General features: G+C 42.8%; 1 protein-coding gene and 1 long non-coding RNA gene across 5 annotated transcripts; one reads left to right on the top strand and one right to left on the bottom strand.

The window, feature by feature from the left end:
• Positions 1-129,804: 129,804 nt before the first annotated feature.
• Positions 129,805-286,478, bottom strand: SV2B (synaptic vesicle glycoprotein 2B). 4 transcript variants are annotated; one of them, XM_032468927.1, is made up of 13 exons: positions 285,782-286,478; positions 188,817-189,670; positions 164,459-164,639; positions 163,975-164,126; positions 160,125-160,258; positions 159,409-159,498; positions 154,087-154,197; positions 152,950-153,038; positions 150,248-150,412; positions 141,686-141,819; positions 139,348-139,548; positions 135,087-135,246; positions 132,665-132,848 (listed from the first exon to the last, which is right to left on the bottom strand). In XM_032468927.1, exons 2-13 carry the CDS (start codon positions 189,265-189,267, stop codon positions 132,665-132,667), a joined length of 2,052 nt encoding a protein of 683 aa, XP_032324818.1. In that variant the 5' UTR covers positions 189,268-189,670; positions 285,782-286,478. The 4 variants fall into 4 exon arrangements, with proteins under 4 accessions (XP_032324819.1, XP_032324818.1, XP_032324816.1 ...); XM_032468925.1 differs by having other exon boundaries at positions 285,807-286,478; XM_032468926.1 differs by lacking the exon at positions 285,782-286,478 and adding an exon at positions 285,072-285,273.
• LOC116660187 lies at positions 165,698-185,896 on the top strand. Its single transcript, XR_004315558.1, has 3 exons — positions 165,698-165,868; positions 178,276-178,279; positions 185,885-185,896. It is a non-coding gene; the product is annotated as an uncharacterized LOC116660187 (long non-coding RNA).
• Positions 286,479-288,358: the final 1,880 nt, after the last annotated feature.

Below are 288,358 nucleotides of genomic sequence, written 5' to 3'. Positions count from 1 at the left end.
TCCAACAGCATCATAATTAGGGGTGCTATAATAAATTGGCTGAGAATCCCTTGATTTTAGCCAAATCAAAGGACTCAAAGAAATGATTCATTGCTCTTAGGAGACTGGAGGGAAAGGCAGGTTTTCTACCGCTAAACCCAGAAAGTGGAAATCAGGGCACTCAAAACTCTTTGAGAAGAATCTGCAAGATGAGATGACAAGCCTCACTGTGAGCAGGGCAGAGTGGAGCAGTGTCTCAGAGTTTAGAAGACTGCAGTCATGATGCCCCAGACTGAGTAGCCAAGTAGCCGAGTAGCCCACGGCACAGGACTTAAACTGAGACAGGTGACCTTGGAGTGAGCTAATCCAGCACTGAATGTCTTTGGACAATGTCAAGAATCAAAGAAAGAAGAGTCCTTGTTCTAGCGGAATTACAGCCAATACAGAGGAAGGCCCTTAATTCAGAGTGATTTGCAGACCAAAGAGTAGCAATTATTACAGAAAAAGGCACCAGGTTTTGTGGGAGAATGTGCCCCTTTCACACTGGTCATGCAGACCAGACAACTGCATTGCAGCAGTGACATCATAAGACTGCAACTGTCCCAATGGCAGTGGGAGAGTGGAGCACATGAGGCACTGATCAGCTTCCCTGAATTTCTTTCTACAAAGTAATTGTATTTAGGATTGATGCACTGGACTGTGGGGGCCCTGGGAGCCTTGGGATTCACAGAAGGAAAGGGAACATTAGAGTTTGAAAAAATGGTATTTTCATCAAAGCGATACAGGGCTCAAGTCATTTAATTAAAAGAATAAAAAAATGTTTCCTTATTTTGAAGCCCAAACTGTTGAGGTGGAATAAATCAATTACAGAATTACTTAGGTGTTTATTGGTCTCTTCAACTGGAATTTGAGTTGTTAGACAGGAAGAATCATGTTTCTTCATCACTGTGTATTCTGGAATATATAACAACTCTTTACAAAAGAGATCAATAAAAATTTTTCTATAAATGGCCAGATAGTAAATATTTTAGTTTTTATGGGATATATGATCTCTGTCACAACTCCTCAACTCTCACTGTAGTGCAAAAAAGCCACAGACAACTCATAAATAAGTATGGCCATGTTCCAAGAAAACTTTATTTGAAAAACGAGTGGCGGGCCACGGGCCAATAGTTTGCTGACCCTGCTTTACACCATAGGGTGGTGGAAAGACCATGAATTTTAAGGCAAGGAAATCCTTATTTCATATTCTAGCTCTGCCTCTCAGTTTTCCTTTTTGAAAAATGGGATGTGATAATATATCATACCTGTAAGTGAAAATGACATGCATGAGAGAGCTTGAGAATGTTTGGAACGTAAGAAAATATTCAGTAGATGTGTTTCCCTAATAGGTACAACTATAAATGCTACGGTTGCTGAATTTAAATTTGAAGATGTTTTATTTTTAAAAGTCACTGGACCAACTTTCCTAGAGAGCTCTTTACATCTCTTCTGGAGGTCATGTTTGTCAGTGATTTCAGCAGAAAGCTCATGCAGTCGGAAAGCTCAAATGGAATTCGGGTTGTAATTCCAACTGATATATGTTGATTTAAACCTCGAAGGCCAATGTAATAACTCGTAAAGTTGAAAGGAATAAGGGAAATGGAGGCTTCAGACTCACTATGTGATTAACCTTCCACACAGAGAGAGAAAGAGCATAATAAATGTGCCGCATTTGCTACACACTTTTGATGGTGAAATTTTTTAAAAAAATAAGGAGAGTCTGTCGACATCAGGGATTGTTCAGGAGACTCTGCTGAGCTGGATTAACTTCTCAACAAATCATCCTCTGATAAATTCCATAACGACAGTATTTATCGACCTGTATACTGGAGAAGAACGTTGTACATGAAGAATTCGCCATAACATTCGTGTTTAACAGAAAGGACAAAGCTAATGTTTGGAATACGTTTTTGTTTGTTAGGGGTGGAAGCGAAGTGTTTTATTTCTCCATCCCCTCAGCGGAGCTCTGCTTTAAGCATTATGCTATAACAGAAGTAATTACATATGTAGGGGCATAATGTTGTGCTTGTTTCCAGTGACAATGGCCAGAATTACGAGCTCTGTCATTCCCATCATTCCATTAAGCACTGCGGACCTGGAAGGATGGTCTTTGCAGTGGGAAGACGCGCCTGTGGTAACCAGGTGGAGCATTTCTCTTCTCTGATGTTTACCGTGTGCTGGACTGAGTGTTTCATGAATTGCTCCTTTCTCCAGGAGTCTCGGCATTTCCAGTCTCTCTCTAAGAATGATAACATTTGCAAATTTATTTTAAAAATAATATTGAAAGAAGTGGGTCCAAAAAATCTTGACAGAGATGTTACTGAGGGGAGACACCATGACAGGGCAATAGAGTGTGGCTTTGGTGAACTGCGACTATGAATGACTGGCAGAGGGGCATAGCATAGGTTATCCAGCTGCCTGACTTCTCAGAGTCTCTCTTCATTTAGAAAATAAGAGAATAATAACTACTCTTTGGGCAGTAGGAATTAAATGATAATGACTGTAAAGCACAGAGCATAACATCAGATACATAGGATCAATATCTAACTATTTATACTTACGTTATTTTTTTAAGTTACCCAAGTCAATGACTTATACTTTTCTGGATGAGTGAGTTAGCTGAGGAAGTGAAATTGCTAAGACTAGAATCACTAAGAGGAATTTCAATAAATAGAGGTTTGTATCAAAGTGCCTAACAGAGTGTTGTTATTCTATAAATATTGGTTAATTTGACTTGACACAAACATTCTTATGCTCTGCAGATTCCAAATTAGGCCGTGGACATTTTCACCACGATTTTAATCAGAATCAGACGGAAGAAGAAACAGAGGCAATGCATGTAAGTATCTAGTTTACATTCATCCCCAGAGGATGGGCAGAAGCAATAATAAGCCTTTTGAATCTTTATTTTCAGTGATGACTCAACAGGAGCAAAGTGGCCAGGACAAATGGGGCTGCTCTGCCTCCCTGGGTGCAGGATCATTCAATACAAACAACCTTCCCCAACGACAGAAGTTAGGGCTGTGACTCAGCGTACCAGGCAGGCAACAGACTAAAAAAAGTCCCTGTGTGCTCTTCTAGACTTCGGATTGAAAGCTGCCTGCTTTATCTGCACTCCTCCTTATCATGTTACTCCACAGTTGCAATCGGTGTCTTGTTACAGCCTTGGCTCACCCCTACCAAAGCTACAACCACATTTGCCATGTGCACACAAGAATATCAATGTCAAGACTGTGGCAGGTGGATGGAGTACTTTGCTGAGCGCGGTTCTTTTTTCATGTGCTCCATAGCATGTGCAGTATGCACTTGCCAAGCATAACTTTGTACGTAGGGGTTGGGGGCTGGGGAGGAGCAGCCTTTGTGAGCCTCTTCGGTGCTCCGGCGAGGGATTCAGCCTCTTCACTGTGTATCTTCCACGTACAGGTGGAGGAGGTCACTGGTCTTACAGATCCTTTTAAATTAAGCGTTTATTTTCCTAGCTGGAGTCAGATTTACAGAATAAAGCAAAGTGAAAAAAGAAATTCCAAACCACACAGGATACTGGAAGACCACCTATGACCAAAGGCTGTGTCAGTTTCCAACAAGAACTATTTGGGAAAGCATGTTGTGTGACCCGCAGCCCATTACACACGGTTGTTCTACTGCAGTGACGCTGTTAACACACCCTCTCTAGTGAGCAAGGCAGAGCTGAGAGGGGCACCGCACCTGCAGAAAACATTTGGGACTTGACCTCTCCTTTGAACCCACGGCGAGCTCTGAGTTCAAAGATATCAGCAAGGGTGAGGGAAAGCCACGTCCAGATCACCTACAGGTTTTCTGGAAGCTACTGGTTTTAGTTTAGTTGCATTTTATCCTTTACTGACTTTACCATATTCATTTTTCCTTTTATATGATAATTTGTTATTGCAGAAACGGTTTAATAAAAAACACAAAACATAAAAGCATGGAAGATGTGATCAGTGAGTATTGTGTTGGTAAACTGGCTTTCTGGAGGGGGGATATAAAGCTGTAATTTACAGTCTCTGTCAATTTTCATGTTGTAAAGACATCCATCGTGGCCATTTTAAAGCCACCAGTAGGTTAACAACCAGCTCTCAGAACTCCTGAATATTTAACAATAGACTCTTACTAGCCAGCTCTAGCAAACTACTGCCTAACCCCACCACCAAGAGGCAACCCCTGTTAAGAATATGGTTTATTTATTCCCAGGCCTCTTGCTGAATTTTTCACACAAGTATGTCTGTATTATAAATAAAATATTATATTCTGCTTTTTCATGGCGCTTGCTTTTTGAACTCATTCCATGACGATGTTTTATTCATTTTTCACAGAATGCTTATATATATATATGAATGCTTTTATATATGTGTGTGTGTGTTTGTGTGTGTGTGTGTATGTGTGTGTGTATGTATATGAAATTGCACAGGTCTTGGAGGCAAGAAGAGCTAGGTTCAGATCATGGTGTCACATCTCATGGGTGGTGTAATTATGTGAACATTACTGAGCCTCGTTGAACCTCATTTCCTCCCCTTCAAGGTAGAGATAACAAATAATACCTAACTCACAGGGTAAAAATAGTTGGTTTTTATTAAGCAATCATAAAATCCTGGATCCATCCTTCCCACTTCCAACACTTGCTTAGCAGCTGATTTGTTGTTACGGCACATGTCCGTCTTACCAGTGTGGAAGGTCCTCCCTGGTTCCCCCCTCAGGAGACAGGAGGAACAGAAAAGGATTATTCTGTAAAGTGGCCTCTATATACAGGTGACCGTAATTCCTTAGAGATTCAGACTCCATGACCTTAAGTTTTTGTACTTTTTCAAGTGACTCACTAAGCAGAGTGACCACATTCAGAGTCGGACAGTCAACAGGACTAAGGACTCTCGAGGCATCCTAGAGGTCGTTTGGCTGCCTGGATTCAGGGAAGGTTACTGCTGGAAAAGACCTTATAGAACCAGTCCCAATCTTTCTTTGTTCTTGTGAAGAACCAAAACCTCAAATAAGAGTGGAAAATACAGGGGTGGTGGGTATAGCTCAGTGACAGAGCACATGCAAGGTCTTGGGTTCAATCCCTCATACTTCCATTAAAAAAGTAAAAGAGTGGAAAACACTCACGTTGTGTGTACCTCTAAGTACATATGATATCAATGTTGGCAATACTTAATGCATTCGGTGCAATGCTGACAAATTCTATTTGTTGTTGCTGGAATGCACACTTACTTAGAACCCTGGTTAAATTAAAACAGAGAAGCAAAAGCATTTGAGTTACTGTGGCCAGTTTTGGTGTTTCTACCTTTCCTTCCATTGGGAGAGACAACATAGCGTGACATTTTATAACTGGGGCCTCGGAGGAAGATGCGACAGAGAACCCACACACAGCACAGATGGCCAGCTGTGCTCCGGCCCTCCCTCACACACAGAACCTCCAGCGGCAGGAAGCCTGGGTCCCCGCAGCCAGTCCCAGCTCTGCACTGCGTGTCCTGGGAATTATTCTACACGGGAGAAAAAATAGCCCACGGAGAAAAAAATGTGACAATGAATATATATATTCATGTATAACTGAAAAACTGTGCTCTACACTGGAATTTGATACAACATTGTAAAGTGATTACAAATAAAAAAAAAAAGCTAAAAATAAAAACTTCTATCTTGTTTTAAGCTACTATTATTTGGGGTATCTGTCACATGCCATCAAACCTAATCCTGTCTGATACCCCACAAAATCCAAATCTGGGTGACCTGATCCCTGAATATGTGATTTGAATTGAATTGAAAGAGTGAGGAGCCCCATCAACTGAACCAAATTGCATGCGATTGCTTATAACAGACATAAAACCCGCCAGTCAGTGGTCTCCTACTAGGCGCCAGGCGTTGTTTTGAGTTTTAAAATACACTAAGTGATTTAACCTTGGGAAGTGGGAACTGCAGTCCTCATTTTGTACAGAAGGGTAAAAGAATGGGCCTGAGGTTATTTTAGACAATTTACGGTGAAGCCAGGATTCAACTGTAAGCTTATCTGACTCCAAATCTCACAATCCAACTCTCTTTATCCGTTGTTTCAAAGAAATTTTAAAAATCTGAAAGCATTCACTTACAGTCTTTCAAAAAACCACAGGCCTTCAGCACAGCTTTTACGTACCTGTCAGATCCCCAGTCATTTCTGCAACATGAGTGAAACAGGTGAAGAGCAATTTAAATATTAATTTTGAATTAATATTGAAGTGATTCTTTAAACCATATCATCCAAAGAGTCCCAGTTGTTACCTAAAAAGCAAGTGAAATGCATAGAGAAAGTCACAGTTCCATACTCTGCATAGCATTTAGCATTTATTTTTCCTGTCTGGCTGTCGGTTTTTGCAGGACAATAGATAATTGTTCTTTCACAATAGTTCACCTTCTCCTGATTCCAATTTTTCACTTGAATTCATACTCCTCTGGTTGGAAGAGAATTCTTATTCCTATGGCAACAAGGGTTTCGTTCCCTGCCCCCTCCCTTTAAAAAAATCCAAGCAGATGCCCTTTACCCCAGAATTGGAATAAACAGTGGCAACAGGTGACTCTATTTTCAAAATATTTTTTCCTCTACACATGGTTTCTTACCATCAAGTTAGAAGAAATATTCTTCAAAATGACCTCTCCCCTTGCCTTCTGTTTTCTTCTGAAGTATTTGCTGTTGAGAAAATTACAACTTGAGCCAATGCTTTGTCAGGGGGGCCTGGGTTTAAGGCTGTCCAGTTACTGGTCCGTGCTTTCCTCTGGGATAGGGTGGAATAGTCCTTCAAGGTTGGCTGGCTCCTTTGATAGGTGCTCTGGAATAGATCACAGATGCCCATGGTTGACAGAGAGCTATCTCATACATTTTAATAAGAGCCAGCCAAAGCCAGGAGCGTTTGTCTAAGTAGAACTAGCCCTTTAACATCTGCCATTTATTCCAACAGCATGGAGACCTTAAGCTCTGGCATTTCCAAGCATCAGAACACAAAGAAGTATTCTCTGCGGCTGCATTGGCCACCAAGTGCCAGCAGAATAGGGCCCAGCTGGTGGGAACTTCAAGTCACAGTGGACACAGTTGCAAAGATCTGCATGGGTCCAAGGGAGAGGAGACAGACCCCAGCCCTCAATAGGAGTGCCCAGGTCATATTTGAAGAAGAGCACATCAGATGGGAAATTCTGTTGCCACTATCTTTGGAAAATACAGTCTTTCCCAAAAGCAGTGCCTGGACTAGAAGTGGTCTGGACCTACTGGTGGGACCACCCTGGCTTGTTGTTGCCTTGCCGTTGAGCTAAACCCTCAGTCCTTGTGAGTCCTCGTGACTGCAAACTGGTTAAGACCCTAGAGTCATACACCTTATATTCAAAAGCCAGCTCTGCCATGTGACTTGGAGCAAATAAGTAACTGGCTTCTGTCCTTACCTTTAAAATAGGAATCGCAATAGCGCATATCACACAGGGCTGTTATGCTTCTTTTAGTGGCAAGAAAATCATCCTAGTTCTTGGTAAAATTGCAGCAGCTTTTCCAAGGGAAAGCTGGAAGATGATCAGAAGGAAGCAGGGACCATGCCACGTGTCCCCAGCTCTTTTTGTGGTAGAATAGAAAAGAAAATGGATAGTGGAGTCAGACACACTGGTATATCTCCTGGCTCTACATTTTACCAGCGTTGTGACTTTGGGGAAGTGCCCATCATCCCGAACCTCATCTATATGAGGGGCTGAATGTTATTACGAGCACTGAATTAAATAGTGTGCATGATTGAGTGTGCCGTACTGCTCCGATGAGAAATATTTACTGGAGTAGAAAAATCCATCAAAGTTAACAAACAGCAGTGGTATGAGTCACAGTGCATTCATGAAAGAGCATCCAGGTTCGTGAGAATCTGTGGGACAGGGGAGAGACGGAAGACTTACAAAATGTTTTGAAATTCTAAATGGCCAGAAGTAAATTGTCTAAAAGCATATTTGGAGCTGACCAAGGGGGACCATTTTTTGTTTGTTTGTTTGTTTGTTTGTTTGATGGGGTAAACTGGGTGTGCACCTTGGCACTGGAACCTTCCCTCATGATAAGGGTGCAATGAGGAAACCCACATGAAAAGGAGGTCAATGCAACTGGAGGCAGAGAAACTCACGGTGGAGCCGGCTCACCACTGCGGGGAGACCTGGGAAGGAGTTTGCACGACAGATCAAAGATGGATTCATAAGAGACTGGGTTGTGTGAAAAATCATTTTACCAAATCGTCATGCTCGGGTACCACAGTGTGTTGGAAGGAACAGCTTCACTTCGTGGGAGTCTCCCCTCCTACTTTACCGTCTAACCGAAACTCTCACCTTGATTTGGGGGAGGGGAGGGGAGAACACTCTGTGTTAGGGAATCTGGGCTTTGAATGTCGAATGTGACACCACTGGGAACTGCAGCAGCAATGGCGATCCTTTGGTTATTAAAAAGCCAACACCCTTCCGAACACATACCACCAACCATGTCTCACCCGATGCTTAAATTGTAACGTGGCCCTACGGCAGAGAATAAACTGAAACCAAAGGGGCTCTCGGAACAGCTGCTTTCCCTAGCTGCATCACAGACAAAGCAAAGGCAGTTTCTTTCTCAGAAGTATGGTGCGATTTAATTACTTGTGTTGTCTCTGTGGTGTTTTCTACTATGTTTCATCATGAGCATATGGTGTTCCTCCCAATTATGGGCAAAAGTGTCCTTTGTGGGTTATCCTAGGAACTAACCACCATATGACATTGTTTCCACAGGTAAATCCTTTCCAAGTTCTCAACAACTGAATTGGAAACAAACTTTCGGATCCAATGAATCTCTTCTAGATTAGAATTGCTTATATCACGCAGTGTATTTAACAGGTGAGATAGTCACGGTTGCTTACTTTTCCAAGTTTTTGTGGAAAATGTCTAGCATCCACATCTTGCTCCAACATGTCTCAACATTATGTGCATCTTGTTTCTTCCTCCATCACCACACAGTCTCCTTTCCCTACTGGAAAATGACCTTAATAAGCACTGTTGGTGCTTCACCCAGATGCTCTCAGATCCTTTGCCATCACTGTGTACCCCTCTTTAGTGCACTTTTATCTCCAATGACCTGCACATGGGATTCTTCTTGCAATGCCCGTCCTTGGGCTTCGGAGCTCCTTTGCTTGGGAGTACTGGGGGGTTACGTCTTCCCGAGTGATCCTTAGCCAAAAACAGATGGATGGGAAGTGTGACCGCCAGCTCACTTGTTTCAGGACAAGGCAGCTCTGAGGCATAACTTACACTGCAGAGTTCCCCAGAGAGTTGAAGCTTCCTTCCACGAGCCTTCACTTAAAATCACACCCTTGTTGACTCCTCCTTCTCTCTCCTGCTCCCTCACCCACCCCCACTACCAGCCTCTCCCAGGTGCACTTCCCAACTGCATCTCCTGCGCACGTAGCCTCACCTCAGGGTCTGCTTCTGAGGACCTGGGCCAAGACATGGAATATTTTCAGGAAAATCTCAGGCATCATATTTCACCATTCTTTTTTTCCCCCAGTGTGTATAATTAACAAAGACTGACTTTTTTCTTTTTTTATGTATTAGGACTATATTATTATTATTACTTATAAAAATTCATTATAAATCCTTAAAAGCATCTAATAGAGCCTTAGCTATGTCTTTTCATGCCTAGATTCTGAAAAACCAGAGTCCATAGACTGCATACCTTACATGAAGTTGGTGAGTATCTTTTAAGGATCCTCTTCTCTTTTTAGTGCCAAGAACTTGTTGAAGAAATCATATTATTCATCTTAAAGAGTTCTCTGTTTTATGATTCGGACCATTTGCATCTTTTTGGTTTCATGTAACGCTTATCATTTATCATTCCTGTAAAATGGTAGTTAGAAGTTTGATGAAATTCAGCTTTTTCTTTTTCTTTGCAAAACCACCTCATAGTTGGCGATCTGAACTTCTTACTGCCTTCTATCAGGACGTCCGTAATGTCTGGGTCTGGTTTTGCCAGCCTAATCCATCGGTTATGAAATTCACTATTGATTTTTCATCTCGAGGCTTTAGCAGCCAGTGATGAGTGTTAACTACAAATACTGTTTTATTATGAGTTGCAAAATAATGAATTCTAATTCTATTATTCCCTCTGCATTTATTAGCTGGAATTCACCTATAAAGGATATTCTCTCACCAACTATTTCATTACTCTGAAATATAATTTGTACAAGAAGGCAAGATAAATACTTGATTTCTTACTTTTATTTGCTGACTTTTAGAACAATGACTTGGTATCCTAGCAACATCCAGAGGTAACCAATTAAGGGAGTATTTTTATGAATTCTTACATAATTGATACATTTTAATCCACTGAGGTCATTATTCTTTTGATGCTTAATTTGTGCCCCTTTTGGCCATTGGGACCCCATTCAAGTTGGCTCTTGTGGCTTTCTGCTATAATCTCACTAGTTTCTGTTGCATAAGGAAGTATACCTGGCTCTTGTAAAATTTCTTCCCCAGACAGGAAATGAGCCATTTTTCCAAGAGACCTTGACTCCTTTTGGTGAAAAATAGCATTTGGGCAACAGTCTGGATGGTAATGTCCCAATTGCTACTGAGTTGTTATTACTGCTAGATCTTCCATCATAAGTATACCCAGGAAACACATGTTTTTATAGAAAGAGAAAAAATCCTGAGTTCATATTGATACTTCCAGTTAAATAAAAAATTATAGCATTTACTTAACTTTTTAAATTCTGCATGTCTTTTGCCTTACTCTGACTCTTTCCCCCTAACTGCATTAATTACCTATTTTATTCTTAAATATCTATCTAATATTTCCAAAATGCTAATACCAATATTATTACCAAAGGTAGTTTAAGATTTCTTAGTGGTTTCTTTTGTTCTTAGGATTGTTTTATTAGAGCTGTATAATCGAATTACTCAAATGACCGTGTTTAGAAACCATCAGTACTAATTTTTCTGTGTTGTTACGCTGTCAACTTCATATACAATTATGTTTATGTGTTTAATTTTGCTTCATAATTCCAGAGATTGTGACTATTCTTCCTCTTTTTATGTATAGCAATGTAGAACATCTTAATGGTTTCAAAGTCAAAACCATAAAACACAAGCATTCATTTCTGTTGCTATCCACCCAGGAGTAGGGTTGCTGGGTCATAAAGGAGGCATGTGTTTATCTTCGCTAAATGCCAGGAGACAGTTTTATAAAGTGGTTGTACCAGTTGAACACTCCCACTGGTAGTGTGAGGGTTCTAGTTGTTTTACATCCTCACCGAACTGAATATCAATTTTTAAAAATTAGCCTATTTAGTTGGGGTGTGGCAGCATCACATTGAAGTTTTAATTTCCACTTTTTTCTAATCACAGATAATTTGGGGTGGGCATTTGGATATTCTATTTTGTGAAACGCTGTTCGAGTATTTTACCCATTTGTAGAGTCTTTATAAATTTGATTTATGGAAGTTTTTAAAAAATATTCTGGATATCGGTCCTATTTTGGATTCATGTGTTATAATATTTCCTCTTGGTGATTGCCATTTCACTCCATTAGTGGTGTCTTCTGAAAATAAAGTCTGGTTCATAAATATTTTCTTTTATGATTGGGACATTTGGTGTCCTGTGTAAAAAAAATCTTTGCCTCTGCCCATATCATGAAAATATTTTCCACTATTTGCTTCTACAAGCTTAATTGCTTTAGGTCACAATCTATGCTCCATCTCAAAGAACTGTGTTGTATGGTGAAAGGTGGAGATAAAGATTCACTTTTTAAACAGATGTCCCGTTGACCTGACACAAATCATTGAACAAATTATACATTTCTCATTAAGTTCATTAGGATAAGCCATTTAGCTCAAAATATTTTTAGTTTTATTTTCACATATCTATGCTTTATCATGAACAGATTTTGAATTTTATAAAGTACGTTTTCTTTGTGTATTGGAATAATCATGTGGTTTTCTTTGTGTTCAGTTATAGCATATTACATTTATTGATTTTTCAAATAGCAAAACAAACTTTAATCTTAGGATAATTTCAACTTAGTCATAAAATATTAATCTAGTTATATATTGCTAGATTTGGTTTATTAATACTTCATTTAGGGATTTTGCAAACATATCCATGATGATATTGGCCTATGATTTTCCTTTATCAAACTGACCTTTTTTATTTTTAGAATTAAAGTTATTCTAGCTTTATAATATGAATTGGAGAGTCCACACTCTTTCTCATTTCTCTGGAAGGACTTATATATGATTGGCACTATGTATTCCTTAAACATTTTAATATAGCACATGAGTGATACTATCTTGGAATCGGAGTGTTTTGATCCTCAAGGATATGCGGTAATTGTGTATTGATTATGGAATCTCAAGAAATGAAAGAGATGATGCTTGACATATATAGGTGGAAAATTTTGACGTCTGGTGAAAAGAAACGTAACATGTCACGTTGGTAGGGATTCATGGCTTTTTACCAGTTTCTTCCCAGATGAACCCACGGCCATTTAACAGAATTACTGTGAACAGAGAAAGGGAAATATAAAGCCTTCCAGAGATTATTAAAAAATTGGTCCTGAACTTGTGCTCATCCTCAGAGACATGAATGATATGGTGGTCTACCATTCAGGGTAAGGGTTCATAGACACCAACTGTTAGATGAAGTCTTGGTTCAATCCTATTGGAACTGGAGGCTCAGAATGAATAATGGAAATAGATTACTCAGTAACTGATACACTGTCCCTGCTGGTTTTCTGACCTGTAGGGTGAGGGCCAGTATAGTAGGAAGGACCAAATGGAGACTCCTGGGTCTGCCTCTTCTGCAAAGATAGCAAACCAAAAGCGGAAATTCATCCCTGGGGGAAAGGCAGAGATTAAGAGATTAGTGCAGCCATTGAAGACCTGAGAGATTTAAAAAGTGCTGATTCTTACCGTAAATCTTTTGATTTGTCCATATCACTGGTGCAAAAGCAAGATGCATTGGTTGTGGAGACGACAGCAGATTATTACAAGCTTATTCTGGTAATAAGTCCAATCAAAGCAATAGTTTCAGATGCGGTCTCTTGACGAGAACAAATTCATACAGCTACATGGTGTGCAGTTAACGATCTGGCAAATGCTTTATTCCCCCACCAGACAAAAAGAGTTTGTATTTATATAGCAGAGGCAACAATTTAGCTTTTTGGTATTATTTCTTGGTGGTGTAAAACTTTTCTGTATCATCTCATGGCTTGTCTAAATTCTCTCATTCTCTTCCTTAGTATGACCCAGAGGAAACTTTTTCATTCCAGTATATCACAAAGCATCATGGTGGTTTGTTATATAGATCAGATGACGCTACCTGGATCTGGTGAGCAAAAAGTGTCAAGCACTCTAGATGCCTTGGTAAAACATACAAACGTAAAAAGTAGGAGATAAACTTCAGGAAATTTTAGGACCCTGCCATGGTGATAAAGTTTCTAGAAAACTTTTGTTCTATGATATGTTGGAATTCCTCTCTGCTGAAACCTGAGCCACTACTATAAAGAAAGAGACACAGTGTAGATTTTGGAGGTCACACACGCTGTATTTTGGGATATTTTCCTGACACATTCACCAGATATTCCTTAAAACCATACCAGTACCATTTGTGGGTTGGCATAACCAGTTACTCATTGCCATAGGTGATCATACAACATTGCCTCCACCAGGAGAACATATTTTACAGCAAAAGAAGTGCAGTGATGGAAAACAGGCTACACCGTCTTCTTACGTGCACTAGCATTCAGAAGCAGCTTACTCAATAGGATAGTGGAATGCCCTGCTGAGGGCTCTGTTCTAGTGCTAACTGGAAGACAACAGCTTTCAAAGTTTGGGATGCTGTCCTACAGGATGTGGTAGGTGTCTTACATAAATGGCCCAAACGTGGTACTATCTCCTCCATGGCCAGGATGCATGGGTCTGAGAATCAACAGGTGGAAGTGACCCTCTCACTTTTACACCTAACAACTAACAAATATTTTTTTTTTCTCTCCGTTCCTGAGAACTTAGGCTTCGTAGGTTGGAGATTCTGGTGGCCAAGGAAAGAATGCTTCCTCCAGGAAATGCAGGCATGGTGGCAATTAATTAGAAGCTGACCATCTGAGCTTCTCGTGATCAGAGAAGAGCAAGACTGCACCGTTCAGTTTGTAAATTATACTTGTTACCAGGAAAACTGAGCCACTGCCACTCATCAGGGGTGAGGAATTCTGTGTCCACATCCAGGAGATGCACTGCAGTGCCTCTTAGGATTCCCTTGCCCAATAGGTCTCTTTAGTGGAATACTGTGACAACAAAATAAGAGGAAAAGAAACATAAAGAGATGCTAAAGAGATTGAGGTTTGAGTCACCTCAAGTAGAGAATTCCACTCAACTGGCACGAGTAAGGAGAAAAGGCGGTAGAAGACGACACATATAGGATTCCCAAACTGGACCACAAAACAACTAGCAAACTAGGGGCTGCATTTGTTACTTATTTTGATTCCCCCATTTCCCTCTAGTATCTTACATTAGAACGCTTACAGTGGCCAATGTTTTAGGTTTCAGGTGGAAGTGCAGCTGAATTTACTGCATCCCTTGATGATATGGTAGCAGACAGGACTTCACTTGTCCCTCCTGATCAATATGAAATCTCTTCATCCAGGTGAAGGCAAGAGGGAATGTTAAAAGGAAGTGGTTTGGGTAGTGACAGATGAATTCCATTTGCTCTTTGGATTCCTGCCTCACCCTTTTCCGCCCTGCAACCTGCTGACCTATATAAACAACTGACCTGCACAAGCAACAACAGGCTCCCTTGCCCTTCGGTTTCGGACCTGTTTTGGCCATAGGGAGCCCCAGCAAGAGCGAGGCGGGAGAAGAGGGGGTGAAGTGGGGCCATTTACCTTCCTGGCTCCCTCCCCTCATGGCTTCCTAAGGCTAGTTTGTCCCTCCACCATGGTCACTGCCTTTGTCCAGATCTCTCTACACTGCCCTCTCCTTCCTGCTCTGCAACCACTTCCCCCGCCTTCATTCCTCTGGGCCAGTTGGCAACAGAGCTCTGCTGTTAATAGACTCAGGGTACGTCCCTCTTCCTGTTGGCTTCCCCTCTCCTAATTTGAGAGCATCATCTCGTTCCTGCTGGGGCCTTGATTGATACAGCTTGTTTGTTTGTATTACCCTTCTACCCGCATTTCTGCAGGACTATCCCTCAAACGGAGCTAAGTTACTCCTTCCTCCTTTCTTTTCGGAACACATAGCAAAGAATCATTTCGTTCAGCTTGAGCTTTTACAAAAGACAGAGGTGCTCTTGCCCATACCCTCTTTGCCCAGCAGTCATCCCACAGGCGAAGAATTAGAAAGAATTTTGCCTATCCGTGTAGAAGAAGTGGGGAGAAAAGGAGGGATAAATACAAATTAATATCTTTAAAAATGTATTCTGTTATAAGGTTCCCTGGCGGGCAACGAGCCTGCTTTCATCCTGGACATGGATGCTCTACCCCAACCAGTGGCTTCACCCATAGCCACTTGGCAGGAAAAACCTAATCAAAGAAGGGCAGATGCATTTCATTTCCAGTGTCAACCCTAATTGACGGGCTCCTGGAGCACGGTATTGGGAGAGATTCCGAGGCCTCCTCCCAGCTCAGCGGGAAAGGGTGCTGTAATCAATTAGGGGTGCCCATCAGAGGTGTAACAGCCAAGAGTGGCATGTTTATTATCCCTCGTTTAACCTCTCCCTCTGCCGAAGCAGCAACCCTTTTCCTGGCTAGTTAACCCTCAGATGTTCAAAAGACAAAGGGCCAACTCTCTCCCGGGGAGGACCAAGTTGTGGGCTGGGGCAAGGACTGTGGGCTTCCAGTTCCGATACCCATTTACACAGAAGAGTGCTCGCTCAGTGCAGGTTCCGCTAACACAGGCTGAGGACACACTGGTGAGCTAGTCAGATGTTTTCATATTCTTGTATTCTTGCAATAACATGTTTGCCGAGATTTCCACCTTGAGTCTACTGAAAAATAATACAATTTGCAGACTTCGTGCTAACTAAACAGAAGAGCTGCAGTGGCAAATGATGAATTACTTTGATCTAATTGAAGGATGAGATCAAGAAGTCTCCACCTCCTTTCATCCGCATGGGGAGTCCCAGCGCCTGCCGGATCGCCCTGCGTCTATTTCCCCACGTCCTCAAAGTCAGCTTCAAGGACGCCTCCTGTCTTTTGGCTGTATTCAGCTCCGGTTCTGGCCCCATTCTTGAGTTAGAGAAGGCGCCAACAGCCTCAGCCTGCTAATCACTGAAATTCAGCATTTCTGGTGGTCCTGGCATTAACCACTGAGCTGCCTCGTTGCTTTCCTGAAAGACCCAGGGTTCTACGTTTTGGTTGTTGTGAGCCTCCGTTCTCAGCACTGGGTTTCTGCTTCACTCCTTCTACCCTCCCAGGGAAATGAGGCCCTGAACCCGTTTCTTGCAGGAAAGTTCCTTGCTACTCCTTAAAAACCCTCTCAGATGATTCCTCAGCACAATTCCCCTTCTCAGCATCTTCCTTACCTGCTGGAGCCCCGCCACATCATTTTTGCTGCCCCTCCTCTTGACGGATGACCAGTGATGTGCCTTAGATTTTTGTCTTACCTACATTGCTGCCACTTCGAGTAATGTCCCCGGCCTCTGTCCAAATCTGGGTGGGCAAGTCCCATTCTGTTCTCTGCCCCTCACCTCCATCTTGCTGTGGGCAGTCATGAAGATTTGCACAATGAAAAGCTTCAGAGCAAGAGATGCCTCTAGGTACCAAGCAGGCCACATAAATGAGTGACACTTATCAGGTGGAAACCATGCAAATTGGAGAATACGTGTCCCGTGAAAAAGGGACAGATATAACTCAACCTTTGCCGCTTGAAGCCAGAAATCTAGGTTATGTAATGCCTCTCAAGTCCTTGATGTTGTCAACTAATTGAGAAGTTTCCAGTCCACACGTCACTGGTGTGTGATTTTAAAGTGACAAGGTGAAAGGTGATCTTATAGATCAGATATAACAGATCTCCTGTCTACATTCCAGCGAAGCAATTCTTTCAAAATGACTTGAGAAGTTTGCATATAGTGGAAAGCTGATCATGAATTTCTCTGTGAACAAAAGGGAACACATTTGAAAAACGAAAAAAACACTCTTGGCTGGGTAGCACTGAACACTAATTTAAAACAAAACTTTATTTCAAGCTACATTTAGTCCCCAAGAAATGAAATGAAAAGAGACCAGATGAATCCGACTGACAAGTCTAGCTCTTTAATCACTGTCCTCACTCCTGCTAACTGAATCTTCAGTGCACGTTGGCTTTGCTCCCCGAGGTGCACTGAAACAAATACATAACACGTGTCTCCTTAAGATTAAAGATTTCACATGTTTGGAATTAAAAGTACCCATAAATTGCAGTGGAAGCAGGGAATGACATCTAAGTAGGAAACTGAAGCCTTATAGGAGAGAAAATCAACATTATTCAGTGATCACTGGGGCTCAGAGCCAGAAGGGTCCTTATTACTGCAGGTTTTCCAATGAAACTTCGGAAGTCTGTTTGTCAGTGTTCTTAAGCATATAACGGAAGTAAACCTGAAGCCACCCGGTGACAGCTCTGCGTTATCTTGAACCAGGCTTTTGTTACTGTTTCTATTGCATCGGATTTGTGATACTAATTGGGTTGTATCAGAGTTAGCTGGTTTGGTCACTATGATCATCAAAATAATTAGATGTTCTCATTAATTACTTAGCAATTGATCTGAATTTCTTATGACGTAGTTGATTTATCTGTGCATTTTGATTTGGTTTCCAAGGGAGAGAGGGTGACAGTGAGTTAAAATATCCAACATTTTTGGAAAACTAGTCTTTCCCTCACCTTGTGCTGCCTGTACACGGCTCACAATCTTTCTGAAACATAATTGCGATCAATTATCAATATTATTATTATTATCAGTTGGACACAGAGGAGGAAGTATGGAAATTTCTTTATTTTTGTCAGTTCAAGAAAAGCGGAATTAATGCATGCTTTAGATTGCCCATATATGAGAGTCGGTTGCCATCCCTGTTTTGCAAAAATGGATACCATCAAGTTGTCAAGACAACAGAAGAAACATCTCAGGAATGTAACGGCTTAGAAAACACACTCATATACTTGGCCTGGAAAACAAATTGACTTCAGGGCACAGTCCATCCGACTGGAAGAATTAATCCAAATTACAAGCACAGAAATAGGGCAGTCTGGTGGGAAAGACCTGGTATCAAGTTAAAATACCTTTAATTTATATGATTAAAAATATGACTACAAGATACAGCCAGCAAAAATATTCATGAAAGATAAAATATATGCTACAAACATTATCATTTAATCATGATTATCTGGCTCTCAAATTCAAAAATGGCCTCCAATGAAAATTCTAATCATCTAAAGAAACTGGAGGCTAGCTAGCCCTTTCTTCCTGGGCCCATGGCTTCAAGATATTTCTCAGCTCTTCAAGGCACACAGCAGTGTTTGACCAATAAAATGGATGCAGATATATACCCCACTTCCAGGCCTGGCCCATAAAGAAAACCCTGCGACTCTCTCTCGTTCTCTCTCTCCCTCCATCCCTCCCTCCTCCTCTCTCTCTCTTTGTCTCTCTCTCTCTCTCTCTCCTCTCTCCTCCTCCCCAGGCTGGAAGGGAATACCCAAGCAGCTTGGAAAGTAAAAGGTGAAAATGACAGTGCCCTCATCAGTCTGGATTCCTACGTGACTTCAGGAAGCAGAAACTACTCCACTCAACCTCACCCCATCTCATCTTCATTCCCCATCGCTGGGTGAAATTTACAAGTGAAACCAAAAACTTCTCTTTGTGGTAAGCCACTGAGACATTGGATTTTATTTATTACAGCAGGTAGATTGACCTTAGCTAAGATGATATTCTATTCAAAATCTGGGAAAATAAGTCTCTTTGTCAAGAACATCACTACACTGGGGGAATTTCTAGGAATAGTTCTGATCCGTGAACCACCAGGATTTATGATCAGCTCTTCTGCAACCTCACAAAGGTCAAACTAATATCACAACCCGTAACTATCTTCTCTCTCTCTCTCTCTTTTTTTTTTTTGTCCTCTGTATTATTTCATTGGCTCTGGGGGGTTGGAGGTGGGGAGGAAAAGCAAGAATCATATCTGTATAATAAAGGGAAAAAAGCAATTTATCAACTCCTCCCTAAAAAATAATATTGGACATGTCTACATGGAAATTGAATCCACAGAGGAGTGATAAAGAGGAGACAGAACATGATTTAATTTATTCTCCGCTAACAGGAAACTGAAGTCCATATGGCTTTCATCTCTCCTGCACACAAGATAGGTTGGAATGCCACATCTGTGAGAAATATGCTTTATGTCAAACTGATTAGGAAAGTCAATATTAGACATAACCTCTTTCTCTTAAGAGTAGGCACACTTGATCATCCCTTTATTACTCTGCTGGGGCTTAAAGGGAGGCCTTAATCAACTTGCCTTATAACCTGAAGACATTTGGAAGAAAAATCTATATTTGTTTCCTTAGTCAGATTGCTGAAGCATGAAATGGGATGTCTTGTCCTGCTGCCTTGGGTGGAAATGCCATATATTCTGTTTATTTATCTGAATGGGGGAAGCAAGAGAATTGTTGAAAAGTTTTATGTATTTCCCACCAACTTTGAGCGATCTGGTTCAGATTGTTAGAGAAAGACAGGCAGACGCTTTCAACCAGAGACTTCTATAAGTAGTCATTGCATTGGCATCAAGCCAAGAATAACAAGAAAAATTATTAAATTACTACTTTCTTTTCACCCAATTTCTTTAGGTTCCTTGATTGGCATTATTACAGACATAAATTCCAAACAGCATCTGAAAATGATCTTGTGGTTGAATCAACAAAGGGAAATGCAGGCTGGTGGAGGAGCAGTACAAGGACCCTGATCTCCAGACCAGAGGTCTGTTGAAGGAAATGTGATGGAAAGAAAAAAGGAAAGTGCTTCCTCTTGGCTTAGGTCCTAGACTTAGGCTGGAGAAATGCACAGACTGCTCATGGGAGAGGGGTTCTTCCCAACTGCATCCCATGCCTAGGGAGGTGCCTTTTCTCTGTGTTCTGTCTAGAGCTCACAAACTGCCAAGAAGGCAAGAGAACCATTCAGCATCATCCTCAAAGTCCAAGCCAGTGTGAAAAGGCAAGAATAAGAAATGGAATACAGATTAGAGAGGAAGATATAAAAGTCTGACTATTCACAGAAGACATGACTGTCCTCCCAAAGAATCTACCAAAACGCTCCTAGAACTAATAACTTAGTTTAACAAGGTTGAATAATTACAAAAGTCAACCATGCCTCTAGATAACAGACACTAACAATTGGATCTTGAAATTTAAAAGGCAATCCCATTCATAATAACATACTCTCCCCAGATGAAATACTTAGATTTAAATCTAACGAAATATGCTCAGGAGCTAAATAATAAAAACCACAAAACACTGATGAAATAAACGAAGGAAGATAGAAAATAATGTGTTCATGTATTGGAAGACTCAACATGTCAGGACACATAGATCAGTGGAAAAGAACTGCCCAAAAATAGGGCCATGCAAGTATAGACAATTGATGTCAATTTTTATCTCTTTTTTATTAACATTTTTAGTGGTGTCTGTAGGGTTTACAGTGTACAATATACAGTTTTCAATGATCTAAATTCACCTTCAAATAACACAGTGCTGCTTCATATGTAGTAGAAGATTTTATAACATTGTATCTCCAATTCCTCACTCCCATTCCTTGTACCCCTGTTGTCATTCATTTTACTTTTACATATGCTATAAACATATAATACATTTTATTCTTATTTCTTTAAACAGTTATTTTTGTATCAATTAAGATACAATAAAATATCTTCTTTTATGTCATTTATGCAGATCCAAGTTTCTGATCTGTAGCAATTTCTTTCTGCTTGAATTACTGCCTTTAATGTTTCCCGGAGAGTAGGTATGCTGACATTCAATCCCCATAATTTTCTTTTTTGTTCAAGGAAGTACTTATTCCTTCTATATATTTGAAGGATATTTCTGCTGGATGTAGAATTCTGTGTGACAGTTGTTTTATTTCAAACCTTTAAAGATATCCCTCCATTGCCTCTGGCTTGCATGGTCTCTAATGAGAAGTCTGCTGTAATTCTCACCTGTTTGGTGTTCTCTGAGATTCCCGGATCTCTGGTTTGGTGTTTGCCACTAACTTTGGAAAATTCTTAGACATTATTTCTCCAAATATTTCTTCTGCCCATTCTTTTTTTTTTCCCCCTTCTGACATTTCAAATATATGTATGTTAGAAAGTTTGGTGTTGTTCTGCAACTCCTTAATGCTTTTTCCTTTTCTTTTTTCTACTTTTTCTCTTGGCATTTCAGTTGGAGTAGTTTCTAGTGATCTGTTTAATTCACTGATTCTTTCTTAAGCTGTAAATTACTTCTGTTACTGTGGTTTTTATTTCTAGCATTTAATTGATTTTTCCTTGAAGCTTTAATATCACCACAGAAATTACCCATCTGATCTTGCATAATGTCTATCTCTCTATTAAAGCCTTTAACATATTAATTATAGTTATTTTAAATTTCCTGTTTATTAATTCCCTTATCTGCATTATACCTGAGTCTCATTCTAATGACGATTTCCCTTGTTAGACTGCATTTTTTTCTTGCCCTTTGGTATGCTTCGTAAATTTTTGTTGAAAGCCGGATATATTATATATGACAATAGATACCAAGATAAGTGCTTTTTATGACTGGAGATAAGCACGCATTTCCTCCTGCCAAGCTTTTAATATGGGGAGTGTATTATTCTAGTTGGGAGTTGAACTGTGTTTGAAGTTTGAAGTTTGTTGCTGCTATGGTTACCAGAGAGGGAGTTTTGCTGATAATGAGCACCAGAGACTTGCAATTCTTCCAATGATATTTTATTTTTGTCTCTCTGATTGGCTCTGAGTCTTTTTTTGTACTGCTCCCCAAAGATAATTGCAACTGTACAGATGAATTCCCTTGTTATGTTTCACATGAGGCTGGGTAGCATGGCAGCCATGCAGAGTGAGGGGTAAGTATTGACTTGGGGAGGTGCTGAGAATCTAGTTCTCAGAGGTGTGGTCTCCACAAGAGTTTCTGCCCTTCCTCCAGGGGAAGAGCTTTGTTTTGCCCCTTGTTCCTCTTCTCAACTGCAGTTGGTATCCATCAGTAACCTCACACTACAGTTTTAACACCCTGCCCCTACCCACTGCCGATTAGGGCTTTTTCTCTGAATGGGGGTAGAGAAATGGGTCTGGGAAGAGTTTTGGTGACTGCTTCTATCTTGCCACACCCCACACTGCAATGAGATTCCACCAGAGCCCTGGTTACAAGTCTCAGTAAATTTACTGTGCAGATTAAGCCTTTTGTTCTATAGGGGAGGTGAAGGAATGGGTCTGGGCGGATTTCACAGTGAGCACTGCTGTTTCTCTCCTCTAGCAAGCACCACTGTTGGGGAGGTGATGGGGAGCTTCCACTGGAGTCAGTCTTATAATTCCCCATGAGTTCCTGGAGGAAAGGTCTGCAGAAGGGTGCAAACTCTTCTATATCTGTTGCCCCCAAGGGCTACATACGCTTACTCTAGCCCACACAGTCCTTAGCAGTTTGTTAAAATTATCTAGTTTAATCTCCCTATCAGTTTATGTAGCATCTGGCTTAATGTTCCCCAGATAACCTTTGCTCAGGTCCTGTATCTCTCTGCAGGCACCTGTATCTCCCCAGAATTCAATTTATTTGCCTACTTTGCAATCTCAAGGTGTATGGCTTCTTGACAATTTCAAGAAAAATTGCTAATTTTCAGTTTCCCCAGCTTTTTCTTACTGTAGGATTGGAGAAATGTTCTTTTTAGCTATCCTTCCATTTCTGTCCTATCTGACCTGACACCAGAGACCTTGTCAACTGATTTTTGACAAAAGTACAAAAGGCAATTCAGTGGAGAAAGGATAGTTTTTTTTTAATAAATGAGGCAAGGGCAAGTGGACATTTGTGTGCAAAATATGAACTTTGGCTCCTCACACTTTTACAGAAATTAACTCAAAATAAATCAAAGACTGTATGATATCACTTACATGTGAAATCTGAAAAAATAAAACAAATGAATGCATACAGCAAAACAGAAACAGACTCAGATACAGAAAAGAAACTTGTGGTTACCAGCGAGGAGAGGGACGTGGGGAGGAGCTAGATAAGGATATGTGATTAAGAGATACAAGCTACCATGTATGAAGCAGATAAGCAACAAGGATATTTTGTATAGCACACTGCCTGATACCCATTATCTTGTAATAACTTTTAATGGCATATAATCTGTAAAAATACTGAATCACCGCTATGCTGTACATCTGATACTGACATAATACTGTAAATCAACTATACTTCAATAAAAATAAATTCAAAGCAAATCAACCCCAGACAGAGCATAGATCAAATTCCAAAAACATGATTATAAAACTTCCAGAAATTTTCATGGCCTTGTGGTGGGAAAAGATTTCTTAAATAAAGTAATAAAAGCAATAGGGAAAAAAAAATCTGTAAGCACAGAGAAAACTTGAACAGCAAGAACTGCATGGACGTTTGTGAAACATGGCTCCCAACAAATACAGAATACATGTAATTTCCAAGCACACTTGGAACATTAACCTGAGGTCATTGAATTAAGAAGTTCACAGCATTCAGTGTTATAAATGTTCATCCCGGTGCTCTAGTCCTTGCTTCCCACAAAGTTTATTATGTTATGTTTTCATTTTCATTTGGTTATTTTCTAAATTCCCTTTTGATCTCTTCTTTGGTATATGAGCAGCTAAGAAGTGTGCTATTCCGGATATATTTCTGTCATTATTCCATTGTTGCCAGAGAGTATACTTTGTATGAGTTAGAGTCCCTTTAAATTTATTAGAACCTGTTTATGGCCCAAAATACTGTTCATCTTGGTAAGTCTTCTATGGGTACTTGGAAAAGAATGTGTACTCTGCTCCTGTTGGGCGCAGTGCACTGTAAAAGTCAGTTAGTTCAATTTGGTTGGTATGATAATGCCTTTTACATCCTCACTAACTTTCTTCCTAAATTTTCTATCAGTTACTACTAGGGTGATGTTTAGATCACTCTTACATGATTTAAACTGTATTTGATTTAAAATCACATAATTACTCTTTATACATGATTATAGTAATAGATTTATAACTGTAGAAATTGTCTACTTCTCCTTAAAGTACTGTCAGATTTTACTTCACATATTTTGAAGTTCTGTTATTGGGTGCTTAAAGGCTTCGGATTGCTATGTACTCTCAATAAATTCACTTTTTTTTAAATCATTATGTAGGTACTTTTTGTTGCTAGCATTGCTCTGATACCTTCTTTGTCTTCCTTAATATCGCCACGGTACATTGTATACCATGGTAAATCTTTTCCCATCCTTTTGCTTTTTAAGCATGCTATCTCTTTACTTAAAGTGACTTTCTTAGAAGTGGCCTATAGTTGGGTCTTGCTTTTTATTCAGAAAGACAATCTCTGCCTTTTAATTGGAGGGTTGCGACCACTTACATTTGATATGAATAATGATATGGATAAGCTCAAATATACAATTGTGGTATTTTGTTCTACTGGTTCCATCTGTTCTTTTTACCCTTTCTCCCTTTTGTTCTATTTTTATTGAGTATTTTTATAATTTATTTTACCTCCAATGATGAATTATTAATTATAACTATTATGTTATTTTAGAGGCTGCTTTGGGGTTTGTAGAATGAAAACTGACTCACAATCTACCTTCAAATAATATTATATCACTTTATCCATCATATTCCAACCTTATGACAGTATATTTCCATTTCTCCCCATCCAGTAATTTTACTGCTGTTTTCATACAGTTTACTTTTACTTATATTATCAAATGCACAATATGTTGTTATTAAAAGTCAAAAGATGAAGAAGTAGTAGAAGAAGATGTAACCAAGCATCCTGCCCTAACAGAGCAAGAGTTGCTTGATTTTCAGCCTTGGCTGCTGTCACTGTCAATTAATGGTTGTCTGGAAACAGGTAATCCAGCCACTTCCAAGCCATTCTTGTCCTCTGATTAACAGTCTAAGTTGCGCTTCTCAATGTGCAGGCAGTCCCCTGACCAGCAGCATCACCGCTTCCTGGAACCTAGCTCAGAATGCAAATTCCCAGACCGCACCCTAGACCTAATGAGTCAGAATCTCCCCCCGTGGAGCCCAGCAATCTGTATCTCATCCAGCCCTCCAGGTGACACTGCTGCACCGAAAGTCTAAGAACTACTCATCTCTGGTGACCGGGCCCAGGCACATGCAGAACGTTGAGGGCCCAGAAGCAGGTACAGTGCAATCCTTAACCACTGAAGGTAAAGTCGTCAGTGATGAGGACCTCCTCTGCATTGCTGGTCTGCCACTGCATTCTCTGGTTGTGGGAATAAAAGAGAAAATTGCACTCTCCTTCAAAGTCAAGTTCAACTATGGTAGCTCCATGTCAAGGTAGATTTGCACTTTCTGTTGGGTGGCTCTTTTGTTACACACACACACACACACACACACACACACACACACACACACACACAGAGTAATTTCCCCCCAAAGGATATGTCCATGGAGCCAGGGTCATATGATCCAGAGAGGTTCTTGTTTTATTTTATTTTATTGGGGGGGGGGGTGGAGAATTAGGTATTTATTTATCTATTTATTTTAATGGAGGTACTGGAGATTGAACCCAGGACCTCATGCATGCTAAGCATGCACTCTACCACTGAGCTATACCCTCCCCCAAAGGGTTACTAGTTTTAAAAAAAAACTGTGCCTAAAAATCTTCTCTCTCAACCTCATCATTCCAGGTCTCATCATCCAAGAATGGAAGCTGCAGCCCAGTCTAAGTTCCAAGGCCCACTCCGATTTTCACTCCTAGACAAGAGACACCTAGGCTGAGAATTCTCATTTGCAAATATATTTTTTCATACCTTTTCTTACAACTAAGAAAAATATCAATAAGAATATTGGCACTGCTTTCTGGCCATGAAAATGTCGCTATCTGGTGATGTTTGAGAAGGTGCAACATGGAGACAGCTTTGCGATTTCATCCTGAAATTCTGAAATGAGAGTGCAGCCCCTGTCATGAAGCCAGATGGGCTGCCTGCAAACCGTGGGATCATCGCTCACCACTCATCATCGCTCAGCAGTCAAGGCAAAACGATTTGCCACAGCAGGTGTCAGCTTTTTGTGGCAAAAAGCTATGGGGCGCCTCCCCTACACCACATGTTCTGGGTAGATTGAGTGCGCTGCAGGGGATGGTGGGGAAAGAATGGAAACTGGAGGGGAACAGTCCTTCCTTTCAGGGGGCTTCCCTGGCCAGCTCCTGAGAGCCTGCCTTCTTGCTAGTTTAGAACTGCGGCCATTCCTCGGCAGCTTCAGAACAAATTCCTCCATTCTTCTGGAATTTCAAGGAGGTGGGCAGTCCTGTGCCAGCAGCCTTTCAGCTCACTGTATCCCTTTGTATTGTGAATGCCATGCTGATCCACCAGGGCAGGGATCACGTCTGTCCGGTTCATCCTTGTATCCCAGCATCTTGCGCAGTGACCAGCACACATCAGGTTATAATTTGAATGGAAGGTTTAGTGAGCCTCAGCCCCAGCCCTCTCTTGTTTCGAGTGAGCCAAATGTAATAGCATCTTGCATAGCTCAGCACATTAAGACTTCACACATCCCTGTGCTACCTCCCATCCACAGGACTGAGAGCCTGTGTTCAGCACTGAGCTCTTCTACGTGGGATCCCTTACTCAAATCATTCAGCCTCTCTCACTCAGTTTCCTCATTAAACAAGAGTGGTGATACCTATGTGGCCAGGCCACGGTCAGGATAAATGAATAATGCATCAGGATGCCTTTTGGGAGCAGGGAGTCAACGGAGATGTAAAAATTGATTATAACTCTTCAAAAAGCAAGTAGCCTGCTGGCTGAGTCCCGTCTTACCCAGATGCTCATTGATTGGGGTGTTCAGAGGCTCCAAACCCCATCTTGTTCATATCCATCGGAGACCCTCTCACGATCTGGCCTTCTGGGAGGCTGTTGCTTGTATTTGAAAGATCTGTGCTAAAATTGGTTCACTGATTCTTATTCTAGAATTGGTTGCAGTCACCTGACTCGCTTCAGTCTCCTAGCACATTCGTTTTCACTTCACCTGCAGCCCAGAATTCCTAGCAGTGTTCCTTTTAATTAATTATTTTCCTCCGCTGCCCAGTTGCTTACACTCTCCGTGTCCCAGGGCACCAGCCTCCAGCCCTGCACCGGTCAGTGTTTAACTGGAAGCTGGGGCAGAGCTGCTGGTCTGTTACCTGCTAGCCACGCCTCTCTGTTGATCATTCACTGGGGGATTGTCGACCAGAAGATGACAGCAAAGGAGCTTAAACTTCCTCTCCTTACTGTTCTAACTCTGTCACCTTCTCCGAACTGTTCTTAGCTATCTGAAACCTATAGAAAGCCAAGGAACAGAAGAGAGGATTAAATACTTAGAATTATAACTTCTAATCTCCACCTGTCGGTTAAATCCCTCTGTGTCTCCTGGGCCACTGACTTGGCCTCTCTGTGCTTCAGTCTCCAAAGCTGTGATTAAAAGTGACGTCACCAGCAGATGTTCTGGGGACTTTGTCAGACGGCGCTCATAAAATGCATGATCCTGGAGAATGCCATTCTAAGTGAAGTCAGCCAGAAAGAGAAAGAAAAATACCATATGAGATCGCTCATATGTGGAATCTAAAGAAAAAAAAACGTAAATACAAAACAGAAACAGACTCATAGACATAGAATACAAACTTGTGGTTGCCAAGGGAGGAGGGGGTGGTAAGGGATAGACTGGGATTTCAAAATTGTAAAATAGATAAACAAGATTATACTGTATAGCACAGGGAAATATATACAAGATCTTATGGTAGCTCACAGCGAAAAAATATGTGACAATGAATATATTTATGTTCATGTATAACTGAAAAATTGTGCTCTACGCTGGAATTTGACACAACATTGTAAAATGACTATAACTCAATAAAAAAATATGTTTTTCAGATGTCATGGTTCTTAGGAGAATTGTAGAAGTTAGGTCTGCAGAAATGGGCTTTTTAAGCATTTCACTTGCACAACAACAACAAAAATAAAACCAAAACATTTTCCATCTTAATCAGATCAAAATCTTAATATTTCTTTCTTTAATTTTTCTCACAACATTTGATTTGTAGGGTAGATAAGGCAATATTTACTTGAACACTTATGTAAGTGAGATCATATCTACTTGAAGATGTGTAAGGAGCTTTGAGGTCATATTTACGTAAATATTCAAATATTATTTGGGCAATATCTCAGCATAGACGCTTAGGGTTCCGAGATGAGTGGGAAACATCCATGGCATATAAAGCATTGGCGGGATAGCAGTGGAAACAAGTTGTTATGGACTGAATTGAAGCCCTAAGCCCCAAAATGGTGGTATTTGAAGGTGGGGACTTTGGGAGGTAACTAGGTTGAGATGAGGTTATGGTTATGAAGGTGGAGAGATTAGTGTCTTTATAAGACATGCTTTCTAAGAAAAGGAAGAGTGATCAGAGCTGTCTTCCTCTCCACCATGTGAGGACAGACACCATCTATAAGCCAGGAAGAGTTTCCTCACCAGAATCCAGCCATGCATCGTGATCTTGGACTTCCTGCCTCCAGAATTGGGAGAAATAAACGTCTGCTCATTAAGCCACCTAGTCTATGGCATTTTGTTCTTGCAGCTCAAGCAGACTAACACTCAGGTCTGTAAAATCCTGTGTGTTATGGTGTCAGTGCTGTATCGCAGATCCAGCAGGTGCAGTGGGAACACAGCAGAAGGAGGAGCTTGCTTGCCTGGGGGAGGTCACAGGTAGCTTCACCACGGAGGGAATATTTAAACTCAGTCTTGAATTTAGGTATTGGTTGACTATTTATTACTTCCGTATTTATGGAGAGTGAAGACAGACTGTGCTCAGTTACACCAGGAATAGGCTGCCTCTGGTCCCCTGCAGGATCAGCCATCTGAGGGCGATGCTGAAGTACAAGGCAGTTGGGCAAGAAAGGGCCAGTCTGGGGGAGTTTTTATTTAAGGCCCATTTCAGTTTATTCTGTTAACTATAAATATGCAAAACTTGGACTTGCTGGTTGGTGTTTAGGTTTTAAACTCTTTAGTTATGGCTATGAGAACTCCTTTCTTACTGACATACCTTCGGGGAAAGTAATTTCTATTTGAAAGTCTGAAACTCTCTGCCAACTTCTTTTTTTTTCCCACCAAAATCCTTGTTAGAAATGTTACAGCTGTGGAGTTTATTAGGAGTGGAACCACCATCATAGGATAAACAGGATAAACTGTACTATGTACATTAATCGATTTATTTTAGGACTGAGTAAGCTGAGCTGCCTGCGTGTCGTTACATGCTCATTTCCCTACCAGATTGTGCGCCTGAGAGCAGAGATTGTATCGCCAGTTTATCATTGTATTCCAGGCATGGACCCTGATGCCTAGCACATGGCAGATGCTCAACAATTAGCCTGTCGTCCTAGGGGGGTTGACATTTCTGTTGGAAGTGATAACTACTCACTTCAACATAGCTGCTTAATTGTATTAATTTTAAAGATACTGTACACCAAAGGGGTTCTATAAATCTTTTAAGACAACCATTCTATTTTCAAGAGAATTGCATCAAAACAAAAACTTTTGATCACAGCAGGATTTATTCATTTCACACACGCCGTCTCTCCTCGGCTTACACGGAAATCTGTCCATTAAAACTACAGGGCTCCCAGTGGGAAACTGTATGCTGACAACCAAGATTTTAGAATCCAATAAAAAATAGATAAAACTGAATCTCAGATAATACAAACTAAACAACTGTATAAACTAAAGCACACATTTAAGAAGAAGTTTGTACTGTACATTTGTAACGGGGGCCCGTGCAAGCTCAGTCCTAGCCTAGGGTCCCTTTTGCAGAAACATAGACCAGCCATAAAAAATAATGAAGACACTGCCAGACATTTCCTCCATCTTTGGAAAAATCTGAAAGGAGACCCAATGAATAAGCACAGCAATGCTACTCACTCTCCAGCTGCCCCTTGCCTCCTTCTTCGCATCTTTGCCTCTTCTATCATTAACTCCAAACTTTCTCCACCTCTTTTCCCAAGCTCCCTGAAGACCCCTCCTCCCAGCGCACATGTTTCTCTATTCCTCTCCACCCTGCCCCCTCAGCTTTCCTCCCACATTTATTCTTTTTGTTTTCCCACAAGTAATTTTCCGTTCCTTCCAAAGCCACTCCCACCTTAACATTTCCAGCTTTGTGTTTATTTCTCCATTGCTCTGATTAAGCCCAAGCAAAGCCCAAGGACCAGGCTGCAAGGCTCACCATCCCTCCAGGCAGACACAGATGGACAGGAGCTCTGGGGCCAAAGCAGGAGTCTCTCCATTGCCCAGAGAAGAGGTAAAGATGTAAACCATTGTCAGGAAAAAAATTTTCCTTTATTCTTATCACATAGGCAGAGTTGCTTTACTTGTTGAAACTGTTTCAATATCTATAAGTAAAAAGGAGGAAAAATACAGAAAGATCTCTTTAAAAAGTTGTCAGTCTGTAAAAGATCTCCCCCCTGCCCCAAGTAAGGCATAACTGAAATGGAATCCAGAAACCAAAACTGGGATGAGAGCAAATGAACACAGAGGCTGAGGATGTTCTGGGTTTGGAATAGGGAAGACAAGGAAAAGGAAACAGGTGGTTAAAAACAAGACCCTGGGGTCAGGGAGACCCAGGTTCAAATCCTGCGCTCAGAAATTAACAATGACTGGAGTTTGGGCAGGTTATTGAATTCTTCCAAAGCTCTGTTTCCTTACTAGAAAAATAATAAGGTTTATTTTAAGCTGTTAAAGGCATAAAAGAGGAAGTGGTTAGCACAGAGCACAAAGTAAATGCTCCTTAAATGTCTGGTATTATGATAATCATTTTTATTACTATCAGACCTCACCTCCAGGCCTGTTTATTTCCAGGACATGTCAGATTTTGTATGGATTAACCTCATAGAGTGTTTTTTTTTAATTGAAGTACCGTCAGTTACAACGTGTCAGTTTCTGGTGTACAGCACCATGTCCCAGTCATGCATATACATACATATATTCATTTTCATATTCTTTTCCATTAAAGGCTATTACAATATATTGACTATAGTTCCTTTTGCTATAGAAATTTGTTTTATAGAAGAAGAAACTTGTTTTGTAGAGTGTTTCACATTTTTTGTGAGGTCCTCAGTTCTTAATATAAAATGCTTTATTTTCCCCCATTGTTTTATGCCTAAGATATCATCCATTATTCCACAATGCATCCATGGGGCTTTCAATAAGCCTTAAAACACCTTCGAGAATTTCAAGTTGCAGGTCTGATGGAATATCACAGATGAAGTTGCTGTTCTATGAACACACACACACATATACCTATACACACATTTAGATACATACTTGTGTGTGTGCATATGTGTGGGTGCGTGTTTTTTCACCTTACCTTGCATTATCATTGTAAGTAGCCAACCGCCAGCCAGTTCTCTAATAGAGTCAGCAGGACAGGCAGGCTTGGCCCAGGGCTTCCTACATGTGTGCTGAAGGTTTTAATATACATATTCCCATTTATCAAGACAGGAGTGAAATAATAAGCTATACTTCAGGCAGCCTGGGAGGGGGGCTTACAAAACGGTCACGATTTGTTTTTGAGGTAGAGTCCAAATTTTAATAAGGGTGAAAGGAAGACTTAAAGAGTTCTTTGGGTTTGGTTTTGTTTTGTTTTGTTTTTAAACCACAGCCATCTGCAAGCACTTCCTCACCGCGTCTTATCACTGCGGAGCAGGCACAGGCTTTATCATGGGTGGCAGGGGCTGAGGCGCAGACACACACAAAAATAACGGTGATGCACTTATTTTTAAGGACACTACACTGTTGGCTGCTCTTGCAGGCATCTAACCCCAGATGGGGTTCCCTCTGTGCTTAGATGTGGGGTGCTATTTTTGCAGCATGGCTCCTTACTCTGTTCTCTAAGAATCCTGGCCATTGCATTTAAAGTGTGGTCCTCTTTCTGGAGCATAGATTTGGCTAATTGGAGGTGGGGGGGAGCAGAGTTGTAAAATAGCATGTTTTTGTTTCAAAAATTCAAATGGGAACTAAAGAGGATTTAGGAGAATTTAGCTTCTGTTGCAGTTTCTCCAGCTACTTAGCCATTGGCTGCAACCAATATAAAAGCCGTGTAAATGGAATGTCGAATGATAAGAAGTTGATTTAAAAATATTAGGGCACACCCGAAGGAATGCTTGCCATGCAATCTTAAAAAGTGATTTTGGAGAAGAATGTATATTACTATGGAAATAGGTTTATGGCACATTACGTGAAAAGAAAAAAAGCCACAGTGCATGACGTGATCTAACTTTGCTTAAAATGCAAGTAAATAGAAGTTACACTGAAATGTTAGCATTATAGGTCATTTTTACTTTCTTCTTTTTCCTTATCTGCAGTATTTCTCATATTATCCAAAATGAATAGATATCAATTTTTAATTAATAAAAATTATCTTTAAAATGTAAGCTATGGTCTGGTTGTAGAGAAGGAGTGAAACACCCCAACCCTTCTCTCCCACTGAACGTAACTATAAATATTGGCTAGAATGCAAAGGGGGAGGGTTCTAAGGATTCTAACCCTGGGTAGTAGCAGGTGGATCAGGAAAGGAGATCAGACTTTGAACTCCCACTGACCAGTGGTGAGTTTATCATTTTCTTCCCTCCAATATCATCCAGCCAGGAATCAAAGGTAGCCTAAAGCCCAGAAATACACATCAGATGTGGACAGAAAGATCATCAAGAGAAGACCTCCTTTTCTTGTCTGGGGAGCAGAAAAGAGCCAGAGCGATTGAAGACAATACACTGGGTTTTTTTTTTTTCTTTTTTTCTCTTCTCTAACTGTTCTCTATTCTGGTTGTGGTGGTCGTTACATGAATCTATACTTGTGTTGAAACTCAGAGAATTCAACATACAAAAAAGGTCAATTTCCTGTATGATAATTTTAAAAAAATTTTTAAACGTAAGCTATATAGATTTCCAAAAGGCAAGATTTGGTAGCAGTTTATTTATTTCATCAACTGCTCATAACAGGAAACACTGTCACAACTTTTTGATTGATAATCAGTTATTATCTTTTTTTTTCTGAAATATTCAAAGCCATCTTTTAGTATCAGATATTTAGATACGGATATTATATATCTCTTGAGAAGTACTTACTGAAGCAGCAGAAACATAAAAGCGAGATGGGGGGGGGTTGGGCATGGAGGCTAGAGACATCATGAGCTAGAAGTCTAACCTTAGAAGTTGCTTTCCCATAGGAGACGCAGTAACATGCTCCATATCTTGATAGACCAAACTTTTCAAGGAAACAAAGTTATCGACTTTTCCACAGTCACAGTTTTGTATAGCAACAGGCCATTAGTATTTTATCAAGAAGTCAATATGTCTAGGTGAAGAGCATTTCAAGCAGAGGGAAGACTTAAGGTAGGAGGGAGGAAGGCTCCTTGAGGAATTGAAGGCGGTCAGTGGCTGGAGCACAGAGGTGGAGGAGTATGGTGGGGAAGAGGATATTGGAGACTTGGGCAGAGGTCAGATCACATAAGCCCTGGTCAATTCACTTATAATTCTTTGATGGTTTCTTAAATAATATGATTGGATTTGTTTTCTCCCACAAACCCTTATATGTTCTTTTTAAATTTTTGGAATATATATATATATATACATATACACACACACATACATACATATACACATGTATATATATTATATTTTATATATAAATGGCAATTTTTTACCATTTTTGTGTGTGGAGTTCAGTGGCATTAAGTGCATTCACATTGTTTTGCAAACATCACCACCATCTGTCTCCAAAACTTTTTCATCTTCCTAAACTGAAATTCCATACCCATTAAACAATAACTCCCCATTCTCCTCTTCCTCAAGCTTGCAGTCAATTATTGTTCTGCTTTTGTCTCCATGAATTTGACTACTCTAGGTACCTCATGTAAGTGGAATACTGTGTTTTTCTTTACAATTGATTTATTTCACTTCGTGTAATGTCTTCAAGGCTTATCCTTGTAGCTTGTGTCAGAATTTCACTTTTAAAGCCGAATAATATTCCACTGTAGGTATATAACGTATCATTTATCTATTCCTCCATCAGTGGACACTTGGGTTGCTTCCACTTTTTGGCTCTTGTGAATCATGCTGCTATGAACATGGGTATACAAATACCTGCCTCATTCCTGCTTTCATCTGTTTTGGATATGTACTCAGAAGTGGAATTTCTGGATCATATAGTCAGTCTATGTTTAACTTTTTGAGGAATTAGTTTGACAACATACGGATGGGTCTAGAACGTTTATAAGGAGATCAGTTAGGAGGTGATCACAGGAGCCCAGGTGAGAGATGGCAGTGGCTTAACTAGTGTGTTGATGATAGAAAGAGAGGTAGATAAACAGGAGAGATATTCAGGTAAAATTAATAGGACTTGGGGAAGGATGCATATTGACTGCCTAGGGATAAGGATGCAGGGTTCTGCCTTATGGAGATACCATGAGCCATGTACCTTCATTCTTGGGTCAAAGAGTGATGGTCAGTTACCATGTGGGTAGGCACAAACTTGGCACTGGGAGAGTCCTGGGTTGCTGAGTGACTATCCAGTCTATGGTTGGCTGCCGGGGGTGTACCACACACAGAGATCCTATCTGTGGGAGATTACCATCTAGTTCAAAAGAACAGAAAATATTCATTGCAAAAGAGCTATAATATGAGTGAAAGGCAAAACAGGAAGGAATGGACTTTTCTTGGAAACCTACAAACAGGTTTTACTTAGCCTTCCATTACTGCAACCACCCTGTGTCACAAGATGCAGCTGGCCCTGTCGCTGTCCATAGCTCCTCTCTGCTTCAGGGACCTCAGACCACACACCACAGAGCATTTCTCAGAAAGAGGCCCCAAGCACAAAGAAAGATAATTCTCAGAACAGTGCTAGAATACACAAGTTACTGATAAAATGGGCTGGGCTGTGAAAGTTGCCCAGTTCTACATTTTTGTTCCCCATTTGAATGTGTAAGAACATTGCCATCTCGCTGCAGCAAGGATGGGAAAAACGGGCCCCCCCACTTGCTTTCCCACATGCAAACGCTTGATAAGAAGAGAAGCCCCAGAAGCAGTCAGTAGCCACACAAGGCCAGGAAATGTGCTGCCGGCTTTGCATGTACTCGCTTATTTAATCTTCACAATGACCATGTGGCATTATTCAGATAGCCTCATCTCCATCTTCATGCAGATGAGAGGAGTCCAAGTCCAGAGACATCAAGTTATTGCCCCAAGTCACAACCCTGGTAGGCACAGAACCAGGTCCTCTCTCTGCAAGATTAACAATAATGAGAACAAATGCTTAAAAGGTAAATATACACCCAATCGCCCCCATCTACAGTGTTCTGGGATATAGCAGAAGTGGGACTTGGGTGGCATCTTGCAGGGAAGGGTTTTCATGAGTAGAGTGGAGGAATTGTAGAAACGGAAGGAATGACTGGAGAAGAACTGGTGTCTGAGGGAAGTGAGTAGAGAGAGGATGCCTAGAAGCCATTTCCGATTAGGTGAGGGAACTGAGACAGCTCTGTCAGCAGTGGGGAGCCTCTGAAGGATTTTGAGCAGGGGAGTGAAATGAACCAAATACTTATAAGCCTTTAAAAATATAGCAAGGGTTAGAGTCTCTGTTTCAGCTGAGGTCTGATATTATTTATAATTTTTTTTGATTGAAGTATAGTCAGTTTACAATGTGTCAATTTCTGGTGTACAGCATAATTCTCTAGTCATATATATATATTTGTTTTCATATTCTTTTTCATTATAGGTTACTACAAGATATTGAATATTGTTCCCTGTGCTCTACAGTACAAACTTGTTGTTCATCTATTTTATATATAGTAGTTAGTATCTGCAAATCTCAACTTCCCAATTTATCCCTTCCCACCCCCTTCCCCCCTCTCCCCATAACCATAAGTTTGTTTTCTATGTCTGTGAGTCTATTTCTGTTTTGTAAATAAGTTCATTTGTCTTTTTTTTTTTTAGATTCTACACATAAGTGATATTATATAGTATTTTTCTTTCTCTTTCTGGCTTACTTCACTTAGAATGACAATCTCCAGGTCCATCCATATTGCTGCAAATGGCATTATTTTATTATTTTTTATGGCTGAGTAATATTCCATTGTATCAATATACCACAGCTTCTTTATCCAGTCATTCGTTGATAGACATTTAGGTTGTTTCCATGTCTTGGGTATTGTATATAGTGCTGCTTTGGACATTGGGGTGCCTGTGTTTTTTTTGAATTAAAGTTCCCTCTGGATACGTGGCCAGGAGTAGGATTGCTGGATCATAGGGTAAGTTTATTTTCAGTCTTTTGAGGAATCTCCATACTGTTTTCCGTACTGGCGGCATGAGGTCTGATATTAGATGCCATAATCCAAAGTGAGGTGTAAGAGCACTTCTTTTTTTAATCTCTATGCCTTTTCTTCCAGCTTCACTGAGATATAATTGACATATAACATAGTGTACATTTAAAGTATACAGCATGATGATTTAACACATGTATATACTGCAAAATGGTTACAATAATAAGGTTACTTAACACTTTCATCACCTTATGTAATTATCATTTGTGTGTGTGTGTGTGTGTGTGGTGAGAACATTTAAGATCTACCCTCTTCACAATTTTCAAGTATATTACACAGTATTGCTGACTATAGTCATGATGCTGTACTTTAGATCCCCAGAACTTATTTATCTTGTAACTGGAAGTTTGTACCCTCTGACCAACATCTCCCCATTTCCCCCACCCCCTCAGCCCCTGGCAACCACTATTCTACTGAAAGCACCACTTTGACTTACAAAGATAATGGCCAAAACTAAGTTTGTAACTCAGTGCCCCACCCCTGTGGTCATAATGGGGTCAGGAGGGAGAAGAAGATTGTTTTTAGAAGATAGCTGTCAGCTGAGGTTATTGGGACAATGATGTGTGTGCTGCCTGTGGGCTAGATGTGGGCCACAGAGAGAGACATCTGGCTGGGTCCTCTTAATCCCACACAAGAAAGCTGACTTCAGCATAGGAACAGCTCCCTGAACTCAGATGCTCAGGGGCCGAGGAAGGAATCATGACCCATCATGACTGGAAGCTCAGGAGCTGGGGGCTACATCAGGGAATTACATGTAAGACACCATCATCTTCTCGAAAGATCACAAGAAATCAGCAGCCAGTTTTAACCACATGCCAAGTCCAGAAATGTTAGTCAAGAAAGCAGTTTTGCCCCTTGTCTCCCCTCCTTCCTCATACTAAGTCAGCGGAAGCCTGGGGTGTCAGGGAGAAGGTTCAACAGCTCAACCTCTTCCGAATGCAGGCGAACAGCCTGCAGGTTTTTGGAGAGAGGGAAGTTTCTGTTATTGTGATGGTTAACTTCATGTGTCAACTTGGTTGGGTCATAGTACCCAGATACTTGGTCAGACACCAGTTCTAAATGTTGCTGTGAAGGTATTTTTAAGAGGAGATTAACATTTAAATCAGTAGACTTTCAGTAAAGCAGATTACACTCCATAGTGTGGGTGGGTCTCATTCCATCAGTTGAAGACCTTAAGAGAATAAGACTGAAGTCCCTCAAGAGAGAGAGAATCTGACCTCAAGACTGCCCTCAGATTCTAGCTGCAACACTGACTTCTCCCTGGGTCTTCATCCTACTGACCTGAGCCACAGATTTTGAATTTGCTAACCTCCAGTCACAGGATCTCTCTCTCTCCGTATATATAAATGAAATTGATGCTCCAGTTATTAGACTGAATATTAATTACAGAACCGAGACCAATTGTGACAAAAGTGACCAGGAGGTTTTGTTTTTTAATTATCTAAGTACATGGCAATACGTTGTGAGATCTTCCTGAGATTTCACCTAAAGGGTGGAGGAAAATTAACCCTGTAGAGTAGATTTGAATGGATAGGAGGAAACAGGCCTTTCTCAATCCCAACAATTTAGTGCATCAGTTGTATAAACAATGTAAAACCTAATAAAATTCACAGGAAGATAGGAGGCAGGGATCCAATTTAGGAAGCTGCTATGATAGTTACATACAAGGCCATAGAGATTTTAACTTCAGAGGTGACAACAGGAATGTAAAAGTAGTTACGTGGAAGAAACATTGGGAAGAATATTTAAGAGGATGTGATGAGTTAGATAAGAGCCATGCAGTAAAGAAGTTGAGGAAAGAGAGGGGAGTGGTGATGCTAAAAAAGTAAACTGGGAAGCTACAGTCTTTAATAAGCCAAGGAAGCGAGAAGTTGACTGGAGAGAAGATGACCAGGAGGCGATATCCCACTGGTACCCGTAAGCCGAAAAAGAATGGTCTGAAAAAGAGCAGGCTTCAGAATCATGAGGAAGGTGTTACAATTGGAGAGACACAAAGTGTTGAAGAAATCAGAAGGGAAGGACTAGAGATGGATCCACGGCTCATGGGACTTTACATTTTTAAGAAAAAGAAAATACCAAAAAAAAAAAAAAATAGCATAACATTTTTGGGATGAATTCTTCTGATATATCTTTCTGTAATATCTTTCTCCTGTAATTTTGGCTACACACTCTTAGCTTACCTTTTCATGGGACCACAGTTTTGTAATAATAATCATGTTCTGTTGATAGAATAGAAAGATAATTCAGTTTTGTAGCATGGCTGGTGAAAACTTGTTTAGCTATTGATAGTTTAGAAGGGTTTCCCTCAGCTTCATCACTAGTCATGGTTCTGGAAAGGTCAAGTTCAGACATTGACACGCACAAAGCCACAACTTTTCCCACAGGGGTCACCACTAGTGGCAGTACCACTCTGGGGGTACACCCTACAAATACAGGAATTCTGGGAAATTCTCTTTTGCTCAATTCTCAAGAAAAAAAAATAGTATGATAGTGTATATTATATTTTAAGCATACCTCTGATAGCAAGAATATCTGTTTGACTAATGTTGCACATATCTAATGGTTAGAAGGGTTTTTCACAGGTGAGCTTTTGATATTAAATTACAAACTCTGCTTCTTCTTCCGTAACCATACATTTATGATATCAGGGGCCTTGGGACACATTCGCATCATCGTAGAATGTGTGGTCCTGCAATTTTGTGGCATAAGATGAGTCAGAGTGGGCAGAAGGGGTTGCCTTTCCCATACCAGGTTGGCCAATCATTGCTTAACTGCACACAGAACTGACTGTAAACCATATGAATAGACTGGATTACATTCAAATTACCCTATTTCTAACTCAACTCTATTTTCCTTAGCTGAATCCCAGAAGTGCCCATGCTCACTCTACCACCATCCAACAAGTGAGGAAATGGAGGGGAAGAGATCTGCATTTGGCACATATTACAATATTCTATGCCCAGTGTGAGCATGCTTCCAGGCCCCTCCTAGTGTCTGGAAAAGAGAGTGTCTTATGAGGGGCCCTAAAAATTAAGCTCTGTTAGTTTCATGGTAAATCTGCATCTCATTAGGACAAAACCTGGAGGGGCAACTACACTTAGGAAATGAGAGACAGAAAAATTACCACAATTAAATTCCAATTTAGGATAATTGTTTCTTTCATGTGGGTTTAGAAGGCAGATTTTCCTTTTGTTTGCATATGAGCTATTCATTGACCCTTGCTAGGCACTGAGGTTATGTAAGTAACTATGACTCTTGGATGCCTTTAAGACTAGCTGCATAAACAAATACACTGCAGTCTGTTCAGTGCTGGGAACCCCAAGGAGACGGCATGCAGCTTTCTGAGGCTGGGGGTGTTGTGCAGACCTAAGGAAGGCTTCCTAAGGCTGCTGCCTCCTTTGAGTATTGAAGGGGCCACACCAGTTTGCCTGGTAGACAAGGAAGTCAGACACTTTTTAAATGGAGAGAGAAGGGTGCAAATGAACCAAGGTGAGAAGCAGCAGAGTGAGCTCAGAGGAGGGTAACCGGTGACCAGTTGCTAAGGCCAGATTCCAGGGTGCACGGTTGGGCTCGGCGGGAAAGGAGCCTGGGGCAGAGAGGAGGGCATGGCAGAAAGATCCGGCGTGAGGGCAGCTGGAGACGTGAGCGCATAGGCAAGAGGTCTGGGGAAGACAAGAGCTGCCTGATCTGAAGGGGTGGCAATGATATTTTAATGGCTGTGTTAGGCTTTGGTGATACTGAACTGAATATTGGATTTGAGGAAGCTATAGGAGTTCTAGTATGAAGGCTTAGACTTCCTGCAGCTATAACTGTAATAGTATCATTTTACTAGAAACATTTTTAAATAGAAAGGAAAAGTAAGAGGACCTTCAAGTGCCCATTACTCCGCTTCAAAAACAATCAACATTTTGCCAATCTTGTACAAATATCATTCAAAAGATTAATTGATAAAACTTACTGTAAAACTCAAATAATTACAAAAATATAGTTATAATGGATGAATTGATACACTTTTGGTGGTATCTTAGGCAGTTGACGAGAAAGGACTATTTAGTAAATAGTGTGGGGAAACTAGTTAAATTAACTATGTGGGAAATAATAAGTTAGATTCATACCTCAGAGTATATTTAAAAGACACAATGGAGGAAAAGGTTTAAAATGCTATATAAGTAGAATAAAATACATCAATATTTATCTAACTTTAGGTTGAAAAAAAACTTCTGAAGAATAAACTAAATAGGAAAATAATTACAAAAGAAAAGATGCATGGTTTTAACCAAATAGTTTCTGGAAATCCTTCTTCAAGTCAATAATGTTGAAAAAATGAAAGAAAATGATAAACTCAAAAAATACATTACAAAGTGTCTATTTATTTACATTATGAAGTATCCTTACAACTTAACAAGACAAAGATAAATGCCAATAGAAAAACTAACAAAGAACATGAACAAACTTAACAGAAAAAAATTTAATACGTCACAGAGCCCCATAGAAGGAAAACTAAATTTTGCTGATGAAAGAAATTATAATAAAACTGAAAGTCCACCTTGACTTATCAAAAGTGACAAAATTAATTTTTAAAAACCTATTAGAATTGATGGAAATACTGGAAATTGGCACTTATGTACCAATTATGGGAATGTAAACTGTTACAATCTTTCTGGAGGGTAATTTGGCACAATTCCTACCAAGAGGTTTACAGATTAAATGCACTGACACTTTAATTCCATGCTTTGCAATTATCTTAAGAAAATAATAAAAGATGTATACAAAGATATTTGTACAAGGGTGTTGGTCATAGTGGTAATTACAAGAGTGAAATGTTGGCAACACTGTAAATAGTCAACGGGCAAATGTTGAAATTTATTGTGATTGTGGTAAATTCATGCATGGAATATGGCACAGCTATTTTAAAAATCATTTTTTCAAATTCTTTGATGATACAGGGCATTGCTCAAAATGTGTTATACATTGTGAAAAGTACATGTCCAATTTTAATTTAAAAAAGGAATATGTGTATGTATATAATCCACATATGGCTATACATAGTTTAAAAAAAAAAAGACTGTCATTAAATACACTAAAATCTTAACCATGATTCTCTCTTAGAGATGGAATCTGGGTGACTGTTTTTATTCTATGTGCTTCCCTGTACTTTCTACCAATGATTATGCATTACATTTATAATCATAAAAAGAATGTTATTTTGCTTATGGAAGTTCATTTGTTTATATTCTGTTCCTAAAATGATTTCAATATTGAAAAAGGAATAGACTCATTACTTCACAAATATGAAGGGTAACATCAAAGTCCATAATGTGAATATTTGTTTGCCTGGGGGCAAACTTTCCAAATCAGAAACTGCTCAGCTGAATAAAGGATGCCGCAGACATGAAGCCTGGCAGTGCACTTGGAGTTCACGCACATGTTCAGACATGTATCGTTATCCCTGTGTAGCTATACACCTCAGTGTCCAGTCTCGTGAAACAGTCTGTTTTTCTGATTTATGTCTGGCCATGCACATGTGTCAAAGGACAGCTGTCCCCTCAAAGGAAGAAAAAAAAATCCACTGAACTGGGAACCTTACAAAATTTTTTGCATATTTGTATATTTGTATAAAATATTTACAAATATTTTTTCTATCCTGCGATGGTCACTGCAAGAGGTAGGGAGGTTATTTCCTTCCTAGGTAGGTAAAATTTTTTGGTTTTAAGTAAGTGTGCAAGAGGGAGCTTTCATGTTTAGGGCAAATCTGATTGCCTAAAAATTCCTCTCCTTGATGTTGGTGCTACCTTTTCAATCCTGGAGGTGAGCTTTTCTGTCTACTCCCAGCTTCATTTTCTCCATTTTGGACATCCTTGGCTCCTCAAGCTTTTCCTGTGTGATTTCTAGAACCCTCTCCTCTGCTGGAATGGTTATATTGCCAGGTATCCATTGTCTTGAAGTGCAGCATCACAGAGGCACAGTCTGCAGTTGAGGTTTGACCTGTTCAGCGTGTCCTCTCCCTGGAGGGGGACAAAGACCAGCAGGGCAGACCCATGCACTGAATGCGGGCCAACAAAACAAAACGAAACGAATGAAAAAACCTTCCCCGATGCTTTTCACATAAGGCTTTTGTATCAGTCTCCTTGGGCTGCCGTAGTCAAATACCGCAGACTAGCTGGCTTAAACAACAGAAATTCATTTTCTCACCGTACTGAAGACTGGAAGTCCAAGATTAAGATGCCAGCCAATTCCGTTTCCGGTGAGGACCCTCCTCCTGGTTTCAGACAGTGGCTTCCCTGCTGGGTCCTCACTTGTGTGTGTGAAAAGAGAAAGTAAGCACTCTCTCTCCCTTTTGTTATAAGAATCCTAATCCTATTAGATTAGGACCTCACCCTTATGACCTCATTTAACCTCGGTTACCTCCTTAAAGGCCCCGTCTCCAAATACAGCCCCGCTGGGGGTTAAGGCTTCAGCTGTTTTAATGCAGCGATGTGTATCACTGCCGGAAACTAGAGTTCACATTTATTTGTTTACAGTCTATCTTACCCACACGTTTTCTTTTTCATCTTGTTTACCCCTGTACCCCCAAAGCCCACGAGAGTGTCTGCAACATAAAGAGGTGCTTGACAATGGTTTGAATAAATGCATTATGAAGAATTTTGAAATTTTCCCCTCCTAAGTATAAGATTTTACTTTGGTGTAGTTTTTACTCCTAATTGTTCATTTTCCTGCTCATCATTCTGCTTAGCAATATGGTCTGAATGTGATTCTGTCATTCATCATATTAGATATTTCTCTCAGCTGTTGATCATGCAGAATATTAGTAATTCTTCTACGACTCCCTATAGTTGTACCAAAAATTCAAAACATACAAGCACCTTATAAGCTGCAAGATACTATGCAAACACAAGGTACGATGTTTATGTTACTTGTGTGATACATGTGGTTATTACATATTATGCATGATGGTGCAATTATTTATAATATGAATGATAGATGATTATTATGCATTATAAATAAATGATTAAATGACATAATTAATATAAAGCAGTTACATAGTGACCGGCCCATGTGAAGTCTTAAAAAAATGTTAATTATTGTTATCATTCTTAATATCAAGGGAAGATCGATAAAACATAGTTTTAAACTTTTACATCAGTCCCTTGCTATGGGAGCCACAAGATAGCTGCACCTAATCCTACCTTAGAGGTACTGCCAAGAAGCCAAGTGGACCTTCAGGAGGCCAACATGAGTTGCAGAAGGAAATTGGAACTTGTAATTCTAAGATGCTAGACTTATTTAAGAATGTCTTGTGCATTCAATTTTCAATGAAAGGAAGAGCAGCTTGAACATTTGGGTAGGGTTAAGAACAGAGCATGGATTTTCCAGCTCTATGTGTTTTGGAGTACAAGCTGCTACTTGTCAGTATTGGAAACGAAGATTCACTTTGGCAAGGATGAGACTGTCTTCCTTTCAGATTTTTCAGAATTTAATATGCTGGATGCTAATCTGCTCAGTTCTCTATGCAAAAGAACTAGAAGTGGCATCTCATGGATCTCCGCATCCTTTCAAAGTGACCCATCTGCCCTTCCTCCCTAGGCCTAACTCTCTTCTAGGACAGACTCTAAGGGGAATTTTTCTGCATTTCCAAGGATTTGAGTTTCTCTAGTTTTGAATACCAGCGCTGAGAGCTCAAAATAAAACTGATGATGTAATGGGAAGAGTACCTGGCACATGCAAATGCAGAACCACTTTTTAGCAACATTTCCTCAAATAAGATTGGATTCAATTACAACAGAGTTAACAATCCCCACTGAAAGTGAGTAATAATGAAACATTAGAAACCGCAGAAGGAGACCAGCCACTAGGAAGAATGTAGGTATGATACCATAAAAATCAGTGAGAGGGCCGTGAACTTGAAGACAGATTTTTATATTTCTGTCAAAAAAAAAAAAAAAAGCTATTGGAAATTTAATAGAGACTGCATTGAATCAGCAATCACTGTGGGTAGTATGGGCATTTTAACAATATTAATTCCTCTGATTCACAAACACAGGATATCTTTCCATTTATTTGTGTCTTCTTTGGCTTCTTTTATTAATATCATAATTGTCAGTGCACTCATTTTTATCACAGGTAAGTTTATTCCTAGCCTTTGTTTTGTTTTGTTTTGTTTTTAATGCTATTGTAAATAGGACTGTTTTCTTCCTTTTATTTTCAGATAGTTCATTGTTAGTGTGTAAAACACAGCTGCTTTCTGTATATTGATTTTGTATCCTGCAGCTATAGCTGAATTTGTTGATTAGTTCTAACAGGTTTTTAGTGGAGTCTTCAGGGTTTTCCATAAATAAGATCTTATTGTCTGCAAACTGAGACAATTTTGCTTCTTCCTCTCTGATTTCAGTGCCTTCTTCCCTTGCCTAATAACCCTGGCTAGGACTTCCAGTACTGTGTTGAACAGAAATATTGTGAGTGAGCATCTCTGCTTTGTTCCTGATCTTAGAGGAAAAGCTTTTAATCTTTCACCATTGAGAAAATGCTAGCTTTGGGCCTGTCATATTACAATTGTTACATCTTTTTGATGAATTGATCCCTTTTCACTATATAATGACCTTCTTTGTCTTTTATTACAGTCTTTGACTTAAAATCTATTTTCTCTGTATAAGTATGTCACTGCTTTTGTTTGGTTTCCGTTTGCATGGAATATCTTTTTCCATCCCTTCACTTTAATCCTATGTGTGTCTTTAAAGCTGAGGTGAGTCTCTTATAGGCAGCATATAGTTTGGTCTTGTCTATTAATTCATTCAGCCATTCTATGTCTTTTGGTTAAATGAAAAATCAAAATAATTTTTATTATTTTAATCATAGAAATTAATCCATTTACATTTAAAGTAAATATTGATAGCGTAAAATTTTATTAATGTCATATTATTAATTTTAATCTAATTTTTCATTCTAGGTATACTTTTAAATTCTATAACTTTAATTTGGTTCATTAATTAGTTTTAGTTTTCTGCTGAAAGTAATAGCAAAACTATTTCAAACAGACTCTTTCCAGGAAAGGGAGGAGGCAAGATAAATCCCTTAAATTTCCCCTTCAGATCTCATTTCTAAAGATTGACTCAATGTAGGAAGAAAGAACTTAGGAGTTAGAAAATATACTCTGAGAATTAGATCAATTTTCTATCCACAAACAGACTCTTTGAGTGCTTACTATGTGACAGTGCCGTACCACCTATGCTTAAATATCTCTTTAATATATAAAACCTGCTTGAGGAAATACAGAGCGATAGAAAGAGCATGGGCTTTGGATACGACAGACGTAGGTTCGAGTCAGCTAAGCCAGCAGATCGTAATTACAGGTGCCCACCCCCTCCCGTTTCAAAAGTTTACTTTACATCAGTTCACTTTTACAAAAGACCTACAATAGTACCTGTTTTCACCAATGGAAAGAAATCTGAAGAGAATTTGCCCTTTTATGAAAGGAAGCGAAAAAAAAAAAACGAACATGGGTTCAGCGTGTATTTGGTAGGTGTGGATGCAGTTTTGCGTCGTAGCTGCAGCTCAGTTCGCACCCAGAGTACCGAGAATGGCGCCGCCAGTTCCCTTCCCAGGGAACTGCATCCAGCATCTCAGCATCAAGCCGCCACAACTTTGAACTGCGTCTGTGAGCATCTGTGCTTCATCTCGAGTTATTTTGTGCATCCGTTAGCAAGATGTGCTCCAAGGTAATTGCTTCTTCACTCCTCGCCATTTCAGCTTATGAAAGGTTTCTTAGAAACGCTCTACCTTCAGACAGCAGGGGAAACCTGTATTAACTACCTGACTTTGAGCAATCTAGGTAATCTCTACCCCTCCATTTCCTTCATCTCTAAATAGGTCTAACAAAAACGACTTGGTATGTTTCTGTGGAGGCTAAATACAAAGGAGATAAATAAAGCAAAAAAGGGACTAGAAAATTTTAGCTATTTTAAGTCATTAAGTCAGAGCCTGTTTCTTTATGCGATACCAACAATTTTATTTTCTTTCTGAGGCTTTAAAAAATAAAATCCATATATTTGATTTATTTGTACTCTGGAGAGAATAATACAGAATGGGAACCAAAAAGGGTAAATCTTCTTCTGGCTCCTTTGCAATTACAAAACCAGGACAAATGCATTAAAATATAGATTTCAATAAATACTCAAGAAAAGGCTTTGATAGCAATTTTTTTGCATTATTTACCAAGCACTTAATGGTGGGGTTTCACATAATCCTCATTCTGCTCCTCCCTCCTCCCCTGCTTTTCGTCTTGCTATGTTCTCTCCTTTTTCCATTCATCCCGCCCAAAAGTCATCTGAAGGCAAATTAGACAGAATAGTCACCATAAAGATTTGAGAAGTTTGCCACAAAAGTCCCTTCCCTAGATCTTTAACAAATTGATCATGTTACACTAGCCCAAGTTTAAGAGAAAAATTTCATGTATCTCGCTAAGAAGGAAAAAACTGTGTTTTTCAGTACATTCAAAGAAAGTAAGTGGAAAGAAAGAGGATGCAAAAGGACAAAGACAAATTGTTAAGAGTGAACGCTCCAGCCTTATTAGAGCTGGAACCAACACACTCATGTTAGCACATGTTTTTTAGGACATGCAGTGGATAACGGGAGAGTAAAGGGCAAAAGAATGAGGCTACTCATTCAATCAAGGCCCACTGATCTTTAAATGACTAGCATATTGTGAATCATAAATCTTACTGAGAAAATCAGGCCCCCACCAAAAAATTATGACTAATATTGTTAATGTATTCATTGGTCCTGCTTCTCTCCTTGGCCTACATCTTCCTAATGTGACAGACAAGCCCTTGACTAACTGGCTTCTAAGTATATCTCCAGTCCTGTCTGAAACTGATCATTTTAAAGCCCCTACGCTTCACCAACGGTGCCTCTTTAGAGCCTTCCCTGAATCCTCCAGACAGAAGGCATTGCTGGATTGGTTTGCCTCTGCATATTGCCAAAGCCCTCCGTAACTGCACTGGACAGGTGCATGGTAATGATGCCTGTCTGTCTATCTACTGCTATGCAATGAGCAACTTAAGGAGAAAGTTTATTATGTAATTGTTTTTTAAATGATATGATTGTGATATACTTAACATGCAATAACCTGCACATATGTAAAGTGTGCAATCGATAAGTTTTGATGCACACAAAACTATCACTAATATCAAGATAATTAAAAAGTTCAGTATCCACCAAAGTTTCCTCCTGCCCCTTTGTGACCGCTTCCTCCCACCTCTTCCTGCTGTCCCTAATCCTCATGCAACCACGGATCTGCTATCACTACAGATTTGTTTGTATTTTCTAGTATTTTCTATGAATGGAATCACATAATATGTACTCTTTTTTGTCTGCCTCTCTTCACTCAGCAGAATTACTTTGCGATTCATCCATGTTGTTGTGTGTCTCCATAGTTTATTTCCTTTTTATTACTGAATGGTGTTTCATTGTTCAGATAGACCACAATTTGTTTATCTATTCATTTTTGATGTGCACTGGGTTATTTTCCAGTTTGTGGCTGTTACAAATAAAGTGGCTATGAACATTACCGTACGCATCTTTGTATAGACAAATGCTTTCAAGGTAAGTGCAATACACATCACCCCCAGATTGTGCACCAGGTTAAATTCTTCACCCGTTGCCAGCTAGGAATTTAGCTTCTGGAGCTAAGGCATTCAGAGATTAGTGAAGGTTGAAGTTGAGATGGATCTACCTTCCTAACACAGAATCACGCACTCAGAAAAAGGAGGATACAATACACATTTAATTCATTCTCTTTCCTCAGGAGTCCAGTGAGAACTGTTCTTTTCAGTTCTCCACCTCAGCTCTGCAACCAGCTTCATATATACCTGCTCATCGATTTGGATGGTTACCTGGAGCTTCAGGATTTGTTAACAGCAAGACAGTGCATTGGCTACTAATTGGGTAATGATAAGGATTGTTTTAACTGTAGCTTTTTTGCAGCAATTTCATTGAAAAGTGCGTGCTCAGGGGCTCAATTTCTATCAGTACACCCCTGATTAAACACAGCCAGCCCACGGCATGCCAGGTTATGGCTAGATCATAAAGGCAGTCAACATGCCCCAACCAGTCCTTACGCTAGACCTACTACCATTTTTCTCAAGTCATCATTTCCATTCCTCTGATTTTGATACTTGTTCATTCCGTTTTGGAGACCGGTCAGACCTTGTTTTACTTTTTAGGAAAGACTGCATTCTAGTTCCAACTCTACCACTATTCAGTTGAGTGCCCTTTTGAAAGTCACTTTACCAACCTCTATGTCCTGCAGTTCTCAACACAGAATGAGTGTTAGAAGTACCAGTGCATTGACCCTCCCCCAGAAATTCGAGTTCAATTGGGCCACAGTTTTAACATCATCCTTAGGTGATTATAATGGGCAGTCCAGGTTAAGAACCACAAAACTAAAGGTTCCTAACCACCCTGGAGATGGTTGAAATGCAAATTTCTAACCTCCCCACCCCTGTGCATTCAGAGAGTCTGATTTAGGAGACTCGATTAAAGACAGCAGATTTTCTATTTTAATGATGCTAAAACTGGTAGCTTAGGGAGAAATCTCTGGGAGACACTGATTAAAAAGAGGCAAGGGTTACATCATAGGACCTCCGGGGTCTATCTCAGGGTTAGTGTTCTATAATTCGGAGTTGCTGCCCTGCAAGAAGAGTGAATGATCCCAACACTTAGTTCCTATGATGTGTTAAGAATGCTGGGGTTTCTTTACCTTGAGATAAAGAACCTGTCTGTTCCTTCTCAGCTTGTCTTCCTTTCCCCATAACTGGGCAATTGATCCCAGGATGTGAGCTCAGCCTCTCCTGTTACTTTCCTACTTCCCACTCCCACACCCTCTTCTACCCTCAATGTATTGAAACCAGTCCTGTTGACCATAGGATTTTGGAAGCACTGATCATTATGGACTAATGCACCAGCTCTAATTATTGGATTTCCACCACAACCACACAAGATTAAACCCTCCCACTTTGGACCTTGATGCTGTAACGAACTCCTACATTGCTGTTTGTGCCTGAATCACTGTCTTGAAAAGAGCTGAAAGCCAAACCACCTTGCTGCCTCCCCTGTATGTGCCGCCAGCCATGTGCCGTGGAGAGGACCTCTCCCAGATCTGGCCTAGTGCCAGAGATCTTTGACTTCTCACACATGTGCGTTGCACTTACTGGGAATGCCCTGACACTGAATGCTTGCCCAGAATGCCTCCTACTGTGTAAGTCCTTGTTAACCCCTGGTGAATGTCACTTCGCCCCTGCCACTCACCACACTGCTCGCATTTTGTTCCAGACCCCAGTGCCTCCTAAGTCGCCATATTGCTGACTTAAGCACTTATTATTTACCTAGCACTATGCCAAGAAAATTGCATTCAGTATCACATTTAATCCTCGCAAAAGGCGAATGAGATATACATTAATTTTATCCACATTTTACAAATGAGGAAATAAAGGGAGCTTAAAGTTATTAAGATCATATAGCCTGACAACCAAATCCTCAGGACACGGCAAGCACGAGACCCACAGCTAACAATACTGTGTTGTACTTGGAATTTGCTAAGAGGATAGACCTTATTTTAAATGTTCTTTCCACACATTGCCATCACCGTCATCATAGGGGATGGAAAGAATTTGGGGAGGAGATGCACGTGCTTATGATGTTGACGGTGGTAATGATTTCATGAGTACACACTTATTCCTGAACTCATTATGAAATATGTACATTAAATATGTGATGCTTTGTATATGTCAATCATTAACTCAATAAATGGGTTTAAAAACAAAAACAGTTGAGTATAGTGTTACTGTTTCAGTTAAATGCTTTGTATTCTGGAGGAACCAAAGGGGTTATTATATGATTTTTTCCACCTAGCTCTAACCAGAGTCCTGAGACTGTTTTCCTTGCTCAAGAAGTAGCAGACACCCTGTTAAATGTTTTCAATCCACAATCTATCAGTTTCTCTGGATTTCCCATTTGTGAGATGAGGGCATTGTGCTGGGTGATCTTGGCAGCTCCCCTCAGCTCATAAAGTCCATGACACTGTGATTCCCTGACTATCCAGTTGGCTCTGTGTTTTAGATGCATGTTCTTAGGTCTTAGTGGCAGTTTGTTGTGTTGTTATTTAATTCTTTAGAATTAATGCCAAATGAAATCCTTGACTTGTCTTTTTCACATAAAGATGCTGTGAATTGTTCATAAACTTTTCACCTTCTAGCAGAGCAGGAAATACTGTAGTCACAGTGATTAAGCCAAAAAGAATCTTAAGATAAATTCTCAGTTTTTAATTTCTAGTTAAGATACTGAGGCCAACGTCACTGTTTTGTCACTGTTAGGCAAGCAGCTCCCAAATCAGCCTCTTAAGACATTCTCTCAGTGAACAGTGTAAGACAGGAGTCTTTACTTCTCTATTCCTAAGCGCTTCTATTTGACCCACACATTTATAACAGCTGCCGGTCTATTTTTCATCCATATGAACTTTACAATGGAAAGAAAATTAAAGTACCTAACTTGTAAATTCTATCTTGCAAATTAGCCCCTTTTCAGATGCCAACAGTGATATATGCTGATGCGAAATTAAGCCTGGAGGGAAGGAATTATTTTTGTCCCATCTTTAGCTTTCCTTTGGGGCAAAATAACAGCTGAAACCTTTGGCAAAATTAAATCCTGAAAGTTATCTGCCAGGAAGTTCAATCTAGAAAGGAGAGGACACTTTCATCCTATGAACTCCTAAAGTACTTCTGCATGGTTTTCTTTTTATTTAAGCATATCTTGGTCCATCAATTGGCGGGAACCACACTATGTACTCGTTTTTGCAGTTTGTGTTTTCCAAGACCACACCAAAGGGAAATGAAGGACATGGAATTTTAAAAAGCAGAAGTGTACGCATTTAAAAAAGAAGAAAACAGTATTTCTCTACTTCTGCATTTCTCTCATTTTGAAGAAATAAAACTTTCTTCCAAATAATTCGGGAACTCCTGGAGGGGGTCTTGCTTGAGCTCCCACTATATCCACATCATGTTTCTCCTCTCCTTCTCTGTCTCTGATGCCTTGCAGTTGAGAGCTGTCATCTCCTGCATATCTCTGTCTCTTTCTGTCTCTCTCTTTCCTCTCTCCTTCTCTCTCTCTCTCTCTCTCTCTCTCTCTCTCTCTCTCTCTCTCTCTCGCTGTCCTTAGGCTTCTCTGGATTCCTGGCCATTCCAGGTCAATGTCTCTACTCTATGTCAACATGTTTTCATGGTATCACTCCAAGTAAGACAATTACATTGCCACCCCTACTAGGGTCTCTTTTCGCTAGAAAGCGACTCTGAATGGGTCACATCAATTTCACTAAACTATCTCTAATTACTTACCCCATAATGATCACAGCCCTTTCTCCCAGGACTTTCCCGCAATCAGCTCATGAGGACTAGGTGAGACAATACTCGGAATAATAAACATTACACTCTCCCCAAAATCACTCTTCCCCTCTGACTTGCCCAGTTTTCCTCCGAAGAAGTTTGTAATTCCTCTTTGAAATGCCTGGTGTCCTTTCCAGGAATACCTAGTGTCTATTTATCTGATATTCCAGACACACCCAGGTTGCTCTGACTCTTAGGGAGAACACAGCAAACACAGGCTGACACATCAGTACTCCTGGTCCATGACTGTTTCTCAAAGTTCCTGGAATCTGTTGTTTCATAAAGAACATAAAAATCCCCTAACTATTGGCTCATAGTTGTCATATTTTTGTCACCAATGTGCAGAAAGCACCTTCTGGGTGCCAGATACTGAACAAGACAATAAACTCATGCTTTCGCTCAACCAGCTGCAGTCCGTTAGAAGAGATGGGCCAAACTTATAAACAATTTATTGTGAAGTGTAATAAATGATCTATAAGTTGAAGTTCTATATACAACAATAGCCCCAAGCCTGGAGATCAACTCTGCTTGGTGGGGGAAGTGTAGTGGGGGATGGAGAATCAGAGCAAAAACTATGAAGAGCTTCAGTTATAGTCTGAAGAATCACTAGGTGGGCAGGAGACATGAGTGGAGTAAACGGCGTGGGCAAAATCAAACAAGCAATCTCAACAAAGCTTGTTCAACGATAAGCAAGGACTCACAGCTCAAGTACAGGGCATGAAAAAACTGTAGAGAGCAATCTAGACAGGTGGGCAGAGGGCACATCACAGCAGCCTTTGATGACTCTCACACTAAGGAGTCAGCTTTATCCTTTTAGTGATGAAGAGCTATTGAATATTTTGAGAAGGGGAGAAGTGCTGTGGTGGAGGCCAGCTTACACAGAAAGTTCCACGGAGGCAAGAGTTTAACAGGCAAGTTGGGCTGTAAACAGACTACTAAATCGATGTAAGAGTGTGGAAGTGTCCAATAACAAATCCTCAAGCCCATGTGCTAATCTCTACAGCTTGCTTTCAAGTACTGCGTCCTGTCACCGCGTCTGTTTTTAAAGAGCCTTTCCTTGATTATCGGGTGACAAGTATAAATTTGAGCCTCAAAGAGAAGAGTTTTGCCAGGGCCCTTGATGATAAAATGGCCACTTAATATGGTCCTTTGCCCCGCGTTTGCCTGGCACCGATACGGGAAAGTCCGTGCTGAGAAACTCTTGTGTTACATCACTCATCTTGTACACCTTTGTCTTCATTATATTTTTCTCTCGCTACTGATCTCAGCCCACACAAGGAAGAAAAAAAATAGGTACCAGATGGGTGATGTTATGTGCATGGCTCCCAGTGTCCCAGGAAGGGTTCCAGAATTCTTTTTCACTTTTTCAGCTTATTTGTAAGTCTTTTCGAACCCATGCACCGCGTCACTCGCAGCTCTACCTGTCAGCCCCGGCAGGTAGTAACTAAAATACACCCACCCTTACTGCGAACAGTCTTTCAACACTCGGTAAAACTCCCCCAATTCCTACAAGATACAGAAGGACCAGACCTTAAAAAGTGATGCAACATGTAGGGTGACACTCAAAACCTTATCAGACTTCTGAGACTGCTACTGATTTTCATGTGAAACATAAAATCTCAGGGTTGAATTTCTACCTTAAAGTTCATCTAGTCCACTGGGTCTAAAACATGGTTGTGTTTTAGAGTCACTATGTGAAAAATATATAGGTTCCTTTCCTCTACCTCCAGTTGCTCTGACTTGGCCAGTCTTGGTGTAGAACCCAGATATTTGTCTTGTCAACAGCTCAATAGCTGATCTTGGTATGTGGTCAACTTGGGGGGCTTCTGGTCACCCTTACAATGTTTGAGTTAACACATTCTACCTCAAATGCCCCTTCCAATTTGTTGAGCAACATCTGCTAAAACACATCTAAGACAAAGGACTTCGCTTCCTCCCTCCATGGTCCACTTCCTATTTAAATCATTTAAATCATCATGAAGTGCTTTTTCCATAACCACAGCATGGCAGGGCCCCACCTCTGTCCCTAAGTGGGGAAGAGATTACCAGGGGAATGCAGGAAGTCCGCCCTACAGTCTGCAGTGCCCAGGAAGACATGTGACGATCAGTGTGGTCTGCTTGACACAGATGACTCCAAGAGGAAGGTCAGGGCTGTGCCTCCCAGAGCACCACCTGGTGGTCCCACATGCTGCCTGGAACCGCCGCTCTTGCGAATAATCCCACAGCCTCCTCCTTGAAGAAAGAGACACGGGACCCTCACCGAAGTGTTAAGAAGCAGTTCTTTTATCGGTGATTCAGGCTAAGCAGCCAGGCAATACAGACAGGAGGTGATGACTCGGTCAGAATCATTCATACTTGTCAGAGGAGGAGGTGAAGGGCTCCCCCCGGGATCTCTGTTGGTTGTTCATGTGAATGTGATCTAGCACCTCATCTCCCTTCTGCTTAGTGACCTTCTTGCTGCTCCCTGTTCTTACCTTCCTCCTACAGTCGCACCTCAACCACCCCCCCATGCAGTGTCACCACCAGTCTTGTGTGAAACCCCAGCCCTCTTTACTTAAGAAAGGAATTCTAGCCTCCGAAGGCTTTCCTTCCGTGCTAAAGGGGGCTTCCCTCTGCCCAGGCTTCACAAGCTCACAGGGAGACGGGGAGGACTGGCCCCCGAGAATGGGAGAACGGAGGTGGGAACTCCTAACCCATTTCATTCTCTCCTCGCTGAGTGTTGTAACCAGTGTTAAATGGAGTTTCCCAAGAGCAAACACACCTTGCCTTCACTACTATTTATTTTATTCCTTAAACAATACAGTCTAGTCTCATAAGTCTCTTGTTAACAAAATCTTGACTAAGCCCCATGTCAAATATAATATTATGGGCATATTGAACCACAGAGCATTTTAGCATCTTTCTTGTGTCTGTTTACATTACAGGAGCTGCCACATTGGCTGAGATCTGAGTGGGCTACAGGAGACACGCAGAAACGTTCCCAAAGATATTTATCCTGATGCCTAAATTGTTCTCCTGATAGGAAGCAGTGGTATTCGTCCATTCACACCTATGTTAACTTGAAATCTCTCCCCCAGTGTTGTCTGTCCTTTATTTAGTCAGGAGATCAATGAAGCACCATCCATCACAGAGACACAAATAATTTATCAAAGGCATGCTCCTTTGAGGAAATAGTGTAACGATGCCCTCCTTTGGCACAATCATCATCCTTAGAAACAGAACACAAAACTGTACAGACAATTATTTTCAATGTAAGAATTTTTCATATTCTACCTTCCCTAAATAGTGCTAGGCTTTATTTTTCAGATCCATATTTTTTTGAGACTTTGTCCACTACACCAAGAACATAAATACTCTTATATAACAGTATGCCCTGGGTCATAGAGAACACCAATACAAGAAAGGGGCTCAGGGACTGTTCACTGAAAGGGAATGATGCAAGTAAGCAGAAATATGGATGGATGGATGGATGGATGCCATGTTTGCCAGCAGTGCATGTATCCCATACAATCATTCTGCAGGTTTGAAATTGTGCTTTCCCAGCTAGGATTAGCAGTGAAGAGTGGGCCCTGGTTCTTACTTTAGGAGATGCGACTGCCTCGTTCTGTTGATTTTAGCTAATGCCAGAGCCAAGCAAAAGCAGATCCCACTCATAAACATGATTATACCAGATGGGAAACTGATTAAACAGGCCAGTTGACAATATCTGTTCATCTTAATTAGAACGTAGCTTGAAGATGACTGCCTGAAATTCAATCTGATCACAACCAGAAGCAATGGAAATTGCCAAATGTACTGTTTCCTCCCTAAGAACATGAGTCTGGGATAGCTGTAATTTCTTTTAAAAAAAAAAAATTCAGAGGAAAACTGATCTCATTTGTTAGGGCATCATTTGAGGGAGGTCCAAATTACAGGAGATAAATATGGAAAATGACAAAATCAATCAAAATTTGAGGATAAACAAAGAAACTGGAGTCTACCCTTTATTTCTACAGGCTTAGAATTTTTTTAAGGGAAATGAGAGCTCACATAACTATTATGTTTTATTTCTCATCCACACCCCCTCCCCTCCATCCAGGGTGCCAAAAATCCATGATTTTCTAGAATAAACAGTAGATTTTACAACTTGGCCCTGAACAAAGTCTGCTACTTATTAACTGGGTGTGACCTAGGGCAGAGCAATTAATCACTGTGAAACTCAATTTCCCAATGCGCATAAAAATACAATTAAAAAAGCACAGCCTATCTAACCTACGTGCACGTTGAACAGATATGCAAACCATCGGTGCTAGGTCCTATTCTAAGTCATCGGCACGTAGTGAGTTCTTTAACTTGGTTGGAGTGGGTGCTATCATGCAAGGCAACCCTGCAGCACTAAGAAGTTAAATAACCTCACCAAGACCACACGGCCAGAGGCAGAACATCTGTGACTAAAAACAGGAAGGCTCACCCCAGAGCTCTCTGGCCTCACATAGTTGGTTTCCAAGAAGTGTTGCTGAATGAATAGGTGAGAAGGAGAGTGGAGGAGGAAGGGACAGAAGTCCCAATTGAAGGACACCTCTTAAAATCAGTTCAGTAATTCCCTGCGTTTTCTGATTCAGGCTTACCAACAAGTCTTCTAATTATAATTTGACTTTTCTCTGTAGATCACCCTGCAAGGGAAAAACTTACGCAATGGGGCCAATTCATATGGTAAATTCCACCTGAAGCAAGAAGGCTCATGATGAATTAACAAATTCCGATCCATGTTTATTCATCAGTCTCTAAACTTGGTTAATGTGAATCTGTCCATGAGAGCGAGTCCACATCCTTAGGCTGACCAGCCACCTTGAAGAGGCTGAACATCAGACTATGGGCTAGGGTGAATCCACCCAGGAAATGCCAACCTCTGCAGAGACTGCCAGCCAGCCTTCGGCCAGAAAGACACCCTCAGGGCAGAAAGACTTTCTTCCCACTCTCTCTAGGACCGGTGGCATATTTGTGTATTTCCCAACCTCTGCTGCAATAAACACTAGTCCTGTGAGATTCTCTGTGAAGAGATATATAGCCAAATAATGCACATTAGAAAATCAAGTTTTTGTTAAATCTGGTTTTTTAAAAATGTATTTAGATGCAACTTGAAGTTTCCCAATCTTCTTGGCAGTGGAGCCCAGGTTTTCCCACACAGTTCTCATTAATCTTCTAGAATAGGAATTCTACTGGCCTAATTCAATTCAGCAAGCAAACAAAATTAATTGAGTATGTGTTTCATACAAGGAACTGTCCTAGGGTCTAGGGAAGTCTCAAAGATAAATATGAGAGAGGGACTTATCATCCGAAAGCCCAGTGTTTGTCATTTATTTTGATCTTATTGGATGTAATCTTCACCAAAGAAGTCCCTGAATGAGACATTATTAGCCTCATTTTACGACTGATGAAATGGACTCAAAGAACTCAAGTTCTTTACTTACTGTCAGCCCAGTTATTAACTGGCGTGGTCTCTGTTTGAAGCCAAGTTTCATCTACTGCAGACTTGATCCTCTTAAAGTTCCATAACATGGATATTTTCTTAAGTAATAATTGTGTAGAATAGGCATATAGGTGGCTGTATCATACGTGAGAGAAAGCTCAGCATCCTCAGAGAGAGACAGAAAGTATGACGCTGGACATTCAGAGGAACTTGACATTATTTTCATCTAGGAAGATTCAAGGGCGGTTTTATTTCTGATGTGGCATTTGAACAGAGCCTTGATGGGAAGAAGTCATTCCATACGGCAGAAATAGGAAAACAAATTTGTAAAATCTTGACCTGTACATAGAGAATTATCAATAACCTAAGGGCAAATGGTCTCATCTTTATGAAGCAATTAAATCTTTGAGTACTTAATGTATGCAGGGCATGATGAAGAGACTAAGATGGACAAAAACCTCCCTGACTTGAAGGCAGTTTGCCGTATGTAAGGCAACCTTCCCTGAAAACAACCAGTGGAAACACAAGTGCTATGGGATAGCAGAGGAGGTCCAGATTGGTTTCAAGTGAAGAGCTTCCTGCAAGAGGTAGAATTTAGGCTGGAGATATATTTGAACAAGAAGTGCTAGAGAAGACAGGCATGCCAAGCAAAAACATCCAATTGAGCAATAGGACAGAGTAAAAGATACAAGAAAGAGGAAATCTTTAGAATGACCAGAGTAGTCTGGGATTTGGAAGAGCTGCCTCTGTGGTCAAAGCACAGAGAAGATAAAGCAGCCGGGTTCTGGATCCCCCACCACCTCTAACCAGACAGCTCTGCCTTTATCTGTGCAATATTTTGCAGCTCTACATAATGTATTGTTTTATTAAAAAGGATTGCTTTGCTTAACAAACAGACAACTTGAAGCCTTGGCAAATAGGAGTTGGGTGTAATGATAGACAAGATTGGAAAAGAAGAATGGGGTCAGTTGTTCAATGGATTAACTCCATGCCATGAATTCTAGGTTCATTTATTAGGTGGTGGGTAGTGTTTTTTTTAATGACAATGTAAAACTGATAAAAATGCCCTTCTATTAGCCACATCGCATACTCTGCTGCTGGAGAGTATTCTGATGGTTCTGAGTTGCAGAATCACTTCCATTACTGACTTCTGCTTGTCACTGCCATGATCCTTGCATGGCAGCAACATAAGAAGGAAACCAGGCCAGAGTGTTCCCACCTGTCCTTGCCATGTCAGGTAACAGATACCCTCAAGAGAAAGTCACTCCTCAGCCATTACTGCTCCAGCAGAGAAATAGAGGACCAATGTTACAAATTAGGAAGAATATCTGGCTAACCTGGGACCATCCCAGAAATAGCTTATGATAGAAATTTTACCCACCTTAATGTCCTTCCTTTCCCTCTGATTTCTTGGATGGAAGTGGAGAACTGGTGCCTTTTAAAAGAAAATAAAATATACAACTTAAGTTGAAATGTTTCAGAGAAAAGTATTTGCTGGGGGCTAATAGAAACTCTCTCAATTTGGGTCAAACATTAGGATAGGAGCACCTCATTATTAGGTATTTTACTTTATCTATTCTAGGAATCCCAGTACCTAATAAAGGGGTGTTTAATAAATGATCATTATTGCAAGGGCAACAGCAATGGAAAAATCCAGTACCACTTGGCCCTAAACACATTTTAAGAATTGCTACCAAATAACTTGAGATATTGCAAGTGGGAATATAAGTTGCCATTTCAGTTTCAGACATGCTCTCCAGGGCATGAGAAAATGCCATAATGAGTAGCAACAGAAAATCCCAGCAGGGTTCCAGAATGGTAAGATTTCAACCCAATGCCAATATTCATAAGCTCACCAATATGGAAAATTTCTCCTCTCTTCAGAAAGATTGTATTCAAAGTTCAATAAAGAAGCTGGAATCAGAAAACAAATGAACCAATTTTCAGGCCCCAGAAATACATGTTTCCAAGTAAAGTGAATTAGATTCACTTCACCATGAATTTTCAAGTGAAATAAATAAGATTAATGCAATAGTAGGGCTTTGCCATCAAACATATGCATTTCACAGACAGACAGCACGGGGCAGACTTGCCACACCACTTTCCCGCCGTGTGGGTGTCCTGGATGTTCGCCTGTTGTCTCTCCAGCCCATACCCCCCACTTCCCCAGGCTCTGCTTCTCAGGCTCCCTCACCTGCTGATTTCCTGTTCAGTTCTACCAACAGTAGGCACTGGCTAGAGATCAGAAGGCAGGAGGATGAGAGGGGCCTCCTGCCCTGACTCCAGCAGCGTGGCAGCTGCTGGAGATCACTAGGTGTTTTCAGCTGGGTTATTCCAGAATCTGGCAGCCCGAACTGATTCCAGGCCGTGGCACCTCTTCTGTGGGCTCAGAACTGGCTTCTGCAGCATCTTCAGCAGCTCAGCTCCAGTTAAGGAGCTACTGCAAATTTTCACTTGAGTATCACCTCCTCTCTTTTTTCCTTCCAATGACCCCTGACTGGTTCAGTAGCGACCCCTGACTGGTTCAGTAGCTACCCCAACTCTCTGAGTTTTAATTTCCTTGCTTCTGAAATTCAGCCAACAATGTCTCCTAGAGAAGAGCATGAGAAATTAAGACTTTTAGAAATCCTAGGCTCTAAAAAGGTAATAGTGGCCCCCTCCTGTGTAATTCAAATTTAAAAAAAAATAGTAAACAAATCACTGTGAAGAAATTCACAAAATTCTGACCTCTAGCATAAGGACTTTAATTATATTTTTTATATTAAAAATTGGTGCCCCGGCATTTCTGGTTCCACCTATTGTGTATCTAACACTAATGATTCCTACCTTATAAGGTCGTTTTGATGATCAGCAATAAGGTATCTAAAGCACCAAGCAGCGTGTCTGGCCCGTAATAGGTACAGAATACGTGGAAGCTACGATTATGTGCATTGTCAGCCATATTAACAGAAACCATATTTTCTTAATACTTCCTGCACTTTCTAATGTCATTACTATTATGATATCTCAGATTATATCCTCATTATGCCTCCCCACAGCTGAGGGTAATGATCTTGGGAAGACACAAGTCAAGACTGCACAGATAATAAAAACTGAAATTTCTCTTGATTCTCTTGAATGTGTTACAAGCTCAAGCTGTAAACAGGAAAGTTGACACTCTTCCTAATAAAATATATTACACAGCCTACTTAATCCTAAAGGGAAATAAACTGACATTTATTGTTGCCTGTTATACATCAGGCGGTTTGCTGGGTACATTTATCTGGATTATCTCATCTCGTCTTGTTAAACAAACAAGTTGGAAGATGATTTACCTTATTAATTGGATGAACATGAACGAAGACAATGGATACCGTCTGTCTTAATTAGCCAGCGAGTATGTGTTACGTGAGGAAGGGACTCATTCATGTAACAAAGATTTATTGCACACTTGCTGAGTGCCAGGGACTGTATTAGTAACTAAGGAAACGGAGATTAAAACAAAAAGACACACTGGAACTGAGCCCCACCCCCAGCTGCTTGAGTAGTGGCTGCCAAGGGCGCACAGGTGGCCACAGTCAAGGAGAGCAGCTTCATCCAGAAAAGCCAGAGAGGATCTACCTGCCCCCAGGGCGGCTTCAGCCAATGACTGATAGGAAGGTAGAAAATCCCAGCCCCGTGCCTGGCAACGGGACAGCTCTGTGGTGCTGGTCACACTCCGGAGCTCCCCATGGATCAGCGTGAGGCTACACTGCAGTGCAGCCGCACCATCTTTGCTTGGCTTCCCCCGTCCTGCCTCCCTCCCAGTCTTGCAGGTCCTTCCTGAGAACATTCCTTCAATCTCACCCTTGAATAGAACCCCCATTCCAGGCTCTGCTTCTGGGAGCCTGGTCTCATCCTGCCCTCAGGGAGCTGTTTGCCTAGTAGAGAAAGATATTTGTAAATATATAAGCCAAAAGTAAGTCGTAACACAAAGTCAGGAAGGCACACGTCCCAAAGACTGTAGGTGCACAAAGACAAGAAGCATGACAGAACCCGTGCCCATCTTCATTCGGATGGTATTTGGGTGGAAGCAAGATAAAATCCAAGGAGAATTCAAGTACAGTAAGGCCATGCTCTAGAGCAGGACCCACAAACTCTTTCTTTTTTTTTCAACATTTTTTAGAGTTATAGTCATTTTACAATTGTTGTGTCAAATTCCAGTGTAGAGCACAATTTTTCAGTTATACATGAACATACATAAATTCATTGTCACATTTTTTTTTTCACTGTGAGCTACCACAAGATCTTGTACTGCAAACTCTTTCTTAAAGAACCAGATAGTAAATGTGGGAGGCTTTGGGCGCCAAGAGGAGAAATTGAGTGTATTATACAGGTATTCATATAACCATGTAAAATGAGATCACAGGGCAGCTGACTAGGTTTGTTCTGAAGGCATATCTAAGAACAGAGCTTTCCAAACAGTAATGTGCATAGGACCCACCAGACGCTCCTGTGAGAACACTGATTCTGATGCAGCAGGTCCAGGGGTGGTGCCTGAGAATCTGCATTTCTAAGATGCTTCTAGGTGATACTGAAGTTGCTGGTCCACAGACCACACTTTGATGAACCACACTCTAGAGAGACAAGGATGATAAGATGAAAAATCCTAAAAGGAAAAAAAATCGGTTAACTTTATACAGCTAGGAGCAGAGGAAGCAATGGAGAGGGAGGAGAGATAATTTAATTAGCGGTCGTTTATTGTCAACTCTTTGCAAAGCACTGCTCTAAGCACCATGAGGAAAGAGGTCCAGCTTTCGCCATCGTTGGTGTACATTGTCCGAGAATCAGCTGACAGACAGAAGCAGCAGAGAAAGAAGACCTGTGAACTCAACTGCTGCAGAAGGAGTCAACAGTCTGGCAGAAACATGATGGATCAAGGGCTGGAACATATGAAGCCAGAGGAGCTCAATAGTAGATGCTTCCGAGGCAGGCAGACCAACACAGGGCTTTAAACTCCAACTCAACCCTCTACCAGCTCTGTGGCCGAGTACGTGTCCTGTAACTACTCTGAGCCTCAGATTCCTGACCAGAATATGCAGTCACTGTGAGGATTAAATGAGACAGTGTGTATGGAGGTACTTGGCACAGAGTCGTTGAGTGAAGGTTAACTGCCTGGTAAAGACGATGGCATGGTCACCTGTTTATAAAATGTGCAAAGATGGAACCAGCGGTTTTAAGAAAGGATTGCAATTCACACACATTTTTGCTTATGAATACATAAACTGTCTATGGAAGAATCTCCAGTAAGTTGATAACTGATGGCATCTGCGATGGGGACACAGGGTGAGAGACAAGGATGAGAGGTAACTTTTGTATAGCTGAACTCTGTTCCATGTAAGTGTATTGCTTATTTAAAAATGAAATCACACACACACACACACACACACACTAGATTTGCTGAGTGGATCAGTGATACAGATTTGTGAATGAGGTCCATTGGCAACAGGTATGAGTGAGGGCAGTCTTCAGTGTGTGATTGAATTTCCAGCCAGGAAACCAGAAATCTGCTCTGGGGAGCCTACTTTGTCTTTTACTTTCTAAATATTATTATAGCCAAGAAAATTCACTAGGGTTTTTCTGGAAGGCTATGGAAGAGACAGTTAGCTGGTTCTCTCAGCACCCATGCGAGCCCTATTCTTCCTTACTCTTTTGCTTAAAAAAAATAATTTTCTAGCCTCTCTTATAGCTAGACGGGGCCATGAGGCAGAGCCCTGGCCATTGAAACATGAGCAGAAAGCTTCTGTGCTGCCTCTCCCCTTCCCTTTCATCCGTCTTCTTTCTGTTATGCTGGCTTGATGCCTAGAGACCCTGCAGTCATTTTGTAACCACGGGAATGAAAGCTGCTTGCTTAGGACAGTGCAGCCGAAAGACAGAATGGGTATGGGCTTCAGCGGTCCCAGCAAACTGCCAGCTGAGCTCTACTTTTGTACCTCTTCTTCCATAAGAAAACTAATTCCATACTTGCTTATGCTATTGTTTACTAGTTACAGCTCAGATCAATTCTTAATGATATAAAGAAGAGCCAGGTTCAAGGAACTGGTGTTTCAGAGAAGAAAGGGGTCCACGAGCAATGCAGAAGATAAGGAAGGAATCTATTTCAGAAGGATGAAGCAGACCAGCTGCATCTGAAATATATGTATCTGTGGTGTATCTCCCTCTCTTCTTCCTGTGACATATGAACACAGCCTTCTAAACAAATACATACATTTTTATCAGTCCTCTCTGTTAAGCTTAATTATAAGATTAGACTCCCTGCCCTATTTTTTCCTATTTAAAAAAAAATTCAAGCAAAGGATGTATTGCAAAGATTTTGGAGTAATCATAGAATAAAGGAGGAACTGAATGATTCAGTTTGGTGGTGACTGAAGCGAAGAAGTTCCAGGGCCTCCAGCAGCTAGGGATTGAAGACAAGCTTTCTACAGCATTGCTAAGGGTTATGCAACTCTAACCGCATTCTAGTTCCATGTGTCTCAATTCAGGTTTTCAAATTGTTAGAAAAGGAAATCTAATGGACCCAGCTTGAGTCAGGTATCTCTATTCTTGGAACAAACAGCCGTGCCCAGGGGACGGAGTACATCATGCAAGCATGGCATTGGGGAAGTCATTAGGAGCTGGGCAACCATCCCAGTTTGTGTCTCCTGCATTCTGGCCCTCGGCTGCCTAGGGTGTGTGTGTGTGTGTGTTTGTGTGTGTGTGTGCTTGCACCTACATACACACATACCTACACCCAACACACAAATCCTTTTTCCCACATATCCATTGATTCCGCCCTACAACTCGAAGTAATTATTCCATAAATAATAACTAACACTCTCACTCTCTGCTCCAATGGGACACATCCCAAACATATATCCTGCTGTCAAGCAGGGGACAGTGTCATGAGACCACATTTTATTCATTCCAGGTTCTCCAGGTGATATCCATCTGTTATGATTTGCAGTAATTCTATCTTAATATTCTGCAAATACATAGCCTATGAAGGGAAGGAAAGTTCAAGGCTATTCTACAGTAAAAGTTAAGTGTAGATATAGACATACTGTGAAGAAAGAAATGCACGTGGAGGTTCTTCTTTTGTTGCTGAAACCGGCCGCGACATTCTACCTGGCATTTCTGACTTACTTGCAGACTCCTGACTCTTCTTGACTGTTGCCTTCAGCCAGGAACTCAGCTAATCGGGATTCTTCACCCAGGGAAGTTGTCCAGCATTTTACTCCTAAATGGTCTAGGCTCTCAGTGTTGCAACTTGCACGGTGCTGCAGGAGCTTCTTTTAACCTTTGCTATTGAACAGGGCAGCTAAGATGGGTTTTTTTCTCTCTAGAGGGCTGTCATCTGTATAACTCAGCTCTACAAGCCTTTATCTCTGTATCTTCCCTAACAGGTCTTGAAGTCTGCAAAAGATAACATTTTGAGGTTAGATATCTCTATCCTTTGTATCAATTGCCCATGGCCAAAGACCTAGGATAAAATGGATGTTCACCTCAGGAGAGGCTGTGAAATGGGCCACCACCCCAGATTTTTCTAAGCAAATCTACTTGTTTGTTATCAGTCGCTATCTCCAAGATTGTACGTGAAGAATGTGAACATTTTTATACAATGAAATTTTGTCAGCATTAATTTTATTCTCATATACATTTTTAAAACACAGAATATTCTGATCATTGGTTGTGTCAACTATTTTAATCTAATCTTCTTTCCTCAAAGTCTACCTATTCCTACTCACTTGATTAGATTGTCTGACAGATAAATCTAATAGGTAGTGAAAAAGCCTAAGCAAATAGAGTAATTCTTTTCGTGATCACCTTTGTCACGTAATTGAAAGAGCAGAAGCTTGGGAATTAGTTGATGTGGATTTTATCTCTGGTGCTTCCTTGCAACCTAACCTCAGGCGATTTGTTAATTGCGTTCAGTCTCATTTTCTTCATCTATAAAATGATCATCATAATATCTAATTCATATGCAGATTGGGAAATGTAATTAAATGACTTATATAAAGTTTCTGGTATCGTTTCTGGAAAAATAACAGACATCCAGCAAGTGATATCTATAATCATCAGAACTTATTCTTTACACTAACTGGGATAAAATTTAGCAGGAAATGCAACATGGTGAAGTATTCAAACAGAAATTCACAGACAGGTGTTCCGCTTTCTTTATGCGCAGCCAAAAATGTTCCCATTGTTATCTCATCCATTGTCTGCAGCACAATCCTTCCCAAATTCCTCCCCAGACTTCTCCCACGGTGAAGTACATTGGATCATAAATGACATCTCTTCTGGCTATTTTTGCAAGATTTTTCTCATGTGAGTATCATTAGCAGAAGATGGGGCTGTTAGCAAGGTAAGGAGGAACGGTGCTGTCTCAGTTTTGTCTCAGCTGGAACTTCTGCTTGATCTGCTCCAGCTCCAGCTGTACTCTTGCCCTCCCTCACTCGTCATTCTGAGAATGCAAGCATTCTGCCATTTTCACCTCCTCATTCTGCCTTTCTCCGCAAGGTCCCATTGAGCTATATGTTTTCCCTTAAATTTTCTCAACTCTATGTTTTCTAAATAATCTTGACACCTTTCCCTTCTCTCATGCAAACAGATCTTCTCACCAAAACTGCCCACCAAACAGTGTGTGGGAGAGAGAGGTGGCCAGGATGGCAGAGCAGGAAGCTCCTGAGCTCACCTCCTCCCATGGGCACACCAAAACTACAACTACGTTTGGAGCAACGACCTATGAAGATGACCTGAAGACTAGCAGAAAAGGTTTTCCACAACTGAGGACAGGTAGGAGGGGTGGTGCGGTTAAGAAATCTGAAGTCTCTTCTGTGCCTACTGATTCAGTGTTGTGAGAAGCCCAAAAATACTGTATCCAGGTAGAATTTTCAACTTCCAGTTTGATGGGACCATTATAGTCCCTTCTGATAGACACACCCCCTCCCTTTGGGAATTAAGACCTCTGAACATCAGTTGCTGATACAGGAAGAAAAGAATGTTGTAAGCAGGCAATTAAATGTAATAATGAGAAGTGCTCCCATTTTCACCCTTAATTCCCAGACCCACGTACTTTAGCTGAGGCAGAAAGAACATTATAGTTTTATTACTGTACAAAGCACGTGCCTTACCTTGCGGGCAGCGGGGTTATGTAGTAAGACACATGCCGAGCCTGAGGCCAACTTCTCTCAAGATAAAATGAATTCCTTGGTCAGGAACATGATTAAATGAGATACCATGATGGTGAATACGGCATCTGATAGAAACTCTGGAGGCAGGGAAGGCAAACCAGTTTCCAGAACAGACCCCCTTCGTTTGGAAAGAGCTCAACATAATCAATGTGAAATCATACTGCACTGACCCTCCAGCTGCAGCCTGGGCTCTCGGCAGTGGCAGAGCCAGGTCAGCCTTGATGAGGGGGGTCCGTTCAGTTGAGCCTGTGAATAGCCTTTATTACTGCTGCTGTGGCCGCTTTGTGCATGAGACCTTTGGGCAAGCTCTGAGGTAGTCTGGGGAGAGGCCAAGTGATGTCTACAAAATAAGTGACCTTCTTCTCCTGATTATGGAAGGACTTCACTTCTGTGGGTGCCCTATGGGGACCATATTTGTGACATGAACATATTCATTCTTTGTGTCCTTTCCATTAAGTCCAACCACATCCCTCTTTTTCAGACTTCCGACCTTGTCATTAATCTTCCAGTCTGACTCATTCCCACTCTCTGACTAACCAGTCTGTGCCATTATCATGAATCAGTGTAGATGCATACTTATGGCCATCTCTGCTTCCTTACAAAGCAGGTGACCAGAGGTATTGCCAGAGGTTCCACCCACTCAGAGGATTCACTTCATCACTCCTAAATGGAGCTGGAACGCAGAGGCAGTCCGTTTTAACTGTTGTCAGCCTGTCAGGGAGACCCATCGATTCCCCAGGTTCAAGTTTTCCTTCCTTCCTCCATCAACTAGTCATAGGAAACACCCCCATAGGAGTAGCTGAAGCCAGGTTGGCAAAGCTGCAGAAGTAGATGCCCTGGGAATCTGAATTACTTACTCCTACACCATATATGTGTCTTCTTAAACTTTTAGAGCTTGAGCTCACGCTCACCATTTCCACTTGACAATGCCGTGTTGACGCACGTGGGGCAAGCTTGTGGCGTGGCAGATCCGACAGCATCCGGTTCACAGCTGACAGACCAGGACCAAGGTTCTACTCACTCGGAGGATTCACTGGTCATTTGATTTTTAAGGATTAAACACCATGTGTGTGCCTGGGACTGCATCTCAGGGCAAGAGTAGTTACCAACAGAAGGAAGCTGTAAAACCGTAAGAGTCTGCATGTGATTCGCCAATTGAGTCTTGCCGGAGGTTCCATGCAACATTTAATGATGGGAACCAGTAACAGAGGTGTTAAAAGATAACAAAAAGCAAACAGGGGATGACGAGCAAGAAACTTCTTTCCCTAGGTCTGTAGAGAAAAAGTGGTATCACCAGAGGCAGAAGGTGGGGCCACCTGGTGGGAAGTGAAGCCACAGTGGGGTTGCCTGTGGGAGCTGGGACCATGGAATCATGGCTTCTAGTCGCTCTGAAACCACCAAGGAAACACAGCCACTGCTGGAGATACCACCTACGGCCCAGGGAAGGGGGTGGGAGGGATGGAGGAGAAACACTGAGGCTTCTCTACTCCTCCCACAACTGGTATCCTTCCCATTGTCGAAAGCTCACCAGGGGCCAGTTGGCGAAGGAGTCTGAAAGATGCCGTTTCCAACAGAGTAGGGGAAGGTCAGAGAATAACTCAGTAATCAAAACGGGAAATGACTGCACACTTCTTCACTGTTGTTTTCCAAACTCCAGGACAGTGTCTGGCATATTATGGACCCTCAGTAAAATTTTATTGACTGAATAAGGATCCATTCATTCTCATCCAGCTTTCCAATGGACCCAGACAGCACTGAATACTGGTGAGGATGTGGAACAACAAGAACTCTCATTCTTTGCTGGTGGGAATGCAAAATAATACTTTCTTGGGGTCTTTTTTTTAAAATATATTCTTATGGAAGTACAGTTTATAATACTGTGTCAATTTCTGGTGTACAGCACAATACTTCAGTCACATGGGAGCATACATACGTTCGTTCTCATGTTCTTCTTCACTATAAGTTACTACAAGATACTGAATATGGTTCCCTGTGCTGTGCAGGATAAACTTGTTGTTTATCTATTTTATCTATAGTAGTTAGTATCTGCAAACCTCAATTTCCCAATTTATCCCTTCCCACCCTCTTTGCCACCTGGTAACCATAAGTTTATTTTCTATGTCTGTGAGTCTGTTTCTGTTTTGTAAATAAGTTTGTTTGTCTTTCAAAATTTTTCAAGTTTCCTATGATGAATAGGTATATTATTATGGCCAAAAATACAGATACCGTTTCAAAGACAGGTATTTATAGATTGCCTGTGTGCATACATACACATGTATGGACACATCATGCTGTCACCGGCACGGGTTGGGGGAAGGACGGCAAAAACAGTAATGGCCTTAGAGAGAAATATACCAAAATGGGAGCACTGATTTAACTGTGGCTAGCTTTGTGTCATATGACTAAAGAATATTTTAAAATCTACTTTTCTATATTTTCCAGGTGTTTTATAATGAATCTAGATTTTCATGTGGAAAAATAAGCTTAGATGTACTAAATAAAAATAAAATTCAGTAACATTACAGGTAGAGAAGCACGTCTTAAACTTGAGCGTGAAGAAATGGTGGCGACAGTTGTGGTGAGCGTTTTGAAAGATTAACAGAAGCAGGGATAATGTGACATTTAACTGATCTTTCGAGAGAAGCTGGACAAATAACACTTTTTCTAAAAAGAAAATAGTAACTAGCGATGAAACGTGATGCTTCTAGTGTGATTCAGAAGTGAGGTGTCAATTTTTCCTGTGGAAAATTTCAACACTACCAAAACCCAAGAAGACACATACTTCAAAAACAGGAGGGAAAAAATCTTGATTCATTTATTTAACACTGCTTCAGAGTTTATCCCCAAAAAAGCCTGTTTTAAAAAGATTCTGTCTTACGTCACCTATCCTTTGCGGTGAACTGCCCAAGTAAGAACATCGAATGTATGTTGAATACCTAGCGTGCTCGGAGCATGTTACATACATCATCTCTAATCCTTACAATAAAAGTGCAAGGAAAGTACTCTTAGCCCCACTTTATAGACAGGAAAACTGAGTCTCAAAGAAGTCAAGTATCTTCTCTGACGTCACAAAGCTAATTCATGGCGGAGGTGGGCTCCAAACTTTCTGACTCTAAGTCTGCGTTCTTTTGGCCACTCTTCCTCAATCCAACACTTGGGGGTTTTGCCATAGCAACTCATTAGTTCACAATGTGCTTTTCATGAAGTTTTTGACTCAAACATGACAACCTGGCAGGATGCCTCAGGTAATCTGCAAAGTGTGACTTCAAAAAAAAAAAAAAAAAGTTGTCATTTCCAAAAGCAAAAAATCCAACCAAAAAGGATAAAGACTTGACCAGTAGTCTTTACAGAAGGAAGTAGACTAGGCAATAAGGACGCTTCCAGAAACACCTGGGACCAGAGGAATCAATGTGTCACTTATTAGGAACTATACTTGTTGGAAGCAAAAAATGTTTTATGCCCTTGTAAAACAATAGTGATATTGTTTTAAACCTCAATGCACAGGTAAGAAGGATGAATTATATATATATATATACACACACACACACATACATATATATATATATACATATACACACACACACACACACATATATACACACACATTTATATTATATTATATTATATATTATAGTTATATATATAAAATATATATATATATACATATATATATATTTAATTCCTTTTGCTTACTTGCTTCAAGGATGGATTTCCTTCCAAACTTTATAACTGCAACTTATATAAGTATAGCTGGGATTTAATTTTTAAGGGTAAAACAACACATTAGAAGGTTTTTATGGATTATTCAAAATCATACCCTGAAGAAGTGAGCTCCTAGAAGGCAGGTTGAACCTTGCTTATCTCTATAGCCCAGTATGTGAAGCACATTAACTACTACAAATTAATTAATTATGCATTCAAGAATCATAGAACTGGAAGTTAGAAAGAAGTAGGTGTCGGACCCAGCACAGCCCCTAAGGAGCTTGTGTGCTTTTTGATAGTGTGTTCTTTGGAATCTCAAAAAGCATCCCATAGTCCTGCTTTGGGCTATAAAGATGACTCCTTGAGTCCTGAATTTTTATTCTGACACTGCCACTTATGGGTTAAATAAGAAATCCTTCACTTCCCTCAGCTTCTGTTTGTGATTTTCAAATCAGCACAATGGGAAGGTGAGAAGCAGAGACGAGAAAGGAAGCAATGAAGAAGGGGAGAGGCATTGGGAGGGGTGGGACGGGGAGGAGTTAGACTGCCCTCCCGCCTGCCTCTGCAATGCCATGATTTGGACAAGGACCAGGGTTTGGCCAACCACAACCAATGGGCAAAATCCAGCCTAAGGTCTAAGAATGCTTTTTACATTTTTAAATGGTTGGAAAAATTCAAAAGAATAATCATATTTCATGACAGGTAAAAATTAAATCAAATTCTATTTTCAGTGTCCATGAATAAAATTATGCTGGAACTCAGCCACACTCGCTCATGCACACATTCCTATGGCCGCTTTCACACCACAGCGGCAGGGTTGAATAGTTGCAACAGAGAACACATGGGCCACCAAGCCTAAAATGTTAACTATCTGGCTCTTTTCACAGAAATGTTTGCTCACCCCTGACATAGGCAACCAAGCAATCACTTCAGAAACCTGAAAAATCCGTCTAGGATAATTGGGGGCTATTTAAGTTAGGGGACAACCCCCCTCCCAAGTACTGAAACTAAGAACAATTACTATTAGAAGAACAGGCTTTGTGTCTTGGCAGCATCCTTGTTACCACTTGTCCACACCGCCCCTCACCTGTGCCCCTCAAGTGGCCACACTTCGTAGATGTCCATGCAGAAGGAGGAAGCATTTTGATGGCTTGCCCCACATCTTCCCTTCCTCCTACTTCTTCACATTCTATTCTCTGAGTGGTTGTCAGAAGAATGCCGGGTCCTGCTGTTGTTTTTCAGATCCCAGGAGCAGTTTCTGACAGTCTTGGCACCGTGAAGCATTCCAAGCTCCTATCTCAGCGCTGCAGCTGCCTGCTCCCCACTCAGACAGGATGAACTTCCCACAATGCATTTGTTCACTTCTCTCTCTCTCTCTCGCTCTCTCTCTCTCCAATTGGGTAGAGAGAAACCTCTCAGCCTCTTGCCAAGACTAATAGAAAATCTCTCTCATACACATTCTATTTGTCATTTGTAAAAGTGTAGCTGTCCCTTCTTTTAGAGACTGATATTATTATTATTCTGCATGGCCGCCTCTGGTCCAGTGATCTTGTGTGTGTGTGTGAAGCACAGAAGGGAGGGAAGAAGGAGAAGGTGGTAGGGAGAAAGCACCACGCAGTAACCAAGCAGAAGACATAATGTCAACAAATGTAAATTTAAGACATGGGGTTCCCAAGTAAATCACCTTCAAGCTGGAGGAGAGGAGAGGAGAGTGGGTGGTCCTCTCTGACAACTTATTCATGGTCTGAGGCAATTTCATGATCAAAAATATCTTTTAAAAATGGACCTGGAAAAAAAGTATAGGAAGAGAACACAGCAAGATGTTAATAATGGTTGTCTTTGGGTGGGAGGAAACGGGGGCAGGTTATGGGTGATCTGTTCCTTTTATTTCAACTGTTCTGCATCTCCATTTTCTCTTTTTGATACTAAGCTGAAGAAAAAGGACAGTGATATGAAGGACAACTCACTGACAAAGAGGAAGTCACAACAAACCCTGACTTAGCCAGAGATGCACGGGCTACTTTCCATGCCCAATTATTTGAGGGTTAATCAGAAACTCTTTTTGAAAATGTGTCTTACACTATTTCTTCTTTTGGCCTGAGGATTATAAACTGAACAGAGATGAATCCTCCCCATTTCCCTAAGACTGATTCAGGATCATTTTCTGAGCATCACTTCTTTTTAAACAGAAAACAGGGCTAAATCCTTATTCACTCCAAAAACATAGACAAGTGGGTTTGTATATTACAAAAACACATTTCCCTTCCTTCCCCTCTGTCTCTGTCTCTCTCCATCTTTCTGTCTCTCTCTTTCTCCCTCATCAAAACAGAACACACATACAAAATTCTAATTAATTGAAACATGGAATGATTAAAATTTTACTGTAAGAGAAATAGACTCCAGCTAAGAGGAGGTAATTGAATAAATGCACGTGCCTCCATTCCTTATTACATCACGTTAAAGTCACAGTGAGAGGGTCTTTAAAATAAACCCCCAAGGATCAAAAGAAGAGAGAAGACAATACCTATAGCAGTTACTAAGCTGGGAAGCAAAAAGTGTAAGTGGTATCTGACATCGCAGACCCAGAAATACTGAGCTCTAAGCCAGCAATGGGAAGGTAACCAGGATCGCCTAAAAGCTCAAGAGTTGGCAGTATAATTTTTCTCTAGAGACAGAGGTAAAAGCATGGGTGAAAACAGGGTTGAATTCTATTTCAGGAGCAATAGAGCCTAGCTCTTCTACCTGCTCTGGATGGCTGCCCCTCCACCATCTGGACATTTCTTTTCTGCAGGGTCTCTGAGCAGGAGCTCTCCAAACACAAAGTGCTGAAAATTCTAGAAATAAGTAATCATTTGTATAGTGAATACTGATATCCTCCAGCTTTTCCTCCCAAATGGTTGTAAAGAGGATAGAAGACACTCGGGCAGAAGATAAAAAGATTCTTCTCTGGAGAAAATCTTACCTGCTCAACTGAACATATCTAAAGATACTGGTGTTGGAGGGCAGTTCCCAGAAAACTGACCCAGCCAGATCACCTTCCAAGGAAGCCTACAAACAGAGTTTCTAACAGCTTTTAGATACTCCATTTTTTAACAGAAACAGACAACTAAAAGTCACCAGATATCTGAGGAAAGTTTCTAACATAAAAGGCAGAGACCACAGCAAACAGATAAATAAAGACAGCCTGGATGATAAAAGGACTGTGTGAAGAGATAAAACCTTCAAAAGCCCATCATGAGTATCCTCAGAAAAAAAAAGCAGATATTATTTTCATGAAACAAGAATTCAATCCAAAGAATGAGAAAGTTCTTTAAAATTAAAAAATATGAGTGGGGAGGGTATAGCTCAGTGGTAGAGTGTGTGCTTAGCAATGCACGAGGTCCTGGACTCAATCCCCAGTACCTCCATTTAAAAAATTAATGTAAATAAAGAAATCTAATTACTCTCCCCCCAAAACAAAAAACAAAACAAACTAAATAAATAAATAATTTTTAAAAGAAAATTTAAAACATGAAAGCCAAGTATTTTAAAATTATCATTAGGATAGGAAGACAAAGTGGAGAAAAGATTTTTATTTCCCTCAGAAATAAAGCTAAAAGAAAAAGCTGAAAAAGAGGAGGAAAAAAAGCAAGACAGTTTGAGGATATTCAACACCCAAATGATCAGAATTCCAGAAAGAAAGAAAAACAGAGGCAGAGACAAAAAGCAGAGAGAAAAATAACAAGACACTCAAAAACATAAAGAAAATTTCCCAAAGTCAAAAGACGTAATTTCCCAGGTAGAAACACATGAAAAAGAAAAAAAATCCCAGAGCAAAATATACCACCCAAAAAAACTGGAAGATACAGCAAAGAGAAGATTCCATGAGTTTCCAGAAAGGAAAAATAAAAACATGTTGTTTACAACAGATTAAGAATCAGAATGGTTACCGGTTTCTTAATAGCAATGCCAGAAGCTGGAAAATAATGGAGCAATATCTTCCAAATTTGAAGGGGAAATTATTTCCAATTTCAAATGCTATACTGAGCCAATCACTTCAGTGTAATAAAGAATAAAGTCATTTTTCATAAAAATTTGCTTCAACATATCCCTTGTCGGGAAGTTATTGGAAGAAGTGTTTCACCAAAATTAGAGAGTAAATAAAGGAACTAAGAAATGAATAGGATCTAAGAAATAGGGGTCCAACCCAATAAAAAAAGGCAAAACAATTCCCATGTTGATGGTTAAGGAAGACCCCACACTGACATCAGTGCAAGAGGCAACCACTCCATACTGGAGTGAGAAAAAAGCTCGAGGATGGATGACTCCAAGCAGATAAAATTCATGGAATCCTGGGTGTGCTTTAAAGGTACACAAAGAAAATTAAGCAATGGGGAGAGATTGAGAATGATTTAACTACACAATAAAATTAAAACATCCCAGGAAAAAAATTATTAACTCCAGAGAAAGAAAATATTATTCCAGAAAGGAAAATTTATCATGGCACATATGGCTTCACTATGAATAGCATTTATACATAGCACAAAAATGTAAATGTTGAATATTGATCTAACCAAAATGATAGGACTATTTAGGGAGGATTGGGTGAAGGGGAGGATAAGAAATGTTCCTGTATACAGAAAAGAGAAATTAGAGAATGCTTGAATCCCCCAAAATAGAGCAGTAACAGAATAGCATATTATTTAATGATGTGAAAACAAATATCAAAAGAAGTAGCTACAAGAATTGAAAATGATTGCCTGTGAACAGAGACACTGGAGGCAGGAGAATGCTAGAATTCATATAAGCCTAATGGAATTACCTAACCCTTCTAAACACTATGCATGTTAGAAGTTAAAACTTGAAAGCTAGTGTTTGTCTCCACATACACACACGTACATGCAGATATTTGACACACCCAACACAAGATAGAAAACCTATACCTAGAAAACGGACTTTGACTGGATCCAAAAAGGACGAGGAGGCATTAAGGAGAGATGAGAGAGACTGACGTCACAAATAAGAAGGAGAGATCAAAGCATAATTTTCACCCTTCTAACATTGCCTCGGGCTCTCCACTTTGGAAGAGCACATATGGACTCCATGCGGGCTGCCCCCTCACCCCATCATTAGTCATTAGAACAGTGTTTCCCAATCATTTTCATTACACATATTATTTAAATAGGTGTTTATGCTGCATAATTGATTAAGGATTTGGAAGAAGCACAGTCAGGGCAGTGTGAAGGGAGAGGAAGGGGGGAGCATTGATAAGTTGTAAATCCATACCCATCAAGGAACTCACAAAGGCCAACTGATTGGCTAAATGATTGACAGATGCAGACCTAATAAATGGGAGTGGCTGACTGCCATAGATTAAAGAACCTCCTTCATCTTGCCCCTCTCCCCATTACATCAACATTTGGTGAGGGATGGATTCAGAAGGGTGGGTTTTCCCTCTTGTAGACCCCTGACTGTGCAGAGGTCTATTTGAGAATGTCCCAAAAGTTACCTCAAAACCTCAACAAATGCCTTCTTATGCCCAAAACTCCATAAACTGGATTTCTGTCCCCAGGGAAACAAACCTGTTATGAGAAGACAATTTTAAATCAATTCTGCTCACCAAAATTAAAGTTTTCAACACTAATGAAGGTATTTCAAACAAGATGTCTTGGCCTTTCCTGGGGCAGAGGGGTGCAAGCCAAGAGTGGATTTGTGCCCCTATCTTTTACAGAAAAAGAAGAGACTTATGTATTTTCATTTTTCTAGGCTTGCCTAATGATTTTTTTAAATAAAGATATAATTGGCATATAACATTATGTAAGCTTAAGGTGTACAACATGTTGATTTGATACACTTCTATATTGCAATATGATTACTGCCATGGTGGTAGTTAACACTTCTATCACAGCCATATAATTACCATTTCTTTTTTGAGAACATTTAAGATCTAGTCTCTTAGAAACTTTGAAGTATATAGTACAGTATGCAGCTGCCTACAGTCATTATGCTGTGCGTTAGCTCTCCAGGACTTATTGATCTCCTAATTGCAAGTTTGTGCCCTTCGACCAGCATCCCCCCAATTCTCCCACCCCTCACATGCCAGGGTTGGGGGGCACTGGGAGATGCCTTTTTCAATACCATCCAGGGTTTACACCCCTCTTTCCCACATCCCTATGTTCCACTGCTGCCCATGAATTCTGATCACTTATTCCCTTGTGGCATATTTATCACTGATTATCTACAGGCAAGTGGCTCTTCTTGGGGTTACAGGTGGCAATCTATTGCTTTTCCTTAAATGTCAGTTTGATTAGTTTAATTGTAAGGTCAAAGTTATTGCCTTTACCTCCAAGTGCTTGGGGGGAGGTCTCATGGACTGCTTAAAGAAGCTGGCCCCTCTCTGCCTCTGACTTGTGTGATCCTGAGCAAGTTACTTAACCTCTTATCTGTAAAAAGGGAAATATAGTATCAAGGCCGTCATGAGTCTGAAACAAAGTAATGAATACAAAATTCCTAGCCCAGGGTCCATACTCAGGGAGTGCTGAATGGTACAGTCTAGTTCCTTCCGCTCTGAGACCACTCCACATGGAGGACCCTAAGACAACCACAGCCCTGGTCAGTGGGACAAACACAAGACTCCAGACCGTACCGCTGCTCTGCCTTGAGATTACTCAGTGACACCTGAGTCTGCCCATCCCCATCCCTCATATCAAGTGCTTCAAGTACAATGTCTGCTCACTCTTCAGAAGGACAAGGAGCAAAGAGACCCTCCCTGGTATTTTAGACAATAAAAGCATTTTGACATTTAATGGAGGCAGAGTTCATGATCAACCCAAGCACAGGTTTTCCAACTGGTAATCAAGAGGTCCCATCACTCTGCTCCTACAGTCTATCAGTCAAATAGCCCCTTTTCTCTCTAACCCTAGTTTAGAGTCACCTGGCCTCCTTCCAGCTGACTCACAAAGCCAGATGAAGCCCTTCAATCCAGTTCCTCTTATAAAGGGGCAACTGCTCAAATGATGGGCAGTGCAACCAGTTTCAGGTGACCTGAGGGTCCCACTAGGGCTATCTGGGCAAGGATGCTCTACTCTCAGCCACTCACAGTTCAAAGACTCAATGTACGGAGCAGTGGAGCATAGGATCAGAAAGAGGAGGAAAATTGCTGCCTTAATTCCTATCTCTCTGGCAGAGGGGAGGTTATAAAAGGCTGATTTCTGAGCAGTGAACCAGAAATTAGTTAATCTCTCCTGTTACTTAGTTGCATTCTCCCAGGCAAACACATCATATCTCCGAGTCTCCTCTGTGAAGAGAAGGAGTGGGAGTCGAGGTTCTTAAGACCCCTTTGCACCACTAGGGTTCTGACTCCTAATTCCAAAGCACTTTTCTGCAAACGTCATAAATAGTCCACTATACATGAGACAGGGAAGAGAAACAGATCAACTGTCATTACAGGATAGTGGAAACTTGCTATCTTCTCCAAGTTTGGCATTGGAGCCAAAGATTAAGTACCAAACAATAGTTGTCAAGAACCCTCTCATTTAAAGTCAGGTTCTAAACATTCTAAGCAAGACTTGCAAAGGGCAGAGTTAAAAACCAGTTTTGCCAGCATAGACTGTTATCTGCCTCCCAGCTTTGTAAGAAAAGACTAAAATTTCACTGGGAGCTTAGAGTGAGGACTTCATAAAAGGGTTGTGTTCCATAAGTACCTCCTTCTTACACATTTCTCATAGGTGGGAAAATGCGTCCCCATCATTTTAAAGCAAGTAAATTGCATGAAGAAGAACCTCAAAACAACCACTCAGACAGATTGACAGGTGTTCCAAAGTTTGAAGAACTCAGGGACTGCTATTCACAATGGAATAAAACCCAAAGACAAGAGTTTGGATTGGAAGAAAGGGGCAGAGAGGAAAGAGAAAGATTTGTATTGGGAGTGGCCCATAACTCAAGTTGTGCCAGACAAAGATGTGTGTTTGCCATGGGCTTAATGTAGACTCCGCAATAGGGAACCAACCATAGATCTTGAAAAAGACTACCCCTAAAATCTTCCTGCCAGGGGTGGGCGTCCCCCAACTTTAGCAGGAAGAGCTGCACTGTGCCATCAGAGTAGATGGGTCTTGCAGCTTTTATCAATTCTGACAATCTGTAAATTTTAATTAGAGGGTGTAGTTCATTAACATTTAATGTTACTAAATATTGGTCTATTGGTAATACAACCATGTCATTAGATTTAGGCTCACCATTTTATATTTGCTTTACTGCTTTGCTTGTTTTCTATTTGTCCTGCCTGCTTTTTGTCCCTGTTCCTTTTCCCCCAGACTTCTTTTGGATTATTTAAATATTTTTTATGATTCCACTTTAAATCATCCATTGAATTTTTAGATACGCCTCCTTCCATTTTTTCTCATTGAATATCCTATGTATTAAAATACGTAAGGAAGAATAAAGATTTTTGAACTTGGAAATTAAATTTGAATTTTAGAATTGGATGAGATTTTTGAATTTGGAAGTTAAACTGGACAGAATTTCTTTAAACCTAAAATTGTTCAGGAAAATATGGGCTACCCAAGACTTCATCCAATGGATCAGTAAGAATGAGTCCAGAGAACAAGTCTGAAGGGTAGAGGGAAAAAGTAAACCATTTCTGATGGCTCCTTACTAGATCCAGTACATTCAGTGAACTTCTTATAGTGCTATTGTTGTTTTTTCATTGTTATTACAGTTATTACAATTACTCTCAGATGAAAAAATAAAAGCAGAGGAAAGCTGACAGTGAGAAAATAAGAATGACTGAGAGCTGCCTTTATGCCTCACTTTACCACTTGAGAAATATAATCAACATGATGGCTTTTCACAGAGAGAATCGAAGGCTTTTCCCACCTGTTATATTTCCTGTTACATTCTGGATGGGAAATAGATTTTTCTCTCCCTAGGAGCCTGTTAAAAATATTCAAGAACAATACCAACTCTAGACCAAAGTCTGACACAAGTGGAAACATGTTTTATTTCCCTGTTTCTCACACTTTCCTTTTACTAGGAGCTGAGGTATAAGGAGAAAGAAGTGAAAGAACTAAGATTGATTGAATCTCTACTGCGGTTCACACTCTGTGTATGGACTATAAACACATTGTCTCATTTAATCCTCAAAACTCTCCTATCAGCTAGTTGCTATGGTTCCTGCCATTTTATACCGAGCATAAAGCTCAGAGAACCTAGGCACCATGTCCAAAACCTACTTAGAAGTCACCAATTCCTAGGAACTTTAAAAATTGGCATGTAAATAGCACTTCTAAGAATTTCTCCTAATGCAGTTCTCACAGTGATGTCCAAAGGCGTTTACAAGAATATTTTCCAGCACTGTGAACAGTAATGGAAAACTGAAAGCAACCTAAATGCCATCATTAGAATAAGAGCTAGTTATGATACCTTCATATTATAGAATACCATGCAGGTGTTGACAGACAGCATTAAGTTAAAAAAATCACACTCAACTTCTATTCACGGGCCCAAGGAGACATGTTCAAGAATATTCATTGCGTTGGTAACATATACACAGATATGAAGGAACAAGTAGAGGTTATCTACAAGTGGTTCTTTATTGGGGAAGAAAGAGGAGAATAAAGAGGAACTTGTACTTTTTAGTATGGTTTGGTGTTCCATATTTTCATGTTTAACTTGTGTAATTTTTATAAATATCGTATTTTAAGATCTGCATGGTAACTAGGTAAGAAGACAATAGAGTTGTTTTACTGGAACCCTCCCTATTCCTGCAGCTGAGTTCTATAGCCAGGACCTTCCCAGACCTTGAAGAACACTAGGACTGGAAGGTAGGACTATTAATGCTGCTGGTGTAGAGCTGGAAAAGCTGGATCTGAGCAGCCAGATCCATCAGCAGTCCTGAGTAGTAACCTCAGGAAACCTTGCACTTGCTCATGGATAAGTTGAATTGGAAACAAAATTCATGCCAGGTGTGACTTAGAAATAAAGATTACATTTATCATCAATAATAAGGTATGTGAAACACATTAGCAATTCCACACAAGTAGGAGAGCATCTTCTCAAGAGACCTACACAAGAATGCACATGGCAAGAGTGTAGCACTTATATTATGGTATGTCCACGTGGCAGAATAGCATTCGGCAGGGAAATTAAACAGACTAGAGCTATACATTTCATTACAGACAGATCTTGACAAGATAAAATTGAGCCCAGGGAGCTTCAACTGAATCTATAATATTTTGTTTTGACAAAAGGAGGGAGGAGGAGGGGCACTGGATAACAGAAAAAAATAAAAGATTCTGAAGTATATGGAGAAAAATATCCTTTTTTTTTTAACTTTTGAAGATGGATACATAAGTGTTTGTTATACTGTTCTCGGTCTTTCCTGTATCCTTGAAGTATTTCATAAGAAGGAAAAAGAGAAAAGACATAGAAAAGAATACTCTGAGAACACACACCAAAGTTTTAATGGTGACTATCTCTAAAAGATAACATTCTAAATGACTTTAATTTTTCTTTTTGTATTTTTCTATATGTTATAGTTGTACAAGTGAAATATGTTTTATTTATAGCCATAAAATGGGTCATTTTAAAGTTAACATATACAATTTTATGACATGACGAAACTATGTGAAATACAGACATAGCGTAAAGAATTAGAACTAGACCAAGATATTAACAGTTGTTAACCCTTGGAGTTGGGGTTAAGGTGACTTTTTCCTTCTGATTTTTCTCTAGACACCAATTCTTCTATAGTAGAAAAATAATATATTTGCAAAACTTGGGCTAAATAAAAGCTATAGGTGTTAAATGAAAAAAAAATTCAATCTTTTTTTCAGCTCTGTAAAATGTTCATGTTCATAATGATGAACTAAGTTACCCCAAAAATCTGTTTTTAAAGAAAAATTGAATTAGAGTCAGATACTTTCTAAATGAAGTCGGTTACGGAATTGCAATTTATATTGATATTCCAGGAGTGCTCACTCTGCTAATCAAAATATTGAGTCAAATAGCATGAGCTATTCCCTAAATAAATTCTATGAGGTGCGGGGTTATTGGGAAAGGGGGAACATAAGGTCCTAAGTAGCCTCATGACCTGAGTTGTTTTCATTGAGAAGGGAGAATCAGAGTCATTTAATCAATGCAGTGTCTTTTATAAATCTTCAGAAACTCTCCTAGGAAGCCTTTAAGAGATGGATTCCTTATTACTGCTGATATATGTTCCAATTAAATTTTTAGCATTGCTCTCGTGGGACTGCCCAGCCCGAAGGAGGGACGAGGTAATCCCAGCCTTCTGACTCCCCACCATCAACAAGATTCTTGTACATCAGGGAGGCTATGACCAGCCTGTTGACTGCAATCTATAATGTAAAATAATGGCACTGCTCCAGCAATCCTGCAGCTCTAGAATCAGGGCGAAGCTCTGACAACCTCAGATTTTCTGCATGCCTGTGCAGGTAAGTGTCTTCAAATGTAAGAGCATGTTATTTTCTGGAGGAAAAAAAAATCTGGGAGAATTTTACCATCCTCTCCTCTGCCATTCCTCTCCAGTCTACCCGATTAGTAATAGCCAAACGCCAAGAAGCAGCTGCTCTCAGTCATCTGAAGTTGCCCACAGTATGTATTGGGTGATGAGTTTTACAAAGCACACGTGTAATCAGTTATCTTAGGAGACCTGAACAGCAATGACTCAAGGCAGAAATGCCAAGGATGATTGCCCTAAAGTGTACAAATTGATAAAATGAGGCTTGGAGAATTTAAGCAATTTGCCAAGGTTGCCCTTGTAGTGGATAAGCCAGGGTGGCCTTAGACAAGAAGAGAAAAAAAAATGTGAGAGTCATAGTTGGAAAGCTTCAAAGGCAGATAAGCAAATTAAATAATGGATTTTGAAATTTATGTCTCCTTTAGCCCCTTCTCTTTTGCACTTTTCTTGGGTCAATGAAACCCTCCAAATGCATTTCCGTCCACAATTTCATCTTCATTGCTTTAGGGACTTGTGTCTGAGTAGCCACAGGAAAGGCAGTGACCCCTTCCTTTCCCCTAGTTATTTAATGACCTCTTATGCTCTCTACCTTTTCATTTTGCTTTCTCAACACTCATTTAAGACATACAAGGATTTTGCTGCCCCACAAGATTTTGCGTCTTTCTGCTCAACTAATTACCCCCAACTGAAAAATGACTGCTCCACATACTTGGAGATATATGGTAATCAAGCAACTAAATACTCCTTTTGCTAATGACATGTTTTTTCAATATGTTCAAATGAGAGGCTCATTGGAAATTATTCACTTTCTTCTAAGTTGCAAAGGAAAATGAAAGACAAATTATGGCTGTGTAAGCACGTGTTTGCTCGGATTCTATTTCCCTGAATTAATCTGCCATCCACAGATCTATTGACAGCTAGCGCTTTCCTTGAGCCTTTTCACTCACCAGGTGAAAATGATTAAAAGTTTAATTTCCTTGAGGGGTCCTTCAGGTTGGAGACCGCACCTTTGTAATACAGATGTCGCAATGGTCACCAGAGGGAACAAGAGAACGGTGGCTCCCATATGTGTTTCAACAGTGGGAAGAGGGAGAGAGAGTGTGAGAGCCGAAAGGAATTCAGACCCTCACTGATTTTTCAGATGAGGAAACTGAGGCCCAGAGAGGTTAACAGCGTTGATCAAAATCAGCTTGGTATTTTGTAGCAGAGCTGAAACCAGGAGCTAAGAGTTGCAACTACCGGGCCTCTCTCTCCCTGCCTTCCATCCTGCTGCTTGCCCTGTCGGCGGTAAATAAAAGCAAATTCAAGCAATGTAGCTTGGGGAGGAGACTAGGATAGGACAACAATGCACACTTGCAATTTTCTACAAATTCCTTAATTACATAGCTTCATTCATTTATAGAAGCTGCCCCACTCACACATAGCCCAACACACACACAGCCTAGGGGAGGTAATTCATCGTGACCTTCCAGCACTCCGGGTGGCCAGCCCCAGCCAGAATGAAGAAGAGAGGCGAGGGTCAAGGGCAGCAGAGAAGGAGCTGCTCTCCTTCGCTCTGCAGCTCACACCCCTCCCATCGTCCCAGGCTGAGCCATTTTCATTACTTTTCTCTTTGATGAAAACCCCAGAAACCTTGGTCAGGAAGCTCTGCTTATCACATCTGCTCTTAATAATCCATTTTTATCAAACTTTATCTGATGGAACCAAAATATGTTTGATCTTAGTATAAAGCACGTTTATCAGTCCTACAGCTGGAACGACACTGCCTGAAAGCGAGTGGTGCTAAGAGCAAAGTTTATGGAGCCAGAAAGAGAGGAGTTCAAATCCGAAACCCATCACTTTCCAGCTGCAATGCCTTGCCTGAGTCATTCATTTGTTCAAACCCATCTTACTGGGCACGCTTGGCTCCAGGAATGCAAACAGAAACAGACTTTACACTTCAGAGGCACAGCTGGACACTAACACACCTATCACTCAAATTAATTCAAAGGATTAGCTGCTGACAAGGGCTACGAAGGAAGGTCCCTGAAACTATGGGGACCCCCAGCAGGAAGATTTGCCCTACTTACAAAGGTCAAAAGAGACTTTTCCTAGGAAAGGCGGCTGAAGCTGAGATCAGAAGGATAAGTGGACAGCAAGTCGGTGAAGTGGGGAGGAGCCTGCCTCCCAGGCAAGGTGCTGTGGTGGGAGGGACCACATCCAGTCCAGCAGATTGAGTCTGTGCAGTGTGAGCTCAGAGGAGGGGCACACAGTGAGGTCAGAGAAATGGACAGGGACCTGTGGCCCCGGTAAGGAGGTTTGTCCTCATTCTAGGTGTCATGTGAGACATGATCCAACCAAAGCAGGGAGAACAGACTGAGGGGCAACAGGGACACGGGTATACAGGTAGGAGACCGGGGCAGTAATCCACACAAGAGCTAGTAATTGTATAGATGGAAAGAGTGAACAGAATCTAGGGGATTTTCCAGAGCCAAAATCAATAGGCCTTAATGATAGATCAGATACGGGAAGTGAGAGAAAGCGATCTATCAGCTAACTCGTAGGACTTTGCCTTGTGTAACTGGGTAGGTGGCGGTACCTGAAACCAGACCTCTGAACAACAGAATTCAAAGGGGTCCAGACTGGTGACCTAAACTACGGAGCCTCAGTTTCCTCATCTGTAAAATGAGGACAGTAATACCTATATCACAATGTTGTTAGAAGCATTAGAGAAGGTTCTAGAAAGTGACTGGTGGCCCATAGGCTATTCTTTCTTGATCTGATTGTAAATTCAGGAATCCAGACATTCATTTCTTTTCACTCTCTTCTCTGATTGTTCTATCAAATTGGTGATTTACTGAGCTAGTCACCTAACCTCATCTTTGTTAGCCACACTAGCAAACTAGGCAAGGTAGCAATTGCTCTTATAAACTTATTATTGTAAATGAAACTGTTACACTTCAGCTCACAATGGCTCACTTTGCTGTTCAAGGGAAAACATCGATTGCAAGTGCTGTTCATGTGCAACTGTTTTTATTAACCAAGAGTGTCGTACCAGGTCGTTTAAGGGGAACCAAAAAACACTGCTCCCAAATGCAAGGGAGAAAAAAGTAACACGTACACAGCACGTTTGAGTTGATAAAGCCCCATCACTCACACTGTATCAGTGGAACGTCACACTGTACAGGGTAGGGAATGAGAAGGAACTTTAATTGTTATTTTTACAAGTGAGATTAACTTAGGAAAAGTAGCTTGCTCAAGCTCACAAAACAAGGAAGTAACAGAAGTGACTAAAATGTAAGTCTAATAGCTCCCCGTTCTGTGATATGTCTGTCAAAATCCCCCACCTGCCAATGATAAGCCATTCAGTGGAGAATGAATCATGCAGACGCTGAACAGAGGAGCAGGGCAAGATCAAGACTCATTTGAACTTTCACATTGATTACCAGTTTCTTACTATTTATTTATTATTGTTGAATGATTAGTGATGCCAGGTCATATGGTAAACACTTCATGTGTATGGTCTCATTGAATCCTTACAGTAGTTTGTAACATGGGTGGTTTTAAAACTCAGAATTATCGAAGGTAAAGTTGAGAAGGAGGCTTAGAAAGCATAAGTTCTTGCCCAGCTCCTAAATCCTGATCTCTTTCCAAAGCTATGGTACTAGGCTAGCATGCTTGTGTGGGACGTATTTAGTGTATAACAGAGTCAAATACCAGTAAGGCCAATATAATGCAATAAAATGAGTGATTTCACATTATTCTAGTCATTTGGAAATTCATGCAATGTCTCCTATCATCCTAACACAAAAGCATTTACTCTAGCTTCACCTATTCAATGAGCAAACAGGTCTGAGCCCTTACCTGGGGCGGGTACCACTCTGGGTTCTCCAGATTTTGTGTACAGAGCTTTGCATCTCGAATTCTGATCCTGGCTCTGCTCCTTACCAGATGGAAAGCCTTGGGTGAGTTACTTAGCAGCTCGAATACTCAATTTAATAGTCTGTGAAATGGTGATCATAGTTCCAACGTCATAAGGTAAATGGAACCAGATGCACAAAGCATTTAGCATGGTGCCTGGGACGTGGTTGGTGCTCCACGCATATTAGCTATGATTATTTTATATTTTGATGATCCCCCGGATAGCAGAACAGATGTCAGTTTCATTTTATAGAAAGGAAACTGGTTCCAAGACACGAAGTATTTTGTGTAATCTCACACATCTTATAAATGATAAAACAAAGAAGAAACCAAGTCTTCTAAATATAACAGAACAAAATTTTTGTTGTTCAAATCCCCCACAGCTCTGTAAGGAGGGTGGGTCTTGGCATCTGGAGGATTTTGAAAGTAGAATCTGGATGGAGCCAAATTGTTCGTCATAAAGGGATGGATAGATCAAGAAACCTGGATGCTTCAAAAGAAAGGACCAAGAACTAGAGGTATGGAGGGGAAGGTAAGAGAAAGTGGAGGGGTCACAAGACAGAAGGGCTGGAAGGAAAGGAGTGTGCTCAAAAGCATTTGAGAAATTTGCTCTAGGGTGTGCCGTGGAAATTTCTCTTCCTTCTGTCTTCAAAATCGCCATGAAAATCTGGACTACTTATGAAGGCTCTGATTTGAGTCTTGAGATGTGAAGAGGGTGCTGATCCCCACCTAAAGCGGTGAGGAGTAACAGCAGATGAACACAAGGGCAGCCCCCACCTGGCGTTCTCACGGAACAGCAGTGGGGCCCGTGCTGTTTGCTGTGTGAGAACGATGAAAGGTGTGGGATCAGATTGTATTTATCAGGTGAAGGCAGCAAGGGTTTTCAGATTTCTGCACAATCTGAGGAAACATGACAAAGAGCTTCGGCTTCTAAGACACCTTTCTTAGTCTAGTCAGCTTATAGTGGGGACCCAGATCACTCCTTCAAAAGCCATCCGTCCTGCCACAAAGCCTAGAAGAGGATCTTACATTAAGTGCTCTCTGATAGTCTTTGAAGGGATACGCCTGATTTAGAAAGGAGTTAAACTAGAGAATTGTCATTACTGCTCCCAGTTTGTTTTTTCACCATGCTGAATATAGGCATACCAGGAGTTCCCTTATAGCACACCGAAAAATGATGAAATCCCCTTAGTTCTGTCCTTCCCTCTCAGCCAAATACGTGATTGATAAAAAACAGCATCTGTCTTGGCCACATGTTCACTGACATTCAAATACTGGGGTTATTGTGGTTTAAAGTCATATTTGCTTTTATGTCTCTTGACCTAGACATAATAATAATTGCTGTAATAATTACACCTGCTGGTAGTAGGTAGCAAGAGAGATGGGAGAAAAGAGACAAGGGCAGGGAAGAAGGCAGAGACGGTTGGGGAACAAAAATAGACTGAGAAAGCTGATCTCTCGTTAGGGACTGAACGAAAACATGTGGAAGAAGGCAGTCCCCTGGGTGCTCCGTTCACCCTTTCTTCTCTCCTCCTGCCTCCCTTACCCCTATTCAAAATGAACCAAGTAAGGAGGGAAGGGTATAGCTCAAGTGGTAGAGCGCATGCTTAGCATGCCCAAGGTCCTGGGTTCAATCCCCAGTACTTCCTCTGAAAATAAATAAAATAAGTAAACCTAGCTACCTCCCCCCCGAAAAAAATATTAAAAGAAAAATGAACCAAATAAAAGATCAGATGGGATGATAGAAAGATAATGAATGGCATTTGGTGTCAAATGATCTGGTTGTGAGCCCCAACTTCTGCCACTGATTAGCTGTGAGTTTCTACATGGAATGAGGTATCCTTTTTGGCTTCGTTTTGTCTCATGTGTAAAACAAGTTTGTGAGTATTATCAACGAGATAATGCAAGTACTCAGTACATCTCTATGAATACTTATATACGTTTAATGTTTAATGTTAATTAATGAACAAACATAAATTAGATTGAAGATTTTACCTTAAGACCTAAAACTGTAAAACTCCTAGAAGAAAACGTAGGAGAGAAGCTTCAGGACATTGGGCTTGGCAATGATTTCTTGGATATGACGCCAAAAGCACAAGCAACAAAAGCAAAAGCAGACAAATGAGACTACGTGAAACTGAAAAGCTTCTGTGCAGCAAAGGGATCAAAGAACAGAGTGAAAAGCCAACCTCTGGAATGGAAGAAAATATTTTCAACGCGTATGTCTGGTAAGGAATTACTACCCAAAATATAAGGAACTCCAACTACTCAGTAGCATAAGAATAAATAATCTGATTTAAAAGTGAGGCAAAGGACCTGAAAAGACATTTCTCCCCAAAAGACTGTGACTATAAATTGCTCGACCAAGGGTGCCAGATTCAGGACTTCCCTTTTGCCCAGCTCTTCCATCACCAGCCAACAAGCATACATTCACCTGTCTTCTGAGCCAAGCTATGCCACCCATCGGCCTGACTGCAGTACAAGCCCAGCCAGCCTGGGGTGGCCAGAGCAGAGGCAGAGGCACAAGAAGAAAGTCCGAGTCAGGAATGCAGGGAGGCCCCCACCTGGCCACAGAATCTTGGTGGCCTGTCAGAAAGATGGTCTGATGCACATCTCTCCGTGTTCATGCTTCAGATTTACTATTCATGAGAAGACTGCTATGAAACAGAAGGTTGCTCGGTGAAGTTTGCATTCCCTATGGCTGGTGTGCATGAGCTGGTCAAGACCACGCAGATAAATATGGCAATGGAATTTCAATAAGCTGCCACAGGTGAGCAGACGATGGTCCATGGGTGAAATGTGCCCCATCACCTGTTTCTGGAAGGTCTGTGAACCAAGGATGGATTTACATTTTTTAACTGTTGGAAAAATTCAAAAGAAGATCATTTCATTTTATGTGAAAATTATATGAAATTATGTGAAAATTATATACAATTCAAGTTTATCATCCTTAAGTAAAGTTTTATTGAAACACAGCCAGTGCAATCATGTACATATTGTCTACTTTCCCACTACAACAGCAGAGTTGAGTATTTGCAACAGAGCCCATATGGCCAGCAAAGCCTACAATATTTACAATCTAGCTCTTCACGGAAAATGTTTGTTGCCCTCTGAGCTATGGCACATTGCTGCTCAAAGGCTACAAATCCATTTATCCCCACGGTGCGTGCCAACACTAAACTCCCTTTCATTTCAGCCTGACCCACTTCATCAGCTGTGAACTTACTGCCTTCACTCTTGCCCTTTTTTAAAACATAATTTTCATAACCTTCTTCATGCCGTCTCCCTTTTCAAAAGCCTTCTATATACTTTTATAATTAGGAGAAAAAATCTTCTATTATTCCAATGGTTCTTCATCATTATAGAACAAAGTCCAAAATAGTTGTAATATGCATGTAAAGCCATTCAAATCTGGCCTCAGTCTCCCCATCACTTCTGGAATAAGCATCCTCCTGCCAAAATTCCCTCTTTGCCAGCACGATGCTTTTCACCTTCATCTACTAACAGCTTCCTCACAGCCCTCAAAGTCCAGCCCAAAGCACCACTCCCCACTTCCTCATCTCCTCAATCAAAAGACTATGTTTCGTTCATCGACTGTTCCCCCAAAGCACATATTTTTTATAAACTTCTGCAGTGAGACATATCATAATACCTTGAAATGATTTATGTCTGTCTGTCTGTATGTGTGTATGTCTAGCCTGACCCACCGTATTTATTAGCAAGTGAGCCACAAACACATTTTCTTCATCTTTATGACTCCATCACTTGGCATGAACAAAGAACATAATGGGTGTTTATAGAACTTAATAATAATAATAATAGTTATGATTCCTTTTATTGCCTTTTTATTGCAGGAGTTTAGAACATGATTCTTCCAAATGAAAATAGCCACAGACATAAGACATGTGACATCAGATAAGCCATTTAACTTTTCTGAGATTTCCCTTTTCAAATTTTTCCCTGGATAGAAGACAAGGATGAGACCTCACCGGCTGACTTTATCTACTTCATGAGAGAGGATGATAATCAGTCATAAGAATAACAACCAGCGTGAATAGTATACATTCACGTTTCTTAAAAGTGCTAGTTCAAAAAGTACTCTCATCCATGAGATATTTTATCCTGGCAAAAAAACAATGAAGCCCAAATAACATAATGTCAGTAAAAGCTCTTTATAAATTGTAAAGTACACATGTGAAATAATATGGTTATTAGTTTCTATTATAATAAGCACCTGGCATAGTTTAAAAGATCACATGTAGAATAGATAAACAAGATTACACTGTATAGCACGGGGAAATATATGCAAGATCTTATAGTAGCTCACAGAGGAAAAAAAATGTGACAATGAATATATATATGTTCATGTATAATTGAAAAATTGGGCTCTACACTGGAATTTGACACAACATTGTAAAATTATTATAAATCAATAAAAAATGTTTAAAAAAAATAAAAGATCACAACCTAGCCTGGCTGGTAGAAGTCTGTCTGGAGGGCTCCAGTACATTGCAGAGGAGCAGGTAATTTTATTTTGCATGATAATGATATGCCTTCTGGCTGCCTCTACTTCAACTTCCTCAGGAGGAAATGAAATACTATACAAGTGCATGGAAGTTAGATTGATAAGAAACTCAGGACTGTCCTCACTTTGCAAATCAGAAACCCACTCTTCAGGGCCAGAGGTGATTTGCCTTAGACCTTCCAGCAAGTGAGAGGGGATTGGAATTCAAACTAAGGTCCTCAGACTGCCAGTCTCTCATCTTTCTATCGTACCAAGAGCCGATCGCATTAAACCTTTTCATGCCATTTCCTTGCTCAAAAGCCTTCTACATACTTTTGTAATCAGGAGAAAGAATCTTCTATTATTCCAATGGTTCTCTATCATTTATGCAACAAAGTCCAAAGCAGTGATCTTCCTCTAAAGCCATTCAAAACTAGCCTCAGTCACCCTATCACTTCAGCAATAAGCGCCCTGCCAAGACAAGCCTCGCATTATTATTTCACACGAACAGTTCCTCTGAGGCAAGCGTGCCTGGCATTTTTATATTATTTTAGGTTAAGTATGCCAGAAGTCATGGGAAAAGCTATCATCTATTCTGACAACTTCATAGAGATTAGAAAACTGAGACTAAGAGATTACAAATGATTTGTCTAAGATCATGTAATTAAAGAGAACATCAGGAATCCAGCCAGGACACTTCCCAAACACCAACCCCTGGTCCCTAAACAGTTACATTTTATCTTCTGTGGCAACCGGCCTCAAAGGTGACCTCCAATGAACTCTGTCGCCTAAGAATCACACTCCTGTGTTATCTCCTCCCATCTGAAGAGGGCTGACTTGTATAACCAATAGGATATTGTGAAAATTACAATGTGCAACTTTCGAGACTAGGTCATAAAAGACCCTGTGGCTTCGGTCTTGTGCTCGTGGATCATTTGCACTGAGGGAAGCCAACCATTACGTTGTGAGGACACTCAAGAGCCCTTTGGAGCGGTCCACATGGCAAGGAACACAAACATCCTGTCTAGGTGACTGAGCCTTTTTAGAAATGGGTCCTCCAGCCCCATTCAAGCCTTTAAATGACGGCAGTCCCTGCCAATATCTTGACTATAACCTCATGAAAGACCCAGATCCAGAAACCCCTGACCAAATTTCTCCTGAATTCCCAACATACAGAAGCTGTGTGAATAATAAATGTTTATTGCTATTTAAATCACTTAGTTTTGACATTAACTTGTTAAGCAGCAATAAATAACCAGTATACGTCCCATTGTGAGCAGTAATTTCTCCAAGGTATGTGCACATTCTCTTTTCTCCTCCTGAATTCCAGGCTTCTCTTCCTAAAATGTTGTCATAAATCCACTTTTCAGTAGTTCCCCAAACTCACTTTCAGAGACATTAATCAAATGCGAAAAGTTACTTCAATAATCTCATTTCTCCATGGCCTTCACCCAGCTGCCCCAGAAGTACTCCGTCTTGTCCCCAAGCAATTTCCTCACTGTATGCTGGTGTCTAAAGCCTGAGATAAGGTTGACTAGGCAGTGTGAATGTCACATACTCTATATCTGATCTGTCCTCTGAGGAGCACATAATAAGATCTGAGGTGCATCTGGCTGGAAATTGGATCCTGAAATGATAGGATCATGGCACTTAAATATATTCTTGTTTATTTAGTCTAGATCCCATGTTTCTTTCTTCTTTGAATACTTCTACCATCCTCCTGTCCTTTATGATTTATCATCATTATTACTGAGGCACCAAAACCATAGAAACTGGTTGTTACAATAAACAGGCTCATCCTTTAAAAAGATGTGTTTATAAGTCAGAGCCCCTTCTTTTTCTAAATCAAACCTGTAGTCCCCCTGAGACTTGACCATTTATGCAACTTTCTTGAGAAAATAAAATAAGAAGTGAAAATCTTGAACTCATCCCACTACTGCCCTAGGATAACCTAAGATACTTGTCAAGACGAAGGGAACAAGATTCTGCCCTCTCAGGGGATTGATTGTTCCTCGTCCTAGTGGTATGGCTGGGAGCAAATGTCATCAAGCCCTTTACAGCAGGGGTGGGAGCGGAGAAGAGCCGGCAACATCTTCCAGAAGTATTCAATACTATACAGAGGAATAAATTAGATGGCTGCAAATGCTTCCCAAACTTTCAAGAGTGTACAAATTACCTTGGGGTTTTGGTAAAACGTGGATTCCGAGTCACGACTCTGGAGGGTGGCCTGAGATTCTGCATTTTAGCAAGCTGCCAGGAGATGCTGCTGGTCCGAGGACCACATTGTGAGTGATACGGATGCAAAAGAACCGTAGCTGTTGGTAATTACTGTTGGGGCTCTTAATGTGATCTCCATAGTGAGAGCAGCAATGCTGGCAAGTGGCAGAATTGGGATTTAAATCCAAGACTAACTAACTCTCCCTTCCAACCCCCATGTTGCCTTTGAAAAGAAGCAGGACATGCTTGGAGCAGGGCTAGGCAACAGTTTCATAGAAATCATTATGCCAGTGATCTACTGGCCCAGTGACTCCCCTTGTGACAGTTCAGCCCTGATATCTTAAAGGCTCCAGAAAATAATTCCAGCAGAGGAGTTATGGATTCATTAGAGCCTCCATCACATTATCACATGCTGAGGACTTTCCAGGTTGCCCAGAAAACATCTGCCAGCAAAGACAGATTCAATCAAAAGTGAAAATTGAGGCTTAACTCAGCCTGGGGAGGAAACCGATTCACCAGAAGATGGGGGATTAATGCCCTGGGCCACCTCTCAGAGGGGAGCAGGGGCTGACTGTTCTCTGTTCAGTAGACTCAGTTAAGCACTGTCCATCCCAGGCATTACAGGGAGGAAACTCTCTCTCAGGATTGAAGAAGCCTGGAGACAAGGGCACTGGTCTTCAGTCCTATGGCTTTATAGAGGGTGTCACGAGGATGCTGAGACAAGCCTGGCATTATTATTTCACACTTAGCCCTTTCGAGGCAAGCGTGCTTGACATTTTTTATGTTATTTTATTTTAAATATGCCAGCAGTCATGGAAAAAGGGAACCAGAAATAATTCCGAGAAAGAGGATGAAGCAGGCAGTCCTCACATCCAAGCACCTTAGCGTCAGACCCTAGGAGTTGGTTGCAAATGCATCGGCAGCTCATTATGGGAGGTTGGGGCCCAGTGATGTACTTGCAATCGCTGTGAGTCTAAAACTTGACTAGTAAGATTGCTGGCTAATAATAGCTACTCCTCTGTCTCAGGTGCACGATGAACGCATTTTCACTGTCATTCTTCCCTGCAGTCTTACGGAGGCTGGATCTGTGACCCTTATTTTACCAAGACCTGGAGTGATGTAGCTCGCCTGCTTCCAAAGGCGGAGGCAATGTTACAAACAAACCTACCTTTCATATCAACTGAGTTTTTTGGTGCAGACGAGAGATTCAGCGTGAGTCAGAACACAGAGTCTGGGAAAGTACAGGAAAGAAGAGAATGGAAGGGTCTTGTCGTTACTGACCAAGATACAAGCACGATGGCTCAGCCTTTTCTAGTGAGACAAAGCGTGCGATGAAATACTTGTGAGCTTTATTTGGAGGCAGCATGCTGGAGGTTCAGACTAGTTCTCAGTGTGGCTGTCGTTTCTTAATAATGCTTCTCTCCTGCCACCACTTCAGACCACACTCATACGGAAGATGGTGATGATCTGAATGAATTCTCACTAGGCTTGGCATCACATAGCCTGTCTTTGCACTCAGGTCACCGATGTGCCCTGGGAACTCAGGGAATGCAACTAACCCTTCTGGTCCTGTATCCTCATCTGTAAAATAGGGCTAATCCTACATACCATACAGGACCGTTGAGATGAACAAACAAAAAATACTTGTGAAAATTATTTAAGCATGCTGCACAAGTGTTAGCTATTACCATCGGAGGGAAACTGTTCTCCTTTCTCCAGTTAAATGCCCAGCCTCAAGCAGGTGTATTCCTAGTTCCTAGTTCTCTCTCAAAGGAAATAACAAAGGATGCAGGAATCACCCAGAGCACACAGCACTGGCTTTACTCTCTTCAAGATCATTTTTTCCTTTCTCTCCACTTTCTACTGGCAATATGGCCTTTTAAAGACTGACCGTGACCCTGATTGGTTGGTTCACTTCTTCATGACCAACGGGAAGTTCTCTTTTGGAAACTGAAATGTGCCTTCTTCCAATATCCACATTGAGAGAAGGAAGTTGGCATGAAGTTAATCAAAAATCACAGGCAAACCACCCAATTCACTTCTATCTGACTTTAGGTCATAGACCTGCCCTCCAAAATCTCAGAAGCAAACACAGCACACATCCTGTGCACGTGCATACATGCTATAGGCATCGTCAGTGCAAAGAGAAGCCCCTGTCCTAACTCACACCTCCTGTCAAAGCAGGGTCTGCGCCACCTGTCGGTGACAGCTGGGAGGACCAAGGCTGGAACAGAAGTCAAGGTGGGGCCATTGACCAATAGTCCTGGACCAAAGCCTCGTTGACAGAGCAAAAACATGGTTAAAAATGGGCAGAAGTCTTCTCAATACAAAATCAGGACTTCCTAAACTCTGTGACGCCCCCACGGTACTAATGTGGTCTTGCCTCTTGGAGGATTGACCCAGAGATCAGCATTCCTGAACATTCAGGCAAAGGCGGTGAAGTCCTTCCAATTGGGAAATTTCCAGAGTAGATGAGAAGCTCCATTTCCCCGGTGACTTCTCCAATACCTTCCAACATTCGTCTCATTCCCGGAGAAGAAAACTCAGGCAGGAGAAACATGAAACTTGTTTCTATGCCTAGTTTCTCTTCTCTTCTCATTCTTGTCAATTCTTGTATTTGTGGGGAAGAAATGAGTTTGTGCTAACGATTTGAGAAAAAGAAGTCCAATATTTTGAAATACATTAGATACGCAGAGTTTTAAATCCTAAATTCCTATTCCAGGAGCCTCTTTGAAGAGGAGCATGTCTTCCTCTTCTTACATTAATTTTGATTTGAAGTTATGTATTAACCTGTCATCAATTTCCTTGTCAAGAAACTATGAGGGTGCCTTGAATATATTAACCCTACGTGTTCTAAAAGTTTTGTGTCATGGGTTGGACAGCCTCTAGTTCCACAATTTCCAAGAGCACAGTGTTCAAAAGGGAATGTGCAGCTTGACTAGCCCTAAATTTTGTCAGAACTTTGAAAATGTTCCAGTTGTCCTTTTTATTTTTACTGCCATGTTGAAATATAAGGATCAGCTCTAGGGCTTAGGGTATGTGGAGATAATTAGGAATTCCTGAGGGGGGGGAAAGGAAAAAAAGGATTCACCAAGGACATCTATTAAATAAAGAATTAATTCTTTCTTCTGAGTTATTGCACATGGAATCTTTCTCCCCACTCCAAGCTCTTCCCCCAAGCCATCCTCAATCCAAGCAGAAGCCTATGAGATGGAGAAGAATGCCTCTTTTTTTTTTTAACCCTAAAACTACCTGAAATTGTGAATGCTAGTTAACGACAGGCAAGACCCTGGGTTACAGAGGCATGTGAAGCAGAGTTTGAAATACAGAGCAGTAGAATGGGTTTGCCAGTTGCTTCGGTTATGCATCCAACATAATTTTTAAACACAAGAATATCTATCATTTTTTGCATGTCACCAAGTGATTAGCATTGTGCCTAATTTGGGATTTTCCCAAAAACAGAGCCTGAGTGAGGAGTTTAGAAGGCGATGCCTGAATACACAAGTGAAGGAATGGAGATGGCAAGGCAGGGAGGAGGAAAGGCCAGAAAAGGTGCATTTTCAAAGTCACTGTGCAAAGCAATGGGGCTGGGCTCAGTAGGGAGCCCTGAGGAATGTACAGAACACACCACAACTGGGGGGGGGGGGCACTTACCCACTGCATCCCTTTCTCCCTTGCATAGGGCTTCCCTAAGGAGTGTTAGCTGCTCCTAGCCCCATGTCCTGCTGCTACTGTGCACCGGCTGAGCAGCTCCAGCTGCTTGTGACAAAAAGCGGAAAGAGGCTCGGTGTCTTGGAGGAGGGGTGCAGTCATCAACAGTGGAAGCAGATGCATACTGTCCACTCAGCCACAGCTGAAATCAGAAGCAGACCGCCAGGATGTGACAAGCAACACAAAAGGGTCTGCTCCATGTGGGTACATACCATAACCCGTCAGCTCCTTCCACCTCATGACTTCTGCGCAATCTCTATGGAGACCAACTTAGTGATATCTTTCCAAATTAAAAATGTGTATGCCACTTGATCAAGAAGTTCAGACACTAGGGATTTTCCCTAAGAATATTCTTGCTCATGTGTGAAATTTTGTATGTACAATGATGTTTCCGGAAGCATTACTTGTAAGGGCAAACAATTGGGAAGAAAAAATTCTGTATCGATCAATATGGGACCAATCAAATAAATAACATGTCCATGGAACAATAGAATCAGGGTGATAATTAACTATATTCAACAAGCTGCATGAAACTCACTAACAACTCGGAACAGACACTCAGTGGACAAGGACAGAAGCCAGCGGCACATCCGTAGTGATGCACGGTGACCGAGTGTCCATCGTGAATGGCAAACCATGTGGCCATTAAAAACAATGAAACCTCCCTATAGTCACAGCTCTACTCTTCCTTTAGATCCTTGTTCTGTTAAGAAGCTCAAGCTGAAAGTTCAGCCGTCTTGCCCTTAATTCCGCCAGCTAAATTATTCTGCCCTGAGAACAACACGGGCTTCCTGTAGCACGGAAAGTCGATGCTTATTTGAAGGGTGAAAGGAAGCCTATATTTAGTATATTAGGCTGATTATGCGATTATTAGTAGAGTTGTTTTTTTCCTGTCCCCATCTCCATTTTATTCTAGATGTCTAAGCAGTTGATCGAATTATAAAGCCGGAGTCTTGCATGTGAACGACCAGGACTCACAGAGTTAAACTAATTCCACAGCACGAACACTTCATCAAGCAAACTGATAAATCACACTCAGCAGGGTGTTTTCTTCTTCCTGATAGCTTCCCTCTCAGCTTTAATATGCAAACAAAATTGTATCAGCCTCAAGAAAAAGTGTCCAGAATCTGGAATCTTGCTTGGTCTTCCCCCAAGGAAACCAAGATCCTGGAGAGCTGTGTCCAGACCCATGTGAAACTAACCTCCCCATCTGGCATCCTGCCTTCTGTGTCTTTAAAGGCAGAGAAATTTCACCAACCCAACCATACCATCCTTTTTAAAATCTCAAAAGGGGCTCACCCAGGATCTCATGCCTGGAATCATGGCTTATATTACAAGTGGAAAAAAAAGACAATTCTGGTCCTGGATTGGAGCCTCCTGGGGAGTTGGTTAGCCCTGCAGGGTCTCTCCTGCACCTACTCATGAAGTTATCCCTCTTTCGGCTCAATATATGTTCAGCCACAGGCAATCTGTAAACACAGAGGAATACACCCAAAGCAACGATCATAGACTGTCAAGGAAGCACAAAGCAATCCCTGTCTGGGATTCTGCTTTCTTTCCCCATAGGGAGAAGTCCCTGAGGATAAAAGGAGAACCTCCCACAAAGCAGGGTTGATTCCAGGAGCGGTAAGGATTCAGCACAATGTAGGAGTTAAGTCTCTGTCCATTAAAAACATCCTTCTCCTACTGGACATTTTATGAAGGACTGTGAACAATCCCATGAAACAAAGGCACTCGCCCCTCTCTTTTCCAGCCATGGAGATTAGAGTTTGGATCCACAGTAGCTTAAAGCAAAGCACATGGTGAGAAGGCTAATTCATCACAGTGACAAGGACTGCAGCAAAATTTCAAAGAGTTGGGCACCATTTAGCTCTGTTCACAAGGGCTGAATACGATGATAAAATGTGTTAATTCCCTAGTCTTCACCAAGAATTGTGGCGCTCAAGGCGCCGTGGGGAGTTCTGGGGCTGAAAGGGGAAGCAAAGGGGCTTGTGGGGAAGTGCGTGGTCAGAACAAACAGGACAGGTGTGTGTGCTGGGATCTTTGGAGCATCGATCTCCAGATAGGCTTGTCCTATTTCCCTGTCTTGTCACTGATCCTTGCTCATAACTGAAACAGGGATGCTAAGCTCACATCATGAACTCTGGAAAGTCCAAAGTGTAGAAACACAGTTTAATCATTTCCTGCCTAGATCTTGGAAAGGGAAGCATGAGACAAGGGGGGTTTTTTCATTTTCTTTTATAAATAAAATACTATTTAAATTAGGAAAGGCAATTTCTCTCCTATTGGGACCCTTATTTTCCAGCTGACATTAAAAATAGTTCAGATACATAAAAGACCCTTGTGCCCGCATATTACATTCTCTTCCTTTTCCACATCCTCCATGACAATTACTCCAAGTTTGGTGTTTATTTTTCCCACTTATGTCGCTACACTTTAATTGTATACATATATACTGCTGAACAATACCTAGTATTTTGAGTGCTTTTAACTTTCAGAAAGTATACATATTTCATCCTGCATTTGGTTTTTACCCATGTTGATGCGACTGCTCCAGTTTAATCTGGCACCATTTAATAATCCATTTTATGAATCTGCCACAATTATTCATCCCTTCTCCTGCTGGTGTATATGTAAGTTGTTTCCAATTTTTCACTGTTGCAATCATATCAATGAACATCTTTGGACTTGTCTCTTTATGCACATGTGAAATGGTTGTGGCATGTTTTTAATAAAACAGTACAGCTTGGAGATCTTCTCAGGCTGTTGTTATAACTCATCCTTTTAACATCTGAACAGCATTCTAGCAAATGAAACACAAAAATATAGTTAATCTGCTTTTGTTGCCAGACATTTAGATTGCCCCTCCATTTACTTTGAGAATTTAACAGCGATCACATCTCTATGGACACATGTGACAGTTTCTTTATTGTATTGCCTGTAATTGCATTTGCTTCGTCACAAAGTGTGTGTGTGCTTTCAACTTTGCCACCTTCTGCCAAACTACTTTCCAAAGTAGCTTCGCTCATTTGCAGCACCACCAGCAGGACACGAGGATATCCACTGCCCTACCACCCCGCCATCTCAGTACTGTCAGTCTTACCTGTTTCTGCAAGTTGATGGATTTGAAATGACACCTCATAATATTTATTTTCATTTACAAGATTACTTGTATGATTGAGCATCTTATCATGAATTTACTGACCATTTGGTTTTCATCTCCCGTGAATTATGGGTCCATATCTTTTGTTCTTTTTCTTCTGCTGACCCTTATAAAAGTCTGTTTCCAATAATATCTGTATTCTAATTACTTTAGAGGAGGATAGTCCGTTGAAAGCTTGACTGAGGAAAATCTAATAAGTGAATAACAAATAAAATAAGTCTAAGTCAAATAATTCTAAAATTTAATAAGTAAATAAAATTAACGCATACATGCTTCTCAGAGTTTTGGGAACTCAACAATGATGGCTGTACCATGGGTGAGAGATATCTGCCCAGAGGGCTGTGAGTTTCTGCTAGCAGTGGAAACCCAACACTGCTTCATGCCCCCTTAGGTAAGGAAATAACATTTTTGAGTATTGACTCTGTACTCAGAGTTGAATGGATATCACCTCATTTAATCCTTGCAACAAAACTGTGAAAGTAGTATTATTTCTCCCTTTCAATGATGAGGAAAATAGAGATATTTATCCTGATCTTGGAAGATCAGCAGAGCCAGAATTCAAATCCAGGTTTGTCTGCCTTCAAATGCACTTTCCATGTAGAGAATCATTACCGTTATGGATACCGTAACTCAAAGAGAAGGTTGGCATGTGGAATGGTAGCCATTCTTTCAGAAATAATTAGTTGAGGTGTTAAATTTCGTGTCCAAACTTTTATGAATCTAAGCATCAGGGATCTTCAGAGGCACACTTTCTGTACCACATCCTTTAAATCTAACTGTGGCCATCACATTACTGTTCAAATATTGTACCTTCTGTGGGAAATTAATCTGCATTCTCTTCTTTCCCTTCCCTTACACTACATGTCCTCCTGCTAGGAAAGGAGTATTTCGTTCTTCAGGAAGCAATGTTAGCTGCTTCCTCAGGGGGTTGATGACTTGACGTGCTAAGGGAGAAAGATGAATCAGGCTTTGAGAGAATATAAAACAAGTTTTGTTTCAAAAAGTACTAGAATTTATCCTGAAAATATTTAAATTAAACACACACCCATTGAATATAGTACACATTTTTTAAACCAATGTTTTATTTCCCAACGACAGTTGTTGGATGATTACAAAAGGAAGCCAAACTGAACCTTGACAGTATGCAAATGTAGGAATCTACAGAAATTTCTGAAGTAGTTTTCATAGCATTTAAGATGGCTTGAACTCTGAACTATGAGTTTTAGGGCAAAGCATTTCTCTTTAAACGTCCAGTGGGGAGATGGCCAAGGCCCTCTGCAAGTACACATCATCACTTGGAGGTAATTTCGGCCGAAGCTCTGCTGGACAGTTCACACTGCATCCTCCCACCTCCCACAAGCATTTTTCTTCTATGTGCCTTAGGATTCTTTCAAGGAAGCTTGCTCAGCCTTTGTACAGAGCCAGAAATTCTAGAGTTAATGCCTCTGGAGGCAACTCTCATCCAGTAGAAGATTAAGTCAATAAATAAATGTCCCATCTCTGGCCATTCAAAAGGAAATTCTAAAGTGGATTCTGCATCCCATTTGCCCACAGTGGTACTCAATTCAATAATGCACCCTTTCTCAACTTTTCTTCCTTCCCTCTCATTCTCCTTACTCTCTCAATCCTGCTTCCTTACACCCAAGTCCTTTTCTCAGGTTCTGTTTTGGAGGGTACTGAAAGCAAGACCCCCAGATTCTCACACATATCTATGTATCATTCAGATATAACCTCCTCCTCCTCCAGGAAGCCTTCCCTGATTTATTCTAAGATAAAAATTGTAGCAAAACTTCCCTTTTATCACACCATATTTTAGTTGGCTATTTTTCCATATCTCTCTCTAGGCTGTGAGCTTCTTGAAAATAGGGACTGTATACTATTGTATGTCTAGTCCCTACCACAATATCTAGCACATAGTAGGCACTCAATAAACATCTGATGAATAACTAGAGACAATAATGTGCATATACTGGGTAAGTACCAAGATGAACAACATTCACAGTATTCCCTTTGGTCAAGAGGATTCAGTGCCATATGGGAGATGACAAATATGAAAACAGATGAATTGAAAAACAATATGTTTTGAGCTTCAGTGGAGACATGAAACAAGCATTGCCTAAGCTCTACCATGAAAGGCTAGGAAAAGGCTTTCTGTCTTGCCCCAACCAGTGGAAGCCATTTCTTTTTCTTCTTTTAAATTCTGGGCATTTTCTTTCTCCCTTTCTTCCTTTCTTTTTTCTTTCTTCTGTCTGTCTCGGCGTAAGCCACCTCTACTCTCTCCCCCTACCCGCCTTCCCTCTGTCATGCTCCAGAGTGCCAGTACCTCCAGGAGAGGAGCTTTTTCACACGTCTGGTTCCCTGGTTTGCTGCTGGTGCCTGGATTTTGTGGCTGCTGCCAGAGGACACTTCTACATCACCTGGCTCTGGTGCCTAGTGGGGCTTACACTCATGGATCCCACAGGACTCTAACCACTGGAGAAAGAGTTCTTAAATGGCTATCACTCCCAGAGCACAGGAAGACCCAGGAGTTCAGTCTTTTTGTGAAAGAATCTTATTCGCTAATCATCATAGCTGCAGCCTGAGGGGCAGGCTTCTAATTGAACACACAGCTAAGAGCTGAGTGTAATCCTTTCCAGAGACTTCGGATGGGAGGAATTAGCTTTATGCTCTCACTCTGTCGTGCTCTTGAGCACCAAAATCTCTCAGTGAGCTTTTACATGCATCTGGCGCCCCAGTTTTTACTCCAAGTGCCCTAGCCTCTGAGGCTGCCACTCAGGGGGTGCTCCTTGATTGCCCGGCTCTGGCAGCCAGAGAGACTCGCGTTCCTGGGTCCCACAGGACTGCAACGATCAGGGAGAGAGTTCTTGGCAGGCTACTACCCTCAGGGCACTGCACAGAAAGCAGAATGAAACCCATCCTCAGTCTTTCTGTGAAGGACGCCTATTTGCTTGTCCTGGAGCTTCAGCCTAGAGGGCAGGCTTCAGGTTGTGCACACATCTAGGGGCCAGAGACATGCTCTCAGGGAACATAGGCTGGGGGTACCATCTTTGTGCTCTCCCAGACAGGTGCTTATACACTCATTTGGAGCCCCAGTTTTTGCAGCTGCCACTCGGGGACACCTCTAAATCACTTGGCTCTCATGGCCACTGCAGTTTATGGGAGTAAGTGTAGCTACTGAATAAAGAAAAATAAATGATAGGGAAATAAATCCACTTTCTAGTTTTCTTTTCCATTAAAAGAAAACAGGAAGATTCTTACACTGCCTCTCTTCTGTGGAACACCAGACAGGAGGGGAAATTCCGGAGAAGAAAAACTATCTTTGCTCTTATTTGAAATGCAGCACAGACAGATGAAGAAATTGAGATCTTCTAATGGCCTAGAAGCCGCATAACCGATTAAGCAAGGATCCTAGGATGAAATGAGTAGCTTCACTTTAAATTCTTTAAAGAAACTGGCCCAGACTTAGAAGAAGACAGAAAGACTAATCACAGAGTGTTGGGCAGTTATCAGTACCATATCAAAGGTCTGTTAATAGGATCTTGGAATGAGAATTGGGCTGTGAGTTGGTTTAGCTGAAGACCGTTAAGAACCTCTTCCAGTAAAACCCTAATCCCTACAGGACTGAAGAAAATGACTGCACTGCATAAAACATGACCGCAGTTTATGGCACACTTTCTTGAAAAGATCTCAGGCAGCTCCTGAGGGACCGACAAAGCTGTGATTCCATGTTAATTGATACAAAAGGTGCTGTTTTCCAGATGACCTCACACCTAATTGAATAAAGCAGACACGCTTACCATATGTGAGCGTGCTTATTGCATGCATTATTGTCATTCAGCATTTATCACCCTTTACCAATAGCCTTTGAGGGTTAAGTGAGCTGGTTCTAAAATCTGATAGATCTGCCCTGTATCAAAAAAAAAATTAGCTCTGTGAGTTTAATGATCTTGAAAATGGTAACAAAAAACAGTACTTTCCTCAAAAGGTTGCTGTAGGAAGAGGAGACTAATGAACAAAAAATACAGTATCTGACATACAGTAAACACTTGTAAATACCATCATTATTTGGGTTTACTAGTTAGACTTTGCTCCTTGGGCAAATTCAGCTAATAATTTTCAATCACCTATTTTGTATATAATGATTTCATATTTACTTTTCATTTCTCACAGAACTTCAGTGAGGTAGGCATTCTTATTCCTACTTAAAAGCTAAGAAAATCAAAGCTCAGGTAATAATTTCCCCTTCATCACTTGACTATAAAGCTGTTTGACTGGAGCTCAGGTCTTCTGACTCCACAGCACGGACATTTGTGCTACATTATACAGTGAGTGACATTTTATATACATGGATTGTTACAGCCCATAGGAATTCTATCCATTAGTGTTCTGACAAGCCAGCTCCCCCAGAACCAAGCCCTGTTTTGTCACATTTGCCAATTTCTGGGATTTCAACAACCATCTTGGAAAATTCTTCTATACAGAACAATCTGCTCTTACTAGCCATTATAAACCAGCTCCAGCCCACCACTGACCTGATTCTTTTATATAAAACTCATAGAAACAGAGAGAGGAAAAGTGGTTTCCAAGTCCTGGGAGGATGGGAAGGGAGCAAGGGAATACGGGGAGGTTGGTAAAAGGGTACAGACTTTCAGTTAGAAGATGAATAAGGTCTGAGGACCTAATACATAATATGGTGACTAGAGTTGTTGACATTGTATTGTATAATTTAAATTTGCTAAGAGAGTAGGATTTAAATATTCTCATCAAAAAAATTAAATTAAATTACTATAGGATAAATAAATAAATAATCTCATTCAAAAGGGGGTAAATATGTGAAGTGATGGATGTGTTAATTAACTCAGTGGAGGAAATCCTTTTAAAATGTATACTTAGAGCAAATCATCACGATGTACACTTTAAATATCTTCCAGTTTTAATTGTCAACTATACCTCAATAAGGCTGCAAAAGTGCAGTAATAATTAAATATTATTAAATATATCCATATCCAATTAGCACTAAAATCAAACTTCAGGCCAGTGGTTCTCCCCCTTGACTCTGCATTACAGTCACCTGTAAGCTTTTTAAAAGCTTTGGTTGCCCAGGCAGCAGCCCAGACTAGTTCTATCAAAACCTCTTACAGGACCCAGTCATCCCGTGTTTCAAAGTGCCCACAATTGAGGGACATTAAGGCTTGATCCTATGCCTCTCTCTGCCTATTGCTGGCTATGTTCGTTCACTCTCAGGGTCCCTGACTTTCCCAGACCTCATGGGCACAAACTTGGAGCCTACCTTGGAGAGGCGGAGCACATCAGAGGGGCCAGCCTGCAAATCAGAGCCAGCAAACTGCGGGGCACAAGGCAGGGTGACTGGAGCAGGGACTCAGAAACAAGACCAGCAGCAGAGGGCAAGGGAGGAGTCTAATTCCAGACACAGGAAGAGGGTCTGAGGAGTGGAAGGGACACGGGAGCTAAGCAACAAATGATCAAATGGGCGTTTCCTAGGCTCGGGATGGGACTCACAATGACTGGCTCAACCTCTGCCCAGCTACTACTCACAGTTCCCTGTGGGCAGCTCATTTAAATTCTCTTTGCCTCAGTGTCCTCTCCCGTAAATGGGAGCAATTGTGTCTTCATCTAAAGGATTTAATGATATGAGTAGTGTGTGTGTGTGTGTGTGTGTGTGTGTGTTAGTATTCAATAATATTAGGTTTAAAAATTGATCTTATTACTGGTAAGAAAGCCAACTCTACCTCACCCAGGAAAGACTTTTTAAATTTTATTTTATCCTGTGTTGAGGGTAGGGGAATATATATGTGTGGGTGGGGAGGACTCTGTGCAAACTCTCTCTGTTTTTTGCTCAATTCTTCTGTGAACCTGAAACGGCTCTAAAAAAATTAAGTCTATCAGTTAAAAAAGAATTTGACTTTATCCTGTTTTTCATACTCAAGTACACAGATTTGATCACCTTCTTAAATACCTGGTTCACCTTTATCATCTGTCTACCTGTGGGTCTCTTTAAATTGTTTTTTGCTTTATTTCTTTTTTTTAACATTTTTCTATTGAGTCATAGTCATTTTACAATGTTATATCAAATTCCAATGTAGAGCACAATTTTTCAGTTATATATAAACATACATATATTCATTGTCAAATTCTTTTTGCTGTGAGAACATTTTTGCTATTAAAAAAAAATGGGTCAATGATGAAATCAAAGTTGAAATTAAAAAATACCTTGAGACAAGTGAAAATGAAAACACATCCACACAACATTTATGGGATGCAGCAAAGGAAGTGCTAAGAGGGAAGTTTATAGCGATACAGGCCTTCCTCAAAAAAGAATAACAATCTCAAATAAACAATCTAACCCACCAGTTAAAAGAATTAGAAAAAGAAGAGCAAAAAAAGCCCAAAAGTCAGCGGAAGGAAGGAAATAATAAAGATCAGGGAGGAAATAAATAAAATAGAGATTTAAAAAAAAATAGAAAAAATCAATCAAACCAAAAGCTGGTTTTTTGAAAAAGTAAATAAAATCGACAAACCTCTGGCCAAACTCACAAAGAAGAAAAAAAAAAAGAGCACAAATAAACAAAATAAGAAAGGAAAATGGAGAAATTACAACAAATAACATAGAAACAGAATATCATATGAGAATATTATGAAAAACTATATGGAACCAAAATGGATAACCTAGAGGAGATGGACAAGTTTCTGGAAACATACAGTCCACCAGGACTGAACCAAGAAGAAACTGACCACTCGAACAAGCCGATCGCTAGAAATGTTTTTCGCTTTATTTCTTGCTCCAATCCCATTCTCTTCTTCTCATGAAGCACCTCCCCTCCAGTATTTAGTATACGTACTTCTAACCACACCCGTGTTTGTTCAGTTCTCTTCTTTGAAAACTATGGCTTGTAGATGCACCCTTTAAATTTACATAAATAGTTTCATGTTAGTTTACTTGGTGGCGCGCGTAACAAAACACCACAGATGTGGTGGCTTAAACAACCAGCATTTGTCATAGTTCTGGAGACAAGAATTCTAGGATCAAGGTGTCAGTGGGGTCGGTTTGTTCTGAGGTCTCTCCTTGGTTAACAGACGGCTGCCTCTCAATGTGTTCTCATGTGGTCCTTCCCTCTGTGTGAGCACCTGTCTGGGATTTAAATTTCCTTTTCTTAAAAGGACTCCAGTCAGATTGGATTGGGGCCCAACCTTAAAAACCTCATTTTAACTTAATTACCTTTTTTAAGATCTTGTCTTTAAATACGATTACATTCTGAGGTCCTGGGGGTTAGGGCTTCAACATATGAATTTTGTGGGGACATGATTCAGGCCGTAACAATGATTGTTTTATTATAGGAGATTTTTGCAGTCCCGGCACCCAATGAACCACACACTTCCTTGGAACCATGTTCTCATTTACTCTCTTTGTCACTGACTCCAGGCTTGGCACGTAACGTACTCTGGCTAACGGGATATTAGCCAACAAGATCCAGCAAAGGCTTGAAAACTGCTTGTGCACTGGGGCTTGCCCTCTCTTGCTGCTGGCAACTCCCCTGCTGTCACGTGAGAGCGCCCAAGGCAGCCCACAAGTTGTTGGTGACATGAGACCCTCCCAGATATAAGGAGCCAATGTCAGTGGCTACGCGGGAAGGTGAAGCCAACGCAGACAACCTAGTAACAACTGTTCCAGGTGCCAACCAGCGGCAGGGCAATGAGTGAGGCCAGGGAAGACCAGCAGACCTGCCGTGCTCATCCCAGCCACGCATGTTGACTTACAACCTCCTGAGCTAATAAGTCGTTGTGATAAGCCAGTAAGCTCGAGATGGTTTATTAGCAGCAACAGACCTCATAGCAGCTACAGATCTCATTCTATTTCTTACTTTTTTCTTCGTTTAACGTTCTGTGCTTGGGCTGTTGCTATTTGTAGATCTGTTTCCCCCCTTCTGGCTGCTGTACGGCGTTCTGTCATATGCACATGTCGTATTTCACATATCCATTCTTCTAGGGATGAGCAGTGAGCTGCCTCCAGTTTTTTCTTTCGCACGCACTCATGTAGATATCTCACTATATACCTGTGTACCAGTTTCTCTGAACACACTACTCAGAAGTGAAATTGCTGGGTTGCAGGGCATATGAATACTTAATTGCACTAAATATTGGATTCGTCTTCAGAACAGCGGTGGCGATTTACATTCCTTCCAGTAATGAAGGAGGGTGGGCCAGGGGACTCGTGTGTTTCTTATTGGGGCAGAAATCATTCCCTGATGGTGGCTAGCTTTCAGCCTCCAAGAGAAAGTAAGTTAAAGTCCTGAACTGGAACAGGAAGGAGTGGTCCAGACACCAAAGCCCCGCTACTGCCATGGGCAGATCTTAACACTTTTTATATAATTTATAAAGTCTATACACTGTAGACTTTAGTTAACAGTAATGTATCAAAATTGGTTTATTCATTTTAATAAATGTTACAATTGATGTATAATTTAGGGATACATGTAAAAGTTGTAAAACTATACAGAGAAGCTAAAAATACATAGTGCTCATTTAAATGGAAGATTAGAGATTGTGATCACAAGGGCCATGAAGGTATTTTCTGGGATGCCGGTAATGCTGTATTTCTTGACCTGAATAAAGGATGAGTAGGTGTTAAATAGATGTTTGGTTTAGTAATACTCATTAAGCTTCATTATTGTATGTTAACTTACACATATCTCTTTATGTACTTTTATCACCATAAAAATATTTTTTGCAATAACAAAGGAGATTTTCTCTGACTGGTGAGAGTATGGGCATTTCCTCTTTTTTCTGACGTTTTAAAATATTTTCTAATTTTCTTGCAGTGCACATGAATGCTATTCATTATCTGAGGAAAGTAAACTCTATTTATTAAAGAAGGAAAGAAATGCAGGGTGTCAAAGAGCATCTCGGTCAGGAATAGCCTTTTTTTTTCCATTTACAGCTTTATGTTGTGCTAAAAGTTGACTAGAAATATGCCCGTTAAGGTCATCTAACTGCACGCCAAATGGAAATGTAAGGTAGAGTGTAATGCATGAAACACCAAGAACTACCACAATGTAGTTTTCTGTAATTCATTCCACACTTTAAAAGATGGTTTTCATAATTCCCAGTTTGGAAATCAGCTCATAAGCAACAAAAATGCAATGACTTTGGAGAAGACACAATGACCCACAGAAAAGATGGCAAAAAGTCGCTCACCATTTCACAGCCTTCATTTAGAAGCAATTAAGCATCTGGCCTGGTGCTTCCGTTTGTGATGTCAAACGCCAGAGGGGAAATTATGTGTGAAACAGACAACAGCCTCAGCTTGACTTTGTGCAGGCATTTCAAGGGAGCACACACAAGATGTTATTCCTCAGAGAAGTCCAACAGAGAGAAATTTTCTGATTACACGTGACCTTCTGCAAGTCACACAAGCCTCTCTGGACCTCAGTGTCATCATCTGTAAAATGAAGGCTTGGCAGAAATGACCCCTAAGGACCCTCCTAGTATTAAAAATGTTATGACTAAAATCTAGCCAACATGCAGGTGGATACGTCTTATGATAAAGTCAGCGGTGAAGAGAATAGCATTGAATATTCTGTGACATTTTAATCTATAACAGTGCTTTTCGATCTATGTTTATTTTATCCCCAACAACCTCTGTTTTTGAGTAGGGATAGAAATATCATTGTACCGATCTTGGAAATGAGAAAATTGAAATGAAGTGGGATACTGACATAATGTAATAACACAAAATTCCAGTGTCTTCTGGAAACGTAGGACTTGGCATTAGATAGTGGTGGACTCTTGAGCATTCTGGTTCTCAGGTTTTGAGGGGTTTTTTTTTTCCACCCATAAAATGAACCAGACTAGATGATCTCTATGATTCTCTTATTTTATAACTACAACAAAGTCGTATTCTAGTAAGTAGAGGAGCTTGGGCCAAAGCAAGCTCCTGATTATTAAAATAGCCTTGTCCCCAATCAATGGTCACCACATACAGCTCAGAAAACTCTGATGTGTGTGGAAATGTCCTACAAGTCACTTGTACAGACACTCTTCATGGCCCCTAACAGCCAGTATAGTGGACACCAGTCTCTCTTCTGTCACTGAATCGAGTCAAGAGAGATCCATGTTCTGATTCCAACTCATGATCGCTGGACCTCGGTTTTGTCATCTATAAACTTCAGGGCTTTAAAACACCACATGGACTGTAGATGTCATGCTTGACAGAATTACTATGCCCCCAGTGGTTCGTACGGCAATACAACCAGGCAGGCGGGAGTCATCCTTGGTACAACACAGCACCTCAGCCCCAAACGCCAGGACGATTCCCACATTTACATTAACTAAACCTCACCCCCTCGTCTCAGGCATTACCGTTTGTGTCACTGCCTTAATTATCTTTCAACAGATTTGGATGCTGGCAGATTTTGATTCTGTGGCCCAACCTTCACGACAGTGGGTCTTAAACTGTAAGGGGCATCAGAACCACCTGCGGATCTTGTTCAAACAGAGGGCTGGACCCCAACCCCGGAGTCTCTGGCTCAACAGGTCTGGGCGGAGGCCCTAGAATTTGCATTTCTAACAAGTTCCCAGGTGATGCTGTTGGCCCAGGGACCACGCTTCGGGATACTCGCTGCTCTGAAAGGGTTACTGCTCCAAGAGCAGGTAGACTTGACAGTCATCAAGCTTTTCATCCTGAAGGCGATCCGGCCCCGTTTACTTTTCATCCAATGAGGTGGTCTACCCCTCTTCCACTTGACTGTGCTTCAAAAATTTGGAGATAATTTTCCTGCCCATCTCCGGCCTCTTATGGTCATTTTCAAGCAGGCTATCATAAAAAGTTGTCTGGTAAAACTTAAACTATTTTCTCCAGTGTTGTGAAATAGTAGTGATTGACTGTGTCAATAATAGCAATTTTGTTAAAATATAAAATAAACCTAAAGTCATGAGACTGGTTCATGTGGTTCTTAAATTTCTCCAGGTTCTAGAACATCAATTTAAAATACAATCAGTATACCACATTCTGCACTGCATTATTATCTGTTAATTTGAATATATCTTCTCTCCCGGGTTTGATCATGCATGTTGGATTCCAAGCTTATTGGAATTATCACTTGACCCTGGGCAAATTTTTTAAACTCCCTGTGCCTCAGTTTTCCCAAATGGTTGTTTTGGGGAGCGGAATAAGTGTGCGTGTGGACACACACACACATGACATAGAGTAAGCCCCGTACATTTGCTCTTACTGTAAGCTGCTCAAGGAAAAAGGCAATGTAAATAGATGCGTTTAAATAAGTGGTTGTCTCATAAAGAGACTGATTTCTCTAAGTAACTAAACTCAATTAATAATAGAGGTTAATAGCTCATAGACATAAAAATCTACAACTGTTCACTTCCTAGGCAAATGGATTGACTTAGCAGAACTAATGAATTCAATGTCTGCTCATAAATACAGTGGCAAGTTGCTGATTTTCATGCATATTCCCAACACCCTTGCTCTTCTTCCAACACCACCTACCACATCTGATCACTCCATCCAGATGGCTACCAGGTGAGCCCTCTGAGTCAGGCACCTGCCCCAAGGTAAGCCAACCAGAGTGCTGGCATGGAAATCTTGAAACCAGAATGGAGAAAGAAAGCCAGTCAGTCCTTGAGTGATTTACTGTAGGAATGGAAGCTCAAGGTGGATTTATATCCTAGTTTCCTACAGCACAGACTAGAGAAATGAAGGGAATATTTCTACATAAAAAGGAGGAAGGAAGAAACTGGTACATAGGAAGAATTGTATGTAAAAGAAATAGAAGGTCCGTTCTGAGAGCATCTGTGTCTCTGATCCCAGGCTTTCCTGAGAACTGGTAACATTTGTGTTCTCAGGTTTCTGTGAGACATCCCAGTATCTGTAAAATAAATCTCGTTTTTGCTTAATGCAGCTAGCGTGATTTTCTTCCACTTGCACCTAAATGATCCTAAACAATAATACATCCGCCCAAGGTGACTACTCTGAAGGTCACCTTCATTTTGGTGTAATTGAGGCTACACCCAGAACTCTCCAGAGAACCTGGGTTTGTACCTGATAGTAAAAAATATAGGCATAAAGGTATTCATCTGGGATAATACCTAAGATGCTCAGTTCTCAAAAATGGGGGGAAAAATGATTTAGTAAAATTGTAAGAGATCAAATTCTGAACCATACATAAGGCCACGATCAGTAGAAGAATTAATGAAAGAGGTTTAGCCCTGACATTACCAGGCTCAGTCTCCAGTTCAGCTCTGAGATGCTGGCTTCAGGGGGAAGAAAAACCAAACCAAACCACCTTAGGCTTCCTTTAATGAGTTCTGCAAATTCAAGTCCTCCCCTATCCCATGAAGGAGCCAGACTGCAATAGCCAACCTTGATCAGAGAGAGAAAAAAAAAATAAAAACAAAAACCTCTAAGACAAAAAAAAAAAAAAAAAAGAATATAAAAGACAAAGCTCCCTTCTGAATCTTTTTGAGAAGTCGTAAGCCACTTTTCCACTCTCTCGACAAAGCAATCAGGAGACAAGCTTCCCGGGTCAGGCAGTGATGGATGAGAAAGATCTGCGGGCCAGGCTGGGAGCTGCTCCCAGGAACAGCAGCGTGTCATCCCTTTACACGCCCAAGGTGCTTGCTGCTCCTTCCCTCATTGTCTAAAATAGTGCGAGAAACTGCCTTAACCAGCACTTCCTTGAACTGACAAACGTAATCCGGGGTTAGTGGTTTCCTCCTTATCTACAAAGAAAATTTACCAAAAAAAATCAGGAAGGCTTGCCATGCAAGTCATGCGATAATTACTGTTATGGCTGGAGCTAATATGGCTTTAGACTCCAATTTTCGAAGGGAAAACGAGGCTGCCCATCTGCTCTGACTGATACTCTGCCCCAGCGGACAGAAGACCTGAACCTTGGACCAGGTTGCAGAGGGAAACTTTCAAGAAAATGCCAGCATGCAAAGCTTTCGCCTAATCAAGACCTCCTAGGATGGGACCTTGCTGTCAGTCCAGAGACCTGAAAATGAGTATTTAGGTAATATTAGCCTTTCAGCTTCCCTTATGATAAACATCCTTTGTTCTTTTATTCCCCCTTTGTTGGATCACTGCCTTCACAAGTTTGACTTTAATTGATTCTTGTAATTGGCCTCTGTAGGGTGTGAAAGTGCAAAATTCCCCACAGGTTAACAAGAGAAACAGTAGTCTGTCCAAGGAAAGGGCCAGAATGCAGGGCGGGGTGGTCATGAGAGGGCTGTGGTGGGAGCTTTCCTTTGAGTTAAGACCCTCAGAAAATATACATTCTTGTTTCAGTTAGTTAGGGAAAAAAGAATAACATCATGGTGTAATTCTCTTGATATAACAGTTGAAGTGGCTAGAATATCGGGCAGTTCGTACGCCCTAAATGCATGTAAGTAGGAGACCATAGGTACTCTTTTCATAAGAGTTCTCTTGCTGAGCTAATCAATCCTGCCTTAAAAGCTAAGCACCTTCAGGAAAGAGATTGGGGGAAAAACCTGTGAAAACTTAGCTCTTATCCCTGGCTCCTGAAATCAAGGCTGAAGCCCCAGCTCCACCAGCAACCATATATATGTGACCTTGAACGAGTCACTGAGTCTCTCCAAGCTTTAGTCTCCTCATTCAAAACCATAAAACAGAACACAAGAAAGAACCAATGCCTGCCTGCAAGATGGACTGCTACGTACTCATCCATTCATTCCTTCACCCAGCGATCGTCACTCCCTGTGGTGACTGCAGTAGACTGTTTGTATACAATCCTGGGGCACAAAGAAGCAGCTGCCTTCAGTTCTATCCGGAGGCATTGGGACAGGGTGCTCAGGGAAAGCAAACGGGAACTTGGAAGATGCATCATGTCAACCACGCCTAGGCATCCATGTGAGAAGAGCAGGCAGTCCAGAGAGCTGTGTGAGTTGAGAGAATCAGGCTGGGGCTCCGTGAATGGAGCCTCCCCTGGGGAGGACTGCTGCAGCAGCAGAGGCTGGAAAGGGAGGCCGGGCCCTGATCACGCAGTCTTAGAATCAAATGAGAGACTGTGTTGGGAAACGCTTTCTAAATGGCAAGTTGAACATGAATGTCTGCTGTCATGATTACATCCTTTCCTCTTTCCTCCCTGAATCTCCTTAATGCGAAATTCTCCCATCAGGGCTTCACCCAGAGAAGCTTTGAAGCCTTTGGACTTGAGCTTGAAACTGGGCTCTGCATCTTTGTCACATGAACCTTGATTTCCCCATCTTCAAGTTGGGGATGATTGTGCTTATTCTACAAAAAAAAAAAAAAAAGTTATGGACGGTGGAGATCATTTATATAAAATGCCTGGCACATTCTAAGTGTTCCCTAAACGGTAGCCATTAGCATATTTTTATTAGCAATAATGTATCTGAAGTGCCAGGATCAATGCCTGGCACAGAGGAGATGTTAATAAATCCCTTTCATTGCCCTTGGAGGTTAGAAGGGCAGCTTCTTGATTAGCCTTACTTGAGAAGGGTTCAGAATTCCACTTCCCCCAACAATTCGCCTCATCTGAAAATTTCCACTCCCAGTTGTTCAGTGGGTCATGGGAAAATGTCTCCAAAGTGTGGTTTTCAGGCAAAATGGTTTTATGCTCTGAATATGCATTGGAAACACACACACACACACACACACACACACACACACACACACACACACACACACACAGAGCCAGGCAGCATTTCCCAAACGTCTGTGACCACAGAACACATTCCTGTGTAGAGCTGAACTCAGCTGGGGAAAAGGCAGATTAGGGCTTGATCTGCAGGAGGTCCATGTGAATATTTGGGCATCTTTCCCAAGAGGAGATAAAACTTGAATATCTGACAGTAGTAGTGATGGTATCTATAATTCAATGTCCTCTATATGCTTAGAATGTTACATGTGTTATCTCATTTTATTAATGTTTATTAAGGTCTTAAGATAATAATCGCCACGCTTATTAACACTGTGTGCCAGGAACTTCTCCAAATATTTTAATAATTGTTCAATCCCTGAAACAGCCCTATGAGGAAGGTGTCATTAGTATCCCCATTTTACGGATGAGAAAACTAATGCACAGAGAGGGTAAGTGATTTGCCCAAGGTGACAGCTTGTGAGGGGCTGAACCAGGAATCAAACTCAGGAAGTCTAGCTCCAGAGTCCGTGCTCTTAACCACTGCATTACGTATCCATCAATTCAGGGACCCACTGCTGAGCATGTAAACTGAGGCACAGAAGAGAGGCTTCATTGGGAAATCAAAGATGCTCATGAGAACCATGATAAATACACAGATTATTCTCCAAAGTTCCTGGGCAGAGCAAGATGAGATGCAATCACTTCTGGAGAGTTTGTTATGATGCAATAAAGAACTCAGGACACACAGCAGGGAGCTAGTCTCACCTCCACAGGGCTCTGGGAAATTCACAAGAACGTGTCTATCAGACACCTCTCAACAAAAGAAGCCCCTTATCCTGCTTGAACCAAACCCCTCGTTTGACATGGCTCCTCTGGAGTCTAGCCAGGGTACTAGTCTCAGGAACGTGGCAAAGAGACCCGCGGATTGCTGCCCAGACCTTCCCTAATTGGACAAAACCTGCCCAGGGTGTGAGGTTCACCCCATTCTCCCTGCTCTCTTGTTTAGCCGCTTCCTCATTAAATCACTTCTAGGTCCACTCCATTTACTGCATACAGTTTACTGCAGGGCCAAGCACAGAGAGCAGGTGGCTTGTGCCTCCAAAGCCCGAACGCCCACTTACTGCTTTTTAATGTCACAAATGAGCCAATAGGGTTCCTTCATCAGATTTACAAAGCCACAGATTCAGTCCTATGTCTGGTTAAAATACTTTAGACCGCAAAATCAACTCGGTGGGACTGGAGCCAGGTGCCCTGTGTCATTGTCACTGACAGCACCTGGCGGTGGCTTTGTTTATCCTCCCACAGGCACAATCACACTAACAGAACGCGGAGGGCTTTATTACTTTTCCAGCACACTTCCTTGTCTTCTCGGGGAAGAGAGGATTTATGGGCGCTCCAGAACCCACAGGCCCTGAGATCCACCCCACCATCACTCAGCAGGTGCCAACGCTCTGAAACCAACAGGACACCAGCCCCGGTAACTGAAGCTCAGGCTGGAGGCCTTGCCAACTTGCCATGAAATAGTTTACCTCCTATGGTCCAGTCAAATGATAAACTATCACACGGCCACACACACACACACACAAATGACTAGAAAAACTGTAGGAGTATAAGACAATGTTTTGATGTAAGAAAATTAAAAACAGCAAAATTCAGAATGGCCCATATACCCTGGACCCAGCTGTGCAAAGTATTTATGCAAGTTGTACATAATAGGCAATGTGAAAGCTATTACCCTACTCGCATGTTGGAAAAAGAATTTTTTAAATTATTGCATACGCTTTTTTTTATTTGATCACTTTGACCAACACTGTATAAGATTTTGAACATAAAGGAATCACATATTCCATGATAGCTTTTATAAAGCAAGGGCATTAATAGTCATTGATTATGTACTACATGCCGAGATATACACACAATATTGCAATTAACCCTCAACACAAAGTTACAAGTTGGGTAGTATTATCTCCTTCTTTCAGATAGCATGAAGTGACTTGCTAGCAAATGACTATAGCAGACAGAATTATAGCTCCAAGTCTTTACTTCTTCTCCAATAATAGGATCATACATCCCTTGGCCATGTAAGCTTGAGGTGCCCCTTTCACTCCGAGTTCAGCCAGCATGACTTGTTTCGACTGATGGGATCTCAGCCCATGGGATGCAAGCAGAGACTTTGAAAGTACCTTTGCAGTCAGACATGTTCTCTTCACCTCTGCCATCACCAGCCTACTCTTCCGGTTCCAAGGAGACACATGAAGCAGAGCCACCCCAGTTGAACCAAGCCCAGATCAGTCCACCCCCTACCCATCCAAACCCCACACTGTCCCACAGACACACGAGCTAAATTGCTCCTTATTTTTTATGTGCTACTGAGATTTTGTGATTGGTTATGACTTAGCATGCTTGTGGCCATGGTTAACTGAAACACTGACTATATCAGAATTTGAACTCAGACCTCCCCAAATCCATAGTCTTTTTTGTGCCATACTGCCACACAATCTAAAACTTTTACTAAAACCACACTTGATCTGTAGGAAATTGGGCTGAACCGAATGAGATCTGAATAAGGTCGTCTTTGTCATCCTTTCTCTTTCCCACTATGACCGCCCACACCCAATATCCAAACTGGGCTGGTGCACATCCTACAAATGACAAGTTCTTTTAAACCTATTTCAATGCATGTATTTCCCTGAGCTTCTAAAACTGGGCTAGACATGACTGGGAAGTTATTTTGCATAGGAATGCCTATTAGGTAAACAGAATCATAGTCATTAAAGATCTAGCAGAGAAATGGTTGAATTGAGAAATAGCTAAATAAATTGTGGTACATACAAATGATGGAATATTATCCCTCTGTTTTATGTAAAAAAGCTAAATATGTATGTGTGTATTTGCTCATTTTTGCATGAGCATAGAGAAAAGTATGGGAAGGCTGCATTTCAAACTATAACATTGGTTCCCTCGGGGTGAGTGGGGAGCACAGGTGTGAGTGAAAAGTCATCAGCAGCTAGTTGATACGTCTTTACATTGCTTTGCTTGTTGCAACAATCTCATGTAACTTTTAAGCCATTATTTGAGAATGTTTTCTCCTCCTTCCCCTCCTCTCTTGGTGCTCCCATTATGCGTGTGATGGTGTGCTTACTGGTCTTCCACATTTCCCGGTCAGTCTATTCATTTTTATTCACTCCTTTTTCTCTCCCTTCTTCATTTTGCATAGTCTTTATTGAGCTATCTTCAAGTTTAGTAATTCTTCTTTCTACCACTTCACATCAACTCTTGAGCTCCTCTAGGAAAGTTTTTGTTTCAGTTATGTACTTTTCAACCCTAGAATTGCCACTTCATTCTGTGTCATAATTTCTTTCTCTTTATTAATAGTCTCTATTTGAAGTAATGTTGTCATGCCTTCTTTTACTTCTTAGCTCTTGGTTTCCTTTAGTTCTGTGATCAGATTTATAGTAGGTATTTTGAAATTGGTTGCCGTTAAAGCTGACATCTGATCACTCTCACAAGCAGTTTCTATTTGTCTTCTTTTTCTCCTGGTGCAAGGGTCATACTTCCCTATTTCTTTATATGCCTCATAATTTTTTCTTGGGAACCAGACATTTCAGATTACGTATTATAGCAACTCTGGGTACTGGTATTCCCCTCCTCCAAAGCTTTTTCTCATTATTTGCTTGTTTATTTTTTAATGACCAGTTAGATTTTAGTGAAGTCCATTTCACACACACGCACACAGAGGGCGCTGAGCTGCTGGTGTTGTTTCTCAGGGAGGTGCAGACACAGGGGTGCCCACAGTCACCCTAGGATGACAATGGCATTGGGAGGGCTCCCGTTCTCTTTCCCTGACCTCAGCTGTTAAACTCTACTAATTACTCTATTGCTTCTGACAATGCCCTGAGGCATAAATTGCTCTGTAATCTAATCCAATTAAATCATGACTCTTTTGGAGGAACAGTTTCTGAAGTTCATCTCCGATATTTGTTCTGACATCAGGAGGGCTCCTCCCAGCTGTCACTCCCCAGTTCTCTCCTGCAAAGTAGCCTGCCTACAGCCTAAACTGTGTCTTCATTAAAGCCATGAATCTCCACCCAGTTGCCTTTCACCACCACCTTCACTGCTCTTGAGAGGGTCCTTAGGTCTGAATTTCTTCGCGCTGCATTACAATTGGAGCCAGTTCTTTTGGGAAGAGATTTGGAGCTACCTGTTTTATCACCTGCTTCTCCCTCAAGCAAAGTCTCTGAGCCACATCGCTGGAGCTGGAGGAGAGGAAAATGGCAAGCTTTGCTCTGGGTGATAACCTGGTCTGTTTGCTGACCGCCTGGTTGGAGGTTGAGAGGGAGGTACAACCTGCAGTCCTCAAGGCTTGCTCTCCAGGCATGGAACCACCACCTCACAAGCCCAGGCGAAGGCAACAAGGCCCTTATATTCACTACGTAGCACACCCAAGGGAGAACACTGCCCCACACGTGGGGACTGGGCAGGAGAAGGGAGCTCCACCTCCAGCACGCTCACCTGGGATGTAGCCTCAGCATCAGGTAGTTGGCGGCAGGATGAGGAATGCTGAAGTCCCTCTCCTCCTGGGAAGAAAGCCCTCGGACTGGAAGCAGGGGGAGAGGGCGCCTTGTGTTCCCGGCTGCAGCCACTGGAGTGGAGTCTCTAGCTGAGCAGGAGTCATGAGAAAGGCCGTGGTTGTGCTTCCAAGACAACAAACTCTTTTTTTAATAGAATTTCTGTAAATTTTCTTATGGTGTTTTTTCACTTGTAGTTTGCGCATAGGACCATTTCCAAAGGTTTTACATGGTTGGGCTTTTATTCCTAATTTTCACCAGTGTCACTGGTGAGTGGATCAGTGGCGCCCCTTGTGCTGCTGGGCCAAACGTCTGCGCCCAGTCAACAGACCTTAGATGACAGACAGTAATTAATGAAGACGTAAAGTGAAAAGCAAAAGATCTGCACGATTTTTTTCTCCAAACCTGACCATTTTTCGATGTGGAAGCTGAAGGCCCAAAGTCAGGGGTTCATCCTTCCTCTCCTTATCTTCCCCTACAGCTGGGGTGAGCCCAGGCGGACCCAGAGACAAGGCAGGTGCAGTCCTGGAGGCAGATTAGGGGAGGATGATGGGAATCTTCATGTGGTCCAGCTCATCCTCTCTGGTTCGGCAAGGTAGCTCCCATGAAAGGGGTATTTTATCCACCAGGTACAGAGACCCCAGAGATGCCAGCCAGCTCACACATCACTGTACAACCAACTTCCAGGTTTCCTGAGACTTATTACATGCAGTCATTGCTCCTTTAATCTTACTTTACTAAAGATAACTCTGCTTTGTTTGACAAAAATGCATCTGGAGTACAGAATCTTAAAAGAGAATGTGCCCAGATGGTAGCAGTATTTAAGGAAATACAGTTTACCAATTTGGGAATATGTAACCCCCTCTGATTTCATATGTATGATTTTCCAAGCCCCCCTTTTTGCCTGTACACTGTTCAAGTCGCCAGAGCAGAGTTGTAGTGTAGCCATGGCAACCAGGAAGCCTCCTTATGCTACCCACCCCCCTACACACACGCACACACTTCACACGCTTACCCACCAACCGTAACTCACTCAAACTCCAAACATCATTTATATTCAGAAAACGAGTTTAAAATAACAAATCCCAAAGTTGTATGAACCACCACATGTTGTGTTTTTGTCACTCTGTCTAATTACCATTCACACCAAAGGTAAAAACTATAAATGGGATTCGGGAGCAGATTGCTTTTGGTTGAGGACTTCCTTCTTAATAGAGAGGAGAATGGGGGACCTGTACGTTCCCCCACTCTGCCAGGAAGAGAGCTGAAACTGAAGGTGGCTTCAAAGACGTTCTCCGTCCTGATTGTTTTCGCTTTCCTTGCAGTAATAATTATTCTTGGTTAATAATGTTGGTTTTTAAAGCAGGCAATTAGTGCTTCCAACACTGTAATTGAATTTCCCGAAAGCAAAGACCGGCATTCTACAATCTGGGTCCCAATTATTTGACCAAGAACTGAATCTCAATGGCAAGAGGCAAAAATTCCCCTGCATTTGCTTTCGTTGAGCCACACCTGGTGGAATGTCTGGTGCTCATGCGACTGGATCCAGGGGGACATTGATGAATAGATCTCCATTCAGGGTCAGGAGACCAAGACAGTGAGCAGATCTGTAACGCATGTCTTGAAACTAAACCCTGGAGAAATGGAGAGTCTTTGGTCTAGAGAAGTGTGTGGGATTTGAAATCCCAAAGTTTGTGTATTAGGTCAAATCATCTCTGAAGAACAGAGGAATTGCCCCTGAAAGAGGAATATTCTTAACCAGGGAGATACGTGCCCCAGGCATTTGCCACCCCTCCAAACCAAAAGATGGGAAAGTGTCCTCACTGTTCTGGGGACCCCTTCTGCTCCTGGTCCCTGCAGTGACGTGTTATGTGCAAGAAGTGCCCTAGGGGGGCGATTCGCATCTCCTTCTCACTCTCAGACTGTTCTACCCCCAGCCTGGGTTTCCCCCGAGTAGAGCCTGAGATGAAGGCAAGTGTGAGAGTAGTTTATTTGGGAGGGTGATTCCCTCAGGGAGCAAGATAGGAAGAGTGAAAAGAAAAGGCAAGAAGAAAATCCAACGCAGAGATGCACTTGCATTGTCTAACCGGTCCTTGTTCTTGAGCCACTTAATGATATAGCATCCCCTGAGAAGTCATGGAAAGTGTCCCCAAGTCATCTGGGTAAGACAGAGGAAGGCATTTATCCTGGGCTTCATCCCTGATAGGTCCAGGGCTTCCCCACAGGGCATGAACTCCCTCCATGTCAGAGCTGAGCATTTGTGGGTACCGGGCAGGTGTACCCTGATCTGGTATCAAAAACACCGGAGGCAGCAAGTGAGGTCTGAGTCAAAGCTCGTGTGAATTGATTGCTCAGCAGCCATGATTGAAACAAAGAGGCAAGGCGTAGAGGATTCCAGGTAGTGCCTCGAGGTACCCAGTAAATCCATTAGAAGAGTTAACAGTCAGGGCAGAGGGCAGGTGGACGAAGTCCCAGACTCCTCGGTCACTCCTTCGACATGAAGCGGTGAAGACTTCACTGTCTGTTTCTGACCCAGGGATGCAGTTTCCCATTTCCTTCTCTAGCATCTTCTCCAACAAGATGGAGAGAAGGTCATACTGAGCTTGATTTACATTCGTCTGAACCTGCCGGTGTCCTCAGACATGGCTCCTCCTCCCTCTGCCCTGTTGGGATACACAGGGCTGACCCAAGCCTGTGATCTATGATTCTGCACCTTCTCCTGGAGGATTCAGGATCTCTGAACACACTCCATCTGTTTTCTTCGAATTTCTCATGCTGACCTCTTTCTCACTTCTGTGGGCACCACCTGCTGTATCCTTCTGACCTGGCCCCATTCCATGTCCTGGCCTCCTTCTCACCTTCTGTGTTCTTCTGCCCCCATCATCTAATTCATTCTCTCTCCTCTTCCTCCTATTTTATTCAGACTAGGTTTCCCCGGGGAAAATCCTATATGCAGTGTAAATTACTTTGGAGAATTCGATGCAAATGCAGCATTGATTTTTAAGCAAGATTATGTAAATTGTGGGTAGTCTATTCGTTTGCTTGCCAAAATTTCTTTAACAAAATTACGAAGTTGAAGTTCTTTCATATGAGGCAGGCCAAAGAAGGCAAATACATAATGATGAAACTGAAAACAGGTGATACTAAAGTGTTCTGTTGGTGTCGCAGGCATTGCATCCTGACTAAAGGAAACCTTAAGGCCAGACTTTTGGAAGAGACACAATTTCTGCTGAACTTCACCCAGACTTCTTACATCTCTTTTCCATGTAAGAAACCTGAAACTCCTTCAGCCACTCTTCCGAGGGTGCACGGCTTACCTCTGCATGTTTCCACGCTTTCCGTAAGTTGGGTCTCATCACCCGTGTTTCTTAGGATTTTTCTCCAGGCTGTCAGTTAAGATTTCCAGTCCCATTAGGAGTCCCTCCTGGTTATCTCCAGAAGTTCACAAGCAGCGCCACATGCTTGCATGTCTGTTTCCCTCCTGTTCTCTGCGCCCTGGTTCCTCACTTTGATGTTCGCCATCCCCCCCAAACATCACTGTCTCCATCATCAGGGCTGCTGCCCACAGTCCCACAGCCTTCTCTCCCGTGGGGCTCCCATGACAGTCCAGGGAGGCGGCCGGTGACCCACCTCTGAGACGACATTGTCTTCCTGCCCCTCTTTGCCCCAAGCCAGTGAGCACGTCTGATCTCTGCTCCTCTCCAGCCAAAAACAATTCTGCCATGCAAACCAAGGGCCATCTCAGGAAGCGCACCAGGACTCACACTCAGATGCGTTTCCACATCCTTCGCCCGTCTGTCTTGTCTGGTCTTCCTTCTCTGCATGCTCATCTTTAGATGGGGAACATTCCAGAGAAGCATGGTCCCCTCAGTCCAGACTTAGTCTACCCTGATTTTTCCACTATGCTTGCTGGTGCCCTCTCTACCCATTTGGCTTCAGGGAGAATCATTTTTACTGAATAGATGAAACACAAAACACTTTTTTTCCTTTAGAAATAAAGATTCAAGAAAGGCAAAGAGGGGGTGCACCTAACACTTACAGGCACCCGAGGAGAAAAAGGTGGCTCAGTGAGGTCCCCCACTTGCCCAAGCTTACCCATCTGATAAATGACTGGACCAGGATTTAAATCAGTCTGTCTCTCTCTCCCCACCTCTCTTTCTCCCTGATTGTCATTTTTCCATAGTTCCTTCTGATGTAACTAAATGAAGTTTTCTGTCGCCACTTTGTGGGTATCTTAGTTAAGATCTGACTGTAAAACTAGACTCCGTTTTCTCTGTGGGTACTTCCTTTTTCTTTTTTCTTTAAGTCAGCCCCGAGCCAAGGTTTCCTTCCACATAACACTGACAGATCACCTGCTGCGTTTTCCTTCAGCAGGAGCCACCGGTGAGGGATAAGCAAAGCACATCCTGTCCAGTGTCTCAGAGTGAAGCGTGTCTAACCTTGCATGCACTCCTTTCCCCACATCCTACCAAGATTCACACGCACAAGATTCCATTTCTGTGTTTCGCTTTGTATGCCTTCCTTGGTGGACACTGATCTCATGGTAGAAAGTCAGAACTTGGAGGGACCTTATAGCCACTTGTCCATATATTCTATTTTAAAGATGAGGAAATTGGAGTTAAGTAACCAGCCTGAGACCTCCCAGGCTTTCCCTAGGGTCACACGAATCAGGGATGGAGCCAAGAAACTCTGGGCTCCCAATCTGAGCTTCTCCTCGGGTATCTGACTGCCTTTGCGTGGACCCGTTGCACTGAAAAGATTTGCTCCCATGAGCTCAGCTAGGACAGTGGCTACATGTGCTTACACACGGTTAATGCCAGGAGCCACCTCCCATGTGTGGGATTCAGTTTTTGAATAGACACATTGCAAACGTACAAAGCAGGGCTCCTGCATTCTTGCAAACTCCTGCAAATTCCCAGTCACCCCCAGAGGGTTTGCCTGTATGAAACTACCCAGCAACAGTAAACGGCGCAGGACGTCTTAAATAAGCGTGGGTTAAATGCCAGACGTCTGCTAGGATGGTGCTAGACGTCTCCACACCCAACATTTAATAAGTGTTTGCTAAATCTGAATCTATTGCCCCGCAATTAAGAAGTCCTTCTGTTTCAGTCTTGAGTGTATTACAGAGGATTAACGAATACCCTGGGCCGTCAAGAAATTGTCTCCTAGAATCATCTCCGCATTCGGATGCATCCTAGAGAATACAGGGGAAATGCGTGTCGTTTTGCAAAAGCTGTCTCAGTCCTCTTGACAGAGACCAGGACCAAAGTCTAACTAACCACCCTTGGAGTCAGATCTGTTTTACTTCAAGGTGCCTACTGCCCTCTAGTGTTATGGGAGTGAAGTAAAAAGGATGCCTGGTAGAATCAATTACACAAAGTTTTTCCACTAATGGTATGTCTCAGTAGCCCCAGCAGGTCCTTGGAAAACACCACTAGAAGACAATGCTGCATTGGGATTAACCAGGTGTGGCTCCCAAGGGGTCTATTCAGCCAATTCACATTGGTACTTCCATGCTTGTTAAAATACTGAAAAGCTTCCATTCCATTTGGCAGAAAGCCACTACCCTCACCCCTCTGAGTACCTACACCACTACCCCAGAACCAGGACTGCCTCCTGGACCCCCCAAGGGCTCCCCACCATCCAGTAACTGAAGCTTTCATGCTTGGCAAAGTTGGTGCCTCCGAGATCCTGATCCAGAGCTATGACTGAAGTGTTAGGTCGCCATTTGAATCAATCCAGTGATTAAATATTTTGAATGTGACACCTAACTTCTCACCACTCAACTAGCACGTTCATTCATCCATCTATTCATCATTTATTGACACCTACTATGTCCCTGATACCAGGTTAATCACAATTCATGGGGGAAAAAAAGGAGGGCTCTCTACTAGATCACAGTCCCGTGGAAGCCTCTGAACTTAAGAAGACATCTAATTTGGTTAATATTGTCCTAGTGACCTGGAAACCTCTGCAGTCAATGACTGAGTGACACCCAGGCTTCCTTGAGAAAAACTCAGTGGGATGATCATGCTCTAACTCCATGCCAGGTGACGAGGGGCCAGACCTTGGCTCTCGCAACAGCTCTTTGGCTTTTGGTGAGTTCCTTTACCTTTCTACATTTCAACTTCCCCATCTCCAAAGGGAAGAAACAACACTTAGACCATTAGATTATTACAAGGATTAAAGGAGAAAGTCTTTATCACAGCCTGGGTCATACAGTAGGCTTTCCACATGTGTTTGCTCATATTTGGATCACAAAGGTTAAAAATTTATTCACTAAATCAAACGTTTCTACTTTAATACGCTAAGGAACAAAAAAGCTTAGGTCATCAGAGCAATTCCACTTTCCAGGCATGGTCAGATGGGAAAACACTTAAAGGGGAAGGGAAACTAGAGCATGAAAAATATGAAGAGAAAACAAAAATGACTTTGGTCATTTCACACTCACAGCACCGGTTTAATCATTCAGTAAGTGCATTCACTATATATGGTATTATTTACAGACGTATTCCAACAGCGATGGATGGACGTATGGTAAAAGATTATCCAGCCGGCTGTCAAGTTGTTGTAAACCAGGTAATGAGTCCCTTTGCCATCACCTGCAGACTTTCTTTTCATGCCTGGTGGCACGTGGCTCTGTGTCCTCCTAGTGGCCACGGGACTGAAGGCTTGTCAGTGTAACACAAGACTGTGAAACAAACCCGCTTTTCATCATCTCCACTAGAAGGTGCTTCCGTGGAAAGATGGCGGGCTTCTGAGAAAACATCCCTGTCGTCCACTGGCTGTGTATCAGCACGTTTCATCAACAACCATGGTGTTACAAATGCCTTCCATGCCTATAAAGTATTCTTCACAAATCTTAGAGTACTTCACAGGACCACATCAGATATCTGGCAAGACTGCCTTTATTAATTTTGTTCCCAGAACCACCATTCCAGCAGCAAATCGCCATACTGGGCATTACTACTCAGCCTGTCAGATGGACGAGCTGGAGGAAGTGTCTCATCCAGTCAAAGGACTGAGATAGCCATGTCTGTAGCAGTGACATAAAAATAAATATTCAAAACTGCTAATCAAACACTCAAGGAAGGCCGTGAATAGTCACCCACATCCAGATACCTTTGACCTCTCCCCCAAAATAGCACCTCTCAGCTCCCCTCCCAGCAAAGGGAGTAAACCTCTTAATCCTCCAACATTATTATTGGGGTTCAGAGGTTTAGTTTGGACTTTCCAAATTTAACCTGCTACTTCGGAATTTTTTAAAAATGTAATAAGCATAAGTCAGAATGGAAAGATGGGCCAACAAACTTTAAGAAGTTATCTTCCGAACACCTTAACCTACTTTATGTACTTAACCTATCACGTCAAGAACAGAGCAGTAAGAACAAAACATACGGATGCTCTCTTGGTCTCTTAGGGTTGGGGACCTCCAGGATTTAGATGGACCAAAAAGCTGGGACCAAATCTTATGCAGAAAAAAAATAAACTTAACCTAAAACTGGAAATGCACAGATCCGCTATTTTAACGTTTGACCTACTTGAAATGTAGCAGAATTGACAAATCTGTGTTTAACTGCTTGATAAATATTTCACATTTTAAATTTTTAAATATCTTTTAGATTTTATCACATAAAGTAAAAACAGCCCAAATTAAAACTACTTCATGGCATGTGTATTAAACAATAAAATAGTTTTCCTATGTATATGATGTGGTGGGTATTTTTAAAATTTGTATATGTCACGAATATCTCCATCTTATCTTCCCAAAATATAATTTTTAAAAGCTGAGCTACCTATCAAAATCATCAATTAAACTTACGGGACACACCTCTGTCTATTCAGGACCACCTATAAAATGTTCTTTTCCTGCCTCACTTTTACAACCTAGTTTCTAGTATACATCTCAGCAATGTTTCACCTATATTCTGATTGCAAATCTTTAGCTTCTCATTTGATATTTCAACCGTAGAATGCAGGTTTCTGAAATTGTCCTTATTAACAACCATTAGTACATGTACTAGCAAATTAGCTGTTAGTAATCCTCTGCAAACATTTGTTAAAGTTGCATTCTCCCGACCTATCCAGACCAACTCCATATTGGAGAGAAAGCTGTTATCATAGAATACATTTTAAAGAAGTAGAGTCTTATCGCTTCCAAATATTTCTGAGGTCAAAAGAATTTGCTTTGTGATTCTTTGGAAGAAACACTTTTATCAATGAGTCATTTATCATTTGTTCATCAATTGCTTATCAATTGTTTTTCTGAGCATTCTTAAAGTAATCCTTTGTGATATAGTTCAAAGTCTAATTTTCCTAGAATGCCATTTTTATTGCCCTTTTGTTCATACCCTACTGAAGTCACACATGCTGATTAGAGAAATCTGAATTACTGAGATTATGTATTGTAGGTGAGAAGTGGACAGGACAGAACAGTTTTCAGTAGCTTGCTCTCCTGAGTGACAGTCACTGGGATTAAAGAGACCTCCCTACCTAATGAAATTACCAAATGTGGTGACCACATTAGCTTGGGGTAAGGGACAGCTCCTGAGAGACCTCTGCTTTCTAAAGGAACACATACTTATGGCCTCTGAAGTGTTGAGATGTTTGAAGGCAACAGGACCAGAAATGAATGGACATCCAAGTGTGTGTTTTCAGGTAAGATGACAAAGACTCCTCACTCCCCTGCTCATGGCTTGAACCTTTCAGACGGTGTATTCTGATCCTGCCAAGCAGATCCCCTGTTCATCCTGTAATTGGCAACAACTCTAGCAACTTTTATTTCTCCATTTACCTTGGTGGATAGCTCTAGTCTCTGTTTCACTTCATCATTATTCCTTTTGGAAAATTTAGTGCTGTCACAAAAGCCATGCATATAAATCTCCCCACCATGCTTCTGCAAATTAAATAAAATGTGCTTTAAGCTTGCCTATAATGCAAAGGTTCCATATGATTTATTTCCACGCTATTCCTAGGGCTGTGCTGATACACGACTCAGCTACCCACAAAACCCCAAAGTTTGACTGAGGGGGACAATCCCTTAGAGGGATGGACCTAGTACATTATGGGACACATGCAGCCATTCTGCAAACACAAGTTCAATGAAGTCTAAGTGAAGGACTTTCTCGCACTCTGCCATTCTCTTATCTAAAGGAGAAAACTTTTCAAGAGACATCTCTATGCCAAGTTCAAGTTGACTGTCAGCAGCTCAGATTTACACTTTATCATCCTCTGTACATCCCTAGGTAGTGCCACAAATATATTTGTGTCTATAAAAATCATGACCACATGTAAATGGGCAAAACAGAGCCCACTGACCCCCAGGCCCATCCTCTGCTGGGCCGAGAGAGGATTAGAGGTCGACAACCAGACCTGGGCTTACAAGGACAAGACCTGAGTGAAACCAAGCCATTCCTAGGGAAGGGAGTGTCTTCACTGACACTCTTTAGTTACTGATGTAGTTGATTGTCTCTGTCATCTTCTTTTGGAAGATGGTGATCGTTTTTCATGGGCTATTAGTTTTTGTGAGTTTCTTTCTGATTGGGCTGGTTGTCAATTATCAGGGCAATAGAACTTCTCCAACAAATCAAATTGGCAGCTTGTTGGTGCGGCTCAAAATATGATCCAAGGACTGACAGCATCCACGCCACCTGGGAGCTTGTTAAAAATGCAGATTCTCAGATTCCACCCAGCCAGCAGTGTGAGTTTTGACACCCCTGCAGGTGATTTGGACACGTCCTAAGGTTTAGGAAGCACCGTTCACCTCTCCTTTCTCCCTTAGAGCCAAGATCCTCGATTTGAAGGAGGGTGGCAATGTTCCCAGGTAAATGCCACATTTCCCAGCCTCCCCTGCAACATAGAGAGGTCAATGATATAGATGTGGGAGCAAGAAGAAGAGGCATCCAGGAGAGCAGTTTGAAGGGAGACTGGCTCAGCTGGGAGGTGCAGCCCCTTTTGCCTCTCGCCCTTCCTTTGGCTTCCCACTGAACTGTGGCTGTGAGGATCAGCACTCCAACAGCCAACTCAGTCCATGAGGCAGCCTTGATGATGAGAATGGCACTAAAAATTGAGGAGCCTAAAGGCAGGAGTCCATTTCCAATAACCAGATCACACCAGCCATGGCTTTCTTCCCTCCAGATTCCCTTCATAGGAGAGAGAAATAAACCTTAACTTATTATAAACATACTCTAAACCTGCATGTTTGGATCTTCAGTTATATGCGACCCAACCTAATCCTAACAAAATCCCAAATAAATGTTGGGTCAGTGTTAGCTCAGATGCCCCCTAGGAAAGCCAGATGGCGAGGTGGAAACACCTTTCCCAAGACTACTTGCCCCATTAACCAATGTCCTGCTTGAGTTCCTGGCCCCCAACCGTTCTTCCATCCAAAACTTTCTTGCAAAGTCGATCAAGTAAAAGCTGATTAAGTTCTGTAGAAAATGAGCAAGTATATCTTTTCCCTTACCCCTTACCTGGTTTTTAAAGATAAGAAATTGGCACATCCTTTGATGAAAAGGAGAAATTAGATGGGGCAACCCCATTCAGAAATCCATATTTGACTGAAAAGAAGTAAGAATCCTCTTATGAACAAAAGGTGCATCTTACCGATTAGAAGATCATTGCACTTTGGGTTTGTTTTCTCTTGTTGTTTTATTTGTTTGTTTGTTTTGCCGATTTAATATCTATGCTGCCTACTGGCTGCAGGTAGAACAAGGCAGGAGGCATGACTGGTTTTTTCACCACTGCGTCCCCAGAACTGGGCAGAGAGACTGGCACACAGTAGGGGCTCAGTAAGGATTTGTTGAATAAACAGATGAATGAGTGGCTGGATGGATAAATACACATTCAACTTTTCATATTTATACTGGTCCTTCCAGTTATTGTAGGCAAAGCAATCATGTGAGCTTTCAATGACTGGCGTCGGGGGCGGGAGGGTAAGTGTTGGGCCCACCTTCCCATTCCTCAAAGACTGTGGGAGGCCCTGCAGTGGCATTATCAGTGACTGAGAGATTGCCCAGAATGAGAGAGGGAGAGAGAGCATCACTGTAGGAGTTGCAACCCACTCTTAGCACCACCTGTCGCCTTAACCACATCATTTAGCCTCTCAGGGTCCCTAGCATAGGGCCCCCATATGCAAAATAAGAAAGTTGAAGGAAATGATTCTCAGCGCTTCCTCCCCGGTGATCTAGTCAATCAAGGAACGCAGAAGAGATCTTAGCATCTGAAAATAATCTCTAGTCTCAGTTCTTAAAGGTTTGCTTACCATGATTTTTATTATTTTTTTTCATGAACGAACACAAGGTGCCAGGGAACCCTGGGAGTGAACAGGCACACCCCTTTCACTGTTTATCACCAGTAAAACAAAAGACCAAAAATCAGCATCAACAGATGACACAGTACAGTTGAGACCATTAAAAATAATTACTCCCAAACCGGGGCATCATAAAATACGTCGTGAACTTAAAACAGATTTGCTCAACGAGAGAGCGCCTCATCCCTTTTACGCTCCGCGGATGCCAGCGGGAGTTTCTCGGGGTGGCAGGTGAAAAGAAAAAGAAGCGCCTGGCCAGGAAGGCTGTACGGTATCCCCAATGACCTGCCACAGAGACGACTTCTAAAGAAGCATTTGTCTCAGCAAGAGCGACAGCATTTAAGAAGTGGCCAGGTCCCAGTGCCAGACAATCCTTCATGGGGAAAAGCTGCAGAGCACGGCCTTACCTTTGCAAAGGCCTAAGTGATGGATGAGATGGAAATGTCCTTGGTCGGTTAGGCGGTTGGTGTGAGGAGTCAGAAAGACAATGCAGAAGGCAGAGCTTGCGAATCACACGGAGTTCACCCCCACATTGCTACCGCCATCCCAACGATCAAAAATTCATCAGGTTTCAGATTCCCAAGATCCACCTGAACTCAAAACGCAGATTCTCACTGCCTTGTCAATTTCTTCAGCAGTAACTGCTCATTGAGTTCATCCCACTGGGGAATAATATTAGATGGGATGTGGTAATCCCGGTTGACACAATTCTCTTTTAGGAACCTAGCCGGTGTATTTCATGTCACAAGAAAGTATATTACAGCTATATTACACTGATCCTCTCATTACTGACATAGCATCTATGTTGGGTAACTCCTGTAAAACACTGCGAAAAACAGTAATACACAGCGGTATACTTATAAATTTGGGGAATCAGGATTCAAATCAGAGTTGACATGTCTTGCTTCCCTGTACAGAAAAAAAAAAAAGATGAATAAAGAGGCAGGGGGTTCCAGAGAAGCAGGGAAAACATTTTAACCATTAAAACTGATCTCAGCTCCAGGGTAGAAAGGTGTCATAAAATTTACTCTTTCCTCCTGTCCACTTTCTACTCCAAAGAATAACCAAAAGATGTCCTGAAGCTGTCCTGGGACCTAAGCACTTCCTCCAAACAGAAAATACACTCCACGCAGCCATCATTATCCTTCTTTAAATTTTTGAGGTTTCTGGTAGGAAACGTGTGGCACTTTACAGAATTGAGAGCATCACAAATCAATTCAGAGAACTGGTTTCTTGCAGACTGATGTTCATCTGGCCTCAGTAAGTTCACCGCCAGTCACAGGGGCTCATAGCTCACTGCCCCTTCCACGCAGGACAGTTCTGATGCATGCAATGTTGTGCCTGTTCTATGGAGTCAGGACTTCAGTTTGTTACTGACCTTTGTCAAAGCAGTTTGTTCCGGGTTCCCCACCCCACCCCCACCCCCAGTCATGCTTCACACTGGATCTCAGGAAAGCGTTCTCTTGCAGCACTAAAGGAAAACCTATTTGACACCCACTGTACCCCCTAATTCCCATGCCAGTGGCATCTGCTTCAAAAACCCTGAACTGAGACGCAGAGTGTAGGCTTCCCATGGGACTGGATCATTATAACAAATATGGATTGTGTTTTATGGCTTAAAGAAACAGAAAGAATTTACACTTTGCAGAACGGGAGCTACACTTCCCCATCCTGCCTTCCATCCCCCATGTTGTCCACCACGTTTTACGCTTGCCAACAAAGAAGGTGCCAGAGGCCACTGGACACTTCTCGTGTTGCTGCTGGGTGAGCAGCAATGTTAAATGCCAGGACTGAAGGATGCTGAGCTTGTGTCTCACCAGTGATCTGTGTAAGAGAGGAAAGCAACTCCTTCACCCACACGAAGAAAAGTGCCTGGGTTAAATGAACCACACCACGTGGGTTTGCTAAGTGCATCCTCCCGCCAGCAGGCTAAATGGCTGTGAGAAATTGTGCTTGGGCTTCGTTCAGTCAGCCCCAACTTCCTGGGACCTCAAACATCAAGTCCTCTCGAAATATGGCTAAATATGCTGGCAAATATTTGCAGATACCAGTTCTGCAAATTAAACTCAAATCCAGTTATGTACAAAGTTAGTTTACAGAATATCTATCCCATTAAGTTTCTTTGACTAGATCAAAATAGGAGTAAATATTAGTCTTAAATTGGCCACCTAATCATCACAGAAAACTTAGGACATTTGAGGGGAGAAAGGAGATACCTATAGATATTGCTCAAATACTTGGTTTCCTAAATCAGAGTATCTTCAATCCTATTGTGCCAATTTTCAAATGGAAACTATGATGATACTTTAAATGCAAAAATATATGTATCCTTGTACTTCAGTATTCATAGGGTGACGCTGACTTCCCGGCCACGTCGGTTTGTCAGGTCCTTGGGCTCTGAGGAACTTTATGAAGAAGCTGGAGTGTTTCTCGCCCTCAGATTCATTTTGAAATGCAAAAAAAGTCCTTGCACCTCACTTTGGGAAATGCACACCCCTTGCCTTAGTGTGCGCACCCACCGGAGGGGTTTATCTTTTCTCCCTGCCTTGGGCTGGGGACATCGGAAGTCAAGCATGCAGCTCTGTGATGGTTCTAAGGGAGAGAAGTTCAGGACACCCCCAAATCAGTCACCTGAGTTACTAACATATTAACAGCTGAAATGGGTGCTAAACTAAGGGTCACAAAATCAACTTCTCCTCCTCTGCTACCCAGATGTCCTCTGGACGGTGATGGGCAGGAAGTGTGGGCACATTTAAGGTTCCTGGACAAGGTTCTTCCAACATTTCCTTTCCCCAGAGGTTGTTCACATCAGGACCTGTTCTCGAGTCTCTGGCAGTCGAAGAGCAATCAGGCCACCCCCCACGAGAGAGGTGGCAGCCAGAAGGATGGGGACCACTTTGGTGATCCCAACAAAAGAAGCAAAGATGGTGTTTCCCAGGATGGCGCCAAATTTGCATAATCCATTGAGGATGCCAAAGGCTGTTGCCCTGTAAAAGAAGAAGAAAGCGAATCATTCTGAAAGACACGAACTAGACCTCCTTAGATGTGTGGGACTGGGTTCTTTTTTTCCCTTGTTGAGGAAGCAGTAGTGAAAGTGTGGGAGGGAGTTTTGTTTCCTAAATATAACAACACATTCTCAAATTTGGAAATACAGACTAACATAAAGATGCAAGAATGTGTAACTTCACCACTGAAAGGAATCACCGCTATTAACGTATTGGATTATCTCCTTCAAACTTGTTTCTTCTTCTTTTCAAATGTATCTCTTTTGAAATGTTCACAGGTAGTACATAAGTGCTGTGACATAATGAAAGAATGAAGAAGAATGAGGTGAAAGGATCAGTGGTTCCCCTTAATAACACCTCGACCCCCTTGTGGCAGGACTGCTGGTTGTCCCGAACTAGCATTTCTCCAAATGTAAGACCACATTTCCCAGACTCCCCTGCTTCTGAGTCTGGCCCCGTGACTAAGTTTAGGCCAAAGGGATGTAAGTGCAAGTGGCAGCCCCTGAGAAACTTCCTTAAGAGATGTCAAGAGTGGTCCTTTTGCTCTCTCCCGTTTTATCCTTTTTCCTTTCACCCTGCTTCCTGGAATATAGACGGTCTCATCTTGGATGATCGCTAAGGTCACGAAAGGGGAAGAACAAGGTAGAAGGGTCTGCAGTGCCTACCTTCCTAAGTCTACAGCTATTTGCGGGTTTCTATCACCCACGGCAGAACTTAATCCTAATTATTATTAATCACAGTTCCCAGTGATTACTATAGTTAACCATCTAACCTTTCTTGACTCCGCTTATATACAGACACAATATTCACCACACCTTTCCTCCCCAAATTAAGTTCAATGTCTCTATTTCATACACAAGTTTATTAAGAATGTGGCTAAACTGCTGTACTTTAAATTCTTTTTACACTTTTTCTGTGACTTGACTGAACTCTACCTCGACACTTTTCCACCAGCCCCAACCCCTATCTTTTTGTTTTCAGAAATGTCTTGGATATTCTCACATGTGCATTTTTCCAAATAAACTTTAGAGGAATTTTTTTTTCAAGTTCCCAGAGAGGGTAAAACAAATCTCACTGACTTTTGAATGGAATCTTTTAAGTTAGAAGAACACTAAGTATCTGACATTTTTGTAAGATTACGTCTTCTTAGACTTCAGTAAGATACCCCTGACATCTATGTCTTCTTTCATACGTCTCAGTAAAGCTTTATGCTTTTCTTTACATAAGTGTTTCACCTTCCTCATCAAATCGATTCCTATACATTTTAGGATTTCTTCCATTATTAAATGGATTTCAATTTTATTTTTAATTTTGACCTATTTTGAAATCTCTAAATTACTACATGAGCTTTATTATCGACCACGTTACCAAATTATTTCATTATTTCTAGTAGTCTCTCTAGTTAATTCTCTTGAGTTTCTGGGATTTAAAATCACATGCCATTGAAATAATGGTAACTCTTCTTCCTCTTATTTTTAATAAAACTTCAAAGTTCTTTGCTTCACAGAAGAGAGGCTCCAAATAGGGTGTTCTGTGCTTTCCCATAGCTCGCCGTATTCCAATACCTCTGTCTTCAATCTTGGAAATATCAGTAAGTTTCTTTTTTTTTTTTTTGCTGAATTGCATTTTCCTGCCTTCCATGCCACATCACATTCCTCTCTGGCCCAAGAGCCATTTACCTGCTGTCCTTAAAATTCCTCCTCCATGAGAAGAAGGAACTTGTAGGTAATGGCCTTGACCCTATGCCTGTAACCCAGGCCTCTCCCCACATGGCTTGCCCCAAATAAAAGCCAACCCAGGCATCCTTGCCACATTCTCCGCAAATGCCCTAGACCATCACACCTCGTGCCCACCTTCGTTTCTGCCCCAACCTTTGTTTGTCCAGTTCTTCACCTTTCACTTCATTTCCCACTGGCAGGCCTGTTCTCACCTCTCTGGATTGCATGATACGTGTGGTTTAGCCCTAATTCTTGTCTCCCGGACAAGGTTGGCACTAGTCCTTTGCATCTTGCTATCCACCCCATCCTATTAAGCCTTAACGTTCCCACTTCCAGACCTACGCCAGCCCCCAGGCAGGAGAAACTCAACAACCTAAGAGACCTTTGGTCTCTGGGACACCAGGAAGACTGAGATGGCTGTGGTGGAGGATCTGGGAGCAGGCAGACTGCTGACCACAGAAGTCCGAACAAGCCCCAGAGGGAAGCCCAGGGACGAGCTGACCTCTGGTTGGTGGGATACAGCTCCACCGTGATGACATCCAGAGCATTCCAGGCGGCAATGCTGGTCCCGCAGAACAGGCACTGCCAGCCGATCATGGCAGACTCACTGTTGCCAAAAAACAGGAAGAAACAGCAGACCGCCGAGATGAGCATGGAGCCACCTGCAGAAGGAGATCAGGGCAGAAAGAGATGTGAAGCCCGTGTCAGACAAGACCTGAAGGTACGGGTTCATCTCTACATGAAGAAAGCACAGCCTGCATCCCCACAGCGTCCCCCAGCCACGAGACTAGTCTTCTGCCTGGGTCATGTCACCAGAATTAGCCTCTAGGAAGGATTTTGAAATCCTCACTCTGTCGATTGTCGTCAGTCATTCAGGGCTGGGCATCAGGTGAGAGTCTATGATGTACCAGACATTGTTTTAGGTGCAACAGTGTCAAAAAGACTCTTAGATTCCACTGAGAACATAGCTGTGAACGGGCTACAGAAGGACACCTGAACAGCGCCAGGCTGCTTATTCTCCATTCACGCCCATCTCCACCCCAGATATCCAAGCTGCCCTTCCCAGCTCTGCTCTCTGCCCTGTGGACTGCGCACCTGGGGCTCCCTTGTCAGTGGAGAGGACAAAGGGGTTGGAGTATTTCTTTCCAATTCCCATCCTGCTTTATAAGCCTCTTTTGTGGCCAATGCTGCGTCCCTCCAGGATTCCAGTTCCTTCCGGTGCCTCTTCCTTCTTGGTCCCAGCTCTCCCTGGGCTCTGTTACTGCTACCTTCTCCCCTTGTCCCTGCAGCTCTAGAAATGGTGCCTGCTGCCCACTTTGCTAGTATCTGGGTAACTCATCAGCCTCATTTGTTCCCATAACCCTGCCCACATCTCTAAAGCTGCCCCACCAACATAGGCTCTTACATAGAACTACCTGGGGTGAATTATTTTTCCCACCAGGACTCTGGGTGATACAGTTAATGGTAAGAGATCCCACTGAAAGAAGACTGTGTCAAATCCTGCCCAGATCCAGTACGTCCTGCCCAGAGGAGCTCGGGATATCTGGCGTGGACGCGGGGCAGGGACCAGCTGTATGTCTGGAAATGCTGTGGGAATAGTTAGCAGAAAGGAAACAAGGAAGCAGGTCCCAAACAACCAGCTGGGAAATAGGGCAGGAGTCCCCACCAGGCATCGGGCCCCTGGGGAAGGGAGGTCTTCCAGTTGCCAAGAAGCCAGAAGGCCAGCTTGGCCTCACAACAAGTGCCTCCCTGGGGAGCCTCCACCTGGAACCTCACACTCAGACCTGGAGCTGCCAAGACTGGTGCCAAACCCTGCTGGCTAGCTGGGGAACGGTAACTGCCCACCTGGACTCTGCTGATTCTGGGAAGGGGCAGAGCTATGAGTGGGTAGCCTGGTGACCTCATTCCAAACAGCTAGGAGAGCACTAGAATGATAGGGGACTGGCTTCTACTGGACCGCGAGTGCCCCGAGAACTGTACCATCTATATGCATGCATCCCTCCAAGTGGCCAGCCATGAGGCTTGGTGCACAGTAACTGTTGACAAACGTTTCCTGAATGCAAATATCAAATAAACCAAGTGACTCCTCAACTATGTTAGGTCTTCCTGCTAAAAGTCCCTATGACCCACTGTACTTCCATCCTTATAATTAATTCTTATTCCCCTTATGTTGAAGAGGCCTGAGGTCAAATCCCAGCTCTCCCTGTGTGACCTTGAGTGAGTCACTTAACCTCTCTGTGCTATCTCACTTTCCCCATCGCAGGGTTATTGTAAGGGTTAAATATGATACTATTTACAAAATGCTTGGAACAAAACCTGACCTATAATAAGCACTTCATAAGTGTTATTTAAATGAAATTTCTAGTTTATGTCTGTCTCTCCCAATTGATCATTTGCTCCTTAAGCACAAGGATGCTGTCTGCCTCAATTACTGCTGTATTCCCATTGCCTGTTGTACAGCCTGGAAGAGAATTGCGCTGCATAAATTAATGTTTATTGGATGAATAAATGAGGAGTAACTGGCTCATCAGGAAAACTTCTACTCTCCTGTTAACGAGGTGCTACTTCTGCCCAGGAAAGGGCGCGGCAGCAGAGTACGCGGGACAAAGGATGCTCCAGCAGACTCTACAGGGGGATTTGTCTAAGGGTCATGGGAAAGGCAATTTCAAAACAGGTCACCCACAGGCCGTTGTGATACGTATTGAGTATCTAGTATTTATTGTGCCCGAGAATATCCCAGTTGATATAAAGAGAGCACTGCTTGAGTTTTAATAATCCAGCTCAGAAACAAAATACCGACATTAATAAAATAATAAGATGTAAAGAATAATAAAATTAGTTTCAGATATCCACCTTGGGGTGTATGGCTCTATGTAGCATTATAGAAACCAACCTTTGTCTGGGATACATTCATGATGGCAAGAAAGGCTTCAACGGCAAAGAAAAGGATGTCCACCCTCCCCCTGCCCTGCCTGGGCCCTGCATCCAGCTCTCAGCCCTCCCTCCGCTCCTGTGTGGCCGTGTGCGGCTGGCCAAGGGAGGCGGTCCATTTTCGTTCACAGGTGCACCCACCCCACCCTTCATAGACCTTACTTTCCTGAGAAATTCCTCAGCCACCCTAGGAGCTGACCACAGAATTCACTCTCGACCCTGGGACTGAAAAGGGCAGTGACAGACAGGGAGAAATGTCACACATCTCCTCTCACATGCCTTCTCTCACTGGAGCAGAGGTGCTCTTAGAACCGCTGTGCAACAGAAGCTCAGAGAGGCCAAGGAAGGTGTGCAGGCTCACGAAGCAAGCGTTGGCCGAGATGGCCACCTGCCGGCCAGCCGCTGGTCATTTACGCCGTGCCAGCCTGCAGCACCTCCCGCTGAAAAGCTTGGTGCTTCTGACTCATCTTCGCCGATTCCGGTCAGTTCCACAGCATCACCAAGTGGCAGGCACCGTGCTGGTCACGGGCATCGCAGAAGTTAATAAGCCGCCTTCTTCCCTCCGTGGGTTTCAGGTCTAACCAGGGCACTGCCTCTGACAAAGCTCAATCTGCCAAGCCAGAGAGGTGACGCCGTCCTCACTGCAAGATTACAATGGGCAAGGGGCTGTAGAGGGGTGGGGAGCATGTGTAGCTCAGTGGCAGAGTGCATGCCTAGCATGCACGAGGTCCTGGGTTCAATCTCCAGTACCTCCACTAACAAAAAAAAAATTAAGATTAAAAAAATATATTCTTAAGGATTAAAAAAAAAGCAGAAATCACAGGCATGTCTTGTGTTCACCATTCTAAATATTCATGCCACTACCAATAATAATAATATTCAGTATGAGCCAAACACCAGGAAATTCTTCCCAGAAAGCCCAGATCAATTTGCTCTTCTCTGACAAAATAACTATGTGATTTATTTTGTTTCCTTTTGAGTTTCGCCGCTAGGATCTTGGAATTAATCTTACTACATCCCTGGGGCAGAATTCATGTCATGTTTATTAGCACATTGTCTACCTCCCCTCCCCTGGCCTTGACTCACATTCTAATATGTGTACATTTCCCTGGCTCTGGGTGTATATTTTTGTTTTGTTTTGTTTTGTTTATCATGCCAGGCATGTGTTTTTCTAACAGACTGCTGCAAATCTGGTGGAATGAAGCAAGACAGACATGAAAATGGCTACCATTTTTGAGAACCTGCTATGAGATGCTTTGGGTACATTACTTCCCATCCTCACAAATCCCCACCAGCCCATGATAGGTTTCCTTATCTACAGGACAAGGCCCGGAGAAGCAAAGGAACATGTCCAAAGTCAAACAGCCTTTAGCTGTTAAGAGTCCACCATGAGCCTGTCCAACTCCAAAATCCAAAATGCTCTCCCTATTAAATAATAATAAGTAAGTAATATGATTTATTTTAAATCATCAAATGAAACCAGGGTTCATTTAAGAGCATTTTATGTATTTTTTCAACAATAAGAATACGAAGCTGGTAGAGTGGATATATTTAATAACCTATTGGAGTACTAACACAATAAGGAACTATCACAGAATTGCTGAGTCAGGAAATGAAGATGTGTTCTTGGCATGGACCAGAGGTCTCAGACCACCTCCCCAGGACCCCGGGGCTTTGCAGACAGGCCTCCTTGGCTCTACACCAGCAGATGCCATCTTACCTGTGTGGTTTCCAGATTTCTTTAAGAAAAAGAAAAATTCCACTGCTTTAATACACTTTAAGCCAAGGTCCAAGCCCACTTGGACACAGATGTGGCGTCCCTACTCACTCACCAATCATCTTGAGCCTCCCGACTTTATCCATGAGCAGGGCAGAAATGATGTTCCCAGGCAAGACAGACAGACTGCCGAGAAAGCTGACAAGGTAAATCAGGAAGTCGTTGTCTTGCTCAAAGTCCATGTGGCAACCCTCCTTCTGCTCCAGAAAGGTGACGTTGATAAAATGACAGTTGATGAACTTGTGCTGGTAGAGGTCTGCGGAGAGAAGGGGACTTTGGGTTCGTGTGGGGAGACTTGGGGCAGAGTCAGGGATGGAGGAATGCCCCTTCCTTTGGCAGGCGTCCCACCCTCTGGCAATGAGATAGTCTCAAAGTCAAGGTGACGTGTGGCCAGGTATGGAAGAAGTGAGAAACCCTTAAAAATGTCAGGACCTGTTGAAGTTCCTATAAGCAAAGGGAAATGAACATTCATTGAGGGACATACATCATCTTTCAAGCTAGATGACAGTCTTGTCTGTATCAATGGGATAACATTGAGGTTCACAGCAACTGGGCTATTCCTCTGAGGCTACTCAGCTTATAGGAGGCAGACAACCAGAGAATTGGGTCCAGATTGAGCTAATCACTCCAAAGCTCATGCAGAAACCTGAACACACTTCAAAATAAAAGCCATTTGCTCAGTGGTTTGGGGAGCGGGGCAGGAATAGAGATGAACAGAGTTCAGAGGATTTTTAGGGCAGTAAAAATGCTCTGTGTGATATTATGTTGATGGATATATGTCATTATCCATGTGCCCAAGCCCACAGAATGTATCACACCAAGAATGAACTCTAATGTGAACGATGGACTTTGGCCGACGATAATATGTCGATGCAGGTTCATTAATTGTCACAGAGGTACCACTCTGGGGGGGGATATTGATAATGGGGGAGGCTCTGGTGTGGGGGCAGGGCATACATGGAGATCACTGTATCTTTCTTCCAATTTTGTTGTAAGCCTAAAACTTCTCTTAAAAAAAAAAAGTCTTAAAAAATAACAATAACCATTTTCTTTGGCTCTAGTTCCCATGTTTTCTGACACATTCTAACATCAGCTATTCTAGCAGAAAAATCACTACACAGGTTCTCAGGAGACCTGGGTTTGGGGGACTGGCTCTGCCACTGACCCTCTTTTACCTCCCTGAGCCTCCACCTGTAACAGTTAGAGGAAGACACGGGATATTCTCTGCTGCTGCCCAGCTCTGACATTCTTCATGACCATGCATTTGCAAAAAAACAAAAACAAAAACAAAAAAAACCATGTTAAGAATATGCAAACCAAGAGGCATCATTAAAACTTGAAAGAAGAAAATAAAAGCTATGCCAGGTTTTGATGACAAATAGTAAATGTATAGAAGTCATTATTATTCTTTTAGGATAAAAAATAAATTAGGAAGGGAAATCTCATAATGGTTTGAGACTGAGGGATATTGAAGAGACCAGATATTAAACCTTCTGAGGCTGACATCATGAAGGAAAAAAAGATTCTCTTGCATAAACCGTGCCTTGGTGCCAATGCCAGGGAGAAAGAACTGGCCTGGACATACGGCAAGTAGTTCAGTGGAAAGATCACAGACTTTAGAGCTAAATAGTTGAGGTGTGAATCCAATCCAAGCTCCCCCAGCTTGCTAGCTGTGGCTTTGGGCAGCTTGCTTAAGCCTCTGTGTCTTTAGCTAGAAGACGGGGATAATAATAAATCTCTTACTTGAGACAATGGAGGTGAAGCCCCTGGTAAAGCTCACTTCACTTCCTTAGAACCCAACTCCGCTTGGTATTAATTTATGATGAGAGTATTAAAAATAACAAGGAGTGAGGAAGTGGTGCAATCTTGTGATTTTCTTTTAATCGTGGAAATCTGAAATGGGGTGATTTTAAAATAGTCTTGTCTCATTTCATGCGCAAAGCTTGAAAAGATGCAGTTTTTTCTTTCCATCTGTTATTGGGGAAACATGCATCTTGAATTTTGTAAATTTCAAATTATGCAAGGTCTGCAAGAATGCGCTCTACACATAAGAGGCAGCCCTCCCCAGAACGCTGGTTTTTATCTCTGTCATATTCTGTTCCTGCCAAAGACCCTTATTGCAAAGCATCAGTCTCGTTGAGATCAGAACACTTGCCCAGTACTTTTGTGCTTCTCCATTTCACACGTGATAAAACTGAGACGCAGATCAGTTCAATGCCTCAGTACGGCTGCGCAGCTTCTCTGTGCCGCACCTGGGGCTGGTACCCACTTCTCCACATGAAGGCTCACTTGTATCTGTGAATACTTTACAACTCCTGAAGCTTATGACTGAGCAGTGTGGGTCTAGACAACAAGCCCTTGTTACAGTCTCCTCACTCTGTCCACGCTCTTACCTGTGTTATAAAAGACGGTCGATTCAATGGTACAGTTCTTGAAATAGGTATCAGTAGATGTAACGTCTTCAAAATAGCACTCGTCAAATAACGTGTCCTCAAAGAGTACATGTTTAAAGTACATCTTTGTGAACCTGTGGAAAAAAATATTAGCCCCTGAGTGATCCATTCAGGAAAAAACGGAGCCTTGAGACTCAAATGAAAAACACAGAAAGGCAGAAGAAAATGGAGAACTGTAAATCCAAAGTTGCTAGACGTTATTTTCAACCCAGACTAGTTTCCCATTTCTTTGCTGTGTGTTTATAAATGGGAGAGGTCTCAGGACTGTGGAAGCAGGTGTCTAGTCCAGGTGTATATGCATCAGCCTGGTGGCTCCCAAATGCGCATCCATGGACCATGTATATCAGCATCATAGAAACTTGAAATAGTGTGAAATGAAAGTATTGATAACATCTCACATTATGAACTTTAAAAACATGAATGTCCCTCAGGTTGATCTTAGAAAGTTTAAAGGCAATAGATGTGTGAGGGCTTCATAATCTTTGTTTTTAAAATTGAACCAACAAAGATGTGGGGAGATAGGCACTTCCATTCACCTTGTCAGTAGAATGTAATTGGTGCAGCCTCTTTGGAGAGCAGTTGTGCAAAATTTAAAATGTACAATCTCTTCGACCTAGGAACAGCACCTTACAAATTTACTGTACACATACCTGCTCATGCCTTCAAAGAGACACATTCACTGATCTTCATTGCAACATCGCTGACAAGAGCAATGGGTTACTAGATAGATGGATAGATAGATAGGTCTGTGATGGACAATGGAATACTACACAGCCATTATAATAAAATAATTACTTAGGTCTATATGTCTTAATGTGTAACAATCTTTAAGATACATTGTTAACGGAAGAAATGAAATGTAATTTAGTGTTCACAGCATGTGACTATTTGTGTAAGAAAGCAGCTATGTGTGCAAGTGCACAGCATATACCTGGAGGGTACACAAGAAACTGGTGGGTGTGACTGGCACTGAGGAGGTGCAAGAGGAGATCAGGCATTTCTTTCCACCAAGTGTATATATTACTTTTCCACTTGAAAATAAAATAGCCCATGAGGGGCAAAGCGCCTAGATGATGATGGGGTGCAGCCATATTTGGGAGCTGCTGCAGGACCCCAACTCCTGCATAAACTGAATAGGAAAGGACAATCTTACACTTAAACACATATACCGGCATATGTTCACATCATCCTCTGCTGGTTATATTTCTCAAGTTTGGTCAAACTTTTCAGCTAGAAACCTTCGGCTGTATCTTCCTTTGTGAAGAATGGCAACCCACTCCTTCATTTATTCGTCTGTCTATTCATTTAGTTAGATATTCAGCCTTCAGCAGATTCTTACTGAGCATGGCATTAGGGGTTTTGTGTACAGAGAGGAAAGACATGGTCCCTGCCCTTAAGTCTAATGGGGAAAAAAAACAAGCCAATAGATAACTACAATATAGTGGGAGTCATGGTAACGGGTAACACCAGGCACTGAGATTGCTCCTCTCTAGAGCCACCAGATAATTCAATCCATGACCGCAGGTGGTGGCCACTGCCCCTTACCCTTCATGCTCCCTTGTGTTCTGCTGAAAACCCTAACTAGAACCACCTCTCATTAGCTTCTGCAGAATGACCTCTCAATAAGAAGGCCTGGGCGGGTACTCCTCAAAGAGAGGTCCCCACACACCTGCAGCACAATAAAATGGGAGCTTATTATGAAAGATGCAGCTTTCCATATTCCAATGTAAGACCTCTTGAACCATAATCTCCAGAGGAAGATGCCAGATTATTATACCTTAGAAAATGTGAGTGTCATTGGTCCAGTAAGCCAAATTATTTTCGGCCATTTTTCTTAGAGTTAAGTTTGCTACAGACTTTTAAACAGGGGCCTCCAAAGGCTACCACCGAACTCTTCCGATTTCCATGGAAAGACTAATTGTTAAGTCTTTTGTTATAGGAAGATGCTTCTGAGGTCAAAATTAATGTAATTTGTGTGCTGGATGTATTTACTCAGGAAAGCTATTCCTGGAGACTGTCTCGGGTCTCTGCCTGTCTTAATATATCCTTCTCTTTAATATAGTAATAGGCCAGAGACGTGGCCTTCAGTGATATTTTAATGTTCTGCCAAGGGGGTGGGGTGAGAAAGCAGAGTCATAAATCATAACAGGTCTGACACAAGCAAACCTTAAAATGTATCTCCAAGTGAGTTATAAAAAGCCAAAGTTATAAAAGAAGAGATAAAAGGAGAAAGGGCCAAGGCATATTTTATGAGTCTTTGTATCAATCATCTCCTCCAATCTCTCATTTATATAGTGAACTGGTCCAAGATGCTCCATTCAGGAAAGTCCAAGGGCTGAAAGAAAGGATAACAGAAGTATCTTGGGGAACTTTTCCTTTAAGGAAACAGAAGCCATTGGTGATCCAGGGTCTACAATAGAGTTGTTACCACAAACACTTTATTTCCATTACCCTCCAGCCCAATGTTTAACCCACCATGTGATCTAAACTCTGCCAAAAGTCACATCTATGTAGTCACCATGTTTTAGGCTTGAGGGTGTCACCCTCAAGAAACTCAATCTAATTAAAGAGATAAACAAGGATCTTGGCTAAAAACCCAAAATATTAAAAAAAAAAAAAAAAAGGCAACTGACAATTAAAATTAGGTGGGATAATTAGCAAGATAGAGATACATTACAAAATCACTTCAAAGGGGGCACTTACGATCCAGTTGGGTAAAGCATGAGATGACATATCCTAAAGGGTAAGTAAAAGCTAACCAAGCAAAGACATGGAGGAAGCGCGTTCCAGGCAGAGGGAACAGCATATGCAAAGACACAGAGGCATGTGTGTGTATATCTATATCTATATCTATATCTATCTATATCTATATCTATATCTATATCTATCTATATCTATATATCTTTTAAATGCCTTTTTTTTAAGTAGAGAATTCTCTTTTATGTAATTTTTATCACCTTTCAGGGAGAAAATAAACAAAGGGTATATTTCCCCAAAAGTTCACACACACATAACCTCCTGCAATGAGACTTCCAGATACAGTGAAATAAAAGAGAATTCTTCAGCAAAGGACTAGAACTCCATCTAGTTCCCCACACATGATCTCCTACCAGTTCCTGATCTGAGATAAAGCAAAGCACAAATTTTAAAAAAATCATTCATTTCAGAAAATATATGCTTAGTTTGCTTAAAGAATGGAGGAAACACAGAGTCTTCTCTCAATACTCTATATAACTTCTTAAATTCTCCAAATACAAGCATCGGGCCTCTACTCTACTCTGACATCACCCTCCAAAAAATGAAGAATGGAGTTCAACTTCCAGGGCTCAGTCACTAAAGGATTTCAGGCAATTTTCGTCTCCTCTACAGGCTCGTATTTTAAAACCGTTAAAATAGAAGTATGGAGGAGCTAGCTTTTTCCAGCTCTAGTATGTGGTTCTATAAATGAGAAGCACTTTCAACGTGGATGGATCTAGAGATTATCATACTAAGCGAAGTAAGTCAGACAAAGACAAATACCACATGATGTCGCTTATATGTGGAATCTAAAATATATATACACACACACATGAGCTTCTTTACAAAACAGAAATAGACTCACAGAGGAAACAAATTTATGGTTACCAAAGGGAAACAGGGAGAGATAAATTAGGAGTTTGGGATTAGCAGATACAAACTACTATATATAAAATAGATAAACAGCAAGGTCCTACTGTGCAGCACAGGGAACCATATTCAATATCTTGTAATAGCCTATAAAGGAAAAGAATCTGAAAAAGATATATATTTTTTCATATACATATATATATTCAGCTATATATATAGGAGAATCACTTTGCTATGCATCTGAAACTAACACAGCATTATAAATCAACTATACTTCAGTTTTTTAAAAAAAGTACCTTTACCATAGGTAGCCTGAGAAAGAAATAAAAGACTTAGGAGATGGCTGTCTTATGTCCCCAAACCACTTAAATATTATTTCATGAGGAATGAGAGGTATATAACGGGAAATACTGCCCACCAAACAGACTCTGAGGACATATGTTCTTGTGCCTCAGCAAATCTGCCAGTAAATCCAATTTCCTCTCTTTTTCTTCTCTTACACATAAGGCTTCTTAAATGCCGAAATCACAGTATCTCCTCCTATAGTTTTGACAAAGATCCTAGCACGTCTTAAAAAGAGAGTGTATTCAACCAAAGTTGAATGCAAACAGGGTAAGGAAAAGATACACCCATCTCACCTAGATGCAAAAATCCTAAACAGAACATTGGTAAGTCAAACTTGACAATGTATTGCCATTTTTAAAAATTCACACTGAAATGAATAAGATATATCTCAGGAACCAAGTATGGCTGAATATCAGGAAAATATTATTTTAATATAGCATATGAATAAGTCCAAGGAGAAAATCATCTAATTGTCATAACAGATGCAGAAAAAGGTTGACAGATTCAATACACCTTCATGATCAAAACTCTCAGCATACTTAAAATAGAAGAGAATTTCTTTAACTTTATAAAGAAGATCAATCAAAAACATACAGTAAATGTCATACTTACAGATAAGACACTCAAGTATTCCCACTGAAGTCAGAATACCCATTAGCATGGGTTCTATGCATCACCAAATCAGGGGTCATAATCAATGTAATATTGTACATCAGCTATGCCTCAATAAAAAAATTAAAAATAAAAAAGTATATAGCCTTAAAAAAAAAACTAGTTGTAAAATCTATAGTGTAAGAATTATACATTCACATCTGTGATATAGTCTGACATTTATCTAAAACGTAAACCATACTAAAGAATGCTGCACCATGTGGATAGATAGATAAATACACAAGGAAAGTATAAAAGCATGAATGTAAAATACCCAACATATGACTGTGGTGGCCATCGCTCCAGGAGGACAACAGAGGGAGAGATGTTTAATCTATATTAAAATCTGAAGTCAACAGAGCGTAGTTTATGATTTTACAAAGCTAGGTGCTCTGAATAGGGTTGTTGGCATCATTCTCTATTCTCTACATATTGGATATATTTCACGATGGAATAAAAAAGAAAAGGAGACAAAATGATGTTACTGGCTGATGCTAGGATTATGTAGCAATAACAAGGGGAAACTGTTAGAACTAATAAAAGAGCTCAGTTAGAGACCAAAAAAAAAACAAAAAAACAAAAAAAACCCAAAAAGCAACAGGATTTCTACTGACTTGCAATAACCTGTGTAAATGCTTGGTGGAGGACCAACAATCTCATTTTCAGTGCCGACTAATTGTGAAATAGTCAGGAAGAGGCTCTACAAGAACTATGCAGGATCTAGATTAAATTACAAAATTTTACCAAGATAGTTTATTAACTCTGAAGCCTGGTGGACATTCTGTATCAATATTATGATATTCAGATGTGGAATCAGAGGCTTAAACAGATCAGAGGTGGCTCAGCTAGTCATTGACCCATCAAGGCTTGGAACCCAGTCCCTTAAGCCTTGGCTATTCCCTCAGACCTGGAACCAGAAGGTACACTTAACACATTTCCCACCATTGGCAGCTTCATGGAGCTTTGCTGCCTGGAACACAACCACTGCAGCTGAAGAAAATTCTTACTGATGCCCCATGCAAAGGAGCTTTCAACAGTGTGGGGTAGCATTTCATTGGGATGTGTGAAATCAACTTTCTCTTTTCTAGAAGTGCATTTGCTTTGTTTGTCTCTGCTCTCCCTGCCAAGAGTAATGTTCCCCTATGTGTGATAGTCAATAAATAAATAAGTTTATCTAAATGTTTAATCAGCAAAGTGTGGATAAAGTCAAAGGGGGAATACTGGCACGAATGGGGAAAATGCCCCAACCAAGCCAGAGAATGTCAATTTAATGTTCTAAAGGGGCTCAGGGTTTCCAAAGATGAGATGTTTTCCAGTTTATGACCACCAGATGACAGCATAACTCAAGAAAAGAAATGGAAAGCAGCAAAGAAAAGGTTCAAGTCCTTAGATCAGTTTCAAAGTTTCTTAATCTTATGAAAAACATCCTTTTTATCCAAACAAATCGCTGGGGGTAAAAATTATGGGCTTCAAGTAATGGTGGTTGTATTTTTAGTATCCGTTGGTTAAAAATATATATATACAACAAATTAAAATTTACTCGTTGAAACTTTTGAAGGCAATTTATACTTTAGTCATCACACGAAAACGTTCACACACATTTGAAACACAGGAACATGGCAGAACATCTCTGTGTGCAGAATTTTTACACCCAGTCCCAGACAATCCTTGGCCTGCAGAGGCATCCCCAGACCCTTGACAACAACGCTATGGTCCCTGGGGTCCTGGGTCCACAGAGGAGACCCACCCCCCGACCTTCATTAAGCCTAGCTTCCTCCTCACTCTCACCTGGCAGCTTGCTGAAAGCTTTGGGAGGCTTGGAGCTTTTCAAAGGACAGGACGGACCAAAAGTTTCCACTTTGTGCATAGCTAAGCCTTAGAATGCCAAAACCTACCTGTTAAAAACCATAACGGCTCTGGCATTGAGATCAACTTTTTAACTCAGAAAATACCATGTAAAACAGGGCCTGGGAGAACGAAGAGTTTCCCAATGAGACAATATTTGCAGTCGTCAAGGGAACGGGACTGGACTCCGAACACGTGAACTGAATGAGAGACAGTTCTATTTATGTTCACTGTGTGATCTGGGCAAACCACTCAACCTCTCTAAGCTTCTGTTTCCCCACCTGTAAAACAGAAGGCACCTTCCTAGCCTCCTGGAGTTTCTGTGGGGGTCTAACGAGATGGGCTGGGAGAGGCACTTCAGGCAGAGCCTGGCACACAGACGCTGGTCCTGTATTACCAGTAATGTTGGCTGTCCTCATTGTTACTAGCCTGGTTGTCAGCGTCGTTACTGTCACTATTGTCACTAACACCACACCAGAGCATCACTGAATACTGGGAGTTTCATAGACAAGGTTTCTTTTGGTGAATTCATCTCTGCAAGGAGTAACATCATACCATGGGTGACATCCAGCCATCCATAATGTCCCTTAAGTTTCAACATTTCCAGAGCATCTAATAAAGAAAAACAACATTTCTCCCTTGGCAATGCCAAGAGAAGCTCTCTTGGCTTATTCTGAAGAGCCCTGACAGGGAGAAATCCTGGGGGCACTGCTACCACCACCAACCACTAGCCTTGAAGCTTTCAACCCTGGAGTGGTCAGTCTCAGCAGATTCCAGTGACTCTGGAGTGTCTCTACCGAGGGCGTGTGCACACGTGGGCACATGAGTATACAGATGTCTGTGACTGAGCCTCAGCTTTTTAAAAAATCATCTGAGAGTCTGAATTCTATGTCCACTGATACTGGGTCCTAACTTTCCTCCACTCAAGTTCTCATATTTGTAGCAATAATATTCCTCTTTTCATTTCACACTTTCTCACCCTAAGTAACAGTGACTATTTGCTAAGGTCTGGCCCATGAGAGCCATATGGACTAGATTGCAGAAGGCACCCTCCTTGGACTTCACCCGGACATACACACTTTTCCCATCACGGCTAACAGCCATGGGCAGTGCCACCTCCCTCAGACATGGAGCTGGGTGCGGGCTGGGGAGGCGGAACCCACACTGGAGGAGAGAATCCGTGGTGATAATTCTCGCACACAGAGGCTTCAGCTAAGGGGCAGTTTATAGCACTGACACTGAACTGTCTGGGCTGTGGTGTTCCTGGTGCATCACACCCTCACCCGAACCAGTGAACTTGCTACGTATAATTCAAGAAAGGAAACAGCAGAGGTGAAAATGCTCGGCTTAGTGGGTAACGTGGCCTGGGGGAAACTTTGTTCTGCCCTGAACCATCTGGGGGCCTTCAGAGGGCGACCTGGAAGAGGCAGTCTGAAAGCCCAACAGGCTGGACTGGCCACCGCAATGTCACACAGGTGGAGGAGGATGCAGGCAGGACTTTCCTAACACTCCACTCATCTTTCCCCCCGAAGAACATCAATATTCTTGATGGCAATGGGCTATGCCGATCGACCCTGGGAGGTATTATTAGATAAAAGAATAACATGAGATAGTGTTATACAGCCTCTGGACTTGCTTCTGGAGAAGCATCCAGAATCAAAGAAAAAGCTCAACCATCAGGCTGCGAGTTGGCGTAGGACCTCAGCGGTGAGAGCTCTGGGCCCTCTCTCCAAGCAGGCACCACTGAGGGGCTATGGCTCTCTGTGCACCACCATTAAAGGTGCGAGGTCTCAGGAAAGATGGGCTGGTTAACCCTCCCTGGAGGAATCGACCATAGCCAGGATGACCTGTGCTGTGGGGGACAGCACAGGACAGACGGAGCCACCAGGGGCACTGCCGAGTCTCCGGCATCCAGACTAAGTTGCCATGCTCCACCAGCCTTGGAGCTCACTTCTCCACCATGTTGAACTCTTATCTTCCCAATGGCTCTCTCCCCAAGACAGTCCCCGCAGATGGTCACCCTGACCTGAGGAAAGTCCTTGGTCTCCCACTTACTTGTCATTCACGAGTTTCCCGTGCTGGTGAATCTGATTTTCCATTGTGAAGTTGATTGTGGCGCCGTACACGTGCTCATCAGAAAATACCTTCATTTTGGACTTATATTCTTCATCTTGAAAATATCGGATCATATCAGGGAACCACACTATCAGTCCGTAGTAACTGTAACAGAGAAGACAGAATATTCGAGCAGCAACGTGATCAGAGTCTGCATTCCTGACGGCTGTAAATCAAGCTCATTTTAAATGTATTGATACGGTCCATTCAAAAATCTAATAATATAACTCATATTAATGATCTAAGGAAAAAAGATCATATTAATGGATCTAAAGGAAAAAATCACAACCATCTTCATAGATGCTAAAAAAGGCATTTGATTTTTAAAAAACCAACATTCATTCTTGATTAAAAAAAAAGAAAAAAACACAGTTAGATTAGGAATTGATGGCCACTTCTTAGCATATAAGAAAATACACCTCAGTTCAAAGGGCAGACTCTTACTTAACGGGAAAACATATCTCCACTAACATCGGCGACAAGACCAGGACACACACTATCACCACTACCGTTGAACACGGTACTGTAGGTCTTAGCTAGCTCAGCTAGACAAAAGAATATAGAAATATAAAGTTGCAAAGTGGGAGGTAAAGCTATCTCTGTTTGCAAATGATATGATTTTATACCTGAAAACTCAAGATCACCAACTTAAAAAAAAAAATGGCCATTAAACATAAAAAAGGTGCTCAATCCCACTCATAGTAAGAAACAGGCAAATTAAAACCATAGTGTGTTAGCGTTCTCGCCTACCAGACTGCCAAAACCTTAAGTTTGCCAAAACACTGTGTGAGGCTATAGGTAAACAGGTGCTTTCATAGATTGCTGGAAAAAGGACAAATTTTTACCATACCCCATGGAGGAGAATTGCTCAATGCCTAAAACAATTACTGATGGATGTATTCCCTTTGACTCCATAATCCCATTTCTAGGAATCTATTGCACTCATAAACCTGCCCAGTGCAAAGCAGCCTACAAACAGTTACTCATTGCGCCATTGTTTGCAACAGCAGAAGTCTGCAAACTCCCCAGCAGTCTGGCAACAGGCCCTGGCTGAATAAAACGTGGTGCTGTACTGTGTGGTGCTATGCACACATACGATGCCACGGTAAAGAGGACAGGGAAACCTCGATTTACTGGTATGAGAAAGCTCCAGAATACATGGGTGCATGCAAAAAGATGCAAAACTGCTTTCTTGCAGTTTCTTTGCATAAGAAAATGTTGACGAAATTTGTAAATATATATATATATATACATATATACATTTGCTTAAATTTGCAAAAAGGAACACTGGAATGATAAAGAGGGAGATAAAAGATAATTCTGCAGAAGAGGCAGAAGGGAATAGGTGGGAGGGAGGAAGGGATGCCAGATGTCTCTGTGGTTTCAACATTTGAAATGCATCGCCCATCCAACAAAATTAAATTAGACACATGCAAATATGAGGAAAACATATCTGAAAAGTGTCAGTGAATTGGATCCTCGTGTTTACCACTTTGAGCTTCTGAAATGTCCTCTCCTTGCTTAGATGGAACAGGTGTAGGGGAGTAGGGTTCCTCTCTACCTTCACCTGCCTGGGTCTCCATGAATAGGCATTAGAAGACATTTGGTAAGATACTGGGAGAAGCAGATCTCCCCGTGTCCCTCCCATAATCAAAGAGGTCACTAGAGCCGATTTAATTTCCTGGGCTGAGGGAGTGTGCCTTTGAACAAACTAATTTCATAGAGGGAGGTTTAAAATCTCACTGAAAGTTCCTAGTTGATAATAGCAATTTATCAAGCACTTATTATGTGCCAGAAACGATTGCAAGTACTATTGCAAGTACTATTTATAGACTATTTATAAAGCAGCCTCATAATGCTGGAAGTGGGCCTCAAAACTTTCCAAGAAAGAAGGGTCATGCTATTTGGATGTGAATCAAAATGATAGGGGTGAGAGCCTACTGTTTAAGAGTGGAGCCGGTTCATCACCAATCATGTTATATTTAATTTTCTTTACTGTCGGGCACATTATTGCAAAGCTTCACTGTTTTATCCATTTAATGTTCACAATGACACTGACGGCTGCTCACTCAGCACTCATTCCTGGATTCTTCCTTGGGAACAGAGAGTTGATTTTGTTTGGATTCTCCAGAGAGTTAATGGTATTGTCAGCTGACAGGCAAACCCTGATTTGTCTAAAATCACTGGGAAAGCACATCCCTTTCACAGGTGATTAGTTTAGCCCCAGGTGTGTGACGCACATCTGGATAACATAACGGCAGAGGAGAGGGTGCTGGGGCCTTCTGAGAAAGGTTTCCTTGCTGTTAAAAAGTGAAGCTCAGAGAAAGGCAGGCTCTTCCTCACAGGGACACTTTTCCGTGTCTACAGGACCTCAAGAACAACTCAGGCATCTTGGGCATCTTGCCATTGGATGACGAGTAGCCTGAGGCTGAAACACCCCCTGAAGCCTGCCTCCCTGTGGAATTCTTATTACAAAGTGTAAGAAATCTATGTTGCAGAAGCCACTAGAGTGGGTTGCCTGTTACAGCCCAAAGCATCCAATCTGACACAGACTCTGTGAATTAGAACCGATTGTAACCCTCAATGCATAGACAAGGCACCTGAAGCACAGGGAAATTGACGAACTTTAAGACAGAACTTACCTTAAAGCCATGGTGAACCAGACCACGGCCAGAATCAGCGTGTTCATCCTGTAAGGCCCCATCACACAGTACAGGGCATTTTCCCAGACCTATAACCCAGAGCAGAGACGGGCTATCAAAGGCAAAAACTTGTAACTTGGAAGAGCTCATTTTTAAGATTTTCTTTTTTTTAATTGAAGTATAGTCATTTCACAATGTTGTATTAATGTCCGATGCAGTGATTCAGTTATACATATATATATTCCTTTTCATACTCTTTTTCATTACAGGCTATTATAAGAAATTGAATAATAGTTCCCTGTGCTATACGGTAAGTCCTTGTTTATCTATTTTATATATAGTGCAGATACTAACTACTGTATCATTTTTAAGATTTTCTAATAAGTTGCCTAGGAACCATGGAGACAAGGAGCAATGATTATCTCCCAGAGGCAGCAATTCTGCTCAGATAACAAGGAAAGCTTCTTCTCTTCTCACCGGCTGGTCTCAACCTCCCATAGCATCTGGGAACACAACAGTGCTCCGTGCATGTGACCAAAAGCACACCGAGTGGGGATTTCTAGGCACTGAATAACTTTGAGTGCAGAGCTCTGCTCCCCGCCAGTAGGAATGGGTCACATTCCAAACATTTAACCACCAGACACCAAGGAGGTCATCCAGTCTCAGCAGACTCTGGCTGCTGGCTGCCTCGGTGCTCAACAGCTGATTTGCCTCATAGGAGCCACTTCCCTGGAGAAACGGCCTTGCCTTTCATGAAGACGTTCTCAGAAATCACCAACAGCCCTATGGAGTCACTTCATTCACCCGCTCCTTTCTTCCTATGGATTATTTAAAGAGAATTTGCTAGAGAGAAAGATATTGACTCAGACTAGACATTGCACCTCCATTCAACATCCCTGCCTTGGGAAGGAAAAGCAAAGAAAAGAAACTAGGGTTTACAGAGTCTGTGGCTCAAGGGCTCACAGTGAGTGAGAGGTAGGCATGGTCTGGGACCCGAACATCCCCACCCAAGGTTGCTTGCTGCCCATCACACTGCCTTGGGTTGGTGGGCGTGTCCAGGAGCACTATTCTTCATCCACTGACGTAACAGATTTCCATAGAGCCTCTCTCTCACCCGCCACACGTCACCAATCATACCTGCTTAAAAGTGGTCTTGAATCTGACTAGCCAGCGCTGGTACCAAGTTCCTGTTGAACTTTGGATCTCAATGAATTCGTCCATTTGCTTGGGCGTTTTAATGTTGCAAACCTATAAAGCAAAGACAGTCGAGAGAATCTTAACCCCGCTTACTTTGTGTCGGACGTTTCAGTGTTTCGTTTAAGGCAACTACTGAATTCACTGACTTCTTGAGGGCTAGAGGGGCCTTTGGTGACCCTCTAGTTCAGTGATTTTTAACCAAAAATGCACAGAGCATCTCTTGGGGAGGGTATCTTTCTCAGGTGGATATGTCCCATTGCAGAAAAAATGAATCAGGGGCTTTTCACTTCGTTATGGCTCTGGGAAACTAGTGGGTCATAATACACTGAATTCCCGTTTATATCTGATTTGCCTACAGTAGCGTTGACTCCACCTTAAAATTCACAGGTCTATCCGCATTAATATCACAGAAATCTAGAACCCATGTAGGTAACAGTGCGTGTGTGTGTGTGTGTGTGTGTGTGTGTGTGTGTGTGTCTGTGTGTGTGTGTGGTAGGAGAGGAGGTTTGCTCTCTAAGACATTTTTAAAATATAGCAGAATAAAAGACATTGTGTCCTCCATTTGAACAGCAAAGGGAATCAACAAAATGAAAAGGAAACCTACGGAGTGGGAGAAAATACTTGCAAATCATATATCTGATAAGGGACTAATATCCAAGATACATAAAGAACTCATACGACTCAATAGCTAAAAAAAAGCAAACGATCCAATTAAAAAATGGGCAGAGACTCTGAACAGATAGTTTTCCAAAGAAGACACACAGATGCCAACAGGTGTGTGAAAAAAATGCTCAGCATCACTAATTATCAGGGAAACGCAAATCAAAACCACAGTAAGATATCACTTCACATCTGCTAGAAAGGCTATTATCAGAAAGACAGAAAGTAACAAGTGTTGACAAGGATATGGGAAAAGGGGACCCTTGTGCACTGCTGGTGAGGATGTAATTGGTGCAGTCACTATGGGAAATAGTATGGAGGTTCCTCAAAAAATTAAAAATAGAGCTACCCTACAATCCAGCAATCCCACTTCTGGGTATTTATCCAAAGGAAATGAAAACACTAAATCAAAAAGATATCTGCCCTTTCAGGTTCACTGCAGCATTATTTATAAAAGTAAAGATATAGAAACTCTTGATAGATGAATGGATAAAGAAGATGTGATACACACAGTGGAATACTACTCAGGCATAAAAGGATGAAATATCACCATTTGCAGCAATGTGGATGGACCTAGAGAATTTTACACTTAGTGAAATAAGTCAGCCAGAGAAAGATGAATATTGAATGATCTCACTTAATACGTGGAATCAAACAAACAAACAAAACAAACAGAACACCAAGCTCATAGAGACAGAGAGCAGATTGGTGGTTGTCAGAGGGGAGGGGGGTGTAGGGGTGGATGAAATGGGTGAAAGGGGTCAAAACGTACAAACTTTCAGTTATAAAATAAGTCATGGGGATGTAATGTACAGCATGGTGACTATAATTAATAACATTGTATTCATTATTTGAAAGTTTCTAAGAAAGTAAATCTTAAAAGTCTTCATCACAAGAAAAAAAAACTTTTTGTAACTAGATGTGGTGACAAATGGTGACTAGACTTATTGTGGTGATCATTTTTCAATGTATACAAATATTGAATCATTATGTGATACATAACTAATATAACGTTATATGTAAATTTTACCTCAATTTTAAAAAAGACAGAGAGAGAGAAATTGTATCCTCCTTGCTACCCCTGATTTTACTGGTGGAAATCAAAGAACTAGTGGGTGGGGATAAGTCTGTATATCTCAGGACTCCCCCAAGGGCCCTGGAAAGTGTTGATTTGGCCAACGCCACAAGTAGTCCCAATGAGCAATCCTGACTCACCAACAGTGATTCTCAGTTTAATCAATGTTTAAAACAACCACTGAATGCCATAACTAACCATCACATCAAGGAGACTCCTGACCATACAAACTCTTAGCCAATTTATCAAGGTCCGTGCGTGCAGACCAATTCAGAGGCAAACGGAAGAATGTATTCAAAAAAATTCAGAAACAGTTTCACCTCCTCCAACAAACCTTCCTTCTAGGGAGAAAAGGCTTTAGTCATAAGAGTGTCTCCATCATTTTCTTCAGCCCAAGGACTGAGACTGTGGGGAGACAAAGGAAGAGACGAAAGATGGGGCTGGATATCTGCAGGGGAATATACAGTCCCCGAATTGGGGGCAATTGGCTCATTAATTCCCAAGCACTGAGCCTAGGATGAATTGACTTTGTTTTTCTAAACCCTGAGAACAGTGGTTCTTAAATTCTTGGGAGGGCAGGATACCCCTTTAAGAATCTGGCAGAAGCGTAGGCAGGTACCCAAGCACGCAGCAATGCCTTTCCCAGCCCTTCCCAGCCGTGTGGCCTTTGCAAATGCTCTTCTGCCGGGATCAGACAGGGATGCAGGAGAGGGAACACAGCAGGGTCTGCAGGGGGACTCCTGACTGGAGCTGGTCCTCGTGTGATGAGATACCCCAGGGAGACCAAGAACCCAACTGCAGCCACAAGAGGCCAGGGGGCAGGTTGACTCCAAATTAGGAAGCACCTTAAGAATCACACTCAAATGCAAATGTCTTTTCTTTGCTCCTGGGGAAAATAATAGGCTATTCCCTAGGGATGGGGGAATGGGTGTGTTGACAACTTCAAGCACAATTACTCTAATTTACAATTAACTAGGATGCTTGTCTTTGCTTCAGTCTAAATTAGAATATGGCCTGTGTTGGGCCCAGCCCTGAAGAACACGGGTACGCAGGGGAATATTTCAACTCCTTCCCCTTCCAAAGGTTTTACAGGCATACCTGCCATCGGGCAGTTCAGAAGCTTGTGCGGCAGTGAATGGGGTTGGTGAAACCTAGGCTCTGCAGGGGAGGGAGAAGTGTCCTCCACCCTCTGGGGCTCCCTGGCTGGGTCTCAAAGTTAAACTGGCAAAACAGATTAACAGGAGAAAAGCACCCGCATTTTACTGAATTTTTACATGTCCGTGGGAGCCTTCACAAGACAATGAAGCCCCAAAGAAGTGACCAGAGCAGAAAGCTTTTCTACCTTTTAGATAAACAGTAATTTGTCAAGAGTTGACAAGACAAAGGGGTTTGGACTGGGGTGAACCACTGGTGAAGAAGTAACTAAGAGGATAAGGGTTAGTTTAACAAGGTTTATTTATACAGCCTTCTTGGCCCTAAGCTCCCCACCACTGGTCGGAAGAATGTCTTCTTTCCTCCTGGTGCGAGGAGGGCACCTTTCACTTGGGAGATTTATGCCCTGTTTCAGGGAAGAAGGGCTAGCGGGGGGGAGGTCAGAGTGACCTTCTGCTGTTTCTCAAACTCCTTCAGCTTAAAATAGTCAATATGCCAAGGTACCATATTTGGGGGTAGCAGGTCCTGAACCCCAGCAGCTCAAAGGTGGAAATGAGGAGGGCCACATCCAGGGCTCCCTGTGAACTCTAAGAGCCTGGCCTGCCCTAAGCCCTTCCTCCAGGCCACTGAGTGTGCTTACTGTTAGAGCAGGCATATAACTAGGTATGAGCAGAGAAAGGGGGAAGCAGGACAAATGGCAGGGCAAAAAGGCGGGGCACGGGGCCAAATGCAGGAAACCCTACATCAGGCAAACACCAGGGGTCCCTGGGCAGAGAAGGAAAAGCAGGAATCTCTGGGTCATACCTTTTGGGGTGATAAGTGGCCTAGAGGCCGACAAAAAAAGGTGGGAAAAGGCAGGAATCTCCAGTGTCCGAGTGTAATCTTTTGTTCATTCATGCCCTCATTTCAATAAAATTAGCCTTGTGTGAAGTTTCCCTCATGCACCAATGCCATGACACTTCCGATCCAGACTAAATAAGGACAAAAATCCCTCCTCCCTTTGGGAAGGTGGAGCTGGGATGATAATCAGGAATATGACCCCAAACCCTTTCCTCCCCAGTGAATATTCTGAGCGTTCATTTTTGCACTGTATGTAACCAACTTGCCAAAGAAACTCAGGGCAGCCGCTCAGCTGAGCCTGCCCGCTCTCCCCTTGAGCGTGTACTATCCATCCCTTAATACATCCCCACTTTACTTTCTTAACCTCCGTGTCTTGTCTCTGAAGTCTTTCTGGGATGGGACAAGAACTCGGACACCCTTTACATCTACCAGCAACGCTGTGAGTATGTTTAACGGCGGGAGCACCAGGGACAGAGCAGGTGCAGGGGAACCCACCCAACCCGGCTGCGTATTCACTCCTGACTGCCAGCCACAGCCCAGCTCTCTGAGTTCAGTAACACTTTGGGGTTGATTCTTTTTTCTTTTTCTTTTTCCCCTGGTCCAGCCAGTCATCCATTTCTACCTAATCAATATGATTAAGTCAGTATGGAACTACTGGGCCCACATCCTTTTTAATTCTTTTCCTGTGAACTGGTGAAAACTACTAAAAGCAGAGGTTAAGTGCCCAAGGACTCGGTAACTAGCAAGCATGTTGGGGGGAAGACAAAAATCTCAACCTTCAGAGCCTCACTCTCAGGGATTCCTGCTTGAGCTTTCTTCCTGGGGACGCATTCCCTTCCTGAAATGAGGAATTCTGGTCCTGAAGTAAGGGCTGAGTGTTGCCTTTGGAAACTGGAGCTTTTACTGAATTCCAGGCTAGGATCGAATTTCTCAAGAGTAAGCTGTTTACGTCAGAATGGGTTGTTTGTTAAGAGAGAACAACAGACCACTTCTCTAAAAAGGGGCTCCTGTCCGGCGAATCCCCTATGGTTGGTACAGAATATTAGGAAAACCACTGTGTGTAAGTAAGGTCCTGCATGGGGCGACCAGGGTAAGACGGAGGTGGAAGGTGGGGGAGGTCTGTGGTTACTGGGAAAGGCAGAGTCAGACACGCAAATGAGGGGGCAAGTAATCTACCGTCAGACTTCCTTAGGAGAACGTGGGGTTTGTTTGGAATAAATACGTCAATAACCTGCTTTGGGAGATGGGCTCAAAACTTGAAAGACCAGTAAACTTCACACAGTTATCCCCATATGAATACAGCTGGTTTTTACTTCCGTCTTTTTTTGACAATTAGCAAGACCGAGAAGGATTGTCCATCAAAATGCAAAGAATAATGATGACTCAGGGATAGGGATGTCATCAGGGGTTTCTGGCTCCTTTTGACAGATTTTCTGGGATGTGCTCACATAAGAAGATTGTTCTGTAGCAAACCAAGACAGTGAAGGGGAGAGCCCCCCACCCCCACCCCGCAGCACAGGTGACCACACACTCACCGTGAACACCTTCTCCGGGGCCCCCTTAGCCCTCATGTTGGTGTCATGGACGTGCTTGAGAATCATCCAGGCTTCGTCGTGTTTGCCCATCTGGTGAAACCAAGGAAAGAGACATGAAGAATCCTTTGCTGACTAGGGGTGGAAAAGAAGGAATTCAACAAGGAGGATCAGTCTGCAGAAAGCCAGAAGGAGGCACATGGGTGGACTCTGAGCACTAGGGCTGTGACAGCCTGCGAGTCCTACGGCCCCTCCACCAGCCCTGCCCGTCTGACCACCGCAGGCAGGGAGGCTCCCCCCAGGTCGGAAGCCTCGCAGGACTCCAGGAGCAGCGTTCTGGAGGGCAGGGGTCCTGCAGAGCTAAGAGTCATGACAGATTCAGGAGCAGTGACAGCTTTACAGCGCATCGCATGGCCATAACATGGAAGAACTCCATGCATCTTTGAAAAGCCTCATTGTCGGAAACTCTGAAGAAAGTGGGTGCAGGCAGCAGCCTCAGGAGGGCCCCATCCAGCTCCGCCCAGCCTCGGGCAGTGGGCTCCTGTGTCCCTCCGGCTCTGGCAGTCTGTGAACCCCGGGCACACAGCTGTCACAAGCAGCAATGGAACCGGACGTAATGATGGGTCAGGGCAGCCGACCTGGGACGAAGGGGCTGAGACAGCAGGCTAGCTCCTGTCACCGTCCCATCACTCTCACGTGGGGCCAGGAGGCTGACTCACCTCTAGCAGAAACCTTGGGCTCTCTGGCATGAACTTCAGGGCCACCATGGATATGGTGCAGGGCAGAGCACAGACGATGACAAACACTCTCCAGCTGTGGAAGTGGTAATTGGTGCCCATGCTGAAGCCCCAGCCTGTGAAGAAACAGAGGATCTCTGATGCACGATCTTAGAGGGGCCATAAAGAACTGGCTCTTGAACTACAAGAGCATCACTTGGGGAGCAAGGTAATAGGCAGACTTTCCAGCTATGCCCCCAAAGCATCTGATTCCGACAGGCTCTTGGAATCTGCATCTTGTCAACCCTCTAGGTAGGCCTGGCTGGACATTTATGGGGCCTTGGGTTGGGTTTAAAAAACAGGCATCACTCCATATCTCTATGTGTCTATTAAAATTTCAGCTAACAGACTGTTAGATGACAGATGTTCTATCGCCCTGCCTTGACAAATAAGGAGCTGGAATGTCAGGCCCAGAACTGTCCAGGACCCACTTTTATAGGACCCCCTTCTGTCCCCACACCAGCTCCTCTTGCAGAATGAGGGGCCTTCTGCCAACAGATGCAGTCACCCCACACGTCACCATGGTGACAATGGGTGTCCTTGTCATGATCCCTCGAGTTTAGGGGGGATACCTAAGTCCTAAGTACCCAGAGTGTGATCTAGCAGTCAAACTCAGATGGAGAAGAAGGGTTATGTTTAGAAAGTATTCTACCTCTGAAAGATTTTGTTTTCTTAATATGTGCAGATTATCCAAAATCCATCACTCCCTCATGCGTCTATGGTTTTTATGGTGATTTCAGTAATCTGCACTTAACACATTCATTAGGTACATCTTTGGGCCTTAAATTAAATAGAATTAAACAATGAACTGCTTCCAAATATATGAAACAACGGTTAATCTGGAGACAGGGATTGTTCTGCTCAATGATTTTTTTTAGCTTGCCCTACTTTTCTCCATCAGGATTTCACAAGCAGCTGCTGGTGCTGACTACAATGGGAATTAATCTTCCATAATATATCCTTTTTTTTTTCCTGGGCTATGCCCCTGAGTTCCCAGAAAAATATTCTGAGTTTTGTAATTTTCTTTCTCAATGACTCAGTCACCCAAATTCCTGGTGCCAAGACCTCCCATCACTTCATTCCTGCAAAGGCAATTAAATGGGTTGCACAAGCTGTGTACAAACATCAAGGCTCCTCTCTGGATTACCCTTGCCTTTGTCCCTGCTGAGTGGAGGGGGCGTGAGGGATTAATGTCTTAGGCCTGTTGAGAAATACCGTCAAATGTCTGATTCACTGTGGACAAAACATCTGGTCCTGGTAAAATGAGGCTGAAAATAAATAACCACTCCTCTTACACTGTGATTCCAGTCCACCACATCTCTAGGATTGGTTTTCCCCAAGCTAACGCCTGTTTCAATTAAGCCTAATCATCCGAGAGGGTGGTATTTTTAAATGGATTGTAAAAGTCACAGATTGTATACATTTGGAGTAAAATACTCAACCACAAGCCCTGCCATCAGCCAGCAGTGGTCAGCCAGCAGTGGTCAGCCAGCAGCCATACGCCCACCCACCCCCAACCCCACCACCGCCATGGGCATCCCACTCAGCCTTGGGATGCAAAGAGAAACATGGAGAAAATTTCTGAGATGATTCTAGTACTAGGGCTGGCTCTTCCTTCTCAGCTGCCTTAGCAATTCTAGCCCTATTTGCAGACTGCTTGTCCCACAAGGGAAACACGCCCTCACACTCAGCCCATGAGCAAAGCTCTTTGGCTTCTCTCTGATTGGATCACTTTAGGTCACGTGCTCGCCTCAGCCATCGCTAAACCCCAGAGGATGCCAGGTCCTGAAGGCTTCCGTATACTTCCTTCCTCGTCCTTGGCACTGGGAGTGGGGTCAGTCACACCCAAACCGCAAGTCTGCAACCCAGCGGAGAAGGAAGGACGGGAAGGATGTTGTGAGGAGAGCAACCCATAATAGTCACTAGAAACTGCATCAGTTTTTCACTTCACTTACCACACACAGACACACAGTGTGTCTAGATAAAAAAGCAGTAAAAGAACTCAGGCTGGGAACGTGTCGACCAAGACTGAAGGAACCAAGGCTGGACAAGACAGAGGAACTTGTCCCAAATTACACAGCACCATTATTTTGACTCAGCTTTTATTCAGATTCTGCTTGTCTCCTTGCCCAAAAAGGTTTCTAACTCATTTAATTTAAATGTGGAAATAGTTTCTCAGTGTTAACACATTTGGATCAATTAACAGGGGAAATGATATTATAGCAAGAACTGCGGGGGAAGAAATCAATTCCTTGGACCCACATAACCAACAGCACGTGGATAATAAAAGTGTGGGTCTGAGGGAAGGGTAGAGTGCAGAGCCTGATACTGGGAGTAATACAATTTTGTATCTAAAATTAAGGAGAACTGCCAACAGTGACAGAATTATCTGGAAAACCCTTCAACAATTTATGTCACTATTCCTGTTCATATTTCTTCTCTGTCTCTGACACAAAGTCCAGTGGGATATGCCAAAAATTACATGATGTTCCCAAACCCATTACTTCTACTTCTGGGCACACAGCTAGGTTACATTTTCCAGGGTCCTTTGCCATAGCGTGTGGTCATATTACAGATCTGGGGGCCAATGGGATATGAGCAGAGAGGCTGTGATCCACTTCCTAGCCTGCCCTCCAGAACCACCCATGTACAGCTGCCCCTGCTCCTTCCCCAAACCCACAGGTAGGCTTCAAGTTGAAGAGGGCAGGGTCACATGCTGGAAGGAACCTAAGCCCTGGGACTACTGATGCAGTAGAGCTGCCTGCAGATGAGAAACAGCCAGCCAGGCTTTACAAGAGGGGAAACTTCTATTGTATGAAACCACTGAGATTTCAGAGGTTTCTGAGGGTAATACAGCCAGCATCTACTTAACTAATACAATAGGCATTGTCTTCGCCAAAGCTCCTTCTTTAAAAGATAAGACAGAAGCATCCATTAGCCCAGAATATGCATCAGAGAGGGTCAGATTTAAAGCAAGCCCACCATGGAGGAGAATGGGTGGAGAAGTGTTGGTTTCAGGGGCAGCTGTCTGCTACTCCCTCTGGGCTGCAGGATTCTAGATGATGGCAAAGCTTACGTCCATAATCAGTGGTTTACCAGAAACAATTTTGAAGGATGCTGATGGTACTACCCAGGATACTCAAAAGGCATAATCAAATTCAAAACTGCTGCCTTCTCCCTACTTGACTCTTAATAAAAACCAACAGTGAAAGTTAATGTTGCCAAGTCTCCATCCGGAAAATCCAGTTTTTGCAATTACCCAGGATAATGAAATTGTCCTGGCTGAAACCAAGACCTTGTCTGTAAGGGCTGCTCCATGTCTACAGCCAAATAAGAGTGACAGAACGGAAAGTATACAAGAAAACCACACAGAGCGAGAGAGCGGCATCGGGCTTCAAGGTCATGCCAAGGCCAAGTCATCAATTCGGCCAAGTTGTCAACTTCTTGGCTTCTGTGACATCTATAAAACGGGGTTACCAGGCCTAACTTGCTGTGAGGACGAGGGCTGTAGGAGATGAAGGTTGAAGTCCTTTCAAACAAAAGGAAGGAAAGAAGAAAGGAAAGGAGTGGGGGAGGGAGGAAGGAGGGGAAGATAGACTGTATTATTTCCAGAAAGACATGAGCACGGAAATTAGCAATGTGTTTCCAGGGTTGGAATTTCTTTAGAAAGATCAAGGCCATACACAGGAACTGTGTGTGACTGTAGGAATAAGGCGGAGGACAGGAAATGCTGCTTGGAAGCAGGTACCGTAGGAACAAGGGCCCCTGGGCTCCCTTGTGCCAGTGCACTCACCATAGTGTGGAATGATGCTCCAGGCCATGGCAGATGCATAGATGCCTCCAGTCATCCAGAAGATGCCCAGCCAACTGAGATGCTCTCCTCGTTTCTCCCGGGACAAGAATTCAGAAAAATAGGCAAAAACAATGGGCAGAGCACCCCCAATACTGCAGAAAGAAAAATGCCAGAAAGAAAGAATCAAGTCAGACACTAAAAATGGTCATAACAGGAATCAAAGTGCCTTGTCTCACACTTAGGCTCTGTGATCAAATATCCCAGTAAATTCGAAAGACCAACCAAGACAATGTCGGTTATTTTGCCCTTATCCACTGACTTTACCACCTAGCCCCTTTTTAAGGTTCAACTTTAACACAGCATCTTGGAAGTCAGACAAAAAACTCAGTCTGAGGTTTTCTGGAGGTACCACTCAGAGGCAGAGTACCAGGATGGGCGGACCATTGGTCCAGGGGCCTCCAGCTGAGCCTCTGTGATTACGTACCCTATGCCCGAGATGAGTCTGCAGAAGAGAAAGGATCCGTATCCCTGTACGAAGGAGGAGAGGGAAGCGAAGGAGGCATTGACGGCCAGGGACATGCTGAGGACTCTCTTCCTCCCCAGTTTATCAGCCAGGCCCCCCAGGACGAAGGCTCCCCCCATCATTCCTAGGTAGACTATCAGCCCTGTGAGGAGGGGACAGAGAGAGGAAAAGGTGGAGAGAGAAGACAGGAAATTAGGAACCACGTGATGGTTTAGAAAATCCGATGCCCATTTTAATGCATCCTAGAAATTCCATGTCACAGACATAAAAGGTGGAATGTGACAGATGTTGGTGCAGATTAGAAGTGCTGAACAAATGTGACTTCTTAGGAATGTTATTCAAAAAAAAAAAAAATAGCTCCCCCCACCCAGGCTTACACATATGTACACATACTAAAATAGATCCACCATAGCTGGGTTTGCTGTGCCCTTTCTTAAACCCTACTCTTTTAGATGAGTAATCCGCAGATGAGAGAAATGCTGTTCGTTTTATATTTAAGCCAAAAAAAAAAAAAGCATTTATGGTATAAAAGTCCTTACCTGTGGGGTTAGGTTTAAAGAGAAATTTTCCAGGGAAAAGTGTGGCAAAGTGGGCATGGGGAACATTGGGAAGGGAAAAAATGGTGTGAGTGAAAACAATTGCCAACAAGATGGCTTATATATTTAAACACCCAAGAAGGGCTTTTTCCAAGCCACAACCAGTGTTCAGATTTCTTAGGGAAATATGGAAGAGGGTAGCAATGAGCTGTCCTTCTTTCAACACATGTAACCCCTATGTGCCTTAGAATAAAATCAGTTAATTTAAGATAGCATATACATATATGGTTGTAGACACATTTATGGCTGGTATTCCAATGAAAGCCAGCATCCTTATAGAGGGGGAACACTTTCAGAAACACATGGATAATTCTTTCCTAGTGTGAAGGAAAAGCCGGGCTGGGCTAACAAGCTAACTCACAAATCTAAGTGAAACAAGTGTCGGATTACTGATCTGAATTCTGCTGGGCTAACTCATAAATCTAAGTTAATAAGTGTCAGTTTGCTGATTCCCTGTTCATGTTTTTTTTTTTTTTTTTGCTAGCCAGCTGGATTTTCAAAGAGACATATCTGGCCTTGAAATGTTGGTTTGCTGCCTCCCTGCCCCCACTTTTGTGATCGTGGTGCTGCTAAAGCTGTTCCATGCCTTTTGGCCAAGTACCCCAAGCTTGTAATTAACCCTATAAAACCTCACGCACACGTCTTGGAGGTGCTCAGAGCTCCGGAGCAGAAGCCCCTCTGAGCCCTCCGGCGTAATACATCTGAGTACTCCAACCCTCTGAGTGGTGCCTGTTTCTTGCTGGCCTGCCATTTCCGTAACACTACTAAATACTGAGTACTTAACTAATTAGCAATGACTGTGCTAAGTGAACACATTATTGACTAAACCACGAAGGAAATTCTGGAGAATATCTTTCACGTGGTGAAAATATTAAATACAAATTAGGTAAGTATCCTTTTGCTCAGCCTTAAGGGTAAATCAAACGAAGAACATAAATTGCCTTTCACAGAAAGGAAGCTTCTCCCCCTCTGCGGATGCTTGGTTCATGCAGATGTGAGCTAGGAAGGGTGCGCGTGAAGTCAAGAGCTTCATTCACTGCTTAATCAACTTGAAGGTAGGTCCCCAAAGGGAGAAATTCAACTACGCTCTGCTGGATCTTCCCCGTGGCAGGTTTCTTTCCCTTGTTATTTTATTCCAGGAGATGAAAAGAAATGATACCTTTGGTGTTGTCAACAGCTTTCCCTCACGTGTGTTGTCATGTTTCAGCTCTGCGTTGCTCAAAGTCATGAAGTGTGTTTATTTCCTTTTTCTTCTTTGTGTATGATGTCACTTCATGAAATATCCTTATGAGGCTACCAGCATTTATTAAGTGCCTGTTACTAAGTAAGTGCTATTTTCGTCACAAGGATACAGAGGGGCACAAACACACGAAAATCCCTTTCTTCGTGGAGCTTACATTCTAGTTGGGGAAAGGAGATAATACGTAAGTGAGTAAAATATACAGTAAGTGGGTTGCTGATAAGTGATACAGAGAAAAATAACACAGAGGCAGGGAAAGAGAGTGTCAGGTGGGAGGTGACAGTTCTAGATAAGATGGTTTGGGGAGCCCTCAGGAGAATGGGACATTAGGACAAAGACCTCCAGAGAGCCCAGCATGGGGCCATCTAGGGGAAACTGCTGGCCCTGTGCTCCTGGACACACATAGAGGGCACACAGAGAAGTGACAGAGTGAGGCTCAGAATCCACTGTTTACCAGTTTCCCAGCCCGTAGCTCAGAAAACACAGTGAGCAATTTCCCACTACATTAGGTCACTGACACTTGTGTTTGAGAAAGTGAGTCAAGGCTTACAAACCCAACTCAGACCTGGGTCATGCTATATTGTAATGACACGTGAGTCAGTGTTCCCTGCTAGACTGTGAGTTTATCTGTCTGATCCAGCCCTGACCGGCTCGGGGCTTTCAGCATCTGGTTCCCAGCAGACCTCATCCTGCCTGGTTCTTAGCCATTGAGTGTTATGTCTAGCAGGACTCCCTTAGTCACACTGATGAGGGTATCTTAAAACCATCTTCTGCTGCCACGACCCATCTCCACCAAGAATGAATTTGGTTACGTGCTGGGTGAGCCCCAGGCTGCAGCTCCCCTGACTCTCACCTGGTGGTGCCATGTACATGACTGGCTTTGTGCCCAGTCCTGAGAGTCTAGTCCCTATGCTAGTTTCCTACCAGCATCTGATGCCCCAACCAATTGGAAAAGTCCCAAACTCTGCCCATGCCCAACCAGGACTGGATTCTACTCTCTCAGACTTAGACAGCTCACCTAACACCATGACCACGGGCAGGAGCCCCACATCTGAGATGCCCTCCCTTCCTCCGCACTCCCAGATGGGCCCCTGGGAGGTCACCACCGCCCATCTCACACTGGAGTTTTCCACAATTCCTTATACTTGGTCATTTAGACTTCCAGATCAGAGCAAGAGAGAACTCTTTTTTTTTTCCAAGTTCAGTCTGTTCCACTTCCAACTTCTGTTAGCCTCCAGTTAGTACCACTCCTTGCCGAGAATTTCCAACACTCCATTCAGCCAACGAATGCCTGGTGCTTCTCTCGTGACACCTGATCAACAAACATTTGGAATAAAGAAACTGATGCTGAAAAGAAGGAAGGGAGGGAGGGATGTCCTGAGCGAACTGCAGATTCATGAGCAAAGTAAAGGCGACAGTGGCTGTAAGCCACCGAGTTACACAGCAGTAAACAATGGGCAGTAAGTGCCAAACAAACTTGGGAGCCTGATGTATCCTGTAACAGCAGCAAAAGAGCCAGCACAGAGTGAGCACTTGCCACTAGGCAGCCCCCACACCAAGCACTTCACAGGCATTGCTCACCCCATGTAATGCTCCCAGCAACCTGTAACGGAGACACTGTTACCGCACCTGCCTTATACAGAAGGAAACTGATCTGCAGAGAGAGAAAGCCGCTCCCCAAGGTCACACAACTGATGGAAATATCAAGGTTTAGAACCAGTAACTCTGACCTCAGAGCCCATGCTTTAATTCCTCGACTTGACTGCTCTTTAGAGATAAGCACTGGTCAGACTTCGTAGCTCTGTGTCAGTTCGTCCTTTCTTCAGTTGCTCACCCCCAGGACTGCTTGCTATGTGGGGCATGGTTTCTTCCGTTCAAGGAGAGAAACGACAAAACCAGTGATTATCTCCTGGTGAGAAAGAGTGCTCCAGTCCAAGTATTTATCGGGTATTATAAAAACACAGAGAAGGAACAGAGCTTGGATACGCCTCACCCAACGTGGGAAGGCTTCCAAGAGAAAGACATCAAGCTGCTGTTGAAGGACAAAGAGAAGTTAGTCAGGTCTTCATCTGGGTGGCGGGGGTGTATCACAGGCAGGTGCAGATAGCACGGACAAAAATGAGGAGGCGAAAAGAACGCCTGATGTGTCGGGCAACGGCCTGCCAAGTAGTTCAGTGTGAGTAGAGCACCATGCACGTGGGGGACCTGGTGAGGGACTGGGGCTGGAGGTCAGGACAGAGACCAGGTTGTAAATGGCTCAGAGCCTGAAAAAGAGAGAGAGCGCGCGTGCACGTGTATGAGTGCAAGCATATGTGGCATCTGCATATGTGTGGGCCTGTGAACTTGGAGGAGGAGGGGAAGATGAGAATTAGAGGAATGGTGAGGAGATGAGCTAAGAACCAGTCCATACACCCCATACCCCAGTCCCACCCCAGAGAAAAACACTAGCATCCTATGAAAGTGCTTTTTTTTCTGACTTCAATGAAGTTATCGTCAGCACTTCCCAAATTTCACTGTGCACACAAATCACGGAGGTATCGTGTTAAAATCAGATTCTGATTCTCCAGTTCGGTAGGTCTGAGGCAAAGCCTGAGGTTCTGCATTTCTAACAAGACTGGAGCTGCTGGTCCGTGGACCACACTCAGTAGTGAGAGGCTGGAGTGCACACCCCCACACCCTCGGGGACACACTGGGAGGGGCAGTGACACGAGTCCTGACCTTGGAACCTGAAGATCTCATCCACGGTCGTGTGATTTGGGAGAAAAGCCTCTCACCCTCTAAGGGCCTGACCACTGCACTGTAAACTATTTCCTGAGCTATCTAATCTCCAAGCTGCCTTCCCGTTCGTTTGTTTTTAAAAAGTGTAAGTCATGGAAGATGAAGTTCTGTCCCAGAAAGAAGATTTTCAGATTAAAAGAACAAACCCAGACACAAATGTTTGATTAAACCATTGGGAGAGCCACATGAGACATGTCTGTGGACCATATGTGACCCTAAGTGGCTTCTGGGCCACCAGTTTGCAATCTTAGCCATGAACATCCTGATGCTTATTAAGCTATTATCGCGCAGCCACCCTTCTGGCCCCTACTTTGTCTACAAATCAGTGTGCTTTGCAGGCTGCTCCCTGCTAGGTCCTGCCAATAGGGGGCACTAAAAGGAGGCTTAAAGGCTGGTGAAGGAAAAAGGACCTGTTCTTTCTGTCCCTGTAAGTTTTACCGGAGCAACACGTCTTCACCCTGGCAGCAGCAATTCCCTTCCACAGCGACAGCTGAATCCAATGAGCAGAACCAGACATCCTCCTGCCTTCCATCCCCTCCCACAGCAGTACCAGCCAACCAGGGTCCCCTCTCTGGAGATCTGAGCTTTCGCTCCAAGGGGCCCCCTTCTCTGAGCCTCTAAGTTATCATAATTCCAACTTTCTTCCCTTAATTCCCACAGCCCTAGGGGTGGCAGCTGCTCCCTACCGTCGCCACCTCAGTATATGTTTTACAAAAAGTTCACTTAGCCAGTTAATAATTTTTCACATTGAATTCTCTCTGTTCCAATAACTGGTATGTTTTCTGTCGCCTACCTACATCCTGACCGATCCAGATGCAGGGGCAGATTGATGAATCTTAGAGATCAGACATTGAGCTCGGTCCCTTAGCTGTGCTAGATGACGAGGCTGAGCCCCAGAGAAGGTCAGTGACTCTCCTGGAAACGCTCTGCTGGCCCAGGAACTGCTGACCCTGCACTCTGGTCTCCTGGCTCCGAGCCCGGTGATTTTCCTACCAAACTTCGCTGTCCAAAGCAAAGAAGGAACTAGAAAGAACAAGAAGAGCTTCTCAAAATGCTGTGGTAGGGATCACAATACACGGCTTCCAAATATGCCACTTTGATAGAAGGGTTATTTTGAGCTGAAGACAGTTGAGAAAGAGCAGATTCCAAAAAAAGAAAAAAAAAAAGCTCTTTGCCTTCCCACTTCCCCCACATTTGCCTAAAAGCAGGCTTACACTCTAAATCACAGAGAGACTCTTATCAACCCAGAGACAACACAAAGAAGCATCTGCATAACAAACCTTACTAAAGGAACTCTGTATTAGTTTGCCCCATCAGTTTACCTTCCCACCGTTTGCCACTCTTGGGAATCTAAAACCCTTGTTGTCTTGTCATTTCTCTACAAATGCACTGTTCCTTGTGAAGATGCTTTCTAAGCCCAAATTCTAACCCTCCCTAGAGTGACCCATGAGTATGCGCACCATGCATGTTAATAAAGTCTCTTTGCTTTTCTCTTGTTAATCTGTCTTTTGTCAGTTTAGTTTGCAGGCCCCCAGGCACTGAACCTAGGAGGGTAGAAGGAAGAAGTTTTTCTCCCCCTGCACTGTCTTGAGAGGCCATGAGAAGGGAGAATAGAAGAAAAATGAGCCTATGTACAGAGAAGAGAATTAGAAATGTCTGTACTATTGAACTCATTTAAAATCTATCTTTCACAGCAGAAATTAAGACAATAAATTTGGAAAATTGGAGTGCAATGGAATTATCAAAAATGACTTCAGCATAAAGCAGATAAGGGACTAGTTAGAAAGTGGGAAAGTTTGTCCTTCAATTGCATTCAACGTGCTCAGAGGCATTTTAAGGCAATGTCCCCGCTAATAACACTGAGCTTTTGGAGGTAATTAAAAGCCATGATTGCTACTTGCAGGGTAGGGGGGGATGGAGGTGAAAGGAGGGGGATGTTTTGGGACGAGAAGGGCTTTCCATCGGTGATAACACCACAAAATGGAATACCCTTCCTTGGAAGAGGGAGGAACCCACTCTAACAGGTGCCTATAAAAGGAAGAGCCCACTCTTGAGGCACAAGGCATGAGACACAAGACTTAAGTCGGTCACGGTCACAGCGCTTGCTCACGGACTAGCAGCAGCATGACCGCAGGCACCCCGCTCAGCTTCTCTGATCCTTGCTCCTCCTTTCTAAGAGACCAGTGCTCACCTTGCAGAGCTGTGAGGGGGTTATGTAGGACAGTGGGTTGAACATGTCTAGCAGAATGCCTGGCCCTAAAGTAAATGCACACGTGCTAAATGCCGCTGTTTCTATGAGCGGTGCGGCTTAGAATCGGCTGGGACCTGAGACTGGAAAGATGAAAATAAGTTGGTGGTATTTTAAAAATCAAACCAACCATATATCAGAACTTGAGGAAAGAGAATCAAGACTAGCGGAAGAAGCTTATTTATAGCAGCGTGCCCTTTAAGTGCACCTCCCTCTCTCCTTACCTGAAAAGGAAGCCAGCTTCCAATATAAAGCTTTCTTTGACTAAAATATTTTCAAGTTTCCTCTAACAAGACGTGTGGGGGAGGTATTTCTTTTTTCGCTAACTCTTCTGTTTCTTAAGTTCTCAGATTAAATGTCATCTCCTGGTGTTCCAACCTAGGACTCAACACACTTTTTCTATAAAGGATCAGAGAATAAATATTTGGCTTGCAAACAATTTACTTTGCCGATGCCTGGTGGTCTGTGACATAGTCTTCTTCCCTTTTTTCTTTATAATCCCTTAAAAATGGAAAAACATGGTGGGGAGGGTATAGCTCATGTGGTAGAGTGCACGCTTAGCATGCACGAGGTCCTGGGTTCAATCCCCAGAACCTCCTCCTAAAATAAATATGTAAATAAACTTAATTTCCTCCCCACCAAAAGAAAATTTTTTTAATTTAAAAATAGATACAGGCCACAGATCCGTGGGCCATAGTTTGCAGACCCCATCTCGCCCCCAGTGTTATTCTGTCATCCCTGTGTTATCCTGGTCTTTCTGCATCATACTTCTTCCTTCATGTCACATATGTCTAATTGCTATTACATATTTATGGGTTCAACGTTTGTCAAACTCCTTTAATGGCAAACTCATGGAGGACAGACCTTTGTCAGTTCTGTCTGAGTGGAGCTCGCCCTGCGTCTCTAGCATCCAGAGCAGAGAAAGATACACAGTAAGCTCTCCAGTAATATTTTTCCAAGAAATAAACAAAATAATATTAAAATAATTCATATCCACTGCCGAAAAAACTGAAGAATACATTACAAATGTATAAAAGGTAAAGCCAAAACGAGCCATCCTACCACCACTCAAAGACAGCTATTATTAGTATGTCTTATTCTTTGTATTTGTATGCATACAACTACGTGGTTGAGACCATTCTGTAACGGAAATTTCATAAGCTGTTTTTTCCACTTGATAAATAACTCAGCGAAGAACATCTCTGTGCATATGTCCTTGTCTGCATTGCTGGTTATTGGCTCAGAATTGATTCCAAGAAATGAAATCATGAGGTCAAAGAGCTTCTTGGGACACAGCGCTGAATTTCTTTCCAGAGAGCTGGTACGGATCATCAACCTCTCAGCCACCTCTAGAGATGCTTTTCACAACAGACAGGATACACCCTCTCAGCGCCAGAGGCAGCAGTTGAAGAGATAAACAATCAGACTGGGCTGGCTTGGCTGGCTTATGTGTGATGTGAAAGAAGGGCTCCTGCATGATAATCTTCTTTAATTTAGCAATTAACCAAGGACAAAGAAGGCACTTTTTAACATTTTTGTTTTGCTTGAATACCTAGAAATTAAGTGCATTAATTATCCTGGGAGGATTCTGAGCTCCCTTCTCCTGCAACCACTCCAATATTTATTTGACTGCATGCATATGCTTTGCAGGAATAAAAATCAGCATCCCTCAGTGGAACTATTTGTATTCCACTTCTTTATTATTTAACCAAATATACCTTTTTGAAGGGTAATGTTCTCTTGGACTAGGGCCTGGGAGTCAGAGATCCAAAAGGTGGTAAATGTGGTAACTGTTGAACGTATATGGGAACCCCCCAGAGAAGCCTCACTTTGGTATTAGGTCATGGGTATGCATCTGCACACCTCTATGAAATCAGACAGCCTTGGGTAAGTTGGCCAAGTGCTTTGTTTATAGGACATACGGATGCTTGAAAACTTCTGTGATGAGTAAGTACTTTCTTTTGGGTCTCAGTGCTTAGCACAGAAAAGGTTTCACTTCAACAGTCTGTCTAGTGGAAACCAACCTGCCAATCACCGTACTGGACTCTTCTAGTACTTTGTGCAATAAACTCAAGTGAACAAATCTTTGGAAGCAGGCTAACTTTCCTGGTCTACTGAAAGTTGGAATTCTCCAAAATGTCACATAAGATGTTTGGAAACAAGTGTGGAGAGGAGAAAGGAAGGGACAAAGGAATCAGCACCTCCTAAGACCCTACCATGTGCTAGGTACTTTGCTAGGTGATGTATGTAAAAATTCCAATTTGTCATTCCAACCATGTGAGGGAAGTATTAATCCTTTAACAGATGAGGTTAAGAGCTTTCCTCTCTGATCAGAATGATTGAAATATCTAAGTAAAATTTTCTAATATCTGATGGGAAGAAATCCAGCTTTACTGTTGGGTGATTCATCAGTGTCCCAAATTATGGAGTGGTCCATGAGAAAAGATGCACCAACACTATTCAAGGACACCGGGGCTGGAGGCATTTGTCACTCTGTCTGAGGACACAGGTCATTCACTCACGCTTGGTTCTTCAGCTCAAGAGAAGACACGACCCTACAGAAGAGCAGAATCATCCTTCCTGGAAGTTCTAGGTTCTGCTTGTAGCCAACAGACCCAGATATAGGGGTCTGCAGGTGGGCTGGGGACTCTGAGGGACAGAGCCCCCCGCTTCAGCAACATAGTGAAAGGATGGGGCTTTAAACCTATAGGTTTAGGAAGGATAGGAAAGCGTTCTTTGTCTAGCCATACTTATGGGAAATTAGAGACCCTGCAAGGAAGTCTAGAGACTTTATCATCCCAGGTAATGCATAACTAAGCTCAAGCCACAAGGTAATATTTTGGGCCAAACAGTAAGTCTGGAAGGATACCCAGACCTCAGATCCCTCGCCATGCCTTTGGTGAGTGGGAGACAGGCCCACAGTCATGGCAGAAGCAATTGTAACAGAAAAAAATTCAGGACACTAGTGAGGTTTCTGTCCAGGGCTTAGCTTAGCCCTGAGGCAACGGGGTATCTGACATGTCCCTTAATATTCTCTCAAGCTGATAACAAGAATCATTAAGAAATATTCCTTGAAGATGCTGTGAGAATCCTGAAATTGCCTATTCACATATGACCACACTAGAGACATCTCAGAAAAGCAGAGATTTCCTTTTGGTACTTCTCAATGCAGGTGAGAGGGGGTATCACCTGGGCTAAAGCCAGCAGAGGTATGACATCTCTGATGACTCCCCCTGGGCACTGTGGGCATCTCAGATATGATCGTCACCCACTGAGACTCAGCAATCCCTCAACCACTCTACTAAAGCCCAAATTGTGGCTGACACTGTGGTCATTTCTAGAAGGTAGAGTAATGTATCTGATGAGATCTAGGACCAGTCCAGGGGAATCATAATAGGGCTGAATTAGTTGCAGATTTTGGCTGAAAGCTAGATGCTGAGATAGGAGTAGCAGATAAAAGATCAAGAGAGGAGTCCATCAATAAGTGAATGGACAAAGAAAATGTATATATATGCAGTGGAATACTACTCAGCCATAAAAAAGAATGAAATTTTGCCATTTGCAGCAACATGAATGGACTTGGAGGGTAATATGCTTGGTGAAATAAGTCAGACAGAGAAAGACAAATACTGTATATCACTTATATGTAGAATCTAAAAAATACAACTAACTAGTGAACGTAGTAAAAAAAAAAAAAGAAGAAGCAGACTCACAGATACAGAGAACAAATTAATGGTTACCATTGGGGAAAGGTTAAAGGGGAAGGACAATAGGACAATAAAGTGGAAGGAGATTAAGAGGTACAAACTATTATATATAAAATAAGCTACAAGGATATATTGTACAACACAGGAAATAGAACCAATATTTTATAATAACTGTAAATGGAGTATAATTCTTAAAAAATGTGAATCACAATATTGTACACTTGTAACATAGAATATTGTACACCAACTATATTTCAATTAAAAAAAATCAAGACAGGAAACCAAATTCTTTACCAAGGAAATTTGCTCAGCCCCATTCTCTACATATAAGTATGTATGGAAAAGGGGCATAGAGATTAAATAAATCTCAGTCTTCTGTTTTCAAAAACCCTCACAATATAGCAGAAATAAAGAGGTGGAAACAAGTTAAGTGGTGGAGCAGGGCAGGGGTCAGAGAAGAGCCACAGCAAGAACTCTGGCACGCTGGTAACTGGAAAGACGGTGGGAGCCAAGCTTGGCAGTCTTAGAACAAGCAGATGGCTGGGGGTAGTGGGGGACGGTTGGATGGGGGTGCACAGGGCTGAGCTTCCCATCAAGGCATCAGAAGGTGATGAGGCTCGTTATTGACAGAGGTCAAACTCACGACCTTCCAGAATTTGGATGTCTTTTTGGTACAGTGACTCTGAACAGGCTGCCTTGTCTTCAAAGAACATTATCCTTCTATGTTACCATAGAATTGATTTACAACCGGACTGGAAAAGATCTATCTTTCTCTCCAGGGACACCTGGATATCTGGCTCTGCCTCATGGCCAAGATAAAGACCATGAGACTGTGATGTGCTGTTTAAAGTCTGAAACTCCCCTGGCCATCCCTAGGGCCAGTTCATTCACTCATGGTTTTCAGAGGCATAACTGTTTAGTCAACCTGGCTCAACCACACAACCAGAAGGACAAGAAAACCCCTCTGGAAACTTCTGCCTTGAGCTCTCTCATAGTGAAGATTTCTTGCACAGGTCATGGTGGTTTTATCTGGAGACAGGTCCAAGGACCCTGAGGACTGTGCCTAGATGTGCTCTTGATTCCCCAGTGCTTGCCTACACGCTCTCTGCTCCACTGTGTCCTTTGCTTTTAAATAAGAGCCTACGTGACTATTCTCAGAGGAGTCTTGTGAATCCTTTCAAATATCCAAAGTGATGAAATCTTTTCACCTCTTAGCCCAGGATTTCAAAAGCAGGTGCCTACAGGGGCAGTAAATGCAAATGAGTCAAGTTGAGAAGGCACACTTAATAGCAAACAGGAGGGACCAGGGATACACACCCATCTAAAGGAAGCAGCCATACTTTACTTCGGCCAGTTGCTGTGTTTTAGAAAATATACCCTATTCCTACAGTTTCAAAAAGAACTAGAAATTTGATTTCTAAATAAAATTCTTTGCTTTTTAAAACACTCTACTAACCGAACAATTATTTTCATTCAATGTAGATCTGTGCAGGTTTTAGTATTACTATGTTAGTAGCCTATAATGAAAAAGAATATGAAAAGGAATTTATATACACACACACACACACACACACACACACACACACACATATATATAAAACACAACATTGTAGACCGACTATACTTCAATAAAATAAACAAAAATATTAGTATGTTAGGAAAGTGAGTATTCACACTTTCGTTGACATAAAATGTATCTCATAGGTCAGATATCTTAATTTTTCTATTCCTAAGACAATTAACCTTAATTTTCTCTTTACCTTTTTATCAGGTAAAGCCTACCCCCTGGATAGTGATGTTCTGTGCTCTTCCCCATCGGGTCTTCACACTGCTTGGTCTTCCATCCAGCACATTCTTTGTTCAGATGTGGCTCCTTCCCATACTCCAGGCCAAAGCTTCCTTGACCACACACCCACAGTGGCCTCTCCCTCCAACAGGTGGAGTCACAAAGACCAGTTTGAAGACCATTAGATCCCAAGGGAGGGGAGCAATACTGATGGCTTGGGGTGGGATGATGGATAGCAATGGAAGTGGTAAGAAGTGGCTGGGTAGATTTTAGAGGTAAAGTCAAGAGAGGATGGTATATAAAGTAGAGATTGGATCAGGTCTCCGAAGAAGTGAGTGGCAAGAGAGAGGAGATTCTAGGCTGAGTAGTGACATGTTCCCATGTTTATGGGTCAGGAAGATGAAGAGAAACCAGCAGTGGAGAATAAGAAGGAATGGCCAGTGGAACAGCAGGAAAACTGGAGGCAGGGATAGCCTAGAAGTCCACTAAGGGAAACGTATCAAGGAGAAGGGAGGGGTCAGCTCTTACAGTTGCTGCTGACAGGTCAAGAAAGCTGAGGACTGAGAACGGACCACAGGATTGATCAAGCAGGGGTCACTAGTGATCTAGACAAGCACAGTTTTCTAAAGTGTTGGGGACTAAATCCTGCTCACAGTGGATGTAAATGAGGATGGGAAGGGAGGACTCAGATTCTGTGAGTTTTACTGAAAACAGAACAGAGAAATAGAGAAGACGTGCATGGGGTCAAGATTGGGGAAACTCCAATCATGTATCATGTTTGTGTGCTGATGGGAATGATTCCATACAGACTTTTAAAACTAGATGAGGAGGAGGAAAATAGGAATTACAAAAGTGATGCTCTGGGGAGGTAGGTAAGAGGGGATGGGAATCTAGTGTAAGAGAGGACAGATGAGCCTCTCAGCTCCTCCATGGCAACAGGAATAAGGTGAAAGCACAGAGGCAGTTAGGAAGGTAAGTGTGGTGGCAGGAGCTGTGAGAGTTCTTTTCTGGTTGCTTCTGTTTTCTCAGTGGAAGAGGAACTGACTTCATTATGCTGAGGGTAACGATGGGGAGGAGGGCCTGGGAATTGAAGAATAGAAGATAAGGCACGAAACAGCCATCAAGGAGACTGGGAAAGTGAATGGTTCAGGGAAACGAAGGATGATGTCTGGCAGCATAAGGGTCCCCTTAAGGGTCTTGACAATGAATTTAAAGTGAGGCCAGTGAACCACGTTGTGCATATCTCACCAGCCATGTTCAGCTACAGGGTACAGGGACAGACTGATGAAGAGTTGGTGTAAACAGAACTGGGGAACACAACAAAGTGAGGGAGGCATGAGGAAATTGGTGGCATACGCAGGGAATGGCTCTGGTTCTGGTCCACAGAGCTTAAGTTCAGTGAAGAATGGGGTGAGGACAAGAGGGTGGTAAGAGACAGCCCAAAAGGCTGTAGGTGTACATGACGTTGAACAACTGTAGAAGCTAGAGGACTAGACAGAGTAAGCCAGAAAGACAGGAGCACTTGACATTGGGATTGTGGAGGGGTTGGAGTTATTGACAGTGATAAGAGCTGGAGTAAGACCAGGACAGTAAGAGACTTAGAAGGGGGACATAATTGCCGAGGACTTTCACTAGGGTACTGCAAAGTGCTTACTGACAATCATCAAGAATTGTAATGGAAATAGTGTTGGATGGTGACAGTAAACCTAGAACTAAAGTCCTCAAGGAACCAGGGGGTCAGTAGATGACTGCAACAAGGTGGGTGACACACTCTGATGACAGGAGATTCAAGCAAGGGATGTTTTAGAGAGGAGGGAGGGCGAATGGTCTTGGTGTGTTACTGAGGAGCTGAGAGGAGCTATGGTACAGGATGTGGAGTATGAGAAAGAAAAGAGCCACCCACTAAGAATGCAGGGCTAAGGAATGTCCTCAGGGAAGCGAGAAAGGTAAATGACAGTAAGAGAAGACCTTGAGGAGTGAGGATTAGATAAGAAAAAAACAAAGGATGCACAGAGCTGTACGGGGAAGAAAGTCTGGGTGGATAAGGAACTTCTTGGGAGACACGGACGTCTCATGGTGACAACACACACAGTGATAAAGGTCGTGACAACAGTCCTGAAGGTCTCGAAAACCAGTCTGGGGCGGGGGGGGGGGGAGAAGTATTGAAGGACCTACCCAGAGCACACTGAATTCTGGAGCTCCCTTTGTTCCTGCCAACAGGAAGGATGGAGGTTGGGAAGAGGGGTGGAGAACCACCTTACTTATTGTCTGTTTCCCTCTAAAATGAAAGAGGGACTTGTATGTCATTCATCAATGAGTCACTCAATAAATAATTGATTCCTTAAAGAGTTATTCAGTAAAATGAAGAAAGAAAATACAAAGCAAGGTCATATTTATTGGGTCCTTATTGGGCACTGTGATGAGCCCTTGATGTGCGCTCTCTTATTTAAGCCTCACAATAGTTCTGAGAGGTAGTCACTAATAATATCTTAATTTTATAGATAAAGAACCAGGGTTCAGGGAGGTGAACTGACTTATCTAAGGTGAGATAGTGAGTGACACAGCCAGACTATAAAGTCAGACAGTCCGCCTGCAAAGCACTTACACATATGATAGACACTGTTGGTCACACTCCCAACAAAACTTTTTCCCTCTTCTTCCTTGTTAAGGGAAGTGTAGTTTTTGTTAGGTATTTGTTAGCTGTGCTCAGAGAAATTGCCACACACACACACACACACCCCCAACCCGAGGATGAATCATAGTTAATTTAAGATGGTCATGTGAATACAATTCAGGGAGAGCAAAAAAAGATACATAGGGATGTTTGTCAGAGGCTCCTGGCCAATATTTTTGTGCCCAGTGAAAAAGAGAACATTGAAGAAGAGGCACTTTCTTGCCACCATCTCTCTTACTTCCTGCTTGGAAAGCTATCATGGGAGGATGTAGCATTTAGAGCTCTGGTGGTCGTCTTGTGACCATGAGGGAAAGGCAAGGAGAATCACAAATGCCAGACCTCAAGCCCTGACATCACAGTAAACCACTGACCCAGCCCTGGAACCACCAACTGTAAGAAATCTTGATAAGTAAAGAATAAGCATCTTCATGATTTAGAGTCACTGTTACCAGCAGTTGCATGCATCCTAGACACATAGTGCCTCCCTGAAAAAGGAATCATACAGAGGAATGATCACCTGATTGATTCATACAATCATTCATTTAGAGCAAAAAGTGAGATAACTCGATGTAGAGGATAGAGCTCTGTGCCAGTAGTCAGGGTCGCTGGTCCCACTTTCGGAGCACATGACCTTGACCAACTTACTTCCTCATCAGAGCTCAGTTTCCTCCAACTGGAAACAAAAGGTGTGCCAGGAGTTCTCCTTTACCCCTTCCCCATCTGATATTAGATGATTCTATAATGTGGTAAGTAATGGCTTATGCCTTATAATCTGTTGTCACATGTCCTTCAAAGGATAAGACTTCCCTGCCTAGGACCCAAGGAGAGGTGAAGCAGAGAGGCCAAGGAAAGGACTGCGACTTCTCTGGGCTATTCCTGCACATCCCCAGTGAAGACCGATGCACGCCTCTGAGTCAGCAAAATCTCCATTGTTGAAAGAGAAGGTGCTCACTCTGCACATTTGAGCCGCCTGGGCCAGTCCCCACAGAGAGAAGAGTGTTCACATTCAGTCTGTTCAGCGGACCCCATGGGGCATGTCAAAGGCTATTACATTTCCAGGACCATCTATCTGACTCTCCCTTCCCTCCTCCCTGCCCTGCTAATATCTGAAACTTTCAAGCTTACTTCTCTGGAAACTAAATCAATCCTTTGCACAGTGAAAACCAACTCATCCAGGCTTGCACTGCGTAAGAGTTATAAATAGAGAGACATTTTACACCCACTGGCCTACAAAGACCCATTACAGCTGCACAGTCATGAACTCCACTTTGGGCGTGAGTGTTCCATCATCTGATGTGGTTCCTGGCGGGATGGGAGGGCGGGGGAGGCAGTCCTTTGTGCCTCTGCTGCTCTGGTCCGTACAGGGTGATGGCGCATCCCTTGGGACCCTTTTCACGGGAGGATGGTGGTACTGCTCTTCAGTTCCCTGACAGCCTATTCTGGGCTGAGAGTCTATGCCTCGGGGATCACTGCAGGAATTTCATTGCCTGGGGTAAAATCAGCACCTGGCCTCTCTGGTCCAGCAGGCTGGGATGTGGGCTACATCACCCTCTCACCTACAGGGATAAACTCCAGCCCTCTGATGGAGGCCTCGTGCCTACTTGGCAACTGCCTCTTATTGGAGTGACGCATTTTGCATAAAAGCTGGCTCAAGGTTACATATGTACTGGGCACCTGGAAACATCTTCTACAGGTGGCACAGCCAGGTAAAGGAGAAGCAATAGATTTTGAAGTCAGATACAGCTGGTTTCAACTAACTAGTTATGACGAGTTACTTTAAACTCTTAGGGACTATTTGTAAAGTGGTGAAAATAATGCTTCCCTTGCAGGTCATTATAAGGATCAGAAACGTCATGTATAAAATGGATGCAAGGTAAGAGTTTATCAAATCGAAACTCTTGGTGGTGGTAGTATAATCAGTATAAGTTGCTTTTAGTTTAGAAGAAAGGTAACAGAGGTTGTACCAGCACTGGGAAGTCACTGAGCCTTTAGCATCCGTTCCCTTTGCTTTCTGTGAAGAAATCTGTACATGAGAAAATAAACCTTCCAACCCCATTACTGTGAAGTAACCCACAGTGGACATGAGTGGCAATGAGTGACAGCAAAGGACAAGAAAACTACCTTAGGGACTGCAGGCATCTCTTACAGTCTCCAAGCAGCTCTGCCCTCATCTTGCAAACTGGGCATTATCACTCTGACCACTCACAGGGTCAGTAAAAGGTCACTGATCATCCCTAAAACCCTGCGCCAACACAAACAAGGTTTTTGGGTCCGACTCCACTTTTTCACGCTGGTCAAGTTGCGTGCAAATATCCCAACCATCGTCCTCCCCTTTCCCTTCTCATCCTCCTCCTCCTCCTCCTCCTCCTTCTCCTCCTCCTTCTTCTCCTCCTCCTCCTTCTCCTCCTCCTCCTTCTTCTTCTCCTTCTCTCTCCAGTCAATGCTATTCCCTCCATGTAAAACCAAAACCTACACACATACAAGCACCACATATCTTTGACTCAACCTTGATAAAGCCAAAGCAGAAATCCAGGACCCGTAAATTTGAACAAGCAGTTAATAATTAGAAGTTGCTGACACAAGGGCTTTCAGACTGAGGTGGGCTCTATCCTTTGAGGTAGGACTCAGTTGAAAGACACACAAAAGAAACACAAAATAGCTGGAGACAGGTGGGAAAAGTGCCTCACTCAAAGCTAAATCCATACTCAGTCTGGATCCCACATCATAAAAGTAAGGGTTTTGTCTTAAGAAGATCTCTTTGCAAAATTTTTCTTAACCCCCACGGTTAATTGTGAAATAACTCTTAATCTTATGAGTACAATGCTGGTAGTTGATTAGCTGGTTGGTGGGTTCATTGGTTGTACAGGAAATTGTTTTTATTCATTGTATGTTTGCTACAGAAAATTGAATTTACTCATCAGCTTTGTAATAGCCAACCCTGTGACTATGAATTCACTGTTCTTATTATAATAAAAATACAATCAGCTGTATAAAAATGTAAATCTCTTGAAGTTAAGAGTGGTTGTCTTCTTTGCGTAAGTCAGTCTGTTTTCTTCCTTGCACAAATTAAATAAGAAAAAATGGTGCTTACAGCAGAGATACTTTAAAGCTTTATATAAAAATCTCGATTTGTCAAAACACTCAAACAATTTCTACTATTTCCTCTATATCCAAGAATTGCAGGTTTCTCCCTTGGACTATTCCAATGAACTTCAGCCAGGTCTCCCACCTCTGATCTCTGTCTCTGAAAATCCATTTTTAATCAATGTGGAGATTTCGCTAGTTGCCAAATACGTCTACTCCAACTAGGCATTGCAGAACTGGGGAAATAACCACAGGATGGGTTTGGGGACCTACTGGGCCCACTGTGAGATGGACCTGAGCCAAAACTCCATTGATCACCTGACCTCCATTAGCCCCTAATCTGACGGACAGACTGCAGTGGTGTTTTGAGTCTTCTGGAATTAGTGTCAATTCAGATCCAGTGTCCAGTAATCCTCATAAGGTCTGCTTATTTCCTTTTCCCCAATGCACAGTCACTCTGGCAAAAAGCTGCAGGTCTCTTGGGGGAAGACTGGGAGAAAGAGAAACTGTGCACTGGGATCCTTCCCCAAGGGGACTCAGCCTCCCCTTCATTTATAGATGTTGGCTCTATAAACTGGCTCAAAGCTGGGAATGGATTGAGGGGACATGCCCTTATTTTTATGAGACAAATTCAACTTTCGTTCACTTGATCTGGAATTTTTCTGCTTATGCAGATCAAATAAGAATTTAGTAAGCTTCCTATCCATCTCACTTCTGGGAATACCCAAGTTTCCAAGATTCAGGCTATTCTGATCAACGCCTTGGCTCTGCTGTCCGTTAAACACATCCACCTTGACTTTGGTGGTTAAGTGCTGCCACTTGACCCCTGCCACCCCAGGACCCAAGTATTCCCACTGCACTTAGGTTCCTCAGTTCAGGGACTGAAGCCCCCACTGTGAGGTCTGCCCCACATAGAAGAGTGCTCACAGAGCCCTTCAAGGATGCCAGGGGTCCCTTTGCAAATTTTTTTCTCACAGTCATGGTGAAAAGTGTGTCCTCCCAAGGTAGGTGAGTAGGCTTTAAATGACAAATCCACTCTTAACATTCCAATCTCCCTAAGCCTTTGACTCTCTTCCACTACAATAAGTCGAGGCAGATCTGGCATTCAAGATCATTGACTCTGGGCCAACTTTTGGCCCATGTTTTAGCCAATCAACCAACCAAACTTCTAGAGCCTTTTCTAACTCCCCAATCTCCAATGTTAAATGCAGAATCTCTGTTTAGTGGGTCCATATCAATCAATGGGGCTCAATCCTACTTTATGTTCCTTCCACCATTATCCCACACCCTGAATCCATCCCCACGCCTACTCCCTGAATTTCTGCCTGTGTAAATTAGAAAAATCAAGAAGTTCTTTTGCAGTGTAGCATACCTCCTTATGGGTCACTCTGAACCTCACTTTTAGGGACCTGCTGGGACTTGAGTCTAGTTACAAGTCCAGAAGGAAAAAGGGGTGGGGTGGGGGTCCTGAGGAGAAAACACAGTGTCTCCCAAGGCAACTGCCTCGTGGGAGGCCATTGCAGCTTCCTCATCAATGCAAGGTTAATCCCCTCAATACAGGGGTGGAGAGGATGCTTCTACTGGCCAAGAAGACTCAACAGAATTTCGGAGATCAGTGTCCTCAGCTTCATCAGGGCCTTCCCACACATCCCCATGCCGGCTTCCAGGATCCCATTTCTTCCCCATCAATGCTCTCACTTTAATAGTAGACACCCTGCGAGGCTAGGAATTCAATTTGCATTGCAATTCAGCCTCAGAGGATGAGATTCTGGGTTTGGCTATCAACAATCTCAGGAGATAAAGGTCTCTTTCAGGGCAGACATAGAAGCTTTCGGGTCATTTATGCAGTGCTTGCGCTGGGAATTTGAGTCCCTGAGCTCATTCGCTTCTTTCCCCACTTTGTCAGTGACCATCAGGAGCAACCAGCCAAGCTCATACTCTTTAATTTGACAAAAGTTAGTTTGACAGCAGTGGTCACCTAGAGCTTTACCTCTTATAAGTGTTTGATTGGGAGTACCACATGATGTCATTTTGTATATCTCTAGTGCCACAAGATGCCGTGAACGATCAGTGCTCTCTTTACGACTGGAAATAGAGTCAATAAACAGTGTCTTTAAATCTAACCAGGTTACAGGGCTGACTGCAGAAACTCCAGAACCAATTCAGAAAATTCATCCTTAAGATTCTGTTCCTCTAAAACCACTCCCCACACCAAAATCACTGGAGTAGCGTGATCATCCTAAATCACAGGTACCTCCTTACCACTCCCTTTCTCAAAGGCATTTACTAGCTCCCCATTAAACATCTCTCCATTGCCTGTGGACTCAAGTCCACACTCCTAAACATGGCCATGAGTGTAGACACTGTTAAGGGAACCCCTGGCTTTCATTCTATTCTAAAGAAACTTATGATCTAAAAAATATAAATAAGGACAACAGATACAAATCAAACACAAAAAGATTCCATGAAAAGTCCTAGGGGTAGATTTCACCATCATGAGTACTTGCTTCCAGGATGGTAAGTAAGTATTTATTGAGCACATATTTTGTGCCAGGCTCTAGGGTACAGAGTGGCCCCTCCTTTCAGGAACTGACGCTCTGAATTCAGGGCTAAAGAAAAAGTGGCTCATAATCAAATGATCTGCCCTGATGCTCTCACCTCGAATCTGCATATGAAACAATTAAAGGTTAATCGTTCATGAAAGCAGAGTAATACATCCATCCCTGAGCTGCTATGGAAACTCAATGTGCAATTTATTCTAATGAATCCACCCCATCTGGCTTTGCTCCACTGTCCTCCCTTAGCTCACACAGACACCAAGGCCCAGGGGTTCCCTGTTAGGCTCTAAGTCACTGTCTGAAGTGTGGGACTCCCTAAGCCTTCCCACTGGGGATGGCACACAAACTAACAGCCAATAAAATAAAATAACTAGACCCTTCCAGGAAATCAAAATTCTGAAGGCAAAAGTGGAACTCTTGCCTAAAAATGAGGTTCTCTTTCTTTGGATCAGTATGTGCTAGAAATTGCCTGCTGTTCCAGCTTAAGGGATATCTTGACAATTATGGGAAAACTTTGTTGTCAACTGACCAAGTGCAGGCAGAGGAGGATGCTGCAGGTTTGTTCAAAGTGTCATCAATAGCTGGCGCTACCCCGGTTAGAAGGAAGCAAGGCTTTGAGATGCCAACAATTCGAGGTCATTTGAAATGACAAGTCAAGTTAAATGCACTAAACTCATTTAGTCCTCACAAAAGCCCTGGGAAGTAGATACCATTAGCACATCTATTTTGCAGAGAAGGAAACCACGGCACAGAGACACTAAGTAATTCCCCAAGTCCCCCTCCTAAGAACTGGCAGAGCAAGGATTCAAACCCAGGCCACCCGGCTCCAGCGTCCCTGCTGCTGCGTTATCTCCCTGAAGCTATAATTCACTGCAGGATGCTGAAGGGAGACTGTCATAACACAGAATAACAAGAGCTAACAGTTGCTCAGCAGGCGTGGAACACTGATTGCTTTATCAGCTTTATCTTACTTAATCCTCACAACAAATGATCATTACCCTATTCCATAGATGGGAAACCCGATCTTTAAAGAAGTGATGGCTTGCCCAAGGTCACTGGCAGGTATAGCCAACTGCCAAACCCTAGTGGCCAGACACCAGTGTTCACACCGTTATTCCCCACACCATGCTATCTCTCTGTTAGAGGCAAATCACGGTGCTCAAGCAACCTATGGGGTGCTTGATGACATGGAGAGAATGCCCACCCCAGGTCATGACCTCCGTCCTGAAGACCATGCATGAAGGGAGGGCAGTATGGTGCAGCAGGACAAGCACAGACCTTGAAATTAAAATCCCAGCCCCAGCAATGACCACCTGACATTAAATGCAGTTCTCTGAGCCTGTTTCCTGATGTGTACAGATGGGATAAAAGTCCTCTAAGCACCACAGTGACTACGCAGCTGACACGAGATATCAAGAGGAAAAGCTGGCCTCGCGAGACCCTCCAGTCATCTGCCTCCTTGGATCCACTCAGACACATTGCCTGACCATCAAGGGGGCCCACAAGTGTATAGGGAGTCCATCTCTGCTCAGGGGTCTGCCTGCCCCTCTTGGGACTGAGTCATAGCATCTTCACGGTAAACACTGAAAGCAAAATTGCACACACATGGGCTCTCCAGATTGGGACCAGGTTCCCTCCACTCCCAGCGTTTGCCCTGGGAGCCAGCGGGAGCTATAACCATGCTGCAGCTCTGTTAATGGGGTTGCTGGGCACCAGGGTGGCTGAGAGACCAAGAGGGCATGAAATCACTGCTAACAGTACCAATTTGGACCAACATGGACCCAGGGTTTCAGTTGAGAATAGCAGAACACAAAATAGTACCTTGGAAATGTTTAGATGAACTGGGGATGGTTTGGTTTGGTCAGGAGGTTGGGGTTTGTTTTATTTTGTTTTTTACCCTTTAAAAAAAATCTATTGAAACTTAAACACAAACTTCTGTTGATAAAAAAAATAATAAAAATAATTTAAAAAAATAAAATTTTGTTAGTGTTTAAAAACTCTGGGTGATATCTTGCTTCTCAAATCATTTCTTTTGTTTGTACATATTTGGTCTCTTTTGATTCCCTGACGGCCACATCTGACAGAGTTCTCATCATTTTAAATGTCCCTTTAATTAAGTGGGAATGGATAACATCATTTTTAAACCACCCCCCAGGGACAATTCTTTATGCAGATGCTGTCTTTGTTTTATATCCCAATCTTATTTACTGTGGCTCTAAATCGGGGGCAAAAAAACTATAGCCCATACGCCAAATTCAGCCTGCTGACTTTTTTTTTTTTGGTAAATAAAGTTTTATTGGAACAAAGTCATGCCCTTGTGTTTACATATTGTCTATGGCTGCTTTGGTGCTAAAGGCAGAGTTGAATAGTGGTGACAGAGACCATCTGGACCTGCAAAGCCGAAAATATTTACTCTCTGAGCCTTTACAGAAAATGCTTGCCAATCCTTGCTCTAAAGCAGATATTGGACCAGAATGGCACAAAGCGGTTCATAGCACGTGTGTCCCTACAGTAATTAAACAATTCCCTGCGTTTGTTAATGCCTGTTTGTCCTGCTTTATGTAATTTCTTTGAGAGGCAAGGACTACACCTGCCTTGCTCAATATTTCCTCCCTGGGGCCTGAGCACAAAGACTAAAACACAGTAAACAGGTAACAGATATTTGTTAAATGAATGAACTAAGTTGCTAGATGGATTCTGAGTTCTTGAGGGCCGTAACTATGACTCAGTCTTGAGTGAAAACCTGACTCACAGTCTGTTCTCGGTAACTGTATGTTTGCTAGACAATCGACTGCATGGACTCTAAATGCAGAGAATGGGTATGTTTTGCAGGACATTTAATGACCAAGACAAACCCTTGTCTATATTTTGATGAATCTCTTCTATGCCACACTATTCATGCCCATCTTCTCTCTAACTTCACAAACTCCTCTCTGTCTCCAGCCCTGAGAGCTGATGTCTGGCTCCGAGGATGCTAGTCTCATCATTGATTTGCAAAGCTGGTCCCCCATCCTGCAGAATCCATCTGTGCTTCACAGCCTGCAGGGGCCTCTGCGGGTGCGCTCAGCCCGGCGCTCACCGCCAAGGCACAGGCATTCAGCCCACTAATGCTTAGACACAGGAGAAACTAGGCGCGGATGCTATCGGATTCTGGAAGGACACAGAAAGAAGGACAGTGTGAAAGAGACCTCTGGCCTGCCACACACAACACGTATTTGTCATTTGGATATGGAAGATGGTTTAATACGAAGAAGAGAAATCACATGCTCAAGGAGGCAACAAGACTTGGGAAAAAAAGAGCATAACCTTTAAAAATTGTGAATCACTATATTGTATGCCTGTAACTTATATAATATTGTACATTAACTATACTTCAATTTAAAAAAAAAATTGGAAAAAAGAACTTGGGAGTCAGATCTGGGTAGAAATCCAAGCTCTGATACCTACTAGCTGTGTAAACCTATGCCTATTAAATTCTCTGAGATAAAAATACCTTAATGACAAAATGGATTTAAATGATAGTGTTGCAAGGACACTGTGATAGATTTAAGTCGCCCAGCACTGACAGGTGCTATCCAATTTTTACTGCTCTTTCTCCTTCACATTTTAATGCCACAAAGAGAACGATCTTTGAAAATTTCGACTTACCAAGCATTCCCTTCTTGGAACTGGACAGACACATGTCCTTCTCTGCACTGGGCAGGGCAAAACTCACCACAAACACTTCCACCCCATCTGCCATCAGGGCCAAGCCCAAAACAAAAAAGAGAATCCACTGGAAGCGCCCGTGGCCACACTCATCAATGATGGTCTCGTACTGGTGGGCCAGCTGCTCCTCATCTTCCATCCTCTCCGCCATCAGGTCTTCCTGGCCCCGAAGACCATCTGCCCTGGAGGGCGCCATCTTGGTCGGCTTGGTCTTGATGTCATCCGGGTGAGGGATGCCCTGGTACTCGCCCTCGTAGATCTCGTCCTCCTCGTCATGGCCTTCTGTAACATCACTCTGTGCATCTTCTTCTGGATTGGACTCATTTCCACGATAATAGCCATCACTGGGGCCATAGCCCTCGTAGTGGTCCTGATATTTGTAGTCATCCATTCCTTGGTCCTGGGACTGCCGGGTTGCCTCTTGAGCTATATCCCTTGCACTGTGATAGAGGTTTGGGCTGTTTCAATAACCATCATCCATTATATGTTTATGTTCAGAGGTTTAAATGTAGCCTGTACTTTCTTGGGTGAAAGTGAACCTGTTCTCTCCCCCTTTGTGTCTCAAACAGAGCGAATGTCTTCAGAGGCAACCCAAGGATCTTTCTGCATTCGATGTCTTACTGGAAGTCTTTGGAAAGTTTCAGATTCCGGTCTGGTCTCCTTGAGCGATCCAAAGGTGTTGTGCTGGGAGACGTTGATTAGAAATAGGTCCAGCTGTTTTCCTTGATGAGGAGCCCACAGGGCTTGGCAGCTGGCTGGCTGGCCTGATTTGTTATGCTACTGAAGGTGATGCCCTGCGAGTACAGAGAAAGGAAAGAGGAGAATGGTATGAAATGCAGAAATTCTGACAAAATACTCTCAGAATTAAACAAATAAATTTACTAATGCCAGTGCTTCCCATATAAAGTGGAGGAAATCTTAACTAGACATCCGATTCCCATCAAATGAAATGAGCCTTAAATCCATGAGCTAGAGGACAAGGGGAGAGACAGCGGTGGTCAGAGAGGAAGCATTGATCAACCCATGAAAGGGGTCAAATCTTACATAGAAATGAAATGTAAAGGGGACAAGAGATTTCCAATACAAGACAATTCTGTGATATGGGTTTTCTGTTAGAATTTATCAAGCTTTTGGCAACAGTGCAGGTTTATTACAGCTCAGCGTCTGTTATGAGAATGCCAGCTTTTCTAACTTTGTTGGAAGCAGCTGTACAATCTTACATCTAGAAATGTACGGCAAAGAAACTCCTGGGACCATTTTCCCCAAAGCCCAGCTTACTTTGGAGACATAGCATTGTGCTCCCAGGGCCATTGTGACCTTGTACTTGCCTTAAATAGGCAAAACAGTGTCTGAAGACCCAGAGCTCGAAAGCTCGTGTCTGAAATTTGATTCTGCCACATAAGAGCCGTGTGATCATGCACATGTTTTTCTGAGCCTCAGTTTTCTCATCTGTAAAAGGGAGATAATAGTACTTAACTCATAGAAGTTGTGCATGAAGTGCTTAGGGCAGGGCCTGACCTGCTTGCTTAAGCTTCGATGTCATTGCTGCTCTTTTTCTTTCTAGTTCCTATTCTGGAAACTAGGACCCAGTATTGTCAGAGCCAAGACCCTACTTTCTATCCCAATTCCAATCACTGGGTCCGTCTGTCGATTCCTATGCCCAACACACCCCGTCCTAATTACGTTTGTAAAATCTCGGTGCTCACAAGGTCCAGAGCCACCCTTTAATGATGGACGTTGGCCACCAGGAACTGTGAAATGTATCACATGCCTTACCCCTGATTGTGACAACAATCAGAAAAAAAAAAAAGAAATAAAAATGTATCCTTATCTTACAGATAAGAAACTGTGGCTCAGATGTAGATCATGGTCAAAGAACCAGGACTCAACCCATGTCCACTGATCCCCAAAGTCAGTGTTTCTGTGGCCATTGTGCTTCCCAAATGCTGTTCCAAGGGACTGTCACGTTGGAGCCCCTGGGGAGCCTTAGAATACAGATTCTAAAAGGCATGCAGAGGGACCAGTTCAAGCTCAGAAACCTGAGTTTTCACAGGGCTCGCCAAGTGGCTCTGAGGTCCAGCTTCTCACTGAGCAGCCCCTCGGGGTGGAGGTCAGGACCCTCCCACACACCTTAACCCATTTCAACTCTTGCAGCTTCCAGAGCTCTTCATTGGGGTTGCCAGAAACGCACTCCCCAGTTCCACCCATCTGCCGTTACCCACTCCATCAACCTGTACGGGCTGCTGTTGCACCTGAAACCCACACTGCCCTTTCACCTGGCTCAGCAGACCCACCTCACAGCGGACTGGACACACTCGCCCTCTCCTTGCCCTCAGATCCCCGGACCCTCTGCACCACACCTGCCTGCCTGGTCCTGCTCGCCCTCAGCCCTGGACAGACTCCAGCTCCGGAACTCATTCGCCTCCCACAACCCAACGCATTTCTACTGGGGCGTACCAGACACCAGCGGTTCTCAAACGCAGGGTGGGCCAGAACCACTCAGCGCAAGAGCGGCTCATGAGAAATGCAAATCCCAGTATCTCTCCCACCAAAGGCTCTGAACCTGCAGACGGGGTGGGACGGAGCAGGAAATCTGCACTTTCCACGAGGAATCCAGTAGACCACGCTTTGAGAAACAGTGTGGTAAAAATCATCAAAAAATAGTTACTGAGAACTGATTCTCACTTTATCCTTTCAGATTTTTCACCATCCCCAGTAAATAAATTTGTATTAGACCATGCTGGTCAGAACCATGGCAGATTAATATTCTAAATCTGTTTTTATTATATCCATTTAGGGAGCACAGGAGGAATATAAATCACATGTAAACAGCATGAGAGTTTTGCAGAGTGCTATAAAAAAACGGAGAAAGAACGCCAACTGCCTGAGATCTGGTGTGTTATTTCCATCATGGGGGTTCTGCAAAAATGTCAGGAACCAGCAGTGATAGATTTGCAATTCCAGAAGCACATGTGGGAAATACCATTCAGGGCAAAGGTCCTGGGACTTGCTTTATGGAAAGAAGCAGATCTTTGTCAAAACGAATTCTACTCATCTGATCCAGTTAAATGAACTGCTGTGTATGGCAGAGGCTTTGTGGAGTCAGGAGAAATGGCTGTCAAGGGTTGTGGGGTTTTTTTTTCCTCTTTCATTGAGAAATGTCAAGTTATTTTTTTCAGCAAAGCATTTTCTAGAGAATGCAACTATTAATCTTCTATGTGATAGTTTGAATGGTTCACCCCGCCCCGCAAAAAGGTGTATTAGTTTTCACCCCCAGTAGTTCTGAATGTGACTTTATTTGGAAACATGTCTTTATACAGGTAATTGAGTTAAGATGAGGTCATTGGGGTGGGCTCTAATCCAATATGACTGGTGACCTTCTAAAAAGGGGAAATTTGGACGCAGAGACAGACAGGCAGAGAGGGAGACGCTGAGGAGACACAGGGAGGATACGAGACATCTACAAGACAAGACGAGACATCTGCAAGACGAGGAATGCCTGGGGCTACCAGAAGCTAGGAGAGACAGATCCTCCCTCTCAGCCCTCAGAAGGAATCAACCCTCATCAGGACTGATCAAAATCAACACCTTGATTTTGGATTTCTAAACTTCAGAACTGAGAAACAATACATTTCTTTGTTTAAGCCACCCAACTTGTAGTCCTTTGTTCTGGTGGCACCAGGAGAACTCATTCAAAAACATTGGCAAGTCTACTGTTTATCAACTACACAGCAATAACAAAACAACCAGAAGAGCAGCTACCAACTGAAGGTGAGCAGGTTATGAGCCCAACCTCATTTATCCTCATAGTCAGTAGTGAAGAAAGAGTATTCTCTCCATTTCACAGACGAAGAAACTGAGGACCAAGAGGATTAAAGAATGTGCCCAAATCAACACAAAGAATCAATATCAGGGCTTGGATTTGAAGCCAGCTTCAAAGAGATCGTGAGGGATGATGTACGGTGGAAGGGGATGGGAGCTCAAGGAGACAAGTCAAGGTCACACACCAAGTTCCCTGCAGAGCTAAGACTGACATTGGGTTTCTGACTCCCACGTTCAAGACTGTTTGCCCATCCTCCACAAACATTCCCCAGGATCTTTGGTGCTTAATGCATTTTATTAGATGTGACGTGACTTGATCGCCATTCTCAAGAGGTCAACCCCTCATGAGAGAGTCAAAGAACACAAAGTATCATACAGTTATAAAAATGACAATCTTAATTATCAACAATATTATCTTTCATTTACTGAACACTTGGCTTGTGGCTTTGAGCCAGGTGCAATGCAAAGTTTATCCTGTGCTTGACCTCTTCCAACCGAGACAACTGTACGAGGCAGGGAATGTTTTTACACTCAGTTTACAATAGAGAAGACTGAGGCTGAAGAGGCTGGACAGATGACCAGGGTCACAGGTTGTAGGTTCTCCCAGGGGCTTCAGGGGAGGGAGGGATCACTATGGGCTGGTCTGCTGCTAAGCATCCCAGAGGTCAGGGGACTTCCAAGGGCAGGAAAGGGCTCAGAGAAGCAACAACGGAGAGGAAGGTGCTGCGGGCTGGGGAACAGGCAGCAAAGGCCAGAGGCAGGAATGGTTTGTTTTGGCAGCAGTGAAGCACCTGCCCACAGCAGATGATCCAAGAAGGGGGAATTACGGAAGATACACTGGGGACGTAAATAGCAATCAGTCTGAATGCCCTGCTCAGGGACTGGGAACTTTCCTTTGAGCAAGCGGAGCCGTGAAGGTTGTTGTTGAAGAGTGCAGGGCAGCACGGCATTCAGAGCAGGGATCTGGAGAGCTTTTCCTGGTGGGGACGTGCATCTTGGTTTTTAAGTGAAAACCTAGGGATGACTCAACCAGGTAGAAGTGTGTGTGTGTGTGTGTGTGTGTGTGTGTGTGTGTTAGTAGTCCAGAGGTGAAGTTAGGGGCCTGTGCAAAGCTGGTGGCCTTGGGACAGGATGGACACAAGGGACTTTCACAGGAGAACAAGAGATGCACTGCCTGTCAGATGAGAGGGAGCAGCAAGGGTGACTGGGACCATAATGACTCCAAGGAGGCAAATCCTGGACTGGAAATCTTTCCAGCATCCGACAATTAAGACAGATGAAAATCTTTCTGGGGGCTGATCTGCCTTTTTGGAGGAGTGGTAGGATACACAGCAGAGTGGTTCAAGAACACAGCCTCTGGTGTCCGAGGCCCCAGTTTCAAATCCTGACGCTGCCATTTCCTACTATCTGTGTGCAAGCTACGAGCCTCTCTGTGCCTCAGTTTCTTCATCTGCAAAATGGTTGTAAAACCAGGACCTACATTGTAGGGTCCTTGTGAGGATTCGGGAAGATAATCCAGGAAGATGGCTTAGCCCAGGGACAGGCACAGATGTGATCTCTATAAATTTGATTTTTTATTATCATTGTTGTTGTCATTATGATTGCCAACTGACTGAGGATTGATAAGTAAAATGTAACCAGGATCTCAGCTTGAGCCCTGCCCAGCTCCACTTGAGACGTGGGGCCCATCTGGGCTGGGCTGGGGGAACAAGAACAGAGAAAAACAAACTGACATTTACTTATTTGTGGAAATCACTGCCTCTCAAAAAATGTCCCAGCGCGAATCTCTTAAGCATCCTCCTTTAATGTTTACCTTCTATTAACCTCTGCGTCTATGCTATTTGATTTGAAATCATCGCGCGGTAAACACTCGTTCATAATTAAATATCACAGAGAACAAAGCTAAAAATAATATAATAATCAAATGATCTCATGCTTTCCAAAATGTGTTCTGCAGAACATTAGGCCTTTTAATATGCTCATTTAAGGGGGAAAAAAAGAATTTTAAGAGCAAGTAAGTTCATACCCTATTCCCCATTTTCTCTCAGAGATTCATACCGCACGTGGCTGTATGAAAAGCTGCGAGAGGACCTGAATAAACACCTATTTCACCCCACAATGAGCTGCCTGTCCACACCCAGTCGGAGTAGCTACAATCTGTAGGCAGATGAGAACAAGTGTCGACAAGGGTGTGATGAACCAGAACTCGGATATGCTGCTGGTAAGAATGAAAAATGGTTCAGCCGCTTTGGAAAACAGTTTGGCAGTTTCTTCACATGTTCAACATCCACTTACCAAAGAACCCAGCACTTCCATCCTAAAATCTACCTAAGAGAAATAAAACCATATGCCCACGCAAAGACTCACATATGAATGTCAATAACAACATCATTTATAATAGCCCCAAACTGGGGACAATGCGAATGTCCATCGACTGACTGGTGAACAGATACACGAAAGGTAGTGCATCCATGCAACGGAATAACAACACAGCAATAAGAAGGAACAGAATATTAACACATATTACAGCGTGGATGAAGCTCCAAAGCATGATGCCAAGTAAAAAGAAGGCAAACACAAGAGGCCACTTGGCCTGTGACTCCATTGTATGAAATCCCCAGAGCAGGCAAGTCCATAGAGACAGAAGGTAGCTAAGTGATTGCCTGGGGCCAGGGGTGGAGAGTGGGGAGTGGCTGTAAATTTGAGGAGAGCTGAGCCAGAGGAGTGTTGGGAATGCGCAAAAACTGGATTACAGTGACGGTTGTTACACAACTCTATAAATTTACTAAAAACTGTCTAATTGTACACTGATGAGTGGATTTGTGCCATGTATACGTTCATAATAAATTATTATATTCAATGATTTTATACTTTATATTATATTATAAAGCTGCTGTTCTTCCCACTCCCTCCTCCCCCCAAAACCTATTTAACTGGTTGAAATCAGTGTTTCCCACGCTCATGGGCCTCTTTTTTTCCTTGGAACCCATGTTAACGTCTATGAAATATCGGCTCTTCTAAATAGTTAAGTACTGATTTTGTGCTCAGAGCCTAAGCTTTACTCATCCTAGGGTTTTACCATGTCTTGAAAGCCCATTTGGCAAGCATCCCGGAGTCTGTTTGCCTGCAGGACCCATTAGAAGTGAGAGTTAAGGAAAACAGCCTGGTTATAGACAAACAGGCCACAGCTGGAGCGAGAGAGAAGTCTGAGAATTTAGTTCAATCTTGGTGGTATCTCCAGAGTCCAGAATGCAGCAACTTGGTTGCAAACAATAATGGAAGATGGTCACCTCGGTAAAGATATCAGCACGCCCTGACCCACCCCTGGAACGCTGGGCACACTCCCTGGCCCCCTGGCACGAGTCAGTAGCAGCTGTGCCTTCAGCTGCAACTGGCCTTGATGGGAGATTCACCCTAAAGAGTCAGGGCAGAAGAAAATGACTGACAACCGTATGCTTGGAAAGGCTAGTTGGTGTACCAACACATGAGATAGACTGGGTGCCCCCGAAACTATTTGGCAAGAATTAAAGAGGAATTTGGAATAGAGGGGTAAAGCCCAAGAAAACGTTATTTGAGAACCTTAGTGTAATTCTATTTTAATGAGTAAGAGATAGGAAGGTCGGCAAACTCAGACGGGTACCGACGAGATAGCTAAGGTGTCCGTTGGCTTTGCAGACACCTCTTAAGTTCCCATCCTCATCGTGCAGGTTGGGCTGGTGAGTCCAAAGAGACGGCAGGGGGCTCAGTAGAGAATATTTTCAGTTGTTTTAAGAGAAAGGCCACTGGACCACTGGATCTATGTCTGCCATCGCAACCTTGAGGGACCCTGGATGAGGCCCTCAATTTCATGCATCTAAATGACAGGCTGTGCTGGATGACTGACTTCTTAAGTCCTTTCCAGCTGTCTGACTCAATAGTTCTTCTGTATCTGTGACAGTGCTTTGAACTATTTAAGTAACATATAAAGCATAGCGATCATTAATATTATTTTAATATCTAGGATAGCGTCCATTTTGAGTTAAGAGCATCATTTCCAAACTGATTAACCCTTTGATGACAATCTGATGGCTCTTTACTCTTAAACGTTTAGAATTACTCCAAGAGGTCCCATGGCACTCTGCACCTATTTCTATGACCACATTATACTGTTAGTGTTTATGTGTCTTTCTGCCAGGAGATTCTGAACAATTCTAGGATAGATAAAGCACAGGATTTTACTAATTTTTTCATCTCTAGCACCAAATACAGTCTTTAACCATAGAAAATGTTTGCTCAGTAAAGGAGGTTAATAGTTATTCAGTGACTGGCTGAAAGCAAGTCAAAATTGGCCCATGGGTCAGACGGCCCCTGCCCTGCTGTAAATAGACCAATTGGTTTACCTTTATTTACCAAAAGTGTTGGATCAGCTGACATTCTGAAGCTGCCACCTTTTACAAGGAGTCATTCACTTTTTTACTTCCCTGCCTGCCTTCTATTTACATCAAGTTCCCAGATGAGATTGCCCCGGTGCCGTGGTTCTAAGGACTACTTGAGTTATTTGTATCAACTTCCCGAACGACCATAAAGTACGTTTTAGCCACCTGCGATGCTTCCTGAAATACACTGCTTGATGTTTCTGGGGTAGATTACATCTACCAGGAGCTGAAAATACCAAGGCTTATCTGGCTGGCATTGCGAGACGGTGTTCTCGAAGGCTTCCAACAATCTCTGTCCTTGTCCCACTTAGAACAGTGTGGGCGCATGAGTGTGACATTCAAAGCGCTTCTCTCTTCTTAGCTGAATCGCCCAGCTATTCTATCGTGTTAAAACAGAAAGCTAGTTTCCAAGGTGTGAGAAAAAAAACTGATGATTAAACAAGAACCAAACCACATGATCTTTTAGTTGGAGGGGAAAAAAAAACCAAATCATTTAAAGTAATGCCAGCCTCAATTTGAATGTTCAGAATGGTTCTCCATTTTAAAACGCAAAAGCAAAATAACAAGTTATGGAGAAGTGTGTTAATCAAAGCATCATTTATTTAGCACATCAAGCCTCGAAAACAATCCATATGTTAAGTGGCAGGAGCTTGATAAGTATAGCTTATACTTGTACAAATTTATACAGCTAAATATTATGGTGACGTAAATATTATGGTTTTTGAAGGACTTATGAGGAAGAAAAGAAAATGATCTCACCATAATAGTAGGTGAAAATACTAGGTAAGTCATATACTTACACCACTATACCCAGAGTTTCCAAAACAGTATAGATTTTAAATATCTATTTGTATTATGCAAATGTTTCTGTGGGTTGAGCTGTAACGATGTTAACATTAACCTAGTCATCCCTGAAATGCTCATTTTCTCCCTCTTTACTCCTCTATGTTCTAAAGCCAGGTCAGTGTTTTTCACAGCGTGCTCCTCAAACCACCTGTAGGAGAATCACTTCGTGCCAATTAAATACGGATTCCTGAACCCCATCCTGAACTTTCTGAAACAGAAGGCGGACGCAAAGCTGTTTTATTAGCAAGCTCTCCGGGTAATTCTTGTGCTCGAAGTCAAGAACCCCTGGCTTATGTGCTTCTTACCCCAGGAAGAAGTTAACAATTTCTTTGTGGTTCAAGGGCAAGTCCAGAAGCCCTTGTCAAGTCTTCAGACAAACAGATCCTTCCCGGAGCTAAGCTAGAAGGGAAAGGGGAGAGGGGCTGGTGCTTTGACTAGTAGGGGAGTTGCCCAAGCCATGAGAGGGGGGACTCACTGAGAAGGGGGACAAGAGTGCCCTGAGAGAAGACAGAGCCCCTCCTGCAGGCAGCACTCTGAGTGAAAGGTAGGCTCTGGGTGCCCGTGGAGGCTGTGAACCCGGCAGCCCTGGGATCAGTACCAAGGGTCTCACCCAGTGGTAAAACCTACAAACCAAATCAAGAATCATTGAGTGATGTGACTGTCTCCATCCAAACCAGAACTGCCCAGCAGACAGTGGAAAGCCTACTCCCACAGGCAGCACTGAGTAGCAGAAAGAACCAGGAGAACCACTCTGGCTGCAGCCGGGGACTGAGAGCCAGGCGCCCCTGCCCTCTGGGGGACCACTTAAGTGGTCCAGTGCAGTGGGAGAGGGAGCCCTCACGAAGACTGACCATGGCCATCTTACCAACCCTGCTGTAACTGGATTAAGAAAAACCCTTTTTAACGACGTTTCTAGCCTCAGAGTGATACTGTACAGCAAACTCTGGCCCACTGCATACATTTGCAGATACCACCTTTGCCTCTCACAAGCTCTGGGGCTCTGAACATGCTGTTTAACCTTTAGGCTTCAGTTTCTTCGTGTGTGAAATGAAGAGAATATAGGTTCCCAGTCAATGGGTTGTTATGAGAATTAAATGAGTTAGTATGTTCAAAACGCTCAGCACAGGGCCTCTCACCAAGAAAGGGCTCAGTAAAAACAGCTATTCTAGAAATGAATAACACACAGATGCGCGTCTCCACACAGACACCGACCTCTGCAGCGATGCGTCACAGAGCCAAGAGGACAAGGGCCTTCCCCTCATCCGACAGGCAGCGAATCTGCAGCCTCTGAGGTAAGATTCTCTAGATTTTCAGCATCCCACTCTGCTGAAACCCTGCCCTGAATCCCCATCCCAGGGCCAGGCTCCTGACCATCCCTTCCCACCACTCCATGCCAGCTCCTTTCTCCGGAGACCCCAGTCCTGACCCACACCCCTGGAGTCACCAGCTGATAGCTTCCTCCTGCTAGGGTTCAGAGTGGGCCCCCGCTAAAATACACCGCAATGGTATGTTCATTACTTTGAATTACGGTTACTTAAGAAACAGCCAGTGCAAGAGGGACACTCTGATCCTCCTTTCTGTCTCCCTGAAAGCAGGAAATAAATCTCTCATGTGAAAGGTACCCTCCCTAACTCCGGAGGTGGAAGACTGCACTTAGCACCAGAGACAAGGAATTCCGGCCAAGAAGCCTATGCAAACAAAACTTGTCACTTCTCTAATTTACTACCCCAAGCCCAAACTCTGTTTAGATTCCTCGCTAATCGAGCACCCAAAACCTAAGTCTTTGTCCTGTCAATTCCTCACGCATGTATAGTTTCCTCGTCTAAAAAGCATACAAGCTGCCTGCTTTGGCCACTTTTTAAGTCTCATTTCTACAAGAAGGCCTCCATCTGCACGAATTAAAATTTACTTCTTTTCCTTCTGTTTATCTGTCTTGTGTCAATTTTATTATTAATCCAGCCACAAGAACTCAAGAGGGATTGTGGGGGAAACTTCCCTGTCCTGGACACTCTCAAATGACTGATGCCCAAGGCCAGCATTTCCCAGGGGGGGAAATGCTATCTTTCTTGGTACTTGATATGATTTCAAAAAATGTTCAAACATATACCATTAAATAACATTGAACTGCATAGAAGAAAAATTCATTTTCAATGTTCTTTCAATGCCTTTTGATTGCCAAAGAAAAGGTCTCCTTTGGGGGGCCAGCACAGCTTGACCCCCTACTCACTAACTTGCTAACTGCCCTTTTTAACAAAGGGAAAACAAGCCTTAATTCAGAGGTTTCTAGCAGGGTGTGGTATCCGGTTAGACATTGGTACCGTAACATTGTTTTGTTTTCACTGTGTTTGCTTTTAAAGTTAACCTGTATTTACAGAAATGATATAGTTTCCTTCCTAAATAAATGCATTCCTTTAATAAGAGTGAGTTGGTTGTTTTCTTAAATATTAAGTAAGAGTACGATCTTTGCTAGGGATATGGTAAAAATCTTGAGGGTCACGCACGAAGGAGAGGAGACTGGCAAATACTACTCAGACAGAAGACACTGCCTCCTTCAAGGTAGAATGAAAGCAACATTTTCTTACCTGAGTACTTCAAACTAATCATCTCATTTCAACTTCAGAACACTGTGAGATAGTCATCCTTATTTCTCTATTCCATAGATGAGAAAACAGACTCAGAGAGGTCAAGTAACTTGCCAAGATCACACAGCTAGTAACTTTGAATGTACATAGGAGTCTATTGACTACAACTGGGAGGACCCGCCTACCAGACAACACAGAGCCCCCAGGCCAGGCCCTTGGGATCCTGGCTTCCTGTATTCTAGACCAGAACATTCCTCCACAGTTCTGTTTTACCTTACAATCAACAGAGAGTGTGTACCGGAGCAGCACCTGAACACAGCCCTGTATGTTCGAATGCTTATGAGCATATATGCCCGAAGTAAATTTGTGGACTGACAAATTTATACAGCAAATTTAGGTAACGTAGAGGCAGAAAAGTGTTCCCTTCTACCCTACATTCTTTGGCTAGCCTATAATTAAATTGACATAAGACAGGTTAACAGAAGAAAAACAAATTTAATTTTATACATATAGGAATCTCATAAAAAGATGTGACTCAAAGAAATGACCAACACAGGAAGCTTTTATACCTTTTAGACAAAGAAACAATAAATTTGTGAAGAATTGACAAGACAAAAGGGTTTGAGGTTGGAGTAATAAATTAGTGAAGACGTAACAAGGTTTGTTTATACAGGCTTCTTGGCTCTAAATTCCCTATTTCTTGTGATAAGGATGCCTTCTACATCCCCCTCCTCCCCCGGTTCAGGGAGCGTACCTTTCATGTGGGAGATTTATTTCCTGCTTTCTCGGGAACAAAGGAAGATCAGAGTGTCCTTATACCAGCTGTTTCTTAAGTAGCTTCAATTCAAAATAATCAACAGGCCAAAGTGGCAACTTCTGGGGTGGCAGATTCTGCTCCCATTCAGTAATGTCAGATTTTCCAAAGATGGGATCTCCATGGGGACCAGTGGAGTCCAGAGGGAGCTCAGGGGGACTTTGGGAGGATGGCTGGAGATACACATGGAAAGGAAGGTGCGGCCAGTTTGGAGAGGTCCTTGAGTGACAACAAAAGGTGTTAAACTCATTGACACCTCGAAGTTTGAAGGGTGAAGCAGCACAGGTGTGTTTAGGCTAGCCCGGAGGAAAGAAAAAGGATAGGGTCAAGCTTCTCGTCCTTTTATTTTTGTTTTGTTTTGTTCTTCTCCTAAGAAGCAATCTTTCCTTTGGAAAGAAAAGTGAGAGCCATTAAAAAGGGAACCCTCTGTGCTGCTCCAGCCTACCTGGATGCTCACAGAACTCAGCACGGGCTTATCGAGGGGAGCATTTAAAGATAGGTCCAGTGGCTGGTGGACTTTGATCTCCCAGAGCAAGAAGAGATAATAGAACCTGCTGGGCATTTCAGATACACATTTTTTTTCCCATTTCCCAAAATAGATGAGATTCAAAAATAATTCTACTGGTGGAAAGCGCAGTTTAAAGATAAGAAACAAAGAGTTTAGAGCACCATGCCAATAACAGCAATGAATATAAGCTTAAAGGACCCCATCAAGAAAGCCAAACACCCGGAACCCCCTTCTTGTGTGATTTACAGGTTTTGCCCACTGGCCTTATTAGCTTTTACACTTTGACACTGTGCCAAAGAAATAAGATTTGGAGAAAAGCCTTCCACTCCATCCCACTGAACTGCCTCAGAGCATCTCTCACCTTAGCTAGTCCAGCACCATCAGCCCCCCTCCACATGGCCTGATGAACATCCCTTGGTGGTTTCTCAAGACCTCTCAGCTACTGTCCTTAAATTTGGCCTTGAAGGACCCTTGTTAAACAACACCCACTCCACTTCCCCAGCTGCATTTTCTCCTTTCCTGACAACCCCTCCCTAGGGGACTAGCCTTAATGAACTGTCATCATTACAGTCATTCATCTATTCTGTAATCACTTGGTTGGGGGGTGGAGGGGGACTACTACATGAGAGATCCTGTAGCAGGGGCTGGGAACACCAAGGGGCATATAACAAGCTCCTGCTCTTACATCCTTTATAGTCTAGTTAAAAGACATTTAACTAAATCTAAGAACAACAGACTTTCTGTAAGGAGAAGGTCCGCTCTTCCCACATAAGGCAAGTCTCCATCTTCTGGTTTGTTACAATCTTTGGAAGTATAGCCCCAAAAGCAAAAATACAGAACTGGCACTAAATTTAAGTGATCTGGTACTCCAACCGGGGGCGCACTGGTTGAAAATGTGGATCTCGTCCTAAAAGACTAGGAACTTTGTGGATGCAGATCTATGAGGAAAATGTAGAGTGGCAGGTGGACAGACTGACATAGGTGATCTCAAGGAGGATCCAAGACCTCCCCAGCATGCCCCAAAGGCTAGTCTGAGGGCCATCGGCAGGGCTGAAGGAGCACGTCCTCACGTCTTGATTTGCCTCTGCTCTCGTCTTAGCCCTCGTCCATTTTTTTTCCATAAAGTTAGCCTGCTCTTTGCCACGTTCCAGGTTTGCAATTGCCCAGCCGTGGAAACGCCCCCTCCTCTAAGGTCGCCTGCAGTTAGCAGCTCCTGCGGCTCAGGCCTGGGGATCGTGGTCACGATATTTGCCTAAGGGGCCCTGATTTCTGCTCCTGGCCCCTGGAAACCAGCTCCCACCCCAGCATTTCTCACTTTGAAGAAACTGTAAGTAGAAGCCTCCTAGCTTATCTTGCTCTTATCAGTCCCATGAATTTCTCTGAAATAATAAGTGTTGTTGTTGTTGTTTTTTTAAATTTGCCCCACTACATGCTAATTCTTGTCTCCGTCTCCTAACTATCCCGGAATTACTCAGTCTCTGGTATGACTGGTCCTGTGGCTCTCCTCTGTCCCCGACTCCGCTGTGTTACACCTCTGTAATTAGTCCCTTTCCTCTCCCCATCCTCGCCTCTCATTCAGCTTTGGCAAAGTATAAACTTTGTCATTAGAAAGGGCTAAAATGCTGCCAGGAATGCAAACATATTTAGCGCTGGGGCCTAGTGCTTTGTACAGCTCTGGGCTCCACTCCAAATCCTAGAGTAACAGCGAAAGAGAAGGAGAAAGAAAGGAAGCCTTTAATGAGTTTGCAGTATGTGTCGGGAGCTTTCTGGCACACGAGCTTATTTAATCCTCTCAAAGACCTATGAGGAGGGTTCAGGTTAATAGGAGCTCAGAGAGGCCAAGAGAATTGCCCAAGGTCACAAAGCTGGAGAGGGGCAGAGCCAGACTCGCATCCAGGTCTGTACCTGGTGGCCTCTGCCGTGGTCTTTGCGCTTCACCATGTCATCACAGAACATCACGTATGTTATCTCAGCCTGACACCTGCCAAGCCTGGCTACGTGGGTGATGGAATTCCTTGACATGCCTCTTTGCACTGTTTGGCTTCCCTGTTGAAATTACTCCTACTTACTTGGCAAGGAAAGATTTCAAATGATGTCAACATCTTAAAGAACTCTGCTTAAGCCATCAAAGCCAGTACTGCCGCACTCACTCATTCTGAGTGCCTAGACTATAAGCACCTTGAGGGCAGGGTCCACCTTGTATTCGTCTTTGTCTCCCAGGTACTTCCTATAAAGGCACACCAGCCTTAAAGAAAGATACCCTGTGTGCTAGAAACACTAAGAAATTTGTAACAGGACTCGTACAAGAGAATACTGGTCAGGACAGTCAAGAGCTCTTTAGTTTTACTCTAATAACAGAACTTTCAATAGTAGCAGGTTGCAGGACTTTGCACTAATAGGCACTTAATAAATACGTTATTACAAAAGGAAAATCAAGAGAAGTTTGGACTCCTGCCCAAGTGAAGCCCAGGGCAGTGGAGACCCAAATAATCCATCACAGCATCCTTCAACTGTCTTTGGATACCAAAATGAACCCTGAGAGAGCTTTGTCCTGGAGTCCTGAGCTGAACAGAAGAAGGGAGGCAGAATGAGGGAGCCAAACTAGGTGACAGGAAGCTCATTTTCTTGACAGACGCATCTTCCTTGTCCTCTTATTCCTAAACTGCCTTATGATTTAGAGGGTTGTCATACACCCTCTATGGGAAAAGATGAATTTTAAGAAGACCTGGCAGGGATATTTTCATGGGCTCTTCAACAGTTACTGGAACCAGCCTAGAAACAGATGGCACGTCACTGCCACATGCTGCATGAAGGACAATTCCTGCTCGGGCATCGTCCGGGATCCACCCCCAGAGCTGCCTGCTGCTGCCACTGGGAGTCTTGAAACCAAATACATCATGTCTTTCTGAGTTCCATGAATACGCCGCCATCATTAGCGAAATGATCTTGGGAAACTTTCGCCCCTGAAATTAACTAATGCAGTGTTGTTTTCTTTTCAGAGGGAAAAAAAAAATTATTTCCTCTTCATCATAAACCACACAGTTGTGACTCCCCCTAGAGATCTAAGGGAAAAAGAGGGAATTTGCAAGCTGTTGTGCATATAAATAGAAGTGTAGGTACTCAGGGTTTACAAAATGGGAGGGGGTCTCTGCTGAGGAATTTGAAACCAGCTGCTCAGTCACCAGTAAGTTTCTATCACATCAGAAAAGCTGTAGTTGCCTCCTCTGGGCTCAGGGCCCCTGGCTTGACTGGTGATATCAAGAGGGCCAAACAGACTAGACGGAAAGGTCCCTGATAAATTCGCCCTCTGTTTGCGTGAACTGGATGAATCCCTTCTCCTTCCGCGGTAGGCGCCACACAGACCACACAGGCCATTTTCAGGTACCGCGACTAGAAAGAGTTCTTACTGAGGCAATTCTTTGTTCTTGAAACAGGATGCTTTCCACAGAGGAATTCTTCAGTTCCCCTCTTTTTAAAGTTTCAGCAGAAGACTGTTTTAAAGAAAATTGCTTGTGGTGTTCACATCTTTTGGAGAGTTAGCATCTCGCCCTTGGTCTCAACCAAATGCTCCCCTCTCACCGTCTCAGGCCTCTCGGGAAGACACGCATCCCAGAAGATCACTGTCTTCTTTCCTATTTGGGGTGATGTAGCTAAATAAGGGATCTTAACATCAGGACACCAGCCCTTCGAACTTCTACATTGATCAGAGGGCCCATTTTCCCCTTCTCTGGACACCCCTGACTTTAAACTCACTCTCTATAATATAACCAAGTCAAGAGGAACAGTAACAGGTACCTGGTCTAACATTCATATCCTCATGAGCACACCGGTTGACAAACCAGAAGACAGTTCCGTATCCTCTTAAAAAGACATGGGCCCCCTCACTCCCACCCCCACTCACTCAAAACAATCATTTGACTATTAGCTTCAGAGCAGGGTTTGCTCAGGATGTCCCCATTGGACAGCCCTCCTGTAGACCCAAGCAAACTGAAAGTTTTCCACCTGATTCTGAACAGCTATGAAACCCAAGCTGAACAATAACATGATTGCCACATTTAGAATACTTTAAAATAGAAAATTTAAGCATGCTTTTAAATAAAGATACAAAGGAATTTCATCACAAAGGCTTAAGCCTTTCACTTTTACAGAGTTATTTGCATTTCAACAGAACACGCTTGGCGCTTTTTAAAATGCTTCAATACCAAATGGAATTCTAGTGGTAGGCTTCCAGGCAGTGGGGGGATTTCCTTTAAATGGCACCATCCACTTGCCTGATGACCTACTCAGAAGGCTCGTCCTATTTTGTTCTGAATCACCTGGATCACAGAGAACAGGGTAGAATCCGTTGACACCTCAGCCATGATCTACATGATGGGGTACCTGGGCAAGGCTCCCCCCTTGAGGAAGTCCCCAGGCAGAAAGGCTTGTAGACCAAATCCAACTTTAATGTTTATGAGCAAGCCAAGGTTCTCAAAGGATGACATTTGCTCTGTTCTCAGTGGGCACTAGACTAACTAGAGGTGCTTAGAAGGAACTGATTGCTGGTTTAGACAATGCGGTAAGAAGGTGTGGTTCTAAGCATTTACTGAAGTTTACTGCAGGGGATGCTGGTATGCTCCACTCAGCCTCCGGGCACATCCAGTCTGCAGTCCGCATTCCCTAATACCTCCTTAGAGGCCAGACTCATCCAAGGCCACGCTCCTTTCCCAGAGAAGCCTGAAGCCAATCACTGAGTGAAGTGGGGGTGCAAAGACCAGGCCCGCCCGCCCCAGTGCAGGCCAACTCTACGGGCCCCTCCAGCTCCTGCTCTCCCCATAGAGATGAGACTGCAGCCCACCTTCTCCCTCTGCCCAGTCCTGCTTCTCTCACTCCCTCAGGTACTGCTGCCAGGAGCACTAGTCCTGGGTACCAGTCTCCCCCCGCTTCCCAGGGAACCCACCTGCAACACGGCCTGTGTGCCAAGCACTGCCTGCAGGACTTATGTGCACTTACCCTCAGGAGTAAGTACTATGATTATCCTCATTTTAGAGGTAAAGAAACTGAGCTTACACAGAGATAAGCAATTTTTCCAAAGATACCCAGGTAGCCCTGGGAGAGCCTGTGACGATTAAGAGATGATGCATATAAACATTTGTAACAGTGACCAGCCCAGAGTCAGTATTCACCTCATCCATGACAATTTTTCATTCATTCTATGAATATTTATTGAGCATCTACTATATGCCAAGTGCTATTCTCAGCACTGCAGACACAGCATTGAGCAAAAGGAGTCAAATTCTCTCTCTGCCCTCACAGAGCTAACATTCTAGTCGGAGGGGAAGGAAATATACAAATAAACAAGTAAATTTTGTATGAGTGCTGTTAAGAGAAATGCCCCAAACGGAGTCACTTATGCTAGACCCCAGCAAGAGTTAATGCCTAATCTAATTATGGCTTCAGCCTTCCCCAGGAACCAGCCAACTCGGAATTTCCTGGTCAGCACTAGGAAATCTGCAGATAGACTCCTTCCACACTCCTTAGGAGGGTCACCTTGCCTAAAACAATGCATTCTTTGCTCATTTCTACCAGCCCCCCCACCCCCGCCCCACCCTCCCTTTCTACATTTAAAAACCTTTCCTTTTCTATAGCTCAGTGGAGCTCCTTTCTATCGCCAGATGAGATGCTGCCCAATTCATGAATTGTTTTTAATAAAGCCAATTAGGTCTGCACATTTACTCCATTGAATTTTTGTTACTTAACAGTGCCGTGTATAAAAACTAAGGGGAACAGGAAGCGACAGCAGTGAGAATGGGCTATTTTAGGTGGAGAAATGAGGGGAGACTGCACTGATAAGTTGACATTTGAATAAACAACAGAAGGAAGTAAGGGAGTGAGCCTTGCAGATACAGTCAGCCCTCCCAGCTCCCCAGGGTGATCCACATCCACAGTTGCAGAGCCCACAGATACAAGAGGGCTGGCTATTTTATAGCATAAGGGACTTGAGCATCCTAGGATTTTGGTATCTGGAACCAATCCCCTGTAGATACAGAGGAACAACTGTAGTTGCAGAAAGCATTTCAAGTAAAGACGGCAAGGGCAAAGTCAGGAACAGTGGAAGATATTGAGCAGAGGTATGGCATGATCTGACAGATGTTAAAAGGATCACCCTGGCTGCTGCTGTGTTGAGAACAGACTGGGGGTGGGCAGACAAGGAAGGCAGCAGGGAAACCACATAGGAAGGAGCCTCTTGCCATAGCCCAGGCCAGCGACGGGAGTCGTTTAGCTGAGATGGTTATGATGGATGTGGTAGGGACTGTCCGATCTGGCTCTGTGCTGGAGGTAGAGCCATCTGGACTTGCAGACAGATCAGGTGTGGGATGTGGCAGTAAGCAAAAGTGTCAGATGACTCCAAGATTTGGGGCCTGAGCAGTTGGAAGGATGGAGTAGCCATGAACTGAGATGAAAAAACCTGCGGGAGAAGCAGCTTCGGCTGAAGGTGGGGCAGGATCAGGAGATGCAGATTGATGCAAGTTAGCTATTATTAGGCAGCAGCGTTTAGGGAAAGACACTATGGCGGGCTGGCAATGGGGGTCAGGGCAATATTTGCCCCCAAATATGCCACTTGGCATATTGATTACTTTGAATTCATGTTAGTTAAGAAATAGCTGATGCAAGAAGGACACTCTGACCCTCCTTTGTCCCCCTGAAAGCAGGAAATAAACCTCCCATTTGAAAGGTACCCTCCCTGTGCCAGAAGGAAGAGAGACATCCTCATTACCAGTGATAGGGAATTCAAGGCGGAGGATGCTGTATAAACAAACCTTGTTACTTCTTCACTAATTTACTACCCTAAGCTCAAACCCCTTTGTCTTGTCAATTCTCCACAAATTTATTGTTTCTTTGTCTAAAAGGTATAAAAGCTGCCTGTTTTGGTCACTTCTTTGAGCCTCACATTTTTATGGTTTCCTGTACATACAAAACTAAACTTGTTTTTTTCTCCCGTTCACCTGTCTTACGTCAGTTTAATTATTAGACCAGCCAAAGAACCTGGAAGAAAAGAGAAACGTTCTCCTCCCCAACACTGGTTATGAACACATGTTCCACAGCCAGACTACCTAGAGTTGAGTCAGCTCTGCAACTATTAGCTGTGTGACTTTGGGCATCTAGTGCGCCTCTCTGGGCTTCATTATTCTCACCTGTAACACAGGGAGCGTATTTACATTTGCCTCATACGGCTGCTATGAGAGTTCAATGAGTAAAGACACGTGAAAGTGGTTGGAACTAACAAGCACCATGTTCGTGTTTAAAAGTAAGCGAACTAGGCTGTCACTTAAGACTTCATATAACATGTAGAGGAGAAAAAAGTTGTCCCCTTCAACCCTCTTAGGGTCCCTGACTGGGTCTGAAAATTAAAATGACTGAAGACATTAAGAGGAGAAAAGCGAGCAATTTTATTTACTATACGTTTTAACATAACACAAGAGCCTTCGTAAGAAAACGAAGACCCACAGAAAACAGGTAGACCTGCGCATATTTGCACTGGATTTGATGAACAGGGGGCGGTCCTGGAGAAATCCGACAGGCTAAGGAGCACGAGGTGAGCACAGTAAGCCGGAAGGAACTCAGCAAGGCAGGCCCGCTGGGATTCGTCTCGGGGTCCCTTTGCCTTCAGAGATACGGGGGCTCCATTCCTTGGGTGTGGGGAGGGCATCTCTCACACAAGGGTTTGATGATCTGTTTCAGAGGAGAAGGGTGAGGCGGGGACCTGGGGGTCAGAGGGACCTTCCTGCTTCTGCTGCTTTACTCAGACTCCTTCAGCTTAAAATACTCAGCATGCCAGGGTGCCCCATTTTTGTAGTGCGATCTGAACCCCATCAGGTACAAGCTGGTGCCCAGGGAAAGTGATTCACTGGGTCTGAAGACTTGCTCCCGTAAGGAGGTGAAACCTGACCTTGACTTTGAAAGATGAATAGGAGGTAGCCAGACGGACCAAGGGTGGAAGGGGTGGGAGCATTCAAGGCTGAGGGTCCAGCATGTCCATTTCCCTGCAAATATAGCCAATATGCAGTAAAAGCTAAATGTAAAATGGTTATCTTAGGCCACCTACATTAGTCCTTCTCTCTGATACTGTGGAATCCATGATACATTTAAAGAGAATGAGAATGGCTTTAAGTTTATTTATACAAAATAAATAAACTCTAGGACAGGCCATTTGTACAGACCTTCTCAAGCACCTGTCTTTGCTGAGTGACGGGCTGGCTCCACTGACCATGCGAAAGCCCATGTTGATATATGAGAGTTTCCAACAGCCACCCAGTGGCCCCTGCCGACATCCCCGAAACTTCCTTCCTTATCCCACAGGCAAGTGTGTCCAAAAAGTAATCGACAGGGCCTGGCATTTGCCTTGCTTCTAATTATATTTGAACAGGTTTCAAGGCCATGTGGCTCAATAAATATCCCTAAACTCTCTGTACTTTACCATCCCTATCAATTCTGCTGGAGAAAGCGCATTTCAAAGGTCAAAAGCTTGATTCCGGCAGAGAAGTTCTGCCTGGATCTCAGTGAAATGGGCCACAAAGACCAGACACAGAAGGAAGGCGTCTGATTCCCACAGCAGAAACTTTATCTCTTGGTAAATTATCAAATATCAGACATAAGCAATAGGAGAGCCTTGAACTTGTGTGGGATCAAGGCACTTCCTGGATTTGTTAATGCACCTTAGATACATAAATATGGAAAATCCTAACAAGTAATGACAGATAGTTAAGAAGAAAGCCAGACTCTGAGCTGTCAGAGCTTATCTCTCCGGACAGACCACCCATCTGCAACCCCTCACAGTCAGTGAGAAGCCAACTTGGCCATCCACCTGCTACACCACCCTGACTCCTGACAGCAATACATTCTGAAGGGTGGCACCCCCTAATTTAAATTAGGGATTGGGGATTAACAGGCACATACTATTATATATGAGGTAAACAACAAGGACCTACTGTGTGGCACAGGGAACTATATTCAGTATCTTGTAATAACCTATAATGGAAAAGAATCTGAAAAAAAAAAAAGAATTGAATCACATTGCTATATATACCTGCAACATTATAAATTAACTATACTTCAATTTTAAATTAGTTAATTAATTTAATTCAATTTAATAAAAAGAATATGTCACCCCCTAAATGTGCCACTTTGACGTATTAATTATTTTGAGCTGAAGACAATTGAGAAGAAGCAGATACAAGAAAAGCTCTCTGCCCCCCCCCCTTTATATGCCTAAGAGCAGGACACAGATTTGTAAGGGTGACCCCCTCTCCTCTCTACCAGGAAGGACAAACTCTACACCCATATGAGCCCAGGGTAGCATCAGAGGAAGCTACATAACAAATCTTGCTAACTAGCCCTCATCTTCCATGAGTTTCCCCTATACATTTGCCTTTCCACAATTTGCCACCCCTGGAACTCAAAGTCCTTTCCCTTTGTCTTGACACTTCTCTAAAAATTAATTGTTCTTTTGTTAAGATGCTACAGAAACCCAAATTCTAGCCTCCCAAGGACGTTCTCATCCTGAGCGCTCCCATGTACATGTGTTCTGCACATCTTAATAAGCTTCTGTTTGTTTCTTTTGTTCATCTGTTTTCAGTCTAATGGCAGGACCCCAGCCAATGAACCTAAGATGGGTAGAGAAAAAGAAAAGTTTTCCTCCTTTGTAGTTTAAAGCTGCTTCCTCATCAGCAAGTGGACTTGAAATTAATAGTCTTTAACCCAGAGTAACCTGCCAAGCCCTCATCCCCACTGTGAATGTCCAGAAACTTCGACTGGGCCACTGCTCCATTACCTGGCTTACCTATCACCCCAACTGGGCACTGAAACCCAGGTCCCTTGGTGGTTCCTTCCTCACAGCTCTTACTACTCATGGTCCTAACTCAACACTGACAGACTTGGACACAAACAAGGACCACCACTGCCTGCAACTGGGATTTTTGAAGCATGTGCTCTGCTCCAAGAACCGGAGGGCCTAACATCCCCCCAGAGGCACCATGGTTCACAACAGCAGTATTTAGCAAATAGAGCCAGGACCTCCTCACTCCCATCCCAGGTGGGGAGATCTCAGGAAGGAAGAAGAACATGCTTTGCTGGTCAAACCCCTGCATCCCCTTCATACCACCAAGATTCTGGTCCCCTGAGCATACCAGTCTAGAGTGGTGTCATCAACCTTTTCCACCTATGCTCCCCCTCCTTCAGTGATCTCACAGCCATTCACTTCCGCATTCTCATTCCTCCCCCTAGGGACTGATGGCTGCAGTTAAGAATCCAATTATTTTCTGAAAATTCTTCCCCCAAGATTTGTTGAGCTTAACTCTCTGTAGTTTACAAGGCAAAAAAAAAAAAAAAAAAAAAAAAAAAGTTTTTATATTCAATACAGAAACTATATTTTATGATACCAAGTGTGCTGTTCCAAATTGTAAACGCACATGCAAATCCACAAGAGATTCTGCCAGTCCCAGAAAGCCATCTCCCTGTCATTAGAATCTCTGTCCTTTATGTCCCCTCCACCAGATCAGGCCACGTGCACACGGCAAGACTAGTCTGGGTCAAACCCAAGTTGGCCACAGAGCTTTAAAAATTATAATTAAGATCTCTAGCCACCCTCCTCGGGCAAGATCACCAAGTCAGGTTATCACTTTCCCCCACAGAGTCCACACTTACCCCTTAAATTTCCCTCATTTTCTGTGGCCGAGGCCCAGTCATCCATAGCATGTGCCCTTCTTATCACTCAGGTAACATATTCTGCATTTCACTTAAGGAAAACATGTTTTTAAGTTTCTGGTACAAACATAATACTTCACTTTGACAAAGAACTCACTTCCTCTATCAGACCTCCAAACACACACCCACGCACACGCACATATCACAGATGAAAACCAAAAGCTGTCATTGGAAAGAAAAAGCAATTAGAAAATTCACTCAATGCCAAAAGTAACGTCTTTGTCTGAGTGGGCCTGGGTGGCTTGATTAAAGCACTGCCTTTTAAAATTTTATTGTATTATGAAATGTCTCTTCAAATACAGAAATACGAAGAGAAAATAATATAATATCATGAACAGCCATGAACGCACTGTCCAACTTTATCTAATCTTAACATTGACCTTAAGGACTTTTTGCTTTCAAAACAAAAAAAGCTCTACAGATAAACTTGAAGCCCCCTGTATAACCCTTTCACACACTATCCCTGTCTCTTTTCCTCCCAGAGATTCACCAGTTTTTATATCTCCTACATATTAATGGATACGTCCAATATATTTTGCTTATTTTTAAACTTCACATAAGTGCTATTCCATGGTAAATATCCTTACTTTTCAGCCCAACATTGTATTTTAGAGATTTAGCCATAACCTATATGTAATTCTAACTAATGTGTTTTAACTACTGTACAGTATTCCTTCATACCTCTCTCTTTAATGACCCAGTTCTCCACTTTATGGTAATTTTGTTTTTTTGCTGTTAAAAACAATGATCACAGCATTCCTTCATATCAGACTCCCTGGGAGGAAGTACGATATTTTAATAAGGCCATCCTCACTCCTGTATCTACCAGGGAGAGGGCATACAGCCTTTCTGGCTTGCTTCTAACTAGGACCAGCATCTCAGGGCTGGAGGCTGCCACAGCTGACGGGCTGAGCAGAAGAGGGGCAAATTTGCACAGCCCTGAGACTGGATATCAACTTCTCTCTGCAGTAGGGCCGTTTGTCACATGGCCTGTTACCAGTGGTGACTGTGTAAACAACAGTCACCACTCTTATCATCATCTGCCTGACCCCGTGCTTGGCTGGAATCCCAGTCCTCCCTTCCTCAGTCTCCTCTTTAGACTCACCCCACAGTGACACTTCTAGTCATTAACATCCCAAACGGCCTAGTACTTAGCGCGATTTCATGCTAACAACCTGGGAAGGCACACCTTATTCAGTGGGCAAAAAACTTCCCTGATACATAGAGTATAACTCATAGCTTTGCTGATTTTCCTTCCTCTCTGTCTTTGGAGTTTATCTGACACGTATATGCCAAATACTTATGTCCTTACAATGTCCTTCCTTTGCCTGCAGACTTAGTCCAAATTCCCCAACACGGCATCAAGGGCCTTGCAACCAACCTCGGCTACTTAGCTCATCGTTAGCCACAGCCTGTCTCCCAGTCTGTGCCTCCCTCTGCCCTACAGGGCCCTCCTCAACCAAGAGGTATCCAATTAACCTAGAAACCCCAATCCAAGTGCCACTTCCTCTCCAAGGCTTTGGGCAACACCTGCCTGGACAAAGCATATCACTGCCACATCTATGTTCCCATCACCTTTTCTATGGACTCTGTAATGCAATAGCCCTGACAGCGTCTTATTCTAATTCTTTGTGGACAGTGTTCCTCTCTTCCTCCAGACTGTGCGCACCTCGGCACAGGGGCTCTACTTTATGCATCATTTTCTCCCTGTGCCTTGCCCTGGACATAGAGTGAATAAATGTTTCACAAACACATAAAATGTGAGGGTGTTTTTTTTTTTTTTCCCATGACTCATTTCTAGCAAAAAGAAGAGAATTTTAGTATCCTGCTTTGTGTGTGAACTATTGATCTATTTTTGAAAAAAAAAAAAGACACAGCAGCAGATCTTTAATAAGTTATTATGAACACAAAGTCTAAAGCACTTAAAGAGTTTCCCTTGTATGGATATTTTCCCTGCCTGCAGATTTTTTTTAAAGAGATAGACACACTTTGTTCCAGTTGTAACAGAATAGAATTGTAGAACCCCAGCCCTCCCTCAGGCCCTCTGATCCAGATGCCAACAGAAAATGTACCTACAGAACAACATCAACATCTCTAACACAGCCACGGCAACAGCAACCAGCCAGCATCATCAGGGACTTACATCAGCCACTGTGCTGGGCCTTAGCGGTACCTTAGCCTTTAACCTGTCCACCAGCCTATAAGGTGTGATGGCTCGTTTTATGTGTCAACTTGACTGGACGACGGGTGCCCACATTAAACATTTCTGGCTGTGTCCATGAGGGGTTTCCAGATGAGATGATCATCCGACTTGGTGGCCTCAGTACAGGAGGCAGCCCTCCTCAAAAACCTCCACTGAAGGCTTGGATAGAACAAAAAGTGAAGGAAGGTAGAATTCATTCCTTTCTTGACTGCCTGCTTGAGCTGGGACATCCATCTTCTCCATCCATCTTCTCCTGCCCTTGGACTAGGATTTATGCCATTGGTTCCCCCTGGTTCTCAGGCCTTCAGACTCAAACTGCAATTACACCACCTGCTTTCTTGGGTCTCCAGCTTGCAGACGGCAGAGCTTGGGACTTCCCAGCCTCCACAATTATGTGAGACAATTCCTCACCAGAAATCTTCTCTCAATAGACAGATAGAGGGAGAGAGATGATAGATTGAGAGATATAGATGACAGAGAGATATAAATGACAGATTGATAGATGTAGATAACAGATATAGTTGATAGATATAGATGATAGATATGACACAGATGATGGATAAATAGATTGATGTAGATGACAGATAGATTGATTGATTGATATAGATGATAGATATACTAGCCACCTCCATGTGTGTATATATATAATTATATACATTCATATGTATATATATACAGTTAGTCAGGTTCTCCAAAGAAACAGAATCAATTATATATACAGACTGTGCCTCCCTCCACCCCACAGAGCCCTACATTTCCAAGGAATATATATATATATATATATACACACACACATACATACATACACACACACTACCCAAAGGCATTATCTCTATTTTATCAAAACAGGAAGTGAAGCTCATGAGGCCCAGAGACACGGGTGGGCTGGCCCAGGTCACGCCTTTGCACAGCAGAGTTGAGGGGAGAGTGGCGTGTGCATTGCTCTGTCTCTGAGCCAGAGCTCCCTGCTTCCCCACCCTACCATTTCTGCTTCACTGAAACAATCGTCTCTCTCGAGCTCCCCCGGTACAAGACACTAATCAAAACTGCCCTTGGATGATCCAGCTGACTTTGCCTAAATTCAGTTCTCTTCCGCGCTGGCCATCCGCTCCAGCATCCCAGTGTCCAGCCAGGATCCTGTGAGAAAGAAAGTTCTCTGATTCATCTACACCCAGATGATTCTCCGGCGAACACAAACACAGGTTTGCAAGTCCCACTTTTACACTATAAAAGCAGGGGAAGACTTCGTGGGTCCTTATGTTATAATTTAGGTTTGATAAACCTAAACAAGCTGGAATATGGAGGAAAACAAATAAAACCTTTTTCTAGCCTGCTGTCTCTGAGACAATAAGCACAATCAGAGCATATAAATCTACTCCAGTGATCTCTCTGTGGCCATTTTACAGGCACTTCACTTGAGAATTAATCCTCACGCTAATGTAAGTGGACAGCTATGAAAGCTGAGTGCTTTCTAGAACCAGGATGTGAGGCAACTTTGAGAAGATGAAAGCTGCTGCCTTCATTCTGTGTTGGCAAAATGTCCTTCTGCCTTTCTCACATATCTGGATGTCTTCAAAGGCTTTAAAATTTTTAAAACGCATAGGGGTGGGTCCACTCTTAGATCTGCCCCTTGCTTAGACCTGGCAAGTGAAGCCACCATCTGTTCTGCTCCAAGGAAGAGAAAAGAAGGAAGAACAGATAGTCCAGGTCTCCCTAAGGGGGATTCCTGGCTCTGATGTCATTTTTGTTTTTGTAAATCTCCAATTCGGAAAATGTCAGGGCAAAGCAAAAGGAATCCTGCTTCCTTGGAAATGAGAGGCTAACCACACACATCACAGTCAACAGGTACCTTTTTCAACAAGTATTTGTTGAGGTACTCCCGCATGGCGGGGCACCAGGCAGGCACGGCAAATACCCCCTGCACGGGTTCCCCTCCCACAGCACTTGCAGTGGCTCCTTCCCATCTTGCTGCCTTCTTAGGCTCACCTCTCCTGACTCCCCTGCCTCATTACTTCCAAGAGCAGAACCGGACATGATACTGAGCAAACCGAGTAAAAGTGACCACTATGGATTAATATAGAGAAAACAAATCAGTGACCAGACTTGATTCTTTTTTTTTTTTTTTCACTTTAGAGAAGAAAAATGGGGCAGGGGGGCGGAAACAGTGTATGGTATGAGAGTGGCCACAAGACTGAAAAATGACAGATGTGAACAGCCCAGACCAGCTCACTGCGTCAGGGACAGCATTTTAAGAGAAATAGTGCTGCAGAAAGAGAAGATAAATTCTAGAAGGACACTGCACCAGATACAGGAAGGAAAGGTGAGTATATGTGTAAACAAATTTTACTTTCTAAATAAATGATGACTCAAATATATGTATTATATAAATGATGACTCAAATATATAAATTATATAAATGATGACTCAACTCAATATATATATAACTAGAACTAAAGATTAATGCTATCATGGCGGTGGACAGGGAGGGCCAGACCAGACTGACATGAGAGCATGACAATGTATTTGCTTTGTTTATAAAGGTTAAGTGTAGTTTTAATGATCTGGAGGTAACCACCAGAAAACCAAAACTATAACTTGGAAACCTGTAAAACGGAATTCAGCATATGTTCTAGAAAGTACGAAGGCAAGGAAAAAAAGATAAAAGCTATGCAAAACCAAAACCAGAAAACAAGATAGAGCAATAAATCCTGATATAATAACTACAATTAAAGTAGAAAGTTAAACAATGTGATTAAAATATTCTCAGGTTGTATTTTGAAAAATATCTAGCAAAATGTTGTCTATAAGAGATTTATTTAAAACCAAACTGCATGGAGAGGGCATGTAAAAGAATACTTTGCACCACTTGTCAAAAACGGCAAGATAAATTTTATTTGAGCTATTAGAGTAGAAAGAGACTCCAGTGTAGAACTGAGCTCAACTCCAAATGCAGAAGACAGCTGAGGCTTTATAGCCAGAGGGTAGAGTGAGGGAGTCAGTAGATGGAAAATTACTAAGAACCTGGCTAGATATCAAGGGTATGTATTGGGCGGGTGGGGGGTGGTAATTTTTACTAAATTGGCTTAACAGGATTCTTGCTACAGGCAGGTCAAGGACTTGGATATCAAGGATGGAGAATGAGGAACTTGATCAGACATGAAGGTTGGGGGGATCCTCCCCAAACTCTCTTAGCAGGATTCTTTGCTGAAACTGGACTCGGCAGGCCAAGGACAAGGCAGAAGGCCAAGGTCAAGGTCTAGTCAAGAAGAGGACTAAGAGGAGCCTGGCAAAAATTGGGTCAAAGAGGGAGTCTTCGTCAGCTGAAAATAAAGTAATAGAAAAATAAGAACCAAAAAAATTCAAAGTAACAATCTTAATATCAGACTAAATAAATGTCAGATAAAAATTATCATAAGAAACAAGACATATGATACAGACTGATAGAAGAAACACTAGATCAAGTAACCATAATAATCATGAACAAAACGCTCTAAATAATACAGTATCAGAACACATGAAGCATGAACCACAGAGAGAAGTAGATAAACCAACAATTGTGGTTGGAGATTTTAATACCTCCTTCTCAGGAAAAGATAAAGCAGACAAAAGGAAAAATCATGCTGTAGAAGAACTACATATGTATATAGGTTTATTGATACATATAGAACATTTGCAAAAATTTATAATGTACCAGGCCACAACAGAAATTTCATACAGATTAGTTTCTGCCCATAAAACAAAAAAATTAGAAGTCAGCATCTTATGTCTGAAAACTAAGAAACAGTCTGTCTTTGGGAGAAAGAAGAAATAAAAATGGAGAGTTGAAGATACTTAGAACTGGTGAAAAGCAAAGCACTCCAGGTAACTATTTATGACTGACTGACAAAAAACCTACAGCAAATATCACACTTATTGAGAAAGTTTTACATGCATTCACTTTAAGATCAAGAACAAGAAAAAAAAATGCACACTTTATGACAACTGTACAACATAGTATTGGAGGTCCCAACCAATGCAACTAGGCAAGAAATTTTAAAAAATAGAAAACATTGGCAATGAAAAGGCAAAACAATTATTATTGATGAATGATATGATTACTCATGTAGATTATTCATTAGATGTAATAATCCAAAATTGATGGATAAAAGATCAACATACTAAAATATATAGTATTTCTCTTCACTAGCAATAACTAACAAGAAAATAAAACATGAAATAACCTACACACTAGCAATACAAACTAAAACAAGTATCAACATGTGAATAGACTTATTAATAAACATATTGGAGTGAATGTCTACGAGAGGAGGTACATGGGGATGATGTTAGGAAAAAAAATGACAATGACTAAATTAACACAAAACACAGGGCATCTTTCCAAGGACCAATTATGACAGTGTACCATGAACTAAATATGGTTCCAAAAAAAAAAAAAGAAAAAGGAATAGTGGTGAAAAAAAGGCATTTGCAGGGAAAAAAAAAGAAAGAGAAAAAAAAAAAAACAACTAAGGTAGGAAAGAGAAGGCAGATAAACCAAGGCTTAGTATTAAAAGCTGTTAGATTATGAGAACAATAAGAAAGACAACATGTAATACGTGGTGAGTCATAGAAATAAGAGCTTTCAAAGTAACTTTTTTTTCAAAAAGTCACTAAGTAACTTTCACTATGCAAACAACACATTCACATTCAAAAGAAAATGCATTTGTTCGGCTTCCAAATTCTCTGGACTCAAGAGATGAAAGCACATATGCAGCTGACAGACCTCTTCCTGGGATCTCTCTTGGCCTCTGTAGAAGGCAGGTTTTAGAACCTTAATAAGGTCAGTTGGTCTCTGTGTAATTATGCCTTTTAAAATAAGGTGAGTATAGGAAAACTTACTGATAAAATAAAATAAAATAATTAAATGAAAGCTAGTACATAGTTTTAATAAAATATATTAAACTTTCAGCCCCAAACTTCTTAGTAATTCGTATTTGGATATTTTATGAATACAAGATAGCTTCATTATTATTATTTTGATTATTGTGGCATTGAAGATTTAAATTGAATTCAAATATAGTGAGTCAAAGCAAGTTTAACTTTCAGTTATGTGGTTCAGTTCTTCTCAAAAGCACCAACACACCAGCCTTGAAAGAAATATAGTGTGAAGATTTTTGTGAAGATGAAAAAATACAAAACCCAAGGGGTGCTTCCTAGTAGATAAATATAGAAAATTATTAAATTAGTTATAATTTGTACTCAATAAAAATTATACAAATCCACTTATCTTTGCAGCAAGGAGAAATTTTTATTTGTTGCCACAATAAAAAAAAAATCAAATGATTTCAGGATTACCAGTATTTTCCTAAGTATCATACCAGTATTTGTGACAGATATTATCCTAAAAGCCACAAGAAGCTCTACTTTAAATACTGTTAGTTATTTTTAAATATTGGATTATATATTAGAATGAGGTGCCTTCTAGAAAACAAACCCAAGGTCACTTATTTCATAAGCTGGAGCAGCTTTTCAGCACATTGGACAGTGACCTTTACCTGCGGTTTTCTGACACTGGTGAGCAAGCTGGTTGGAATGCTCTCTACTCTGCTGTCAACAAAAAAATTATTGATTAAATGTGAGACTCTGGAATTCGTCTCTTCCTGAGAAACATTTAAGAGCATTATAGAATTCATTTTACTTATGCAATAAATCTATTGAGAAATGAGAAAGAAGAATCCACTTGCAAGTATGGAGCAATATTTCCTCAAGCAGTCACACCAGATAAATTATTCATCTCCAACAATATGACACAAAATGTAATGCTGGCAGATTTTTTTTTTTAATGTAGTGTTCACACATCCAGGGATGATGCCTGGGAAATGTTAATGCTGTCAGTTTTTCTTAAAAGCATGCCTTGTGCGTGACTCAGGGTTTCTCCTGCACTCATTATGGGGACAGAATGTGTTCAAATAATCATTTCTTTCTAGTGCAAAAAAGAAAAAAGTGTACTTTTAAAATATAAACAAGCCCTCCAATAAATCCCTTTTGTGTATTTGGCTGATATATTAAGCTTCCAAGTTAACTATCTAAGAAAGACTTGAGTCTTCTCTTATTTTTTAAAGTTTACTGAACATCTAGGATCTTTATATATTTCTACAACTTGTTCAATAATTCCATTGGTAGGTGTGTTTACTTCTTCTTGAAAATGAGAAAACTAAGACTCAGAGAGGTCAAATGACTTGCTAAAGGACGCACAGCAAGTAAATTGTGGAGCTGGGTTTTGAAACTAGCTTTAACCAATTAATTCCATGTATAATTATGTTTTTCCTATTTATCATAATGCTGCTCCACTATAATGTTTTACAAGCAACTTTTGCCCAGTGGCTTATCTCACTGATAAACAAACATAAGGAAATAAATTTAAACTCTATCATTAGTTCTATTTACATTAAAAAAAAAATGTTTATGACAGTGAGCTGCCAAATAGGTCTCCTGAGGACCTGTAGTTACTGGCTTTGGGTATAAAAGAAGTCAGTCTCAGGCTTTTTCATTCCATATCTCACTAATAAATAACAAGACTGGCCAGGGCATATTTGTTAGGAGAAAGTAAACGGGTAATTCCATGCCAATACCCACACCCTCGTTCAAAGAAGAAAAATACCATAGTGTAATAATCCCTCATAAAGAATCCTCCTGTTTATAACGATAAAGAGAGAAGAGAGAGGACGTCCAGAGCACCCATCTCAGGAGGGGTCTGGCCCTAAACCACTGGGGTGTCAGGGTACGCTGATGATAAAACACTGGTCAACCTCATAGAGTGGCGCAGTGGTGATGAGCATGGGATTTGGAGTCAGGCCACAGCAACATGACCTTGAGCAAGTGACTTTACCCCTTGAGCTTTAGGTTCCTTCATCTGGAAAAAGGAGGAAATGAGACCTACCCTACAGAGGACTGAGAATTCATTGAGCCCCTGCGTGCAGGGTAAGAGTTGAACAAGTGCCAGCCATTATCATCATCCTAATCACCATCATATTACATTTCCAGTTCAGCAATTTGACCTTTGAAAATGTTCAGTACTATTTTCCTCAGGAAACCTTTAAAGGACACTGACCTGTGGGCGTGAAGGGCAGAGACATCTATGGTCCATTCCGCTTATTCCCATATGCTTTGGTGGGGAAAATAATAATGTCTTCTAATATAGCTATAAGCCTGGGCCAACAAGACCAGGACACCTGTAATCAGTGTCCCGGAGACAGCTGCATACTTTCTAGGTTAAGCAGAGCTCATTGACCGTTTAAATGGAAGGAAGGAAAATATTATCCATATCATGTCAAAAGAACTGCTTGCAAAAATTCAAAGATGCAAACACACACACAGACTCACACAGACAAATGTGCTGTGCATCTTTGTAAATTAGAAATCAAGATAAATTTGATTTTGAGGAGGCTAATTTTTCTCTTCAATGTCTTTTAGTTGACATTCAACTGGATGGACAGAACATCTGTTTCAGAAGAAAGTTCCAGTGATGTGATAAAGTAATTTTCAACATCATATCTCTTTAAAAATGAATAAAACCTTTATAAATATTTATCTTAATTGAAGTAGATTCATAACAATTTTATTATATGAACATTAATAAACTAAGTATAGATGCATGTTCTCTTTTGTACATTTATGCACAAGAGTCTGAGAAATCTTAAAACACCATGGTAACATTATAGACTTCAGAGTTTTTAAGCAAACATTTGAGGAGATAAAGGGCAGTTCTTTATCTGACTGCTGGGGTTCTGATTAAAGTGGTGAAGGTCAGATACATAAGTTGGATAGCAATGATAAAATGAAACATATGGCTTTGAATTAACAGATAAGTCATGAGTAGGTACTTTCAAGCTCATAAAGGAAGAAGCAGCTGACCAGCAGTGGAATAAAAGCAAGGTATAGAAGAAAGAAATTGGGGAGTGGGAAGTGCTAGGTGATGAATCAGAAGGCAGCAGAGGCTCCAGTAGCAGGACTTTGGGGAAGACTCTAAGAGAGAGAGACGTTTTAGAGATTTTCCCCCAAGAAATAACTGGCACCTATCCATCAACCCTCACAACATCTGACATCTGCTCGAGATGCCCAAGTGAAGTATTCATAGGTAGCATTTATTGAAAAGTTACCGTATGTTAAGCATTGTGTTAAGCATTTTGCAAGCATTCCCTTATCCTAGGAAGTGGGAACCACTATCATCCCCATTTTTCAGATGAGAAAACTAAAGCTCTGAGAAATTAGGTGACTTGCCTAATGACACATAGCAAATCAACAGCGGGGCCCAGGTATGAACCAGGAAATGCGACCCAGAGCCCGTGCTCTCCACTGCAAAATTGCACTTCTGTATACACAGTGGAATACATTCCTTGAAAGTTAAAAAAAAAAAAAAAAAGTCATACAGCTCAACGTAATGAAATGAAGAAGAAAGAATTCCGTGTGTGGCTCCTTTTCCTTCGATAGTAAAATCTCATTCTATGATGATTGATTCAAATTCTCAGGAAGCCATAGCTGGTTAGAACTGACATCATAGGAGAGTCCCAGACCCTCGGAGATACGAATTTCATAGCATCAGGAACTTTCTTATGCTAAGTAGGGTTTGCTCCCTTTCCTTTTTATACACATCAAAGAGCACTACTTCTTACCACTCTAAAGCTTAAAAAAATATGTTTTATTTCCTCTCATTGTCTTTAAATAATAACTCATCCAATTAATTACTGAAACAATGAGAAAATGGAATAATCAGTTTGATGACCATCATGAGGCTGTCACTTCTCTGAGTAGAGTTGCCATATGTCACTTCTTCCATGTGGGACTCACGGTTGAACCTATACTGGGTTATGTGTAAAGTAACATAAGAAACTTCATAGTATCTGGTCTCTTGGAATGAGAAAGATTTTTGTTCAAGCTGGGTTGCATGTTTTTTTCAGTCTACATCTAGAGATGATAGATAGATAGATAGATAGACAGACAGACAGACAGACTGACTTGTGTATGTTTATTTACATAATAGATATTTTTAAGAGCTTCTATCTAAAAGGCAGAGAAAGAAAATGGACCCTTGGGATTTTGTACTTTCTTCTTTCATTTTGAAATACTTAAAACATTTCAAATGTAAGTCTGTCTAGAACCACATTACCACTGGCCTTCTGATAAAAAAAATACATTCAAATAAAAAACATACTGACACTTCAAAATAAATTCAAGTGCGAGAAATAAGGCTTGTATGAAACAGAAGAGGAATGTTTTCCCCATGATTAATTTAAAGCAAGGATCAGTTTCAAGCAGGGAGAGCTTTCTTTTTTAGAAACCTCTCAAGGCCTGGTGTGTGACCATCCATCTAACTGTCACTATGATGGAGCACCTGCAATAAACGGAGTGCCTTGCTTTGTGGCTGGTGCATAGGACGTGCTCAATTAATATTTGCTGAATGCATGTGTACATGCATAACTGAATAAAAGGTGTCTTGAAAAGCTCAAAAGCTAGAAGCTCATATTTCAAGAGTCTGAAATAAGATTATGAACCTGAGTATAAATCCAATGATGGTAACAGTACTGCTGATCCTCTTCAGGCCAAGTTCATGAACTTGATTTCCCTGGAGGCCAGTCAGCTTTGGTTATTCTAAGCCGCCACACTGTGCCATAGGCCCAGGCAACCATATCTCCAACACATGCCACTGACCTCAAGGGCATCTAAGCTGGGTCAGCATTGAGTCACAGCTGGGTAAACAACTCCAAGGGTCCATTCTCACAGCAGAAGTCAGGAGCATCTCTTTGGGTCCTTCATTTCAAGGACATCATCTAAAGTGTTTTGTCCCTACTGCCTTTAAAAATGCCATTTGTAAAGGGAAAGAAACCCACAGTTCTGCTGGATGTTAGTTAACTACAAACCAAGCTCAAAAGCACATAGAACTGTCAAGTTTGGAAACTGTTGCAGGGAATTGTCATTCTTCTGCACGTCCAGGGGCTCTAGGTTTGCACAACCACTTCATAGTTACTATTCAACTGCCTCTGTGGAGCACCGATGTGCCAGGCACTGTGACAAGGCTGGGGAGATTCGCTGTAGATCCTGCCCTCATCAAGTATGTACATATCCTAGGGACAAGACAAATATACAAATACATCATCCTATAAAAGCAAAGGAGAAGGCATCCGTTGGAGTAATTGACACGAAGTCTTTACCTAGTCTAGGATCAATAAAGACTTCCCTGAGAACGTGGCTTTTGAGAGCTGGCTGAAGGCTAAAATTTAGCTAACAAATAGCTATGATCACCATGTAATTCTGATCATACAAATTGGGATTAAATTACCTAGATACATTGGGGAAAGTCAGCCTTTACTTGAATTACCCAGACACTGTCATTTTATTTTCTATTGTAAACTATTAAAACATCAAGTGGAAAAATCAAAGCCACTGACCAAACCATTAGCCAGAAATTTTTTTCCCCTTAATTACACAGACATTTCATGACAAGTAGTTTGGCCGCACAACTGTACAAACAGCTCTCGGGTTCTCCACCTCAGCTGGTGCACTTACATCCAGGTTTAATATCCAGCTTAAGACTTACAACTTGTTATAAGTCAAAAACTCTGAGGCAATTTTCTTCTTCCCACAACATGGTAGATTCCATCATAGGTTATTTCCTTGCTTGTAGGGTGTCATCTAGCTGTCCCCACAGACTAAGCTCTACTGTTGAATCGGTTTCATTGTACTTCACAGCCATTCTGCTACATAATTGCACAGGCATTCATTCATCTATATGACAAAGGAAATGAAAGCCCCGGTCCCAAAGCTGTGTGCAAGTCAGTGAGCAAACAGATCAAAGGAGTAAACAAGCCAGATCTACAGTCACTTGGTATTAACAGGAAAACAGAGAGGGAGGAAACTGACTATTTGCCAAGGACAGGATGGAACACAAGTTGAATTTTCCTCCTGGCCTTTGGAAGTGTTGACATTCTCATCTGCTCATCATTTCTACACGTCTTATGTTCACAACTTGCTTAACACCCTAAGTAACTGCCTGGGGCCAAAAAAAAAAAAAAAACTGCAATATTATCAGGACTTATTTAATCGCTTGTCTGGTTAAGAAGTTACTATATCTACCTTCATCTTTTACGAAGGGTCTCCAACACCTAACATTCACAACGTTGTGAACTCATAATGCATGAGAGACTTGAAGAATATATGTCTCATTTATCTCTGTCGCTGCTGTACCCAGCCCAGACAAGTCACAAAGTCCCATTAAATAGAGCCCCCTAAAACCCTCGAGCAGGAAAGCCACTTGCCAAAGTGCCCATCATCGGTGGGAAAGGGAATTCAGTGAGGAGATTCGCGGTCTTTGGAATCAGACAAATGCAATTTTGAATCCTGGCCTCTGTTTCTCAGCATGTGATCCTGGACCAATGGCTTAAACTTTCTACACCTTGGATTCCTCATGTGTCATGTGGAGAGAATGATCACCAGCATCACAGGGATAAAGTGAGACACAAATCAGATCATGTACATAAAATACCGGCACTCACTAGGAAGGAAGGAAACGAGTGTTCTCTTTCCTTTACTTAAAACACCCAAGAGATCAGCTTGTGGCATGTTGATGACATGGAATTTTTATTTTACTCTTACCAGTGGCGGCCAGGTGAGATGAAGGAGTAGCCCATGTTACATTTGATATGACAATCTATTGGGAAGTTACTCATTTCCAGACTTGGCTTCATTCATGCCAGAACAGCACGCTCTATAGTCATGTCTGAAATGGTGACACAGCTACAGGGCTGGCAGAGAGGATGCTGCACATCCATGGTCTTAGAGACCCTCCTCCATCATTGTTCTCACCTTCTCTGATGCTCATTGCATCAGAGAACTTCATAGCCATCCACCTCCCCTTGTCATCTCTTTAATGAACTACCGGATGGAAAAGGTCTTTTCCACCTCCAGATGAATCTAAACTCACCCTCACTCTGCTCAGCGTCTACAACTCCAGTTGAATCCTACACTGGGGACACCAGTCGGCTCACTGGTGAGAGACTGGCCCATGCAGGGGTGGTCTTCTAATGAGCTACATAGAAATGCCACAAATTTGGAGAACTATCTTAGAAAAAGCTTTTCTTCCACTACAGTAAGATTCCATTTGCCCCCTGAATTAAAATCCCCTCCCTGGGCTGCTCCCTCAGGTATAAACCACCTGAGCTAGCCAGCAGATGCATGCACGCAGGATTCCATCTAATGAAGAACATCATTTAATGAGGCGATCCAGGAAGGTAGGCTGGGATAGTGCTGGAGGCTGAAACTATTAAAAGAATGTGATCTTTGGCTTTAAATTAAATCATTTTCACCATGAATGAAGTGATAGCACAGCATTCAACATTCGATTTCCAGCCAGGAATGGAAAGAAAATGTACCAAGTACCTACTATGCACCATCAGTTTACATAACTATCACATGCAGAACCATCACACATTGGTGATTGCAAAGTCTATTCATCAACCCCAATGAAGCACAAGGAATAACTTGCTTAAAGCCACAAAGATAGTCAGCGAAGCTGAGATTCAAAGTCTTCTCTGTCCCAAGTCAAACGTTCTTAGCCACAGAACCTTCTATTGTACCAGCTTTAGTACACAGCATTTGCTTTTTGCACAAATCGGAACTGGAGTTGCTGAAGGCTCTATCTCTCCAGAGATCCACTGATTCTTCAGAAATCTGTTTAGTATTAGCCGTATTAGACAAGTGATCATAAACCCCATGTAATCAGTACACTAAATTGCTACATGACTGGGGATGTGAAGGCTGAGTGTATTTTCTCACATAGACACTGGCTGGCTTGATTTGAGGACAACTGCTGTGGTCTTCAACATATGTTAAAACTGAGATCCCAAAGACGAAATGAAAATCCTCAGATGGGTGAGATAAAGGCAAACCCACACAAAGTAGATTTTCCTCGTCTTACAATGGGGTCACATCCCAATAAACTCATTGCGAATTGAAAAATACCATAAATCGAAAATGCAGTTAATGCTCCTAACCTATTGGACATCACAGCTTAGCCCAGCCTACCTTAAATGGGCTCAGAACACTTATATCAGCCTGCCGTTAGACAGAATCATCTGACCCAAAGCCTATTTTATAGCAGTGTGTTGCATATCTCATATTCTGTCTTAAATAGTGTACTGAAAGCAAAAAACAGCACATGGTTGTCCAGGTCCAGAATAGTTGTAAGTGTATTCCTCGTGATCACGTGGCTGACTGCTGCTGCCCAGTATCACGGGGAGAGGATCGTGGCACATTTCACTAGCCCAGGAAAAGATGGAAATTCAAAATTCAAAGTAGGGCTTCTACTGAATGCATATCACTTTTGCACCATAGTGAAGTCAAAAAAACATAAGTCAAACCATCCTAAGTCTGGGACCATCTGTACTAAAAACATGACCAGAGGAAGAGACTTCTACTTCAGAGGCACAGCAGTATCTGAGGATGCCACAAAGAATGATCCTTTTGCCCAACTTTTGCCCAACTGGTTTGCATGATGACTAATTCTATCATCGGAAATACCTATGCATACCTGCACTTCCTCTGTGTGGCTTCCTTCCTCCAGTCATTTGGAACAGACCGGGAACCCTTCCCCCAGGCTGGAGCCAGAAAGTCACTTAGGATGGTCATGAGAGTGTGGACACAGAACGGGTAAGTTTAGATGGGTTAGGGGACAAGGAGGTGGGCTGGGAGGACTTTGAGGACAGGGCAGGCCTGGGTGGACCACTCTCCTGGGGGAAGTGGTATCAGCACACCTCCGTGGGAGACCCCTTGTGAAAACAACCCAGAAGACAGTTCTTGGTTTGGCTTTGGCTGGAAACTGAAAGGATTCAGCAATCTGGTAAGATCAGACCTTGCTTAAGGATCTCTCGTGGCTTCCAATGCATTTAGAATCCAATTCAAGCTTCTTGCCACAGCGGGGACACGCTGGCATGACCATGCCCCCGCCAACCCCCAGCCCCATCTCCCAGCCTCTCTCTGCTCCAGCCACAGTGGCAACTTTCTGGTCCTCCAACCCGCCAAGTTCACGGCCTCCTCGCTTGCTGTTCTCTCTTCCTGCAACACCCCTCCTCTGCTCCCTGTCTGCCCGGCTCCTTCTCCACACTTAGGCTTTAGTCCAAGTGGACCCTCTTCACAGAGGCCCACTCCCCACCACACCAGCCAGAAGGGAGCTCCTTTCCTCCAAAAAATAATTACTCCCTGGAAGACTACCTTCTCTGTTCCTTTCACGGCAGTTCTCACACTGTGGCATCATCTTCATATTGATCTATCTGCTCACTTGTTGGTTGTCTGAACTTCTCCACTAGAGAAAATGCCCCATCAAGGCGGGCTCTTCCTCATCTCAGTATATTCGAAGGGCAATAATGATAACAGCCATATGTACAGAGCCTTTACTATGAGCCACGTGCTGTCATTAGTACTTTACACTTATTAATCCACCTAATCCTTTGGGTGGAAACTATTATTGTCCTCGTTAGCTTACAGATAAGAAACCAAGGCACAGAGAGGTTAAGTAACTTGCTCAGAGGCACAAAGCTAGTAAGCTGGGCACCCTGACAGACTGCCTCCAGAATCTAGATTCTTAACTGCTCTGCTCTTATGCTTCTATTTGTTGGAGGGAGGATGGGGGACTTCTTGGAAAGAGGCACAAAAGAGGAGCTCTGGGGGGTCTTACTTACATCACCTGTCAGTATCCGGGCCCTTGCACCTGCCCACACCTCCCCTCTTTTCCCTGTTCTGAAGGTCTGGGAATGTTCCAGAAGAAGAAAAAGAAAAGACTCACTGCAGACAAAAACACTCAGTGAGAGGAGGAAATAAACAGGCTTGTTCAGTGTGCCCCAGGGAGGTTGAGCAGTGACTCCTACATCTTGATGGCTTTTGTGCACAGCACAGTGCCTGGCACACAGATCTGGAAAGAGGGAAATTCTCTCACTGGGAAGGGCTGGGAAGAGTTTTCTTGGAAGAAAGAATAGTACCTGCAAATGTTTGAGCCCCTGACTACTCTTATTTCATTGATGTGTAATTTACATATGATACCTGACATCAATTTTAATGATGCAGTGTTAATGTGCAGTTTGATGAGTTATGATAATCAGTGATAATCAGTATTTCTATTGCACCAATATTTCTATCATCCCCCCAATTTTCCTCACCACTGAAGATTTTTAAGTGAAAGAGTGACACCATCAGATTGGCGTCTCAGAAAGATGATACTGCAGTGGGCGTGGAGAGGGGGGCTGATCAAACAGGCAAGGGTATCTTAAACACTCAGTCATCCCAGTTTTTGATCCATTCAAGACAGATTCACTGTTAGGCAACCACTATCAAACACTCCTTGGAAGATTGTTAATTGACAAACTTTGTAAAAACGCCAAAAGAAAAGAGAGCACAAAACAGCACAAAGGGTCTATGTGGGTTAAGTGTAGAGTTTTTCCTGAGAGCTAGAGATCTCAGCCTGATCAATAAAGCCGCAGCAATTCATATGCATCACAAGGAGAGATGATGGCCATTTAAGCGGAGTCTGTGTGTTTTATGACCATAGGCACAGCCTCTGAGTCCCATTCCAACCAAGTGCTCTGAGAAAATTAGCTGCCAACTTGACACACGACCCAAACCAGCAGACCAGGAGAGTGTGAAGTGTTTGATATCAACTGCAGTCTAACGCACAAGGCTCGGCTGTTGCCAGAGTTACTGCAGAGGCAGAAAGGCAGCCTGGCCCAGATGTTCAAGACCATCTAGACCACCAGCCTGGCCCTCCCACCGGCTCAAAAGACCAAACACCCAAACTCTCTGTGCTCAGAAATAATGATAGGAAATTAATCTTGTGACCTACTTACTATGTTCTGTCCATAAAAATGTACTTACTTATCTTAACATCTCTATTAGGTGAGTATTATGCTCAATCTCCATTTTCAAGGGGATGAAACTGAGGCACAGAGAGGTCTAGTCACTTGTCCCATGTCACACAGCAGAGCCATGATTCAAAACCAGAAAGCCCCGCTCTGGAGACCTAGAGACTGATCCCCCACGTTTCCATGCCCTTCCACAGCATAATGGTTTAAGAGCACAAGTTTCAGAGTCCAACTGAGATCCAAATTCTGGTTCCACCACTATCCTGCTGCACAACCTTGAACTTAACCTCTCATACCACCGTACTCTCATTTGCAAAAAAAGGCAGAGTTTTGAGGATTTAAATGTGTGAAAGCTCCTGGCACAGAGTGAGTCCACAATGAAGAGCAGCGGTGACAGTATTCCTTTAGGGCCTCACAAGCCTCTTCCAAGACACACATTATTCAAGCTTCACTGTCAACTAGCCACCCAAAAACACCTGAATGCTAATGAATGGTGTTGGTTATAATTAAAGCCTTGTTATTCCATTAGATCGGAAAAACTTCCCTAGAAGCATTTATTCATTTTGCCAGATATCAAATACTTACTCAGTGCCAAGTGCTGTTCTGGTTTCTGAAAATACAATGATGAACCTAAGAGAAAAATCCTTGACCTCACAGGCAGGGACAATTACATTTTTTAAATGTAGTTTTAATCAAGTTTGCATATGTCCTTTTTAGTTTTTAAAAATTCTAACCAATGAACATATTTACCTCTCATAAGGCTACACAAGCTATCAAAAAAAAAAAAAAAAAAGTCAAGCGTCTTTACCTTTTGTCTGGAATTATACCAACCCTGTCTACTGACGTGGCAATCCCATGAGAAATCTACCTAATTAATTAAGGGGTGTTTTGTTTTGTTTTGTTTTGCTTGATTTCGGTTTTGGTGGTCAAACTCTGAAAACTGGACCTAGGAGACAAATTAAATTACAGTAGTTCCTTTAAATTAATCTTTGATGATTTAAAAAAAAAAAACTGGGCTAAAACAAATCACTGGGTGTATCTAGGACCTTGAATAATGTGAAAGTAAATGATTCTCCTTTGTCTTTTTAAAACATTTCTCTTAGAGTCTTATTGACACTAATTGTCCCAGCGAAAACAACGGGCCTGGTAAGCAAGAGGGAAATTCCTAGTTGGTATGTGACCTGCAGACGGATGCATGTCTGACTACTTCTTTCTCAGAACTCAGCTCAAACGTGACTTCGGCCGAGAATCTCCCTGACACCCTAACTGAAGCAGTCCCACACCCCCAGTGTCTATCCATTACCCTCTTCTGTTTCTCCATATCACTTATCACCCCCTGAAATGATCTCATTTGTTTATCAGTTACTTGTTTCTTGTCTGTCTCTCACACATTAGAATACAAGCTCCATGGGGCTGAGATGCCATCTGCCTTTCCCCACTGACTCCCTAGCAGACGGAACGCTGTCCGGTGCACATACTTGTTGAGTGAATAGATGAAGGGCAAAATTGGTGTGTATTCCTTTGAAAGGGTCTCTCCCCTCAGCTGCAGTGAGGAAAGAGAAGCAAGTATAAATCACTAAATTCTCTGCTAATAGCCTGGAAGGCAACGTTGGGGTGGGAAGTGGTCTTGCACCCATTTATTCACTGAACAGATACTTACTAAGATGCTCCCATACACCAGGTACTGGGCTGGGTCCTGGGTACATACAGGAGAGTGAAAGACACATAGTCCAGGCTCTTAAAGAAGCTGTGACTGAACAAGTCCAGACCTGGAACATCTGCAGAGTATACACTGGCAGGGTGACTTCAAAGATAAATAAATGTACGTAAAGCCCTTAGCATGGGTCCTGGAACATTGTAAGCACTCAGTGACTGATGAGAAAGAAGAGGACATATAGCACAGGGAACTATGTTCAAGATCTTGCAATAACCTTTAATGAAAAAAATATGAAAACGAATATATGTATGTATAAACATGACTGGGACATTGGGCTGTACATCAGAAATGGACACATTGTAAACGACTGTTCTTCAATTAAAAAAAAAATTCTGCATACCTTAAAAAAAGAAAGAAAGAAGAGGATAAACTTGATGATGATAATTACTACTTTATATGCGGAAAGATAAAGGATCCTGCTACAGACATCAAATGTGCAGTAAATGTTTACTGTGGTCATTTAAAAAGTATCAATCATCTGCCCGTGGACTAAGGACGAGAATTCAGTATAGGTTCCCTCTCCAGATAAGAAGAATCACCATGGCCAAGACTAGAGATGTATTTCACTTTCTTATCTAAAGCCACAGCCACGTCGTGATTTATATTATTAATAATCTACCTGGGACTTCCAGTTCTGGGGAGATGGCATCAGTACACTTTGCTCTCTTTCCCACTGATTACAGCTAAAATCTCCGGACAAGCTAGATAAAGCAACTATATGAGACTTCTAAAAAGTGAATAATAGCAGGCGTGCTGGGATGGAAAATGAAAACTCAAAGAACCAATATAGCAGTGAATTTCCTGGTTTAATTTTTTAACTCCCAATTCTCCAGCTCAGACTGAGATTTACAGGGCCCAAACCCCCAAGCTGTATGGCAGGCACAAATGGAAAAAAAAAATCTCTAAGATAAGCTTTCTTTTTCTGGCCAGAAGACTGGAGAGGGGACTCCTGGAAGGCAGAGGATGTGGGGGCATCTTCATCTCCTTCCCGCTCTGCTGGCCCTGTCCTGAGCCAGCCCCCATCACGAGGCTGCACCTCTGCAGCAGGTGCGGCAGAGCTGGCCACACAGGCATCAAAACTCCGAGAGAAAATCCTGCTCTTTGGCTGGAGGAATGAGCCTCTTTGGTGTGAAGAGCGTGGGAGAATCTTGTTATTTTCCTGTCTCTCTTTTATCTGATTGCCCGATCCCAAGGTGCACCCAATCACATAGAGTGCAGAACTGTGCAGGGAGACCGAAGTCTCAGATTTTTAACCAGAGGAAAGAAAGAAAGGAAGAAAGGAAGGAGGGAAGGAAGGAATGAAAGAAAGGGAGGGAAGGAAAGGAAAGGAAGGAAGGAAGGAAGGAAGGAAGAGACTTAGAAGCCAGAGATTGTGGGGGCAATCAGAAAACTGGAAGCAGCTAGCAAAAGCTATGCTCTAAATCTAAGTGTGAAATCCTAGGCTCACTCTTAAGCTGCCCACCTGTAAAATTAACCAAAGCAATATAGCAAAAGTTCCAAAAACCGAACTACACTACAGATCATCCCCCAGATTCCAGACTGGTCCCCTGAGTGGACAAATAATGCAAAAAAAGACTTTGAGAACTAAATCGACATTGGAACCAGAGCCTACAGAACACAGGACTTAAAATCTGAACTTTACAGAATTGATTACCTGCTTTAAGAGACCAACCGAAAAAGAAGGCCCAGAGGATTTGAACAGAACCCAGAGTCTCATAACACAATATTCAGCATGTACAGGATGCAATCTCAACTAACGGTCCCCCAAAAGATGTCCACGTCTTAATCCCCAGAACCTCTGAATATGAAGCAAAGGGATGGTGAAAGGAATTTCACAGATGTGATGAAGTTAAGGATCTCAAGATGGGAGATTACCCTGGATTCTCTAGGCATGCTCAAGGTCATCACAAGGGTCTTTATATCAGAAGAGCAGAAAGATCGGGATCAGAGAAAAAGATGTGATGATAAAACCAGAGGTTGAAGTGATAAATTTGGAATGTGGAGAAAGAGGCTGCAAGCCAAGGAATATAGGAACTTCATATATTGGAAAAAAGAAATACATTCTCCTTTAAAGCCTCTAGGAGGCACGCAGCCCTGCCAACACTTTAATTTTAGACTTCTGACTTCTGTGACTATAAGACAATAAATGTGTGTTGTCTTAAACCACTAAATTTGTTGTAATTTGTTACATCAGCAGTAGGAAATGGATACAGCATTGCAAATTACTCAACAAAAAAAACAGAGAGAATCTCATTAACTTTCAAAGAAAAGACAACAAATGCCAAACCTGAGCAACCCAGATGCTGAGATTATTAGACAAAGACTGTAAAACAACTACTCTAACCATGTTCCATGATGTAAAAGCAAACACTCTTTAAGTGAGTGAAAAGAGAAATTTTCAGCAAAACGATAGAAACTACAAAAAAGGACCAAATAAAAAGTTCAGAATGGAAAAATACAATAACTGAAATTTTAAATTCCCTAGACAGGTTCAACAGAAGAATAATGACTCAAGAAAGAGTAATTATTCTTCATAACAAAACGGGGGGGGGGGGGAAAGAGAGTCAATGAACTAGAAGACAGATTAATAGAAATTATCCGAACAATAGAGGCACAAAAATTGAAAAAAAAATTGAACAGGTTTCAGGGAAGTGTGAAACAATATCAGAAGGTCTAAAAATCTATTGCATTTTTGTCCCAAAAGGAGAGGAGAAAGAGACTACTTCTTTTTAAGGCTGTGCAATATTATATTGTTTTGATCTTGTTTTGATGTAACAAACATATTCAAATACAACTCTATTTACAGAAATTCACCTGGTTCCTATTTCTCATTATTTTCAAGTAACCCATCAACAAACGTACCAATACATTTGTCTTGACATATCTGTGCTATTTTTTTTCCCAAAGACAGATTGCAGGAAGAGGGATTATTTGACCAAAAGCATACACATTTTTTATTTTAACAGTTTTTATCCAGTTAATCTCCAAAAATGCTGAATTGATTCACACTCCAAAAATAGACTGCTTATTTCCTGACACCCTCACAGATAACACTTAGTGTTACCAAATGTTAGAAATTTTGCCAATCAATAAGTTCTGTTTTCATTTCCATGGCTACCTAAGCAAATTTTCTCATTTTATTGTCCATTTGTATTGTCACCTGTGAACATCCTTTGCTAATTTGAGATTAGATTGTTTGCCTCTTTTAACTTTTATGAGGTTTGTATGAAGAAAAATTCACTCATTATCTTTTATAAATGGTGCAAATACTTTATCCAAGTCTATTATTTGCATTTTTATGTTGTAAAGATCTTTCACCAGTGAATCTTTCACTGTGATAATTGCATGCTATCAAATGTGTATTTTTCATAAGACTTGCTTAAGAAAGTACTCCCCATCACAGGGTTATAAACAATATTTTCCTATATGTTACTCCAATATTTTATTATTTTATACTTTTCCTTTTTTATTCTTAACATGGTCAATAGTTTTACTGAGGATAATTTACATACCAAAAAAAAATCACCCATTCCAATTCTACTATATATGAACTATAGTAAATTTAGGCAGTAGTGCAACCATCACCACAATCCAGGTTGAGAACACGTCCACCACCCTCCAAACCTTCCTCATGCCTGTTTTCAGCCAATCTCTGCACCCTTTCCAATCCCCAGGAAACAACTCATCTCCGTAATTTTTGCCTTTCCTAAAAATTTAATATAAATGGAATCATACAAGATTTAGCATTTTGTATTTAGCATCTTTCATTTAGCATGATATTTTTGAGGTTAGTTCAGGTTGTTGAGTGTATCAGTAGTCAATCTTCTTTGTTGCTGAGTAGTATTCCACCGCATGAGTGGAATCATTCATCACTTTTTGTGTATCCACTCACGAGCTGGTGTCCATTTAGATTGTGTCCAGTTTTTGACTACCCTTAGATGACAATTCCATATGAAATTTATTTTGATTATAAGGTTTGAAGTAGGAATCTATTTTTTTCTAAATGGGTAACAATCCTTCCACCACTATTTATAATGGATAATATTAACCCCAGTGATTTGAATTACTACATTTAACAATCACTAACTTCCCATTTATCCTTGGGATCTATTTCTGGACCCCTCTTCCAGTCCACTGATTGTTTTGATTTGTTTGATCATAGTAGTTTTATGCTGCATTGTAATATCTAGTACAGTAAGTACCCACGAGTTACTTTTCTTCTTTTTCAACGTTTTCTTAGCTATTTTCACAGATTTAGTATCTGATACGAAATTTGAAATACATTTTTCAATTCCCCATCTCTCCAAAAATATGATTGTGATTCTTACCAGAATTGCATTAAATATTTCTATTGGTTTCAGAAGGGTTTTTGTCTTTATGACATCACTCTTCCATCCAAGACCATAGCATACCCCTATATTTATTTCTTTGCTAAAATTTATATTCTTCTGTAAAAGTGTAAAGTTTTGCTATATCGCTATTACACTTCTTATTTAATTTATAATTAGATATTTTACAGTTTTGTCACTAATTTTATTCCATCTTACTTTGTAAATCATTTTTGATGGTGGAAATGGAAAACTGCCCAGCATATTGCCAGTAACGAAAAGTGTTTGCTTTATTTTTTTTATTTTTGATCAAGAGAGGGTCAAGAAGAAAGCTGTTTTCAGATTGTTTCTCTGGTCAAAACTATCCTGGAGCCAGGAAGAGATGAGGGACGTGTTAACACCTTCTCCTGTGTGGGATGGGAAAGGAGGAAAGGGAAGAAAGATGGAAGCAGGAGCTCTGGGTCTCCCACGGGCGATCTCAGACATGTCTTCTGATTTCGAGCCTCTTTCTTGATACTTTATGGAGATGAGCTAACCCTGAAACCATTTATTCTCTGAGCATGCAGTGATTTTACATCCAATTCCTCCAAAATCGGGATGGAAATGGGGAAAAGAAAAAAATCCTCCCACTTCCTCTCATTTCCAAACTCAACTTCCCAGCCCCTAACCCACCCTCCTCATAACTTCAGTGATTCATACACGCAGCACCTTAACTATTCCCTTACCATGGCCTGACTGACCCTACAGCTGGGGCCAAGTGCAGCCACAGAGAGCCCCGGGCACCAAGCCACGGGCTTGAGCCTGCACCTGTTTACCTGAGAGTTTAGTTTCCAAATAAAGCATCTGTCCCGGTGCTTTATGTAAACACAAAAATCACAATTAGCAGCCCACATAAAGGAGGTAGGGAGTCTCCACGTGGTTCATAAAGCAGGGGGGCGAGGCTTTTGCATGAAAACAATGGGATGAAAGGACACTACACCTGGAGACTATCTGGCCAGTGGTAGAGGCAGGTGATACTGAGCTTCTTGGGGGATCTTGGTGGTCACTGTGGCTTGATGATGAGTTTGCATCCATCTGACTTTGCCTCTGATCAGAGACTTCCAAGTAGGAATGAGTATATGGCCACTTCTTAAAAATAGTAACAGTACATCTGATATACCCAATATGGCAAACTAAGGAAAGTGGGGCCCAGGAGACTCCAAAGTGGGGCGGTGGGCTGTGTTGTCACCTCCCAAGACTGGGGTGGGGGGTGGGGGGGTCCCAGCTGCCGTATCAGCCGAGCTGGTAGCTCCCACCTAGCTGCTCTCCAAATCCTAATAATGGTTTGTATTCATTTAGAATAGCTACACGTTCTCACAGGTTTTGGAAACATTAAAGAGCACTGACCTGTTAACCATTACCTTCTCCTCCAAAGGGCCCCAAAGTTTTGAGAAAGTCAAAATTAGCTCAGACTGAGAAAGTAAAAGTCTTCCCCTACCATCCAGCAGGCTGGGGTCACAGATGAAGATAAAGCCAGCTGCAAAGGAACAGGAAACAACATTTCTCCCAAGGACACTCCAACATTATAACCTTCTTTGAGTCACCAAGCTTTCTTACACCCTGAAAAGCCTTGATCGCCAAAAGCAGAGACTCTCAGAAACGATGGTACTGGAAATTGTATCAGTAAGAATGAAACATTTCACTCTTGCCTGGAAGAAGATCTCAGTCACTTTGACACAAGACCCAGCCTCAATCTCTAGCCCAGGTGGGGAGTTTCAAAGAAGGCTGAGGGGGTGGTTCTGAAGACAGCATTCACATTTATCATAACTGTCGTTTCCAAGGGAACAGAAGCCTGAGCCAATTTACAGGTCTGGGTCTGACATTGACACCCTTGCACAGCTCCGCTTTGCTTTGAACCTGTATTTCTATTTTACCTAAAACTTACCCTTCCCCCAAATCCTATAACAATTCTACCTTTTCCCACTTTTGCTGAGATGCCCCGCGGTTCCTCTGAAGTGAGGCCTCCCCCACTGCAGTGGGCCAATACATCTTTGTCCGGTCGCAGACGGTAGTCTAGGGCTCATTGGGTTAAAAGAGTTTAGATTTAACTTTCATTATTCCAGGCTTTTCTGCTTATTGTTTACCTTTTCAAATAAACACACAAATCATAATTCACCCCCTAGGGATATCAGAGAGAACTTATAAAAACTGCGATTTAACTCTTCTGTAGAAACCACCTGGATATTTTGACTCGACTTTTCTGGGTAACTGTTACTGGTGTGGTTGTCTTTTTTGATGGCTGTGGTTTGGTTTGGTTTCAGTTAGGAGTTCTGACCTTGAGCAACGTTGTGAATAAACACACAGCCTTGAATTTCCACAAGCCTGCTTAGCTGTGTTCCGTGTCAGCACGGAAGAAAGTTCCGTGCCCACCGTGAGGCATGCCCACCAGCTGTGACATGAGCCCTTTTGACTGGGGATCATCCTGATGGAAAGAAACCCATGCCGCCTCCCTCTCCCAGCTGCAGGTGTCAGGGAGGCTTCTTTAAGCAGAATTACATGGTTGTCTTGAGCCAGGGGAAGAATGTCCAGCCCAGGGAAGTACTGGGGCGGGGTGGCGGGAGTGGGGGGAGGCATCCAAATTCCTTCCATAGGGAGCCATCTGCTCCCCTGTGTCTGTTTCCCAGCAAGTTCTGCCTACTCTCCGCCCACTCCCAGCTCCTCTGCCCTCCCCGTATCTGAGGCTTAGACTCGATTTTGCAGCATAGTTAGCCACCATGTGACTATTTCAGACTCTCACAGCCTCAGAACAAGATTCCCAGGACAGAAAACATGATCAGATTGGTTCCCTCTCAGGCATGGGTCCACCCGGGTGCTCGTGAAAGCAGACGTACACTAGCACACCTGGTCCCCCCTTCCGGAGGGGCTGTGGGTCAAGAGCAATTCCAAAGGAGAGGGTGTTGTGGACCCATCTATGTATCAACTCAGGTACTGCAGCTGTCTGAGTACTCTAGAGCTAGATGTGAAGGGCGTGGGTCAGCCCCGTGTGAGCTGATTCCATTGGCTCAGGAATATGACACCAGATCCTACTAACGGGAGTGGGAGAGGGGGGAGTCAGGGGGCGGGAATGGGAGGGGACAGGGAACAGAGGAGAAGGGAAAGGAGAGAGAAGAGAGGAGAGAGGTCAGAGGGTCCATGCAACCTATTCCCCCAACAGAAAAACAGCTTTCCACCGCAGGCCTGGATGTGAGTCAGCACAAGAAGTATAGAAGTGTATAATTATGCCATTATTAATTCATACTGTGCCTTTGAAAGGTCACTTTCCTGGGGAGAACAGCCAGGTATCATGGAAAGGGCACCAGATTTATGTAGCTCTGGACTCCACCTCTGTGTGACTTTTCCAGCTGTGCGACTTGGGCAAATTGCTCCCCCTCCTTGAGCCTCAGTTTTCTCTCTTTAAGACAGTAGGTAGCACCACCTTTCCCTGAGGCTGAGTTTGAATGTTACATAAGACGATAATGTGATTTACCCCCTCTTTGAGCTCCAAACCAACCCAAGATGGAGAGACTCCCAGTGGTCCAGGCTGTAACAACAGCAGTTGGATCACGTGAGAGTCTGTCTGCAGAGTCCTCATTCTTTGGCAGGTTGTTCCCAGAGAAAGTGTCCTAACAGCACGATTTTCTCCTCTGAGATAATGTCCTAGAGGTTAAAACATCTGGGACTTAGAATCAGTCTTTAGCTTTAAAAACTTTAAAGATAAAAAAAGCACTAATAAATTGTATTATTTATTATTATTATTAGTGCTTTCTTTAACATTTTTATTATTTAATTTTTTTAATGTATTAAAGATAAAAAAAAAGTATTTATTGAACATGCAAATGCTTTACCACAGCCGACGTGACAGATTCTGTTAGCTGATGTGGCCGGTGCTGTCTGAGCCCACCCCTATCCCCTCATCACCCTCCCAGTGTGAGTGGGCTTCATCCCATCTGCTGAAGGATGAAGAATGAAAGAAAGAATCCTTTCTCCCTGCCTGACTGTCTTTGAGCTGTACCTCAGTCTTCTCCTGCCTTCAGAATCAGACTCAGACTCAGACTGGAACCACCCATTGGCTCTCCTGGGTCCCCAGTTTACCGATGGCAGATGCCTCAGTATCTACAGCCCATGTGAGCCAATTCCTTATTGTGTGTGTCTGTGTGTCTATGTGCATGCATGTGTGTGTGTGAGTGCATGGAGATACAGATGTGGATAGATACAGAGATGCCTGATTTGATCTTCTCCGGAGAACTCACTAATACGCATGGCCCTTCCCTTTGTCTCATTTCCCCATGACTCTACTAGGGTTTACTTCACCGCCCAAACAAACTACCAGCATTCACAACCTCGTAACAGGACCTGCTTCTGCAGGAACTCAGACTCAGACAGGCCGACCTAACAGCATCCCTGACCCCCTTCTCTCTGGCTGTCTCCTCCCCTCGACGCTGGAGACCCAGCACTTGCTTTCCTGGCATCCCATGCAGTCAGAGGCAGCCAAGTGGCCCCACCCTGGCCCGTGAGACAAACACGTTCATCTGCTGGGGGGCAGTGGGGCTCTAACATGCGATTTGACTTCTCATGAAAATGGAAAAATATGGGGGAAAAAAACGTTGTCTCTTCCATTCTTCTTCCTGCCTTAAATGCGGAGATGATGCCTGGAGTTTCATTACCATCTTAAGGACCGTTTGAATTAATATCCCCTAAAGTCCTGTAACATTTGCCGTCTTTAATCAGACCAGCCCTTAGAATCTAATCATTTCTTCTAGGCACTATGCGTATAACTTTTAAAGATAGTAACTCTCCCTTGCCTCAGTCAAGCAAGTGGTGAGTTTCGCATGTCGGCACCCAGGAGAAGCTTATGACAGAGCAGAAAATAAACTGCCTGAGAGTGTCCTGGGTCATGTGTTCCAAAGACTGAAGGCCTTCGGGGAAGGGGGGTTCAGGGCATGGACTGAGTGTCTTAAAGAGCACAAAGGGAGAGCTGAACTCACACATGCTAAAAAGAGGACCCCCTCCCCTCCCCGGGGTAGAGAAAGGAGCCAAAGCAGAGATTGGGGAGAGGTCACTGAGAGCAGAGGAGACCCGTGCCCTGCCGCCTGCCATGCTCTGCCCACAGCACTGTCACCGGCTGCTGGCAAGCCCCAAGAAAGGAGTGATGGCATGACAGGTCTGGGCAGGCTGGATCTCTGGCATCTCTGCAAAGTTTTGCATCCACCTCACATCTCAGGGAGCTACAGAAGACTCCCAGACCAGAGGGACCACGCAGGAAGGGACAGTGCAATTCTCAGTGTTGCCTTTGTAGAAAGGCAAGACCAAAACTCTGCCAAAGAGGATGAGGAGGTCTGAGTGATAGATTCAAACTCTTTTAGGGACAGACAAGTTAAGGGTTTAGGGCTGTAAAGTTTGTTCACACTCCGGCACAAGCCACTGCATTGTTGTGAAGGTCACTAATCAAATAAGACCAATTCATCTTTCAGTCTTTCAATAAGCCTGAGTTCCTGCCGTTACCAGGCACTGGAGACACGAATCGAGCAGGACACAGTCTCTGTCCCCAAAGAGCTCACAGAGCTTACAGGATAAATGCTCAGAGCCAACCTGTAGGCTCATGAATTGAGTTACATGTCCGAGAAGCTTCCCAAATATTGCCTGAGTTAATTCTGGCAAAAAAAAAAAGAGATGTTCTGTGCCCCATTTATAGATAAACAAACAAGACTCAGATGGATAAAGCGACTTAGCAAAGACCACACAGTCACCATGGGGTGGTGTTGAGAATCAGACCCAGGTCTGACTGATTTCAGTGGACAAGGTCCTTCCACTTTTCTCATCATTGCCAGTGCCCATGGGGAGCCTAGAGGAGTCTGGGGACCACTCTTTATGCCCTTGACCCTGACAGACTTTATCAAGTAGAATTAGTTATGTCTTGCATTCAGTGTGAATGTTTCCCAAAGCCAATTGGTACATCTGCTAAAGCTCTAGGTGACTTCCATGAACATCCGGTTCTAATCATCACACCTTAAGGGAAAACAGCAACCTCTTGTATGAACACATTAATTAACACAGCAGAAATAGGCTCGAGTTAATTATAGAGCCTTCCTACTTAAAAAAAAAAAAAAAAGGGATGGACCGGCTGCCAAAGAAGGCTCTGTATCACGGAATAGTGAGAGAGTGGAGGAAGACACCACTTCCGTACACTATGTCTTCGCCTGGGATAGACCCCTGTTGAGAAGCAAAGGGTGTAGTGGCCAGTGCCTCAGAGCTGACCACGGACTCAGAAAGTGTCTCTCAGCTTTGTTCATGCTACATAGCTCTTTAAGGAAAGACTCTTTGCTACTAGAAGATGTGTGCATCAATCATTAAGAAGGACTTATACCAAGGAGGAAGGAAAAACTGCAGGGCATTTTCCTAGCATTCGATTCTTTTTTCATTATTTATTACCGGCATCCATCTATTTGGGGAAGAATGAGACAAAGCTTTTTTTTTTTTTTTAATAAAAATATCCAGGAAAACTGCAAGCCAAGAGCTAGAGAGATATTGGGTAATGTATTCTCCAAGACCCAGAAAATATGTATTTACCACTGAATCCCTTGAGAAGTTTTCTTTTTCTGCTTCAAATATGCCAAGGAAAAGTGTACTTAAGCATGCTGCATTCCCCCAAACCATCGCAGTCCTGTGTTTACCCTTTCACTTTTTTTAAAAACAAATGTGATATCAACTAAGAATCTCATCTTGATCCCTAAGCTAGTTCCTGCAGGTGCTTAAACAGTATGCAGCTTCTTCAAAGTAAAATGTGTGAGGTCTCCTGGCATCAGCAACAAGTACTATTACCAGGATAAACACCACTTCCCATTACAAAGAGAATGTGCAACCCAGATATTTTAAAGGCATCTCAGTATTCTATCTTCTCCAAGAATGAAACAGATATGTTTGTCCACTTGTCACTGCCCACATGAATAGAACATTGTGCTTTAAAGAATACAAGATGGGGACAACCATGACCACCACCCCCAACAGAAGACTGAATTTATATAATCTTGTGATAGAGGGGACTTTAATAGCAACCTGTTCCAACAGTCCCCAAACCTGGGGAGTATGTTTGAAATGCCACCGAACCATCCCAGACATACTGAATCATGTCTAATAAGATGCAGGCATCTGGATTTTTGAACATATCTTCCCCAAGTGATTCTGATAGACAGCTGGATTTGGGAACGTCTCATCCAAACCAGAATCCTCACAACATCCCAACCAGGTGGTTCTACAGTTTTTGCTTACGTGCTTCCTCCCATGAGAGCAAGCCACCCAGTCTATCCCTGGATGCAACTAACTGTTGGAAAAATCAGTTCCCCCCAGAATGCCCAACCACTGGCCCTGCTCTAACATGGGTGGAAGTAAGAGAAGCCTCATTGGCACTTACGAAAGGACAGATTTTTGTCGCTTTCACCTGAGAAACCGTATAAAGATTTACACCAAGATCCAAATTGCAGGTTGTAGAAAAACAAGGGTATATTCTAAACTTTATTATTATCAAAAACGGTTTTGGTCTGAATTAGGTTAAAATAAGAGCTGGACTAAATACAGTTTTAGAACGAACCTTAAGCTGTCTACGGTAGAAGCATAAGCAATTAAGAATACAATGCAAAGAATACAGGTGTTTCCATCATAACTCGGTTGGATCCTGAATCTTTCCTGTACGGCTTGAGTAGCCTTAGACATATCATTTAACCCCTCGGAACTTCGGTTTTCTTGGAAAATTGGGATTAAAATCAATATAATAGGGTCATCATGGGATTACATGAGATACTGGCATTCAGTAAATGTTGGTTCCTTCCTTCCCCTTCCTTTTGTTTTTCTTCTATGCTCAATTTGTTTTGAGCTCTTGTTTCTATCTCTTGGATCCAATCTCTCTCTCCATTACTAACAGTAGCATCACTACCTCCCACGTGATTGTGCCTAGACTTGCTCACCACCTCACTGCTTACCTATTTAGGTTTAGACGGGGATAAGAAATAAATTATCATCTTAAAGGCAAGTTCCATAATTCCTTCCAGGGAGTTACTCTCTTAGTTCAGAAAAATATCTTGCAACACCACTTGGGGCAGCAGACATCCTGAGAGCTTGGGTTAACAAGAGAAAAAGTAGCGAAAGAGGTAACTAAAATTGTTCTGCCTCTGAAACAAACTGGAAGAGCTTAGCAGAAAAGAGAGGGGAGGAGAGAGAGAACAGTGTGATTGGGGGTAAGCAGCAAGGAAGAGGGTCTCAGAGATGCTTAATATTTAAATAGTTGCCCTGCTGTGATGTAAATGCATGTTCGTCTCTCCAAACTTAGGTAAAATTTACATACAAAGAGTTTTTAGGGCAACCAAGGAAAGGAGCTGAACAAGACAGAGGAAAGGACAAGAATCAGCAGAGGAAAGAAGTCCAAGTTGATCTTGGCGTGAAAGGCCCCGGGAACTGCAAGAAATCTTGAATTTTTCCACGCTATTGACTGGAGTATGAGACAACCACATCCAGCTCCGAAGAGTCGCGTGCCTCCCGCGAACACCTCGGCTGCGTTCTGATGTCTAAGAAGTCACCTGCATCTCTTCCATCGCTGCCTCCCTTCACACCACTCTCTGCTCAGAAGCTCTGAAGGAAATTTGCACTGACACTGGGGGAACCCTATGCTCTTTATCACCAATTTCTGTCAGTCTTTTAACATATACTCTTTCAGGTACAGAATTCACCTCTCTGCATGAAACTTACTATAATCTCCCGGCGCAGAAAAAAATGTTGCCAAAATGTAACCTCTGTCCAGAAAATTTAAAAAACAAACAAACAAATGAAAAACCAACTAGCTGGCAACTCTGTAGATTGAACCTCTAAGGAGAAAAAAAATTATGTATATGTTTATTTATTGAGTATCTACTATGTGCCAGACTAAAGATTCAAGTATTTTACTTACATTCTCCCATTTAATCCTCACAAGATGCCTCCCAAATAGATATTATTCTTACCATTGTTCAGACTAAGCAAAGTGAGGCTCATGGGAATTTGGTAATTTGCCCCAGGTGTCAGGTGGTGAGTGGCAGAGCCAGCCTCACCTTGCCTGTGCTCCTGTCCAGGCCACCCTGATGGGCTGACCCCTCCCTGGATTGGGACAAAATTGGAATAGCCAACTGCAAGAATGCTCCTGAAAACCTCAAGTCCCTACTCCTCAAAAGAGCCTAGCAAAAGATCTGGAAAAACGTCAAGTCTTTGCTAGAACAGTTCTAACTTGGCATTAGCAGTTCCAAACTCAAGCTGTACATTATAATCCCCCAAGAAGCATTCTGAAATTGGAGTTTCTCAATGCAGACCTGCTGAAGCAAACTCTTTGTGAAGCAAGATGCAAAAAAACTGTATTTTTTAAAGGTTCCATAAGTGAAGTAACCCATTCCAGAAGTGGAGTTTAAGAAACACTGATTCTATGCCACTCTTAAGTACAAGAATTACCACCTTAGTGCTTGTAGGACTTCCAGCTTCCATCACAATAATAGCTCTATTTTTAAGAGACGTTGGAGGAAGTGAGGGGAATCTAAGCATTAACATATGTTCATCTAAGGCTGGATAGGTTTCTGTTTGCTGTCTGTGGCCATAAGAAAGCAGAAATTTTCTCTCTCCATAGGGTTGTCCACTCCCAGCAAGGCTGTAATTAACAGGGGATGGGGAGGTGGGGGGAGCATCCTATTATGCTAATACAGAGGTGATAAACAGCCACAGAGGCATACCAGAAACTTGTTCAGGACAAGCGCAAGCATGCCTTTGAGAGAAGAGGGTGTTTTAGGCCACAGAAAAATCTAGTATCTGCCCCAAATCCAATCTGGTTAGTACAGGAAGCCCGGTAGCGAAAGAGAAATTAATATTAGCCATGGTCTCCAATTTTTGCTAGAGGAGATCAAAGAGAACAGAGAGGAACAGCTGCTGCTCAGACCCCTGGTTAAGTGAGACCAGACCCGACTGAGCTAGTGCTAAGGACCCGTTCCAGCCAGGAGCGTCTGAGAACTTGACTTGGAAGAAGATCCTGGGAATTGGCACACAGAAGGGGCATACATCTCATTAAAGTCTCCTTTAAAAGGGTGATTTTTTTGTCCCAATTTTCTGGGAGAATCTATAGAACTTTAGGATAGAAAATGTTTACATAAAACGCTAAAAGGCATTTTTATTATTTTTAAGTCCTTCTGAATGGATCAAGGTCTCAATACACACATGTGGCAGTGGGGACTATGCTGGATTGTACAGGTGTAAAATATTTCTATCATCACAGAAAGTTCTATTAGACATTGCTGCTGTTGTTCACATTCAGATTTGATTTTTTTTTCAAGGCGACTTCATAGGCAGTAGTATGGTATTTCTATTAAGAAGCACATTAAATCTTGTCTTTTTTTCTCATCAGATTAATAGTCATTGGTGATCACTTCCCAGACCCAGAAAGTCAGGATGACAAAATTCCAATCCTGCCACTCTTTACTTATTACCTGGAGCAACTCTATAAAAAGAAACTTCTCCTCATCTGCTATTTGATTGTCCTCAGCTAGTCTGTATATGAAAGGCAAGGTAACTTATTTACCAGTTCTTAAAATAACAAGTTGCCTCCCTAACATTTTCTAAAAGTGATCAAGGAGGTGTTTTATTCTGAGAACCAGTATGAACTTATAGGTCTAAACATATTTGATATCTTTGAATCAATTGGTATTCTGAGCTATGATTAATAAGCTTGTATAAGGTTTTTTTTCGTATTTTTGGAATTAAATCTTCAAAGTATAATTAATTTCCAAGTCTAAAAGTAAAAGCACATGTAATTTGTCCACCATCTCATGCCTGGCACACAGCTACTCATGAGTTACAAGCTGACTCTTGATCCAAAGTAAATCCAAATATGAGTTTAAAATAAGTAATAGTTTTCTGGTAAATGCTCTAATGCAACACTCACCTTCAATCTCACATTTAGAATCACACAGTTTTCAGAAGAACTGAGCTGGCTGGATTCTGATGTAAGGGTGGCTTAAACGCTCATTAATAACTGGTGTGATGAGTAATTGGAGTCCAGAGGGGTTTCCGACCATCATATTCAAGTTTTCAAAGAAACCGTTTTTAAAATTATAGAATCAGAAAAAAAACATCAAATGGAACGTAGGAGTTACCTAACCAAACCACCTCATTTGAGAGCTGGGAAAACCAAGGTTCAGCAAAGTCCTGATTTTCCCAAGTTGCCCCAACAACTGGTTTATGAGTTGGGACTTCCATTCCCTGAAAGTCAGACAGAGGCACTTTTCATTTCCCAACAGATTGTCTTCTGCACAGGATTCAATGTTTCATTTAGGAGCAGCTATTTCTTCCTGAATCTGCCACAACCTTAGTCAGGTGAAGTGACCCATGACTAGGAGAGCAGGAATGAGTACCCACCTCGGAGCCATCTGTCTTCTCCAGTCAAAACTGCCACTCTCTGTTTCATCACTGCCAGCTCTGGATCTCTGTGAGCCAGCCTCCAGATGCCTCTCAGCAGGGCAGGAGAGCCAGCCAGCCCTGGCTGTCACCACCCCTGCCCTCCCCAGGGAAAGAGGAAGCCAGTCCTGTTCCTGGAGAGACAGACATGATGACAACTGAAAAGGCAGCTTGCCTACCAGAGCTTAGACTCCTTCCTCCGGAGTATGGAGGAACGGTTGATCCTACCCAGCCATCAGGTCAGGGCTCAGTGAATCTAGTCAATAGTGGAATGAAAGGTGTAAGGGGATTGCAGGCAGCTGCCCCCAAAATCCTTTATTCCACTGCACAGTTCTCTGCTGGGAACAAAGCACCCAAGGGGGCTGGACCCTCCCACTGGTGCTCCACTGGCCGGGATCAGCACATGTAAATAAAAGTTTCCTCTCCAAAAATATACCAAAGGCCCCTAGAGAATAACGCTCCCCATCCCCCCCACCCCCCCCAAACTGACTCCTTGTATTCTGGTGGTGTCAGAGGCATGAGCCCTGAATCAAACCTCCCAACCACCCACGCTCTTCCTCCTCGCTGAGGTTCACATCTAAACCACACCAGCCTGAATGCTGTCCTGCTGGATTATCTCCAGGAACACAGGTCACTCATCAGTGTATCAGACACCAATGATTTAACCTAAGATTTCCAGATGCCACAGAGTTTGCAAAGAGAGTGATATTTACAAAGTTTTCAAAACATTATACTTTATATTTTTCTTCATATCTAACCATGCAAAAAAAAAAAAAAATCGAGGTTTGTGTGTTGAGGAAAGGGAGTTGAACACATAAGAAGCTGGCCATGGGAAAAAGCATGGGGGTAGAGGCTCAGAGAACTTCCTTCCAGGCGTCTGTTTCATCATGGCCAAAGAGAGGGGTATTCAGGAGCAAGCAGACCTGGGTTACAATCCAGCCTTCTTCATGAACACATCTGAATGTTAACAAATTAATCACTACAAACCCATCTTTCATCTCGAAAGCTGGGGACATCCCACCTACTTTACCGAACAGAGGTGAGAATTAAATGAGATCAAGTACGTGGAGCACCTAAGAGAGCCCCAAGCACACAGTAGGAGTGCAGTTAATGCTGGTTTCCTTCTACCATGACCTTCTCCCTTTACGAGTGAAGAGGCACAGTGGCGGGTGGTTTTGACCTTCATATCTGACAAGCATAGTGTTAATTCTCTGACAATCAACAGTCCAATGGCCACAGGGGTAATTTGACTTCTCTGAGCCTGCGTTTTCTTATGCAAGAAAGAAAGGTTTCCTGGCAGGGTTGCTGTGAGGATTAGAGATCAGGTACCTTGAACTATTTGCTCAACATAAGGTAGCTCTTACTGGTTTTCATGGTTTCCCCACCCTCCCACCAGGTGGGGTCCAACTGAGAAGGACCGCACCGGACGTGTGGGCGAATCTGAGATGGGCTGGGAAGAGCAAAGATGAACATGCTATATGCCATGCATTCTCAAGGGGGGTGATATGACCCCCAAGGAAGGGGTGAAAATCACTTCTTGGAGGAAGTGAAAATTGGTTCTGCAAGTGGGAGGAGGGATCCTGGATAGCACAGTGGTTTGTGGCTTCTCAAAGGGCCACGGAGCGTAAACAATATGGGGTAGCTGTGGTATTAAAACTGCAAGATGAGGAGCAAAAAGTCGGCAATTAGGGGGAAGTATGTAAAATATCTCCTTGGGAGGTAATAATAAAAAAGAAGGGGGAGGATTGAGAAACTCCATTGTATAGAGACCAGAAACATCTGAGAAGAAAAGGAAATGGTTGACTGAAAAAGCAATACTCAGTACAAACTACTCTACGTAAAATAGATAAACAACAAGGTCCTACAGTCTAGCCCAGGGAACTATATTCAATATCTTTAACCTATAATGGAAAAGAATATGACTGTGTGTATGCGTGTGTGTGTGTGTGTTTATGAGAGTGAATCACTTCTTTACACCAGAAACTAACACAACATTGTAAGTCAAGTATATTTCAATTTAAAAAATAATAATAAAGGCAACACTCCACCTGTGGATTAGCAGGACTGCTGGGGTTGGAGGAAGCGGTAAACATAGGCAGAGTTCAATGCCACCTGCTGGAAACCTACAAATGATTTTTGATGCCGACCAGTTTTTGTTGTCATTACTGTTTTTGTTGGGTTTGTGTGTTTAAGAAAAAAGAAAAAAAGCCGGTCCACAGTGAGCATTTATGTGCTAGGGACTGAGCCTGGCATATGGTGTATATCACTCCAACATGATCATGAAAAGTAGGTTTCCGTTGAACCACTGAGAAAACTGAGGTGGTTTAAAGATAAACAAAACACTTAACTGCAAGGCGCCTGCTCTCTCTAGAGTGGCTGTCCTTTCAAACTGCTCTGGACAATGCCCGACGGTGCCTGATGTCCCAGAGTCGCTACTAATGAGCACCCCTTTTCACTCTCTTAAGTGTCTGGGTTTGGATAATAAATTAAATAGCCACCCTCCGCTGCAGCTACCCTGTTGCTCTGTCCAGTCCTCCGAGATGTCCACAGAGAGGGTCTGGGATCAGAGCGATCCGGAATGGCCTCTTGCAGCAGCATCCTCATCAGAGGAGGCGAAGGACTTTCTAGAGGAGAGGATGGGGAGGGATGAAAAGAAAGTGGCAGAGAGGTAGGAGAAACCTCAACATGCCTCACTTCTGGAAGCTTCCTTAAAAAAGCCTTGATGCACATGTGGCCCTTTTGAGGCTCAGAGAAATGCAAAACCGCATGTGTCAGTCGACACGGGGAGGGTTTGGAGTTGCGGCTCCAGATGGCAGCCTGTGAGCACCCACCTCCCGGGGCGGTGGGTGAAAGCCCTGCCACCCACCCCCCACCTGAGCATCCTCTGCAGACCCTCGTGGGGCTCAGCCAATTGACATCTGCAGGTTCAAGCAGGAAGTTGAGGCTGCTGGAAACATTCTATTTTTGCCTGTGTCTGAATAATTTAACACTCCCTCCAAAATAGACTATCATTAGAATTCATCAATTCCTGTGCAGACAACCTGAAAAAGAAAAGAAAAGAAAAGAAAAGAAAAGAAAAGAAAAGAAAAGAAAAGAAAAGAAAAGAAAAGAAAAAAAGAGAAGAGAAGAGAAGAGAAAGGAAAAGAAAGGAAAGGAAAAGAAAAAAAGAAAACAAAACAAAACAAAAGAAGGAAGGAAGGAAGGAAGAAGAGAAAAGGGAAGAAAAAGTTCCCATACATATTGCTTCAAAGTAGTGGAACTGGAGCAGGGCGGTTCAGTGTTGGTCTTTTTTCTAGAGTGAAAGCCCCTTGCTCCCTGGTCCACCTGTCCCCACAGGGAATGCTGCCCTTTCATGTCTCATTAGTGCTAAACCCAAGTCCACTGCTGCCTGCACCAGCTGTAGAAGAAAACACCTAGTTCTCACTTAAGCATTGTCCATTTCCACCTCTACCACCTATTCTGTGTGGGACCCTATTCAAGTCATTTTTATGACCCTCAGTTTCTGCAAAATGTGAATAATAATGTGGCCTCCCTCATAGGGTTTTTATTGTATTGAATGGGGGTACCACCCCTCTCTCAAGGTCTGGCACACAACACACACCTGACAGTCTTTAGTGTGCTGTTCCTTACCAGGAACTGACCTTGAGGGAAAAGGTACTAGTTCCCATGCGGTACCCTGGACAGGCACAATTTCCAGCCCTGCATAATCCCACTTTCTTCCTTGGCTTAGCCTGCCAATGCTCATGGTAAAACAAACAAAAAATAAATCAAAACAAAACAAAACATATATGCATATATACAAATACACCTGTACATATATATACATACCTAATACACATATATGTAGGCACACACACACGTGCTCATCAACTCAGCCTCCAATACAGATGCTCAAGTCAGCTGAGCCCAGTCCTGCTGGTCAGGGTTTGCACAGCCCCTGGTTAGTGCCTAGTCTGATTTCCTGTAAGGGCTGTTCCAAACCTTTTCCATAAATCCCACCCTACTTCCAAAACCTCCCCTCTTACTTCCTGACCTCACCCCCATTCGCTAAGTAATGGAGCCTTCTCTGAAAATGTCTCCATTCTCCTCCCCTCCCCCTCTCTGCTTCCACAGCATCACTTCCCATTTCGAAGGCTGATCTCCCCACTGTGCTCAGCCCCACCCCCTCCCATTGGCCCCTCTCCCTTGGTACCATCAAGATCTCTCTTCTCACACTTACTTTGTACCCTGTAAAACTGCTCACATATCACACATTCTGAAAACACTTTTCTCTACTCTCTCTCCCACTAACTCAGTCTACAGTGTCTCTTTCCTTCCACCACCAGCATTTTGACGAATGTCTGGGTTCACTGGCCTGTGTCCCTCGCACCCTGGTTCCTTCACTCCTGGTCCTAGGCTTCTTGTTCTCACCGCTTCGCTGGTGGCTTGTCCTCCAGACTCCCAGTTTCTGTTCTAATTACCATTCAGGTGCCTCTTCTGGGCCTCTAACCTCCTGGACTTCCTTCTTGGTCAGACATCTCCTACACTGAGGTCCATGACACCAGCTCCCTGCCAGCTTTTTCTCCTCCTTCTCCCCTGAATGCTGCTTCTCTCACTCCATGTTCCTTATCCCTCATCTCCTTTTTAAATGGGAATGCTCCCTAAGGTCCTGTGTGCAGCCCTGTTCTCTCCTGCCTCTACTCTGTCTCCCTGGAAGATTGAAGCCATGTCCCATTTCAGCCCTAGCCAAGCACGTAACTAGACCCCGACCTCGCCCCTGATTTGCAATCAGCTTCATGAGCCTGCCCACTCAGACGTCCTCCAGCTCCCAAATGCCCAACATGGAATTCAGGACTTCCCTGACACTCCTCCCCACCTCCCTCCCAGTCCCCCTAACCTAGGAACCTCTTTCCTCAGCCCCACTTCCCACACTGACTGAGTCCTAGGCCTGCAGTCTCAGCGTTATGAGTCATCACCCATCCCTCCTTCCCCCTCCCCACCACCATCCAGGTTCAGGCCCTGGCTTCCCCTGCCGGCATGCGCAGTAAACTGCCCACATGGCTCAGATCTGCAGCCCTTCATTTCCCCGACCCCTGGCTCCCCACCATGGAGAGCTTCTCCCGGAATGGCTGTGAATATGCACTCCCTGTGCTGAGCTTTCCAAGTACTCTCCCAAAATCCCCACGTGGGTACCATTTCTGCCTCCGCATAGATAATGAAGCAGAGGCTGAGGAAAATCGCACTCAGGGGCACACAGTGAGCAAGCGTCAGGGCTGAGAGTCTAACCAGGTAACAAACCTAAAGCCTGAGTCTCATTGCCTCTAATCACAGGCCAGATCAGACCAAAAGGATCCCTTTCAAAGAAGCCCGGGGTAACTCCATATTGCCTACCAATTCCCCCTCCCCAACACGGTCCCCAAGCCCGCTTCCCCTGAAGCCAGGCAGCCATCACCTGCACCAGGCTCTTCACGCTGGACCCTCCACATGTTATTCCATTCGGCTTCTGTCCACGTCACAGCCACATCTGTGCCCTCAGACCACGTTCCAGCTCTGGGCTTTTGCTAAACGTAATACAGCTTTGCTGGCTTCGCCATCTGACTTGGCTCAGCCTTGATGCTCCCTCCTCCCCTAGTGCCAACTCCTCCAGACAACTGATTTCTCCTCCTTTGGCACATCCAGCACTTTCCTTATACCTTTGCCACAGCCTTCATCTCCGTTGACCTTATATGATGGTCACGTGCGTGTTTATTTTGCCAATTAAACCCCCTGTCCTCAGGGCAGACACCCTCGGTGTACTCATTTCAGTATATCTCATATCCCGACCCCAGGGCACGTTAAATATCTGTTGAAATGACTTGATCCCAAGGATCTTGCATATACACCATCGCTGTGATTATTTTACCCCTGTTTGTAAAGCAGCAGGACAAGAGACTTGCATAAGGCAACACCAGGATCTCTTACTCAACAAGGTGGTCGGTGAGGAGTGGGTTCCAGACCCTAGGTCACTACCTGGTCCAGTCACTTGTTCTGACTCTGTGCAGAAAAGTCACCACTTCCAAGCTGCAAAGTTAATTTCCAAGGAAAGAACAGAACAGCTTTCGCATTCTGACACCTCCTTCTGCTCTCCCTTCCCACCTTCTCGAGAACCAGCCTCTGAAGATGACTCATTGGTGGGAGAGAGTGAAAACAGCTCCCAGGAGGGGGCCGACAATCTCTGCTAGACACAGAGCAGGGCTGGTGACGGCATTTGTCCCCGGAGGGTGAGATGCAGTTTCTGCACAATCTCAGGTTTGACTTTAGCCCTTGGGATGGACTTAAGAAAGATAAGAGCATTCACAAGTGCAGTCACCTCCTTTTAGCCGTGGAATATGCTCGAATACCTGGGGGATGTTTTCTCTGCAGAGCACCAGATGTCATTATTCACTCCCTCCTCTCAAGGCTCCTTACAGTCCAGAAAATGCAGGTCACTTTAATGCGTATAATGAGAAAAAGAAAAGAAAATCTCAAAGAACTTACTCCTGAATCTGCTTGGCTTGTCAGAGTTAACATAGAAATCCTGGGGAATCCCTGGGACTCTTTCTGCACCCCAATATGCAGGGGTTAAAACCTGGACTCCACCTCCAAAGGCATCATGCAGAGCCCGGCAGAACTCTTAGACCAAATGTCTCTCTCCTCCTTCCCCTCAACCCACCTCGCCTCCCTGCTGGCATCTCAGCTCCTGACACATACATGCACCCTTCTGGGCTGTCCCTGAGTCCATTCTGTGTCTGTTACGCCTCTGGAGTATCTCTCTTCTTTCTCATCCAAAAGGTTATTTGTTCCACTGAAAGAGATTTTCTTTTCAAGATCAGAACAGAATGGACAGACTACTTTCTAAACACCGACTGAGCCTTTCTGCCAGAGGATGCAAGCACCACTGGACAGCACTGTCAGCGTGAGGGCTTGGAGAACAGAACGCCTTCCTGGCAGCCTCAGACAGAGGGCACAGCATAATGAGCTTGTCCTGGACTGGCCGTACAAAGGGTGCAGCTGATCTGTCTCCAGCCTGGCCTCTGCCCAATAATTAGAACAGCCCAGCAATGCTTAAATTCACTTCCCACTCTCTCCATCCTGTCTCACCCACACTCTTCTCTCTAAAGATAAAGCTAAGCACCCAGGGGAAGGAAGAGTGGAGAACATCTCATAAGCATCTGCCATGTGCTTAGCCAAGAGCCGGAAGCTTGATATTCATTCAGTCCTTCCAAGGACCCTCCAAGGTAGGTACAGTTATTGTCTCATTGTATAGCAGGAGGAACTGAGGCAGGCTCAGAGAGGTTGAGCCAGTTGCCAACATCACACAGCCAGTGATTGATGGAGCTTCACAGTTGAGACCAAGTCTTTCAATTCCAAAGCCCATGCTATGTGGCCTACAGGACAGAGGACCAGACTGAATTGCTCCACTGTAAACTCCTTGAGAACAAGAACTATTCTTGAAACATCTATCTCTCACAACATCCACCTCAGTGTGTGATAAAAAAATGAATGCATGCCTGCATGAACAATTTAATGAAATAAGAGATCTTCCTACTTCCTTCTTGAGATAGTCTGTAACCTGATTTGTGGATTACGTTTCACAATAAAGCCAAATGCAGAGAGACACCAGCACCCAAGGGAAGTCGGCTTTTGAAACAGACAGAGCAATCTCTGCCACACAATGTGAGAGCTACACCTGTACTATTTCTACTTTTCCACCACCTAGTATGAAACGATATTCCCTCTCCCGGTTCTCCACTTATTTATCTTGACGGGGATAAGTCTCGGTCTCCTTGTCTCTTAAACGGATTGGGAAGAAAGTATGATGTGTTGGCAATGACAGGGATGCTGACCAGGAGAGGTTCCAATCCCAGGAAAATCACACAGCCTCTGTGAACTTCAGTTTCCTTAACTTTCTTTTTTTTTTTATTTTATTTATTTTTAAATTTGGGGGGGGAGGGTAATTAAGTTTATTTATTTATTTGTTTTTAATGGAGGTACTGGGGATTGAACCCAGGACCTTGTGCATGCTAAGCACGTACTCTACCACTGAGCTATCCCCTCCCCGCCAGTTTCCTTAACTTTCCCGTGGGCTATTAGACCATTCTCCCTGCCTCACTAGGTAAGGAGGACCAACTTCAAAAAGCAGACTGTGCAGCCAATGGTGGGGTTGGGTGTAGCTAATGTGGTCAGCTGACTGTCATCCAAGAGTTTTCCCAGAGGGGTATTCTCTCGGTAAGGATAACCGTGGTAGAAGAATGGCTTCGCAAACGTGTCCGTGTCCTAATCCCTGGTGCAGACATTACTTTACGTGGCAAAGGCACTTGCAGGTGTGATTCAGTTAAGGCTCTTGAGATGGGGAGGCCACACTGGGTTATCTGAGTGGACCCGTTTTAATCACAAGGGTCCTCATAAGGAGAAGAGGAAGAGAGAAGAATTGGACTCAGAGAGAAATCTTAAAATGCTAAGCAGCTAAATTTGAAGATGGAGAAGGGTCCACCAGCCCAGGACTGCAGTTGGCCTCTAGAAACTGGAGAAGGCAAGGGGAAAAGTTCTCCCCAGGAGCCTCCAGGGAGGAACGCAGCCCCGCCGACACCTTGATTTTAGCCCAGGGAGACCCATTTCCAACTCCCACTTCCTGGACTGTAAGACAATAAATCTGTATTATTTTCAGCCACTAAATAGGTGGCAATTTGTTACAGCAGCAATAGGAAACGAACATAATATCCCACCCCAAACCAGGTTTCCTCAGCCCTACAACACAAGTCTGTCTCCCATGACCCAAGGACTCCAGATAGCAACCCGAATGCTTGACTTATTTGCCAGGAGACATCTACATCTAAGACAGAATCCTCATCCTGGCACCACCAGCACCTCCTCTCCCATTAGGCAGGCCAGCATGGGAGGCCCATCCGTACCTGGAACGATGCTGAGAAGCACAGAATTGGAGCAAACAGAGGCAGATGAGTCACCCTGCTCCCAGTCTCCAGCTCAGAGCCCGCTGCCCACATGCCCCCAGTAGGCACAGCCATGCCAACGCCCGTTGGCTGGAATGTCCTCTTTCTTGGGCAGTGCTTGGAAGGCACTGCCAACATCGCCCTCTGAGAAGCTCCTTTTTCTAGGCATCCTTGGCTGACCAACACCTCTTAAGAATGTTAGATGTGTTCTTTCTTTAGAATTGTGACCCTTAAATAAGTAATACATTTAAAGCACTTAGAACACAGCAAGCACTCAAGTATCAATGATCATTATTATTATCGTTATTATTAATACATTCAACCCAGTTATGTCCAAGTCCCCTGGGACTGGGGGGCCCTTTCCTCTCTTCAAGGTGACGTCATTTTCCCACTCTGCTCTTTACATCTGGTGTTAAATTTCCAAGTTCTTGCAGGAAGCCTGTGTCCTGACTGCACAGTGCTGATTATACAAAGACCAGCTGGGGTCACTGATGGATGATCTGTAAGATCCTTTCCAATAAATGAGAAAACATATGTGAATCTGCGAGTACAGTGCCTGGCACAGAACAGAAACTCATGAGTGTTTATATCCTCCCTCATTCACGTGGGGTTAAGGGCTGAATTGTGTCCCCTCAGAATTCATACGTTGAAGTCCTAACCCCCAGCACCTCAGAATGTGACTGTATTTGGAGATGGGGGCCTTTAAAGAGTTGATTAAATTAAAATGAGGCCCTCAGGGTGGAGCCTGACCCATGCTGACCGGCGTCCTTATAAGAAGAGATCAGACATACAGAGGGACAGCAGAGGTGCTCACACAGGAAAAGCTTGTGAGGTAGCACCACAGGGCAGCCGTCTGCCAGCCAACGAGGAGGCCTCAGGGGAAACCAACCTGCCACCACCTTGATTGCAGATTTCCAGCCCCCAGAACTGTAAGAAAATTCTGCATTGTTTAAGCCGCCCGGGGGTGTGGTGTTGTGTTACAGCAGCCCCAGCAAACTCATACCCTCCGCTTTCAAGAACAAATGACGTCTGTATCTCTGGACAGCACGACGCTGCAGTACGACCTAAACAAGTCCCTGATCCTCGTGCAGGCCTGCAAGTCTCTGTGTTGCGAGGTGAGGATGCACATTTTCCCAGCAGGACTTGGCTGCTGTGCCTGGCCCGCAGGAGAGGGCGTCTCACCTCCTGAGGAAGGAGGTGTCACTAGTTTCTCAGGCTCCCCCAAGAGCCCTGCACGGGGAGTCGTGCATCATCGGAGAGCATTATCGTAGCCTCGCAGAGGGAACACCGCTGGCACCTTGGATACGGAAAACTAAAATCGCAAATGACAGATTCGTGACTCCCCTGAGGGAATAAATAGCGAGAACAGATGGGCCCCTGAGGCTGGGAGATTTCATTTAAATCTTAATCACATTTTGATCATTCAATGAAGGTGGTGAGAAAAGAATAGCAACCCAGGACTGGCAAGCCAAAACACAGTTTGCTCACCCTGGTCTCAACTCAGGGTGATTTCTTCGGGAGAAGAGGCAGAGCAAGGTTTCATGGACAAATTATTTCCTGAGGGGCTTGAAGTATCATCTCTGAACCGGTAAAGCTAAATGCTTTTTGCACTCCATTTTCCCTACGCACCTCTTTTGGACACCTCTCTGAGCAACAGTCTTGTACGCATCCTAGGTGACTTCCAGGTAAAGGAGTAACCTATGGACCTGCAGGGAACACAGACCACCTGTGCTGAGGGCTCAGGCGTGTCTCCCCCACCCCCCGCCACCGGGGGATGGCTTACCTAGAGAATCCAGCCTGTTCCCAATTAACCTCCCCTTGCTCCTCTCTGGAGAATCTCCGTGAAGTGGTGCCCAGTACAGAGAAAAGAGCACTGGACAAGGAGTCCAAAGGCCTGGATCACAACCCTATCACACACCAACTAGGAGATGCTGGATGAGTGACTCAGCTTCTGTGCCAAGTGGGAATAGTACCCTCTACCTTGCAGGAATTTCTTGTGAAGGGCACAGGGGCCCGTGAGTGTTTACTGCATGGATCTTGACTTTCTAGGTTACTCCTGGATAAACAGCGCAGGCTCTGTGGTTTCATGGCCCACCCACACTGTCTCCTCCTGAAGCTCTTATTGAAATAGGTGTCTCGGAAAGTGCAGGGCTAAGAACAGATGAAAGGTTGGGGAAGATGAGCCCAGATGCAAAGTATCTTAACTAGGTCATCCAGCTTTGTTAAATCATTCAGAGAGACAAGTGACTGAAGCAGCAGGAAGGATGGAAGGGGAGCCAGAACGGGGGGAGGGGGGAGTGCCGTCGAGCTCTGCTGCCAGTGTGCTGGCAGAAAACACGCGGGGGACTGGTGTCCAAGTGGCTCACTAGGCATAAGGACGGAGCTGAATCAACCCACCAGGAGAGAGCTGAGCAGGTAACGATGATTCAGACATGGACATCAACCTCCAGCACCCCTGCTTTCCCAACTGAGTCCTCAGGGAGGATGCTGGGGACCCCATTTGTGAACATCATGACTTCAGTCTTGATAGAGGGGAGGGAGAGCATCTTTGAGAAACACCTACTCTGAATCAGGCTCTGTGCTCTCCGTAACCAGCATCCACAGCACCCTGGCCTTAAATCAAGGAAATATGTTTACAGAACCTGACATCGTGGGAGTTTAACAAATGGGGACTGTTCAGCCCACACAGTCTTCTTAAGTCAGACTCCTGGAGTCAATGGACAAGCATAACTTTTTAAAATATTAATACAAACAGATGCTCTTTTGAGGTGGGTGGAGAATGAGAGGGAGTGGCAGAGAGGAAGTAATTCCCTGACTGAGCTGAGGACCTACGTGTTACAAGAGAGCTGATGTTCTGATCTCACTCGCTTCCATTCAAAAAAAAAAAAAATTTACATCTATTTTATCACTATTTTAAAAATATTTTATTTATTTATTATTTATTATATTATTTAATTATTTTGTGGGGGGAGGCAATTAAGTTTATTTATTTTTAGAGGAGGTACTGGGAATTGAACCCAGGACCTCATGCATGCTAAGCATGCACTCAGCCATTTAAGCGATACCTTCCCCCCAACTTGCTTCCAGTTTTAAACCAACTCTCTTCCCTCCCAGCTAGTGGGTGCCCTGTTGGATCTGCCCAGCTCTTGAGTCCACACTCAGAAAGGAAATTAAAAATATAAAAAGGTAGGAAATTGTGAGAGGATAGGACAGATGTGAAAGATAAACGAAGTGGTACCCAAGAATTATGGGTGACCTAGAAGGAAAATGAAAACAATGGAAACAGAAGCAATCTTTGAAGCTTCGCTCTGTCACTGGGCCCCAGCCCTTGGCTGTGCATCAGGATCACCAGACAGTTTCTCAAAAAAATTCAATTTCCCAGTCCCAACCCTAGAATCTGGCTTAAGTATTCTCAAGAGAGTTAGGAAATTGGCTTTTTAAAAAATAAACTCCTCAGTTGATTCTGATATACAGCCAAGATTGAGAACCACAGCACTAGATGAAAACTTGCCTAACGTGAAGAAAATCTGGACTCTTCAAATCAAGGATGTTTACTAAATTCCAAGTAAGGTCAGCCCTACCCTGACACTTTTTAATTTCAAAGAGAAAATTTTAAAATAAGTTATTAAAGGAAGGACAAGAATGAGTATGTTCATAGACTATTTCCCTGCCACTTTAAACTGCAAGAGATAATGTGCAGCAGGAATCTTAAGGGAGGGGATATACTGTAGACGTTAACAGCTCAGACTCCAGAATCAGAAGGCCTTGAGTCAGTTTCTCTGCCACTTACTATCTGGATCATCTTGGGTAAGTTGGGAGGCTTAAATGATGTGCTGCATTTAAAGGATCCAGAACCCAGCACATATTAAGTTCTCAGTAAGAGTTAGTCTGTATTATTTTATTATTTTAATAGTTTCATTATTTTAAAATACAAAGCTTTATAGGGAGGCTGAAAGTAAACACTGAATAAATAAATACACCATGTTTGTTAATGCCAATTCTCACCAAATTACTTTGTAATGTGTTTATAATAGCCAAGACGTGGAAACAATCTGAATGTCCATCAACAGATGATTGGATAAAGAAACTATGGTGTGTGTATATACACACACGTATACATACAATGGAATACTACTCAGCCATAAAAAAGAATAAGATAATGCCATTTGCAGCAACATAGATGGAACTGGAGATCATGATATTAAGTGAAGTAAGCCAGAAAGAGAAAGAAAAATAGCATATGCTATCACTTACATGTGGAATCTAAAAATATGGGACAAATGAGCCTATTTACAAAACAGAAACAGACTCATAGACATAGAAAACAAACTTATGGTTACCAAAGGGGAAAGGCAGGTGGGGAAGGACAAATTAGGAGTTTGGGATTAGCAGATACACAGTACAATATGTAAAAAAGATAAACAACAAGGTTCTACTAAATAGCACAGGCAGCTATATTCAATACTTTGTAATAACCTACAGTGAAAAAGAATATGAAAAGGAATATCTATGTATAACTGAATCACTATGCTGTACACCAGAAATTAACACAACACTGTAAACCGACTACACTTCTATTTAAATAATTAATTAATTAATTAAGGAAAAATTTGTAGTATAACTACATAAATACAAATGTAATTTGTAATGGAATTAAACTGTAATTGCTATCCAAATTCCAACAGGATATTTTTTAACCTGGTATGATGAGAAAAACAACTTTTGTTGTTCTGAGTTGTTGCCTAGGCATTTTATGGTGTGATAACTCTGCTCACACCCAGTGACATTTAGTAAGACATTTAGTAAGAACTGAGTTTAGGATGCCTGACATAAGTTCCTGCTTTGCTTTTCCCAGGATACCCCTTAAAATAACCACTTAGAATTAAGCCCACAAAAAATTAGTGACCTCCACCCTAACCACCTTATAAGTAATAAGTGTTTCCTACTCTGCTGTCTCCTGCCGGATCATAACCTGGGATGTAAGACTGCCCTCCTTGTCCATTGGGCCCCCTCATCTCCTTTGTGCGGGAGTATTGAAACTATTCTTTCAATCAAAACGACCCCTTAGGCTCCCCTTCCCCAAAGTGGGGCGCTTCGATGCTGAGGGAGCCACCTGCTGACTCTGTATGGGAGGCCCCACCCCCTCATTCAACAGGTCATAATCTTCATATTCTTGATTCAATACACCAGCTCTGGCTTCTCAACACACTTGGCAACATGATTCAGTAATTCATCTGGAAGGATAAGTGAATGAAAACAGCCAAATAATATTTTAAAAGTAAGAATGAAGAGGGATTTGTACCTCTAGACATTAAAACATAACATAAAACTATAAGTACATTAGTTTGGCACAAGAGACAGAGAGATCAAACAAAACAAAATATACAGGTGGCTTTTCAAATCACTGAGGAGAGAAGGAATATTCATTCGGTGGTGCTGAAGGAACTGATTAACAGCAGTGAAAATGGACTGAATAGAGATGGATCCCTACCTCGCACCGTAACTCATAATAAAGTGAAAATGATTAACAGCTCATGTATAAAATTAAAATAATAAAAACATTCAAAATTTACAGGTGAATACTTTTCTGATTTTAGGGTAAGGAAGGACCTCTTAGGCATAAAAAGAAATTTTAACTGAAAGCACTGGCAATGTGAATATATGAAAACTATAGACTGCTACATGGAAAGAAGATCAAAAAAGTGCAAAATTGAAGGCAAACAGATTGGCGAAATGATTACAGTAATTATGAGGGTCACTGATTTAATAACTTCAGTATACACAGAGCTTTTACTGACAATATGGAAAACACTAACACTCAATTTAAAATGGACAAGGAACAGGGAAAGACAATGCTTAGAAGAGGAAATACAATTAGTAAGCAAAAGTGCTCAGTCACATTAGCAATCAAATACATGAAAAGGAAAATAAGATATTTTCTCAACTAACAAACTGAAAATGGTTTTTTTAATAATAATGCCACAAGCAAGGATGCATTAAGAGGGCATTCATACATTGCTGGTTTCAGGGCAAATTAGCACAAACTTTCTGGAAAGCAACTTGGCAGCATGAATAAAGAGCTTTATAATTCGTACGTTTTCCTGTTTTCCAAATCTTATTCAATAGCGAGTTCTACTTTTCTAATCAGAAAAAAAAATTAATAAGCAGAAGGAAACCAATTACCTGGATGGCCAAACTTAAATAGCCCCTAATTTCACCAGTAGATTTGGGTAATTTCAAATTCCCTTGCAAACACAAGTCTTGGAATAAGTCACATTTTGTATATTGTATTAGTTTGTAACAACTGGAGCCAGAATTGGGATTTGTCACTTGCTAAATTCAGGCAGCTCACCAAGAGGCCCAGATCTAAACAGGAGAACAAATGAATAGCTCACAATAGCTTTGTACTCACATCTCAAACGAGAGTGCCTTAGGCACATCTTACCTCCTTTCCTCATCCACTTTAGCCATTTAATCTCTACCTGAGATGAAAAAAAAGATTTACCATGAAAAAGATAGCTCTTACCATTGGGAAAATCTCGCTCCCCCCAGAAATGCCAACCCTTTGCTCCTTGCAAAGAGGTGCTCTGTATCAGCATTTTATTTCTGTGTTTTGGACCCCGCCTTATCCTAAAAAGTGGAGCATCTTGGCTCCTGCATCCTGCAGAGGATTCCATCTGCCGCTGGCCGGACAGAAGCTGGGGATTAGGAGGAAAAGCTGGGAGCCCCAAGCGGATCAGCCAGCGTGCCCACGCCCCCCAGGCCTGCCTCCTTGCAGAGAGAGCTCATTAGCCATGCGCATAAAATGTGTGAGGCTCCCAGCAGAGCTAAGGGAGGTGGGAAGGAGCTAAGAAGAGGAGCCAGGAGTGGAGGAAGGATGCAGATTGACTTTCTTCATTCAAACAGGAATGTGAGTGAAGCATAATAACAATAATTATTAGAATAGGGAGCTGTCCCTCCCCGCCATTGCTCTGGTTCCTACCGCCCCCACTGATGCCGGTGGTTCCTGTGTACGCTGTTGCCTTGCAGCAATGTTCAGCCTCTCTTCAGTGCTGAGGAGCCTCTCGGAGATGAGCAGTGGGGTCCCACTTCACACCCACCAGCTGGCCACACATCCCGCCACTTCTTCAAGATTTCCCCCTGTCGTGATTCAGCTACGACTTGGGCAGCCCTGGTGCCTCTGCCCCTCCCTTAAGCGTCATGCTTCCTCCTGAGGAGCCCTCTGCACCTTCCAAAGCCCTGAATGAATGGAATAGAAAAAGATTCTCTTCTTCCCTTAGCACTGTACAGCCATGAATCTTTTTCTGCTAATATAGGCTACTCCATTAAGCCAACTGCCTACCAAATGTTTCAGACTAAAAGTAGGCACCAGGCTCGATGTCTTCATTGCCCTGAACTCCAGGGGACACGTCAAGCCCTCCAAGTCCAATCCACTCCATCAGAACCACCAAGGAGTGAGGCGTCTGCTGGCTTGCAGGTCAGCAAACACTCAGCCAGGATACAAGATGCCCCATGTCCCCTCCTTGCGAGCATCCCCACAAGGGAGCCTCTCAGAATCCCTTCACTTGACTTTGTGGGGAGCGAACAGTCTTTGACCTCAAGCAAGTTCTTCCTATTGGCCAGGATTCCAAAGATCATGCCTTCCTTTCCATCTCTACACTTATATTGACCTGACAGCTTAGAGTTGAGGGCTCCAAGGTCAGTTTTGATACTTCTTGGAAAGTCACAAGGTATCCCAGCTATTTGTGGCTCACCTTAAAAAGCAGAGTACCTAAGACTTCTTATTTTCAGATTTGCACTCTGACTGCATATTCTGGGACAACAGAAAAATGTGTCTCAACATCCTGTTACATAATTAACTTGCATTAGTAGCTTAAATTATTATTCCTAATTCTTCTCCCCCATATAACATGATTATAATCCACATTCTAAGCCACATGTTGCACCGTTTTCCACTGTGAGAGGAGTGTATTTCCCCAGCTCACTGATGTTGGGTTTGGCCATGCAGTTTGCTTTGGCCAATGAAATTTTAGCAACATGATATGCACAGAGGCTTTAAATGTGTTTTTACAGTTTGGCATCCCTCATGTCCCCCTACCATTTGCCATGAGGACATGTCCCTTAGCAGCTGCTAGCAGCACCCAAGTAGCTGGATGAGAGGCACATGGAGCAGACCTGCATTTGACCTACAGCAAGAAGGAGAGCCACTCCAGTTGACTGGCAAACTCATGAGTGCGATGAATAATGTTACTTGTATGAGCCACTGAGATTTGGGGGGCTGTTTGTTATGCAGCATTATTATCCTCATGCAGCAACAGCTGATTAATACACTGGCTCTCTGCCTAACATTATGCTGAGCACTGTAGTTCCTCACTTACTTTATTTCTCTTAACAACTACATGTGATCAAGCACTATGAATATTATCTTTATTCTACAGAGAAGGAAATTGAGGCACAGAGCATTTAAGCACAATTAGTACATGAAGGAGATAAGCTTCAAGCCCAGTAATCTGACTCCAGAGCTTACACTCTAAACACCATGGAACAGAAACAGAAAGAGACAGAAAGAGAGAAAGGCATAGCTCTGTGCTCTTTGCAATCTGTACTCTGGGCTGACCTTGGGCTCAGAGCCACAGTGGTTCTCAGCACAAGCCTGACCAGATCCCAAGAGCTGAAACAACTTTTCTAGCTCTGTCAGTGCGTGCAAAGAGAATGAGACAGGCTTCCCTTCCAGAAGGCATGACCCTTCCCTGAACTTGGAGGCAGGGAGGTCCCATGGGGAATTCTAACCAAGGAACAATTCTGCCTTTGTGAAGAGTAGTCGTCCAGCGTTCTGCACGGGACTGTGCAGCCCACCGCATTCTCTGCCCTGTTTTTTATTTTCTCTAAGCAAATAGCTCTGGCTTTTTCTTTTAAAAATGATTACACAATTGTCAGCTGCTGGGATCACACAAATAACCCGATACTAGCAAAGCGAGATGCTGTCCGGTGTTCAAACACCACCACACAACAACAAAGCAGCCTGGGGCGGGGGCGCGGTTCTCATTCCCAGGCTGCAAACAGAAGCAGCACAAGTGAAAACCACCCGCTCTTTCCCAGTTTGAGGAGAACAGAATGGCAGGGTGTTTAGTCCCAAGATGGATTTTTTTTTTTCTCTTCAACTTTCAAGATGCTCTGTGCACAAGGAGAATGCCAAGTCACGTTCTTTGGCAGAACCATCAGTGTGATTCAACAATGCACTCGTTTCTTTAACCCAAGTTAGTATCCCTGATGGGCAGCAGTGGGGCTTATGGGTCTTAACCAGTTATAGACAAGCTAGAAATTCAGAGGGAAAGGATGGTGTCTTCCTTGCCTACCGTTAATTTGCTGAATAGACAGACATAAAAGGGATTTCAGGGGTGGAAGGGAATCCATCTTTGAATTTTGCAGATTTTAATACTTAAAATGCAAGAATAGGGCAAGCAAGGACAGGGTTATGAAAATTGGAACCCCTTAGAAAAGAAGGGAAGATGAAGACATAGCCAGACTTTAAAGCCTGTGACACTCACCAACAAAGCTAATACTTTATCATCTTTATTTCAGCAAGAGAAGTCAGCACAGTGTATGTGGCAGATACCTGGAGTTTCCCTGCCCAGCAACTGTGTCCCCTTCTTTTGGTAACAAGTCCTCTGTTTCCCTTTGAGGAACTCCCCTTCCTCACTCCCTGTGGGACTCAGAGGGTGGCCTCTGGTATATGGATGTGACCCCAGCTGGGCCAGGCAGATTTCCTTCATCCCAAAATGGGAATCTTAAGCTGGGCACACAAAGCCAGAAAACAAGTGGGGGACTCAGCCCTTTGAGGGTGTTTCCAAACAGCCCAACTATTAGCAAGGGGGCAGGCTGGACTTTCCACAGACAGACCAAAGATTCCCCAGAATGCAAGCACGGAATTGACATCAGTACTCCAGCCATCCACTCCATTGTTTTGCTTCTTCAGCTAAGCTCCTCCTGAATCCTTCATTAAACAATAGAACAGAGCAGAGGAGTCCAAGCTGGAAACAGGGGCTCCGATCATACCTCTGCCACAAGAAATAATAAGTTACCTCCCCTGTTGAGGCCTCAGTCTCTCTCTCCATAGTACTCATAGGCTGGGATTAAATAACCACAAAAGAGCCTTTTGTACTGGGTCAATAAAAATTTGACCCCTCGAAGCTCTGGTTCTTGGCAACGCAAAACTCACATTGTCAGGGACAGTGAGGCTTGGAGTTTAAAGCAGTTAATCCCCGGGCTAGATGACTCAGACAAAGAGGATTAACCCTCAGACGAGAGAGTCATCATCCAAATATAGAGCAATCCCAAGCACACACATTCGAAATGGGGAGCACCCCCACCTTCTCTTGCAAATTCTTGTTCTCTAACCCTTTTGGCGAGCTGATCGATTAACCCTCCAGCACCCCAAGGTGAAGGTGTTAGACCCCCTCCATGATCCTCCATCACCTTCCCAGTTCTCCAATCCAGAGTTACAGCATTTCTCCTTTGAAATACACAGATCTGTTTCAGGTACTCCAAGTTTGTTACATAACTAACCAATGAGCACCTACTACGCCAGGGACTGTTAGACGCCAGAGCTACAGAGGGAGACAAGGTGACACAGTCCTAGCTCTCGGGGAGTTTCCAGTCTGGTGTGAAAATACCCACTGAGTGCCATGTACCCTAGACAACCATCATCTCCTCCACAAATGCCCCTCAATTCCCCCTGGGATTAGATCTTACTATGACCATTTACAGATGAGGGAACTGAGGCTCTGAGAAGTTGAACAACTTGCCCAAGGTTATGCAAACTGTAAGTATCGGACCAAGCTGCTTGGTCCTAAAATGATATGAGACATAGAGTGTACAACACCAGGAAGGAACCCTAAGGTAAACTACAGACTTTGGGTGATTATGATGGCTCAATGTAGGTTTATCAGTGGTAACAAATGTACTAATCTTGGGGGAGATATTTATAGTGGAAGAAGTTATGTATGTGTGGGGGCAGCAAGATGGGAAATTCCTGTACCTTCCTCTCAATTTTGCTGTGAACCCAAAACTGCTCTAAAAAAATTAAAAATTTTTAAATGAAAGCATCATTTGTAAATGGAATCAATCCCAATTACAATAGCATCAAAAAGAATAAATACCTAGGAACAAATTTAATCAAGGAGGTGAAAGACTTCAGTGTTGACAACTATAAGACGTTAATGAAAGAAACTGAAGAAAATACAAACAAATGGAAAGATATTCTGTGTCCATGGATTAGGAAAATCAATATTGTTAAAAACTGCAGGCAACTTCAATGCATTCCCTATCAAAATTCCAATGGCATTTTTCAAAGAAATAGAACAAATAACCCTAAAATTTGTATAGAACCACACACACATAGAAAAAAAAACCTGCATAGCCAAAGTAATCTTAAGAAAGAAGAACAAAACTGGAGGTGTCACCACCCTGATTTCAAACTATATTACAAAGGTACAGTAACCAAAACAGTATGGTGTTGGCATAAAAACAGACACATAGATCAATGGAACAGAATAGAGAGCCCCAAAATAAACCCACACATATATGGTCAATTAATTTACAAAAAAGAAGCTAAGAATACACATTGGAGAAGGATAGCCTCTTCAATAAATGATGCTGGAAAAACTGAACAGCCACACGCAAAAGAATGAAACTATCTTACACTATATGCAGTAAGTAACTCAAAATGGATTAAAGACTTAAATGTAAGACCTAAAACCATACAATTCCTAGGGGAAAATATAGGTGGTAAGCACCTCGACACAGGTCTTAGAGATGATTTTTTTTAATCTGACACCAAAAGCAAAGGAAACAAAATCAAAAACAAACAAGTGGGACTACATAAAACTAGAAAGGTTTTGCACAGTAGAGAAAATGATCAACAAAATGAAAAGGCAACATACTGAATAGGAGAAAATAATTGCAAATCATATATCCAATAATGGGCTAATAACCAAAATATATATTGTATACAATACAATATTATTCAGCCATAAAAAAAGAATGAAGTCTTGCCATTTGCAACAAAAAGGATGGACCACAAGGGCATTATACTAAGTGATGTAAGTCAGACAAAGAAAGAAGAATACCACATGATCTCTCTTATATGTGGAATCTAAAAATAAATAAGTAAATAAAAAAACAAGCTCATAGAGACAGAGAATAGATTAGCAGCTGCCAGAGATGGAAGGAGTTGGAGAAATGGGCAAAGGGGGTCAAAAGGTAAAAAGAAAAAAAAAATAAATATGATGCATTACTGAGCAACACCAGAAAATAGCTTACTATTGTCTAGTAATTTATGAAAAAAAAAAACTCTTTCAAAAAAGAAAAAGGACCTCAAATTCGATATGAACTGCATGTAGACAGAAACTAAACAGTGGCCACAAATTCTAAAGGTTATCTGCTCCACAGTACACCTATAGGAAGTACTCCACAATTTAACACATATTACCTATCATCCTAAACATGATAAAGAGCTTAAAGGTGAAAAAAATCTATTCCCATTAAAAAGAGTTTCCTGAGGCTCCCCTCAGAAATTTTCATCTCCATTTTAATAGCTAGAATCAGATGAGTCATATGGCCATTCCTAGCTGAAAAGAAAACTGGAGAGAAAGCATTTTTAGCTGGGCATAGTGCCCTTTCTTCCTTGGAGGGAAAAAAAAGTGAAGTTCTCATAGTGATGAAAAAAGGGAGGGAAAGTATTGAACAGGGAGCCAACAGTGTTTTTTTTTCCACACACACAAAATTATTTTGTCACAATGAAACAGTAACTGGCTTAAGCAGGAAGGAAATGGGAAGTCCAGAAGTAGAGATACCAGAATGAGTTGACTCGTTAACTCTATGATACCATCTGGAGCCCAGGTTCCTTCCATATCTCTGCTCTGCTGGCCCTTAGCACTGGTGTCAGCCTCGAGCTGATAGCAAGATGGCTGCCGCAATTTCAGGTGTAACATCCACATGTGACAGTGCCCAGAGGTAGAAACAGGGCTGTGTTTCCTGTGTTTTTTTTTTCACCCTAAGAATAAGAAAAATCTTTCCCAGAAGCCCCTTTTTAAATTTATACTCATGTCTAACTAGCCAGACTTGAGCCACAGTTTCTGAGCCAATCGCTAGTTGACCTAGACTAATCATGTGGGTGTGATGTGAACTGGGGACTCCATTAGTGTTCACTATAATACTTCCTGTACTGTTCACCTGTACTGGAAAGAGATGGCACTGTGACAGAGCTAGAAGCTCCCCACTTCATATTAAAATAATGAATCAGTAGGATCCAAAAAAATGAAATAAATGAGGTAGAAATAGAACTTTGAAGTGGTCACTATTGAACAAGAATCAAATCTATGCAATGCCATGAAAAAATGCTCAATATTGTCAATTATCAGAGAAATGCAAATCAAAACTACAATGAAGTATCACCTCACACCAGTCAGAATGGCCATCATTAGGAATTCCACAAACGATCAATGCTGGAGAGGGTGTGGAGAAAAGGGAATCATCCTAAACTGCTGGTGGGAATGTAGTTTGGTGCAGCTGTTATGGAAAACAAAATGGAGATTCCTCAAAAAACTAAAAATAGATTTACCACATGATCCAGAAATCCCCCTCCTGGGCATATATCCAGAGGGAACTCTAATTTGAAAAGATACATGCAACCCCTTGTTCACAGCAGCACTGTTTACAATAGACAAGACATGGAAGTAACCTAAATATCCATTGACAGATGTCTAGATAAAGAAGTTGTGGTATATTTACACAGTGGAATACTACTCAGCCATAAAAAATAATAAAATAATGCCATTTGCAGCAACATGGATGGACCTAGAGGTCATCATCCTAAGTGAAGTGAGGCAGAAAGAGAAAGAAAAATACCATGTGGTATCACTTTTACGTGGAATCTAAAAAAAAAAAAGACATAAATGACCTTATTTACAAAACAGAAACAGACTCACAGACATTGAAAACAAATGTATGGTTACCAGAGGGGAAAGGGGGTGATGGGGTGGAAAGGGATAAATTGGGAATTTGACATTTGCAGATACTATTATATATAAAATACATAAACAAATTTCTTCTGTATAGTGCAGGGAACTATATTCAATATTTTATAGTAACCTATAATGAAAAAGAATATGAAAATGAATACATGTATGCATATATATGACTAAAACATTATGCTGTACACCAGAAATTGATACAACATTGTAAACTGATTATACTTCAATTTAAAAAATTTATGCAATGCTACATTTGGCCCCAAAACACCTCCTATACACCTTCACAACATCAGCCTTTGCAAATACAGTAGCCAGTAAATGTCTGGCCATGCCTCTCACCAAGCCATTAGAGAATCTGTACTACAGCATTAGGGACCAAAAGACTGAATCCACCTGTTATTTCCAAATCTCAGTGGATGGCCAAATCTACAAACTAGGATACCCACAACCAACTTGCCTTGGGTAACCTCAGAGAGGTCAGCCTCATCTGAAATATATATGCTACACGATGGACAGACACATGCCACTCAAGGTAGAGCTTATGTCCCGGAAGCTTTCCTGACTTGCCCAGCCCTGTTCTCAGCATACAAGATGCTAGATCACACTGCATAATACAACTAGATCCAACACTTTTAATCATGCATGTACTTTATGTGGCAAGAATTTCCCAGGTCTTCAGGGAAAAAAAAAAAGAGTATTATTTTGTTAAATGATATGGGAGTCTACCAGATACTCCCATCATTTTGTAGAAGTCAGAAACAATGTGGAAGGAAAGGGAAAATATTGAACTTTAGTCTTTTCAGAGTGCATTCACTCCTGGAACAGTCATCAGAGGAAACACTGGCTATTTAACCCCGTACCCTTCTCTGCATTGAAGAAGCTCCCAGGAAACCGGCAACCCAACACTCAGCCCAGAGGTCCCTTCTCAGTCTTTCTTTTAGCAAGAAACACTCTTCTTGATCCTCTGCAATGTGTTCCCATAAGCTTATGAGAAAATGCTAATTAAAATATCAGGCTCTGTATTGACGAAGGTGGACTAACCACTGTAACAAACTCTAAAATCTCAGTAGTTTAACGTAGGCAGAGTTTACGTCTTGCGCATGAGACAGCCCCAAGCAGGGCCAGTCAGTGGGTGGGAAAGAGCATGGAGGAGCGCAGGTGGAGGTTCACCTGCCAGACCTGGAAGTGGTGCCCACCACACCCTTTCTCATCACATCAGCAGACCGGTCATATGGCCACACCCCCCTGCAAAAGAGGCTGGGAGATGGAGTCTGAGAGCCCAGGAAGAGTAGGAAGCAGGTTTAAAGAAGAGCTTACCAGTCTCTGCCACTCCAAAATTGCACAGAGCTGTCACTCACCATCTGCAGGGGAGTGGTTCCAGGACTCCCGTGAATACCCAAATCCACGGATGCTCAAGTCCCTGATATAGAATGGTATAGCATTTGCATAACCTACGCACATCCTCCTGGGTGTTTGAAATCATCTCTAGATTACTTATAATGCCTAAGACAACGTAAATGCTATGTAAAGAGTTACTGGTGTGCAGCAAACTCAAGTTCTGCTATTTGGAACTTTCTGGAATTTTTCCAAGTTTTTCTGATCCACAGTTGGTTGAATCCATGGATACAGAACTCACAGGGACGGACACCTGACTGCGCTTAATGTGGTTATTTCCAAAAATGCTTACGTGGATGGTGGGATTACAGGTGAATTTTCCTTTTCTTCTCTCAGTTTTCAGGATGATCTGTACTGTGGTTCCAATACACCCAAAGTGGTGAGAAGGGGAAAGCGGGGAAGTCCCCTTGGAGCAGTCACAGGTGGGCCCGTGTTATCCAGACAACTGCCTGAGAAGGAGTAGCTACACTGCTTCCCTGGCCCCCTGGAAGCTCTCTCATCTACTCCAAATAGAGAAAACAGAACTTCCTGCTCTGTTTGTTTTGGGCAACTATGGTTTGGACTTCTTTAGATTTCTCAAATGATTTCCACACTCTCTTGGGTTTCTCTGTGCCTTAAAGCATCCCCAGGACATCAATCACAGTTTCCAAGGCTGTTGTTTCTCTAATTGGATGGATGCCTGTGATCAAGGCCATATCAGACTTCTGATCCACTCAATTCACACTCAGCCAAGCCTTGTGGATGATGCACAGGACAGTGATTACCTCCCTACTCGAAGATATCTCACCATTTCAAGGAGCCAAGCCAACAATCAGCCTTTCTGAGTATATTAGTGGTTCTTGATATTTTTCCTCCTTGGCACACCTGACGATAACCTTTAAAACCCCAAGAGGTTCAGGTGGGTGTCCATGCCACTTCCCACCATTCCTCTCCCCTCCTCCCACCCCCAGCCAACACCACCTCACACCCCATGTTTTAGCCACACCAGACTGCCTGTTATTCCCAAATCAACCAAGGACTTCCACGCTTCTCCTCAAACTATTTTCTCTATCAGGAATACCCTTTTCCTCCCCAGCACCCACCTGGAAAACTCCTACTCATCGTTCAAGGCCCAATTAAGTAACACCCCTTTGCCCTGTCCAATAGTTTTTCTGGCCCTGCCTTCTCTCCTCATGCTGCAATAGCCACTGTTTATAGTTTGTACTCCCAAAAACATTCACTTAGTGTATATCTCCTTCTCACCTTATAGTGTAATTATTAATTAATGAGCTCCCCACTGGTGGAACCCAGGCACTGTAGGATTTGGCCAACAGAAGCAGCTTGGTCCCCATGCAAGTCACAGTCCTGCTTCCCTGATGAACTAGAGGTGTGGGGCCAAGAATATGTGACCATGGGGATCCTCAAGCTAGGAAAAAATGATATAGAGAGCTTGCAGCCTGTTCCCTTATTTTATTGTGCAGACAGATTACCTAGGGATCTCATTAAAATGCAGGTTCTGATTCAGCAAGTCTGGGGTGAGGCTTGAAATTCTACATTTCTAACAATTTAACAATGACATTTACCAATTCTAATTTTCTAACAATTGACAATTAACAATTCTAATTTTCTAACAAGTTCCCGTGTGATGCTGGTGCTACTGGTCCAGGGCCCATAATTTGAGTGGCAAGGCCCTGGGGGTTGTTTGCATGGGCACATGATACATCTGGGGCAGCAAGAGAGGCAAACCTCAGAGACCCCGGCTTCCAGAGGACGGAAGGTTTCAGAGAGAGAACAACAGATACCCTTCCAATAAGAGAAAAGCTTAAGAGACAAGGCCTAGAAAGTAGCAGTGGATGAATAAATATTTGGAAAAGAGTCTGATTTGGGTATGGGCCCAAAACCAATCTTAGAGTCCAGAATAAATGAAGCCAGATTATGCAGAGGGACACAAGCAGGTTTTTCTTAACTCATCCTTGGGGAAGACAGGAAACTGGTCCCAAGACTATAGAGGAAACTCAGTTATAAGCCATGGAGCCCTGCGTTAGGGCCCATTACCATCCAGGACACTTGAAGTCTGAGCCTTTTCACAAGTAAAACATCTGCTGCTTCAGTAAGTACTGGCCTGGAGGGTACAGGTAGGGCAGGTGGACACATGAATGTAGGAAAGCAGATTCAGAGGCTGGGAATTAGGTTGTGTCCAGCTCCTGGTTTAAGTCTATGAGGTAGATATTTGAAAACTCCCTTTAGGAGACTGTGGGTTGTAGCAGCAAAAGTAGGGGAGGCTGAGGTCAAGGTTATGGGCTGAGGCCCGGTGCCGCACCTAACCTGCCTTCCTGGACTTGGTGAGGAGGGAACACCTCAGAGGGACGAAGAACATGTTCTAGAGCATTAAGCAGCCTTGCACTTGAATCCACTCTGCCCTTGAGTAAATGCTAATCTTTGGGCAAGTTACTTAACTTCTCTGAATCTCCATTTATTCCATAATAAAATGGAGACAATAAATCCACTTTTCACAAGGACTGGGAGAATTAAATGAAATCATATATGCATAATAAGCATCACTTTTGTCACATGATCAGACTCCAAGTTCCTGGAGGAACCACATCTAATGCATGTATGTATCCTTGGGACTCAGTACAAAACTAGTATTTGCTGTAAAATTAAACTTTTCTGCTGTCTCTATCGCTGTATCTGTAAAATGGGAAAAAACTGTTTTATAAGCTGCCAATTGTGAGGATGCCACTCCTGGAATATTAAGTGCTGAACAAATGCTGGGTCGTCCTCATAACCTCAGGGTGACTTTGCCCTCTGATTCCTAGATGGGCAAACCCCAAGTGTTTCCCCATCCTCCCAAGGTGAGCGCAGAAGGGGCAGACCAGAGCCCTGAGCAGGCTGCAGGGAATCTGGGGGTGACAGGCTCAAACTGGAGCAGCAGCTGCCATAAATGGACCTCAGCCAGTTGTTGGACTGAGGATGTGGCATCTAATACTATCTGCCATCGGGAGCTCTCACTAGGAGGCAGGTGTTGTTCTAGGCCCTTTGTGCAAGTTAACTCACACCTCCTTCCCTGTAACTTTACAGAGTAGGTGATGCTATTATCATTCCCATTTCGCAGATTGGGAAATTAAGGCACAGAGTTGTGAAATGTTTTGCCCAAGATCTCACATTAGTAAGAAGCAAGGCCAGGCCAGGAACCTAGGCAGACGCTGGCTCTGGGCACTTTGCTCTCTAGCTTCTCAAAGAAGTTCAAGAATCCAGGAATGATTCAGAAGATCGAGTCAGCCAGAAGGGACCTTACTTGTCTAGAGGAAAGGGGCTGAAAGTCACAGGACATCAACCTGGCAGGGATACAGATGAACTTGAGAAACCTGATAGAACTAACCTGGCCTCTGACAACCCTACCTGGTGCCCCCAGATCTTGCACACTGGGCCACTGTGGAAACAGGAGGCTGCCCATCCCGGGATGTGAGGGCTGGAGGCCAGCACAGCTTCTCTGCCAGAGATCCACCGGCACCACCAAAAGAAGACAACGTCACCCAGCACCGGGATGAGAGGGAGCTCGGCTCAGCATCCCACCCTGTGTCCACACTGCTTCTCAGCCTTTCGAATCTACCCCTTCATGGCTCCATGCGGGCTTACCTTCTACCACTTTCATTTGTAAGCTACTGCTTTTACATTGCATTCACAGAGCTTCCCTTCCCTTCAAGCCTCATTTTTATGCTCTGCTTAAAAAAACATTAAAGTGGCTGCATTTAACCCGTGGACATTTAAGCGACCATGGGTGCGATGCATTCATCACACATCAGAGGGGCAGGAGTGGAACCGAGACCCTTCAGCCCTCCAGGGCCAAGGTCAGGAGCTCCTGACTTTGCTGTGACCTCTCCAGCCCTATCCCAGGGCCCAGGACTCTGCCCAGAGAGGGCCACCCCACAAGGCCATTTCCTCTCTCCCAGAGCCGCCCACTTGACAGCTGGGCTCCACTCCCGGGCACCATCTGCTGCACTCCAGATCAGGAGAAAGGCCACGGTCGGATTCTGCGCACAACAGGAGAGCCAGGACCACAGGCAAACCCCGAGCAGCTTTCACTGGACCTGGGCTTTGAGAGCTGGCAGGGGACACCCCAGAGGATTTTTCAGAGGAAGCTGTTCAGGAGACTAACCAGGCTCTCACCTGCCTGGGGAAATGAGTTGTGCTGCTTCAGAGAGTTTCCAAGCATAATGATGAAGGGGACCCAGGCCTTGGGTTCCTGCTCTTTTTTTTTTTTCTAATTTTTTAATTGAGGTATAGTTGCTGTGCAATATTACATAAGTTTCAGGCATACAACACAGTGATTCACAATTTTTAAAGGTTAGACTCTGTTTATAGTGATTATAAAATATGAGCCATTTTCCCTCTGCTGTACAACATATCCTTGTATCTTATTTATTTTATACATGGTAGTTTGTATTTCTTAACCCCCGACCCCTATCTTGCCCCCCTCTCCACATCCCTCTCCCCACTGGTAACCACTAATTTGCTCTCTTTATCTGAGTCTCTTTCTTTTTTGCTATATTCACTAGTTTACTTTATTTTTTATATTCCACGTGTGAGATCATACAGTATTTGACTTTCTCTGCTTGACTTATTTCACTTAGCGTAATGCCCTCCAAGTCCATCCGTGTTGTTACAAATGGCAAATTTTCACTCCTTTTTATGACTGAGTAGTATTCCATATTGAATATATGTGTGTGTGTGTGTGTGTGTATCTATCACATCTTTATCCATTCATCTGTGGATGGACACTGAGGTTGCTTCCATACCTTGGCAATTGTAAATAGTACTGCTGTGAACCTGTTCTCTCTTGATCCCTACCCTCAGGTGAACTTACGTTGCTGCAGGCCTGACATGGGCTCTGATCCTCTCTCCAGCGCTAACTGACTGTAGGACGTTAAACAAGTCCTTTCCTTCTCTAGACTCAGCACCCGCCTTTGCCTAGTAAGGAGTTTAGTTTCCTGTGCCCTTTCAGCTCTGAAACACTAAGTTCTGATAGTTCAAGTCCTGTGCGCTTGTGGGGTACTGACGGATGCACAATTATCCAGGAACGTGTGTTCATTGGCGGGTTTCTGTTATGGGGAGCCTTGAAAGCTCACACCTATCGCTGCTTACGTGAGTTTTAGGTGCCAGAGCTCCTGCCAACACATGTATCATCTGGGGTTGATGTAGGAGCACCCTGCTCTCAGCTTAAACAGCCAACTGCCAGACCCAGACATCTGTGATGCAAGAATGCCCCACAAGCCTGGAAAAATCCCCTTCTCCTGCATGTATGCAGAGCTGGAACAGAAAGAAATGAGGTGTTTCATCCACTTGTCCAAGGGACTTTCACTTGGGATTTCTTTTCTTGGGGCCTCAGGTTTCCCATCTGTAAAGTGGAAATAGGAGACCAGATATGGCCTCCATGTTCTAGCTTCTAAAATAAGTTCAGCTGAACTCTACCTCTGAGAGGTTACACAGCCACTGGTTAGGGGAGAATTGTCAATGGCCTTTTGGGGAAAAAAAAAAAAAAAAGTTAGTCCTATCTCTCCCCTGCTGCCCAAGCCAGAGCAAACTCTAAAGACTGGAGGACACAGGAAGTGAGTGGAGCAGAAGCATCTACAGAAACAGGAAAACTTGAAAGGACCAAGGCTTCTGTGTGGGAGCAGAGGACGGAATCCAGGGTTGGGGGGTCTTCACTGCCAGGGGAGGAGACAATGTTGGGTGGGCTGTGACCAATGGTCAGGACAGCAAGGGAGCACGGGCCAATGCTGCCGGTGTGTCTGAGCGCTCCAAGAGGAAGCTGAGTCTGAGTTCCTTGATCTAGAGGCCAGAACGGAAGCAAAGCACAGAGGTGGGGGAGAGAGAAACCATGAGCTGCTGAGAACGTACTAGGTGCTGAAGACCCAGCTCATCGCTGTCACTTACGTTCCCACGTCTCGCCCAGGCCAGCAAGGAGGAGCTAGAGTCTCAGCCAACGGAGCGACCGCAACAGCACTTTACTCACTCACACATCTACTAAGTGCATGCTGCGTGCCTACTATGAGCCTGGAGCAGGGAAAACTGCAGCTTTCCCAGTAGAAAACATCATGCGGCAGATTTTATGGGAGCAGAGCCCAGAGGCATGTGACAGAGTTTCTGCATCTACGTAATCCAAGTGACTCAGAGATTTTCATCGTGGAATTCCAACAAACTATGGGACAGTGCAGAGCCAAGCCTGTGGGGCTGGACTATTGCAGAGAATAGGAGGCTGGTTTCCCTCTGAGGCACCTCGGAAATGACTAGTTCATAGGACTGATTATTGTCCACCTGCCTCGTTTTGAACATCATGGGCCTCATGCAAATAATCTTCTCAATAGTACTGACAGTGTTAAACAGTAGGTTTTATAAAATTTTGCCATTTGCAGTAACATGGATTGACTTGGAGGGCATTATGCTTAGTGAAATAAGTCAAAGACAAATACTGTATGATATTACTTGGATGTGGAATCTAAAAAATACAACAAACTAGTGAATAAAACAAAAAAGCAAACTCACAGAGATAGAGAACAAACTAGTGGTTACCGGTGGTTGGGGCAATATAGAGTTGGGGGAGAATGAGGTACAAACTACTGGGTACAAGACAGGCTCACGATGTATCATGCAACACAGGGAACATAGCCAATGCTTTGGAATAACTGTAAATGGGATGTAATCTTTTAAAGTTGTATAAAAAATTAAAAATAAACAATTTTAAATGATAGGTTCTAAATTCTCTCTTCACCCAGAATTTTCAAGCCTTTCATTAGGTATAGTCGTCCCTTAATTGATATTTAGAACAACATGTTTTCAAGTCCAGGAGCATGAAGGAAAGAAACTGCAGAGCATTTGGGTATTATTACTACCACCTTGAGCTCATCACCATCATCACCATCATCATCAGTTTACAACTGAGGAAACTAGGGCTTAGGGAAATTAAATAATTTGCTAAAGTTTATACAGCTAGAAAGTAATTAAGCCTGAGTTCAAGTTTTGTTAGATCTCAAAGCCCACTGTCTCATCCAACGTGGTCAAGCATGGTGCCCACACATGCAAATGGGGGCCAAATGGATCTCCCTTCCTCATACCTCTCAGGATTCAATTCTTTGTTTTTCCCACTATTGCCCCTTCTCTCTCTCTCTCGCTCACAGACACACACATGTGAAACCACTTACCATTGCAGACTCTACTTTTTCTTTTTTCCACTCCCACCCCCTCAATATCACTGCAAACAAAACTCACACATGGGCAGTCACACCGCGGGGAGGAAATGGACAGAGTCAGACTGCAGTCACTCCAGCCCTCCCCTTTTCCTATAAGGCCACTGTCTATTTCTCTCCTTTTATAAACAGGAACACATTATGCAAGATGCTGTAGATGTGAGATTTTTTCAAGCAAGCTGGTGACACTCTTCCACTTGGCATAAAATCGATTTAAATAAACGTCTCCTTTCTTCCAGATTCTTCCCTGCTCCTGCTTAATCTTAAATTAAGAGCAGCACGATAATAACCCAAGAACATCACACCCCTGAATTTCAGCACCTCTCTCTGGAGGATCCTGTCTCCTTTTTTGAAAGTATGAGCTATTTTTTGGTTTCCATTTGTTTCTCCTTCTTACTTGTCACTTCACATTGCGTTCTATAAGATGTAAGCAATCGGAGCCTTCACATTTAGAGTCTGTTTTTAGTCCAGGGGATCCACAGTAAGGCTCTCATGAGACCTTGGAAAGAAAAGGAATAACTTCAGGGCATTATGCTTCAAAATCCATCAATGCAAAGATCTGCAGTCACCTCCAGTGATTAAATGATTCCATTCGCTCATTCAGTAAATACTCATGGAGCACACACTATGTGCCAGGCAATATTCTGGGCGCTGGTGACACAGCAGTGAGTTAGCTCATTGAAGGGACAAATAAAAAAACATGTTAATTCAAGTTTGCATCTCCTTCCAGGACTTCTTCCTTCAACTCTAGACCCACATATATAAGTAATTGCTGAACATCTCCCATTGGGTGGCTGACTGAACTCCACGGCTGTTCCTTCTTCGTCTCAGTGAAGGGCTACACTTTCTAGTTGCTCAGGTCAAAACATGTGGAGTCATCCTTGACTCCCTTTTTTCTCTCGTACCCTAAATCCAACCCACCAGCAAGATACATCCAGAATTTGATGACTTCTCACCATCACTGCTATCCACCCTGGTCCAAACCACCACCACCTCTCACCTAGATCACTGCAGTAGCTTCCTGAATGATCTCTCTGTTTCCACCTTTAACCCCTACAGTCTATTCTAAGCTCTAACGCGCAAGTGATCACTGCAAAACCTAAATCAGAGAATGGCAACAAGCGCTCAGAATTCTCCAACGGTTTCCCACCTCGCAAGGAGTAAAAGCCGAAGTCCACACAAGGTCCTAAACAACCTCGTATGGCCTGGCCCCCTGCCGTTCCTCCACTCCCCTCTTCTATCATCGTCATCCTCTCTCAGTTCCCTCTACCTGAGCCCCCTTGCTGTTCCCAGAACACACCAGTTCTCTGTTCCCTTGGGGCTGTGCACCGGTTTTCCCTGCCTGGGAGGGTCTTTCCGCAGACATCCAACTGGCTCACTCACTTCCTTCATGTCACCCTGACCACTCCCACCCCTTCCTCCACCCCACTCCCCAGGCCCCCCAGCCAGGCACCCCCCATCCTCCTCTCCCCGCTTGATGCTCTCTCATCACCTAATATGACACATTTACTGATTAACATATTCTCTCCCCCAACCAGAATGAATGCTTCAGGAGGCTGGGCTTTGCTGGATCCCCTGCCTACAACATGCCTGGCACATAGAGAACACTCAATAAATATTTGGTGAGTGAATGACTATCTAAAGATATACATGTCTGAAGTTGGTCAGCCATGGAGATACAGAAAAATAGAAAAAAGGAAAAGGGCAAGTTGCAGGCATTGCCCATTCAAGCAGAATTCAGGAGAAAAGAGCCTTAGCTAAGGAGACTTCACATATCAAGATCCATATGGTAGACTGATTGCAGAGATGTCCCAGTTCTTACCCTCCTCCCCGTATCCATGCTCTTTGCAATGTGACTATGCGGCTCCTTCCATCAAGAAGTGTACTCTATTCCCTTCCCTACTCCTTCACTCCGGGCTGGCCTTGTGACTCACTTTTGGTCATAAGACAAGGATGAAATGACAGTGTGCCAGTTATAAGCTTAGGCCTCAAGAGGTCATGCAAGTTTCTACTCTCTTTCGGGTTCCTGCGACAACCGTGTGAGCATGCCAGGCCCATCTGTTGGAGGATAAGATACCACCCAGAGCAGAGCCAAGTCATCCCAGCCCAGGCCATCCTAAAGCAGCCAGCCATCGGCCACTCCAACAGCAGATAAAAATCATATGAGCAAATTCAGCTGCAATCAACCAAGCACAGCTCGGGTCTGCAGAACTGCCCGGCCAGCCCAGCGACATGAGAAAATGAGAAATGGCTGCTGTCTTAAGCCACTAAGCTGTGGGGAAATTTGTTCTGTAGTCCCAAGGTCAAGGTCAGCCCTAAAGTGTATGATCAGTCCCTAAGGGAGGCATCTCAGCTGCTCTGCTCTGAGTACATGCTCGTCAGAAAAGCTTCTCCCTGTGATTTAGTTCTCACGAAGGAGGGTCGGCAGGAAGAAGACACACCTCCCTGCCATACAGTGTCCCAGCCATTGCAAATCAATAGACTGGCATGCAGGTAAGCAGGGTCACCGTGATATATCCCAGAGAGACGCTGGCTTTCTGAGGCAGCAAGACTGAAGGCCAGATCCTAGATGGGAGAAATTCACAGAAGTGAAGGTCACCTTCTTAGGTGACTTGGGGGACACCTAGTCAGCCACCCAACCAGGACCCAGCCTCATCGCATCCTGTTTCACAAAAACTTTGATAAACATCCAGCATCCAGCCCCAGTTTCTGCCCTTGGAACACACTGCAGCAGCCCTACTGTATGAAGCACAGCTGTGGGGTGGAGCTCTCAAATCCCCAGACCATGCTTTCTACGGGAACCAGGTCTGAAAGGGGCAGAGCAGCAAACTGTGGTTTTCATATTAAGCCTTCAAGATGGAAGCCTTAAATAAATGCATCACATAACACAATGTAAACGCAGTCCATGGTACACCAAAGGGCAATACATTTCCAGTTGATTCTAACACCTTTCCATAACCATAGAAATCGCTGTCATTCTCAAAGGGAAAAGAATAATAACTAGCAAAGACAATACCTGCGGGACTATTCGCTAACGGTGACCCTTTCTTTCATTGTGGGGGAAAGGAAACGAACATAACACTAAGGTTCCAAAGAAGCACTAAAACAGTCCTTGATCTGGATGCAAGGTCTCTGAGCACTGTTTTGCACTGTGCTTCTCATCACCTTGTAAAGATTTATGCCTCTGCTGGCCGCATTCACTTATGCAGAGTGACCATAGGAACCTATGTCTCCCGACCAGCCTCCTTCCAAACACAGAGTGTAGGATTTCAGCCAGTTCATTCCACAAGAGCTCGGGATATTAATCTTCATGACAAATAGAAATCATCAGAGGCAATACCCCAGTGACCTTGCCGTGTTACCCCTGTGACCTCAGGTCCTCCTGCTGTTGCCTTCACTCACTCAACCGCAGCCTCCCTGGCCTGCTTTCTGCTTTTCTTATGAACATACCTCTCTCTAGCTTCGGGGTTCTTGCAGGTGCTGTTACTCTGCCCAGACTGTTCTTCCTCACACATCTGCCTGGCTCGCGCCTCACCCCCCCAGGGGTCTGGTCAAATGTTACTTAGCAGCAAAGCCTTCCCTGGCCAAACTGAATTTGAAAACTAACAATCCTCACCCCGTCCTCTGGCAGCAGTCCCCATTCCTCTTACCCTATTTTATTCCTCTCCATCATAATACATCCCTGGCTGATCCACAATCTAGACACTTATCTGTTCACTATCTTACACGCATACTTACACACACACGCAAGGTAGGCTCCTTGAGGGGGCTTTATTTAGTTCAATTCTGTATTCCCCGCACCTAGAGCAGGACCTGACACGTAGTAGGTACTCAGTGAATGAACTGCCATTTCTTAAGCACCTACTTTGTGCCAAGCAATTTATATATGATGATCATCTCACAAGGAACAAATATTTTTAAGCACCTATGGCACGATTATAGCATAAGAACTGCATTGTCATTTCCATTTTACAGATCAGGAAACCAAAGCTCAAAGCGAGGCTAAGTAACTTGCGCAAGACACTCACCGAGCTCTGTCTGAGCATCAAAGCCCACGCTCCTTGCAGTGCAAGCGCCAGCCTGCTTTTCAAATACCTTAATGATGGTTTAGATTACAAAATACACGTGATACGCATCTCTGGCGACAAGCATAACACAAGAGCTCTTCGTTCTACCATTTCTCATCACCCACCACAGCGTTGGTCCAGGAAGAAACATACATCAGATTGGATTTTTATTTCCCAGAGCATACTGGTTGGAACAGCTCTAGCTTTCCTTTATTCCACCCATTTAGAGACATTCAAGGTCAGAGCTTTCCTTCTGAACTGAGACAGGCACAGACAGGTCAGGGACCCAAGGGGGAAGAACGCAGAAGTTCATCTTCTCTGAGAATAACCTGAATCCCTGTCCTTGTGAAGTAATGCTCCAAAACTTTCTTGGTCCTGGGATTTAGGAAAACAGACTATTAAAAAAAAAAAAAAAAAAAGTCTGACCTGCATTGGGCACGCTCCTCCCTTGGTTTCAGCCTATGTCTGTGTCTACCGGGGTCTGGTCATATCCCGCAAATGCCAGCCCCACTGTGACTTGGAGAGCTCTGCCCAACCAGTGGCTGCGATGTTGACGGGGTGGGAGAGTGATGTGGGTCACTCACAGACCAAGGGATCAAGACAGAGTCCACGTCCCTACTGAAATCCATGTAATGCCTCACCTAGGAGGGCTTCGTTTCCAAACTAATCACTACCATAATAAATTCCTCCCTCCTCTCTGCTCCCACCACTCTTCTCACACCTGCATTACTGAACTTATCACACTTCATTATTACAGGTGTTTCTCCCTCACCAGGCGTGAGCTGGACTTTGTTTTCATCATCTCTGTACCCCCAAGGACTAAGCCGGCCTCTGACATATACTAGGTGCCCAACCAGTATTTGCTGACTCAAGAAAGATGCAGAGTGACCCTGTACTGTTATCTGCTGCATCCCCTGGAGCAAAAAGGATAAGTCACCTCTTCTGGAAAAAGCAGGAAGCAGAAGCAGAGACCAGTGTAGACCAGAAGGACCACTGAGCTGGCTACAATGCCCAGTTCTCCCCCTCAGGCACATACCTCTCATCCCTCACCTGCCACTCCCTGTACCTCAAAGCTACCCACATTTGTCTCTGAACAAGCTTTTAAAAAAAATGAGCAGGCATCCCCCAGTGCCCCACCCCACCCCACACCAGTGGGCTGCCCCTGTCAGAGCCCAAGGCACCGGTGTTAAGTTACCTTTAAAAGGAGCTAGTTTGCATCTGTGATTTCTGGTTAAAGGCTCGCGTTTCAGCAGCCCGGCTGAACCCTGGACAGCAGAGATACCTAACACCCGTCTGCGGAAGAAACGGCAGTGCCTCGCTCCTCCCTGGCTAAACGCATTTGCTCACCCATCCCTGCAGAACAAATCATGTTCTTTTCCTTGCGCTAAAATCCATCTATAAACAAATCCTCTCTGTGTCCCTAAGAAACGGCTCCCACGCCCGCGGAGGGCGCCCTCCACATGCAGAAATACACACTCACCCCAACCCAGAGCCACCAGGTGTAAACCTGTTTTTAATCTGTTCTTTAGGAACAAACCAACAACAAAAATTCATCTAACTGGAAAAAATTGAAACTAAAAACGGAGACAAGGAAGCTTACGGAAAGGGGGTTATAAACGTCAGTAGCCTAAGTTGCAAAACTATGTATGGCGCTAACAGTTCAAACAGGATTTAAAAACAGCCTTTGGGGATGCCACCTACAAACAGGCGCGCAGCTCCGGGCAGCGGGCAAGTCCTTGCTTTCCTGCGCCGGCTTTCCAAGACTCTCCCCTGCCTTTCACGCTATTTACTATAAACAACATTCAGAGATAGCAACGTGTTCGTTTCAGCCCCGGAAGGCGAGCCGGAGCCTCGGGGGTCCCCGGGAGCGAGCGGGGTCCGCAGCCCGCTTGGATCTACACGCACCGGAGCGAGCAACGGCGTCTCCTACCTGGGTGGGAAATTCGCGGGCGGCCGCCTCCGGGTGCGGGCGGAGCATCGTCCGCCCTGGTGGCTCTGCCGGCAGCTCGGGCTAATGCGGTGCTGGGACGATCCCCGCGGAGGCAGGAGTCCTCGGGTGTCACACCTGCATCACGGCGCCCACGCCGCCGCCGCCGCCGCCTGCCCGCCCTGGCGCAGCGCGCAGCACGCCCCCGCCACACCGAGCCCGAGAGCGGGAGGCTCCTGGGTCCTCTGTTCAGCGTAATCAGATCCTAACGCGCTTTCTTCCCGGCCTGGGCATTAAAGGGATTCGCGGCCGGCAGCTCTTCGCTTCTAAATCCCCTTCTGATTCAAAACGGAGTGTTTGGGATAGCTCGGTGGGAAAGGGACCCAGCCGGACCTCAGGCTCCCTGGACTTGCAGAGCAATAGGTATTAAACTTCTTATTCCTCAAGTTTCGAGTTTCACACCCAAATGATTATGGTCGTCGTCTCATTGTGCTGTCCACCTGGCCTGGGGCGAGGAGGCGCTGTGTACTCCCCTTTCACCAACCCTAAACTAGGATGTCAGAGGACACAACTCAAATTCCTAGTAAGAGGAATCCTCTGACCAAAGTATCTTAGGTAATGGATGTCCTTAAATGACTCTGTACTGACCTCATCTGGGAACTGAGAAGAACCTACCTGGAGAGGTGGGGGAAAGGAGGAAGCCTTGGAGGGCTTGATGTGTTAAACCAAGCCCTCCACCTACATCTGTTTCCCTCCTTCCAACCCCCACCCCACCTCCACCCACAAAAGACTTCAGCAAATTCAACTGCCAAGGCAGGCTCACTCTGCAATGAAAGGCTGTTTTCAGGAGCAAGGCTCCTTCTAGAAGGCAGTGAGCAGCAAAGAAACGATACTGAAAATTCAGAGGTGAAACAAACAACACAATGCAGGAGGTGCCTGGCTTCCTGTAGGGTTTGGAACTACATCCCTTTCCTAATAGTGCTGACAAGGAGGCAAGTCCTGGAAGGTTCTTCCTTCTTCCCCAGCCAGCATAACTCACAATCACAAGGTCTTCAAAAGAAGACCTCTCCTCACCACCTCCGCCATCAGTGCACTGCCAGCTCCTCTATCCCTTCCATGCTCCAGGCCGCCATCATCTGTCACCTGAACCACCTCCAGGGCTTCAACTGCTCAGCCTCCTAGACTTACTCCTTAAAATGTAAACGTGATCTTGACTCTTTCCTACCTAAAACCAGGTGCTGGCTCCCCAATGTTCTTAGAGAAGCTCAAATAAATCCCACAGGGGAATGATGTCAAATCTTTGTATATATCATTGGATTTGATTTGATAATATTTTATTTAATGTTTTATATTAAAAATATTCTATGTTCATGAGATCTTAACGTATAATTTTGCTTTCTTGTAATGTTCTCGTCAAGTTTTTATATCAGGATTGCTGAACTCATAAACTGAGCTGAAAGGTTTTTCTCACTTGTATTATCTGGAATACTTCGTGTAGACTGATATTCTTTCTTTTTTAAAAGTTTGAAAAAAATTCATCAGTGAAACCATTACAACATAAATTTTTATTGTGTGCTATTTAATTACAAAGTTCAGTTATTTTATTAGCCATATGACTGTCCAGATTTTCTATTTCTTCTTATATCAGCTTTGCTAAACTATTACTCTTCAAGGGCTTTATCCACTTCATTTGTTTTCAAATTTATTAGCTGTGGTGATGTCTTATTTCTCATTCCTAATTTTGGTAATTTGCATATTTTTCTATTACTCTTTGCCTGGGATTTGTCAATTTTACTATCTTTACCAATAAAAAATAAATTTTGTGAATTTTCCTCTGTTGTGTTTCTATTTTATTAAATTCCACTTCTTTTCCATTTCCTTACTCCTTCTTTTTTCTTTATTTTTATTATTTATGTATTTATTTTACAATATATTTTTTAATTGAAGTATAGTTGATATACACTATTATATGTTACAGGTATACAATATAGTGATTCACAGTTTTTAAAGGTTGTACTCCATTTATAGTTATTATAAAATATTGCCTATATGCCCCATGTTGTACAATACATCCCTGTAGCTTATTTTATACCTGATAGATTGTACCTCTTAATCCTTCACCTCCATCTTGCCCCTCCCCCTTCCCTCTCCCCACTGGTAACCAGTAGTTCCTTCTCTACATCTGTGAGTCTGTTTCTTTTCTGTTATATTCACTAGTTTGTTGTATTTTTTTAGATTCCACATGTAAGTGGTATCTTACAGTATCTGTCTTTCTCTGTCTGACAAACTTTCACTTAGCATAATGCCCTCCAAGTCCACCCATGTTATACCCCAGAAACTAGTACATTTTAAATCAACTGTACTTCAATTAAAAGCAAACAAACAACCCACTTAAAATATGAGCAGAACTGAACAGACATTTTCCCGTAACAGGAAATATAGATGGCCAACAGAAACATGAAAAGCTGCTCAACATTACCAATATCAGGGAAATGCAAATTAAAATCACAATGAGACACCATCTCACAACTATCAGAACGGCCATCATCAAAAAG

Source organism: Camelus ferus, chromosome 27 (assembly GCF_009834535.1).
Source record: "Camelus ferus isolate YT-003-E chromosome 27, BCGSAC_Cfer_1.0, whole genome shotgun sequence".
Taxonomy (NCBI): Eukaryota; Metazoa; Chordata; class Mammalia; order Artiodactyla; family Camelidae; genus Camelus; species Camelus ferus.
The sequence above is the reverse complement of the archived record's forward strand: the minus strand, read 5'-3'. Positions and strand labels throughout refer to the sequence as shown.

What these genes read in the sequence shown, in the direction of transcription:
- SV2B (XM_032468927.1), bottom strand. Translation starts at nt 189,267, where the DNA reads ATGGATGACTACAAATATCAGGACCACTACGAGGGCTATGGCCCCAGT. An exon ending in CCCCGGAGAAGGTGTTCACG is followed by an intron (nt 154,198 to 159,408) that starts GTGAGTGTGTGG and finishes TTTGCTTTATAG; the next exon opens with GTTTGCAACATTAAAACGCC. An exon ending in TGGTTCACCATGGCTTTAAG is followed by an intron (nt 150,413 to 152,949) that starts GTAAGTTCTGTC and finishes TCTCTGTTACAG; the next exon opens with TTACTACGGACTGATAGTGT.